The sequence below is a fragment of the Manis pentadactyla genome, chromosome 4 (assembly GCF_030020395.1).
Source record: "Manis pentadactyla isolate mManPen7 chromosome 4, mManPen7.hap1, whole genome shotgun sequence".
In the NCBI taxonomy this organism is placed as follows: domain Eukaryota; kingdom Metazoa; phylum Chordata; class Mammalia; order Pholidota; family Manidae; genus Manis; species Manis pentadactyla.
The window spans coordinates 190,679,563-190,937,917 of NC_080022.1; the positions used below are offsets into that span (position 1 = coordinate 190,679,563).

The window sequence follows — 258,355 nt, forward strand, 5'->3', positions numbered from 1 at the left end:
ACCAGTTAAGCCCCATACTGTAAACAAGAAAATAAAGCTCAGGGCCCATAATATGGCCGGGGATCATTTTACATTTCTGCCGTGCAGAGTTGGTAATCAACTGAATACTTTCACACCTGTTGGAATTGAAATAATTATAGTGGTGGATGTAAAACAGGCTTGTGTATAAACGTCTATGCCTACTGTAAATATATACACTCATATAATGAAGCCTAGAAAGCCAATTGACATTATTGCCCAGACTATGCCCATATACCCAAAAGGTTCTTTTTTCACAGAATTGTAGGTTACAATATGAGCAATGATTCCAAAGCCAGGAAGGATTAAAATATATACTTCGGGGTGACCAAAAATCAGAATAAGTGTTAATATAAAATTGGATCCCCTTCCCCAGCAGGATCAAAAAATGTATTTAGGTTGTGGTCTGTTATAAGCATAGTAATGCTGTCAGCTAGAACAGGGTAGAGACAGTAGTAGGAGTATGGCTGTAACTAGAAATGATCACACAAATGGAGTTTGATATTGGCTTATAGTGGGAGGTTTTATGTTAATAATAGTTGTGATGAAGTTAATAGCCCCTAGAATTGATAAGACACCTGTTAAGTGAAGAGAAAAAAATAGTTAAATCCACTGAGGCCCTTGCATGTGCTAAATTACCTGCTAAGTAATTTATACGGTTAAACCGGTTCCAGCTCCTGCTTCTTCTGTAGAGGATGCTAGGAGAAGAAAGGAGGGAGGGAGGAGTCAAAAGCTTATGTTATTTATATGGGGAAATGCTATGTCTTGGGCACTAATTATTAAAGGCACTAGTCAGTTTCCAAAGCCCCCAATTATAACTATCACCATAAAGAAAATTATTAAAAAGTTGTGTGCTGTTGCACTTACATTATAGATGTGATCACCACCTAAGAGGCTCCCAGGCTGGCCTAGTTCAGCACCATAAGAAGTCTTAGAGCAGGTCCCACTATTCCAGCTCAAGTGCCAATAAGAAGGTGTAATGTGCCGATGTCTTTGTGATTAGTTGAAAATAATCAACGATTGATGAATATGGGTAAGGTGGTTGAATAAGTATTAGACTGTAAATCTAAAGATAGAGGTACAGTCCTCTTCTTGTCAAGTCCTGAGGTGTTTTACATACTGAATTGCAAATTCAGAGAAGCAGCTTCAATTCGGCCCGGACTTCTCCCGCTACTTTTTTTTTTTTTTATGGCAGGAGAAGTAGATTGAAGCCAGCTGATTAGGGTTTTTAGCTGTTAACTAAAGTTTCACGGGTTTGTATCCCATCAATCTAGTGAGGATTTGGCTTAATAAAAGTGTTTGATTTGCATTCACATGATGTAGGATAGAGTCTTACAGTCCTTAGGATCAGAAATTAAGTGTTTTTATACTTGCTTAGAGCTTTGAAGGGTCTTGGTCTGTGTAACGTAAATTTCTAGTTTAGAATTGATATGGTTGGAATTAGTGGAAGTATTATTGTGGATAGAATAATTGGGGCTAATTTTATGTGTTTTGTAGTTTCAAATTGTCACTTTTATGTTGTTGGTTATTGGGAATATTGTTAGTGTTGTGGAGTAAGTCAGTGCATATAAAAATATAAGTTTAGTAGAGCTATCACTGCTATTATTGGTAATATTATGTTGTTTCTGCTAAGTTCTTGAATGATCATTTAGGTAAAAATCTGGGTAGTGGTGGAAGGCCTCCAAGTATAGTTAGGATTGTGAGCATAATGGTTGTAATTAGCAGTGTCTTATTTGATAGGTGAGACAAAGATAAGGTTGTTGATGAGTTGTGTACTAGCATTATAAATATTGATAGGATCATTATAATATAAATTAGGAGATTTAGAATAGTAATAGTTGGATTATATGTTGTTATTCAACCTACGTGGGCAATTGAGGAGTAAGCTATAATTTTTTGTAATTGTGTTCGGTTTAGACCTACTCAACCTCCAATTAAAATTGAGAGTGTTGCTCTAGGTATTATCAAGTTTATGTTAACTGTGGGTGAAATTTGACATAGAACTGAGATGGGTGTGATTTTTTTGTCGGGTTAATAGTAGTATGCCCTATGACAGCAGGGTTCCTTGTGCTACTTCTGGAACTCAGAAGAGGAATGGGGCTATTCCCAGTTTTATGGCTATGGCTGTGGTAATGATGACAGATGCCATCACCTGGCATCCGGTGTCCACTTGTTCTGCATGACGTGAGAATTATATCCCTACAATCTCAGAATTTGGAGAGCCCTGGAGCCCTGGATGGAGTGAGATTATGTTCTAAGAACTCCTTCCCCACTGGCCTTAAGTAAAACAGGGAGAGAGAAAACGCTTGTAAAACTAGAAAGTTGAATTAAGTAGCAAAGTGACAGAGCGTTTACCTCTGGAGGTTGAGGTCACAGGGCTTTTGTCTCGATTAGGGTAAAGAGTTAATAGACAAGTCCAGTTGGTTGTGCAACAAGAAGATTCATTTACTGTCAGACAGTACACACCCAGACGGGAGTGCAGGTGATCTGAGAGAGGAGGCGCAGTTAAGGGCCTTTTGGGTAGCTGTGGGCGTACGGCATGCTGCATACAGGTGATTCCTAATTCCTGTGAAGTTTTGTCTTCAGAGTAGGGTTATTCAGGGGACTGTATTGATCCAGATTTCAGCATTTTTTTTTGTAGATAATTATTTTTTATTGAAGGGTAGTTGACACACAGTATTACATTACGTTAGTTTCAGGTGTACAACATAGTGATTCAACATTTATATACATGACAATTCTAGGTTCCAGCTATCACCATACCAAGCTGTTACAATATCTTGACTATATTCCTTATGCTATACATTACATCCCGGTTACTTATTTATTTTACCATTGGAAGTCTGTCCTTTTTTTTTTTTTGAGGGAATCTCTCATATTTATTGATCAAATGGTTGTTAACGACAATAAAATTCTGTATAGGGGGGTCAATGATCAATGCACAATCTTTAATCCACCCCAAGCCTGATTTTCATCAGTCTCCAATCTTCTGAGGCATAACAAACAAGTTCTTACTTGGAGAACAAATTCTTACATAATGAATAAGTTACATAGTGAACAGTACAAGGGCAGTCACCACAGAAACTTTCGGTTTTGCTCATGCATTATTAACTCTAAACAGTCAGTTCAAATATGAATACTCATTTGGTTTTTTTTTTTTTAATTATTTTTTATTGAAGGGTAGTTGACGCACAGTATTACATTACATTAGTTTCAAGTGTACAACACGGTGGTAGAACATTTATTTATATACATAATTCTAGGTTCCAGCTATCACCCTACCAAGCTGTTACAATATCTTGACTATATTCCTTATGCTATACATTACATCCCGGTTACTTATTTATTTTACCATTGGAAGTCTGTCCTTTTTTTTTTTTTTTGTGAGGGCATCTCTCATATTTATTGATCAAATGGTTGTTAACGACAATAAAATTCTGTATAGGGGAGTCAATGCTCAATGCACAATCATTAATCCACCCCAAGCCTAATTTTCGTCAGTCTCCAAACTTCTGAGGCATAACAAACAAGTTCTTACATGGAGAACAAATTCTTACATAGTGAATAAGTTACATAGTGAACAGTACAAGGGCAGTCATCACAGAAACTTTCGGTTTTGCTCATGCATTATGAACTATAAACAGTCGGTTCAAATATGAATACTCATTTGGTTTTTATACTTGATTTATATGTGGATACCACATTTCTCTCTTTATTATTATTATTTTTAATAAAATGCTGAAGTGGTAGGTAGATACAAGATAAAGGTAGAAAACATAGTTTAGTGTTGTAAGAGAGCGAATGTAGATGATCAGGTGTGTGCCTGTAGACTATGTGTTAATCCAAGCTAGACCAGGGCAATAAAACATCCACGTATGCAGAAGATTTCTCTCAGAACGGGGGGGGGTGAGGTTCTAAGCCTCACCTCTGTTGATCCCCAATTTCTCACCTGATGGCCCCCCTGCGACTGTGCCTGTCTTAGGTTGTTCCTCCCTTGAGGAATCTTACCCGTCTCTGGCTAACCAGTCATCTTCCGGGGCCATACAGGGAAATGTAGAGTTGGTAAGTGAGAGGGAAACCTTATTGTTTGAAAAGGTTAGCTTTTTACTTCTTTGCATATTTATGCCCTGTGGCTTCTATGCCCAGCATTTGTCTTGAGGTATCTTTACCACTTGGAAGAATTATGATACTCGGTAAATTCGACATGTGGCACGAGTTCTATTTAAGGGTTGTAATTAGGAAGGAAGAAGAAAAGCTATAGAAGTAGCAGGCGGAAGAAAACATGGGAAGATTGATTATTTCTTTGACATATCTTCTTGTAGAGTAACTTCAGCATGTATAGGTTTTAAGCTACTATTTAAATTGCGCACACACATTAACATAATAGGAGTATAGTTACATAACCAAAGCATATCTGTAATTATCAGCCATCTCCAGTGAAACCGAGAAAACCAGTTAGGCACCTTAGGCATTTCTGAAAACTTATCTATGATATGGTGGATATTGTCCAACTGAACTTGAACAGTCTGAGAGAAATCAGACAAATTAAAACAACCCATTCCTGGGGACTCTTCACATGCCATATGTTCTTTTAACAGTAAATAGTCTGTAGTTGTAAGACTTTGGAGCGCTACAATTTGCACTTCTCCAAATTCTTGGTTGAGTTCCAACAGTAGAGATCCAGTCAAATTTGTTGTTCTACTGTATGCACAGGCCAGCTTAGATATCTCCTTCCTCATTCCCATGGCAAGTCCAGGAACTGGTGGGATGAGTGCATCTACAGCTGTAGCAGTGCGTGGATCTTTGTTGGGGTTTTTTGATGATCATCTTCTGGCATGAGTCTTCCAGAGAGTGCAGATGTTGGAAGTTCTTTTTCATATCGTATCTCAGTTCATTTTCGGGGTAGCCCAATTAGGCTTTGATCCTCTGTATAAACACAAACAGACCCTTTGCCTACACTTTTATATGCCCTTTATACCCTTGTGTAGAACTCATTGGAGGTTACCACACAGGAACTGCCCTTTTTTTTTTGTTTTTTTGTTTTGTTTTTGGTATCACTAATCTACACTTACATGACGAATATTATGTTTACTAGGCTCTCCCCTATACCAGGTCTCCCCTATAAACCCCTTTACAGTCACTGTCCATCAGCAGAGCAAAATGTTGTAGAATCACTACTTGCCTTCTCTGTGCTGTACAGCCCTCCCTTTTCTCCTACCCCCCCATGTATGTTAATCTTAATACCCCCCTACTTCTCCCCCCCTTATCCCTCCCTACCCACCCATCCTCCCCAGTCCCTTTCCCTTTGGTACCTGTTAGTCCATTCTTGAGTTCTGTGATTCTGCTGCTGTTTTGTTCCTTCAGTTTTTCCTTTGTTCTTATATTCCACAGATAAGTGAAATCATTTGGTATTTCTCTTTCTCCACTTGGCTTGTTTCACTGAGCATAATACCCTCCAGCTCCATCCATGTTGCTGCAAATGGTTGGATTTTCCCTTTTCTTATGGCTGAGTAGTATTCCATTGTGTATATGTACCACATCTTCTTTATCCATTCATCTCCTGATGGACACTTAGGTTGCTTCCAATTCTTGGCTACTGTAAATAGTGCTGTGATAAACATAGGGGTGCACTGATCTCTCTCATACTTGATTGCTGCATTCTTAGGGTAAATTCCTAGGAGTGAAATTCCTGGGTCAAATGGTAAGTCTGTTTTGAGCATTTTGATGTACCTCCATACTGCTTTCCACAATGGTTGAACTAACTTACATTCCCACCAGCAGTGTAGGAGGGTTCCTCTTTCTCCACAGCCTCGCCAACATTTGTTGTTGTTTGTCTTTTGGATGGCAGCCTTCCTTACTGGTGTGAGGTGATACCTCATTGTAGTTTTAATTTGCATTTCTCTGATAATTAGCGATGTGGAGCATCTTTTCATGTGTCTTTTGGCCATCTGTATTTCTTTTTTGGAGAACTGTCTGTTCAGTTCCTCTGCCCATTTTTTAAATTGGGTTATTTGTTTTTTGTTTGTTGAGGCGTTTGAGCTCTTTATATATTCTGGACGTCAAGCCTTTATCGGATCTGTCATTTTCAAATATATTCTCCCATACTGTAGGGTTCCTTTCTGTTCTATTGATGGTGTCTTTTACTGTACAGAAGCTTTTCAGCTTAATATAGTCCCACTTACTCATTTTTGCTGTTGTTTTCCTTGCCCGGGGAGATATGTTCAAGAAGAGGTCACTCATGTTTATGTCTAAGAGGTTTTTGCCTATGTTTTCTTCCAAGAGTTTAATGGTTTCATGGCTTACATTCAGGTCTTTGATCCATTTTGAGTTTACTTTTGTATATGGGGTTAGACAATGGTCCAGTTTCATTCTCCTACATGTAGCTGTCCAGTTTTGCCAGCACCACCTGTTGAAGAGACTGTCATTTTGCCACTGTATGTCCATGGCTCCTTTATGAAATATTAATTGACCATATGTGTCTGGGTTAATGTCTGGATTCTCTAGTCTGTTCCATTGGTCTGTGGCTCTGCTCTTGTGCCAGTACCAAATTGTCTTGATTACTATGGCTTTATAGTAGAGCTTGAAGTTGGGGAGTGCAGATCTCAGCATTTTTTATCCCCCTAGGTTCACTTACACTTTGGAGGTCTACCTCCCATCCTGGTTACAAGGTTCCTTAATTGATAGAGGGGCTGGAAGAAGCAGAACAGCATGTAGATGAAGTTAAAGTATAAAGTGGGCTTTTTCTAGGCTGAGTATATTTCACAGTGTCATGACCGTCATCCCATTTCTGTGCTTTGTCTCACTGCAAATGCAGAGAGTGGATTGTGAAGGTGTCTCCAAAATTGGCACACTTGTTTGACAGTCAAAACTTCCTAGTAACATCCACCTAGTTCTCATCTTGGTCACCAGAGGCAGCAGCGAACGGGTAACGTGGGTGTTGTCTCTCAGAAGTGGAACCTGCTGCTTAGACATTCTTTGTTCTCCAGTGTAGTCAGAGCAGCAGAAAGTCTAGTCATAATCAGGAAATTAAAATTCGACGTGGCAACAGGGAGTTGCTGGACCACCTCATCTTCCCTGTCGGGTTTTCCCAGTCTGAATCCCGAGAGGAGTGGAACCCCTTGCATTGCAAAGCTGAGCACACACGGCAGCTGTTCAGCTGCTCTGACTCCAGGATTTTTTTCTTCGCAAGCCCCTGTGTGTCAGGCTGGGTGGTGAGGTGACAGCTGAGGCTGTTGGAGTGGAGAGCGGCTGACAGGAAAACAGACTCGTGAAGCCATTTCTCCCATCTGTCTGCCCCATGTTCCTGGGGAGGAGGGCGTACTTGGCCTTGGCGTTATGCCGGAAGCCTTCACTTTATCCTCCTGAAAGGGATTGTCCTTGGTGCAGATCAATGTCATGACTAGGAAGGAAATTATGGTGGAAGTGGGAAGCTCTATGCCTCGTCTTGGGGAGAGAGAGGTCCCTGCAGGCATTATGGGTATGTGGGGACACCTGTTGTGATATGATTGATGATAAGTAAATATTTGGTAATTGAGATGACCAAAATACATTTCCTAGGTATTTTTGCTCCTCATGCACAATTCCTGAAAATCCTTCTGAGCCATAACTGTCCAATGGGTGTCTTGTTAGGTTAATGCAGAGGCTTTGGGGCCCTATCCTAGGTTAGAGGCTGGTTGCCAGGGGCACCAAGCTTGTGATTAGAGGATGGGAATTATTAGCCCCCAGCCCCCAGGGAAGAGGAAAGGGATGAGGGCTGGAGGCTGAATCAGCAATGGCCAGTGATTTAGTCAGTCATGACTCTGCAGTGAAGCCCTCACAAAACCCTAAGAGAAGAGCACATCTTTCTCATCTCCTGTTTCTTTGTCAGAACTTACATGCCTGGGGAACCAGGTGGCCTGCACATGCCACCATGCCAGGCCCCAAGCACACCAGGAGGATAGAAGCTCTTTTATTTGGGACCTTGCCATATGTGTGTGTTCATCCGGCTGTTGTGTCCTTTATGTTACTCTTTGTTAAACGTGAGTGTTCTTCTGAGATTCTAAGGCACTTTAGCAACTTGGGCAGACCTAAAGGTGGAAGTTGTTGGAATCCGCAATCTTAGCCTGCAGGTGGGAAGCACAAGCTAATTGCATGGGGCTTGCAACCAGGCTCTGGAGCTGGGTGGAGGGCAGTCTTGAGGATAGAAACCTTACCCTATAGAATCTGGTGTTGTCTCCGGGCAGATAGCCTCAGCATTGAGTTCTCAGACACCCTGCTGGTGTTCAAGAATTGTTTGGTGGTGTATGCATTGGAAACAGGTCCGGTATCCTGAAAGGAGTTACACTGCTGTGTATGAAAAAGAATGCTGGGTCATATGAAACCGCTATTAATATATGTAGGAACCTCCACACTGTTTTCCATAGTAGCTGCACCAATTTACATGGTCACCAACAGTGCATGACGGTTCCCTTTTGTCCACATCCTCATAAATACTTGTTATTTCTTGTTTTTTTGGGAACTAGCCATTCTGAATGCTGTGAGCTGATAGCTTGTTGTGATTTTTTTGTTGTTACCATTAGAGTACAATTACATGAGCAACATTGTGGTTACTAGACTCCCCCCCATTATCAAGTTTGCTCCCCGCACCCCATTACAGTCGCTGTCCATCAGTGTAGTAAGATGCTATGGAATCACTACCTGTCTTCTGTGTGTTACACTGCAATCCCCGTGGCCCCACACCCCCTACATTATGTGTGCGGATCGTAATGCCCCCTTTACCCCCTTATCCCTCCCTCCCCACCCGTCCTCCCAGGTCCCTTTCCCTTTGGTAACTGTTAGTCCATTCTTGGGTTCCGTGAGTCTGCTGCTGTTTTGTTCCTTCCCGTTTTTGCTTTGATCTCATACCTCACAGAGGAGTGAAATCCTTGGATACTTGTCTTTCTCCACCTGGCTTATTTCACTGAGCATAACACCCTCTAGCTCCGTCCGTGTTGTTGCAAATGGTGGTAGGATTTTTTTCTTCCTGTGGCTGAATGATATTCCGTAGTGTGTATGTACCACCTCTTCTTTATCCCTTCATCTCCCGATGGACACTTAGGTTGCTTCCGTTTCTTGGGTATTGTAGATAGTGCTGCGATCAACATAGGGGTGCATCTGTCTCTTTCAAACTGGGCTCCTGCACTCTTAGGGTAAATTCCTAGGAGAGGAATTCCTGGGTCAAATGGCATTTCTGTTCTTTGGTTTTTGGGGGAACCTCCATACCGCTTTCCACAATGGTTGAGCTGACTGACATTCCCACCAGCAGTGTAGGAGGGTTCCCCTTTCTCCACACCCTTGCCGACATCTGTTGTTGTCTGTCTTTTGGGTTGTGGCCATCCTAACTGGTGTGAGGTGATACACCATTGTGGTTTTAGTGTGCATTTCTCTGATGGTTAGCGATGTGGAGCGTCTTTTCCATGTGCCTGCCGGCCACCTGAAATTGCTTCTGTGGAGAAGTGTCTGTTGAGAGCCTCTGCCCATTTTGTAATTGGATTCATTTGCTTTCTGTGTGTTGAGGTTCTTCTCGTGAGCTCTTGATACATGTTTTGGATGGCTACGCCTTATCAGAATGTCATCAGTGAGTATATTCTCCCATACTGAAGGATGTCTTTTGGTTCTACTGATGGTGGTCAAACAGAATCTTACGAAACCCCCTACCACTTCATTCCAAATCTGACTAATTTTTTTTTTTTTTCCAGAACACCAACCAGCCGAGAAAACTGGAACGAAGAGGAGAAGCTGTGATGCGGGAACATCTGGCGTAAAACTGAGAGGTGAGGTGGTGTGGAGACTGGTAGGTTGTATCTTTCCATGTGCTGCTTTCAAGGGTCATAGGGAAAAAAGATCGCCAAGGAGATGAAGCCCGGGGTGTTGACGTCACCTGGTATCGGTGGAGCCACGTAGCCTCTAGCCATTGACGGGGAGGCTAGCATGCGGCACTGTTGTCTTTCCTGCGGAGTTAAGACGAGCGGCGTCCCCCGTTTGCAGTTCAGTCAGAGCCGGGGTGGACCCGAGAGCTGTGCCGTTCCTGCTGGGCTGTCGCAGCACCCCTCTCGGAACAGGGCCTCAGCAGCGCTCCCGGGAGACAGAGAGAGAGAGAGAGACAGAGAGAGACAGAGAGACAGAGAGAGAGAGAATTGCGCTCGAGAGACAGGGGCAGTTATATTTTCTGTAGCTCCCTGAGCATGCTCCTGGTGTTTATTTTGAGATCTCTTTCTCAGGAAGATTGATTTGAGTCGAGTTACCAGGTTCCTTTGAAGGTTCACATTTGTAGGTGGCGCCCTCTAGCTCCCAGAAGCTTTACTCTCTGGAGATGCTCAGCCCTTGGGGTGGGTGGGGGGTGGGGTGGCAGGGGTCTCAGGGGAGAGGTGCCGGTGCCCACCCCCGCCGGGAGGAAAGAGGTCTTTCCTGCTTCCCGACCGCAGTGCCCGTCTCCACTGCCGGGGCCAGTTTGCGGAGCACGCAGGGAGAAGCTGCCGTAGGTGGGGGCGGCCGTTTTGCAGGCCGGTGCCGGCGGGGAGGCGGGCCGTGTACCAGTCACAGCACGGTAAGGGGCCTCGGAGCTGCGAGGCCAGCCAGGGGGATGGAGCGCCCGGAGCTCCTGAAAGCTCCCCCGCCTGCCGGGCAGAGTGCACCCGGGCAGTTTGGCGCACCTGTCCTTTCTCCTGAGCGGCAAGCCCTGCGGAAGCCTTGCCCCTTTAGCAGTTCTCTCGCTGTCAGGAAGTCTCTCAGACTGTCTGCCTTTCTTTTGTCCCACAGCGGCCGGATGTGGATCCCTGTGTTGTCCCACAAGTGGCTGGAATCTCAAGTCTCTCGAAGTCTTCCGCCTGTCTCTGCTTTCCAAGCCCACCGATCCTCCAGAGCGCAGCACGTGTACGGTAGGTTCGTGCTCCCAGAGCACATCTCCGGGGCTGTACGTCACACGTCTCCTCGAGGTGACAGCCTGCCGCAGCAGCGTTCTTCCCTGCTGCTCTTCCAGGATTTGGTGTAGTTGTTCTATTTCCATATAGTACGTATGTATGTGGTTTTGGTTTTGGGAGGAGGTTTCCGCCTCCCCTCTCACGTGAGCCGCCGTCTTTAATCCCAGCAGCACATCTTTTTTCTTCTTCTTCTTTTCTTTTTTTCTTTTCAGTTTCACTTGTCTAGGGTACCTGTCCCCACCCCCTCAACTTCTGGTTTGTCTTCGTCCTTGGATCTCAAGTGAGTCTCCTGTAAGGGAGCACGTAGGTGGTCTTGAGTTTTCATCCCTTCTTTTAACCCTGTGTCTTTTGATTGGAGCCCTCAGAGCCTGTCCTTTTATTCTGACAATTGAGAGCTGTGTCCTTATTGCACTTAAAAAATTTTTTTTGTTATCATTCATCTACAGTCACGTGAAGAACATGATGATCACCAAGTCCCCCCCAAAAACCCCGTTACAGTCGCTGACCATCAGCGTGTAGTAAGATGCTGTAGAATCACTACTTGTCTTCTCTGGGTTGTACAGCCCTCCCCATGCTCCCCCCGCCCCACACGTTCTACATGCTAATCCTGATGCCCCCTTTCTTTCTCCCCGCCCCTATCCCTCCCTCCCCAGTCCCTTTCCCTTTGGTAACTGTGAGTCCACTCTCGGGTTCTGTGAGTCTGCTGCTGTTTTTCTCCTTCAGTTTTTCTTTGTTGTGATACTCCACACACGAGTGAAATCATTTGGTACTTGTCTTTCTCCGCCTGGCTTATTTCACTGAGCATAATACCGTCTAGCTCCGTCCACATCATTGCAAATGGTAGGATTTGTTTTCTTCTTATGGCTGCTTGCTGCACTTTTTAAACTGGATTTTTCATTCTTCTTTTTTGTTTGTAGTTTCGCTATGTGCTTTCACCATTACTCTCCTGGTTTATGAGCAATAGCTTTTATTAATTGATATGTACCTATATCTCTCTCTCTATCTCTCTGTCTCTCTATCTATCTCTCTATCTATCTGTCTGTCTGTCTATCTATCTATCTATCTATCTATCTATGAATCAATCATCTTTTTGTCTGCCCTTCTGTCCTTATGTACAAGAACAGTCAACAACATAGGCTATGTCACTTCCCTACATTATGCCTCCAAAAATCTTGCAAGGTAACTAGGCCGTAGGGAGAGCACTGGGTTTTCACCGAGACACTTGCAGGTCGAGTCAGCCGCGTGCACCTACAAAACCAGGAAATGGTGGTGCAGGGACTTGAACCCGTATCTCTGTCCTCTGTCCTCTTTTACCTCCTTCTCGCTTGCTGACTGTATTTAGCCACATTCACTGACTAAGTGCTCCCTGAAGACCACAAGTATCCTTCCTCTGGGCCTGTTGTCGACAGAAAAGTAAACTTGGTGCTTTGCTCACCACCATGTTTGAGGGACATCGGCGTGATCGCCGCTGATAGGAGGGAGGGACAAATAAAAAGGAACACCAGTTTCTAGACAGGAGCAGTTGGGAGCAAAGAGTGTGCTGTGGAGTGACGTGTTCGGTTAAGCATCCAAACTTCCCTCGGTATCTGGTTATTGCCTCTTTACATTCGTGAACATCATAAAAGCCACTGATTTCAAAGGCCCAGACGCATATTATTACCGCAATTCAGTTGTTGAGGTGAGAGAAGATGAGAAGGGCGTTGCTGCACCACTAAATCTATGGCTGGGCCCTGCTGAAACCAAACAAAAAGAATTCACGGTGGCCAGATAGGGCTATTTTCTAGTGACTGTCTCTGGGGACTCAGACAGAATCCGTTTGTTTGTTTGTTTGTTTGTTTGTTTGTTTGTTTGTTTCTCAGTTTCACCTGTGTAGGGTACCTGTCCCCGCCCCTTCGGCTTCTAGTCTGTCTGTGTCCTTGGATCTCAAGTGAGTCTCCTGTAAGGGAGCACGTAGATGGTCTTGAGCGAGAGATAGCTTTGTTTAGTATGATGCTCTCCTATCTACCTACCTACCTATCCCTTTATCTATCTACCTATCTATCTATCTATGATCTATCATCTATCTACTCTCATCTGTGTATCTATCTAATTAATCTATCACCTATATGTATGTATATCAACCCAATCTATGTATCAATCATCTGTCTGTCTATGTGTCTGTTGTCTCACTTTTGTCAACGTTCTGTCACTAGGTGCAGTTTGATTCCTCTGTGTCCTTCTCAGAGAAGTCTCAATTCCTTGTGTCTGTTTATGTGAGTTAGCTGTGTGTTTGGGTCTTGAGAGGAGTGGCCTTGGGTGGGAACTTCTCCTGCGTAGGTGGCACGAGTCTGCTGGGTGTGGACGGTGTGGTTGGCGGGCTGGGCTCTTGAACCTGTGCGGGCCAGGGCCCTCCGGCTGCTCTGCCCCTGGGCCGTTCCCGCTGTGGCGGCTGCGTGAGCTGCGGGGCATATCCGAGGCCCCACGCAGGGAGCACCCTGGCTGGCCTGCGGGGTCCGAGGCAGGTGCATGCCCAGTAGTAGGTCTTTTTGCCTGTGCACCGATGTCACCTCGGCGGCCCTGCTTGCTGGCCCATCTCCAGAGAGCATGCGTGTAGTCACTGGTTAAGGGAACTGCCTTTTGGTGACACGCAGGGCTCTTGTGGGCCGGTGGCCCGTGGGCTTGCTGAGGTGGCAGGCCAGCTAGCTTGTGGGGAAACTGCTCCCCTCTGCTGTCAAGGTGGAGGTGGAGTTTCAGTGCATTTAGGCATTTAGATGTGAGTGAGGTCTCTCTGAAATGGAATAGTAGCGTTGAGAGCTATGTTTCCGTTCGTATGAAAAGGGTGCTGAGCATAAAGAGTTGGGTGATGGTGGCAGGAATTCTAGGAATGTTTATGTCCCCGCACTTATTTATTTTCTGTTAAGGGAGGTGATTCTGAAGTAACTTTTTACTCACGGATGAAGGTGGTGCATAAGGTCATCCCACGTCAGCCATGGTGAGATGAAGTGGTGTAGTAGAATTAAAGCCTGTACACCTTGGCCTGATACATAGGAGACACACCGTGGGTGCTCTTTGCTGCCCTCCTGTCCTGGCTTATTACCTTAACTAACTCGATGGTTCAGAGTGGTCCCAGCAACATTTCCGGCAAGATCTTTCTAAAATTGCATAGAATCACTTGGCAAAGATATCCCCAGAGGCTAGTGGAGAACTTTACTCTTTCTGGTCATAGTTTGCAAGATGTTTGCCCTATCCTGCGTTCCTTTGTTACTTTTGCATCTCCTGTGATTGTAGACCGATGGGGCAGTGGCGTACACACACACACACACACACACACGCACACACGGCTGAGAGTTAACGGAGACCCCAGTTATAGGAAACTGCAGCCCGCACTTTAAAAAAGAAACGCGCATAAGTTGTGCTCCTGGCGTGCCCCCCATAGGGAGCGGACTTCAAAGTGCAGAGGTGGTTGGACACAGATACCTATGCAGACACCTAAGCACAGATATCTATGCGTAGGCTCTCTCCATCCATCGTCTAAGTGCGTCTCTGTTTACCTACATATCTATGTTAGTCTAGTCAAGCTGATAACCAGAGTGTCATTGAGTGGGGGCTTCATCCATAGACACTGATTTCTCACCATTCTGGAAGCAGAAGTCCAAGACCAAGGCAGGTTCAGTTCCTGGTGAGGTCCCTTCTTCTGGCTTGCATACGGCCGCATCCCTGCTGTGTCCTCACAGGGTCGAGGGAGAAAGCTCTGTCCTCTGTTCCTCTTAATAGCACTGATTGCATAATGGCAGCTCCACCCACACCCTCATGATAGCTTCCGAACCAAATTACCTCCAAAGGCCCCACCTCCCAATACCATGACAGTGGGGGTTAGGGCTTCAACCCTGACTCAATTCAAATATGAACTTGTGTGTGTGTGTGTGTGTGTGTGTGGTGGCGGCGGCGGGGGGTTAGGAGGAGCAGAAGATGGTGAGGTGAGGGCCCAAAAATTCAGTTCATAACTCTGTATCTATCTATCATCTATCTATTCTCTATCTAATCTATCAATATCTTATCATCTGTCTTTCTAACGTAACCTACCTATATCATCTATCCTATCTAGTCTATCATCCGTCATCTATATATGTCTTATCTATCTGTCATCTCTGTCAATCTATTCGTCTAACCTATGAATATCTATCATCTATCTAATGTATCTATTTCTAATCTATCATCTGTCACCTATCTGTCACCTACCTGTTGTCATCTTTTTGTCTACCCATCTATCCTTATGTACAGAACAGTGTAAGATAAATTCTAGCTGAAATAAGCAGGTGAAGGGAGGCAACAAAGGGCCCGGTAGTTTATTTGAACGCAAATACCCGGGCGAGATTTCCCCGGTCTATAGAAATGGAGGCTGGGGAATTCACACTTAAGTAGACAGGCAGGCAGCGAGATTTTCAAGAAGGTAGGGGGAGGCAGAGCTTAGATTTACAGCAGCACGAGGATTGGCTAGCCCAAGGCATATTTTTCAGGTTGGGAGGGGGCAACAGCCAAGAACTTCGGCCCATCATCAGTGTCCCATGTGGGAGGGGGCAGCAGCCGGAGACATTGGCACATCATCAGTGTCCGACGTGCTCGCTCCTCCCATCAGTGCCCCCAGCCTTACAAACAGTTAACAACACGGCTATCTAACATGGCTGTCTATCTATCTATCTGTCTGTCTGTCTGTCTGTCTGTCTATCTATCTATCAATCATATATTCAATCTATCTATACCTGTCATCTATCCTATCTAATCTATCATCTATCTATCTGTCTATCTGTCCTATCTATCTATCATCATGTTTTTGTCTACCCATCTGTCTTTATGTACAGAACAGTTCACAAGATGGCTTATATGTCACTTCCCTACTTATGTTTCCAAAAGCCTGCAAGGTAACTAGGCCCTAGAGACAGACAGCACTGGGTTCACCGAGACATTTGCACATCGAGTCAACAGCGTGTGACTACAAAACTAGTCGATGGTGGTGCGGGGACTTCAACCCATATCTCTGTCCCCGGTCCTCTTTGCCCTCCTTGCTGACGGTATTCTAGCCGCATTTGTTGACTGACTGCTCCCTGAAGACCACAAGCATCCCTCCTCTTGGCTTTTTCAGTAATTTATCCCATTGTATGGAATGCTTTTCCCTCAGATACCTGGTTCTGTCACCTCCTTCTAGACTGTTCAAGTCCCACCTCCCTGGTGAGGCTTACCCTGTCCACTGTTTATTTTGAAAGCCCTGCTTCTCTCTGCCTACAATCTCAGTCCTCCATATCCTGCTTTTCATTCTTCATAGTGTTTGTTACCGGCTAAGCTACCGGAAAACTTACAGATGTTCATTGTCTCTTTCCTCCCCTCCAACTAGAACGTGGTCTCCACAGGTTAGGAATTCTGCGTGTATTGAGTCTGGTGGAGACCCTGCAGACTCTAGGGTCAGCGAGAAGTGGGCACAGTTGTAACTCAACGTGGCTTGACATGTTAGCAGTTTAGGTTAGAGTCAGGCCAGGCGGTCATTAAAGAGGACCTTTTCTGATATTACTAAGCTACTTGGTAAATTCTAAGTAAGCTTACATTTTCAATAATCACACAGCAGGCAGAAGCACTTCCTTCTGTCGTTCCTCCAGCCTCGAGGACCTGGATGCCAAATCCGTTCTCTCGTGGGGAAGTGGGAGTGTGTGAGGATGATCGGCCAAAGTCTTAAGTTACACAAGGCACACACATACAGAATTAAACATGTTTAAAAACCAAAATGATGAGAGAGGTTGCCTGTGTCACAGCAGGGATTCCCTAGCCCCCAGTGAGCTCAGAGCAGTGGGAGAGGAGAGGGAAGGGGCCACATAAGCCAACCCGGTCTCCTTCCTCTGGACTTGCCTCCCCCTGGGTTGTCATCCATTAAACGCTCAGCACGCAGACCTCGCGGTGAGCACGCACAGTCATAAAACGCGGCTACTTCCACATCCCAGTCGCTGGGGCACGGAACACGTTGCGTAGTTAAGTGTGGCTCAGAACACTATCACTCATGTATGTGTGTTCTTCCTCTGTCGCCGAGTCAAAGAGTAAACAGAGCAGAGGCATACTAGCAAGAGCAGGGTTTAGTGTGAATATATAATATACGCACATACTGTGGGAAAGATTTTGTTAAATGGATAGGAGGACATAGGCCTTGTCTGGAGCCGGGGGAGGCCTGTAGGTGCCGTTGGCAAGGGCTGTGGCGTGTCCACCGGGTCGGAGGCCGAGTTAGGGGTAGGGCCGAGGCCGTCGGCTGTGCCTCCCGCGGCATCGTGTGGGTCCAGGGCTGACCGGAGGATGACCGCCCGCGCGGTGGGTGTCTGAGGTGCGCAGGAGGCCGGCGGTGGCGCCGCCCACGGCCTCGTGCGAGGCCGGTGGGGACCGGAAGATGACGGCCACCGAGGGTGGCGTCGTGTCCATCGGCTCGACCCGAGCGTCATCGTCGGCCTTCGGGCCGGCGGTGGTGCTGCCCACGGCCTCGTGTGGCGCCGGGGGAGACCGCAAGATCACGGCCAGCCAGGGTGGCGTCGTGTCCGCTGGTTGGTCTTGAGCGTCAGCGTCGGCCTTAAGGCCGGCGCTTGTCCTGCCCATGGCCTTGTCTGGGGCCGGGGATCAGTTGTAGGTGCCTTTCCCGAGGGTGGTGGCGGGCCCATCGGGTCATCGTCCGACTTGGGGGTAGGGCCGAGGCCGTCGTCTGTGCCTCCCACGGCATCGTGTGGGTCCAGGGGAGACCGGACGATGACCGCCCGCGCGGTGGGTGTCTGAGGTGCGCAGGAGGCCGGCGGTGGTGATGCCCACGGCCTGGTGTGGGGCCCGGTGGGGACCGGAAGATGACGGCGAGCGACGGTGGCGTCGTGTCCATTGGCTCGCCTTGAGAGTCAGAATGAGCCTTCGGGCCGGCGCCTGTGCTGCCCACTGCGTCGTCTGGGGCCCGGGGGGACGAGTAGGTGCCTTTCCCGATGGCGGTGGCGTGCCCATCGGGTCCTAGTCCGACTTGCGGGTACCGGTCCGAGGCCGTCGTCTGTGCCTCCCACGGCATCGTGTGGGGCCAGGGGAGGCCGGCGGTGCCGCTGCCCACGGCCTCGTGTGGGGCTGGGGGGGGGGGGCCGGAAGATGACGGCCATCGAGGGGGGTGTCGTGTCCCATCGGCTCGTCTTGAGCGTCAGCGTCAGCCTTCGGGCGGGCGCTTGTGCTGCCCTGGGCCTTGCCTGGGGCCGGGTGGGCAGTTGTAGGTGCCTTTCCCGAGGGCGGCGGCGTGCCCGTCGGGTCCGAGGCTGACTTACGGGTAGGGCCGAGGCCGCCGTCTGTGCCTCCCACGGCATCGTATGGGGCCAGGGGAGACCAGACGACGACCGCCCGCGCGGTGGTTGTCGGAGGCGCGCAGGAGGCCGGCGGTGGTGCTGCCCACGGCCCCGTGCGGGGCCGGGGGCGACCGGAAGATGACGGCCATGGAGGGTGGCGTCGTGTCCATGGGCTCGTCCCGGTCGTCATCGCCGCCCTTCGGGCCGAAGGTGGAGCTGCCCACGGCCCCGTGTGCGGCCGGGGGCGACCGGAAGATGACGGCCATGGAGGGTGGCGTCGTGTCCATGGGCTCGTCCCGGTCGTCATCGCCGCCCCTCGGGCCGAAGGTGGAGCTGCCCACGGCCCCGTGTGCGGCCGGGGGCGACCGGAAGATGACGGCCATGGAGGGTGGTGTCGTGTCCATGGGCTCGTCGTCCTGAGCATCAGCCTTCAGGCTGGCGCCTGTGCAGCCCACGGACTTGTCCGTGGCCAGGGGGCAGTTGCGGGTGCCTTTCCCGAAGGCGGTGGCGTGCCCATCGGGTCGTCGTCCGCCTTGCGGGTAGGGCCGAGGCCGTCGTCTGTGCCTCCCACGGCATCGTATGGGGCCAGGGGAGACCAGACGACGACCGCCCGCGCGGTGGTTGTCTGAGGCGCGCAGGAGGCCGGCGGTGGCGCTGCCCATGGCCTTGTCTGTTGGCTGACTCTGGATGGCGGTTTCACAGAGGCAGGACACCTCGAGGCGGGCTGGTAGTGGTGCCCGTGTGCCCTGCAGAGGAGGAGCTCGTCTGGGTGGTCTCTCTCCAGCCGTCTGCTGGGAGCCTAGGATGGTCCAGAGGCCCAGGACTGCTCCCCGTGGAAGTGGGAACTCTGTTGGGAAAAGTGGGAAAAGCCAGCCGCTAAAGGCACAGGATCCCGGTGGAACAGCCTGTGACCAGGGCAGCGGGCAGGTGCAGGGTGCTCCCTGGCAGGAGGGGTAGGGGCCAGCGTCCCGGGGACGGGAAGGACCGGCGGGCGAAGAAGGTGGGGCTGGGGAGGCGGCGGGCGGGGTGGGGCACGAACCTTAGGAAGGAGGAAACTGTCCACACGGGAAAATGGGTTGTGGTGTGCGCCAAACGATCCGAGGAAAGGGTCTGAAGCTAGGGAGAGGGTCTCCTTTGCCACTAACTCCTTCTCAGGCCAAGCACGCACTGAGCTGCCCAGCTAGGGCGAGCCTGGTATGTATGTCAGCCAGGGGACGCATCACAAAGCGGCCTGGGCCGCTGTGACGTCACCCAGGGGCCGCATCACCAAGCCCCCCCCCCCCCCCCCCCCACTGCCTTAAGCACACCGGCCCCGCCCAGAGGAGACCCTGGGCGCCAAGGCCACGGCGCGGCCCCAAGGCCAACCCCAGTAGAATCCCTAGCCCCCGGGACTGCCCGCTGAGGGCCGTGCGGGTGTTCGGGCCGACGAGGCCACCGTGCGGACCGTCGAGGGCTGCAGTGCCCGCGTCTGTCGGAGCTCAGCCCGCCCGGGTGCCGGCTCTGCATGTTCTCGGCACCCGGGGTGCGGCGGGCGGCAAGTGCCTTGCCCCCCACCCCCACCCCCCCGCCCGCCCCCCCGCGCTCCCGGAGGCCAGGGCCTGCTCACGGCCCGGCGCGGAGCCACCCAGAGGCTGCCCGGGGCACGGCCCGCCCTTTCCCGGGCGTTCCCAGCTTCTCTGGGACACCGGGAGCCAGGCATGCCTTCTCGGCCATGGCCAGCCAGGCGGCTGACTTCTGAGGAGGGCGCAGACCCCATGACTTGCCGTCCTAGCTAGCGGGCAGGTTCTTTCTTTGCTTCTCACAGAAAGCGTAGGTCGGGGACCACCGGGTCTCAGCATAGCCACATCCCGCATTCTGACTGGGCCTGGCTGCCCAGATTTTCTCTCTGATCTAGTTTTGGGGGCCTGTGTCTCGTACGTGAATAACACAGCAGAGTATAAACTGGGAAACACTTTTTATTTTTAAAATGCTTCTCCTTTAGACTCTCGGTCTCGATGGCGTCGCCGTTCCTGCCCGTCAGCCAAGCTGGAAGCTTGCGGGGCGACCTCGCCTCCTCTCAGCAGTCAGCCTGTCCATTCCCGATCCCGACTGTTCATCCTTTACGTTTTGTTTTTTTTTTTTTTTTTAAACTCTACTTTTTATTTTTATTTTTATTTTATTTATTTTTTTAGTTTATTATTTTTTATTGAAGGGTAGTTGACGCACAGTATTACATTACGTTAGTTTCAAGTGTACAACACAGTGATAAAACATTTATATACATAATTCTAGGTTCCAGCTATCGCCCTACCAAGCTGTTACAATATCTTGACTATATTCCTTACGCTATCCATTACATCCCGGTTACTTATTTATTTTACCATTGGAAGTCTTGTCCTTTTTTTTTTTTTTTTTTTTTTTTCTGTGAGGGCATCTCTCATATTTATTGATCAAATGGTTGTTAAGGACAATAAAATTCTGTATAGGGGAGTCAATGCTCAATGCACAATCATTAATCCACCCCAAGCCTAATTTTCGTCAGTCTCCAATCTTCTGAGGCATAACAAACAAGTTCTTACATGGAGAACAAATTCTTACATAGTGAATAAGTTACATAGTGAACAGTACAAGGGCAGTCATCACAGAAACTTTCGGTTTTGCTCATGCATTATGAACTATAAACAGTCAGTTCAAATATGAATACTCATTTGGTTTTTATACTTGATTTATATGTGGATACCACATTTCTCTCTTTATTATTATTATTTTTAGTAAAATGCTGAAGTGGAAGGTAGATACAAAATAAAGGTAGAAAACATAGTTTAGTGTTGTAAGAGGGCAAATGTAGATGATCAGGTGTGTGCCTGTAGACTATGTGTTAATCCAAGCTAGACCAGGGCAATAAAACATCCACGTATGCAGAAGATTTCTCTCAGAACGGTGGGGTGAGGTTCTAAGCCTCACCTCTGTTGATCCCCAATTTCTCACCTGATGACCCCCCTGCGACTGTGCCTGTCTTAGGTTGTTCCTCCCTTGAGGAATCTTACCCGTCTCTGGCTAACCAGTCATCTTCCGGGGCCATACAGGGAAATGTAGAGTTGGTAAGTGAGAGGGAAGCCTTATTGTTTGAAATGGTTAGCTTTCTATTTCTTTGCATGGTTATGCCCTGTAGCTTCTATGCCCAGCATCTGTCTTGAGGTATCTTTACCACTTGGAAGAATTATGATACTCGGTAAATTTGATATGAGGCACGAATTCTATTTAAGGGTTGTAATTAGGAAGGAAGAAGAAAAGCTATAGAAGTAGCAGGCGGAAGAAAACATGGGAAGATTGATTATTTCTTTGACATATCTTCTTGTAGAGTAACTTCAGCATGTATAGGTTTTAAGCTACTACTTAAATTGCGCACACACGTTAACATAATAGGAGTATAGTTACATAACCAAAGCATACCTGTAATTACCAGCCATCTCCAGTGAAACCGAGAAAACCAGTTAGGCACCTTAGGCATTTGTGAAAACTTATCTATGATGTGGTGGATATTGTCCAACTGAACTTGAACAGTCTGAGAGAAATCAGACAAATTAAAACAATCCATTCCTGGGGAATGTTCACATCCCTTATGTTCTTTTAACAGTAAATAGTCTGTAGTTGTAAGATTTTGGAGCGCTACAATTTGCACTTCTCCTAATTCTTGGTTGAGTTCCAACAGTATAGATCCAGTCAAATTTGTTGTTTTACCGTATGCACAGGCCAGCTTAGATGTCTCCTTCATTCCCATGGCAAGTCCAGGAACTGGTGGGATGAGTGCATCTACAGCTGTAGCAGTGCGTGGATCTTTGTTGGGGTTTTTTGATGATCATCTTTTGGCATGAGTCTTCCAGAGAGTGCTGATGTTGGAAGTTCTTTTTCATATCGTATCTTAGTTCATTTTCGGGGTAGCCCAATTAGGCTTTGATCCTCTGTATAAACACAAACAGACCCTTTGCCTACACTTTTATATGCCCTTTATACCCTTGTGTAGAACTCATTGGCGGTTACCACACAGGAACTGCCCTTTTTTTTTTTGTTTTTTTGTTTTGTTTTTGGTATCACTAATCTACACTTACATGACGAATATTATGTTTACTAGGCTCTCCCCTATACCAGGTCTCCCCTATAAACCCCTTTACAGTCACTGTCCATCAGCAGAGCAAAATGTTGTAGAATCACTACTTGCCTTCTCTGTGCTGTACAGCCCTCCCTTTTCTCCCACACCCCCCCCCATGCATGCTAATCTTAATACCCCCCTACTCCTCCCCCCCCCCCCCCCCCTTATCCCTCCCTACCCACCCCTCCTCCCCAGTCCCTTTCCCTTTGGTACCTGTTAGTCCATTCTTGAGTTCTGTGATTCTGCTGCTGTTTCGTTCCTTCAGTTTTTCCTTTGTTCTTATATTCCACAGATAAGTGAAATCATTTGGTATTTCTCTTTCTCCGCTTGTCTTGTTTCACTGAGCGTAATACCCTCCAGCTCCATCCATGTTGCTGCAAATGGTTGGATTTTCCCTTTTCTTATGGCTGAGTAGTATTCCATTGTGTATATGTACCACATCTTCTTTATCCATTCATCTATCGATGGACATTCAGGTTGCTTCCAATTCTTGGCTACTGTAAATAGTGCTGTGATAAACATAGGGGTGCACTGATCTTTCTCATACTTGATTGCTGCATTCTTAGGGTAAATTCCTAGGAGTGAAATTCCTGGGTCAAATGGTAAGTCTGTTTTGAGCATTTTGATGTACCTCCATACTGCTTTCCACAATGGTTGAACTAACTTACATTCCCAGCAGCAGTGTAGGAGGGTTCCCCTTTCTCCACAGCCTCGCCAACATTTGTTGTTGTTTGTCTTTTGGATGGCAGCCATCCTTACTGGTGTGAGGTGATACCTCATTGTAGTTTTAATTTGCATTTCTCTGATAATTAGCGATGTGGAGCATCTTTTCATGTGTCTGTTGGCCATCTGTATTTCTTTTTTGGAGAACTGTCTGTTCAGTTCCTCTGCCCATTTTTTAAATTGGGTTATTTGTTTTTTGTTTGTTGAGGCGTGTGAGCTCTTTATATATTCTGGATGTCAAGCCTTTATCGGATCTGTCATTTTCAAATATATTCTCCCATACTGTAGGGTTCCTTTCTGTTCTATTGATGGTGTCTTTTGCTGTACAGAAGCTTTTCAGCTTAATATAGTCCCACTTACTCATTTTTGCTGTTGTTTTCCTTGCCCGGGGAGATATGTTCAAGAAGAGGTCACTCATGTTTATGTCTAAGAGGTTTTTGCCTATGTTTTCTTCCAAGAGTTTAAGGGTTTCGTGACTTACATTCAGGTCTTTGATCCATTTTGAGTTTACTTTTGTATATGGGGTTAGACAATGGTCCAGTTTTGCCAGCACCACCTGTTGAAGAGACTGTCATTTTGCCACTGTATGTCCATGGCTCCTTTATCAAATATTAATTGACCATATATGTCTGGGTTAATGTCTGGATTCTCTAGTCTGTTCCATTGGTCTGTGGCTCTGCTCTTGTGCCAGTACCAAACTGTCTTGATTACTATGGCTTTATGGTAGAGCTTGAAGTTGGGGAGTGCAGATCTCAGCATTTTTTATCCCCCTAGGTTCACTTACACTTTGGAGGTCTACCTCCCATCCTGGTTACAAGGTTCCTTAATTGATAGAGGGGCTGGAAGAAGCAGAACAGCACGTAGATGAAGTTAAAGTATAAAGTGGGCTTTTTCTAGGCTGAGTATATTTCACAGTGTCATGACCCTCATCCCATTTCTGTGCTTTGTCTCACTGCAAATGCAGAGAGTGGATTGAGAAGGTGTCTCCAAAATTTGCACTTTTGTTTTGACAGTCAAAACTTCCTAGTAACATCCAGCTAGTCCTCATCTTGGTCACCAGAGGCAGCAGCGAACGGGTAACGTGGGTGCTGTCTCTCAGAAGTGGAACCTGCTGCTTAGACATTCTTTGTTCTCCAGTGTAGTCAGAGCAGCAGAAAGTCTAGTCATCATACTCAGGAAATTAAAATTCTAGATTTGGGAATTTTCCCCCTAACTACACCCTATCGTGCTGCCTTGCAAGTGCTCAGAGACAGCCAGGAAGCATCTCCAGCGGAAGTGGAGCTTGCACTGCCCCATTCGACGTGGCAACAGGGAGTCGCTGGACCACCTCATCTTCCCTGTCGGGTTTTTCCAGTCTGAACCCCGAGAGGAGTGGAACCCCTCGCATTGCAAAGCTGAGCACACACGGCAGCTGTTCAGCTGCTCTGACTCCAGGATTTTTTTCTTCGCAAGCCCCTGTGTGTCAGGCTGGGTGGTGAGGTGACAGCTGAGGCTGGGGGAGTGGAGAGCGGCTGACAGGAAAACAGACTCCTGAAGCCATTTCTCCCATCTCTCTGCCCCGTGTCCCTGGGGAGGAGGGCCTCCTTGGCCTTGGCATTATGCCGGAAGCCTTCACTTTATCCTCCTGAAAGGGATCGTCCTTGGTGCAGATCAATGTCATGACTGTGAAGGAAATTATGGTGGAAGTGGGAAGCTCTGTGCCTCGTCTTGGGGAGAGGGAGGTCCCTGCAGGCATTATGGGTATGTGGGGACACCTGTTGTGATATGACTGATGATAAGTAAATATTTGGTAATTGAGATGACCAAAATACATTTCCTAGGTATTTTTGCTCCTCGTGCACAATTCCTGAAAATCCTTCTGAGCCATAACTGTCCAATGGGTGTCTTGTTAGGTTAATGCAGAGGCTTTGGGGCCCTATCCTCGGTTAGAGGCTGGTTGCCAGGGGCACCAAGCTTGTGATTAGAGGATGGAAATTATTAGCCCTCAGCCCCCAGGGAAGAGGAAAGGGATGAGGGCTGGAGGCTGAATCAGCAATGGCCAGTGATTTAGTCAGTCATGACTCTGCAGTGAAGCCCTCACAAAACCCTAAGAGAAGAGCACATCTCTCTCATCTCCTGTTTCTCTGTCAGAGCTTCCATGCCTGGGGAACCAGGTGGCCTGCACATGCCACCAGGCCAGGCCCCAAGCACCCCAGGAGGATAGAAGCTCTTTTATTTGGGACCTTGCCATATGTGTGTGTTCATCCGGCTGTTGTGTCCTTTATGGTACTCTTTGTTAAACGTGAGTGTTCTTCTGAGATTCTGAGGCACCTTAGCAACTTGGGCAGACCTAAAGGGGAAGTTGTTGGAACCCGCAATCTTAGCCTGCAGGTGGGAAGCACAAGCTAATTGCGTGGGGCTTGCAACCAGGCTCTGGAGCTGGGGAGGAGGGCAGTCTTGAGGATAGAAACCTTACCCTGTAGAATCTGGTGTTGTCTCTGGGCAGATAGCCTCAGCATTGAGTTCTCAGACACCCTGCTGGTGTTCAAGAATTGCTTGGTGGTGTACGCATTGGAAACAGGTCCAGTATCCTGAAAGGAGTTACACTGCTGTGTATGAAAAAGAACGCTGGGTCATATGAAACCGCTATTAATATAGGTAGGAACCACCACACTGTTTTCCATAGTAGCTGCACCAATTTACATGGTCACAAACAGTGCATGACGGTTCCCTTTTGTCCACATCCTCATAAATAACTTGTTGTTTCTTGTTTTTTGGGGAACTAGCCATTCTGAATGCTGTGAGGTGATAGCTCATTGTGATTTTTTTGTTGTTACCATTAGAGAGTACAATTACATGAGCAACATTGTGGTTACTAGACTCCCCCCCATTATCAAGTCCGCTCCCCGCACCCCATTACAGTCGCTGTCCATCAATGTAGTAAGATGCTATGGAATCACTACCTGTCTTCTGTGTGTTACACTGCAATCCCTGTGGCCCCCCACCCCCTACATTATGTGTGCGGATCGTAATGCCCCCTTTACCCCCTTATCGCTCCCTCCCCACCCGTCCTCCCAGGTCCCTTTCCCTTTGGTAACTGTTAGTCCATTCTTGGGTTCTGTGAGTCTGCTGCTGTTTTGTTCCTTCCCGTTTTTGCTTTGTTCTCATACCTCACCAGAGGAGTGAAATCCTTGGATACTTGTCTTTCTCCACCTGGCTTATTTCACTGAGCATAACACCCTCTAGCTCCGTCCGTGTTGTTGCAAATGGTGGTAGGATTTGTTTTCTTCCTATGGCTGAGTGATATTCCGTAGTGTGTATGTACCACCTCTTCTTTATCCCTTCATCTCCCGATGGACACTTAGGTTGCTTCCCTTTCTTGGGTATTGTAAGTAGTGCTGTGATCAACATAGGGGTGCATCTGTCTCTTTCAAACTGGGCTCCTGCACTCTTAGGGTAAATTCCTAGGAGAGGAATTCCTGGGTCAAATGGCATTTCTGTTCTTTGGTTTTTGGGGGAACCTCCATACCGCTTTCCACAATGGTTGAGCTGACTGACATTCCCACCGGCAGTGTAGGAGGGTTCCCCTTTCTCCACACCCTCGCCGACATCTGTTGTTGTCTGTCTTTTGGGTGGTGGCCATCCTAACTGGTGTGAGGTGATACCCCGTTGTGGTTTTAGTGTGCATTTCTCTGATGGTTAGCGATGTGGAGCGTCTTTTCCATGTGCCTGCCGGCCACCTGAAATTGCTTCTGTGGAGAAGTGTCTGTTGAGAGCCTCTGCCCATTTTGTAACTGGATTCATTTGCTTTTTGTGTGTTGAGGTTCGTGAGCTCTTGATACATGTTTTGGATGGCAACGCCTTATCAGATATGTCATCGGTGAGTATATTCTCCCATACTGAAGGATGTCTTTTGGTTCTACTGATGGTGGTCAAACAGAATCTTACGAAACCCCCTACCACTTCATTCCAAATCTGACTAATTTTTTTTTTTTTTTTTTTTCCCCAGAACACCAACCAGCCGAGAAAACGGGAACGAAGAGGAGAAGCTGTGATGCGGGAACATCTGGCGTAAAACTGAGAGGTGAGGCGGTGTGGAGACTGGTAGGTTGTATCTTTCCATGTGCTGCTTTCAAGGGTCATAGGGAAAAAAGATCGCCAAGGAGATGAAGCCCGGGGTGTTGACGTCACCTGGTATCGGTGGAGCCACGTAGCCTCTAGCCATTGACGGGGAGGCTAGCATGCGGCACTGTTGTCTTTCCTGCGGAGTTAAGACGAGCGGCGTCCCCCGTTTGCAGTTCAGTCAGAGCCCGTGTGGGACTGTCCTGGCACCGGCCGGGGTGGACCCGAGAGCTGTGCCGTTCCTGCTGGGCTGTCGCAGCACCCCTCTCGGAACAGGGCCTCAGCAGCGCTCCCGGGAGAGAGAGAGAGAGAGAGAGAGACAGAGACAGAGACAGAGACAGAGAGAGAGAGAGAGAGAGAGAGAGAGAGAGAGAGACAGAGAGAGACAGAGAGAGACAGAGAGAGAGAGAATTGCGCTCGAGAGACAGGGGCAGTTATATTTTCTGTAGCTCCCTGAGCATGCTCCTGGTGTTTATTTTGAGATCTCTTTCTCAGGAAGATTGATTTGAGTCCAGTTACCAGGTTCCTTTGAAGGTTCATATTTGTAGGTGGCGCCCTCTAGCTCCCAGAAGCTTTACTCTCTGGAGATGCTCAGCCCTTGGGGTGGGTGGGGGGTGGGGTGGCAGGGGTCCCAGGGGAGAGGTGCCGGTGCCCACCCCCGCCGGGAGGAAAGAGGTCTTTCCTGCTTCCCGACCGCAGTGCCCGTCTCCACTGCCGGGGCCAGTTTGCGGAGCACGCAGGGAGAAGCTGCCGTAGGTGGGGGCGGCCGTTTTGCAGGCCGGTGCCGGCGGGGAGGCGGGCCGTGTGCCAGTCACAGCACGGTAAGGGGCCTCGGAGCTGCGAGGCCAGCCAGGGGGATGGAGCGCCCGGAGCTCCTGAAAGCTCCCCCGCCTGCCGGGCAGAGTGCACCCGGGCAGTTTGGCGCACCTGTCCTTTCTCCTGAGCGGCAAGCCCTGCGGAAGCCTTGCCCCTTTAGCAGTTCTCTCGCTGTCAGGAAGTCTCTCAGACTGTCCGCCTTTCTTTTGTCCCACAGCGGCCGGATGTGGATCCCTGTGTTGTCCCACAAGTGGCTGGAATCTCAAGTCTCTCGAAGTCTTCCGCCTGTCTCTGCTTTCCAAGCCCACCGATCCTCCAGAGCGCAGCACGTGTACGGTAGGTTCGTGCTCCCGGAGCACATCTCCGGGGCTGTACGTCACACTTCTCCTCGAGGTGACAGCCTGCCGCAGCAGCGTTCTTCCCTGCTGCTCTTCCAGGATTTGGTGTAGTTGTTCTATTTCCATATAGTACGTATGTATGTGGTTTTGGTTTTGGGAGGAGGTTTCCGCCTCCCCTCTCACGTGAGCCGCCGTCTTTAATCCCAGCAGCACATCTTTTTTCTTCTTCTTCTTTTTTTTTTTTTCTTTTCAGTTTCACTTGTCTAGGGTACCTGTCCCCACCCCCTCAACTTCTGGTTTGTCTTCGTCCTTGGATCTCAAGTGAGTCTCCTGTAAGGGAGCACGTAGGTGGTCTTGAGTTTTCATCCCTTCTTTTAACCCTGTGTCTTTTGATTGGAGCCCTCAGAGCCTGTCCTTTTATTCTGACAATTGAGAGCTGTGTCCTTATTGCACTAAAAAAATTTTTTTTGTTATCATTCATCTACAGTCACGTGAAGAACATGATGATCACCAAGTCCCCCCCAAAAACCCCGTTACAGTCGCTGACCATCAGCGTGTAGTAAGATGCTGTAGAATCACTACTTGTCTTCTCTGGGTTGTACAGCCCTCCCCATGCTCCCCCCGCCCCACACGTTCTACATGCTAATCCTGATGCCCCCTTTCTTTCTCCCCGCCCCTATCCCTCCCTCCCTCCCCACCCACCCTCCCCAGCCCCTTTCCCTTTGGTAACTGTGAGTCCACTCTCGGGTTCTGTGAGTCTGCTGCTGTTTTTCTCCTTCAGTTTTTCTTTGTTGTGATACTCCACACATGAGTATAAAGACGGCGTGATCGCCGCTGATCGGAGGGAGGGACAAACAAAAAGGAACACCCCATTTCTAGACAGGAGCAGTTGGGAGCAAAGAGTGTGTTGTGGACTGACGTGTTTATTTGAGTGTCCAAACTTCCCTCTTTATGTGGCTATTACTTCTTTACATTCGTGAACATCATAAAAGCCACTGATTTCAAAGGCCCAGACGCATACTGAGGTGAGAGAAGATGAGAAGGACGTTGCTGCACCACTAAATCTATGGCTGGGCCCTGCTGAAACCAAACAAAAAGAATTCACGGTGGCCAGATAGGGCTATTTTCTAGTGGCTGTCTCTGGGGACTCAGACAGAATCCATTTGTTTGATTGTTTGTTTTTTCAGTTTCACTTGTGTAGGGTACCTGTCCCCACCCTGTAAGGGAGCACGTAGGTGGTCTTGAGCTTTCATCCCTTCTTTTAACCCTGTGTCTTTTGTTTGGAGCACTCAAAGCCTGTCCTTTTATTCTGATGATTCAGAGCTGTGCCCTTATTGCACTTCTTAAATTCTTTTTGTCATCATTCATCTACAGTCACGTGAAGAACATTACGTTTACCAGGCTCCCCCCTTCACCAAGTCCCCCGCGAAAACCTCTTACAGTCACTGTCCATCAGTGTAGTTTGGATGCTGTAGACCCCTTCACCATGTCCCCCCGACACACCCCGTTACAGTCGCTGTCCATCAGCGTGTAGTAAGATGCTGTAGAATCACTACTTGTCTTCTCTGGGTTGTACAGCCCTCCCCATGCTCCCCCCGCCCCACACGTTCTACATGCTAATCCTGATGCCCCCTTTCTTTCTCCCCGCCCCTATCCCTCCCTCCCTCCCCACCCACCCTCCCCAGTCCCTTTCCCTTTGGTAACTGTTAGTCCACTCTCGGGTTCTGTGAGTCTGCTGCTGTTTTTCTCCTTCAGTTTTTCTTTGTTGTGATACTCCACACACGAGTGAAATCATTTGGTACTTGTCTTTCTCCGCCTGGCTTATTTCACTGAGCATAATACCGTCTAGCTCCGTCCACATCATTGCAAATGGTAGGATTTGTTTTCTTCTTATGGCTGCTTGCTGCACTTTTTAAACTGGATTTTTCATTCTTCTTTTTTGTTTGTAGTTTCGCTATGTGCTTTCACCATTACTCTCCTGGTTTATGAGCAATAGCTTTTATTAATTGATATGTACCTATATCTCTCTCTCTATCTCTCTGTCTCTCTATCTATCTCTCTATCTATCTGTCTGTCTATCTATCTATCTATCTATCTATCTATCTATCTATCTATCTATCTATCTATGAATCAATCATCTTTTTGTCTGCCCTTCTGTCCTTATGTACAAGAACAGTCAACAACATAGGCTATGTCACTTCCCTACATTATGCCTCCAAAAATCTTGCAAGGTAACTAGGCCGTAGGGAGAGCACTGGGTTTTCACCGAGACACTTGCAGGTCGAGTCAGCCGCGTGCACCTACAAAACCAGGAAATGGTGGTGCAGGGACTTGAACCCGTATCTCTGTCCTCTGTCCTCTTTTACCTCCTTCTCGCTTGCTGACTGTATTTAGCCACATTCACTGACTAAGTGCTCCCTGAAGACCACAAGTATCCTTCCTCTGGGCCTCTTGTCGACAGAAAAGTAAACTTGGTGCTTTGCTCACCACCATGTTTGAGGGACATCGGCGTGATCGCCGCTGATAGGAGGGAGGGACAAATAAAAAGGAACACCAGTTTCTAGACAGGAGCAGTTGGGAGCAAAGAGTGTGCTGTGGAGTGACGTGTTCGGTTAAGCATCCAAACTTCCCTCGGTATCTGGTTATTGCCTCTTTACATTCGTGAACATCATAAAAGCCACTGATTTCAAAGGCCCAGACGCATATTATTACCGCAATTCAGTTGTTGAGGTGAGAGACGATGAGAAGGGCGTTGCTGCACCACTAAATCTATGGCTGGGCCCTGCTGAAACCAAACAAAAAGAATTCACGGTGGCCAGATAGGGCTATTTTCTAGTGACTGTCTCTGGGGACTCAGACAGAATCCGTTTGTTTGTTTGTTTGTTTGTTTGTTTGTTTGTTTGTTTCTCAGTTTCACCTGTGTAGGGTACCTGTCCCCGCCCCTTCGGCTTCTAGTCTGTCTGTGTCCTTGGATCTCAAGTGAGTCTCCTGTAAGGGAGCACGTAGATGGTCTTGAGCGAGAGATAGCTTTGTTTAGTATGATGCTCTCCTATCTACCTACCTACCTATCCCTTTATCTATCTACCTATCTATCTATCTATGATCTATCATCTATCTACTCTCATCTGTGTATCTATCTAATTAATCTATCACCTATATGTATGTATATCAACCCAATCTATGTATCAATCATCTGTCTGTCTATGTATCTGTTGTCTCACTTTTGTCAACGTTCTGTCACTGGGTGCAGTTTGATTCCTCTGTGTCCTTCTCAGTCTCAATTCCTTGTGTCTGTTTATGTGAGTTAGCTGTGTGTTTGGGTCTTGAGAGGAGTGGCCTCGGGTGGGAACTTCTCCTGCGTAGGTGGCACGAGTCTGCTGGGTGTGGACGGTGTGGTTGGCGGGCTGGGCTCTTGAACCTGTGCGGGCCAGGGCCCTCCGGCTGCTCTGCCCCTGGGCCGTTCCCGCTGTGGCGGCTGCGTGAGCTGCGGGGCATATCCGAGGCCCCACGCAGGGAGCACCCTGGCTGGCCTGCGGGGTCCGAGGCAGGTGCATGCCCAGTAGTAGGTCTTTTTGCCTGTGCACCGATGTCACCTCGGCGGCCCTGCTTGCTGGCCCATCTCCAGAGAGCATGCGTGTAGTCACTGGTTAAGGGAACTGCCTTTTGGTGACACGCAGGGCTCTTGTGGGCCGGTGGCCCGTGGGCTTGCTGAGGTGGCAGGCCAGCTAGCTTGTGGGGAAACTGCTCCCCTCTGCTGTCAAGGTGGAGGTGGAGTTTCAGTGCATTTAGGCATTTAGATGTGAGTGAGGTCTCTCTGAAATGGAATAGTAGCGTTGAGAGCTATGTTTCCGTTCGTATGAAAAGGGTGCTGAGCATAAAGAGTTGGGTGATGGTGGCAGGAATTCTAGGAATGTTTATGTCCCCGCACTTATTTATTTTCTGTTAAGGGAGGTGATTCTGAAGTAACTTTTTACTCACGGATGAAGGTGGTGCATAAGGTCATCCCACGTCAGCCATGGTGAGATGAAGTGGTGTAGTAGAATTAAAGCCTGTACACCTTGGCCTGATACATAGGAGACACACCGTGGGTGCTCTTTGCTGCCCTCCTGTCCTGGCTTATTACCTTAACTAACTCGATGGTTCAGAGTGGTCCCAGCAACATTTCCGGCAAGATCTTTCTAAAATTGCATAGAATCACTTGGCAAAGATATCCCCAGAGGCTAGTGGAGAACTTTACTCTTTCTGGTCATAGTTTGCAAGATGTTTGCCCTATCCTGCGTTCCTTTGTTACTTTTGCATCTCCTGTGATTGTAGACCGATGGGGCAGTGGCGTACACACACACACACGCACGCGCACACGCGCGCGCACACACGCACGCACACACGCACGCACAGGCGCGCGCACACGCACGCACACACACACACACACACACACACACACACACACACACACACGGCTGAGAGTTAACGGAGACCCCAGTTATAGGAAACTGCAGCCCGCACTTTAAAAAAGAAACGCGCATAAGTTGTGCTCCTGGCGTGCCCCCCATAGGGAGCGGACTTCAAAGTGCAGAGGTGGTTGGACACAGATACCTATGCAGACACCTAAGCACAGATATCTATGCGTAGGCTCTCTCCATCCATCGTCTTAAGTGCGTCTCTGTTTACCTACATATCTATGTTAGTCTACTCAAGCTGATAACCAGAGTGTCATTGAGTGGGGGCTTCATCCATAGACACTGATTTCTCACCATTCTGGAAGCAGAAGTCCAAGACCAAGGCAGGTTCAGTTCCTGGTGAGGTCCCTTCTTCTGGCTTGCATACGGCCGCATCCCTGCTGTGTCCTCACAGGGTCGAGGGAGAAAGCTCTGTCCTCTGTTCCTCTTAATAGCACTGATTGCATAATGGCAGCTCCACCCACACCCTCATGATAGCTTCCGAACCAAATTACCTCCAAAGGCCCCACCTCCCAATACCATGACAGTGGGGGTTAGGGCTTCAACCCTGACTCAATTCAAATATGAACTTGTGTGTGTGTGTGTGTGTGTGTGTGTGTGTGTGTGTGTGTGTGTGTGTGTGTGTGTGGTGGCGGCGGCGGGGGGTTAGGAGGAGCAGAAGATGGTGAGGTGAGGGCCCAAAAATTCAGTTCATAACTCTGTATCTATCTATCATCTATCTATTCTCTATCTAATCTATCAATATCTTATCATCTGTCTTTCTAACGTAACCTACCTATATCATCTATCCTATCTAGTCTATCATCCGTCATCTATATATGTCTTATCTATCTGTCATCTCTGTCAATCTATTCGTCTAACCTATGAATATCTATCATCTATCTAATGTATCTATTTCTAATCTATCATCTGTCACCTGTCTGTCACCTACCTGTTGTCATCTTTTTGTCTACCCATCTATCCTTATGTACAGAACAGTGTAAGATAAATTCTAGCTGAAATAAGCAGGTGAAGGGAGGCAACAAAGGGCCCGGTAGTTTATTTGAACGCAAATACCCGGGCGAGATTTCCCCGGTCTATAGAAATGGAGGCTGGGGAATTCACACTTAAGTAGACAGGCAGGCAGCGAGATTTTCAAGAAGGTAGGGGGAGGCAGAGCTTAGATTTACAGCAGCACGAGGATTGGCTAGCCCAAGGCATATTTTTCAGGTTGGGAGGGGGCAACAGCCAAGAACTTCGGCCCATCATCAGTGTCCCACGTGGGAGGGGGCAGCAGCCGGAGACATTGGCACATCATCAGTGTCCGACGTGCTCGCTCCTCCCATCAGTGCCCCCAGCCTTACAAACAGTTAACAACACGGCTATCTAACATGGCTGTCTATCTATCTGTCTGTCTGTCTGTCTGTCTGTCTGTCTGTCTATCTATCTATCAATCATATATTCAATCTATCTATACCTGTCATCTATCCTATCTAATCTATCATCTATCTATCTGTCTATCTGTCCTATCTATCTATCATCATGTTTTTGTCTACCCATCTGTCTTTATGTACAGAACAGTTCACAAGATGGCTTATATGTCACTTCCCTACTTATGTTTCCAAAAGCCTGCAAGGTAACTAGGCCCTAGAGACAGACAGCACTGGGTTCACCGAGACATTTGCACATCGAGTCAACAGCGTGTGACTACAAAACTAGTCGATGGTGGTGCGGGGACTTCAACCCATATCTCTGTCCCCGGTCCTCTTTGCCCTCCTTGCTGACGGTATTCTAGCCGCATTTGTTGACTGACTGCTCCCTGAAGACCACAAGCATCCCTCCTCTTGGCTTTTTCAGTAATTTATCCCATTGTATGGAATGCTTTTCCCTCAGATACCTGGTTCTGTCACCTCCTTCTAGACTGTTCAAGTCCCACCTCCCTGGTGAGGCTTACCCTGTCCACTGTTTATTTTGAAAGCCCTGCTTCTCTCTGCCTACAATCTCAGTCCTCCATATCCTGCTTTTCATTCTTCATAGTGTTTGTTACCGGCTAAGCTACCGGAAAACTTACAGATGTTCATTGTCTCTTTCCTCCCCTCCAACTAGAACGTGGTCTCCACAGGTTAGGAATTCTGCGTGTATTGAGTCTGGTGGAGACCCTGCAGACTCTAGGGTCAGCGAGAAGTGGGCACAGTTGTAACTCAACGTGGCTTGACATGTTAGCAGTTTAGGTTAGAGTCAGGCCAGGCGGTCATTAAAGAGGACCTTTTCTGATATTACTAAGCTACTTGGTAAATTCTAAGTAAGCTTACATTTTCAATAATCACACAGCAGGCAGAAGCACTTCCTTCTGTCGTTCCTCCAGCCTCGAGGACCTGGATGCCAAATCCGTTCTCTCGTGGGGAAGTGGGAGTGTGTGAGGATGATCGGCCAAAGTCTTAAGTTACACAAGGCACACACATACAGAATTAAACATGTTTAAAAACCAAAATGATGAGAGAGGTTGCCTGTGTCACAGCAGGGATTCCCTAGCCCCCAGTGAGCTCAGAGCAGTGGGAGAGGAGAGGGAAGGGGCCACATAAGCCAGCCCGGTCTCCTTCCTCTGGACTTGCCTCCCCCTGGGTTGTCATCCATTAAACGCTCAGCACGCAGACCTCGCGGTGAGCACGCACAGTCATAAAACGCGGCTACTTCCACATCCCAGTCGCTGGGGCACGGAACACGTTGCGTAGTTAAGTGTGGCTCAGAACACTATCACTCATGTATGTGTGTTCTTCCTCTGTCGCCGAGTCAAAGAGTAAACAGAGCAGAGGCATACTAGCAAGAGCAGGGTTTAGTGTGAATATATAATATACGCACATACTGTGGGAAAGACTTTGTTAAATGGATAGGAGGACATAGGCCTTGTCTGGAGCCGGGGGAGGCCTGTAGGTGCCGTTGGCAAGGGCTGTGGCGTGTCCACCGGGTCGGAGGCCGAGTTAGGGGTAGGGCCGAGGCCGTCGGCTGTGCCTCCCGCGGCATCGTGTGGGTCCAGGGCTGACCGGAGGATGACCGCCCGCGCGGTGGGTGTCTGAGGTGCGCAGGAGGCCGGCGGTGGCGCCGCCCACGGCCTCGTGCGAGGCCGGTGGGGACCGGAAGATGACGGCCACCGAGGGTGGCGTCGTGTCCATCGGCTCGACCCGAGCGTCATCGTCGGCCTTCGGGCCGGCGGTGGTGCTGCCCACGGCCTCGTGTGGCGCCGGGGGAGACCGCAAGATCACGGCCAGCCAGGGTGGCGTCGTGTCCACTGGTTGGTCTTGAGCGTCAGCGTCGGCCTTAAGGCCGGCGCTTGTCCTGCCCATGGCCTTGTCTGGGGCCGGGGATCAGTTGTAGGTGCCTTTCCCGAGGGTGGTGGCGGGCCCATCGGGTCATCGTCCGACTTGGGGGTAGGGCCGAGGCCGTCGTCTGTGCCTCCCACGGCATCGTGTGGGTCCAGGGGAGACCGGACGATGACCGCCCGCGCGGTGGGTGTCTGAGGTGCGCAGGAGGCCGGCGGTGGTGATGCCCACGGCCTGGTGTGGGGCCCGGTGGGGACCGGAAGATGACGGCGAGCGACGGTGGCGTCGTGTCCATTGGCTCGCCTTGAGAGTCAGAGTGAGCCTTCGGGCGGGCGCTTGTGCTGCCCTGGGCCTTGCCTGGGGCCGGGGGGGCAGTTGTAGGTGCCTTTCCCGAGGGCGGCGGCGTGCCCGTCGGGTCCGAGGCTGACTTACGGGTAGGGCCGAGGCCGCCGTCTGTGCCTCCCACGGCATCGTATGGGGCCAGGGGAGACCAGACGACGACCGCCCGCGCGGTGGTTGTCGGAGGCACACAGGAGGCCGGCGGTGGTGCTGCCCACGGCCCCGTGCGGGGCCGGGGGCGACCGGAAGATGACGGCCATGGAGGGTGGCGTCGTGTCCATGGGCTCGTCCCCGGCGTCATCGCCGGCCCTCGGGCCGAAGGTGGAGCTGCCCACGGCCCCGTGCGCGGCCGGGGGCGACCGGAAGATGACGGCCATGGAGGGTGGCGTCGTGTCCATGGGCTCGTCCCGGGCGTCATCGCCGGCCCTCGGGCCGAAGGTGGTGCTGCCCACGGCCCCGTGCGGGGCCGGGGGCGACCGGAAGATGACGGCCATGGAGGGTGGCGTCGTGTCCATGGGCTCGTCCCGGTCGTCATCGCCGCCCTTCGGGCCGAAGGTGGAGCTGCCCACGGCCCCGTGTGCGGCCGGGGGCGACCGGAAGATGACGGCCATGGAGGGTGGCGTCGTGTCCATGGGCTCGTCCCGGTCGTCATCGCCGCCCCTCGGGCCGAAGGTGGAGCTGCCCACGGCCCCGTGTGCGGCCGGGGGCGACCGGAAGATGACGGCCATGGAGGGTGGTGTCGTGTCCATGGGCTCGTCGTCCTGAGCATCAGCCTTCAGGCTGGCGCCTGTGCAGCCCACGGACTTGTCCGTGGCCAGGGGGCAGTTGTGGGTGCCTTTCCCGAAGGCGGTGGCGTGCCCATCGGGTCGTCGTCCGCCTTGCGGGTAGGGCCGAGGCCGTCGTCTGTGCCTCCCACGGCATCGTATGGGGCCAGGGGAGACCAGACGACGACCGCCCGCGCGGTGGTTGTCTGAGGCGCGCAGGAGGCCGGCGGTGGCGCTGCCCATGGCCTTGTCTGTTGGCTGACTCTGGATGGCGGTTTCACAGAGGCAGGACACCTCGAGGCGGGCTGGTAGTGGTGCCCGTGTGCCCTGCAGAGGAGGAGCTCGTCTGGGTGGTCTCTCTCCAGCCGTCTGCTGGGAGCCTAGGATGGTCCAGAGGCCCAGGACTGCTCCCCGTGGAAGTGGGAACTCTGTTGGGAAAAGTGGGAAAAGCCAGCCGCTAAAGGCACAGGATCCCGGTGGAACAGCCTGTGACCAGGGCAGCGGGCAGGTGCAGGGTGCTCCCTGGCAGGAGGGGTAGGGGCCAGCGTCCCGGGGACGGGAAGGACCGGCGGGCGAAGAAGGTGGGGCTGGGGAGGCGGCGGGCGGGGTGGGGCACGAACCTTAGGAAGGAGGAAACTGTCCACACGGGAAAATGGGTTGTGGTGTGCGCCAAACGATCCGAGGAAAGGGTCTGAAGCTAGGGAGAGGGTCTCCTTTGCCACTAACTCCTTCTCAGGCCAAGCACGCACTGAGCTGCCCAGCTAGGGCGAGCCTGGTATGTATGTCAGCCAGGGGACGCATCACAAAGCGGCCTGGGCCGCTGTGACGTCACCCAGGGGCCGCATCACCAAGCCCCCCCCCCCCCCCCCCCCACTGCCTTAAGCACACCGGCCCCGCCCAGAGGAGACCCTGGGCCAAGGCCACGGCGCGGCCCCAAGGCCAACCCCAGTAGAATCCCTAGCCCCCGGGACTGCCCGCTGAGGGCCGTGCGGGTGTTCGGGCCGACGAGGCCACCGTGCGGACCGTCGAGGGCTGCAGTGCCCGCGTCTGTCGGAGCTCAGCCCGCCCGGGTGCCGGCTCTGCATGTTCTCGGCACCCGGGGTGCGGCGGGCGGCAAGTGCCTTGCCCCCCACCCCCACCCCCCCCGCCCGCCCCCCCGCGCTCCCGGAGGCCAGGGCCTGCTCACGGCCCGGCGCGGAGCCACCCAGAGGCTGCCCGGGGCACGGCCCGCCCTTTCCCGGGCGTTCCCAGCTTCTCTGGGACACCGGGAGCCAGGCATGCCTTCTCGGCCATGGCCAGCCAGGCGGCTGACTTCTGAGGAGGGCGCAGACCCCATGACTTGCCGTCCTAGCTAGCGGGCAGGTTCTTTCTTTGCTTCTCACAGAAAGCGTAGGTCGGGGACCACCGGGTCTCAGCATAGCCACATCCCGCATTCTGACTGGGCCTGGCTGCCCAGATTTTCTCTCTGATCTAGTTTTGGGGGCCTGTGTCTCGTACGTGAATAACACAGCAGAGTATAAACTGGGAAACACTTTTTATTTTTAAAATGCTTCTCCTTTAGACTCTCGGTCTCGATGGCGTCGCCGTTCCTGCCCGTCAGCCAAGCTGGAAGCTTGCGGGGCGACCTCGCCTCCTCTCAGCAGTCAGCCTGTCCATTCCCGATCCCGACTGTTCATCCTTTACGTTTTGTTTTTTTTTTTTTTTTTAAACTCTACTTTTTATTTTTATTTTTATTTTATTTATTTTTTTAGTTTATTATTTTTTATTGAAGGGTAGTTGACGCACAGTATTACATTACGTTAGTTTCAAGTGTACAACACAGTGATAAAACATTTATATACATAATTCTAGGTTCCAGCTATCGCCCTACCAAGCTGTTACAATATCTTGACTATATTCCTTACGCTATCCATTACATCCCGGTTACTTATTTATTTTACCATTGGAAGTCTTGTCCTTTTTTTTTTTTTTTTTTTTTTTTCTGTGAGGGCATCTCTCATATTTATTGATCAAATGGTTGTTAAGGACAATAAAATTCTGTATAGGGGAGTCAATGCTCAATGCACAATCATTAATCCACCCCAAGCCTAATTTTCGTCAGTCTCCAATCTTCTGAGGCATAACAAACAAGTTCTTACATGGAGAACAAATTCTTACATAGTGAATAAGTTACATAGTGAACAGTACAAGGGCAGTCATCACAGAAACTTTCGGTTTTGCTCATGCATTATGAACTATAAACAGTCAGTTCAAATATGAATACTCATTTGGTTTTTATACTTGATTTATATGTGGATACCACATTTCTCTCTTTATTATTATTATTTTTAGTAAAATGCTGAAGTGGAAGGTAGATAACAAAATAAAGGTAGAAAACATAGTTTAGTGTTGTAAGAGGGCAAATGTAGATGATCAGGTGTGTGCCTGTAGACTATGTGTTAATCCAAGCTAGACCAGGGCAATAAAACATCCACGTATGCAGAAGATTTCTCTCAGAACGGTGGGGTGAGGTTCTAAGCCTCACCTCTGTTGATCCCCAGTTTCTCACCTGATGACCCCCCTGCGACTGTGCCTGTCTTAGGTTGTTCCTCCCTTGAGGAATCTTACCCGTCTCTGGCTAACCAGTCATCTTCCGGGGCCATACAGGGAAATGTAGAGTTGGTAAGTGAGAGAGAAGCCTTATTGTTTGAAATGGTTAGCTTTCTATTTCTTTGCATGGTTATGCCCTGTAGCTTCTATGCCCAGCATCTGTCTTGAGGTATCTTTACCACTTGGAAGAATTATGATACTCGGTAAATTTGATATGAGGCACGAATTCTATTTAAGGGTTGTAATTAGGAAGGAAGAAGAAAAGCTATAGAAGTAGCAGGCGGAAGAAAACATGGGAAGATTGATTATTTCTTTGACATATCTTCTTGTAGAGTAACTTCAGCATGTATAGGTTTTAAGCTACTACTTAAATTGCGCACACACGTTAACATAATAGGAGTATAGTTACATAACCAAAGCATACCTGTAATTACCAGCCATCTCCAGTGAAACCGAGAAAACCAGTTAGGCACCTTAGGCATTTGTGAAAACTTATCTATGATGTGGTGGATATTGTCCAACTGAACTTGAACAGTCTGAGAGAAATCAGACAAAATTAAAACAATCCATTCCTGGGGAATGTTCACATCCCTTATGTTCTTTTAACAGTAAATAGTCTGTAGTTGTAAGATTTTGGAGCGCTACAATTTGCACTTCTCCTAATTCTTGGTTGAGTTCCAACAGTATAGATCCAGTCAAATTTGTTGTTTTACCGTATGCACAGGCCAGCTTAGATGTCTCCTTCATTCCCATGGCAAGTCCAGGAACTGGTGGGATGAGTGCATCTACAGCTGTAGCAGTGCGTGGATCTTTGTTGGGGTTTTTTGATGATCATCTTTTGGCATGAGTCTTCCAGAGAGTGCTGATGTTGGAAGTTCTTTTTCATATCGTATCTTAGTTCATTTTCGGGGTAGCCCAATTAGGCTTTGATCCTCTGTATAAACACAAACAGACCCTTTGCCTACACTTTTATATGCCCTTTATACCCTTGTGTAGAACTCATTGGCGGTTACCACACAGGAACTGCCCTTTTTTTTTTTGTTTTTTTTGTTTTGTTTTTGGTATCACTAATCTACACTTACATGACGAATATTATGTTTACTAGGCTCTCCCCTATACCAGGTCTCCCCTATAAACCCCTTTACAGTCACTGTCCATCAGCAGAGCAAAATGTTGTAGAATCACTACTTGCCTTCTCTGTGCTGTACAGCCCTCCCTTTTCTCCCACACCCCCCCCCATGCATGCTAATCTTAATACCCCCCTACTCCTCCCCCCCCCCCCCCTTATCCCTCCCTACCCACCCCTCCTCCCCAGTCCCTTTCCCTTTGGTACCTGTTAGTCCATTCTTGAGTTCTGTGATTCTGCTGCTGTTTCGTTCCTTCAGTTTTTCCTTTGTTCTTATATTCCACAGATAAGTGAAATCATTTGGTATTTCTCTTTCTCCACTTGGCTTGTTTCACTGAGCGTAATACCCTCCAGCTCCATCCATGTTGCTGCAAATGGTTGGATTTTCCCTTTTCTTATGGCTGAGTAGTATTCCATTGTGTATATGTACCACATCTTCTTTATCCATTCATCTATCGATGGACATTCAGGTTGCTTCCAATTCTTGGCTACTGTAAATAGTGCTGTGATAAACATAGGGGTGCACTGATCTTTCTCATACTTGATTGCTGCATTCTTAGGGTAAATTCCTAGGAGTGAAATTCCTGGGTCAAATGGTAAGTCTGTTTTGAGCATTTTGATGTACCTCCATACTGCTTTCCACAATGGTTGAACTAACTTACATTCCCAGCAGCAGTGTATGAGGGTTCCCCTTTCTCCACAGCCTCGCCAACATTTGTTGTTGTTTGTCTTTTGGATGGCAGCCATCCTTACTGGTGTGAGGTGATACCTCATTGTAGTTTTAATTTGCATTTCTCTGATAATTAGCGATGTGGAGCATCTTTTCATGTGTCTGTTGGCCATCTGTATTTCTTTTTTGGAGAACTGTCTGTTCAGTTCCTCTGCCCATTTTTTAAATTGGGTTATTTGTTTTTTGTTTGTTGAGGCGTGTGAGCTCTTTATATATTCTGGATGTCAAGCCTTTATCGGATCTGTCATTTTCAAATATATTCTCCCATACTGTAGGGTTCCTTTCTGTTCTATTGATGGTGTCTTTTGCTGTACAGAAGCTTTTCAGCTTAATATAGTCCCACTTACTCATTTTTGCTGTTGTTTTCCTTGCCCGGGGAGATATGTTCAAGAAGAGGTCACTCATGTTTATGTCTAAGAGGTTTTTGCCTATGTTTTCTTCCAAGAGTTTAAGGGTTTCGTGACTTACATTCAGGTCTTTGATCCATTTTGAGTTTACTTTTGTATATGGGGTTAGACAATGGTCCAGTTTTGCCAGCACCACCTGTTGAAGAGACTGTCATTTTGCCACTGTATGTCCATGGCTCCTTTATCAAATATTAATTGACCATATATGTCTGGGTTAATGTCTGGATTCTCTAGTCTGTTCCATTGGTCTGTGGCTCTGCTCTTGTGCCAGTACCAAACTGTCTTGATTACTATGGCTTTATGGTAGAGCTTGAAGTTGGGGAGTGCAGATCTCAGCATTTTTTATCCCCCTAGGTTCACTTACACTTTGGAGGTCTACCTCCCATCCTGGTTACAAGGTTCCTTAATTGATAGAGGGGCTGGAAGAAGCAGAACAGCACGTAGATGAAGTTAAAGTATAAAGTGGGCTTTTTCTAGGCTGAGTATATTTCACAGTGTCATGACCCTCATCCCATTTCTGTGCTTTGTCTCACTGCAAATGCAGAGAGTGGATTGAGAAGGTGTCTCCAAAATTTGCACTTTTGTTTTGACAGTCAAAACTTCCTAGTAACATCCAGCTAGTCCTCATCTTGGTCACCAGAGGCAGCAGCGAACGGGTAACGTGGGTGCTGTCTCTCAGAAGTGGAACCTGCTGCTTAGACATTCTTTGTTCTCCAGTGTAGTCAGAGCAGCAGAAAGTCTAGTCATCATACTCAGGAAATTAAAATTCTAGATTTGGGAATTTTCCCCCTAACTACACCCTATCGTGCTGCCTTGCAAGTGCTCAGAGACAGCCAGGAAGCATCTCCAGCGGAAGTGGAGCTTGCACTGCCCCATTCGACGTGGCAACAGGGAGTCGCTGGACCACCTCATCTTCCCTGTCGGGTTTTTCCAGTCTGAACCCCGAGAGGAGTGGAACCCCTCGCATTGCAAAGCTGAGCACACACGGCAGCTGTTCAGCTGCTCTGACTCCAGGATTTTTTTCTTCGCAAGCCCCTGTGTGTCAGGCTGGGTGGTGAGGTGACAGCTGAGGCTGGGGGAGTGGAGAGCGGCTGACAGGAAAACAGACTCCTGAAGCCATTTCTCCCATCTCTCTGCCCCGTGTCCCTGGGGAGGAGGGCCTCCTTGGCCTTGGCATTATGCCGGAAGCCTTCACTTTATCCTCCTGAAAGGGATCGTCCTTGGTGCAGATCAATGTCATGACTGTGAAGGAAATTATGGTGGAAGTGGGAAGCTCTGTGCCTCGTCTTGGGGAGAGGGAGGTCCCTGCAGGCATTATGGGTATGTGGGGACACCTGTTGTGATATGACTGATGATAAGTAAATATTTGGTAATTGAGATGACCAAAATACATTTCCTAGGTATTTTTTGCTCCTCGTGCACAATTCCTGAAATCCTTCTGAGCCATAACTGTCCAATGGGTGTCTTGTTAGGTTAATGCAGAGGCTTTGGGGCCCTATCCTCGGTTAGAGGCTGGTTGCCAGGGGCACCAAGCTTGTGATTAGAGGATGGAAATTATTAGCCCTCAGCCCCCAGGGAAGAGGAAAGGGATGAGGGCTGGAGGCTGAATCAGCAATGGCCAGTGATTTAGTCAGTCATGACTCTGCAGTGAAGCCCTCACAAAACCCTAAGAGAAGAGCACATCTCTCTCATCTCCTGTTTCTCTGTCAGAGCTTCCATGCCTGGGGAACCAGGTGGCCTGCACATGCCACCAGGCCAGGCCCCAAGCACCCCAGGAGGATAGAAGCTCTTTTATTTGGGACCTTGCCATATGTGTGTGTTCATCCGGCTGTTGTGTCCTTTATGGTACTCTTTGTTAAACGTGAGTGTTCTTCTGAGATTCTGAGGCACCTTAGCAACTTGGGCAGACCTAAAGGGGAAGTTGTTGGAACCCGCAATCTTAGCCTGCAGGTGGGAAGCACAAGCTAATTGCGTGGGGCTTGCAACCAGGCTCTGGAGCTGGGGAGGAGGGCAGTCTTGAGGATAGAAACCTTACCCTGTAGAATCTGGTGTTGTCTCTGGGCAGATAGCCTCAGCATTGAGTTCTCAGACACCCTGCTGGTGTTCAAGAATTGCTTGGTGGTGTACGCATTGGAAACAGGTCCAGTATCCTGAAAGGAGTTACACTGCTGTGTATGAAAAAGAACGCTGGGTCATATGAAACCGCTATTAATATAGGTAGGAACCACCACACTGTTTTCCATAGTAGCTGCACCAATTTACATGGTCACAAACAGTGCATGACGGTTCCCTTTTGTCCACATCCTCATAAATAACTTGTTGTTTCTTGTTTTTTGGGGAACTAGCCATTCTGAATGCTGTGAGGTGATAGCTCATTGTGATTTTTTTGTTGTTACCATTAGAGAGTACAATTACATGAGCAACATTGTGGTTACTAGACTCCCCCCCATTATCAAGTCCGCTCCCCGCACCCCATTACAGTCGCTGTCCATCAATGTAGTAAGATGCTATGGAATCACTACCTGTCTTCTGTGTGTTACACTGCAATCCCTGTGGCCCCCCACCCCCTACATTATGTGTGCGGATCGTAATGCCCCCTTTACCCCCTTATCGCTCCCTCCCCACCCGTCCTCCCAGGTCCCTTTCCCTTTGGTAACTGTTAGTCCATTCTTGGGTTCTGTGAGTCTGCTGCTGTTTTGTTCCTTCCCGTTTTTGCTTTGTTCTCATACCTCACCAGAGGAGTGAAATCCTTGGATACTTGTCTTTCTCCACCTGGCTTATTTCACTGAGCATAACACCCTCTAGCTCCGTCCGTGTTGTTGCAAATGGTGGTAGGATTTGTTTTCTTCCTATGGCTGAGTGATATTCCGTAGTGTGTATGTACCACCTCTTCTTTATCCCTTCATCTCCCGATGGACACTTAGGTTGCTTCCCTTTCTTGGGTATTGTAAGTAGTGCTGTGATCAACATAGGGGTGCATCTGTCTCTTTCAAACTGGGCTCCTGCACTCTTAGGGTAAATTCCTAGGAGAGGAATTCCTGGGTCAAATGGCATTTCTGTTCTTTGGTTTTTGGGGGAACCTCCATACCGCTTTCCACAATGGTTGAGCTGACTGACATTCCCACCAGCAGTGTAGGAGGGTTCCCCTTTCTCCACACCCTCGCCGACATCTGTTGTTGTCTGTCTTTTGGGTGGTGGCCATCCTAACTGGTGTGAGGTGATACCCCGTTGTGGTTTTAGTGTGCATTTCTCTGATGGTTAGCGATGTGGAGCGTCTTTTCCATGTGCCTGCCGGCCACCTGAAATTGCTTCTGTGGAGAAGTGTCTGTTGAGAGCCTCTGCCCATTTTGTAACTGGATTCATTTGCTTTTTGTGTGTTGAGGTTCGTGAGCTCTTGATACATGTTTTGGATGGCAACGCCTTATCAGATATGTCATCGGTGAGTATATTCTCCCATACTGAAGGATGTCTTTTGGTTCTACTGATGGTGGTCAAACAGAATCTTACGAAACCCCCTACCACTTCATTCCAAATCTGACTAATTTTTTTTTTTTTTTTTTTTCCCCAGAACACCAACCAGCCGAGAAAACGGGAACGAAGAGGAGAAGCTGTGATGCGGGAACATCTGGCGTAAAACTGAGAGGTGAGGCGGTGTGGAGACTGGTAGGTTGTATCTTTCCATGTGCTGCTTTCAAGGGTCATAGGGAAAAAAGATCGCCAAGGAGATGAAGCCCGGGGTGTTGACGTCACCTGGTATCGGTGGAGCCACGTAGCCTCTAGCCATTGACGGGGAGGCTAGCATGCGGCACTGTTGTCTTTCCTGCGGAGTTAAGACGAGCGGCGTCCCCCGTTTGCAGTTCAGTCAGAGCCCGTGTGGGACTGTCCTGGCACCGGCCGGGGTGGACCCGAGAGCTGTGCCGTTCCTGCTGGGCTGTCGCAGCACCCCTCTCGGAACAGGGCCTCAGCAGCGCTCCCGGGAGAGAGAGAGAGAGAGAGAGAGACAGAGACAGAGACAGAGACAGAGAGAGAGAGAGAGAGAGAGAGAGAGAGACAGAGAGAGACAGAGAGAGACAGAGAGAGAGAGAATTGCGCTCGAGAGACAGGGGCAGTTATATTTTCTGTAGCTCCCTGAGCATGCTCCTGGTGTTTATTTTGAGATCTCTTTCTCAGGAAGATTGATTTGAGTCCAGTTACCAGGTTCCTTTGAAGGTTCATATTTGTAGGTGGCGCCCTCTAGCTCCCAGAAGCTTTACTCTCTGGAGATGCTCAGCCCTTGGGGTGGGTGGGGGGTGGGGTGGCAGGGGTCCCAGGGGAGAGGTGCCGGTGCCCACCCCCGCCGGGAGGAAAGAGGTCTTTCCTGCTTCCCGACCGCAGTGCCCGTCTCCACTGCCGGGGCCAGTTTGCGGAGCACGCAGGGAGAAGCTGCCGTAGGTGGGGGCGGCCGTTTTGCAGGCCGGTGCCGGCGGGGAGGCGGGCCGTGTGCCAGTCACAGCACGGTAAGGGGCCTCGGAGCTGCGAGGCCAGCCAGGGGGATGGAGCGCCCGGAGCTCCTGAAAGCTCCCCCGCCTGCCGGGCAGAGTGCACCCGGGCAGTTTGGCGCACCTGTCCTTTCTCCTGAGCGGCAAGCCCTGCGGAAGCCTTGCCCCTTTAGCAGTTCTCTCGCTGTCAGGAAGTCTCTCAGACTGTCCGCCTTTCTTTTGTCCCACAGCGGCCGGATGTGGATCCCTGTGTTGTCCCACAAGTGGCTGGAATCTCAAGTCTCTCGAAGTCTTCCGCCTGTCTCTGCTTTCCAAGCCCACCGATCCTCCAGAGCGCAGCACGTGTACGGTAGGTTCGTGCTCCCGGAGCACATCTCCGGGGCTGTACGTCACACTTCTCCTCGAGGTGACAGCCTGCCGCAGCAGCGTTCTTCCCTGCTGCTCTTCCAGGATTTGGTGTAGTTGTTCTATTTCCATATAGTACGTATGTATGTGGTTTTGGTTTTGGGAGGAGGTTTCCGCCTCCCCTCTCACGTGAGCCGCCGTCTTTAATCCCAGCAGCACATCTTTTTTCTTCTTCTTCTTTTTTTTTTTTTCTTTTCAGTTTCACTTGTCTAGGGTACCTGTCCCCACCCCCTCAACTTCTGGTTTGTCTTCGTCCTTGGATCTCAAGTGAGTCTCCTGTAAGGGAGCACGTAGGTGGTCTTGAGTTTTCATCCCTTCTTTTAACCCTGTGTCTTTTGATTGGAGCCCTCAGAGCCTGTCCTTTTATTCTGACAATTGAGAGCTGTGTCCTTATTGCACTTAAAAAATTTTTTTTGTTATCATTCATCTACAGTCACGTGAAGAACATGATGATCACCAAGTCCCCCCCAAAAACCCCGTTACAGTCGCTGACCATCAGCGTGTAGTAAGATGCTGTAGAATCACTACTTGTCTTCTCTGGGTTGTACAGCCCTCCCCATGCTCCCCCCGCCCCACACGTTCTACATGCTAATCCTGATGCCCCCTTTCTTTCTCCCCGCCCCTATCCCTCCCTCCCTCCCCACCCACCCTCCCCAGCCCCTTTCCCTTTGGTAACTGTGAGTCCACTCTCGGGTTCTGTGAGTCTGCTGCTGTTTTTCTCCTTCAGTTTTTCTTTGTTGTGATACTCCACACATGAGTATAAAGACGGCGTGATCGCCGCTGATCGGAGGGAGGGACAAACAAAAAGGAACACCCCATTTCTAGACAGGAGCAGTTGGGAGCAAAGAGTGTGTTGTGGACTGACGTGTTTATTTGAGTGTCCAAACTTCCCTCTTTATGTGGCTATTACTTCTTTACATTCGTGAACATCATAAAAGCCACTGATTTCAAAGGCCCAGACGCATACTGAGGTGAGAGAAGATGAGAAGGACGTTGCTGCACCACTAAATCTATGGCTGGGCCCTGCTGAAACCAAACAAAAAGAATTCACGGTGGCCAGATAGGGCTATTTTCTAGTGGCTGTCTCTGGGGACTCAGACAGAATCCATTTGTTTGATTGTTTGTTTTTTCAGTTTCACTTGTGTAGGGTACCTGTCCCCACCCTGTAAGGGAGCACGTAGGTGGTCTTGAGCTTTCATCCCTTCTTTTAACCCTGTGTCTTTTGTTTGGAGCACTCAAAGCCTGTCCTTTTATTCTGATGATTCAGAGCTGTGCCCTTATTGCACTTCTTAAATTCTTTTTGTCATCATTCATCTACAGTCACGTGAAGAACATTACGTTTACCAGGCTCCCCCCTTCACCAAGTCCCCCGCGAAAACCTCTTACAGTCACTGTCCATCAGTGTAGTTTGGATGCTGTAGACCCCTTCACCATGTCCCCCCGACACACCCCGTTACAGTCGCTGTCCATCAGCGTGTAGTAAGATGCTGTAGAATCACTACTTGTCTTCTCTGGGTTGTACAGCCCTCCCCATGCTCCCCCCGCCCCACACGTTCTACATGCTAATCCTGATGCCCCCTTTCTTTCTCCCCGCCCCTATCCCTCCCTCCCTCCCCACCCACCCTCCCCAGTCCCTTTCCCTTTGGTAACTGTTAGTCCACTCTCGGGTTCTGTGAGTCTGCTGCTGTTTTTCTCCTTCAGTTTTTCTTTGTTGTGATACTCCACACACGAGTGAAATCATTTGGTACTTGTCTTTCTCCGCCTGGCTTATTTCACTGAGCATAATACCGTCTAGCTCCGTCCACATCATTGCAAATGGTAGGATTTGTTTTCTTCTTATGGCTGCTTGCTGCACTTTTTAAACTGGATTTTTCATTCTTCTTTTTTGTTTGTAGTTTCGCTATGTGCTTTCACCATTACTCTCCTGGTTTATGAGCAATAGCTTTTATTAATTGATATGTACCTATATCTCTCTCTCTATCTCTCTGTCTCTCTATCTATCTCTCTATCTATCTGTCTGTCTATCTATCTATCTATCTATCTATCTATCTATCTATCTATCTATCTATCTATCTATGAATCAATCATCTTTTTGTCTGCCCTTCTGTCCTTATGTACAAGAACAGTCAACAACATAGGCTATGTCACTTCCCTACATTATGCCTCCAAAAATCTTGCAAGGTAACTAGGCCGTAGGGAGAGCACTGGGTTTTCACCGAGACACTTGCAGGTCGAGTCAGCCGCGTGCACCTACAAAACCAGGAAATGGTGGTGCAGGGACTTGAACCCGTATCTCTGTCCTCTGTCCTCTTTTACCTCCTTCTCGCTTGCTGACTGTATTTAGCCACATTCACTGACTAAGTGCTCCCTGAAGACCACAAGTATCCTTCCTCTGGGCCTCTTGTCGACAGAAAAGTAAACTTGGTGCTTTGCTCACCACCATGTTTGAGGGACATCGGCGTGATCGCCGCTGATAGGAGGGAGGGACAAATAAAAAGGAACACCAGTTTCTAGACAGGAGCAGTTGGGAGCAAAGAGTGTGCTGTGGAGTGACGTGTTCGGTTAAGCATCCAAACTTCCCTCGGTATCTGGTTATTGCCTCTTTACATTCGTGAACATCATAAAAGCCACTGATTTCAAAGGCCCAGACGCATATTATTACCGCAATTCAGTTGTTGAGGTGAGAGACGATGAGAAGGGCGTTGCTGCACCACTAAATCTATGGCTGGGCCCTGCTGAAACCAAACAAAAAGAATTCACGGTGGCCAGATAGGGCTATTTTCTAGTGACTGTCTCTGGGGACTCAGACAGAATCCGTTTGTTTGTTTGTTTGTTTGTTTGTTTGTTTGTTTGTTTCTCAGTTTCACCTGTGTAGGGTACCTGTCCCCGCCCCTTCGGCTTCTAGTCTGTCTGTGTCCTTGGATCTCAAGTGAGTCTCCTGTAAGGGAGCACGTAGATGGTCTTGAGCGAGAGATAGCTTTGTTTAGTATGATGCTCTCCTATCTACCTACCTACCTATCCCTTTATCTATCTACCTATCTATCTATCTATGATCTATCATCTATCTACTCTCATCTGTGTATCTATCTAATTAATCTATCACCTATATGTATGTATATCAACCCAATCTATGTATCAATCATCTGTCTGTCTATGTATCTGTTGTCTCACTTTTGTCAACGTTCTGTCACTGGGTGCAGTTTGATTCCTCTGTGTCCTTCTCAGTCTCAATTCCTTGTGTCTGTTTATGTGAGTTAGCTGTGTGTTTGGGTCTTGAGAGGAGTGGCCTCGGGTGGGAACTTCTCCTGCGTAGGTGGCACGAGTCTGCTGGGTGTGGACGGTGTGGTTGGCGGGCTGGGCTCTTGAACCTGTGCGGGCCAGGGCCCTCCGGCTGCTCTGCCCCTGGGCCGTTCCCGCTGTGGCGGCTGCGTGAGCTGCGGGGCATATCCGAGGCCCCACGCAGGGAGCACCCTGGCTGGCCTGCGGGGTCCGAGGCAGGTGCATGCCCAGTAGTAGGTCTTTTTGCCTGTGCACCGATGTCACCTCGGCGGCCCTGCTTGCTGGCCCATCTCCAGAGAGCATGCGTGTAGTCACTGGTTAAGGGAACTGCCTTTTGGTGACACGCAGGGCTCTTGTGGGCCGGTGGCCCGTGGGCTTGCTGAGGTGGCAGGCCAGCTAGCTTGTGGGGAAACTGCTCCCCTCTGCTGTCAAGGTGGAGGTGGAGTTTCAGTGCATTTAGGCATTTAGATGTGAGTGAGGTCTCTCTGAAATGGAATAGTAGCGTTGAGAGCTATGTTTCCGTTCGTATGAAAAGGGTGCTGAGCATAAAGAGTTGGGTGATGGTGGCAGGAATTCTAGGAATGTTTATGTCCCCGCACTTATTTATTTTCTGTTAAGGGAGGTGATTCTGAAGTAACTTTTTACTCACGGATGAAGGTGGTGCATAAGGTCATCCCACGTCAGCCATGGTGAGATGAAGTGGTGTAGTAGAATTAAAGCCTGTACACCTTGGCCTGATACATAGGAGACACACCGTGGGTGCTCTTTGCTGCCCTCCTGTCCTGGCTTATTACCTTAACTAACTCGATGGTTCAGAGTGGTCCCAGCAACATTTCCGGCAAGATCTTTCTAAAATTGCATAGAATCACTTGGCAAAGATATCCCCAGAGGCTAGTGGAGAACTTTACTCTTTCTGGTCATAGTTTGCAAGATGTTTGCCCTATCCTGCGTTCCTTTGTTACTTTTGCATCTCCTGTGATTGTAGACCGATGGGGCAGTGGCGTACACACACACACACGCACGCGCACACGCGCGCGCACACACGCACGCACAGGCGCGCGCACACGCACGCACACAGACACACACACACACACACACACACACACACACACACACACACACACGGCTGAGAGTTAACGGAGACCCCAGTTATAGGAAACTGCAGCCCGCACTTTAAAAAAGAAACGCGCATAAGTTGTGCTCCTGGCGTGCCCCCCATAGGGAGCGGACTTCAAAGTGCAGAGGTGGTTGGACACAGATACCTATGCAGACACCTAAGCACAGATATCTATGCGTAGGCTCTCTCCATCCATCGTCTTAAGTGCGTCTCTGTTTACCTACATATCTATGTTAGTCTACTCAAGCTGATAACCAGAGTGTCATTGAGTGGGGGCTTCATCCATAGACACTGATTTCTCACCATTCTGGAAGCAGAAGTCCAAGACCAAGGCAGGTTCAGTTCCTGGTGAGGTCCCTTCTTCTGGCTTGCATACGGCCGCATCCCTGCTGTGTCCTCACAGGGTCGAGGGAGAAAGCTCTGTCCTCTGTTCCTCTTAATAGCACTGATTGCATAATGGCAGCTCCACCCACACCCTCATGATAGCTTCCGAACCAAATTACCTCCAAAGGCCCCACCTCCCAATACCATGACAGTGGGGGTTAGGGCTTCAACCCTGACTCAATTCAAATATGAACTTGTGTGTGTGTGTGTGTGTGTGTGTGTGTGTGTGTGTGTGTGTGTGTGTGGTGGCGGCGGCGGGGGGTTAGGAGGAGCAGAAGATGGTGAGGTGAGGGCCCAAAAATTCAGTTCATAACTCTGTATCTATCTATCATCTATCTATTCTCTATCTAATCTATCAATATCTTATCATCTGTCTTTCTAACGTAACCTACCTATATCATCTATCCTATCTAGTCTATCATCCGTCATCTATATATGTCTTATCTATCTGTCATCTCTGTCAATCTATTCGTCTAACCTATGAATATCTATCATCTATCTAATGTATCTATTTCTAATCTATCATCTGTCACCTGTCTGTCACCTACCTGTTGTCATCTTTTTGTCTACCCATCTATCCTTATGTACAGAACAGTGTAAGATAAATTCTAGCTGAAATAAGCAGGTGAAGGGAGGCAACAAAGGGCCCGGTAGTTTATTTGAACGCAAATACCCGGGCGAGATTTCCCCGGTCTATAGAAATGGAGGCTGGGGAATTCACACTTAAGTAGACAGGCAGGCAGCGAGATTTTCAAGAAGGTAGGGGGAGGCAGAGCTTAGATTTACAGCAGCACGAGGATTGGCTAGCCCAAGGCATATTTTTCAGGTTGGGAGGGGGCAACAGCCAAGAACTTCGGCCCATCATCAGTGTCCCACGTGGGAGGGGGCAGCAGCCGGAGACATTGGCACATCATCAGTGTCCGACGTGCTCGCTCCTCCCATCAGTGCCCCCAGCCTTACAAACAGTTAACAACACGGCTATCTAACATGGCTGTCTATCTATCTGTCTGTCTGTCTGTCTGTCTGTCTGTCTGTCTATCTATCTATCAATCATATATTCAATCTATCTATACCTGTCATCTATCCTATCTAATCTATCATCTATCTATCTGTCTATCTGTCCTATCTATCTATCATCATGTTTTTGTCTACCCATCTGTCTTTATGTACAGAACAGTTCACAAGATGGCTTATATGTCACTTCCCTACTTATGTTTCCAAAAGCCTGCAAGGTAACTAGGCCCTAGAGACAGACAGCACTGGGTTCACCGAGACATTTGCACATCGAGTCAACAGCGTGTGACTACAAAACTAGTCGATGGTGGTGCGGGGACTTCAACCCATATCTCTGTCCCCGGTCCTCTTTGCCCTCCTTGCTGACGGTATTCTAGCCGCATTTGTTGACTGACTGCTCCCTGAAGACCACAAGCATCCCTCCTCTTGGCTTTTTCAGTAATTTATCCCATTGTATGGAATGCTTTTCCCTCAGATACCTGGTTCTGTCACCTCCTTCTAGACTGTTCAAGTCCCACCTCCCTGGTGAGGCTTACCCTGTCCACTGTTTATTTTGAAAGCCCTGCTTCTCTCTGCCTACAATCTCAGTCCTCCATATCCTGCTTTTCATTCTTCATAGTGTTTGTTACCGGCTAAGCTACCGGAAAACTTACAGATGTTCATTGTCTCTTTCCTCCCCTCCAACTAGAACGTGGTCTCCACAGGTTAGGAATTCTGCGTGTATTGAGTCTGGTGGAGACCCTGCAGACTCTAGGGTCAGCGAGAAGTGGGCACAGTTGTAACTCAACGTGGCTTGACATGTTAGCAGTTTAGGTTAGAGTCAGGCCAGGCGGTCATTAAAGAGGACCTTTTCTGATATTACTAAGCTACTTGGTAAATTCTAAGTAAGCTTACATTTTCAATAATCACACAGCAGGCAGAAGCACTTCCTTCTGTCGTTCCTCCAGCCTCGAGGACCTGGATGCCAAATCCGTTCTCTCGTGGGGAAGTGGGAGTGTGTGAGGATGATCGGCCAAAGTCTTAAGTTACACAAGGCACACACATACAGAATTAAACATGTTTAAAAACCAAAATGATGAGAGAGGTTGCCTGTGTCACAGCAGGGATTCCCTAGCCCCCAGTGAGCTCAGAGCAGTGGGAGAGGAGAGGGAAGGGGCCACATAAGCCAGCCCGGTCTCCTTCCTCTGGACTTGCCTCCCCCTGGGTTGTCATCCATTAAACGCTCAGCACGCAGACCTCGCGGTGAGCACGCACAGTCATAAAACGCGGCTACTTCCACATCCCAGTCGCTGGGGCACGGAACACGTTGCGTAGTTAAGTGTGGCTCAGAACACTATCACTCATGTATGTGTGTTCTTCCTCTGTCGCCGAGTCAAAGAGTAAACAGAGCAGAGGCATACTAGCAAGAGCAGGGTTTAGTGTGAATATATAATATACGCACATACTGTGGGAAAGACTTTGTTAAATGGATAGGAGGACATAGGCCTTGTCTGGAGCCGGGGGAGGCCTGTAGGTGCCGTTGGCAAGGGCTGTGGCGTGTCCACCGGGTCGGAGGCCGAGTTAGGGGTAGGGCCGAGGCCGTCGGCTGTGCCTCCCGCGGCATCGTGTGGGTCCAGGGCTGACCGGAGGATGACCGCCCGCGCGGTGGGTGTCTGAGGTGCGCAGGAGGCCGGCGGTGGCGCCGCCCACGGCCTCGTGCGAGGCCGGTGGGGACCGGAAGATGACGGCCACCGAGGGTGGCGTCGTGTCCATCGGCTCGACCCGAGCGTCATCGTCGGCCTTCGGGCCGGCGGTGGTGCTGCCCACGGCCTCGTGTGGCGCCGGGGGAGACCGCAAGATCACGGCCAGCCAGGGTGGCGTCGTGTCCACTGGTTGGTCTTGAGCGTCAGCGTCGGCCTTAAGGCCGGCGCTTGTCCTGCCCATGGCCTTGTCTGGGGCCGGGGATCAGTTGTAGGTGCCTTTCCCGAGGGTGGTGGCGGGCCCATCGGGTCATCGTCCGACTTGGGGGTAGGGCCGAGGCCGTCGTCTGTGCCTCCCACGGCATCGTGTGGGTCCAGGGGAGACCGGACGATGACCGCCCGCGCGGTGGGTGTCTGAGGTGCGCAGGAGGCCGGCGGTGGTGATGCCCACGGCCTGGTGTGGGGCCCGGTGGGGACCGGAAGATGACGGCGAGCGACGGTGGCGTCGTGTCCATTGGCTCGCCTTGAGAGTCAGAGTGAGCCTTCGGGCGGGCGCTTGTGCTGCCCTGGGCCTTGCCTGGGGCCGGGGGGGCAGTTGTAGGTGCCTTTCCCGAGGGCGGCGGCGTGCCCGTCGGGTCCGAGGCTGACTTACGGGTAGGGCCGAGGCCGCCGTCTGTGCCTCCCACGGCATCGTATGGGGCCAGGGGAGACCAGACGACGACCGCCCGCGCGGTGGTTGTCGGAGGCACACAGGAGGCCGGCGGTGGTGCTGCCCACGGCCCCGTGCGGGGCCGGGGGCGACCGGAAGATGACGGCCATGGAGGGTGGCGTCGTGTCCATGGGCTCGTCCCCCGGCGTCATCGCCGGCCCTCGGGCCGAAGGTGGAGCTGCCCACGGCCCACCGTGCGCGGCCGGGGGGCGACCGGAAGATGACGGCCATGGAGGGTGGCGTCGTGTCCATGGGCTCGTCCCGGGCGTCATCGCCGGCCCTCGGGCCGAAGGTGGTGCTGCCCACGGCCCCGTGCGGGGCCGGGGGCGACCGGAAGATGACGGCCATGGAGGGTGGCGTCGTGTCCATGGGCTCGTCCCGGTCGTCATCGCCGCCCTTCGGGCCGAAGGTGGAGCTGCCCACGGCCCCGTGTGCGGCCGGGGGGCGACCGGAAGATGACGGCCATGGAGGGTGGCGTCGTGTCCATGGGCTCGTCCCGGTCGTCATCGCCGCCCCTCGGGCCGAAGGTGGAGCTGCCCACGGCCCCGTGTGCGGCCGGGGGCGACCGGAAGATGACGGCCATGGAGGGGTGGTGTCGTGTCCATGGGGCTCGTCGTCCTGAGCATCAGCCTTCAGGCTGGCGCCTGTGCAGCCCACGGACTTGTCCGTGGCCAGGGGGCAGTTGTGGGTGCCTTTCCCGAAGGCGGTGGCGTGCCCATCGGGTCGTCGTCCGCCTTGCGGGTAGGGCCGAGGCCGTCGTCTGTGCCTCCCACGGCATCGTATGGGGCCAGGGGAGACCAGACGACGACCGCCCGCGCGGTGGTTGTCTGAGGCGCGCAGGAGGCCGGCGGTGGCGCTGCCCATGGCCTTGTCTGTTGGCTGACTCTGGATGGCGGTTTCACAGAGGCAGGACACCTCGAGGCGGGCTGGTAGTGGTGCCCGTGTGCCCTGCAGAGGAGGAGCTCGTCTGGGTGGTCTCTCTCCAGCCGTCTGCTGGGAGCCTAGGATGGTCCAGAGGCCCAGGACTGCTCCCCGTGGAAGTGGGAACTCTGTTGGGAAAAGTGGGAAAAGCCAGCCGCTAAAGGCACAGGATCCCGGTGGAACAGCCTGTGACCAGGGCAGCGGGCAGGTGCAGGGTGCTCCCTGGCAGGAGGGGTAGGGGCCAGCGTCCCGGGGACGGGAAGGACCGGCGGGCGAAGAAGGTGGGGCTGGGGAGGCGGCGGGCGGGGTGGGGCACGAACCTTAGGAAGGAGGAAACTGTCCACACGGGAAAATGGGTTGTGGTGTGCGCCAAACGATCCGAGGAAAGGGTCTGAAGCTAGGGAGAGGGTCTCCTTTGCCACTAACTCCTTCTCAGGCCAAGCACGCACTGAGGCTAGGGCGAGCCTGGTATGTATGTCAGCCAGGGGACGCATCACAAAGCGGCCTGGGCCGCTGTGACGTCACCCAGGGGCCGCATCACCAAGCCCCCCCCCCCCCCCCCCCACTGCCTTAAGCACACCGGCCCCGCCCAGAGGAGACCCTGGGCCAAGGCCACGGCGCGGCCCCAAGGCCAACCCCAGTAGAATCCCTAGCCCCCGGGACTGCCCGCTGAGGGCCGTGCGGGTGTTCGGGCCGACGAGGCCACCGTGCGGACCGTCGAGGGCTGCAGTGCCCGCGTCTGTCGGAGCTCAGCCCGCCCGGGTGCCGGCTCTGCATGTTCTCGGCACCCGGGGTGCGGCGGGCGGCAAGTGCCTTGCCCCCCACCCCCACCCCCCCGCCCGCCCCCCCGCGCTCCCGGAGGCCAGGGCCTGCTCACGGCCCGGCGCGGAGCCACCCAGAGGCTGCCCGGGGCACGGCCCGCCCTTTCCCGGGCGTTCCCAGCTTCTCTGGGACACCGGGAGCCAGGCATGCCTTCTCGGCCATGGCCAGCCAGGCGGCTGACTTCTGAGGAGGGCGCAGACCCCATGACTTGCCGTCCTAGCTAGCGGGCAGGTTCTTTCTTTGCTTCTCACAGAAAGCGTAGGTCGGGGACCACCGGGTCTCAGCATAGCCACATCCCGCATTCTGACTGGGCCTGGCTGCCCAGATTTTCTCTCTGATCTAGTTTTGGGGGCCTGTGTCTCGTACGTGAATAACACAGCAGAGTATAAACTGGGAAACACTTTTTATTTTTAAAATGCTTCTCCTTTAGACTCTCGGTCTCGATGGCGTCGCCGTTCCTGCCCGTCAGCCAAGCTGGAAGCTTGCGGGGCGACCTCGCCTCCTCTCAGCAGTCAGCCTGTCCATTCCCGATCCCGACTGTTCATCCTTTACGTTTTGTTTTTTTTTTTTTTTTTAAACTCTACTTTTTATTTTTATTTTTATTTTATTTATTTTTTTAGTTTATTATTTTTTATTGAAGGGTAGTTGACGCACAGTATTACATTACGTTAGTTTCAAGTGTACAACACAGTGATAAAACATTTATATACATAATTCTAGGTTCCAGCTATCGCCCTACCAAGCTGTTACAATATCTTGACTATATTCCTTACGCTATCCATTACATCCCGGTTACTTATTTATTTTACCATTGGAAGTCTTGTCCTTTTTTTTTTTTTTTTTTTTTTTTCTGTGAGGGCATCTCTCATATTTATTGATCAAATGGTTGTTAAGGACAATAAAATTCTGTATAGGGGAGTCAATGCTCAATGCACAATCATTAATCCACCCCAAGCCTAATTTTCGTCAGTCTCCAATCTTCTGAGGCATAACAAACAAGTTCTTACATGGAGAACAAATTCTTACATAGTGAATAAGTTACATAGTGAACAGTACAAGGGCAGTCATCACAGAAACTTTCGGTTTTGCTCATGCATTATGAACTATAAACAGTCAGTTCAAATATGAATACTCATTTGGTTTTTATACTTGATTTATATGTGGATACCACATTTCTCTCTTTATTATTATTATTTTTAGTAAAATGCTGAAGTGGAAGGTAGATAACAAAATAAAGGTAGAAAACATAGTTTAGTGTTGTAAGAGGGCAAATGTAGATGATCAGGTGTGTGCCTGTAGACTATGTGTTAATCCAAGCTAGACCAGGGCAATAAAACATCCACGTATGCAGAAGATTTCTCTCAGAACGGTGGGGTGAGGTTCTAAGCCTCACCTCTGTTGATCCCCAGTTTCTCACCTGATGACCCCCCTGCGACTGTGCCTGTCTTAGGTTGTTCCTCCCTTGAGGAATCTTACCCGTCTCTGGCTAACCAGTCATCTTCCGGGGCCATACAGGGAAATGTAGAGTTGGTAAGTGAGAGAGAAGCCTTATTGTTTGAAATGGTTAGCTTTCTATTTCTTTGCATGGTTATGCCCTGTAGCTTCTATGCCCAGCATCTGTCTTGAGGTATCTTTACCACTTGGAAGAATTATGATACTCGGTAAATTTGATATGAGGCACGAATTCTATTTAAGGGTTGTAATTAGGAAGGAAGAAGAAAAGCTATAGAAGTAGCAGGCGGAAGAAAACATGGGAAGATTGATTATTTCTTTGACATATCTTCTTGTAGAGTAACTTCAGCATGTATAGGTTTTAAGCTACTACTTAAATTGCGCACACACGTTAACATAATAGGAGTATAGTTACATAACCAAAGCATACCTGTAATTACCAGCCATCTCCAGTGAAACCGAGAAAACCAGTTAGGCACCTTAGGCATTTGTGAAAACTTATCTATGATGTGGTGGATATTGTCCAACTGAACTTGAACAGTCTGAGAGAAATCAGACAAATTAAAACAATCCATTCCTGGGGAATGTTCACATCCCTTATGTTCTTTTAACAGTAAATAGTCTGTAGTTGTAAGATTTTGGAGCGCTACAATTTGCACTTCTCCTAATTCTTGGTTGAGTTCCAACAGTATAGATCCAGTCAAATTTGTTGTTTTACCGTATGCACAGGCCAGCTTAGATGTCTCCTTCATTCCCATGGCAAGTCCAGGAACTGGTGGGATGAGTGCATCTACAGCTGTAGCAGTGCGTGGATCTTTGTTGGGGTTTTTTGATGATCATCTTTTGGCATGAGTCTTCCAGAGAGTGCTGATGTTGGAAGTTCTTTTTCATATCGTATCTTAGTTCATTTTCGGGGTAGCCCAATTAGGCTTTGATCCTCTGTATAAACACAAACAGACCCTTTGCCTACACTTTTATATGCCCTTTATACCCTTGTGTAGAACTCATTGGCGGTTACCACACAGGAACTGCCCTTTTTTTTTTTGTTTTTTTGTTTTGTTTTTGGTATCACTAATCTACACTTACATGACGAATATTATGTTTACTAGGCTCTCCCCTATACCAGGTCTCCCCTATAAACCCCTTTACAGTCACTGTCCATCAGCAGAGCAAAATGTTGTAGAATCACTACTTGCCTTCTCTGTGCTGTACAGCCCTCCCTTTTCTCCCACACCCCCCCCCATGCATGCTAATCTTAATACCCCCCTACTCCTCCCCCCCCCCCTTATCCCTCCCTACCCACCCCTCCTCCCCAGTCCCTTTCCCTTTGGTACCTGTTAGTCCATTCTTGAGTTCTGTGATTCTGCTGCTGTTTCGTTCCTTCAGTTTTTCCTTTGTTCTTATATTCCACAGATAAGTGAAATCATTTGGTATTTCTCTTTCTCCACTTGGCTTGTTTCACTGAGCGTAATACCCTCCAGCTCCATCCATGTTGCTGCAAATGGTTGGATTTTCCCTTTTCTTATGGCTGAGTAGTATTCCATTGTGTATATGTACCACATCTTCTTTATCCATTCATCTATCGATGGACATTCAGGTTGCTTCCAATTCTTGGCTACTGTAAATAGTGCTGTGATAAACATAGGGGTGCACTGATCTTTCTCATACTTGATTGCTGCATTCTTAGGGTAAATTCCTAGGAGTGAAATTCCTGGGTCAAATGGTAAGTCTGTTTTGAGCATTTTGATGTACCTCCATACTGCTTTCCACAATGGTTGAACTAACTTACATTCCCAGCAGCAGTGTAGGAGGGTTCCCCTTTCTCCACAGCCTCGCCAACATTTGTTGTTGTTTGTCTTTTGGATGGCAGCCATCCTTACTGGTGTGAGGTGATACCTCATTGTAGTTTTAATTTGCATTTCTCTGATAATTAGCGATGTGGAGCATCTTTTCATGTGTCTGTTGGCCATCTGTATTTCTTTTTTGGAGAACTGTCTGTTCAGTTCCTCTGCCCATTTTTTAAATTGGGTTATTTGTTTTTTGTTTGTTGAGGCGTGTGAGCTCTTTATATATTCTGGATGTCAAGCCTTTATCGGATCTGTCATTTTCAAATATATTCTCCCATACTGTAGGGTTCCTTTCTGTTCTATTGATGGTGTCTTTTGCTGTACAGAAGCTTTTCAGCTTAATATAGTCCCACTTACTCATTTTTGCTGTTGTTTTCCTTGCCCGGGGAGATATGTTCAAGAAGAGGTCACTCATGTTTATGTCTAAGAGGTTTTTGCCTATGTTTTCTTCCAAGAGTTTAAGGGTTTCGTGACTTACATTCAGGTCTTTGATCCATTTTGAGTTTACTTTTGTATATGGGGTTAGACAATGGTCCAGTTTTGCCAGCACCACCTGTTGAAGAGACTGTCATTTTGCCACTGTATGTCCATGGCTCCTTTATCAAATATTAATTGACCATATATGTCTGGGTTAATGTCTGGATTCTCTAGTCTGTTCCATTGGTCTGTGGCTCTGCTCTTGTGCCAGTACCAAACTGTCTTGATTACTATGGCTTTATGGTAGAGCTTGAAGTTGGGGAGTGCAGATCTCAGCATTTTTTATCCCCCTAGGTTCACTTACACTTTGGAGGTCTACCTCCCATCCTGGTTACAAGGTTCCTTAATTGATAGAGGGGCTGGAAGAAGCAGAACAGCACGTAGATGAAGTTAAAGTATAAAGTGGGCTTTTTCTAGGCTGAGTATATTTCACAGTGTCATGACCCTCATCCCATTTCTGTGCTTTGTCTCACTGCAAATGCAGAGAGTGGATTGAGAAGGTGTCTCCAAAATTTGCACTTTTGTTTTGACAGTCAAAACTTCCTAGTAACATCCAGCTAGTCCTCATCTTGGTCACCAGAGGCAGCAGCGAACGGGTAACGTGGGTGCTGTCTCTCAGAAGTGGAACCTGCTGCTTAGACATTCTTTGTTCTCCAGTGTAGTCAGAGCAGCAGAAAGTCTAGTCATCATACTCAGGAAATTAAAATTCTAGATTTGGGAATTTTCCCCCTAACTACACCCTATCGTGCTGCCTTGCAAGTGCTCAGAGACAGCCAGGAAGCATCTCCAGCGGAAGTGGAGCTTGCACTGCCCCATTCGACGTGGCAACAGGGAGTCGCTGGACCACCTCATCTTCCCTGTCGGGTTTTTCCAGTCTGAACCCCGAGAGGAGTGGAACCCCTCGCATTGCAAAGCTGAGCACACACGGCAGCTGTTCAGCTGCTCTGACTCCAGGATTTTTTTCTTCGCAAGCCCCTGTGTGTCAGGCTGGGTGGTGAGGTGACAGCTGAGGCTGGGGGAGTGGAGAGCGGCTGACAGGAAAACAGACTCCTGAAGCCATTTCTCCCATCTCTCTGCCCCGTGTCCCTGGGGAGGAGGGCCTCCTTGGCCTTGGCATTATGCCGGAAGCCTTCACTTTATCCTCCTGAAAGGGATCGTCCTTGGTGCAGATCAATGTCATGACTGTGAAGGAAATTATGGTGGAAGTGGGAAGCTCTGTGCCTCGTCTTGGGGAGAGGGAGGTCCCTGCAGGCATTATGGGTATGTGGGGACACCTGTTGTGATATGACTGATGATAAGTAAATATTTGGTAATTGAGATGACCAAAATACATTTCCTAGGTATTTTTGCTCCTCGTGCACAATTCCTGAAAATCCTTCTGAGCCATAACTGTCCAATGGGTGTCTTGTTAGGTTAATGCAGAGGCTTTGGGGCCCTATCCTCGGTTAGAGGCTGGTTGCCAGGGGCACCAAGCTTGTGATTAGAGGATGGAAATTATTAGCCCTCAGCCCCCAGGGAAGAGGAAAGGGATGAGGGCTGGAGGCTGAATCAGCAATGGCCAGTGATTTAGTCAGTCATGACTCTGCAGTGAAGCCCTCACAAAACCCTAAGAGAAGAGCACATCTCTCTCATCTCCTGTTTCTCTGTCAGAGCTTCCATGCCTGGGGAACCAGGTGGCCTGCACATGCCACCAGGCCAGGCCCCAAGCACCCCAGGAGGATAGAAGCTCTTTTATTTGGGACCTTGCCATATGTGTGTGTTCATCCGGCTGTTGTGTCCTTTATGGTACTCTTTGTTAAACGTGAGTGTTCTTCTGAGATTCTGAGGCACCTTAGCAACTTGGGCAGACCTAAAGGGGAAGTTGTTGGAACCCGCAATCTTAGCCTGCAGGTGGGAAGCACAAGCTAATTGCGTGGGGCTTGCAACCAGGCTCTGGAGCTGGGGAGGAGGGCAGTCTTGAGGATAGAAACCTTACCCTGTAGAATCTGGTGTTGTCTCTGGGCAGATAGCCTCAGCATTGAGTTCTCAGACACCCTGCTGGTGTTCAAGAATTGCTTGGTGGTGTACGCATTGGAAACAGGTCCAGTATCCTGAAAGGAGTTACACTGCTGTGTATGAAAAAGAACGCTGGGTCATATGAAACCGCTATTAATATAGGTAGGAACCACCACACTGTTTTCCATAGTAGCTGCACCAATTTACATGGTCACAAACAGTGCATGACGGTTCCCTTTTGTCCACATCCTCATAAATAACTTGTTGTTTCTTGTTTTTTGGGGAACTAGCCATTCTGAATGCTGTGAGGTGATAGCTCATTGTGATTTTTTTGTTGTTACCATTAGAGAGTACAATTACATGAGCAACATTGTGGTTACTAGACTCCCCCCCATTATCAAGTCCGCTCCCCGCACCCCATTACAGTCGCTGTCCATCAATGTAGTAAGATGCTATGGAATCACTACCTGTCTTCTGTGTGTTACACTGCAATCCCTGTGGCCCCCCACCCCCTACATTATGTGTGCGGATCGTAATGCCCCCTTTACCCCCTTATCGCTCCCTCCCCACCCGTCCTCCCAGGTCCCTTTCCCTTTGGTAACTGTTAGTCCATTCTTGGGTTCTGTGAGTCTGCTGCTGTTTTGTTCCTTCCCGTTTTTGCTTTGTTCTCATACCTCACCAGAGGAGTGAAATCCTTGGATACTTGTCTTTCTCCACCTGGCTTATTTCACTGAGCATAACACCCTCTAGCTCCGTCCGTGTTGTTGCAAATGGTGGTAGGATTTGTTTTCTTCCTATGGCTGAGTGATATTCCGTAGTGTGTATGTACCACCTCTTCTTTATCCCTTCATCTCCCGATGGACACTTAGGTTGCTTCCCTTTCTTGGGTATTGTAAGTAGTGCTGTGATCAACATAGGGGTGCATCTGTCTCTTTCAAACTGGGCTCCTGCACTCTTAGGGTAAATTCCTAGGAGAGGAATTCCTGGGTCAAATGGCATTTCTGTTCTTTGGTTTTTGGGGGAACCTCCATACCGCTTTCCACAATGGTTGAGCTGACTGACATTCCCACCGGCAGTGTAGGAGGGTTCCCCTTTCTCCACACCCTCGCCGACATCTGTTGTTGTCTGTCTTTTGGGTGGTGGCCATCCTAACTGGTGTGAGGTGATACCCCGTTGTGGTTTTAGTGTGCATTTCTCTGATGGTTAGCGATGTGGAGCGTCTTTTCCATGTGCCTGCCGGCCACCTGAAATTGCTTCTGTGGAGAAGTGTCTGTTGAGAGCCTCTGCCCATTTTGTAACTGGATTCATTTGCTTTTTGTGTGTTGAGGTTCGTGAGCTCTTGATACATGTTTTGGATGGCAACGCCTTATCAGATATGTCATCGGTGAGTATATTCTCCCATACTGAAGGATGTCTTTTGGTTCTACTGATGGTGGTCAAACAGAATCTTACGAAACCCCCTACCACTTCATTCCAAATCTGACTAATTTTTTTTTTTTTTTTTTTTCCCCAGAACACCAACCAGCCGAGAAAACGGGAACGAAGAGGAGAAGCTGTGATGCGGGAACATCTGGCGTAAAACTGAGAGGTGAGGCGGTGTGGAGACTGGTAGGTTGTATCTTTCCATGTGCTGCTTTCAAGGGTCATAGGGAAAAAAGATCGCCAAGGAGATGAAGCCCGGGGTGTTGACGTCACCTGGTATCGGTGGAGCCACGTAGCCTCTAGCCATTGACGGGGAGGCTAGCATGCGGCACTGTTGTCTTTCCTGCGGAGTTAAGACGAGCGGCGTCCCCCGTTTGCAGTTCAGTCAGAGCCCGTGTGGGACTGTCCTGGCACCGGCCGGGGTGGACCCGAGAGCTGTGCCGTTCCTGCTGGGCTGTCGCAGCACCCCTCTCGGAACAGGGCCTCAGCAGCGCTCCCGGGAGAGAGAGACAGAGAGAGAGAGACAGAGACAGAGACAGAGACAGAGAGAGAGAGAGAGAGAGACAGAGAGAGACAGAGAGAGACAGAGAGAGACAGAGAGAGAGAGAATTGCGCTCGAGAGACAGGGGCAGTTATATTTTCTGTAGCTCCCTGAGCATGCTCCTGGTGTTTATTTTGAGATCTCTTTCTCAGGAAGATTGATTTGAGTCCAGTTACCAGGTTCCTTTGAAGGTTCATATTTGTAGGTGGCGCCCTCTAGCTCCCAGAAGCTTTACTCTCTGGAGATGCTCAGCCCTTGGGGTGGGTGGGGGGTGGGGTGGCAGGGGTCCCAGGGGAGAGGTGCCGGTGCCCACCCCCGCCGGGGGGAAAGAGGTCTTTCCTGCTTCCCGACCGCAGTGCCCGTCTCCACTGCCGGGGCCAGTTTGCGGAGCACGCAGGGAGAAGCTGCCGTAGGTGGGGGCGGCCGTTTTGCAGGCCGGTGCCGGCGGGGAGGCGGGCCGTGTGCCAGTCACAGCACGGTAAGGGGCCTCGGAGCTGCGAGGCCAGCCAGGGGGATGGAGCGCCCGGAGCTCCTGAAAGCTCCCCCGCCTGCCGGGCAGAGTGCACCCGGGCAGTTTGGCGCACCTGTCCTTTCTCCTGAGCGGCAAGCCCTGCGGAAGCCTTGCCCCTTTAGCAGTTCTCTCGCTGTCAGGAAGTCTCTCAGACTGTCCGCCTTTCTTTTGTCCCACAGCGGCCGGATGTGGATCCCTGTGTTGTCCCACAAGTGGCTGGAATCTCAAGTCTCTCGAAGTCTTCCGCCTGTCTCTGCTTTCCAAGCCCACCGATCCTCCAGAGCGCAGCACGTGTACGGTAGGTTCGTGCTCCCGGAGCACATCTCCGGGGCTGTACGTCACACTTCTCCTCGAGGTGACAGCCTGCCGCAGCAGCGTTCTTCCCTGCTGCTCTTCCAGGATTTGGTGTAGTTGTTCTATTTCCATATAGTACGTATGTATGTGGTTTTGGTTTTGGGAGGAGGTTTCCGCCTCCCCTCTCACGTGAGCCGCCGTCTTTAATCCCAGCAGCACATCTTTTTTCTTCTTCTTCTTTTTTTTTTTTTCTTTTCAGTTTCACTTGTCTAGGGTACCTGTCCCCACCCCCTCAACTTCTGGTTTGTCTTCGTCCTTGGATCTCAAGTGAGTCTCCTGTAAGGGAGCACGTAGGTGGTCTTGAGTTTTCATCCCTTCTTTTAACCCTGTGTCTTTTGATTGGAGCCCTCAGAGCCTGTCCTTTTATTCTGACAATTGAGAGCTGTGTCCTTATTGCACTTAAAAAATTTTTTTTGTTATCATTCATCTACAGTCACGTGAAGAACATGATGATCACCAAGTCCCCCCCAAAAACCCCGTTACAGTCGCTGACCATCAGCGTGTAGTAAGATGCTGTAGAATCACTACTTGTCTTCTCTGGGTTGTACAGCCCTCCCCATGCTCCCCCCGCCCCACACGTTCTACATGCTAATCCTGATGCCCCCTTTCTTTCTCCCCGCCCCTATCCCTCCCTCCCTCCCCACCCACCCTCCCCAGCCCCTTTCCCTTTGGTAACTGTGAGTCCACTCTCGGGTTCTGTGAGTCTGCTGCTGTTTTTCTCCTTCAGTTTTTCTTTGTTGTGATACTCCACACATGAGTATAAAGACGGCGTGATCGCCGCTGATCGGAGGGAGGGACAAACAAAAAGGAACACCCCATTTCTAGACAGGAGCAGTTGGGAGCAAAGAGTGTGTTGTGGACTGACGTGTTTATTTGAGTGTCCAAACTTCCCTCTTTATGTGGCTATTACTTCTTTACATTCGTGAACATCATAAAAGCCACTGATTTCAAAGGCCCAGACGCATACTGAGGTGAGAGAAGATGAGAAGGACGTTGCTGCACCACTAAATCTATGGCTGGGCCCTGCTGAAACCAAACAAAAAGAATTCACGGTGGCCAGATAGGGCTATTTTCTAGTGGCTGTCTCTGGGGACTCAGACAGAATCCATTTGTTTGATTGTTTGTTTTTTCAGTTTCACTTGTGTAGGGTACCTGTCCCCACCCTGTAAGGGAGCACGTAGGTGGTCTTGAGCTTTCATCCCTTCTTTTAACCCTGTGTCTTTTGTTTGGAGCACTCAAAGCCTGTCCTTTTATTCTGATGATTCAGAGCTGTGCCCTTATTGCACTTCTTAAATTCTTTTTGTCATCATTCATCTACAGTCACGTGAAGAACATTACGTTTACCAGGCTCCCCCCTTCACCAAGTCCCCCGCGAAAACCTCTTACAGTCACTGTCCATCAGTGTAGTTTGGATGCTGTAGACCCCTTCACCATGTCCCCCCGACACACCCCGTTACAGTCGCTGTCCATCAGCGTGTAGTAAGATGCTGTAGAATCACTACTTGTCTTCTCTGGGTTGTACAGCCCTCCCCATGCTCCCCCCGCCCCACACGTTCTACATGCTAATCCTGATGCCCCCTTTCTTTCTCCCCGCCCCTATCCCTCCCTCCCTCCCCACCCACCCTCCCCAGTCCCTTTCCCTTTGGTAACTGTTAGTCCACTCTCGGGTTCTGTGAGTCTGCTGCTGTTTTTCTCCTTCAGTTTTTCTTTGTTGTGATACTCCACACACGAGTGAAATCATTTGGTACTTGTCTTTCTCCGCCTGGCTTATTTCACTGAGCATAATACCGTCTAGCTCCGTCCACATCATTGCAAATGGTAGGATTTGTTTTCTTCTTATGGCTGCTTGCTGCACTTTTTAAACTGGATTTTTCATTCTTCTTTTTTGTTTGTAGTTTCGCTATGTGCTTTCACCATTACTCTCCTGGTTTATGAGCAATAGCTTTTATTAATTGATATGTACCTATATCTCTCTCTCTATCTCTCTGTCTCTCTATCTATCTCTCTATCTATCTGTCTGTCTATCTATCTATCTATCTATCTATCTATCTATCTATCTATCTATCTATCTATCTATGAATCAATCATCTTTTTGTCTGCCCTTCTGTCCTTATGTACAAGAACAGTCAACAACATAGGCTATGTCACTTCCCTACATTATGCCTCCAAAAATCTTGCAAGGTAACTAGGCCGTAGGGAGAGCACTGGGTTTTCACCGAGACACTTGCAGGTCGAGTCAGCCGCGTGCACCTACAAAACCAGGAAATGGTGGTGCAGGGACTTGAACCCGTATCTCTGTCCTCTGTCCTCTTTTACCTCCTTCTCGCTTGCTGACTGTATTTAGCCACATTCACTGACTAAGTGCTCCCTGAAGACCACAAGTATCCTTCCTCTGGGCCTCTTGTCGACAGAAAAGTAAACTTGGTGCTTTGCTCACCACCATGTTTGAGGGACATCGGCGTGATCGCCGCTGATAGGAGGGAGGGACAAATAAAAAGGAACACCAGTTTCTAGACAGGAGCAGTTGGGAGCAAAGAGTGTGCTGTGGAGTGACGTGTTCGGTTAAGCATCCAAACTTCCCTCGGTATCTGGTTATTGCCTCTTTACATTCGTGAACATCATAAAAGCCACTGATTTCAAAGGCCCAGACGCATATTATTACCGCAATTCAGTTGTTGAGGTGAGAGACGATGAGAAGGGCGTTGCTGCACCACTAAATCTATGGCTGGGCCCTGCTGAAACCAAACAAAAAGAATTCACGGTGGCCAGATAGGGCTATTTTCTAGTGACTGTCTCTGGGGACTCAGACAGAATCCGTTTGTTTGTTTGTTTGTTTGTTTGTTTGTTTGTTTGTTTCTCAGTTTCACCTGTGTAGGGTACCTGTCCCCGCCCCTTCGGCTTCTAGTCTGTCTGTGTCCTTGGATCTCAAGTGAGTCTCCTGTAAGGGAGCACGTAGATGGTCTTGAGCGAGAGATAGCTTTGTTTAGTATGATGCTCTCCTATCTACCTACCTACCTATCCCTTTATCTATCTACCTATCTATCTATCTATGATCTATCATCTATCTACTCTCATCTGTGTATCTATCTAATTAATCTATCACCTATATGTATGTATATCAACCCAATCTATGTATCAATCATCTGTCTGTCTATGTATCTGTTGTCTCACTTTTGTCAACGTTCTGTCACTGGGTGCAGTTTGATTCCTCTGTGTCCTTCTCAGTCTCAATTCCTTGTGTCTGTTTATGTGAGTTAGCTGTGTGTTTGGGTCTTGAGAGGAGTGGCCTCGGGTGGGAACTTCTCCTGCGTAGGTGGCACGAGTCTGCTGGGTGTGGACGGTGTGGTTGGCGGGCTGGGCTCTTGAACCTGTGCGGGCCAGGGCCCTCCGGCTGCTCTGCCCCTGGGCCGTTCCCGCTGTGGCGGCTGCGTGAGCTGCGGGGCATATCCGAGGCCCCACGCAGGGAGCACCCTGGCTGGCCTGCGGGGTCCGAGGCAGGTGCATGCCCAGTAGTAGGTCTTTTTGCCTGTGCACCGATGTCACCTCGGCGGCCCTGCTTGCTGGCCCATCTCCAGAGAGCATGCGTGTAGTCACTGGTTAAGGGAACTGCCTTTTGGTGACACGCAGGGCTCTTGTGGGCCGGTGGCCCGTGGGCTTGCTGAGGTGGCAGGCCAGCTAGCTTGTGGGGAAACTGCTCCCCTCTGCTGTCAAGGTGGAGGTGGAGTTTCAGTGCATTTAGGCATTTAGATGTGAGTGAGGTCTCTCTGAAATGGAATAGTAGCGTTGAGAGCTATGTTTCCGTTCGTATGAAAAGGGTGCTGAGCATAAAGAGTTGGGTGATGGTGGCAGGAATTCTAGGAATGTTTATGTCCCCGCACTTATTTATTTTCTGTTAAGGGAGGTGATTCTGAAGTAACTTTTTACTCACGGATGAAGGTGGTGCATAAGGTCATCCCACGTCAGCCATGGTGAGATGAAGTGGTGTAGTAGAATTAAAGCCTGTACACCTTGGCCTGATACATAGGAGACACACCGTGGGTGCTCTTTGCTGCCCTCCTGTCCTGGCTTATTACCTTAACTAACTCGATGGTTCAGAGTGGTCCCAGCAACATTTCCGGCAAGATCTTTCTAAAATTGCATAGAATCACTTGGCAAAGATATCCCCAGAGGCTAGTGGAGAACTTTACTCTTTCTGGTCATAGTTTGCAAGATGTTTGCCCTATCCTGCGTTCCTTTGTTACTTTTGCATCTCCTGTGATTGTAGACCGATGGGGCAGTGGCGTACACACACACACACGCACGCGCACACGCGCGCGCACACACGCACGCACAGGCGCGCGCACACGCACGCACACAGACACACACACACACACACACACACACACACACACACACACACACACACGGCTGAGAGTTAACGGAGACCCCAGTTATAGGAAACTGCAGCCCGCACTTTAAAAAAGAAACGCGCATAAGTTGTGCTCCTGGCGTGCCCCCCATAGGGAGCGGACTTCAAAGTGCAGAGGTGGTTGGACACAGAGACCTATGCAGACACCTAAGCACAGATATCTATGCGTAGGCTCTCTCCATCCATCGTCTTAAGTGCGTCTCTGTTTACCTACATATCTATGTTAGTCTACTCAAGCTGATAACCAGAGTGTCATTGAGTGGGGGCTTCATCCATAGACACTGATTTCTCACCATTCTGGAAGCAGAAGTCCAAGACCAAGGCAGGTTCAGTTCCTGGTGAGGTCCCTTCTTCTGGCTTGCATACGGCCGCATCCCTGCTGTGTCCTCACAGGGTCGAGGGAGAAAGCTCTGTCCTCTGTTCCTCTTAATAGCACTGATTGCATAATGGCAGCTCCACCCACACCCTCATGATAGCTTCCGAACCAAATTACCTCCAAAGGCCCCACCTCCCAATACCATGACAGTGGGGGTTAGGGCTTCAACCCTGACTCAATTCAAATATGAACTTGTGTGTGTGTGTGTGTGTGTGTGTGTGTGTGTGTGTGTGTGTGTGTGTGTGTGTGTGGTGGCGGCGGCGGGGGGTTAGGAGGAGCAGAAGATGGTGAGGTGAGGGCCCAAAAATTCAGTTCATAACTCTGTATCTATCTATCATCTATCTATTCTCTATCTAATCTATCAATATCTTATCATCTGTCTTTCTAACGTAACCTACCTATATCATCTATCCTATCTAGTCTATCATCCGTCATCTATATATGTCTTATCTATCTGTCATCTCTGTCAATCTATTCGTCTAACCTATGAATATCTATCATCTATCTAATGTATCTATTTCTAATCTATCATCTGTCACCTGTCTGTCACCTACCTGTTGTCATCTTTTTGTCTACCCATCTATCCTTATGTACAGAACAGTGTAAGATAAATTCTAGCTGAAATAAGCAGGTGAAGGGAGGCAACAAAGGGCCCGGTAGTTTATTTGAACGCAAATACCCGGGCGAGATTTCCCCGGTCTATAGAAATGGAGGCTGGGGAATTCACACTTAAGTAGACAGGCAGGCAGCGAGATTTTCAAGAAGGTAGGGGGAGGCAGAGCTTAGATTTACAGCAGCACGAGGATTGGCTAGCCCAAGGCATATTTTTCAGGTTGGGAGGGGGCAACAGCCAAGAACTTCGGCCCATCATCAGTGTCCCACGTGGGAGGGGGCAGCAGCCGGAGACATTGGCACATCATCAGTGTCCGACGTGCTCGCTCCTCCCATCAGTGCCCCCAGCCTTACAAACAGTTAACAACACGGCTATCTAACATGGCTGTCTATCTATCTATCTGTCTGTCTGTCTGTCTGTCTGTCTGTCTGTCTATCTATCTATCAATCATATATTCAATCTATCTATACCTGTCATCTATCCTATCTAATCTATCATCTATCTATCTGTCTATCTGTCCTATCTATCTATCATCATGTTTTTGTCTACCCATCTGTCTTTATGTACAGAACAGTTCACAAGATGGCTTATATGTCACTTCCCTACTTATGTTTCCAAAAGCCTGCAAGGTAACTAGGCCCTAGAGACAGACAGCACTGGGTTCACCGAGACATTTGCACATCGAGTCAACAGCGTGTGACTACAAAACTAGTCGATGGTGGTGCGGGGACTTCAACCCATATCTCTGTCCCCGGTCCTCTTTGCCCTCCTTGCTGACGGCATTCTAGCCGCATTTGTTGACTGACTGCTCCCTGAAGACCACAAGCATCCCTCCTCTTGGCTTTTTCAGTAATTTATCCCATTGTATGGAATGCTTTTCCCTCAGATACCTGGTTCTGTCACCTCCTTCTAGACTGTTCAAGTCCCACCTCCCTGGTGAGGCTTACCCTGTCCACTGTTTATTTTGAAAGCCCTGCTTCTCTCTGCCTACAATCTCAGTCCTCCATATCCTGCTTTTCATTCTTCATAGTGTTTGTTACCGGCTAAGCTACCGGAAAACTTACAGATGTTCATTGTCTCTTTCCTCCCCTCCAACTAGAACGTGGTCTCCACAGGTTAGGAATTCTGCGTGTATTGAGTCTGGTGGAGACCCTGCAGACTCTAGGGTCAGCGAGAAGTGGGCACAGTTGTAACTCAACGTGGCTTGACATGTTAGCAGTTTAGGTTAGAGTCAGGCCAGGCGGTCATTAAAGAGGACCTTTTCTGATATTACTAAGCTACTTGGTAAATTCTAAGTAAGCTTACATTTTCAATAATCACACAGCAGGCAGAAGCACTTCCTTCTGTCGTTCCTCCAGCCTCGAGGACCTGGATGCCAAATCCGTTCTCTCGTGGGGAAGTGGGAGTGTGTGAGGATGATCGGCCAAAGTCTTAAGTTACACAAGGCACACACATACAGAATTAAACATGTTTAAAAACCAAAATGATGAGAGAGGTTGCCTGTGTCACAGCAGGGATTCCCTAGCCCCCAGTGAGCTCAGAGCAGTGGGAGAGGAGAGGGAAGGGGCCACATAAGCCAGCCCGGTCTCCTTCCTCTGGACTTGCCTCCCCCTGGGTTGTCATCCATTAAACGCTCAGCACGCAGACCTCGCGGTGAGCACGCACAGTCATAAAACGCGGCTACTTCCACATCCCAGTCGCTGGGGCACGGAACACGTTGCGTAGTTAAGTGTGGCTCAGAACACTATCACTCATGTATGTGTGTTCTTCCTCTGTCGCCGAGTCAAAGAGTAAACAGAGCAGAGGCATACTAGCAAGAGCAGGGTTTAGTGTGAATATATAATATACGCACATACTGTGGGAAAGACTTTGTTAAATGGATAGGAGGACATAGGCCTTGTCTGGAGCCGGGGGAGGCCTGTAGGTGCCGTTGGCAAGGGCTGTGGCGTGTCCACCGGGTCGGAGGCCGAGTTAGGGGTAGGGCCGAGGCCGTCGGCTGTGCCTCCCGCGGCATCGTGTGGGTCCAGGGCTGACCGGAGGATGACCGCCCGCGCGGTGGGTGTCTGAGGTGCGCAGGAGGCCGGCGGTGGCGCCGCCCACGGCCTCGTGCGAGGCCGGTGGGGACCGGAAGATGACGGCCACCGAGGGTGGCGTCGTGTCCATCGGCTCGACCCGAGCGTCATCGTCGGCCTTCGGGCCGGCGGTGGTGCTGCCCACGGCCTCGTGTGGCGCCGGGGGAGACCGCAAGATCACGGCCAGCCAGGGTGGCGTCGTGTCCACTGGTTGGTCTTGAGCGTCAGCGTCGGCCTTAAGGCCGGCGCTTGTCCTGCCCATGGCCTTGTCTGGGGCCGGGGATCAGTTGTAGGTGCCTTTCCCGAGGGTGGTGGCGGGCCCATCGGGTCATCGTCCGACTTGGGGGTAGGGCCGAGGCCGTCGTCTGTGCCTCCCACGGCATCGTGTGGGTCCAGGGGAGACCGGACGATGACCGCCCGCGCGGTGGGTGTCTGAGGTGCGCAGGAGGCCGGCGGTGGTGATGCCCACGGCCTGGTGTGGGGCCCGGTGGGGACCGGAAGATGACGGCGAGCGACGGTGGCGTCGTGTCCATTGGCTCGCCTTGAGAGTCAGAGTGAGCCTTCGGGCGGGCGCTTGTGCTGCCCTGGGCCTTGCCTGGGGCCGGGGGGGCAGTTGTAGGTGCCTTTCCCGAGGGCGGCGGCGTGCCCGTCGGGTCCGAGGCTGACTTACGGGTAGGGCCGAGGCCGCCGTCTGTGCCTCCCACGGCATCGTATGGGGCCAGGGGAGACCAGACGACGACCGCCCGCGCGGTGGTTGTCGGAGGCACACAGGAGGCCGGCGGTGGTGCTGCCCACGGCCCCGTGCGGGGCCGGGGGCGACCGGAAGATGACGGCCATGGAGGGTGGCGTCGTGTCCATGGGCTCGTCCCCGGCGTCATCGCCGGCCCTCGGGCCGAAGGTGGAGCTGCCCACGGCCCCGTGCGCGGCCGGGGGCGACCGGAAGATGACGGCCATGGAGGGTGGCGTCGTGTCCATGGGCTCGTCCCGGGCGTCATCGCCGGCCCTCGGGCCGAAGGTGGTGCTGCCCACGGCCCCGTGCGGGGCCGGGGGCGACCGGAAGATGACGGCCATGGAGGGTGGCGTCGTGTCCATGGGCTCGTCCCGGTCGTCATCGCCGCCCTTCGGGCCGAAGGTGGAGCTGCCCACGGCCCCGTGTGCGGCCGGGGGCGACCGGAAGATGACGGCCATGGAGGGTGGCGTCGTGTCCATGGGCTCGTCCCGGTCGTCATCGCCGCCCCTCGGGCCGAAGGTGGAGCTGCCCACGGCCCCGTGTGCGGCCGGGGGCGACCGGAAGATGACGGCCATGGAGGGTGGTGTCGTGTCCATGGGCTCGTCGTCCTGAGCATCAGCCTTCAGGCTGGCGCCTGTGCAGCCCACGGACTTGTCCGTGGCCAGGGGGCAGTTGTGGGTGCCTTTCCCGAAGGCGGTGGCGTGCCCATCGGGTCGTCGTCCGCCTTGCGGGTAGGGCCGAGGCCGTCGTCTGTGCCTCCCACGGCATCGTATGGGGCCAGGGGAGACCAGACGACGACCGCCCGCGCGGTGGTTGTCTGAGGCGCGCAGGAGGCCGGCGGTGGCGCTGCCCATGGCCTTGTCTGTTGGCTGACTCTGGATGGCGGTTTCACAGAGGCAGGACACCTCGAGGCGGGCTGGTAGTGGTGCCCGTGTGCCCTGCAGAGGAGGAGCTCGTCTGGGTGGTCTCTCTCCAGCCGTCTGCTGGGAGCCTAGGATGGTCCAGAGGCCCAGGACTGCTCCCCGTGGAAGTGGGAACTCTGTTGGGAAAAGTGGGAAAAGCCAGCCGCTAAAGGCACAGGATCCCGGTGGAACAGCCTGTGACCAGGGCAGCGGGCAGGTGCAGGGTGCTCCCTGGCAGGAGGGGTAGGGGCCAGCGTCCCGGGGACGGGAAGGACCGGCGGGCGAAGAAGGTGGGGCTGGGGAGGCGGCGGGCGGGGTGGGGCACGAACCTTAGGAAGGAGGAAACTGTCCACACGGGAAAATGGGTTGTGGTGTGCGCCAAACGATCCGAGGAAAGGGTCTGAAGCTAGGGAGAGGGTCTCCTTTGCCACTAACTCCTTCTCAGGCCAAGCACGCACTGAGCTGCCCAGCTAGGGCGAGCCTGGTATGTATGTCAGCCAGGGGACGCATCACAAAGCGGCCTGGGCCGCTGTGACGTCACCCAGGGGCCGCATCACCAAGCCCCCCCCCCCCCCCCCACTGCCTTAAGCACACCGGCCCCGCCCAGAGGAGACCCTGGGCCAAGGCCACGGCGCGGCCCCAAGGCCAACCCCAGTAGAATCCCTAGCCCCCGGGACTGCCCGCTGAGGGCCGTGCGGGTGTTCGGGCCGACGAGGCCACCGTGCGGACCGTCGAGGGCTGCAGTGCCCGCGTCTGTCGGAGCTCAGCCCGCCCGGGTGCCGGCTCTGCATGTTCTCGGCACCCGGGGTGCGGCGGGCGGCAAGTGCCTTGCCCCCCGCCCCCCCGCGCTCCCGGAGGCCAGGGCCTGCTCACGGCCCGGCGCGGAGCCACCCAGAGGCTGCCCGGGGCACGGCCCGCCCTTTCCCGGGCGTTCCCAGCTTCTCTGGGACACCGGGAGCCAGGCATGCCTTCTCGGCCATGGCCAGCCAGGCGGCTGACTTCTGAGGAGGGCGCAGACCCCATGACTTGCCGTCCTAGCTAGCGGGCAGGTTCTTTCTTTGCTTCTCACAGAAAGCGTAGGTCGGGGACCACCGGGTCTCAGCATAGCCACATCCCGCATTCTGACTGGGCCTGGCTGCCCAGATTTTCTCTCTGATCTAGTTTTGGGGGCCTGTGTCTCGTACGTGAATAACACAGCAGAGTATAAACTGGGAAACACTTTTTATTTTTAAAATGCTTCTCCTTTAGACTCTCGGTCTCGATGGCGTCGCCGTTCCTGCCCGTCAGCCAAGCTGGAAGCTTGCGGGGCGACCTCGCCTCCTCTCAGCAGTCAGCCTGTCCATTCCCGATCCCGACTGTTCATCCTTTACGTTTTGTTTTTTTTTTTTTTTTTAAACTCTACTTTTTATTTTTATTTTTATTTTATTTATTTTTTTAGTTTATTATTTTTTATTGAAGGGTAGTTGACGCACAGTATTACATTACGTTAGTTTCAAGTGTACAACACAGTGATAAAACATTTATATACATAATTCTAGGTTCCAGCTATCGCCCTACCAAGCTGTTACAATATCTTGACTATATTCCTTACGCTATCCATTACATCCCGGTTACTTATTTATTTTACCATTGGAAGTCTTGTCCTTTTTTTTTTTTTTTTTTTTTTTTCTGTGAGGGCATCTCTCATATTTATTGATCAAATGGTTGTTAAGGACAATAAAATTCTGTATAGGGGAGTCAATGCTCAATGCACAATCATTAATCCACCCCAAGCCTAATTTTCGTCAGTCTCCAATCTTCTGAGGCATAACAAACAAGTTCTTACATGGAGAACAAATTCTTACATAGTGAATAAGTTACATAGTGAACAGTACAAGGGCAGTCATCACAGAAACTTTCGGTTTTGCTCATGCATTATGAACTATAAACAGTCAGTTCAAATATGAATACTCATTTGGTTTTTATACTTGATTTATATGTGGATACCACATTTCTCTCTTTATTATTATTATTTTTAGTAAAATGCTGAAGTGGAAGGTAGATAACAAAATAAAGGTAGAAAACATAGTTTAGTGTTGTAAGAGGGCAAATGTAGATGATCAGGTGTGTGCCTGTAGACTATGTGTTAATCCAAGCTAGACCAGGGCAATAAAACATCCACGTATGCAGAAGATTTCTCTCAGAACGGTGGGGTGAGGTTCTAAGCCTCACCTCTGTTGATCCCCAGTTTCTCACCTGATGACCCCCCTGCGACTGTGCCTGTCTTAGGTTGTTCCTCCCTTGAGGAATCTTACCCGTCTCTGGCTAACCAGTCATCTTCCGGGGCCATACAGGGAAATGTAGAGTTGGTAAGTGAGAGAGAAGCCTTATTGTTTGAAATGGTTAGCTTTCTATTTCTTTGCATGGTTATGCCCTGTAGCTTCTATGCCCAGCATCTGTCTTGAGGTATCTTTACCACTTGGAAGAATTATGATACTCGGTAAATTTGATATGAGGCACGAATTCTATTTAAGGGTTGTAATTAGGAAGGAAGAAGAAAAGCTATAGAAGTAGCAGGCGGAAGAAAACATGGGAAGATTGATTATTTCTTTGACATATCTTCTTGTAGAGTAACTTCAGCATGTATAGGTTTTAAGCTACTACTTAAATTGCGCACACACGTTAACATAATAGGAGTATAGTTACATAACCAAAGCATACCTGTAATTACCAGCCATCTCCAGTGAAACCGAGAAAACCAGTTAGGCACCTTAGGCATTTGTGAAAACTTATCTATGATGTGGTGGATATTGTCCAACTGAACTTGAACAGTCTGAGAGAAATCAGACAAATTAAAACAATCCATTCCTGGGGAATGTTCACATCCCTTATGTTCTTTTAACAGTAAATAGTCTGTAGTTGTAAGATTTTGGAGCGCTACAATTTGCACTTCTCCTAATTCTTGGTTGAGTTCCAACAGTATAGATCCAGTCAAATTTGTTGTTTTACCGTATGCACAGGCCAGCTTAGATGTCTCCTTCATTCCCATGGCAAGTCCAGGAACTGGTGGGATGAGTGCATCTACAGCTGTAGCAGTGCGTGGATCTTTGTTGGGGTTTTTTGATGATCATCTTTTGGCATGAGTCTTCCAGAGAGTGCTGATGTTGGAAGTTCTTTTTCATATCGTATCTTAGTTCATTTTCGGGGTAGCCCAATTAGGCTTTGATCCTCTGTATAAACACAAACAGACCCTTTGCCTACACTTTTATATGCCCTTTATACCCTTGTGTAGAACTCATTGGCGGTTACCACACAGGAACTGCCCTTTTTTTTTTTGTTTTTTTGTTTTGTTTTTGGTATCACTAATCTACACTTACATGACGAATATTATGTTTACTAGGCTCTCCCCTATACCAGGTCTCCCCTATAAACCCCTTTACAGTCACTGTCCATCAGCAGAGCAAAATGTTGTAGAATCACTACTTGCCTTCTCTGTGCTGTACAGCCCTCCCTTTTCTCCCACACCCCCCCCCATGCATGCTAATCTTAATACCCCCCTACTCCTCCCCCCCCCCCTTATCCCTCCCTACCCACCCCTCCTCCCCAGTCCCTTTCCCTTTGGTACCTGTTAGTCCATTCTTGAGTTCTGTGATTCTGCTGCTGTTTCGTTCCTTCAGTTTTTCCTTTGTTCTTATATTCCACAGATAAGTGAAATCATTTGGTATTTCTCTTTCTCCACTTGGCTTGTTTCACTGAGCGTAATACCCTCCAGCTCCATCCATGTTGCTGCAAATGGTTGGATTTTCCCTTTTCTTATGGCTGAGTAGTATTCCATTGTGTATATGTACCACATCTTCTTTATCCATTCATCTATCGATGGACATTCAGGTTGCTTCCAATTCTTGGCTACTGTAAATAGTGCTGTGATAAACATAGGGGTGCACTGATCTTTCTCATACTTGATTGCTGCATTCTTAGGGTAAATTCCTAGGAGTGAAATTCCTGGGTCAAATGGTAAGTCTGTTTTGAGCATTTTGATGTACCTCCATACTGCTTTCCACAATGGTTGAACTAACTTACATTCCCAGCAGCAGTGTAGGAGGGTTCCCCTTTCTCCACAGCCTCGCCAACATTTGTTGTTGTTTGTCTTTTGGATGGCAGCCATCCTTACTGGTGTGAGGTGATACCTCATTGTAGTTTTAATTTGCATTTCTCTGATAATTAGCGATGTGGAGCATCTTTTCATGTGTCTGTTGGCCATCTGTATTTCTTTTTTGGAGAACTGTCTGTTCAGTTCCTCTGCCCATTTTTTAAATTGGGTTATTTGTTTTTTGTTTGTTGAGGCGTGTGAGCTCTTTATATATTCTGGATGTCAAGCCTTTATCGGATCTGTCATTTTCAAATATATTCTCCCATACTGTAGGGTTCCTTTCTGTTCTATTGATGGTGTCTTTTGCTGTACAGAAGCTTTTCAGCTTAATATAGTCCCACTTACTCATTTTTGCTGTTGTTTTCCTTGCCCGGGGAGATATGTTCAAGAAGAGGTCACTCATGTTTATGTCTAAGAGGTTTTTGCCTATGTTTTCTTCCAAGAGTTTAAGGGTTTCGTGACTTACATTCAGGTCTTTGATCCATTTTGAGTTTACTTTTGTATATGGGGTTAGACAATGGTCCAGTTTTGCCAGCACCACCTGTTGAAGAGACTGTCATTTTGCCACTGTATGTCCATGGCTCCTTTATCAAATATTAATTGACCATATATGTCTGGGTTAATGTCTGGATTCTCTAGTCTGTTCCATTGGTCTGTGGCTCTGCTCTTGTGCCAGTACCAAACTGTCTTGATTACTATGGCTTTATGGTAGAGCTTGAAGTTGGGGAGTGCAGATCTCAGCATTTTTTATCCCCCTAGGTTCACTTACACTTTGGAGGTCTACCTCCCATCCTGGTTACAAGGTTCCTTAATTGATAGAGGGGCTGGAAGAAGCAGAACAGCACGTAGATGAAGTTAAAGTATAAAGTGGGCTTTTTCTAGGCTGAGTATATTTCACAGTGTCATGACCCTCATCCCATTTCTGTGCTTTGTCTCACTGCAAATGCAGAGAGTGGATTGAGAAGGTGTCTCCAAAATTTGCACTTTTGTTTTGACAGTCAAAACTTCCTAGTAACATCCAGCTAGTCCTCATCTTGGTCACCAGAGGCAGCAGCGAACGGGTAACGTGGGTGCTGTCTCTCAGAAGTGGAACCTGCTGCTTAGACATTCTTTGTTCTCCAGTGTAGTCAGAGCAGCAGAAAGTCTAGTCATCATACTCAGGAAATTAAAATTCTAGATTTGGGAATTTTCCCCCTAACTACACCCTATCGTGCTGCCTTGCAAGTGCTCAGAGACAGCCAGGAAGCATCTCCAGCGGAAGTGGAGCTTGCACTGCCCCATTCGACGTGGCAACAGGGAGTCGCTGGACCACCTCATCTTCCCTGTCGGGTTTTTCCAGTCTGAACCCCGAGAGGAGTGGAACCCCTCGCATTGCAAAGCTGAGCACACACGGCAGCTGTTCAGCTGCTCTGACTCCAGGATTTTTTTCTTCGCAAGCCCCTGTGTGTCAGGCTGGGTGGTGAGGTGACAGCTGAGGCTGGGGGAGTGGAGAGCGGCTGACAGGAAAACAGACTCCTGAAGCCATTTCTCCCATCTCTCTGCCCCGTGTCCCTGGGGAGGAGGGCCTCCTTGGCCTTGGCATTATGCCGGAAGCCTTCACTTTATCCTCCTGAAAGGGATCGTCCTTGGTGCAGATCAATGTCATGACTGTGAAGGAAATTATGGTGGAAGTGGGAAGCTCTGTGCCTCGTCTTGGGGAGAGGGAGGTCCCTGCAGGCATTATGGGTATGTGGGGACACCTGTTGTGATATGACTGATGATAAGTAAATATTTGGTAATTGAGATGACCAAAATACATTTCCTAGGTATTTTTGCTCCTCGTGCACAATTCCTGAAAATCCTTCTGAGCCATAACTGTCCAATGGGTGTCTTGTTAGGTTAATGCAGAGGCTTTGGGGCCCTATCCTCGGTTAGAGGCTGGTTGCCAGGGGCACCAAGCTTGTGATTAGAGGATGGAAATTATTAGCCCTCAGCCCCCAGGGAAGAGGAAAGGGATGAGGGCTGGAGGCTGAATCAGCAATGGCCAGTGATTTAGTCAGTCATGACTCTGCAGTGAAGCCCTCACAAAACCCTAAGAGAAGAGCACATCTCTCTCATCTCCTGTTTCTCTGTCAGAGCTTCCATGCCTGGGGAACCAGGTGGCCTGCACATGCCACCAGGCCAGGCCCCAAGCACCCCAGGAGGATAGAAGCTCTTTTATTTGGGACCTTGCCATATGTGTGTGTTCATCCGGCTGTTGTGTCCTTTATGGTACTCTTTGTTAAACGTGAGTGTTCTTCTGAGATTCTGAGGCACCTTAGCAACTTGGGCAGACCTAAAGGGGAAGTTGTTGGAACCCGCAATCTTAGCCTGCAGGTGGGAAGCACAAGCTAATTGCGTGGGGCTTGCAACCAGGCTCTGGAGCTGGGGAGGAGGGCAGTCTTGAGGATAGAAACCTTACCCTGTAGAATCTGGTGTTGTCTCTGGGCAGATAGCCTCAGCATTGAGTTCTCAGACACCCTGCTGGTGTTCAAGAATTGCTTGGTGGTGTACGCATTGGAAACAGGTCCAGTATCCTGAAAGGAGTTACACTGCTGTGTATGAAAAAGAACGCTGGGTCATATGAAACCGCTATTAATATAGGTAGGAACCACCACACTGTTTTCCATAGTAGCTGCACCAATTTACATGGTCACAAACAGTGCATGACGGTTCCCTTTTGTCCACATCCTCATAAATAACTTGTTGTTTCTTGTTTTTTGGGGAACTAGCCATTCTGAATGCTGTGAGGTGATAGCTCATTGTGATTTTTTTGTTGTTACCATTAGAGAGTACAATTACATGAGCAACATTGTGGTTACTAGACTCCCCCCCATTATCAAGTCCGCTCCCCGCACCCCATTACAGTCGCTGTCCATCAATGTAGTAAGATGCTATGGAATCACTACCTGTCTTCTGTGTGTTACACTGCAATCCCTGTGGCCCCCCACCCCCTACATTATGTGTGCGGATCGTAATGCCCCCTTTACCCCCTTATCGCTCCCTCCCCACCCGTCCTCCCAGGTCCCTTTCCCTTTGGTAACTGTTAGTCCATTCTTGGGTTCTGTGAGTCTGCTGCTGTTTTGTTCCTTCCCGTTTTTGCTTTGTTCTCATACCTCACCAGAGGAGTGAAATCCTTGGATACTTGTCTTTCTCCACCTGGCTTATTTCACTGAGCATAACACCCTCTAGCTCCGTCCGTGTTGTTGCAAATGGTGGTAGGATTTGTTTTCTTCCTATGGCTGAGTGATATTCCGTAGTGTGTATGTACCACCTCTTCTTTATCCCTTCATCTCCCGATGGACACTTAGGTTGCTTCCCTTTCTTGGGTATTGTAAGTAGTGCTGTGATCAACATAGGGGTGCATCTGTCTCTTTCAAACTGGGCTCCTGCACTCTTAGGGTAAATTCCTAGGAGAGGAATTCCTGGGTCAAATGGCATTTCTGTTCTTTGGTTTTTGGGGGAACCTCCATACCGCTTTCCACAATGGTTGAGCTGACTGACATTCCCACCGGCAGTGTAGGAGGGTTCCCCTTTCTCCACACCCTCGCCGACATCTGTTGTTGTCTGTCTTTTGGGTGGTGGCCATCCTAACTGGTGTGAGGTGATACCCCGTTGTGGTTTTAGTGTGCATTTCTCTGATGGTTAGCGATGTGGAGCGTCTTTTCCATGTGCCTGCCGGCCACCTGAAATTGCTTCTGTGGAGAAGTGTCTGTTGAGAGCCTCTGCCCATTTTGTAACTGGATTCATTTGCTTTTTGTGTGTTGAGGTTCGTGAGCTCTTGATACATGTTTTGGATGGCAACGCCTTATCAGATATGTCATCGGTGAGTATATTCTCCCATACTGAAGGATGTCTTTTGGTTCTACTGATGGTGGTCAAACAGAATCTTACGAAACCCCCTACCACTTCATTCCAAATCTGACTAATTTTTTTTTTTTTTTTTTTTCCCCAGAACACCAACCAGCCGAGAAAACGGGAACGAAGAGGAGAAGCTGTGATGCGGGAACATCTGGCGTAAAACTGAGAGGTGAGGCGGTGTGGAGACTGGTAGGTTGTATCTTTCCATGTGCTGCTTTCAAGGGTCATAGGGAAAAAAGATCGCCAAGGAGATGAAGCCCGGGGTGTTGACGTCACCTGGTATCGGTGGAGCCACGTAGCCTCTAGCCATTGACGGGGAGGCTAGCATGCGGCACTGTTGTCTTTCCTGCGGAGTTAAGACGAGCGGCGTCCCCCGTTTGCAGTTCAGTCAGAGCCCGTGTGGGACTGTCCTGGCACCGGCCGGGGTGGACCCGAGAGCTGTGCCGTTCCTGCTGGGCTGTCGCAGCACCCCTCTCGGAACAGGGCCTCAGCAGCGCTCCCGGGAGAGAGAGACAGAGAGAGAGAGACAGAGACAGAGACAGAGACAGAGAGAGAGAGAGAGAGAGACAGAGAGAGACAGAGAGAGACAGAGAGAGACAGAGAGAGAGAGAATTGCGCTCGAGAGACAGGGGCAGTTATATTTTCTGTAGCTCCCTGAGCATGCTCCTGGTGTTTATTTTGAGATCTCTTTCTCAGGAAGATTGATTTGAGTCCAGTTACCAGGTTCCTTTGAAGGTTCATATTTGTAGGTGGCGCCCTCTAGCTCCCAGAAGCTTTACTCTCTGGAGATGCTCAGCCCTTGGGGTGGGTGGGGGGTGGGGTGGCAGGGGTCCCAGGGGAGAGGTGCCGGTGCCCACCCCCGCCGGGGGGAAAGAGGTCTTTCCTGCTTCCCGACCGCAGTGCCCGTCTCCACTGCCGGGGCCAGTTTGCGGAGCACGCAGGGAGAAGCTGCCGTAGGTGGGGGCGGCCGTTTTGCAGGCCGGTGCCGGCGGGGAGGCGGGCCGTGTGCCAGTCACAGCACGGTAAGGGGCCTCGGAGCTGCGAGGCCAGCCAGGGGGATGGAGCGCCCGGAGCTCCTGAAAGCTCCCCCGCCTGCCGGGCAGAGTGCACCCGGGCAGTTTGGCGCACCTGTCCTTTCTCCTGAGCGGCAAGCCCTGCGGAAGCCTTGCCCCTTTAGCAGTTCTCTCGCTGTCAGGAAGTCTCTCAGACTGTCCGCCTTTCTTTTGTCCCACAGCGGCCGGATGTGGATCCCTGTGTTGTCCCACAAGTGGCTGGAATCTCAAGTCTCTCGAAGTCTTCCGCCTGTCTCTGCTTTCCAAGCCCACCGATCCTCCAGAGCGCAGCACGTGTACGGTAGGTTCGTGCTCCCGGAGCACATCTCCGGGGCTGTACGTCACACTTCTCCTCGAGGTGACAGCCTGCCGCAGCAGCGTTCTTCCCTGCTGCTCTTCCAGGATTTGGTGTAGTTGTTCTATTTCCATATAGTACGTATGTATGTGGTTTTGGTTTTGGGAGGAGGTTTCCGCCTCCCCTCTCACGTGAGCCGCCGTCTTTAATCCCAGCAGCACATCTTTTTTCTTCTTCTTCTTTTTTTTTTTTTCTTTTCAGTTTCACTTGTCTAGGGTACCTGTCCCCACCCCCTCAACTTCTGGTTTGTCTTCGTCCTTGGATCTCAAGTGAGTCTCCTGTAAGGGAGCACGTAGGTGGTCTTGAGTTTTCATCCCTTCTTTTAACCCTGTGTCTTTTGATTGGAGCCCTCAGAGCCTGTCCTTTTATTCTGACAATTGAGAGCTGTGTCCTTATTGCACTTAAAAAATTTTTTTTGTTATCATTCATCTACAGTCACGTGAAGAACATGATGATCACCAAGTCCCCCCCAAAAACCCCGTTACAGTCGCTGACCATCAGCGTGTAGTAAGATGCTGTAGAATCACTACTTGTCTTCTCTGGGTTGTACAGCCCTCCCCATGCTCCCCCCGCCCCACACGTTCTACATGCTAATCCTGATGCCCCCTTTCTTTCTCCCCGCCCCTATCCCTCCCTCCCTCCCCACCCACCCTCCCCAGCCCCTTTCCCTTTGGTAACTGTGAGTCCACTCTCGGGTTCTGTGAGTCTGCTGCTGTTTTTCTCCTTCAGTTTTTCTTTGTTGTGATACTCCACACATGAGTATAAAGACGGCGTGATCGCCGCTGATCGGAGGGAGGGACAAACAAAAAGGAACACCCCATTTCTAGACAGGAGCAGTTGGGAGCAAAGAGTGTGTTGTGGACTGACGTGTTTATTTGAGTGTCCAAACTTCCCTCTTTATGTGGCTATTACTTCTTTACATTCGTGAACATCATAAAAGCCACTGATTTCAAAGGCCCAGACGCATACTGAGGTGAGAGAAGATGAGAAGGACGTTGCTGCACCACTAAATCTATGGCTGGGCCCTGCTGAAACCAAACAAAAAGAATTCACGGTGGCCAGATAGGGCTATTTTCTAGTGGCTGTCTCTGGGGACTCAGACAGAATCCATTTGTTTGATTGTTTGTTTTTTCAGTTTCACTTGTGTAGGGTACCTGTCCCCACCCTGTAAGGGAGCACGTAGGTGGTCTTGAGCTTTCATCCCTTCTTTTAACCCTGTGTCTTTTGTTTGGAGCACTCAAAGCCTGTCCTTTTATTCTGATGATTCAGAGCTGTGCCCTTATTGCACTTCTTAAATTCTTTTTGTCATCATTCATCTACAGTCACGTGAAGAACATTACGTTTACCAGGCTCCCCCCTTCACCAAGTCCCCCGCGAAAACCTCTTACAGTCACTGTCCATCAGTGTAGTTTGGATGCTGTAGACCCCTTCACCATGTCCCCCCGACACACCCCGTTACAGTCGCTGTCCATCAGCGTGTAGTAAGATGCTGTAGAATCACTACTTGTCTTCTCTGGGTTGTACAGCCCTCCCCATGCTCCCCCCGCCCCACACGTTCTACATGCTAATCCTGATGCCCCCTTTCTTTCTCCCCGCCCCTATCCCTCCCTCCCTCCCCACCCACCCTCCCCAGTCCCTTTCCCTTTGGTAACTGTTAGTCCACTCTCGGGTTCTGTGAGTCTGCTGCTGTTTTTCTCCTTCAGTTTTTCTTTGTTGTGATACTCCACACACGAGTGAAATCATTTGGTACTTGTCTTTCTCCGCCTGGCTTATTTCACTGAGCATAATACCGTCTAGCTCCGTCCACATCATTGCAAATGGTAGGATTTGTTTTCTTCTTATGGCTGCTTGCTGCACTTTTTAAACTGGATTTTTCATTCTTCTTTTTTGTTTGTAGTTTCGCTATGTGCTTTCACCATTACTCTCCTGGTTTATGAGCAATAGCTTTTATTAATTGATATGTACCTATATCTCTCTCTCTATCTCTCTGTCTCTCTATCTATCTCTCTATCTATCTGTCTGTCTATCTATCTATCTATCTATCTATCTATCTATCTATCTATCTATCTATCTATGAATCAATCATCTTTTTGTCTGCCCTTCTGTCCTTATGTACAAGAACAGTCAACAACATAGGCTATGTCACTTCCCTACATTATGCCTCCAAAAATCTTGCAAGGTAACTAGGCCGTAGGGAGAGCACTGGGTTTTCACCGAGACACTTGCAGGTCGAGTCAGCCGCGTGCACCTACAAAACCAGGAAATGGTGGTGCAGGGACTTGAACCCGTATCTCTGTCCTCTGTCCTCTTTTACCTCCTTCTCGCTTGCTGACTGTATTTAGCCACATTCACTGACTAAGTGCTCCCTGAAGACCACAAGTATCCTTCCTCTGGGCCTCTTGTCGACAGAAAAGTAAACTTGGTGCTTTGCTCACCACCATGTTTGAGGGACATCGGCGTGATCGCCGCTGATAGGAGGGAGGGACAAATAAAAAGGAACACCAGTTTCTAGACAGGAGCAGTTGGGAGCAAAGAGTGTGCTGTGGAGTGACGTGTTCGGTTAAGCATCCAAACTTCCCTCGGTATCTGGTTATTGCCTCTTTACATTCGTGAACATCATAAAAGCCACTGATTTCAAAGGCCCAGACGCATATTATTACCGCAATTCAGTTGTTGAGGTGAGAGACGATGAGAAGGGCGTTGCTGCACCACTAAATCTATGGCTGGGCCCTGCTGAAACCAAACAAAAAGAATTCACGGTGGCCAGATAGGGCTATTTTCTAGTGACTGTCTCTGGGGACTCAGACAGAATCCGTTTGTTTGTTTGTTTGTTTGTTTGTTTGTTTGTTTGTTTCTCAGTTTCACCTGTGTAGGGTACCTGTCCCCGCCCCTTCGGCTTCTAGTCTGTCTGTGTCCTTGGATCTCAAGTGAGTCTCCTGTAAGGGAGCACGTAGATGGTCTTGAGCGAGAGATAGCTTTGTTTAGTATGATGCTCTCCTATCTACCTACCTACCTATCCCTTTATCTATCTACCTATCTATCTATCTATGATCTATCATCTATCTACTCTCATCTGTGTATCTATCTAATTAATCTATCACCTATATGTATGTATATCAACCCAATCTATGTATCAATCATCTGTCTGTCTATGTATCTGTTGTCTCACTTTTGTCAACGTTCTGTCACTGGGTGCAGTTTGATTCCTCTGTGTCCTTCTCAGTCTCAATTCCTTGTGTCTGTTTATGTGAGTTAGCTGTGTGTTTGGGTCTTGAGAGGAGTGGCCTCGGGTGGGAACTTCTCCTGCGTAGGTGGCACGAGTCTGCTGGGTGTGGACGGTGTGGTTGGCGGGCTGGGCTCTTGAACCTGTGCGGGCCAGGGCCCTCCGGCTGCTCTGCCCCTGGGCCGTTCCCGCTGTGGCGGCTGCGTGAGCTGCGGGGCATATCCGAGGCCCCACGCAGGGAGCACCCTGGCTGGCCTGCGGGGTCCGAGGCAGGTGCATGCCCAGTAGTAGGTCTTTTTGCCTGTGCACCGATGTCACCTCGGCGGCCCTGCTTGCTGGCCCATCTCCAGAGAGCATGCGTGTAGTCACTGGTTAAGGGAACTGCCTTTTGGTGACACGCAGGGCTCTTGTGGGCCGGTGGCCCGTGGGCTTGCTGAGGTGGCAGGCCAGCTAGCTTGTGGGGAAACTGCTCCCCTCTGCTGTCAAGGTGGAGGTGGAGTTTCAGTGCATTTAGGCATTTAGATGTGAGTGAGGTCTCTCTGAAATGGAATAGTAGCGTTGAGAGCTATGTTTCCGTTCGTATGAAAAGGGTGCTGAGCATAAAGAGTTGGGTGATGGTGGCAGGAATTCTAGGAATGTTTATGTCCCCGCACTTATTTATTTTCTGTTAAGGGAGGTGATTCTGAAGTAACTTTTTACTCACGGATGAAGGTGGTGCATAAGGTCATCCCACGTCAGCCATGGTGAGATGAAGTGGTGTAGTAGAATTAAAGCCTGTACACCTTGGCCTGATACATAGGAGACACACCGTGGGTGCTCTTTGCTGCCCTCCTGTCCTGGCTTATTACCTTAACTAACTCGATGGTTCAGAGTGGTCCCAGCAACATTTCCGGCAAGATCTTTCTAAAATTGCATAGAATCACTTGGCAAAGATATCCCCAGAGGCTAGTGGAGAACTTTACTCTTTCTGGTCATAGTTTGCAAGATGTTTGCCCTATCCTGCGTTCCTTTGTTACTTTTGCATCTCCTGTGATTGTAGACCGATGGGGCAGTGGCGTACACACACACACACGCACGCGCACACGCGCGCGCACACACGCACGCACAGGCGCGCGCACACGCACGCACACAGACACACACACACACACACACACACACACACACACACACACACACACACACGGCTGAGAGTTAACGGAGACCCCAGTTATAGGAAACTGCAGCCCGCACTTTAAAAAAGAAACGCGCATAAGTTGTGCTCCTGGCGTGCCCCCCATAGGGAGCGGACTTCAAAGTGCAGAGGTGGTTGGACACAGAGACCTATGCAGACACCTAAGCACAGATATCTATGCGTAGGCTCTCTCCATCCATCGTCTTAAGTGCGTCTCTGTTTACCTACATATCTATGTTAGTCTACTCAAGCTGATAACCAGAGTGTCATTGAGTGGGGGCTTCATCCATAGACACTGATTTCTCACCATTCTGGAAGCAGAAGTCCAAGACCAAGGCAGGTTCAGTTCCTGGTGAGGTCCCTTCTTCTGGCTTGCATACGGCCGCATCCCTGCTGTGTCCTCACAGGGTCGAGGGAGAAAGCTCTGTCCTCTGTTCCTCTTAATAGCACTGATTGCATAATGGCAGCTCCACCCACACCCTCATGATAGCTTCCGAACCAAATTACCTCCAAAGGCCCCACCTCCCAATACCATGACAGTGGGGGTTAGGGCTTCAACCCTGACTCAATTCAAATATGAACTTGTGTGTGTGTGTGTGTGTGTGTGTGTGTGTGTGTGTGTGTGTGTGTGTGTGGTGGCGGCGGCGGGGGGTTAGGAGGAGCAGAAGATGGTGAGGTGAGGGCCCAAAAATTCAGTTCATAACTCTGTATCTATCTATCATCTATCTATTCTCTATCTAATCTATCAATATCTTATCATCTGTCTTTCTAACGTAACCTACCTATATCATCTATCCTATCTAGTCTATCATCCGTCATCTATATATGTCTTATCTATCTGTCATCTCTGTCAATCTATTCGTCTAACCTATGAATATCTATCATCTATCTAATGTATCTATTTCTAATCTATCATCTGTCACCTGTCTGTCACCTACCTGTTGTCATCTTTTTGTCTACCCATCTATCCTTATGTACAGAACAGTGTAAGATAAATTCTAGCTGAAATAAGCAGGTGAAGGGAGGCAACAAAGGGCCCGGTAGTTTATTTGAACGCAAATACCCGGGCGAGATTTCCCCGGTCTATAGAAATGGAGGCTGGGGAATTCACACTTAAGTAGACAGGCAGGCAGCGAGATTTTCAAGAAGGTAGGGGGAGGCAGAGCTTAGATTTACAGCAGCACGAGGATTGGCTAGCCCAAGGCATATTTTTCAGGTTGGGAGGGGGCAACAGCCAAGAACTTCGGCCCATCATCAGTGTCCCACGTGGGAGGGGGCAGCAGCCGGAGACATTGGCACATCATCAGTGTCCGACGTGCTCGCTCCTCCCATCAGTGCCCCCAGCCTTACAAACAGTTAACAACACGGCTATCTAACATGGCTGTCTATCTATCTATCTGTCTGTCTGTCTGTCTGTCTGTCTGTCTGTCTATCTATCTATCAATCATATATTCAATCTATCTATACCTGTCATCTATCCTATCTAATCTATCATCTATCTATCTGTCTATCTGTCCTATCTATCTATCATCATGTTTTTGTCTACCCATCTGTCTTTATGTACAGAACAGTTCACAAGATGGCTTATATGTCACTTCCCTACTTATGTTTCCAAAAGCCTGCAAGGTAACTAGGCCCTAGAGACAGACAGCACTGGGTTCACCGAGACATTTGCACATCGAGTCAACAGCGTGTGACTACAAAACTAGTCGATGGTGGTGCGGGGACTTCAACCCATATCTCTGTCCCCGGTCCTCTTTGCCCTCCTTGCTGACGGTATTCTAGCCGCATTTGTTGACTGACTGCTCCCTGAAGACCACAAGCATCCCTCCTCTTGGCTTTTTCAGTAATTTATCCCATTGTATGGAATGCTTTTCCCTCAGATACCTGGTTCTGTCACCTCCTTCTAGACTGTTCAAGTCCCACCTCCCTGGTGAGGCTTACCCTGTCCACTGTTTATTTTGAAAGCCCTGCTTCTCTCTGCCTACAATCTCAGTCCTCCATATCCTGCTTTTCATTCTTCATAGTGTTTGTTACCGGCTAAGCTACCGGAAAACTTACAGATGTTCATTGTCTCTTTCCTCCCCTCCAACTAGAACGTGGTCTCCACAGGTTAGGAATTCTGCGTGTATTGAGTCTGGTGGAGACCCTGCAGACTCTAGGGTCAGCGAGAAGTGGGCACAGTTGTAACTCAACGTGGCTTGACATGTTAGCAGTTTAGGTTAGAGTCAGGCCAGGCGGTCATTAAAGAGGACCTTTTCTGATATTACTAAGCTACTTGGTAAATTCTAAGTAAGCTTACATTTTCAATAATCACACAGCAGGCAGAAGCACTTCCTTCTGTCGTTCCTCCAGCCTCGAGGACCTGGATGCCAAATCCGTTCTCTCGTGGGGAAGTGGGAGTGTGTGAGGATGATCGGCCAAAGTCTTAAGTTACACAAGGCACACACATACAGAATTAAACATGTTTAAAAACCAAAATGATGAGAGAGGTTGCCTGTGTCACAGCAGGGATTCCCTAGCCCCCAGTGAGCTCAGAGCAGTGGGAGAGGAGAGGGAAGGGGCCACATAAGCCAGCCCGGTCTCCTTCCTCTGGACTTGCCTCCCCCTGGGTTGTCATCCATTAAACGCTCAGCACGCAGACCTCGCGGTGAGCACGCACAGTCATAAAACGCGGCTACTTCCACATCCCAGTCGCTGGGGCACGGAACACGTTGCGTAGTTAAGTGTGGCTCAGAACACTATCACTCATGTATGTGTGTTCTTCCTCTGTCGCCGAGTCAAAGAGTAAACAGAGCAGAGGCATACTAGCAAGAGCAGGGTTTAGTGTGAATATATAATATACGCACATACTGTGGGAAAGACTTTGTTAAATGGATAGGAGGACATAGGCCTTGTCTGGAGCCGGGGGAGGCCTGTAGGTGCCGTTGGCAAGGGCTGTGGCGTGTCCACCGGGTCGGAGGCCGAGTTAGGGGTAGGGCCGAGGCCGTCGGCTGTGCCTCCCGCGGCATCGTGTGGGTCCAGGGCTGACCGGAGGATGACGGCCACCGAGGGTGGCGTCGTGTCCATCGGCTCGACCCGAGCGTCATCGTCGGCCTTCGGGCCGGCGGTGGTGCTGCCCAAGGGCTTGTCTGTTGGCTGACTCTCGATGGCGGTTTAGAAGAGGCAGGACACCTCTACGCGGGCTCGTAGTGGTGCCCGTGTGCCCTGCAGAGGAGGAGCTCGTCTGGGTGGTCTCTCTCCAGCCGTCTGCTGGGAGCCTAGGATGGTCCGGAGTCCCAGGACTGCTCCCCATGGAAGGGGGACCTCTGCCGGGAAAAGTGGGAAAAGCCAGCTGCTAAAGGCGCAGTATCCCAGTGGAACAACCTGTGACCAGGGCAGCGGGCAGGTGTAGGGTGCTCCCTGGCAGGAGGGGTATGGGGCAGCGTCCCGGGGACGGGCTGGACCGGCGTGTGAAGTAGATTTGGCTGGGGAGGCTGCGTTCAGGGTAGGGCAAGAACCTAAGGAAGGAGGAAACTGTCCACATGGAAAAATGGGTTGTGGTGTGCGCCAAACGATCCGAGGAAAGGGTCTGAAGCTAGGGAGAGGGTCTCCTTTGCCACTAACTCCTTCTCAGACCAGCACACACTGATCTCCCCAGCTAGGGCTAGCCTGGTAAGTATGTAACCAGGGGACACCTCACAAAGTGGCTTGGGCCATTGTGACGTCACCCAGGGGCCGCATCATCAAGCCCCCACTGCCTTCATCACACCAGCCCCTCCCAGAAGAGACATGGGAAAATCCAATGTTTTTCTTGTTTTCTGCCCTGCCCTTGTACTCTGCTTTTGATAGAGTGACTTCCCTTCATGTGCCAAATTTTCCTGCTACCGTGTTCTTATCTAGTCAAATATATTGTAAATGTAACTTTATTTTAAGTGTGTCTGTGTCTTTCAATCCCCTGTGACTTAATTTTGTACTCTCATTTTAGAAGCCCTATTCATTGCGTGAAAGTGGACCCTCATCCAGAGAACTGCTCAGTGACTCTTACTGTGTTCTCAGTTTCCATTTGTGCTTGGTTGACTAAAAGAGTGCCTTTCACTCTTGTCTAACTATTCATAAGTAAGCCCCTCAGGCCTTTCGAGAGATCATTCCCTGACTTAGGCTTCTTACATTCTCTGTTAGGCTTTGTATAAAGAGCAGGCATCCGCATTTCTTAGTAGTGTTTTATAATAAGTTTACTGACAGAGATTTAATAACTGACTGTTAGGAGGGATTCTTCTATCTGATTAAAGCTTGTGGCCACCAATTACCACTACCAAAAAGGGATTATAACAAAGGGCTATACACGCTGATGTTTAAAAAACCAAGGCAGTGGGTGGAAAAGATACAGGTCCACAGGTTTAGTGTTTAGGATACAGGCTTCCAGGGTGAATTTAAGGGGTTCTGGCAACTAAGGCAGTAGCTATAAAGAGAGAATCAGTTTTAGAATTAAAATAGCTATTATTTTAACACACATTTTTTCCACCTTTAAAACATATTTGAATATTGGGAAGACATGGTGTTGAGAGGATTCGGTGGATTTTGACAAATATTCCCAGAAGATTTAGAAATACCTGTTATGTATTTTCTCCACAGGTTGAGAAACAATAACATAAGCATAGAGAGCCATTAAAAATAAGAGATATAAGGATAAAACTAACTGTAAATCAACAATTAATACATGCTTTAAATATCCTTAATTTTGATCATTTAAAGGGTGTCAGATCATCTATGGAAGTACATTTTTCTGATAATATTCCTTTCTCTTACAAAAAAAAAAGCAGTTCCTGTGTGGTGACCTCCAATAAGTTCTTCACAATGGTATAAAGGGCATATCAAAGTGTGGGCAAAGGGTCTGTTTGTGTTTATACAGAGGATCAAAGCCCAATTTGGCTACCCAGAAAACGAAATAAGATACGATATGAAGAAGAAGTTCCAACATCAACATACTCTGGAAGAGTCATTCCAGAAGATGATCATCAAAAAACGTCAACAAAGATCCTGGCACTGTTGCAGTTGTAGCTGCGTTCATCCCACTGGTTCCTGGAATTGCCATTGGAATGAAGAAGGAGATATCTAAGCTGGTCTGTGCATACAGTAAAATACCAAATTTGACTGGATCTATACTGTTGGAACTCAACCATGAATTAGGAGAAGTGCAAGTTGCATCGCTCCAAAATCTTGAGACTACAGACTATCTACTGTTAACATATGGGATGTGAACAGTTCCCAGGAATGTGTTGTTTTAAATTGTCTGATTTTTCTCAAAATATTCAAATTCAGTTAGACAATATCCATCATATCATAGATACGTTTTCACAAATGCTTAGGGTGCCTAACTGGTTTTCTTGGTTTCACTGGAGATGGCTGGTAATTACAGGTCTCCTTTGGTTATGTAACTATACTCCTATCATGTTAATGTGTGTGCGCAATTTAATTAGTAGTTTAAAACCTATACATGCTTAAGTTACTCTACAAGAAGATATGTTAAAGAAATAACCAATCTTCCCATGTTTTCTTCCGTCTGCTACTTCTATAGCTTTTCTTCTTCCTTCCTAATTACAACCCTTAAATAGAATTCGTGCCTCATATCGAATTTACCGAGTATCATAATTCTTCCAAGTGGTAAAGATACCTCAAGACAGATGCTGGGCATAGAAGCCACAGGGCATAAATCTGCAAAGAAGTAAAAAGCTAACCTTTTCAAACAATATGGCTTCTCTCTCACTTACCAACTTTACATTTCCCTGTATGGCCCCGGAAGATGACTGGTTAGCCAGAGACGGGTAAGATTCCTCAAGGGAGGAACAACCTAAGACAGGCACAGTTGCAGGGGGGCCATCAGGTGAGAAATTGGGGATCAACAGAGGTGAGGCTTAGAACCTCACCCCCCTGTTTTGAGAGAAATCTTTTGCATCCGTGGATGTTTTGTTGCCCTTGTCTAGCTTGTATTAATACTTAGCCTATAGGCACACACCTGATCATCTACATTTGCTTTCTTACAGCACTAAACTATGTTTTCTCCCTTTATCTTGAATCTACCTACCACTTCAGCATTTTTACAAAAAATAATAATGATAAGGGAGAAATGTGGGATTCACATATAAATCAAGTATAAAAATCAAATGCATATTCATATCCGACCTGATTGTTTGTAGTTTATAATGCGTGATCAAAACTGAAAGTTTCTGTGATGACTGCCCTTGTACTGTTCACCATGTAAGAACTTATTCACTATGTAAGAATTTGTTCACCATGTAAGAACTTGTTCGTTGTGCTTCAGAAGATCAGAGACTGATGAGAATTAGGCTTGTGGTGGATTAATGATAGTGCATTGAATCCCCTGTACAAAATTTTATTGTTGTTAACTATTAACCATTTGATCAATAAATATGAGAGATGCCCTCTCAAAAAAAAAAAGAGATATAAGATTCACTTACCCAAAGAGTATATAATAGCAGTGTTGTGCATGACTTCACCTTTGTAATTCCTGGGCCTAGTACAGTGCATGGCAGTACTTGGATAGTAGACTTGTATTGTTAAAAGGAATAAAAACAAGTCCAGCTCCAGAGTTCCATAATAGGTGTTATGTACCTACAAAGAATTTTGTGGTCAGATACATTTGGGAAATGCTAGATTAAATGAAGCCAGTCAAAGTCCTGAAGTCTTCTCAGAAAGATAAACATGCTTTGTAAGTTTTCAAAAGAAGGAATATGTTTCCCATACTTATAATCGCATCCCCATGGTGCCGGGGTTCTTGTTTGTGGAGTTGAAGAATGAACTTAGCAAACAGTCAAGGTAGGATAGCAAGGTATAGGCTTTTATTTAGAAATAAAGTGAGAGGAAAGAGCTCCTGGCTCAAGCCAGGAGGGGACAAGAGAGCCCAGGGTGGTGCATTGTCTAGGGGATTTATAGGCAGTTAAGGATTTGGGTTAATTGAGGGCTTAGGGTGTGGACTTGTGCCAGCTGCCCTGCCCTCAAGGTGGGCTGGGTTGCTGTCTTTTTGCCAGGGATGTTTACAGTGAAGTCACAGGTTATGCTGACATGTCCTTGGGGAACACTCAAACATTCCAGGCCAAGTTTCTCTTGGCCTTTTGACCTTTAACTGATCTCACTGAAGATGTCTATATTCCTAGTCTAGTATCTTTACCCTAGAGAATTAGTGTGACCTTGATTTTGCATAATGCTGAACCCAGAGTTTCAATATGGACTTTACATTGTTACATTGCTCTGACTAAATATCCTGCCTTGCTTTTCCTTGGAGGCCCTCACACTACTCTGTCTAAGCCCATGGTCCCTGTCTCACCCATATTTGCCCAGGGACTCTAATGGAGCTCAGGTTCCATGGACCAAAGTATTGGGAACACTGAATTAATTAAGAAGAATAAAAAGCATTTTAATGTTTAAAAAAAATTCAGACTAATATGTTATCTGTATTATACTTTAACATTATTTACCTGAGAATTTACCCTTATATTATTTACTTTTGGATGTTTAAAAACATAATTAAGCTGATTAAAGAAATAAAACAATATAGGATTTTCTGATGGCAATGAGTCATACCTCTTTACCAACAATCAGCTGTGGGAATGGAGATCTCCCCTATGTAAAATTCTATTTTACTTTCTGAAGGAATAAGTACATTGAATAATTTTGCTTCTGCAAGAGTTTGGATTAGAACCTGGATTCAATTCACCAAAAGGGGTACACATATCTGCTTCTTGATATCACATTTATATCTACCCAGTTGATCTTACATTTCAAAATTCTCTTCTGAGCAGACCTTTGAAATAGGGCTAGTAACATGACTCTATATCATGTAAGCCTGGCTTTAAAAATATTAATGATTATGAGATATTCCTATCAACAATTACTAAAAGAAACAATATTGCCACCTTTACTGGGCAGCCTGCATTGAATTACTGCTTCTAGGTCTGCCTTTAGATGGGAAAATTCACTCCATTAAATTACATCTATAGCTATAAAAGAGGGGAGAAAAAGAGTGATAGAAATTTTAATGCCTTGACATTTTAATAGCTTCCTATAGAAGAAACCATTGTTTTACAGTCCTAAATATTTATCAAATATTGAAATAAAAAAGTCTGCCAAAAGTCAGATCCACAATAAATAGCTACTCCAAAAATGACATATACATTTTATATGGCTTTCCAATTTTTAAAAAAACATTATGAATACATGGAATTTTTTTAAATGAAAAAAATTAAAAACATGAAAGTAAAGAATACACTTGTGATACCACAGGCCCTTTAAGAAGATTCCAGAAAGAAATGGCCTGTGCCTCTAGCTCCTGGTGAGGATGCCACCCCCCAGTGACTCAGTGGCCAGGAAGCCTATACCCTGAAACCCAGAGCCAAGGGTAAATCCCATTGCTCCACTGCTGACACTCCATGCTGTCTAACTTCTATTTAATGTCCAGCCCAAGACTGACATGATACACTTCTATTTTTCATCCAGAGAGCAAACAAATACAAGTATTTGAACAAGAGAAAACAAAAAGAGTAAAATTTGGCTATTATTCCTCATTAAAACTTATAGAGTGTCAAACTCCAAACCCCAAGGAAGATGCTGAGGCCATAGCGGGAGACTTAACCACCCAGGAAAGGCAGGGAGAGGTGGAGAGAAGCATAGAGCGATCGCCCCTGATCATCTCTGACATTTTACAGGTCTCACTGTGGGGATCCCGGGCTGCGGCAGGAGTTCGCTTCATGTGCCTGAGGCCACGTCTGTCACCCTTCAGCCTCCTCTGCTGCATCCCAAGGCCCGCGATCTCGGCTGTGTTCATGCCAGGAGGGATGACGTGGGTCCTGTCTGCGCAGCAGACCTGGGGAAACATCGCTGACTCACCACTAACAGAAACAAAAATGCCCTATCTCGTTTACTCTTCACTCCGACCCATTGTAAGGGCGTCTCCATCCTCATTTTGTACTTGAGGAAATTGAGGTTTAGAGAGATTACAGAGGTTGGAAGTGATTACAACCATTAAAAGATGTCTCAGGATGCAATCATGGTGCCTCCTGTCCAGGGTGAGGGTAGAAATGGCAAAAGCGCCCCCTTTAAAAAGACGTGTGTTTCCTACATTTTCTAGTTGCTCCTGAGTAGCAAGGGGGTAGAAACCTTGAGGAGGTGTGAGGTAGTGGATGGAGGCAGAGTGGCCCTGGGGACACCAGGTGGATGGGAGTTGCCATCAGTCCTCATGGCATCCCTGGGAGGCATCGGCGTCTTCCCAATTTTCTCACAAGGGGCTGAGGCTACTGCTCCACATGGGCCCCAGGCCACATAGGAAATGGAGTTGCTGAAAGGGGAGACCTGCGCACTCTCATCAGCTGCCCCTGAACTCTCCCTCTCCTGGGATGTGCCCCAAGCTGCACTGTGTGCCTATTACTTAATGCTCATGGCAGCCTGCCTACGTGGTGTTTCACTGTGCATTTACAGTCACCTAGTGTTAGAGCTTTGAGACTGCTGCATGAAATGCAGTCTCCTTACTTTTCAATCCTTGCATTGTTTCCAAGGTTTGGGCATTCTGAGAACAGGCAGGGGACACATTGTCCATTTTCGCAATATTTCATCTCTGGGTCTGAAAGACCTAGAGATCAGAAGAGGAGAAAAAGTCATAAAATATGCGGAGAAGATTAAAGTTCTCTTTGTTTAAAAAATGGAGAAAAGCTTATTTCTCAGTTGATTCAACTAGCCTAAGTAACAAGCAACACGTCAGGTCACCTCTTAACATCACTCCATATGACAGCAGACAGCCTCCCCGACATTACCATTACTCATTTGAGGCTGACACTGAGGTTATTCTAAATAACACTTAAATTTCTTCATCCCACCATGATAGAATTATGCGTTTGCACCTTTTATGACTTTATGTTCTTGAAATTAGCTGTGAATCAGGAATAAGCTTGCCTGGAGATGCTGCATTTACTTGATATTATAAAGTGAGAGTCACATTTGTAATACACATGTCTGAGTTGTGCTGTTCTGTGAAAGTTTGCAAATAGGTCCTTTTGAACAAAAGGGAAAATGTAGGATATTCCTTTTGTGGGGCAAGGTAATGCTCAGAGGAATGTTGGGGGCTGGGCTCTGAACTCTGCCTCTGCTCCTCACGGTGGCATTCTGAGTCCTGCTCTTGGGGAGGGTGAGGAGGTGAGCGGGGGCCTGGGAGACCCCTGGCTGATGGGCAGGGCTCTGGGTCCTGTGGGAGGTGGGGGTGTTACTGCCTAACAGTTCATTAATCTGTCCATCTGTTTTAGGCAGTGTTCTGGGTTGGTGTTATATTTAACAGTTTTAAAAAGTAGGGGCCATCATAGTCTTTGTCCACTGGTAGCTTCCTTGTGCATTCCTAGGAGCTGCCCTTTCCTATTCTTCAAAATCTCTGAGGGCCATAAGGGCTCAGCCTGAATACCAGGATGCTGCTTTGACCCTCAACAGTACTGTACAAGTCCTGTGTCAGTATTTAGAAGTTTCAAGTCACCAATTTAAACCAGAAGAGCAATGGATGATTAAGGAAGAAATGTAAAGGAGGTGCTCTCCAGCTGAGTAAGAAAGAACCTAGCAGAAAAGGCCTGGAAAAATTTATAAATAGATAAAGATACACCATGAAAGAGTTCTGAATTAAGTGCCATCCTTCTCCATGAAAATACAGCTAAGGAAAACTCAGAAAAAGTGGGCAATGGAAAAGTATTTTCTCTGAGCACAGACACTGATTCTTTAAGACTACACCTCAATGCATGGAACTCAGTTTAAAAGAGTTTGGAACATAATTTATACTTAAATATGAGAGAAGCTGTCTAGGAAAGAACCATTGTGAATGCAATGGGAATGCTATATTTCATCCCAGTTTGTAATCGTCTAAGCCCAGGATAACCAGTGTGAAAAATCTTTCACCATAAATTCAACTTCAGTAGATAACCTGATAATTTATATTCTAGAGAAACCATATGAATTTAGTGAATGTGGAAAAGCTTTCATCTGTGTCACATGTCAAGAAATACTAAGGATTTCTTATTAGAGAAAATATCTGTGCATAAGAATGTTGGAAAGCCTTCAGCCTGAAACAGATCTCCTTCAGCATGATCAAATTCTTACTAGAGAGAAACCTTATGAACGTAATGAATATGGAAAAACCTTTAGTCCGAAAGAAAACCTCATGGAGCATAAGAAAATGCATACTGGAGAGAAATCACATAAATGTACTGAATGTGGTAAAGTATTCTCTCGAGTCTCATCCCTTACTCTACATTTGAGAAGTCCTACAGGAAAGAAACCATATAAATGTAATAAATGTGGAAGAGCCTTCAGCCAGAAGGGTAACTTTCTTTCTCATCAGAAACAGCATACTGGAGAGAAACCTTATGAATGTGGAAAAGTTTCTATTCAGATGCCAAGCCTCATTAAACACCAGAGAAACCGTACTGGGAAGAAACCCTATGCGTGTAAGGAATGTGGGAAAGCCTTCAATGGCAAGTCATATCTCACTGAGCGTGAGAAAATTCATACAGGAGAGAAAGCATTTGAATGTAATCAATGTGGAATAGTCTTTAGTCAAAAGCAGTACCTCATTAAACATCAGAATATCCATAGTGGGAAGAAACCCTTTTAAATGTAATGAGTGTGGGAAAGCATTTAGCCAGAAGGAAAACCTCATTATCCATCAAAGAATACATACTGGAGAGAAACCTTATGAATGTAAAGGTTGTGGGAAAGCTTTCACTCAGAAGTCAAGCCTCATTAGACACCAGAGAAGTCATACAGGAGTGAAACCCTATATATGTAAGGAGTGTGGAAAAGCCTTTAGTGGAAAATCGAATCTCACTGAGCATGAGAAAATTCATATTGGAGAGAAACCTTATAAATGTAATGAATGTGGAACAATCTTCAGGCAGAAGCAATACCTCATTAAACATCACAATATTCATACAAGGGAGAAGCCCTATGAATGTAATAAATGTGGAAAAGCCTTCTCTAGAATCACATCACTTATTGTACATGTGAGAATTCATACAGGTGATAAACCTTATGAATGTAAAATATGTGGGAAAGCCTCTGTCAAAGCTCATCTCTTACTGTTCATATGAGAAGCCATACAGGTGAGAAGCCCTATGGTTGTAATGAATGTGGAAAAGCCTTCTCTCAGTTCTCAACTCTTGCTCTACATATGAGAATCCACACTGGAGAAAAACCTTATCAGTGTAGCAAATGTGGGAAAGCTTTTAGCCAGAAGTCTCATCATATTAGACACCAGAGAATTCATACTCATTTAAGCTCTATGAATGTCTTGGAATCAGAGAAACCTCCAACATAATTCATAGTTAATAATATATGAGACAATTTGTTTGAAAGTGAAGTGACATGAATGTGGAAAGTCCTTCAGCAACAACTCAAAACTTAAAATACTGAGAATTTTAATGAGTCATAGTATGAAAACCTGAACCTCCACAACAAACGTTGTTAATGCTATATTTTAAGGAGTGATATCATTGAAGTGTCCATGAATCCAGTCATGGACACTAATCAACGTGGTTCTGGAAGGCCTACCTAATGCATTAAGACAAATATATGAGAGGTATAAATATTTGAAATTAAGAGACAAAATTGTCATTTTCTGTTAAGTTTTGCTAAATATATCATCAAAATTATTTGCTCTTGATGCAGTCATAGAAAAGAGATTGCATGTCTTTATGGGGAATTGGTAAATTGATAGAGGTGATATCACAAGTTGGAAGGGAAATCATGAGTGACTGAAAAAATGGTCTTAGGGTAATTGATTCTTCATATGGAAAAATACTAGATCTTTGCTATCATCATACATTAAAGTATTATGAAATCCAAAAGTGCTGACTAGAATTTAAAAAGCAAAACTTAGTAATATGAAAATTTTGTAAGAGAATGTTGTTAAAACCTTGACTAGGAAAGAATACCTAAAATAGATTCCAGAGTACCCACTCCTGAGTATATTATACATGTACCCAAGAAATTGATTCATGTACCTTTATTCATTGCAGCAAGAATTATGTTAACAAAATTTGGAAGTAAATGTCTGTTGCTTGTGAAAAAAAAAGTAGGTTGGCTTTAAAGAGGCCTGCTGTATAAAAGGCAGGGTACCAAGCTCCACAAGTTTATGATCCTTTGTGTATGTTTCATTCAGAGTTGAATCTTCAGCACCTAGAAAAGTTCCTGGCCTGTAGTAGCGGCCTGATAAATATTTTTTTAGAAAGATTACAACAGATGAGAAAGTCATTCATTCACTCATTCTTTCATTGAGATGGGATATTTGGTAAAATACAGATGCCAGCGAGGATTTAAGTTCATTTGGTGGGTCTGGGTTGGAGCCTAGGAATCAGAATTGCTTTTAACTTTTTATCATAAATATTTCCAAACACACATGAAAATAGAGTATAATGACTGCCTATATATCCATTACCTAGATTAATGGTTATTAACAGTTTTGCCATGTTTACATCATCAATTTTTTTAGCCAAAATATTTTAAATAAGTTAAATGGACATCATGAAAATCAGAACATTTTCCTTCTTAAAATCAATACCATTGTATCGCTAACATAAGTAATGGTAATTTTCTATTATCATCATCTAATACCTGATCCATATTCAAAATTTCCCAATATGTGACCCCCATTTTTGTCCTACCAGGATCCACTCCCCACTGTATTTGGTTGTCACATCTCTTAAGTCACTTATAATTTAGAATGGTGCTCCCCTGCCCCTTTCTCTAGCATGATATTAACTTGGTGAAGAGACCAGGCCAGCTGTCCCTCAGAATGGCCTAGTTTCTGAATTTGTCCAGCTTCTGAATTTTTGGTGGCATTTACCTTATTTCACTTACCCATGAATTCTCTGTAACCTGGAGTGTGGATACAGAGGCTGGATTACATTCAGGTTAAACATTTCAGGCAAGGCATCATCATTGATGCTGCATGATATTACATTACCTCATGAGGTACATCTAACTGACTCTTTATCAGTAGCAAAGACAGCCTCATCTCTCCCTCATAAAGTTCTATTTCTTTTTTAAACCATCAGATAATCTGTGGAGTCAGACTTGAGCAGTACTAGGGGATCCAGCTCTCCATCAGTGTATCACCTAATTAACAGCTTAATCATCCATTGATGATTCTTGCCTCCATCAGTGACTTCACCAGGGGTTGAAAAATGTTGCTCTCTATTTTTATCATTCCTTTTATGTTTATTATTTGGCAGTCTTTGTCAGAGAGAAAGAGCAAGGGAGAGATTTATCTCATCAACTGCTTCTTCTGGAAAGGCAAGGTATACAGTTATGTATTTGGATTGTCCCTTTAATAGTAAGGAGTAGACCTCAAATGTGTTTTGCCTGTTTTATCTTTGTTTTTTTTTCTCTCATGAGTATCATTTTATAGACTTACAGGTTTGCATATATTCAGTGGATTTCATTCATTTTGAAGCTGCAGTTTCCCATCTTTGGCGAGTAAGAGTCCCTTCAAACTGCCTCTTTTCCTGGCACAGGAAGGTGTCCCCAGCTCACCAAGTGCACTCCCTCTCCCAGACCCAGAACCAGCCACTTCTCTAAAGAGCCCTGTTTCCTTTCATGGGGAAACTAGTTAAGACAAAACTCTGGCTGCTGAGGGTGCTCACTGCCACTGGGTCATCAATGCTTCTAGGCTCTTCAATGGTCAAAAATAGGGGAAAATACACATGTATATATTTTTAAATTCTTTGTTCATATTGAAGTTTTCTATACCAATGTAACAATACTGAAGTTCTACTTTAACTTAAATTTTTATACTTACATTGCTTTTCTCTTACATGGAAAACAGTTCCTAATATTAACATTTATTTCTGTATCTTTTAATACATATATTTGTTCTAAAATAACAATATCAGTACTATTGCTTTTAACTCCTGAGTTAAACTTTACATTTCTTTTAGCCTGAGAACACATCCCCCTAAACATGCTAAAATATTTGCCTTAAAGCATTGCAACAATTATTTTCTTGATATGTTACCAATTAGGGATGTAAGTGTACTTACTTTCAATTTTAGGAACTCTTGTTTTAAATATTTAAGGATTTACTTGGTCAAAAAATCAACATTAAATATAAACACATGAGTCTTGCTTCCATCTCTGTCAGCTCCATCTTCTGATTCAAAAAAAATGTGTGCGTTTCAACTTTTTGTCTTGCCCTTGTTCTTTCCCCCCTTCTCTTCTGGAAATGTGTTGTTGTAGAGCTCCTAAGGAGGTCTGAGTGAGGTAGGTGGCTGTGGAGGAGTGTAGGGGTGCTGTGATGACAGAAGCAGGGCCCAGAGCCCAGGCAGGATGAAGGGGGCAGCCTCAGGAGGTGGTGGCCTGGCCTGGGATGGGTAGTCAGAACCTGAGCAGGGTGTGGAGGGAATTCCAAGGGGGGTTACCTTGGAACCCCAGCAAGGTGTGGGCTTCCACACAGTGATTCCAACTGATGCAAGTATCAGAGTACATGTGGAGGGAGGAGAGCGTCTGCAGTGGAGAAAGGGGTAGAGACAGCTGGGGAGCTTGTGTACACACAGTGGAACACAGTCTACAAAATATATCTATGCACATAGACATAAATATATATGTGTCTGTGTACACACAGACACGTACATGTATTCCTCTGTACCCAGCACTGTCTGATAACTCAGGGTAACATTTTAAGTTTTAGATTTTTCTGTGAGGGTATATATACAAAATTTTAAAAGTAAAAATGTACACAAACCAGAAGGACTGGACTGGGTTAGGGAAACACATTCTTCCCATTTTCTGCCTGAAACCTGGAAGGAGGGGCAAGTCCCCTGTGTGCTCTGCACCCACTCACATTTCCACCCCTTCAACCATGGCTCCTATTTCATCCCGAGTCTATTCAGATGCCTTATAACCAGGCTCCCTGCACCCACACCTGGCGTCTCTCTGCCATAAGCCAGGGAGCTTCCACAATTCACAGCTCTGCCTGTCTCCTCTTGCTGGTGCCCATTAATGCATGAAGGGCACTTCCTGGCTGGCCTTTTCCATCTTCTCCAGTCTCATCAATTATCACTTCCATTTTCAGCATTCACCCTTTGCTCCAGCTCTACTTACAGACATGTGCTTCTCCCACACAACATGATATTTGATGTTTGGAGTTGTGTACTTAGTTGCTTCTGTGTGGTTTGTCTCCTTCCACTAGAATATGGGGTGATGCGAGTGGAGGCCTTGTCTGTTCTGTGTACAGCAGCATTCCCCACATTTTGAATGATTTCTGGCACTTCAAAGACACTTTTATAGGATTTGTTGTATAGATGACGGGATGAATTCTCCAGTACCTTTGCACATGCTGTTCCTTATATTTAAACTGTCTTCTCCCAATGCCCTTCATGAGTTAAATACTATTTCTCTTGTAAAACTTGGTTAAAATATCAATTATTCCATGGAGATATTGCTAAGATCTATCCCTCACCCCAGAAATACACACACACACACACACACACACACACACACACACACACATGGTTGGGTTATCTCTGTCCTCTGAGCTGCCCTCACATACCACCTCCATGTGTAAGTCCCATGAACAGCTGGCTGTTCAGAAAAGACTAATTCTCCCCCTTCACCCTGTAGAATTGTTACCAGGAAGTGGCTACCCAGGTACTGCATTATGTGGGTCCAATGTGACTAACTGACAAATGGCTTGTGGGCACCACTTCCAAACCTGGCCCAAAAAATCTTCCTGTGCCACCCTACAGTTTCCTCTTTCTTCTACCTGTGACTGGATGTGAAGGATCCAAAAGAAGTCTAAGGCCACGGGAATAGTTAGAACTACATGAGGACTGCCTTGCAAACTCCTGCACTATTCTGCAGTACCAGTGGGAAATGCCATCTATTGTGGCTAGCGACAGGGCTTGGGGCCCTTTGTTACTGAGGTTACCCTTCCCAACTTACACAGCATGCCTTTCCACAGCACAGAGTGCTGTCACTGCCATGTGTCCTTGTCTGTAGTCTGAGCTACTTGGAGCAGGGAATGTGTCACATCCCACATGACCAGGGTGTAGTCCAGGGTCTGGCATATAACTTTGGGCAGTTAATCTGTCCAGCAGTGGGTTGATGACTCAGAAAAAGTAAGACAAGGCCAATTCTTGCTTTTCTCCCTAACAAAGGTTTTCCTGTGAATTCTGCTATTTCCACTATAGATGATGTTTTACATTGAGCATCACTGGGGACCCCTCCTCTCTGCTGAGACACCTCACCTGTCTTCCCAAGGCCCTGTGCTGGCAGGCTGTTCATCTCAGGCTCTACCCACAGAGCTTACTGAGGAGAACTACTTTTGGAAAAGCCATCTATGCCTGAGCTTTATTCTACCCTGCTCTGAAATGCTTTATTTGTTTTGTTTTTGCTTTAAGTGTCACTTTTTTCCCTGCTAACAATGAAATTGTGCCTAATTTTCATTCTCCTTTCCAGCCTAAACTGGTCAGTGCTGCTTCTTGCTTTGGTGACTTTATTCTGGTGAGCCCTACATTCAGTTGAGATTGTAAAACAAAATTAGGTGGGCATTAATTGTTTCTAAAACAAAGTGCAAAAACAAAGTGGACTTTTCAGTTCTAAGCTCACATCCAGCTCACCACATCAAGTAATCCACTGAGGTCTGGTGGGAGGATCACTTCAAATAATTATTAATAACAGCAGAAGTTACCATCTCAAGGAACTATGTTCTGGGCACTATAGTAGATACCTAAAATGCCTCATTTTCATGGTCTGTTCAGGATACTTGAGACATTGAACAGAGGCAATATTGATGAGTATGTCAGGACACAAAGCATACACCTAGACTTGCCCAGAAATAGCAGGTCAAATGGTGACCCTGGCCACATGTCAACTGAAGAAACAGTGACAGGATGGAGCAGACAGCTTATCAGGTCACACAGCTTGGGAGGTAGGAGGATTCAAAGACAGGTGTGCCTGACCCCAAAGCTCATGTTCTATTGCCTTTGTCTAAAGTCCTGGGGACAGTGGGAGGAGGTGGGAAGGCAGAGGGTGGAAGTGAGGAGAAGGGGAGATGAGGATGATAGACTGGTTATATCAGCCTGCTCAGCTGGTCAGCCCCCAGACTGCCACTCCCACTGCCTAGGTGACCCCTTCTGGGATGCAAAGCCACATGGAGAGTATGGTGGGGAACAGTCAACACATGTTCAGTAATGATGACTTTCTAAATTTTTCTTGGAGAAAGAAAGAGAAAGTGAGAAAAAAGGAACCAAAACAGAGGCTTGGGAACCACAAGGTAATCTAAAGAGGTTTGTGTGAAATCAAACTCCTGAGGCTTCACAGAAGACCCCAGGTTTTACCAGAAAATGTAACTTATTTTTCAGCTTTAAGACTATTTCATGACTCAACGAAAGTTGTCAGGACATTGTTTACCATTGCATATGCAGGTGGGTTTACACAATAAAGCTTTACATTAGCAAATGCTTATCACAGAATAAGAAACTGCATCTGACTTGTGAATGCTATATTGTTTCAAAGCTGTTGATTTTTAAATAAATGTTTTACTTGTGCATTTTACATTAGCTAACATGCCTTGGTTGCATCTGAAGAAATATGAAATTTAAAGAAATGACAAGCACTTCAACTGAACAAAAAAGCAAGAAATCACTCCCAAGGGGTATCTTAAATGGCAGTTCATACTGAGTCACTTGATTGATGTGACTCTGCCTATTGCCCTTCAAGTGCTATAAACAGATACTTATCCACTCCACATCCAGCACATTAGTTCATGGAAAGGTACAATTATTTCTGCAAGTAAACCTACCAAATGTTAGAAATGAGTTAGGAGGCAGCAACATGGAGATTGGGTTGTGAAAGTTTTAGGATGGAAAAAGTTGGTAAAGAAAACAGCAGAGAGAGAGAGAGAGAGAAAAGAGCATTAAAAAATCTTCAACCCAAATCATGATGGGCTGAGGGTTGGGGAGAAAAGCTGGGTTTTGCATTTGTCTGATAGCTGCTGGGTCTGATGCTGTCATTTGCATATCAGCTCACTTTTCCATTAGATCTCAGGTCCCTGACAGGTCAGCACTGACGGTACAGGAGATGCAGCTGTACAAATATCCATTTTTTAAACAAGGTAAAGAAATGTTTAAAACCGAAACTGCTGCCACTAATATCTCTAGCTGTGTTTCCACCAATCTGTGTGGTTACATCTTAATGCTTTCCTGTATTAAGAGCCTTTCCTGAAATCCCCCGATGGGCTTGTTTGGTTAATTCATTCTCCTTTGCCATCAGTGATCTAAGGAATTCCTAAAAGGTCATCTTGCCATTCAACGATGCTGTGACACAGATTGGCATAGCTTCATTTGATAAATAGGAAGAGTCTTAGCCTCCGCTGGTAGTACACCTAAGGCTGCAGTGAACCCACCATTTGCTGATGAGGCATGTTTTTGCCTCTGGTAAAATGCAGGCATCAGCTGTCAGTTCATTTTGAGTTTAAAAAATGGGCTAAGATTCAGGAAATTGCCTTATACCCTTTAAAAATAATCACAAAGGTGTTATATTTGTCTCTTACATACTCAGGCAGACTTGTAAATGTCTTCCCCATCTAATCTTGGCCATTTATGTCCCTTTATGATAACCAGTGGGAAGGAAAAGTATTGCCCATCAGCACTTGGTGCTGATATATGACTCAGCAAATCATCCTCCGTTGAATGATTCATTTCCAAGTCTCGATTCATTTGGATATTACATCATATGTGCCACAACTGCAGGGGTAAGTAGGTATTATTTATTAAGCATTTATTATGTACCATGCTCAGGACTAAACATTTTACATTCATTGACTCATTTAAGCCTCATAAATACAATTTGAATTAAATACTATTATTATCTCACTTTATGGATATTCAAGAACAATATTAAGTAGAAGAATTAAAACATAAATTTGTCTTCCTCCAGGCAGACTTATAACTATTGCAGAATGATTCTAGGAGTGGCTAAGACTACAGATTCTAGGTCATCTCAACCACTGTAATGATGGGGTCCAGGATATGCTACCCCAAACTATGGTAACTTGGCATGTTGAATATTTTAAACTGAAGGAGTTTGGTAAAATCAAAGAGGCAGGAAGTTCACTCTGACCTTCTCCCTGTCCTTATCCCCTGAAACAGAGCATATATCCCTTATGAGACGTACCCTCCCTATACCCAGAGGAAAGGAGAATCCTTTTCTTTGAAGACATAGGGACACAAAGAAGAATCCTAATGAGCAGGCCTTGATAAGTTCCCCGTATTTATTACAGTACCTCATACTCCTTAACCTGTACTATTTTTCCACAACTGTCCACTCCTTATCAAACCCAGCACAAAAATGCTCATGGCCAACTGTTTCTCTGGGTCATCACTTCCTTGTGCAGTCTCCCATATCACACAAAACTTAGAAATAAGTGGGTGTACTTTTCTCTGGTTAGTCTGTCTTTGTCAGTTTAGTTTTCAGACCCAGTAACCCTAAGATGGTCAAGAATAATGCCCCACCTCCTGCAGTGGTCCCAGTTGATGCTAAGCACAGCACTCTACAGTGGACATCATGCTATCATTTATATAAGGAAACTGAAGCTCCAAGCATTTACATGACTGGCCTAAGTAACACAGGCTTCTCCTCAGAGCCCAGGGCTCTTTCCACCACTCCAGGGGAGGGATCTACACTCCCAACCCAGAGCTGCAAATGGACAGGTATAGAAACTCCCTCAGTCAGACCATCACATAGCCGTGGAAGCTAACATTTGTCACTACAGCCACGTCAGCTTTGTAGTTGGAATCTAATCCATACCCCTTGGGGTCAAACATTACAACTTTTTTTAATAAGTCAACTTAGTTTTTGTTGTAAATCCTCCTTCTCCTGGGATAGTGGAAACACAGCTTTCTGACCCTCTCCCTGGATGTGCCACCATGAACACAGAAATACAATAGAAAGTGTATATTGGTCTGGGCCTCATTCCTGACACTCGGTTCCTAAAGCCCTGGGAATTTCCTGGGTAATAGCAGCATCTTTTATTGTAAGTAGGTGGTTCTGGGTGGGCTCTGCTTGGGTGCCTGACAGGCAGAAAGCCCAAGCCATGACTAGAAGCTTGGAATTTTCAGCCTCACTCCTCCATGGTTGGTGAACACATCCATGTGGTGTACTGGGAGGGCGATGAGTCCCAACCCCACAGGGAAGAATGAAGCCTTCTGCTGGCCCAAGGGTGATCCCTCACAGTAACAAATAAAGTGTTAGAAACCATTTCTCACATGGGGTAGACCTTCTGTAACCTCCATTGATCATGGCACCAGCTTCACTGGGCAAATCATACAAGTCTTCATGAAAGGTAATGGATGTACCCCAGTTTGCTAATGCATTCATCTACTAAAGCACATCCTGATTTCCTTAGGTTTTTAGCCATTATGAATAGAGGTACTGTGTAAAATTGCATGGTGGATTTTGTTGAGACATAGTTTTTCAAAGCAGTTGTCTAAATACCAGTGACACAATTCTTGGATCCTAAGGTGAGACTTATCTTTTCAATGGTAAGATAGTTTTTAATGGTTCTTTCTTGTGTTACGGATTTTTGTATATCTTGAGTACAAATATTTTATAAAATGTATTTGCCAATATTTTCTCTCAGTGTGTAATTTGTGTTTGGGTTCTTTGAACAAGGTTTTTTAGAGTAGAAATCTTAATTCTATAAAGCCTACATGATGTATTATTTTTCTTTTTGTATAGGCTTTTGGTGTTGGGGGTTAAAAGTCATCAGTAAGAGTGTATAGACTTTCTTGCTTTTACCTAGAATTTTTATAATTTTGCACCTAAAAATTGTCTATGAAGAATGTTGAGTGAATTTTTATGTAAGTTGTAAAGCTTGTGCGTACCTTAATTACATTCTGTATGTTCTCCAACAAATTATAAAGACATGGGAAATTCCTGCAAATTGGGGTTTGATTTTCCAAAATTTTGTGATTCATCAATCGAGCCACAAGGGGGCGCCACTTTCCATGAGCTGTGAGCGCTCGTCCCATATCACATAAAACTTAGAAATAAGTGGGTGTACTCCGCCCCCCGTGGCCCGCAGGCGACGCCTTTGCCCTCTCTGTGGACCTGCGTGGCGCATGCGCGGTCAGGCCCCGGGACTTCCCCTCTGACGCCGGCGGGAGCCAGGATTCCTCGGGCTCCAGTGCGGCTCCGTCCAGGACATCGCCGTCCGCGGCCGCCGTGAAAGCTCGGTTTTCTAAGGAGCCGCGGGACAGAAAGGTGAGGAGAGGCTCCCCGTGTGTCGCCTGCAGAGGGCTCCCCTTCAGGGGCCTGAGGAGGAAGGCCTGCGGCGGGGAAAGTGGTCTTCGTGGAATTTGGGGGAGCGGCTGACGCGACGGGTGGAGTTGAGGGGGCGGGTGAGTCCGGCACGCTGCTGAGTCCGGGCCGGGGCGAGTGAGCGGCGCCCCGCGCGTCCCCGGGAGCCCGTGCGTGGGTGGATTGGCCGCACCTGCGGGATGCCCTCCAGGCTCCAGGCGTCCTTCCTGACGAGGCTCTGAGATGGTAATGGGGCAGAGGGGACTTGGTTGCTGAATGGCCCGCTTGCCCGGGGCCCAGGCCTTGTGGTGCGCTGAGCACACAGGGTAGGTTCCTGGGTCCCAGTGTGGGGGCCGCCTGGGAGGCCCCTCTGGGTGCAGCGTTGCACTGACCCAGCCCAGCTTCCCAAGGGCGGCCCCCCACCCGCGTTCTGTGCCCGGGGCCTCGTGAGCCGCCTCATGAGGCAGAGCCGGTTTGGGGAGGCAGAGGGCGCCCCGTGTTCTGTTACCACACCCGCTTCTGCTTGGGCGCTACGCAGGGTCTCAGTTGCTTCAGCTCTGCAGTGTAATGGGATGAAAGGGCGCCATGTTCCTGCTCTGCTTTCCCAGGACGGCTGTGGGGATGGGGTCCCGTGCAGTTCCATCCAGCCTGTAGGGTGTTTGCTTGGTTTCTGTGAGAAGTGCGATGGAATTTTGGTGAGGGTCGCAGGGGTTGTGCACATTGCTGTGTGCAGAGGGACTTGTAATAACCTAACTCTTCCCGTCCACGTCTGCAGGGTCCACAATTTTCAGGCCTCCCACCACCTCAGTTAAGTTTGTTCTTAGGTACCTGTAACTTCTCGAGAAAATTCCTGGACTAAATACCTTTGACCCGAAATCAGTCAAAGGGAGAAATAAAGTGGGAGAAACCTGTCTGTTACTTACTAGTAGTCATCCACTTCAGCTTGCCCGTGTCTGTCACAACCGGGCTTCAGAAGAACGGGCCCCACCGAACTTCTCCAGTCCAGATATACCCTCGCTAACCCTTATAATTACCTGTTCATAGAGAGATGGACTACTTCTCTCCACCTCTTGGAAGCAGCTACTGATGTGGAGATGCACTAAGGCCAGATGAGATATTTTGGAAATACTGCAGTTTTATCCACAGCACTTTAGTCTTATTTATTTATTTTCTTGGTATCATTAATCTACAATGACATGAGCAACATTATGATTACTAGATTCCCCACATCATCAAGTCCTCAGCACACACCCCATTACAGTCACTGACCATCAGCGTAGTAAGATGCTGTAGAATCACTAGTCTTCTCTGTTGGACAGCCCTCCCCATGCCCCTCCCACCACATTATGTGTGCTAATCATAATGCCTTTCCCCGCTTCCCTTCCCTTCCCACCCATCCTCGCCAGTCCCTTTCCCTTTGGTAACTGTTAGTCCATTCTTGTGTTCTGTGAATATGCTGTTGGTTTGTTTCTTCCATTTTTTTCTTTATTCTTACACTCCACGTATGAGTGAAATCATTTGGTACTTGACTTTTTCCGTCTGGCTTATTTCACTGAGCATAATACCCTCTAGCTCCATCCAAGTTGTTGCAAATGGTAGGAATTGTTTTCTTCTTACACAACACTTTCTTCTTTATGATGTACTTGTAAAGGGCATTGTTTTCTTAATCTCTGATGGTTGGTTATCAGTGAATACAAGCAACCGACATTTGTAAGTTGGTTTGGTATCTTACAAGTTTATTTAATTCATTTTTAGTTCTAACAGGTCTTTGGTGAAGTATGGCAGGAAATTGGAATTCTAAAATCCCACTGTTTGTACCCCAGGTTGTCCCAATGTCCAAGGTCCAGTGGATGCAGGGGATCCTCCCACATGCCTTCTAATGAGCACTGGACCCCTGCAAGGTGCCATTTGTGTGAACTGGACGGGAAGGGCTTGGCCTCTCTTGACAGGGTATTATGTCTGCTCTGCTTTTCTTACGGTTATTTTGCAAAGTAATTTACTTTCCAGCATTTTAAAACATACAGAAAACTTGCAGTGTCAGCACAGATTCTCTTTATACTGAATTTCCTAGCATCTCACTTTACCGCATTTGCCACTTCACACAAAATTCTGTGGTGTCTACCCCAAACAGGGACACGCTTTCAGGGAACCACCACCTGACTGCAAATGAAGGAAGTATTAGGGTCTCCACATGATAATTCAATGCACAGACCCACCACAGCTGTCACCAGCCGCCCTACCTGTGTGCACACATCTTTCTATCCTGATGCAGTTTCCTTTTTCTGGAACTGTTCCTGAGACTTTACCTCAGTTGGGCTCTCCAGGACCTCACATAAGCGGGATCACATATTTGTCCTTCTTGGAGGGGTGTATTTCCCTGAGCATAATGGCTTTAGGGTCCATCTGTGCAGCAGGTTCTAGGACTCCTTGTTTACTCCACTGTGTATAGACCACATTTTTTTTTCATGTGTCTCTGGACACCTGGGTCATCTCCACATTTTGGCTGTTGTGAATCATGCAGATGTGAACATGGGTGTGCAAATATCTAAGTCCCTGCTTTCATGTTATTTGAGCAAATGCCCTGAAATGGAATTTCTAATCATATGTTAATTCTATGCTTGAGTTTCTGGGGATGCCCCCCACCCATTTTTTAATTAATTAATTTTTATTAAGGTATGATTGATATACACTCTTATGAAGTTTTCACATTAAAAACCAGTGTGGTTACTACATTTACCCATATTATCAAGTCCCCACCCATACCCCAATGGAGTCACTGTCTATCAGTGTACTAACATGCCACAGATCCACTATGTGCCTTCTCTGTGCTACACTGTTCTCCCTGTGACCCCACACATCATGTCATCATGTGTACTAAACATAATACCCCTCAATCCCCTTCTCCCTCCCTCCCCACCCTCCCTCCCACACCCCTCCCCTTTGGTAACCACTAGTTCATTCTTGGAGTCTCTGAGTCTGCTGCTATTTTGTCCCTTCAGTTTTGCTTCATTGTTTGCTCCACAAATGAGGAAAATCATTTGGCAATTTGTCTTTCTCCACCTGACTTATTTCACTGAGCAAAATGTCCTCCAGCTCCATCCATGTTGTTGCAAATGGTACCCACACACTGTTTTCAAAGCAGCCTTGGACCATTTTTCTTTATTTCTATATTCGACAGAATAATGCAGTTTATGGGTCAACCCTATTTTGTTCATCCTTTCACCCCTTGAATGGCATTTGAGTTGTTTCTACCTTTTTGCTGTGGTGAGCAGTGCTGCCAAGAACTCCTGGGCCAGCTTCTGTTTGAACAGCTTTTTCATGTCTTTGGGGTATTTATCGAGGAGTTGGTGTTTACCCACAATTAGGTAATTGTATTATATATTATGAGGAAATGCCAAGCTGTTGTACACAAGCTGCATATTTCATATTTTCACAAGCAAAGGTTAGGGGCTCCAATTCTTCTACATCCTTGGCAACATGTGATTTTGAATTTTCCTGAGTACGGCCATTGCTGTGTGCTTGCAGGGGATGTTCACTGTGATTTAATTTGCATTTCCATAGCAACTGATGCTGTGTGAGACCTGTTCTTGTGCTTGTTGAATGTTTGTATATCTTCCTTGGAATCTTTTATCCACTTTAAACATTTGGGTGTTGTCTTGTGCCTTGTACAAGTTTGTCGTGTTTTCTGGATTACAGACTCTTGTCAGATGTACAATGTGGAGATATTTTCTTCCATTCTGTGGCTGTTTTTTACTTTCTTGTTCGTGACTTTTGATGCAGAAAAGTTTTTAATTTAGGGGAACTCTAATTTATGCTTTCTTCTGTTGCTTGTCCTTTGGTGTCAGATCAGAGAAACCATAGCTAAATCCAAGGTCATGAATATTTATCCTCATGTTTTCTTCTAGAGTCTATAATTTTACCTATTATGGAAGCCCTTTGTCTGTTTTGAGTTAATTTTTGTTTGTGATATGAGTTAAAGGTTCAGTTTCATTCCTCTGCACATGGACAGCCATTTGCCCAGCACATTTGCTGAAAAGGCCATTCTTTCCCTAGTTTAATGTTGTCCACCCTTCTTAGAAAGCAATTGACTGTAGATGATTGGGGTCATTTCTGGGATTTCCACTCAGTTTTGCTGATCTATACATACAGTTGACATTTGAACAACATTGGGGTTTGTGTAGCTGACATCCCACAGAGTCAAAATCTACATAAAATATCTCACTCCCCCAAACTTAAGTATTATCCTAAGTCTGATTGCCTATTTTGAGTGAAAGACTTTCCAATAATACAAACAGTCAAGTAACACATATTTTGTACATTATACATGTTTTGTGCTGTATTCTAACAGTAAGGTAAGCTAGAAAGAAAGCAAATGTTTCAAATTGTCTTAAGTCTTTAAACATATTTTCTATATATTTGTGGGAAAAAATCCACTCAAGTGGACATGGGTAGTTCACACCCCTGCTGAACAAGGGCCAACTGTGTATGTTTATGCGAGTGTCACAGTGTTTTATTTACTGTTACTTTGTACTAAGATTTGATCTTGGGGGCCATGAGCCTCCAGCTTTGATTTTCTTTTTCAAGATTGTTTTCAAGGGCTCTTTGGGGTTCCTTGAAATTCTGTGTGTCAGGATCAGCTGGTACATTAAAGCCTGTGTGAGTTTTCAAAGGAATCATGTTGACTCTGTAGGTTGCATTTGTGTCATTGCCACCTTAACAGTATTCAAGTCTTTCCATCAACATGAGTAGACTTTACATGTATTTAGCTCTTTTTTAGTTTTTAAATTATCAATATTTTATAATTTGCAATGTACAAGATTTGCACCTTGTCTATTCTTAGTATTTTATTAATGTTCACATTATTTAATATGGAATTTAAAAAGACAGGCTTCTCCTCTGAGCACAAGGCTCTTTCCATCACCCTGCAGGAGTGGCATTCACTCCCCACCCAGAGCTACAAACAGAGAAACTGCCTGTCAAACCCTCACATAGCTGTGGAAGCTGATACATGGAGTCAGCGGCCCTCCTCCCTCCTCCTCAGTCTGTGTCCTCACCAAGGACAGCCCCAGGCCCGGTGTCCCAGGGCCACCTTTCCTAACCTCACTGTGGTCTCAGGCCCCAACAATAAGGCCCCATTTTTCTTCGCAACTTTCTTGAGTTAGGTCTGTTAACAGATGAGTGTCTCACCGTTCCTTGCTGACTCGGTGTCCGCCGGCGGGTGCCAGCTGCTCTGGCAGCCTCCCTGCCTCAGGTTGTTTTCAAGTCGTTGCTGAGATGGGTGCGCGGCCTCGTTCAGCTGGAGTGGGGCGGTGGGGTGGGACATGGAGGAAGACACCAAGCTTCAGTTTTGCCGGGGTGCTATTGCCATCCTGGAAAACAGGTCTATAATTGAAATGATAAAGAGACACAAAGTAAGAAGAGGCTACTAATTAAACTGATTATCCTTTCAGGGTATGAGCGAATCAGTCCCACACTATCTCAGCTTGGGAAAATAGCAGGCTTCTTCCAAAGTTTGCACACAGTTTGCTTTGATGACGATAAGGACATTTTATCATTGGTGGAGCCACGCAACCAAGACAGAAAAAAAGGGATATTGGATATTTTTTCTTTTTTAAAAATCTGCCCTTTCCACATTCTTGCTAAGTTTTTATAATCTATCAACTATCCTCAGAATAGGCGAGCCCATTCTTGCCACCTTCCAAAAAGATTCTGAAATAGACCTTCAGCATTATGCAGTTATAATTTTTTATTTAGAAGGAACTCATTAGCATGAAACTGATGGTTTGGGAAGGGACCTTTTACAGTCACCAGTGTCCATCAATTCCCTCCAGGCATATCCCCTCAAAAGCCCTGCCATCACCTATAAGACATACCTTCAAAATAATCCCATCCTTCCAACCCAGTGACTGTGCCAAGCTCCTCCCACATAGAAATTCAGGTGCCACCACTGAAGGTCCAGTCCCTCTTGGCTGGGATTGTAGGGTCAGGACTGTGGGCACAGGAGTAAGTGCTGGGCTGGCGACCAGCCCTCACGGGCCCAGTTCCAGCACTGCTCCTGGATTCCAGGGAGACTGTGAGGCCTAACCTTCACTGGGGCTGTTTCAGCCACTATAAAAGTACTTGCAGCTGCAAATCATTTCCATTTTTACTTGAAATAGTTGTAGGGAAGGAAAATGGGAATAGTGAAGGGGCTCACCCAAGCCAGACTGGAGTGAGCTGGAGATGGGATGCAGGTGCCCAGGTGATGCAGTCCTGGCACTGGTCTGGGGCAGAGGCTCAGGACCTGGTTTTGTGGGTCCCATTACTTGTCCACTGAGCCCTTAAAGTCTGTCCTTCATGTGTCACTCTCACAAGTTCTGTCATGTCTGTGACCTTGTGTAGCACTCTTACCTAATACTTTAAATTTGTCTTTAAGTTCTCACATGTAAGAACATTTATATAACATAACAGGAAAACCAGGATCACTAGCCATATTGCCAGGAACAGAAAGTAAGAACAGTTCTAGCTAGGTTCCACTGCTCATGGAGGCTCCATGCCTCAGACCTGTTCTCATTCTTGAAAGGATTGAGTAGTAAGTTTTAGATATTAAAGACACACTGACATCAATCTGGTACTTTCTCCTTAAAAAACATCAGAAGAATTGATAGAGGATTGAAAGGAGATCATTTTTTTCATTGATCCAATGTTATTAAGTCCCAGGCCCATGTGCCACGAGTAGAAAGGGCCTCGTTCTTGGGGACACGCTGGGATTGTTTCCTCATCAGGAAATGCAGTGGAGCCAGTGTTCTCCAGGCCCTTCTGACACCAGAATTGAAGTGCAGGTGTCCAAGGAAGTTCCCTGAACTCGTGTCAGGGACCCACAGTGTGGAGGCACCAAGTGCCCTGAGCAGACTTTTAGATAGTTCTGGCCTCCCCCTCCCCGAGGTAGACTCCCAACCTACCTGAAGGCCATGAAGACACCAGCAACACTGTGCCCAGGAGATGTTCAAACCCAGCCCACCCCCACTGGACAGCAGCCCCGTCTCTGACCTCTCACTTCTTCTTTTTATTCCCATAGGCAGGAGGGAAGCACTACCACCCAACCTGTGTCGGGTGTGTGCGCTGTCACCAGATGTTCACCGAAGGGGAGGAGATGTACCTCACAGGTCAGCAAGTCTGAGCGTCTGTAAGGCAGTCCTATGTGGTCATGATTGTGAAGGAGAGACCGTCTCCTTCCATTTCAGCTTTGCTTTGCTTTTGGCTTGTCCTCAAAACTGCAATTACTTTGCCCTCTCTGGGTGGTTCGGGAAAGTTGCTGGTGTAGCTAATATGAAGTGACATGTAATGTGCCTTCTGTCCCTGTGTGCCGCCACCCACTGCTTGGTTGGCCTGCTTCCCTGGCAGTGCTCTGGCAAGACTCCCCAGGCTCTGCCTGGGGGTGGGAGCTGAGGTGAATGAGGCCAAATGGTCAGAGAGCCTCAGAGGGATGCCTGGGCTGCAGAGTGTGTCTGGGTTGCAGCACAGCTGCCTCTACACAACCTCCCTCTCCCATCCCTCCCCCCACATCTCAGAGCATCACACCAGGCTGCAGCTTGGGTCTTCTCACAGGCTCTCAGGATGCACAAAAAGGGACGGAAAGGAACCAACAATCTCTGAGAAGCAGATCAGGGCTGTTTTTCCTCTGCCACTTCCTGGGGACCAGCTCTCTGGCCCCAGAATTCTTGCAACAGTGTCCTAACCAGTCTCAGTGCTGTGCTCAGTCCTCTGCCCAGGCAGCCATCCTGGGGCATCCCAGTGTTCTTGGCAGAGCCCTGTTGAGGGGTCTTCAGGGCCCTCTCCCTGCTCACCAGTTTAGGTAGGAACACTTCAGCCTAGCAGTTACGACCTTCTTACTGAAGTCTCAACCTGTGTTTCCAGGCTTGAACAAAGCCAACAGTTCAGCTGCTAAAGCCGGCTTTCAATCACTTTTTCATTCATTCAACAAATATTTCTTGAACTCCTACCATGTGCAGGCTCTCCCCAGGTGTCTACAGTGAGTCCAGCCACAGCCAGGGCCCTGCCACACAGCCCAGTGGGAGGTGGACATGGTCGGTAAGGACACAAATGACTGTCATGTGATAAGATGACACTGGGAAGGCACGGGGCTGTGCGAGCACATGGGGTGGGAGGGGTGTCAGGGGAGGCTCCCTGAGGAGGGGTGGGAGCAGAGATCCAGGAGTGAGTGGGCGTAACTGGGCAAACACAGGACGGTTGTGGTGCACCAACCTGAAGGGACAGAATCTGCTGGGCTCAGGTGGACAAAGAAATGGCATGAGCGGGAGACAGTGAGGAACAGGGATGGCCCTGTGCAGAGGTCAGGCTGGGAGGTAGGCAGGGTCAGAGCAGGCCAAGCCTTGGGCCAAGGCAGTGTTCAGCCCCTCAGAAGAACTCATGGGAAGCTCTTAGTTCATTCACTGAACAAGTACCCATCGGGCACCGCCTGTGGGCCTGGTGCTGTCCTAAGAGCTTGTGGTTGTAGCAGTGAGCTGGTCCAACAAGTTCCCTGGCCTCGCAGAGCTCACATCCTCATGTGTCTTCCACACCCTGCTTTTGACCAGAACTTCACAGAATATTGAGAGAGCTAAGCAGTGAAGTGAGTAGCTTTGTGATCATGAGCCAGAGTGCAAAATCAAACAAAATGCACAGCAGAAATGCCTCCAGGAGGTGGGAGATATTCTTGGTGATGAAGAAGGGCCTGTCACCCTCCTCCTTAATTATCCACATCCCTGCTCTCCCGGCTCCTGGGAGAGTGGGAGTAATTGCAGGGCCTTCAGGGACCTGCCTCAGAGGCTGCTGAGTGATCCTGGAGTAAAGGGACCCATGCTGGAGTCGTGCTGAGCCGGTGTGTGGGTGACTTGGGGGTGGCAGCCACCAGAGAGGTCCTGCTGCCACTGAGAGCTGGGCCTGGGATGGCCTTCCCTGGGCAGGGGTACCAGGACATGAGGTGATATTCCCCAGAAATGTAAGAAAACTCTCCTCCCATGCACAGGACTGGGAAGAACTGGCTGAGAGCCAGGACCCCTGGATTCAAGTGCCAGAACTTCCACTAATGGGCTGCGACCTTGAGAAGTGAGCTTCCTTCTCTGGGTCTCTTCCTCCACCTGTCAGAGGAGGGTAATTGCACTGTCTCTCACTCATGGACTCAAACTGAGGCCATGCTCTCTGTGATGTGCCAGGTACTCAGAGAGGAACCCTGCCGGGGTGCTTGCTTCTGTGGTGGAATTTACTGTCAGGAGGGGCAGACCCACTTTAATCAAACAGACGTGTAAACATTCAGTGACGAGCTGTGCCAAGTGCCGTGCAGGGGAAGTCTGGGGACAGTGGGAGTGTGTTACAAGGCTCCTGATCTCATCTGGGAGGCCAGGAAGACTCTGCTGAAGAAGGAAAATTTCAACCCAGGATCTTGAAAGTGAGTAGGGAGTGAGGGGTGAAGAGGAGAAAGACAAGTATGGAGACAGAGAAAACAGCAGGTTCACAGTCCCCCCGTGGGAGGAGGCATTAGATAGCAGAGAAACCGAGGCAGGCCGCCATATATACAGAGAGCAAGTGAACTCCCCAATATTAGAGGAGAGAATAAATGTGAAGGTGCGAAGTGCCCCATAAAGCAACGTAAGGAAAGAGACTGTTAGAGAGCCTGCAAACCCCACCTACTCAGCTTATGGCAGGACACAGCAAGGGACTGCCAGCTGGCCCTGGGAAGTCCTTTTAGTTAGTCTGTCTGTGTTTTAATTACTAAGGGATGGTTTTCCAATGGGCTGTAACTGGGAGAAGTCCAACATCTGTCTGCTTGAGAACTTCTAGGGCTCCTGGGGACAAGAGCAAGTTTTCTGTCAGTCTGTTGACTGTTTTTGTAAAGATGCCAGATTTCTAATCTGTTTGTTGTCCAAACCCTTCATTTGGTCTTCACCAGGAAATCAGGTCATTGATTTCATGCAGCAAAATAATAGCCAAAATGCTGCAGGTTTGGGGCTAAACGTACACTGAAATTACAAAGGTTACAGTTAGATTGGTGGGAGTTTTTCTAAACCCAAAATGTGGTTCATAAGACAGAGTTTGCTCTTGCTCTAAATATGCCCATATTCAGGAAAAAGGAAAGATACGTATTTTTTTCTTCTTCTCCTTCTGTCTACACTAAGCACATCCCTATTCCAAGAACCAGAGACAGAGAATAACACTGGAAATCCAGGAATTCAGGTGTACATTTTTAAAGAAATCTCGGCTATCATTTGTATATTTAACTAAAATCCACCAGGCAGAAAATCGATTATGAAATCCTAGGACAAATCTTGCTCTGCTAAGGAAAGTATTGTAATAAATTACAGGTCTTACCAATAATAATAGTAATAATAACAATAATAATACAATGCCATCAGCTAATATTGGGCACATACTATGTGTCAAGCAGTAGTGCTAAGGGTTTTGTTTTTTGGGGGGCTTTTTTGGACTGAACTATTAAAAGCAGTATCCCATTTTATCCTCAGAACAACCCTGTGTGCTAAAAGCCTTTAATATCTCCATTTCAGAGAACAAGAAGATTTAGAGAGGTTATGTCCCTGGGCCAGTGCTGGCTGCTCTGTCTTGCTGGGCTTTGTTTAAGGCATTTTTCTTCCATTTATTCTCAGCATTCTTACTATGTGGTTTATTGTTGTCCTTCTGAATTCAATGAATACCCAGAAAACACTTGCCAAAGTGTGCAGGTAGGTGTGTTTCTTCAAGGAGAGCATCTGCAGCTTCTATCACATTTTCATAGGTATCTGTGCCCCTAAATACAGTGAAGAGCCTTTGTTCTGTTAATGCAAATCCCAAATGGAGCCCTGAAAGCTTGCTTTGATAATTATACCAAACACTTCTCTTACAGAATTTAGTCTATTTCAGATACACAGTGTTTGTTTTTTTTAATTTATTTATTTTAATTTTTTTGAAGAACATTATGTTTACTAGGCTCTCCCCTACCCCAAGTCCCCCCCACAAACCCCATTACAGTCACTGTCCATCAGCATAGAAAGATGTAGAATCACTACTTGTCTTCTCTGTGTTGCAAAGCCCTCCCCTTTCCCCCACCCCCAACATTATACATGCTAATCATAATACCCCCTTTCTTCTTCCCCGTCCTTATCCCTCCCTACCCACCCATTCTCCCCAGTCTCTTTCCCTTTGGTACCTGTTAGTCCATTCTTGGGTTCTGTGATTCCGCTGCTGTTTTGTTCCTTCAGTTTTTCCTTTGTTTTTATACTCCACAGATGAGTGAAATCATTTGGTATTTGTTTTTCTCCGCTTGGCTTATTTCACTGAGCATAATACCCTCTAGCTCCATCCATGTTGTTGCAAATGGTAGGATTTGTTTTCTTCTTATGGCTGAATAATATTCCATTGTGTATATGTACCACATCTTCTTTATCCACTCATCTACTGATGGACACTTAGATTGCTTCCATTTCTTGGCTATTGTAAATAGTGCTGTGATAAACATAGGGGTGCATCTGTCTTTTTCAAACTGGAGTATGGCATCCTTAGGGTAAATTCCTAGAAGTGGTATTCCTGGATCAAATAGTAAGTCTATTTTGAGCATTTTGAGGAACCTCCATACTGCTTTCCAAATGGTTGAACTAATTTACATTCCCACTAACAGTATAGGAGGGTTCCCCTTTCTCCACAACCTCGCCAACATTTGTTATTGTTTGTCTTTTGGATGGTGGCGATCCTTACTGGTGTGAGGTGATATCTCATTGTGGTTTTAATTTGCATTTATCTGATAACTAGCGATGTGGAGCACCTTTTCATGTGTCTGTTGGCCATCTGAATTTCATCTTTGGAGAAGTGTCTGTTCAGCTCCTCTGCCCATTTTTTAATTGGATTATTTGCTTTTTGTTTGTTGAGGAGCATGAGCTCTTTATATATTTTGGATGTCAAGCCTTTATTGGATCTGTCATTTACAAAAATATTCTCCCATACTGTAGGGTACCTTTTTGTTCTATTGATGGTGTCCTTTGCTGTACAGAAGCTTTTCAGCTTGATATAGTCCCACTTGTTCATTTTTGCTTTTGTTTTCCTTGCCCAGGGAGATATATTCATGAAGAAGTTCACATCCAAGAGATTTTTGCCTATGTTTTTTTCTAAGAGTTTTATGGTTTCATGACTTACATTCAGGTCTTTGATCCATTTTGAATTTACTTTTGTGTATGGGGTTAGACAGTGATCCAGTTTCATTCTCTTACATGTAGCTGTCCAGTTCTGCCAGCACCATCTGTTGAAGAGACTGTCATTTCCCCATTGTATGTCCATGGCTCCTTTATCGAATATTAATTGACCATATATGTTTGGGTTAATGTTTGGAGTCTCTAATCGGTTCCACTGGTCTGTGGCTCTGTTCTTGTTCCAGTACCAAATTGTCTTGATTACTATGGCTTTGTAGTATAACTTGAAGTTGGGGAGTGAGATCCCCGCCACTTTATTCTTCCTCAGGATTTCTTTGGCTATTCAGGGTCTTTGGTGTTTCCATGTGAATTTTTGAACAATTTTTTCCAGTTCGTTGAAGAATGTTCCTGGTAATTTGATAGGGATTGCATCAAATCTGTATATTGCTTTGGGCAGGATGGCCATTTTGACGATATTAATTCTTCCTAGCCATGAGCATGGGATGAGTTTCCATTTGTTAGTGTCCTCTTTAACTTCTCTTAAGAATGTCTTATAGTTGTTAGGGTATAGGTCTTTCACTTCTTTGGTTAGGTTTATTCCTAGGTATTTTATTCTTTTTGATGCAATTGTGAATGGAGTTGTTTTCCTGATTTCTTTCTATTGGTTCATTGTTAGTGTATAGGAAAGTCACAGATTTCTGTGTGTTAACTTTGTATCCTGCAACTTTGCTGTATTCCGATATCAGTTCTAGTAGTTTTGGAGTGGAGTCTTTAGGGTTTTTTATGTACAATATCATGTCATCTGCAAATAGTGACAGTTTAACTTCTTCTTTACCAATCTGGATTCCTTGTATTTCTTTGTTTTGTCTGATTGCCGTGGCTAGGACCTCCAGTACTATGTTAAATAACAGTGGGGAGAGTGGACATCCCTGTCTTGTTCCCGATCTCAGAGGAAAAGCTTTCAGCTTCTTGCTGTTCAGTATGATGTTGGCTGTGGGTTTATTGTATATGGCCTTTATTATGTTGAGGTACTTGCCCTCTATATCCATTTTGCTGAGAGTTTTTATCATGAATGGATGTTGAATTTTGTCGAATGCTTTTTCAGCGTCTATGGAGATGATCATGTGGTTTTTGTCTTTCTTTTTGTTGATGTGGTGGATGATGTTTATGGATTTTCGAATGTTGTACCATCCTTGCATCCTGGGATGAATCCCACTTATTCATGGTGTATGATCCTTTTGATTTATTTTTGAATGCGGTTTGCTAATATTTTATTGAGTATTTTTGCATCTACGTTCATCAGGGATATTGGTCTGTGATTTTCTTTTTTGGTGGCGTCTTTGCCTGGTTTTGGTAATAGGGTGATGTTGGCTTCATAGAATGAGTTTGGGAGTATTCCCTCCTCTCCTATTTTTTGGAAAACTTTAAGGAGAATGGGTATTATATCTTCTCTGTATGTCTGATAAAATTCTGAGGTAAATCCATCTCACCCAGGGTTTTTTTTCCTAGGTAGTTTTTTGATTACTGCTTCAATTTCTTTGCTGGTAATTGGTTTGTTTAGATTTTGTGTTTCTTCCTTGGTCAGTCTTGGAAGGTTGTATTTTTCTAGGAAGTTGTCCATTTTTTCTAGGTTTTCCAGCTTCTTAGCATAAAGGTTTCCATAGTAGTCTCTAATAATTCTTTGTGTTTCTGTTGGGTCCATTGTGATGTTTCCTTTCTCATTTCTGATTCTGTTGATGTGTGTTGATTCTCTTTTTCTCTGAATAAGTCTTTCTAGAGGCTTATCTATTTTGTTTATTTTCTCAAAGAACCAGCTCTTGGTTTCATTGATTTTTTTCTGTTTTATTCTTCTCAATTTTGTTTATTTCTTCTCAGATCACAGTGTTTTTAATTCAAAGGATACTGCGTCCTGCTACCGAAACGACATGTGTCTTTGTTAAACAGCTGGGGATGCTGGTGGGATTCAGCTAGAGCTTCATCTCCTCTGAAGAATACCTTCTAAGAGGTGCACTGAGCTGAGATATTAGAGAGGGACCAGGCCGTGTCACAGAGCCGGAAATGCCCGCCATTAGTTGTGATCTCCACATCGCAACAAACCACACTTTAAGAAGCTCTAGTGTAATGCTGGCTGCTGTAATTTAGTAGTTTAGCATTGTTATTTTAATTTGTATCTACTTTCTGACAGCTAGGTTGTAGGAGTAATGCTTAAAAACTTTAGATTTCATGTGTTCCCAATCCTGCTACATAATTTTAGACTCTTCAAACATAGCCTGTTGCTGTACTAAACTGGTATTTCCTAACATCTGATTCTACTAAGCATATTTCATTTTAAATAGACTACATTTTAATTTTTGATGAGCTGTAATTTTTCTCTTACCAAACATCTTGAATCCAATAGAAAGTATTATAGCAGAGTAGCTTGAAGTTTGTATTTAAAAGTCTGTTTCCAACTTCCTCTTCTCAGGCCACCTCAAATTCAAGATGATGTGCCATTTTCTCACCAGTTACACGTCACATCCATTTCACCAGCCAATTTGTCCATGTTGGTCAGAATTAGGTCCGGAGTAGCACTCTCCTTGGTTGCTTCCTCTATTTTCTGAGAAACAAAATTGCCTGCTGGGCAAGTCAGGAACTTGTCAGATACTCAAGTTTTAGTTCAGTGAGATATTATATTAGTCTAGATTTTTTTAGGTGGCAGAAACCCAGTTGAAACAACATTAGGCAGAAGAGGATTCATCCGCTCTCAGAACTGAGGAGCGTCGGGCAGCAGCACTGCTGGGTTGAAGGGACCCGTGGAGAGCAGCAGGTGGTTCTGCTCCCTGCTTCTTTCTGTGTGTGGCTCCACCACTTCTGCCCCAGACTGGCTGCATCCATGTTTGGGGAAGGAGGGCACGGCCAGACCCCGGTCCTCACAGGACAGAAGGGCAGCATTCCTGCAAGGATCAGCAGAGAAGGGCTGGAGAGACTCCGAGTATCCTGGTCTGCTGACCACATCCAGGCCAGGGCAGAGAGGCAGCTCTGCTCGGCAGGCAAGGCATCTAGGCTCCCTAGACGTTCCTCGATTTTCCCACCTGAGAACAGGGATAACAATAGGCCCTCCTCACCAGGCTGGTGTGAGGATTACCATGAATGTGTGGTAGAGGCTTAGCGCAGCCATGCTCTGCTAAATGCCAGCTACTTTCAATATTATCATCATTATTAACAACCCTTAGCATAGGGCTTTCCACACATGGTCATCAAATGTTGGTTTCACTATTAGTTTTTACTTAAGTATATAAAGTATATAAATATTATGAAGTGTATAGCATTAGGCCTGGCAAAGGCACTCTTATATAATAATAACAGTAAGATCATTAGTTCCTGACGCAGACTGAGCCCTCAGCACCCTTAGTTACCATCCTGTCAGCAGCCGCAGCCATCAGCCCCCATGCATCAGCCAGCACCTTACTCAGGCCCACCGTTCTCCTTTCCTCACCCTGCCTGATATCCTGCGTGGTAACCAGGTTTGTGACAGCTAAACACTTTTCTCCAGTAACCTTTTTGTTAAGCTTCAAGCCCCTTGATCACGTCAGGTCCAGACAAACTGGTCTTTTCCACTTCTCCTTCGTTGCCCTCGTCCCTGGGCACAAGCCCAACATCCCAGAAGGGCACACTGGCAGCCAAGTCAGGCTTCTGCTCAGTGGCTCCAGCTGCCTGGCCAGCCCACCACATGCTGCACAGCCCCTGCCCACTCAAGGCCAGCTCCCAGGAGTAGGAGAGAAAACAACCATTCACTTGCCCTCAAGTTTCTCCATCGCTCCTTTCCCCTTACTCAAACTAGATCCCAGCAAGTAGACTTTTTTGGTAGGGGAGGGGGGATAACAATAGCACCACCTGACAGTTACTGAGTGACTATGTTAGGCACAGCCTGTTCTGTGTGCTCTACATATATTAACTCCTTAGTCCCCACAACAAACCTAAAAACCAGATACTGTTATCATCCCCATTTTATAGGTGAGGAAACCAAAGCATAGAGTTTCTCCAGACAATGTAACTAGTAAGCAATGAACTAAGGTTCAAACCCCCTAAGAATAGTCCATCAAAGAGTGCACAGGTGGCCTGAAACCTGGTAAAGATTTACCAATGTCCAAGATTATAATGATGATGATTCTGTTGTTACTGCATGTCAGATTCAGCAGAGGGACTCACTCTTCTCTCTTCTCCAGTGTTCGGAACCCTAGTGACCAGCGAGGAGCAGAGTGTCCTGTGCTCTACAGAGCAGTCCAGCTGCTGTGGGCCAGGCTTACTGAGGTCAAATTCATGTATCATACAAGTCACCACTTTAAAGTGTACAATTCAGTAGCTTTTCATACATTCACAATATTGTGCACCCACCACCTCTATCTAGTTCCAAAACGTCATCATCCCTCCCAAAGGGAACCCATATCCACACATTTGTTCAGCCCCCCACTGCCTCTAGCCTCTAGAAAGCATCAGTCTGCTTTCTGTCTCTATAGATTTACCCATTTTTGATATTTCATACAGATGGAATCATGCAATATGTAGGCATTTGTATCTAGCTTCTTTCACTTGACATGTTTTCTAGATTTGTCCACATTGTAACATGTAACATCATTCCTTTTTATGGCTGAATAATATTCTATTGTGTGGACACACTGCATTTGTTTATCCTTGCTGGGTTTTAAAAAGAGTCCTTCCAAGATCCTAACAAGTCCACATTACAGAGGTCATGCTGCTGACGTAAAGGCACAGCTTTAAGAAACCTCACCCTGCTACAGTCAAATGGAATCTGGAGAAGCAGTCTGCTCTGAGAGCACCCTGGCTAGGTTAAAACTCAAAGGGCTGCTTAATGAGTGAAAAGGGCTGTGAGGCAAGCAGCAGGGAGGGTCACTGGGCACCTGCAGGGTCTAAAAGCATTTAAATTCAAAGATCCTTAAAAAAACGCTGTGCTGGCTAAGTAGAACCTTAGGGTGGGTCACTTTCAATCTCTGCTGTGTTTGTAACCCTGGCTGGGCATTCTTTGGGAAGACTATGGTACCAGCTCTCACTTTGGCATTAAAATCTCCACTAATACAAAAACAAAGGTCCTGGCAAGTTGAATTTCAAGGTCCAGCAGAGAGATTGGTGGACTCCCAAACACTGAATAAGCCCAAAATGTTCCATGTGTGCTGTACCCAAACAGAGAGAAGATGAATGCTGACTCTGCTAGGGATTAAAAGCAGCCTTAATACCCAGCTCCAGACAGTTTTGGAAAATTAGATCTCTACCTCCAAGTCTGCTGATACAGAAACAGCTAATCCTTCATGTCCTTACCTTTCCCTGGAGATTTTAACTGCAGAATCTGGAGAGTGGGTGACAGTCTCAGAGGACAGCAGTATCACTTGTGGAACCAGGAGCCTAGCAAGCACAAAAGGTTGAATCCTTCTAAGTTAAAGAGTTCTGTTTTATAAAATTGTTTTCTTTATCCCATTACATTCCAAAGGAACATATTTGGGACATTAACTGGTATTCAGCCCTGTGGTTCTCCAGTTTAGAGTCACAGATCACTTGGGGAGATTGTTCAAATCAGATTCTCAGTCCCCACCAGGAGGTTGACTTCAGGGGGTCTCTGGGGCTTAGGAATCTGCATTTTACCAGGCTAACAGGTGGGCCATGGGCCACACTTTGGCAAACCCCAATCTATTGAATATACTTATAAATAGTCAACCTGAAATTATAGCTGTTGAATCAGAGTCTAGATTATACCAGTTGTCCAAACCTCTGAGCCCAGATTAGGGAATTCATAGAATATCATGTCTCTTTTGTTTTCTCATGCACTCGATGAGTATTTATTGAGAATTGTACGTAAGACAGATATGAATCCTTCTCCTTAAAGAACTTACATTCTAGTCAAGATCATTGGATGGGGCAAATAGTAATACATATGGACACATTATCCAGGGGTTGAGGGATCATGAGTATGCGTTAGAGTAACTACCACACTCTGCATCTCCTCAGCAATGTCTCTGCTGAGCATGGATCCCCTCAGTGTGTTCATAAATACTCCCAGGGACAGGAGGCACACTCTAAACACGAGCCCATTCAGTCCTCGGTCGTCATGATTTTCCTTCCCTGGAGCTTCTGCTTGTTCTGTTTTATAAGACACCCCAACAAGTGAACCCCTTCTTCCCACAGAGAGTTGCTAAAATATCCAAAGGCCATTTCCACCCATCCATTAAGTTTTGTCTTCTCCTGGTGACGGCTCTGCCTTTTGGCCTAATTCTGGGTCCCTTCTCCATTGTGATGACTTCCTCCTCTGGGTGAATTCCACCCGGTGTCTTCTTTTTTTTTTTTAAATACAAAGGTGGGATCCAGCCTGTCATTCATTCATTTCTTTATTAAACACACGTGAGCCAGGTACTATTTTAGACTCTGGGGTTAAAGTCCTTAGAAGAGAATAATGCCCTTCACTCTGGATGTCTTCTTTCTGTCAGTGTCACGTTGTTGAGATCCTGACTAATGGCAGAAGCTCATCCAATCATGATTTCATAGGGGGCTTCATGAGCAATCACCTTTGTTACCGTTATTTACCTAAATTTATTGGTAACCACCAACCACCAATTTTTCCCTCTTGAATTTAGATTATATACCACCAACCCCCAAATTTCTGATTTTTTTCAAGTCTTATTTTATTTTCTTTCTCCCTTTCTGTTCTCCCTCCTCACTTCTCATATAAACTGCTTTCCCGTATGCATAGTGCTGAAGCTCTTTGTGGCTAAGCTTTATTTCAGAGCAGGCATGTTAATGGCACGAAGAGACTGTCTGGTCTGACTGAGCCCATCACTTTACACATCATTTCCTCCCATGAGAACTTCTGCCTGACCTTTTACCTTTCCTGTGCCTCTTTCACTCCATCTCATGTCCTTGTCAGGCATCTGTGTCCACTACATCCATGTCCTTCAGTGACCTGTACCATGTGCTTCCTGCCCGAGCCACAGTGGTAAACAGCTCCTGGTGGACGCAGCAGCTGCCCAGGAGGACCCGGAAATGCTCTCTCTAATCACTCACCAAAGCAGAGTCCCCCACCCACCACTTGGTAGTGGACACACCCTAGGATTGTGAGGATCAAGCCACAGACCCAGAGTCCCTCTACTGGGCTCTCAGAGCTACTGCACTTCCCATTAGAAGGACCTAAATTTGTGTTGAATTACTGGGAACATCCAAGAACATCAGCAAACAAGAATCAAAGATCTGTCTCACAAATGACAAAACTGACCCTATAATTAGAATTTTGGAGATGGAAATCATCTTCAAGACCATCCAGTTCCCACCTCATCATTATCGGACGCGGGAACTGGATCCTGTATGGAGGGTGTGTTAAGGACCAAGCCGAGCCGAGCACCCAGAGCTCTTCGTGCTGGGCCCATCTTCTGCCTGCCACACTCTCAAGTCTAATTTTTCAATCTCACACCATCCCCCTGCCGCCTAGCCAGCATTGCAGCCCTCGGGGTTCCAGGCAACAAACCATAATGGAAGGCATATCCTAAAAACAAAGTCAGACAAACAAATGCCATCTGGGTGCTCAGGAATCCAGTCATTTGCTGGCTCCTTTCCTTTTAAGGCTGGTTACAAGAGGAGTGGTACCAGAGGGATAATATGTTCCTATTTTTCCCTCTAATCCAGGACACCTGTCCCTTCTTTGAAGAATGTATAATATTTGGGGCTGCTTCTCAACATGTGACCAGCCACCTGCTGCTCATGCCTTTCCAAATTGGCCTCTTGAATTTGGGGCCAACCAACTGGACCCTCCAACCCACAATAAAATGTGAGCATTTGCATTATACTAAATTTGAAGAGCCTGGAGGAATGAGCACGTTGAGACAGTGCTCTGAAGCAGAATGTATGCCACGACATCCCCTCCCCCTAAATGTGATAGCTCTGGTAGACTGCCACAAGTCTTTGAAGAGAAAGGAAGGTTGAAGTTCACCACAGCCTGCCACTTCATTTCACCTCCACTACCATTCATTCATGCAACAAATATTTATTGACCACCTGCTATGTGTCACTGCCAATTATCCACTTATCTGTTAACCCCACATATGTGTATGGGGCCTCCTCCAACAGTCAAGTCCCATGCTGGATGCTGTAGCAATGAATAAAGCTCAGCTCCTGCCCAGAGGAGCTCCTAATTTAGTTGGGGCAATAAATCCACAAGCTACTGTGATATAAGATTGTATATGTTGAGAGAAATACAAAGAATTATGGATTACAAAGGAGAGAGAAGTCACTCCCAGCTGGCAGGTAAGGAACTTTGCAAGAAGATGCCATGTGAGACCTGGACCTTACGGATGGGTAGGATTTGGACAGGAGGAAAGAGTGTGTGGATGGCTGAAACCCATACTGCAGAGAACCTGAAAATCCAGAGCTCCTCCTGGCTACTGTGTAGGGCACATATGCTGCCATGGGAGGTAGGGGACAAGGAGAAACTCTGAAAGGTGGTGGGTGTGAAGGGTCTGAGCCGTTGTTATTTTCCTGACCCTTAGGTTCTAAGGTTTGGCACCCCATCTGCAAACATGCAGCCCGGGTAGAGAAGAAGTTGAAGGTAAGCAAGCTGGTAGTGATAACAGACCATCTACTTTTTGACCCAGGCTAGGGGCTACTGTGCTTCAGTAGAGAGTCATTCCTTAGTGTGCACACTCCCAAGTGTGTGCCAGTGTCCTTACATTTCCTTAATAGTAACACCTCCGTCATGGGGCTTTTGATGGGAGAAAGACATTGGATATGACCGCACTTTGAAAACTATAAAGCACTGTATTAATGTGAGTTCATAGGGTCTCTGAGTGAGGTTTTACCAGTATTTACCAAGATAGCAGCCTCTCTGAGCTGTGCATGCTGATGTTTCTGTCCAGCCTAAGGTTATTTATTACTAATAATAGTTTATATTGTCATAGGAATTGACAGTTTGCAAAACATCTTCACAGCCACTGTCTAATTTGGTTTATTGGGGCAGATGGGGCAAGGAATTTTATCTTCTATTTGTGAGAAAACCAAGGTCTAAAATGGGCAGTAATTTGTCCACAATAACACAACCAGGCATGACCAGAGCCAGCGTCCCCAGGCACACGCTCGACCAGCTGCAGTCCTGTGTCCCTCTGTACTGCTGTGCTCTGACAAGTACCAGGAAGTCCTGTGACTCTGGGATCTTGATCCAAGCACTGCAGGAAGGGGCCCAGCTCCTGGTGTGTGGGGGAGACCTAGAATGTGCGCTGAGGGAACACTTGATGATGTCCAAGGTCCTGTACACCCCGGCCCCTGGGGATCAACTTGGCCCCCCGGGGCTCTATTAGAAGTTACCTGTAAGAGTCTCAACTAAAAATGTAGGTGTACAATTTCTGACCAGGTGGTTAAACCTGGTCTCCTTTACCATCTCATCCACCTAATGTAAGTTTTGCAAAAGAGCTGGCCTTTTGATATATAATTTTTTTTTGAGTCATGAGTTTTTTTCCCTGTTTCTTCCAAGGCCTCTCCCATGTAAGTTGTAAGAAGACCTAATTTTCCTTTTCTCATTCAATTTCCTTTTTGATGTCTTTTCTCAAGTTTCAGTTCTCCATCTCCAACCTCGATGATTTTGCCTTATTTGTGTACTACCTATATCGCTATATGTTTAATATTTTTCTTTAAATCAACTCACTATTTTTTACCTAACACTTTTTACTTAAAATTAATTTTCAAATAAAACTTTATATCAACAAGTCAAAAATCTATATTATTTCCTGCAAGTAGAAGGTAATCATAAAATATATTCAATGAAAGTGAATTGAATCCCTTTTTTAAAATAAAATTTTGTATACATAAATATTTTATATATAGTTGATACACAATATCATACTGGTTTTGTATATACCATTATGAAATGCTTACCCCAACTATCTGTCAACATAGAAAGATGTTACAGAACTATGACTATGTTCTCTATGCTGTACTTTGATCCCCTTGACTACTTTATATTATGATTGAGATCTTGTGCCTCTTTATCCCCTTCACCTCTTCACCCACCCACCCTAACACCTCCCTTATTGTCACCACCAATCACTTGTCAGTGTCTGTAAGTTTATTGCTATTTTCCCCATTTTGGTTTTTTTTTGGTTTTAGATTCCACATATAAATGAAGTCATATGGTGATTGTCTTTCTGTGCTTGGCTTATTTCACTTAACATAATATCCTCTAGGTCCATCCATGTTGTCCAAAAGGGCAGGATTTATTTCCTTTTTATGGCTGAATAATTTCCATTGTGTATATGGACATCTTTTTTATCCATAGAAGAAATAATTCTTAAGAATATGTCCTAAAAATTCCAGCTAAATCATATTGCCTGCTCTCTGTTCAAAAAAAGAGGAAATTAGCAATTACTGAGAAAGTTATTGAAGTATATTAGCATCAAATTAAGACTTCTTCCTTGATCTAAACAAGAGGATTGAAATAGAATCTTACATTATACTCTCCCACTCTATGACTCAGTATTATCAAATGTTCCACCTAAATGCATCTCCTGAGAGCCACCACTAGTCCATGATCCACAGTTTGGGAAACATTTCTATATAGCCTCACTTAGCATGATTGTAGGATGAGAGATCTGGAAGGGAATTTAGCAATCCCTATGACCAGCCCCTTCGTTTTCATCAGGAATCTAAGGTCCCCCAAATCACATAGTTCACTAGTGGTCCTTACTTCCCAGTCTGTTTACTTTTTAACCACAACATGCTGCCACTCTGTTAAATGGCACTAAGACTGATACAGTGTTTTCTGTTAAGGGTGCCACTTATTCATCATTACTGTTGTTCAGAGAAAATTTTTTAAGTTTATCACTTAAGTCACTGTTGGTTTGCAATGCATATACTATAAAGAATTAGTATATTATGCAATTATGTGAAGTTTAACATACTTCTACATTTTGCATAAACAAATGCTAAGGAATGAGTATTAACCTACTTTATTCATTTACACTAAATATATTACTGACTGGGATAACCCAAAGTGAAAAGTTCTATGAGTAGCTTCTTATCTAAGAAGACAGTTAAAAATATGTGAAGCACAAATCCACATTCTGTCCAACAGCCAAATCCAACAGTGTTTCTCTTTCATTCACACTTGGAAACTGATTAAAAAGGCAGAAAATAAAGAGAAAGTGGATGAATAATCAGAGAGTACTTCTACCAGAATTGGTAGTGTTCCTGGAGAGCTGTGTTGCTGGGCCCCCGCCTCGCCCTCCCCACCAAATGGAAGGTGCAGCTTCTCACTTCTCTCTTCCTCTCTCCCACAGCACAGGTGGATGTCAGAAACTTCCATCTCACCGCCTGGGTCCAGCATTGGGTCACCCAACCGAGTCATCTGTGTATGTATCACTTTTTGGCCCCTGAAATGCCTTTTTTCAGTCGCAGGTCTGGCATCTAAAGGTTTTCTAAGAACAGCTGGAGACAGCCATTTGGTTTTTATCCAGCTGATATGTAGTGTATGCCTGTCATGTGCTGGGCTCTGTGCTAGGTGCTGAGAATACAGTGGGGTGCAGAGAGCCTGGATTCTTTCCTCATGGAGCACGCAGCCTGATAAACAGTTCAGTGGGAGCAAGAAAAAGAAAGTGCAAAGATAGCAGTGGCCCATGAAAGGCTCAAACCAGTGCAAGATGCCTCCTTCTCCATTACTTAACTGAGACAAGGGAAGATCAGAGTAGGTATTGGGTGGGAAGTCAGTGTGGAGATAGTATGTGTGATAATGAGGCAGAAAGGGGGAGGAAGTCATATGCATATGGAGACATGGCCACAGTAGATTTGCACAGATAAAGAAGCACTTTCTCATTACATAAGAAATCACGGGATGGAGGAACCCCATGTGTGTGTCTGAGCACCCATCCCAGAAGCATTCAAACAGACAACTCACTATTTGCGGGGATATGGCAGAAGGGGCCACAGGTGAGTAGATGATCTCAGAAGTCCCTTGGATTGTAATTTCTTCATTCATACATTCATTCAACAAATGTGTGCTGAGAGTCTGTTGTGTGGTAAGTGCTGGGCTCTGCACTGGAAAACATTGGTGAACGGCAGCAGCCTGAACACCTAATTCCACAGTCAGTCACAGTTCTGGCAAGTTCTAGGAAGAAAAAGTGCAGGGTGTTCTGATGATGCTACAGATGACCAGAGGGGCCTGGCAATTTAGGACCAACTGGCAGAAGAACCCCGAGGAAGAAATATATAAGGGCAAACCTGAGAGATGAACAGAAATCAGCTCAAGGAGGCAGGGATACAGAGCCTGTAGGTCTGAGAGGAGCAGAGGAGGGGCCGCTGGCCAGCAGCTTCAGCCTGACTCCAGGCTGTTCAGCCTTCCTCAAGGCAAAGTATCCAGAAACTCCAGAAATGGGGCAGAAATGGTCTGCAGCAGGAAACCCATTCTTTTAATAAGAAGTCTAGATACAGCCCCCTAACCAGCCAGCCCTGGCTGTGCCCTGCCAACCATTACTGTATCATTATTTTACCCCAAATCCAGTTTCCTCCTTGATCCCAGGATAATGCCCATGGATGGGACTGTTTCCTTTCCTTTCTTCCTCTTTTCAAATGAGAAAAAAAAGACTTAAGAGCTGTCATTGACTGCACATGGATCCGTACTGCCATGTGGCTTCCATAAAAGACAAGTGACTTTGATCACAGGCTGTACTCATTGGAGAGTCCTATCCAGAAAAAGAGAAATGATCATCCCCTTGGTGCTCTGAAGAGGGCCAGACCACAGCAGGATCAATAAACTTAGCTTCAGGGCCCACACCATAAGAGTGTCATCAACAAAAGTGAGCACATCTCCAGAAGAGAGTTTCTAGGGTATTCAAGGTGAGGATCTGTATAGCTGTGCCACAATGCCTTTAATCCCTGGCTGGTCTCCCCTGATACTGAGGAGCCTCCCTGACTTTTGTGAACTAAGTCAGGTCCTGATGGTGTTCACTCTGAAGTCTGGAGAAAGCTTGCAGAGTTGCCCCAGTGAGAGGGCAGCTCAACTGCAGATGAACAGCAGCAGCTGGGGACACCTGCCATCCTGGCCTTGAGCTGGGGGCTTCTGCACTGAGACAGTTACCCCAGGGTGGGCAAGCATCCCCCCTTTGTGCTCCGCTGTCCTTGTTTCTTGGTGCTTCCCTTCAGCTGCTCTGGGGAGTGACTGCACGTGTCACACGAGCTGTGTTTTAAGTCAGGCCATTCCAAACATGGCTTCCAAATTCAGAGAAGGATCCACCCAGTCACTTTCAGGACATGCAATAACAGGCAGGCAGAGTGTTGGTTTAATTTTCACTGACACTGATGCTTGGTACTAAAATAGAATCATCAGTGCCCCTGGAAGGGGGCGGGTCCTTTCAGACTCTGTTCCCCCCCAGCTGTTAAAATCATCATTAGGAGGTTTGATTTTGACCAGCGCACGTATTCTGTTCCTTCCTTCCTAATTATGCTAGGACGCCTCTGCTCAATGACCATGCCTCCAGATGGAAGGCTCATTTTTCACCCTGTAGACAAGGCAGCTATAGGAAGAAATACAAGCTTAGTATTTTTGATGTTTGGAGTAAAGTGCCAGGATGGATACTGATGGGCCAAGACAAGTCTGTAAGATGCCAAGAGCTCTCGAGGTCAAGATGTACCATCCCAGGACAAAAGGGAGCAGTTACTTCAGCAAGGGGAATCTCCTAATAAGGTTCCCTTTATCCACACACCCCAAAATTGGTACAGACAGGGATGTCTGACCCAGGCTGGCCATGGCAGAAATGACATGGCACACCTCCAAGGGTTTAACTGAGGAGGGTTAATGAGGGAACCCCTTACAGAGATGTGGGAAACATTAGGGGACCCACACAACACAGTGGCATTCAGGGACTACAACAGCAGGAAGTAGCCACCACCTCAGGCCTGAAGGGAAGGGCTGGGGAGAGCTGGAGCCATGGAAGGCAGCCCCAGACCAGAGCTGTGCCTGTCATGGCCAGGTAGGGCAGGTGCAAGGGGCACAAGTACCCACCCATCTCCATTCAGTACCTAGTCTGAGGGTGACCCCCATTGGCCCACCTGGAAGCCAGGGAGCCTCTGAGACTCTCCCTGGGGCCTCAGAGCCCAGATCAGGGCATGGAGTGGTACCCAGGGCATGGAGCGATGGAGAAGGAGCAACACAGTGCCTACATGGCAGTGGGATGGGACAGGGACAGAACAGTGGAAAGGCTATAGGAAGTGTTTAGAATATCAGCACTTATAAGGTCTTTCTGAAAGCTGCTCTCTGCAGTAGTCTTGGCCCTGAAACTTACCTGTTCCCTGAGGCATTGGCAGAACATTATAAGACCCAGTCCCTTGGATTCTGTCTAGTGGCCACTCTTAATTCACCCCACCTCAGGACCTTGCAAGTCAGAGTAGTTGGGGAGGCACAGATGCTGATGGGCCACAGCAGAAAGAGGGCCACAGAGGGGACAGATGGAGGCCGCTGACATGGAGAGGCTTCAGAAGCCACAAGATGTGGACTGTCCCATACGGGGCAAAGCTGTCTCTTCATCCATGCAGTTCCACAGGACTGAACTCAGGCAAAGTCAGGTAGTGGTTAGAGGGTCACTTCACTTCAGTGTAAGAAGCGGTTTTCTCAATGCTGTCCTCCGACAGCTGTCAGACAATGAACTTCCCAACCTGTTAAGTGAGGAGAGGCCACTGGGAAGGGCAAGCTGTCAGGTTAGGCTGCCTAGGTTTGAATTCTGGTTTTTCTGCTTATTAGTTGTGCAACCTTGGGTGAGATAATTGATTTCTCTGTGCCTGTTTTCTTCTTCAAAAACAAGGGTGACAATCAGTACCTATTAAAATTGAGAGTTGCATGGATTCATGCAGATAATCCACACAAGGGACTTCAGATGGAGTCTGGTTCATAATAAGTGCTCACCAAATGTTAGTGTTTTACTATCATGATTAATTTTCTTCACTTCTTCATCATCTTCAAGGAGGCTGTGAATGAAGCTGCCCTCCCTGGGTGAGGCTGGAAGGCAGTCAGCACCCAGGCTGTATAACCCAGACTGGGTTCAAACCTACTGGCTTTGAGGGGTGCCAGCTGGGGATCTTTTGGAGACTCAGTTTCCTCATAGGAAAGCAGTATTAACACTGATACCTACTTCACAGAGGCATCACGGTGTTCAGAGGAGATATTTCCTGTAAAGCACAGGGCCTCACACACAGTGTCATCATTAGCCCTGTGGGAATGGATGTCCTCCGAGGCCTGTCTTGTTCTAACATTCTGCGAGTCTTCCGTCCTGATACTTGGTGTTCATTGGAAACTGGAGAAGCTTGTTCCTCCTGTGGCTGGCTTTTGTTTCCTCTCTCCTTTCCCTCTTACCTTTCTGCTTCTTTCCTGTCCATTTCCCTCTGCCCTAGGCTAAAGTGGATAATGAGATCCTTAATTACAAAGACCTGGCCTCTCTCCCCAAGGTAAAGTCCATCTATGAGGTACAACACCCCTACCTCATTTCCTACGAGCCCCATTCCAGATACACTTCCGACAAGATGCTGGAGAGGTGTGGCTATGGAGAGGTATGGTATCTTGGCCCTCCCTCGGAGGCTGTTGGAGGAGAGGAGGGCCCAGGGGTCCCCGGTCCACTCTGTCAGAGACACCTTGGCCTCTACACTGTTGTCGCCCAAACTCTTGTAAACTGGAATTTACAGCCATATGTAAAAATCAAGCAGCCTCATCTAAGTCTGACTTTTCTTGAAAAAATCAGAGCTGGTGACACGATACCAGTATTTCTACCATGTGGAGATGTGCCTCTCATTCCCCACCTGGCTCAATGGCCATGTAGGTTTTTAATGCCTGTAATCAGTTTTTCTGTTTTTTTCACGTGGACTTAAGTCCCTGTGCCCAGAGCAAGAGACAATTTTATAGCCTCAGCATGAGATGACATTTGAAATAATTAAATGGTTGGTGGACATTAGGAAGTGTCCTCTGAAGGCAGGGTGGCTGTGATCTTGGTGGTCTTGGCAGTCTGCGTCCCAGGAGGTTTCTGATCCTGTCCCAGGCCCTTGAGCTGAGATTGTCTGGAGCTTAGGAGGAGCCCTGTGGCCTGGGGGACAGGACCCAGGCCCTTGTCCTGCTTCACTGCTGTCCCCTTCCTCTCTGAGGGGATAGGGGCTGCATTTGGCTTGAGAGCTCAATGCTGAGACTAGGTTCTGGCCCCTGAAATGGGCCAGAAAAAGAGACCGAGTGTCTGGTAGAAGCTAATTCCCCTGAAGTCAGAGATGGTAAACGGGCCCATGGCGAGCCCCAAATTTGTTCTGTTTCACTCACAAACTGTCTTTTTAAATGTAAGTTAGTTGTCAGTGCTAAACACTGGGAGAGCTGACGTAAGAATCTACATTTCTGGCTTGCCTTGGAAACATAAGAAACTGCGTTAACGCCGGAGGGGTGTTGCAGCCGGGCCTTGTGCTGGAGCTGAGCGGCCGCTGCCCCCTGTAGATGGGCTGTTCCTTCTCCATCTCCTGGCCCCGCCCACCGGCCCAGCTCCCACGTGGATGGCACTAGCCTGGCCCTTGCTTGGCCTTACATTTGCTCCCTTACCCTGAGCGCCCATGAACCACAGTGGGGTCATGAACTGGTAGAGGGACAGGGAAGGGTCATGACACATCGCTGAGCTTGCAGTGGACAGGCCTGGTCCAGGTGAAGAGCCTACCCCTTGTTCCTGAGGGACCCCAAGCCATCCCAGTCCCTCTCTGGGCCTTGGTTTCCCATTACGAAAGGAAAGCAGAATCTCAAGATTTCCTACCACCTGTCAGTGGTGCCATCATTTTGGAGCTCTGAGCGAGGCTGTCCCCTGGAGAGGGGCAGCTGCAGGGCCTCCCTCTGTTGGCACGTCTAACCACACGCTGTCCTGCGCTCTCTCCCTCCTCTCTTTCCTTCCGCTCCTGACACAACTGCCTTCACACTCTTCACTTCTAAGTCGCTCGGAACATTATCTCCCTACTCCCAGGTAATTAAACTGATTTTGGGAAATGTTTTATATAATCGTGTCCCTTTAGGCTGACCAAGAGACCCCCAGTTTCACCCCTCCCCAGCTGCGTAGGAGCCTGAGCCCTTGACAATGGTGCTCCCCAGCCAGGGCAGAAACGGGGGCCTTAGGACTGTGACCTGGAGGAATTGGCTGTGGCATAAAGGGCAGAAATGGCCAGGGGAGACCCTGATGTACCCTTCTACCCAGAGATAGCTTCCCTGCTTCTTCTCTGATCCTGGGCCAGGAATCCAGGGACCTGCGGCACAGGTTCCATTCAAGGGCCTCCGAGGGATGGGCGAAAGCCCTAAAAATTCTTGTGAGTTTCCTCAGTAACCCTGGGAGGGGTGGGGGGGTGTCTCTGTATTCAGAGGGGCAGCACCATGCCCCAGCCCCTAGACTTCTGGATTTGGTGCCACTCCCCCACCTGCCCACTGGGTCCTCAGTCCACAGGCCCACCTAATCACTGGTCTTGCTCACAGCCCTGCTTCCTCCCACAGGACATCTATGAGAACCTGGACCTCCAGCAGAGACGGGCCTCCAGCCCTGGATACATTGACTCCCTGACCTACAGCCTTCAGGGCATGTCTCCCACACTCTCCTGCTCGCCCCACCACTACTACCACTCTGGTAAGGAAAGGGGAGAGCCAGGGGACTGCACAGTGGCTCAATGTCCCAGCTTCAGAGACAGCACAGGGCTTCCCCAAGATCTGTGTCACAGCATGGCCCTCCTCTGGAGGCCTGTGGCCACCCAGATCTTGAGCTGGGCCTTACTGAAGCTCTGCAGATGCCCCCTGGCAGGGGCACAGCAGGGGTATGTGGTGCTGAGATGCAGCGGGAAGGTAGGTGGTGAGCTGCCAGAAGAGGAGAGGGGCAGGCAACCAGAGGGCCTGGCTGGGAGGAGACTGTGGCCTTAACCCAAGGGCCAGCCCGACCCAGTCCAGCCAGATCACCTTCAGCTGCCCCAAGGCTAGGGGCAAACAGGTGCTTGGGTGGAGGAAAGGTGGGGGGCTGAGTGGCACAGACACCTTGCTGAAGCTTGGTGGGGTTGATTCTTAGAACCTACCTAGTCTGACTCTGTGCTGAAGCAAGGAAGGAGGCTGGTGCCTGTTGCTGAGACCTGGTGCATGAGAGCACAGCCCCTCCCCACCATCACTGCTGTCATTCCCTCACTGCTGCCTCAGCTGCCGATGCCAGCGCACTAATGCCTGTTTTCTCTGTGCCTCTATTCTCTCTGGGGACCATGCCTGCGTGCTCCAGGGCCCGAGAGTGGCTGGAGCTCTCCATACCATAGCCAGTTAGATGTGAGGTCCTCCACTCCGACCTCTTACCAGGCTCCCAAGCACTTTCACATCCCAGGTAGGCTGCCAGCCCAGGATGCCAGCATAGGTGCATGCTCTGGGGGGTCATGGGAATCCTGCACTAGCACCAAGGAGAAGCCAGTTCCTGGGGAACGCTCCCTAACCAGTCACATGCACTGACCCATCCTGCAGTCCTGACATGCCCATGAATCTTAGTCCACCCCCAAGAGAACCAGCCTTGACAGGACCACCAGGGAGCAGCCTAGGGATGTGCCACGAATGTTTGAGGGACAGAATTGATGTGGCAGGAACCGTGCCAAAAGTCATGGGCTTTTGGGTCAAAACTCTTGGGACCGAATCTCAGTTCCACTGCTTATGAGCTTGTGACCTCAGGCCAGTTACTCAGCTTCCCGCAGCTTCTGCTGTTCCCCCTGTAAAGTCAGGTTCTGCTCTGGGTCTTGAGGTTGCAAATGTGCTCAAACCAGCCCAGATCCTGCCTTTCTGCTGTTTCTGTGTAATGTGGGGAAAGAGTAAACAATGACTTAAGAGGATAATCTCAGGCAATGATATGTGCAGTGACCATAATAAAAGAGGGCATGTGATCAAGTGATGGTGGCAGGAGGCTCAGAAAGGGCTTCTGGGAGGAAGTAACATTGAAGCCAAAAGATGAGAAGGAGCCAGCCACTCTAAGGTCCGAGGAAGAACATCCTGGGCAGGGGGAACAGCAGCTGAAAAGGGCCTGAGACCCTGAAGGGGCCGCAAGCCAGCATGTCTGGAGGTGGTGAGCATGAGGAAGAGTGGCAGCAGAGAAGAGGAGGCAGGGGCTAGGGACCTCTGTAGGTGGGGTCTGGGTGAGGCTCTGCCCTGTGTCATGGCGGCACCGGGCCCAGAACCCAGCCTCCCAGCTCTGAGCTCAGGTTCTCGCTCACTTCTCCCCAGGAGCTCCTCCTGCTGTTCCATCTATACCTTTTTCAGTGGACTAGAAAAGATCCTATCCTGTCTGTTTCTGATGTGCCCAAAGTTGCGAATCCCAGAAGACCACCAAGGAGCCAACACCGATGCAAAAGCAAAGAGCCTTTATTCAAGCCAGCTTGAGCTCAGTCTCTCATCTACACCAATGCAGTGGCAAGATGTCAGAGAAAGAGAGCGAGTTTCAATACCACAAAGGTTTTATGGGGTTCTAGGGCAGTTGGTGGGGTGATGGTTGTGGCTCTGGCTGATTGGCTGGATCTAGGGGTAGTTGGTGGGGTGATAGGTCATGGCTCTGGTCAATTGGCAGGGTCTAAGGATGGTGGATGAGCCCCTTGCTGACTGGAGAGGAGAGAGACCAAGCTCTGATTGGGTGAAATAGGATCCGGGTCCCGATTGGCTGAGGTAGGATCTGGGTCCCAATTGGCTGAAATAGAATCTGGGAGCTTGCCCCTTCATTCTCCCCTTTCTCTGGATCCTAAGAAGGGACCCAATCATGGGTCTAATAAGGTTTTGCAGTTGTAAGGAGATAAAGGCTGATACTGTTGTCTTAGCACCATTAGCTGGACTCTATTAATTCTATCTTTAATTAAAGTTATCAGTTTATTGAGGATACATGGTCTAAAGGTAAGCAGGAGTAACAAGATTACTAGGGGCTTGTATTGAGCCTGGAGGACTATTAGTTGGATGGCCCCCATGTGGTCTCTGACAATCTGGACCAGCCTGTTGATGATACAGGGCCTAAGGGTTAATAAAAGGAGTAGGATGGCAAGGGGTCCTTGAATATTAAAGATAATTTCCTGCCTTGATTTCTCTCTGGGACACTGGCACCTTGGTTCGGGTGCACATCAAAAGACTGCATGCCCAGCCTCTAAGGTGGGCTGAGATATTGTCTATTTGCTAAAGAATCCTGCCTTTTACTATGCCGACTACAGCTGGGTCTGCATGCTAAGTCAATTGCTCAGCTTGCAAAATTACCTAGTCAGATCTGAAGGAGGAAAGACAGCACCTAGGCCTGGGCCTTTTAGTATGCTAAAGTGAATCTTATACATGATTACAAATGATTAGCATAATAAAACATGTGCTACTCTTCTTTATCTGGAACATTAACTGATCTCACTGAAGAATGATTCTAGAGCTTAATGTTCAACATAGTTTTAGTAGGGGGGGTTCCAGCATGTAGTTACGTTGCTCTGATTGCAAATATCCTGCCCTGCCCCCTCCAGAGGCTCTCACCTTATTCTGTCTAAGCCTATGGTCCCTGTCTCATTCTCCCCTCTACAGATAGAGACCCTAGCTGCTGCTAGGGAAAAGGGGCAATGACTGCTCTGGCTGCTTCGTGCTGAGAAGGGGGCGCAGTAAAGGGTGCAGCTAGGTCTCCATCACTGGTCAGTTGAGAGGGCCTCAGAAAGTTGGCGCTTCTATTCTGAGTTTCATTTCTATTACTATTTGCAGTTTTGTGGCTTCTAGGCAAGATTAAACAAATTGTGTTATTAAGTTAAGGAGCAACATCTGGAGTTGGATTTTCTATTCTGGAAGGACAAACTTGATGAGATTAAGAATGCATGGCTGAATATGAGAACTAGAAATATGAAGACTCTAATTGAGAATCATAGTCAGGTTTTATGGGGAAACTAGAATTCTGGATATTAGGATTTAGTATAGATAAAACAGCATTATTGAAACAACACTTTTCTCTAAAATCACCCTTATTTTTATTAGAATTAGCCAGATTAAGAAAACAATTAAGAGTTGGCTTGATTATTTGCATAAGTGCAGCAAGAAGAACAATTGATTACATAGGCTCTTTTAAATATGCCTTGCTGGAACTTTTTGTAAGGAATTTCAGATTGAACTTTTAAAGGCCTCTTGAGGCCAGACAGCCAAGCCAGACTTGCCATCAGGTTTTGCCTGCAGTACCTATAGATTTGGGTGAATTCCTCTCTTCTTGAGGTTCCTGTGCCTGCCAGGAAGTGATCTTCCTTACTCACCTGGTAAGGCTGCTGGAAACTCCGTAAGCAAGGTACCAGGCCAGTTCTTCCAAGGGGCTTTGTTGCCTTTATAAAGTCAATCTTAGTTCCTTAAAGCTGTCCATATCTGAGTTTATGCATGTGTCTCTCAGGTATGACATTCCAGTCAAAGCCTTGGTAGTATAACCATTGTTTTTAATTTGTCTTCTTACAAGGAATGCAGGTTCTTTTTGAACTTATGCAAATAAACATACTGCCATGAAACATAAAAATACTGAAAGCTTTTAAATTCTCGAGGGGTCAGGTAGAGAGAAAGATAAATGTTTCAATTCTGCTTATAAAGGTATTGTCATTCATGAACCTGTTGTCAGCTTAAGAAAAAAAGCTTAAAACACTTTATTAGCAACATCTGAAACAAAAAGTCACAAAACCATCTTCCTTAGTTCACTTAATCCTATGTAACCAATACCTATTCTGCTGAAATCTAGTTCTTTACTAGTGTAGGAGTAATAAAACAGTGGCTATAAATGGCAAAAGACTTACAAATGACAATGGTTAAAGATCTGATGAGAGCTTACTGCAAGACAGTAGACATAAGGAAATTCGGATATTTCTGTAAAAAAAAAACATTCAGTAACAAAGCTTAGCATCATTCCCTTTGACAGTGCTTTCCAGGTAATTAAGCATGTAAGTATATATCAGATAAATAAGCCAAATTAATCAAATACTTTCTCCAATGAGAAAATAAATTCCTCTGACATGTTCCAGGGGCCCTCTGGAAAATATCAGAGTTAACTAGAGGTAAAAGTACCTTTTTGCATTTGACTTTTTTTTTTGGCACTTGCTTAAATAGTATTATAGGTTGCTATGAAGCAATACTTTTCTATTTAACCAAAATGACAAAATACCTCAAAGGCAAATAAAGAAGTTTACACAGTTGTTAGCAAACTTTAGCTTTTAGTCTTTTTAATATTAAGATGTCATTTTCTTAAATACACAGACAACTCATTGAGACTTTAAGCATGAGAAACTTCTTTGATAAAACAATTAGGAAGCTTTTTGCAATCTTTCAACATTAAGAGCAGACTAACAGTTTAAGAAAACTTTGTCTTTTTAACTGAAAACAAAATTCTAATTTTGCTGTGTACTTGATACCGAGATTCATTTGCTTTAATTTTACATAGCATGACCATACTAAATTCTTCCAAAGCTTTCTACAACCTTCTTCTTATATTTAGATTTCTCTTTCTAAATAAACAGCTGTACTTTACAATAAAGTTACTTTCTTTTTATCAAAAGACACGTTCTTTAGCATGCAGAAATGTTTTCCTTATTACTTTAAGTAGTTTTAATTAGAACTTAAAACCATTAGGTACCTTAATTTCTAGTGAACACTGAGAAGCAGGCTATTGTAAACTGTTACACTAGCATTCTTTAGATTGACAAATTTATGAACATTTTATAATTTCTGTAACTATGAGCTTTGCAGCACAATCTCTCACTAAACATAAAGTATATCAACTTAGCAAAACTTTAAGATTTTAGGTTACTACAAAGATTCTCAGGCTGCAGGTAGGTATACACACTAACACACAATTAAAAAGGTGTTCACTTGCCACACTCATTTAGTTCACTCATTCGTAACAACTATGCTAGATTACTTACAAGACCTTTACTGAATATTAGACAAAGCCAAGCCTTTAAGCACTTTATTCTTAAAAGATTTAGCAGATAACATCGACTTAAATGACCTTAGATAAACTTAGGCAGCTGATAACTACAAGGACATGCCCGCCTCAGGCAAACCCAAATTAGCATTAATGCTTAACAATTTTTTATCAGATTTTCTGGAAGTTTTAGAATGCCCAATTTTCACAAGCGCTTGTCTTTAAATCAATTTCGTTAATACCATCCAGAGGTAGAAAGATATTTTCAGTTACACGCTTAGACACACAAACATACAGACTGAGACATAATGATAAGGTTCCCTCTGGCAGCCCGCCAACGTTAAAGGACGGCCACTCGAGGTGCAGAAAACACGAAATTTTCTCTTCCTGATGTCCGTAAGCTCTATCCCTAACATCTAAGAAAAATGGTCTGTCATGAGAGACAAGGGGGTCGTCTGCATCTGTCCCATTTCTTCTGTCAACAAGACTAAGACAAACATGACAAACAACAAACAGACGCCTACAGAGAAGAATCTGCTGCAGCTGCGGAGGCAAAACTGAAAGTAAGTTGAGAGCCTGTTGGACTGCAGCAGCAGCTGACTTTCCTCACAGATGAGGACCTTGTCCTTCAGACAGGCAAGGAAAGTCTCTCAAGACCCCTGGTCGGCGACCCGCCAGCGCGTCCGCATAAGTCAATGCCGACCCAGACACAGATTGGAGCTCCTACAGGCTTATACAGGCTTGTTTCACGAACAAAAACAGTGAGACACAGATAAAGACAGAGTGAGACACAGGTAGACAAGGACAGACAGATAACTGAGTGCACTCACCAGCCGGCACAGGGCCCTCTGGGTCGGGAGTCCTGGGGGTCTCTGGGATCCCAGACGAGCCCCCAAATGTTGTGCCCAAAGTTGTGAATCCCAGAAGACCACCAAGGAGCCAACACCGATGCAAAAGCAAAGAGCCTTTATTCGAGCTAGCTCGAGCTCAATCTCTCATCTACACCAATGCAATGGGAAGATGCCAGAGAAAGAGTTTCAATACCACAAAGGTTTTATGGGGTTCTAGGGCAGTTGGTGGGGTGATGGTCATGGCTCTGGCTGATTGGATGGATCTAGGGGTAGTTGGTGAGCTCCTTGCTGACTGGAGAGGAGAGAGACCAAGCTCCGATTGGGTGAAATAGAATCTGGGAGCTTGCCCCTTCACTGAGGGGCTGGGAGGGCAATTATGCTGAACTGTGGCTGCAGCCTTTGGGGGCTTTCACGTGGATGGAGGCGTGGTCACTGGGTGGGGGCAGGGGACATCTTCCTGCATGCTGAGCTCACGCCTGCCTTGTGCCTGCCATTCAGGCCTCAGGCCCCATCCTCAGCACCAGCACCGTCCATTCCTCTCCATTCACCATTCTTAGAACCTAATGGGTTGAGGTTGGAAGTTCAACTTTGAAAGTGAAAGTTCACCTGGAGAAAGATGATGGGTCTTTGGGAAACGCTCGCTCTCTCCTCTGAGATCAACTGACCGACTATCTCCTTTTCTCTCTCTCTCTTTCCTCCCTCTGTCTGTCCCTACCCGGTCCATCTGGAAGCTGGAGAAAGTAATATCTACCAGATGCCCCCAATCTACAAATGGCATGGTACGGTGAGGGGCAGGGAGGGCCCAGCCAGGCAAGGGGAGGGGGCGGTTGATCACTTGTGCAGATGGCTGTACATGGGCCACCAGGAGGGACCCACGCAAGGCTGCACCTCCATCCTGCTTGTTTTTCAACCCCTGATCACTCAAGATGAATTGGGGGAGGAGCTTGGTGTCATTTGAAAACAGCAAGGAAGACTTCATGTCCCCTAAATTCCTTCCCACCTCCCTCCCAGCCTCCTTCCTGCTGCCTGGTGTCCTGAATTCTGTGGTCAGAGCGACCTTGTCATATTCACATACCCCTGGGAGAGTCACACTCCAAGGCACTGATACGCACACTTTGAGGTCCTTAGAATCACATGGGATGCATCCAGATTCCTGGGCCCCACCCCAGACTTAAACTGAATCACTATTATTTATTTGTAACAGTTTCTCCAGAGGATTCCAAGGCCCAGTCCTGCTTGGAAGCCACTACTTTAAGCTATTCTCAGTCACAGTGTCCTAAGAGCAAATGGAGGCTTGAGGGGAAGGGGGTAGGTTAAAAAAAAGGATCAGGGCCCCAATGCAGGTACCTTCATTCATTTATTCATTTAGTGTTTCTTAAAGAATAGTCTGTGGACACCCTGCAGCTGAGAGCCTTATTAAAGGATCAGATGCCCCAGCCACTCCCCTGCCCCAGACATCCCCAGTCAGAAACACTGAGGATGTGGCCTGGGGATCTGCGCCCTAACCAGCTTCAATCATGATTCCTACCTGCACTCCACATGAGAACCACCAGGTCATTCACAACTGGACCGCCTATTCCTTGCTAAAGCACGTACTAAGCTTCAGATGGCTAAACGCATCCCTTCCACTAAGGATGTGGTAACCTAGCTGTCACCCTGCACCATCCTCACATCAGCTAACAGAGGGGGGCACAGAACTGGAGGAGCACGGAGATGGGAGCAAACAGCCTGTACCAGGATCTGTACTCACTGAGCTGGTGGAGGGGACAGTACAGGTATAAACTAGCTCTGGGTACTTGATACCTTAGACAATTTAGACAAACGTCCTCAATTTTGAAGGGGGCTGGGCTGGGGTCCAGGAGAGTCTGTGAGCACATGTGTGTCTGTGTATGGCTGTGGAGGACATGCCATGTGCCCTGAGTGGCCGCAGAAGGCACTAACCATGAAAAAGGTAGTTGGTCCAGAAAAGGCACTGGGTCCCAAATGCCTCAAGGACTGCATGGGATTTTCCAGGTGTCCTCTCAGGGCAGTGCCAAAGCCGGTCCAGAAGGAGTTCAGGCTGGAGGTGGACTGCGTGGACAAGAAGGCATATGAACAGGCTGAATAACACTGGCTGGGGTTGGAGGACTACCCAGGACCCAAGCCAAAGAGGATTTGTGAGCTTTGGAAACAAGGGCTGTAGGGGAGGGTGCACAGCCTGGGGCTGTCTGAGGGCTGGTCCCGAGACCCTCAGCTGCTCTGGCTGCACGGAGCATAGGTCTTACTCCTATAGCTTCTCTCCTGAGGAAGGGTCAGGGGCCTGCTCATTTCCCAGCCCTCTCTCTGCCCTAGTCGGCCTCTCACCAGTCTTTGTTCTGTGCTGAAGTCACTGCCCCAGAAGGTTTTGTGCCAGTGCTGGGTTTGATGGTCCATGTTGTGGGCTCCAGGTGAAAACTTGAAGCTCGCCGGCACCTGAGCCGGCAGACCAGTTCTGATACTCACAGATGAGGAAAGTGGGGTGGAGAGGGGCAGGATCTGCCAAGTGTCATGACTAAGTTGTAAGTGGCAGAGCTGGGACCAGAACCCGGTGCTGCTGCTCCCTGTCCAGTGCTCCTTCCTTCAGGCCATACAGTCTCCCCAAACAGGATTTGGCATTTCAGTCTAAGAAGGTTGACCTGACTCGATGTGTGGAATAGTCCTGCTCATCTAGTGATTCCCACTCTAGAAGCGGCTCAGATCCACAACAGGCAGGCTGGATCCTAGAGGACGAGGAAGGTGAGGGCAAGGACTCCCTGGGGACCCACCTGATCTTCATGGAGGAGCCATGGCTTTACATTCATTCAGGAGCAGACTGGGGAGTCCTAGCATGGGGTAGAAAGAGTCCTGAGCTGGGGTCTTGTCCAGTTCTGGTCTGATTTGCTGGGTGGTCTTGAACTAGCCCTTTCCTTCTCTAGTTTCAGATCCCCAACTGTAAAATGAGGGGCTTGGCCTGTTTTTCCAGCACCAGTTCTCCGTGGTCCAGATCCATGGCCTCACTCCCCTGGGCTGGAAGCTGGCTGAGATGGGAGAATGAGTGCACAGGATGCTCTGCTTTATGAATCTCTCTCCTAGGGTCCTTTATAGGCGATCTGTCAACAGCAACCAAGAGCAAAACAAGTGAAGACAGCCAGGCCTCCAAGTACAGTCCAGCCTACTCACCAGACCCCTACTATGCTGCAGAGTCTGAGTACTGGACCTACCATGGGTCCCCCAAAGGTAACGCACCCCAAGGGGACCCAGGCCCTATCACCTGTGCTAGGGACACACAGGGCCAGGACAGTCACCCACTTCTTCACATGATCTTTCATTTACTTATTTAGCAAACATGTACTGAAGGCCAGCCACAGGCCTTAGGGAGGTCCTGGGAAGTCAGACAGACCAAGTCCATGCCCCTGTGGAGGAGACATAGGTCCCAGCTGGAAAGGGAGGCGATGTACAGGTGTAGGAGAGCTGACAGCAAGAGCACGCAGTCCAGCCCCGACGATGACAGATCTCTCAGGCACAGAGACTCGACTGCCGTGAGGTGGATGAGGAGAAGCTAAGCCCGCAAAGTGTAGGAAGGCGTCTGCAAAGACCCAAGATGGGAGGGCAGGTTCCACTGTGGGGAAAGGAAAGGCTGCCAGCTTGACCTGAGCTCAGACAGGGAAGGACACTGGGGGTGAGCGGCCAGACCCCACAGGGCCTTGTGGAGTGAGGCTGGAATTTTAGTCTCTATCCTGAACAGTAGAAGTGGTGACACGGTCAGGTTTGCGTTTTTAAGAGACCACTTTGGCTGTAGTGTGGAAAACGTTTTGGAGGATGGGAAAGAGAAGATGCAGGGGAACGGAAGACACTTGTAGGGCCCTTGGCAGGGTGTCCCGGGGGTCCCCAAGGCGCCATCCCATCCAGCCAGACCTCCCAAGCTGCTGCTTTCAAGGGTGGGAGGAATTTTCATCGAGTCCCTCTTTTATCCAACACACACCTCTACTGCCTGAATGTTCATTCTGAGCAGTTTCACAGGAGCTCAGAGGTAACCCCTTCTTTACCCTCAAAAGTTCTCTATTTAGGAAAGGTGATAAAACACAAGCACAAATATAACCCAAAGTGGACAGTGATCAGTGCCCATGAGAGAGAAATGTTTGGAGGCAGTGCGGGCAGGAGAGACCACTTCCACAAGCATGAGTGGAAAGGCGGGATTTTAGATGAGACCTATTCTATCACACAAAAAAAGAAAAAAGAAAACTAACTCCAGATAGCTTAAGCCAAAACATGGGTTTTCTAGGTCATATGACTGAATATTTTGAGGCACAGCTGTATCTAGAGGTGGAAGAATGTCGTCAGGACTTTCCTGTCCCCTGGGGTGGCTCTGCTCCCAGCATGGCAGGAGGAGGGGTGAGCTCCAGGAGGGGCAGGCTTACGTCCTGTCTGTGGCAGAAAGAGGACTTCTCTCTCCCATCGGCATCAGAAAAAGTTCGACCCTGAGGCCTGTTAGCTCCTTTTGGGCGGCCAGCTTCACCTGCCCCTCGTGGCCAAAGAAGGGGGAGGGATGCAGGGCCTCTCCGCACAGAGGGCCCACAGTGGGGGGCAGTTCACCCAGACGCACTGTGCAGGGCCACTTGGCTGGAAAGCTGTGGAGCCAGAAGGAAACCCTTGCCTTTCCATGCTCTTCTGCCCCTTTACGCCCCCTCCCTGGGGCGGGCCAAGTGGGGAGCACACAGGGAGCTGATCCTGCCTCTCTGTTGCCAGTGCCCCGAGCCAGGAGGTTCTCATCTGGAGGAGAGGAAGATGATTTTGACCGTAGCATGCACAAGGTGAGCAGGCCACACACTGAAGGAGATGCTTGTATACCCAGAAGAAATAAAACTGGTACTCAAACAAGTACATGTACATGCATATTAATAGCCAAAAATTGGAAGCAGCCCAAATACCCACCAACTCAAAAATGTATATCCATACAGTAGAATATTAGTCAGCCATAAAAGGGTTGATGTACTTTTATATGCCCCAATGTGGGTGAGCCTTGAAAACATCATGCTGAGTGAAAGCAGTCAGACACAAGAGCCCACATACTGCATGATTCCATTTTTATGAAATGTCCAGAATGTTAATCCATAGAGACGGAACCAGACTGGTGATCACCAGGGACAAGGAAAATAGGGAAATGGGGAGTGGCTGCCTACTGGATATAGGGCCTTCCTTTGGAGTGATGAAAATGTTTTTGAACTAGAAGTGGTAGTTGTACTAAATGCCATGGAATTGTTCACTTTAAAATAGTTGAGTTTATTTTATTCAATAATAAAAAAAATTTAAGAAAACTAAAGATGGTGCCAGCAACTCCAAAAAGAGTCCTGCAAAGACTGCCACTGGCCCAGCTGGAGCCACCTGCCCATCATGAGGCCCTGTGGCCAGGGCGGCACGATCCTGTCATTGGCCAGGCCTCCTTTTTGTGCCCACCAGAGCCCCACCCAGACCACAGGACTACTGGTGAAAGCGGGGTGAAGTCCCACAGGAAAATGTGGGGCTGTATGAGGCAGGGACACTGGGAAGGCAAAAATGACAGAGGCTTGTCCTGTCTCAGAGTCTGCTGCCTGAGCCTTTCCCAGGAATGTCCCATTGACGTGTTCTTTGCTCCCCTCTGACTTCACCTCACTCTGCCCAAACCTCCAGCTCCAGAGTGGGATCGGCCGGCTGATTCTGAAGGAGGAGATGAAAGTCCGGTCTAGCTCATATGCAGATCCCTGGACCCCACCCCGGAGCTCCACCAGCAGCCGGGAGGCCCTACACACTGGCTATGAGATGTCCCTCAATGGCTGTAAGCACTGCCCTGGAGGCTAACTGAGGCTTTTGTTCCCACTCCATCCATGAATCTTCACTACAGCCTCACCCCGGGTCTAGAATGCAGACCCAGTGAGGGGCTGTATGCGTCACTAAATAAGACGATGCTCTGCCCTGAGCCGTTACTTCTACTTCTTTGGGTCATCTGAAGCTGTGATTTCCAATCAGGTTCAAGGTAAAGAAAAATATCTTTATGTAGCCTAATGCCGCAAAGATACAAGGAACTGCCTCTTTTGGTAGTGAGCCTCCCATCACTGGAGGTTTACAAGCAGAGGCTTAGTTCAAGCACTTGGACCTAAAAGTCTCATTGTAAACTTCTCCCAGACATACACATGCTCTGTCTGCTTCATCTCTTTCTTAACCATCCTATTTCGAGTCAATACTTGATGAATAATAAAACATAACATTTATTATAATCCTGTGCACCAGGTATTCACAGATACATCATCACTCTTGGTCCTCACAAAGACTGGCAATGTAGAGGAATTATTATCACTCACTTTGTAGACGAGAGACCTGAACTTAAACCAGTTGCCCAAGGTCAGAAAGCCAGTAGGTGACAAAGCCAGGATCTTACCCAAGTCAAAGGGACTCTGAGGCCATAAGCTTTTCCCTCTTTGCCTTTCTGCATCTGGGTTCTAGATGAAACTGAAGAAGATGGTGGTGGGGGTGGTAGTGATGATAAAGCCAATTTTATTGGGTGTTTTTTATGGGTCAGGCACTGTGCTAACACTTTATTGCATTATGTCATATATTCTTTACAGTAACCCTATAAAGGAGACACTATCCCTCTCCATTTTACAGATGAGAAAACTGAAGCATGATTAAATAACTCACAGAAGTTAGTTATCTACTAATGGCAGAGCCAGGATTTACTGATGAGTCTGTTTCTCTGTTTGATCACTGAGGGGCACTGTTGCCAACCGCTGGCTCTGGCTCTGTGCATTACACCAGTGCTGTTCACAATACAGTTCCATTCAATGGCATCCATGCAGTGAATATCACAGAGCCAGTGCTGGGCTAGGAGCTGGGCAGGGAAGAGAGGGCGGGGTGGAGTCCAATAGCTGGAAAATGGCCAGTGGGAAAAGAGGTAGTGATGAGGTCTGTCTTCCCCACCAGCCAGCATGGCCTGTATCGGAGCTGTGTCTGTCTGTCCCCATGAACACTGACTTTTCTCTCTTGCAGCCCTTTGGTCCCACTACCTGGCTGACAGCGGTATGTTCTACCTGCCCTTCCTTCAGCCACTGATGTCCTGTGAGGGTCAGAGCTAAGTCGGCTACAGGTTCCCTGTAGCTGTGATGACCATGCAACATGGATATCCCAGCAGAGTCCTGATCTCAAATAGTCCACCCTATTGTTTGTGAGAAATTAGGACTCAGTTTTTGATTCAGGAACCAGGGTTGCCATGCCCCATAGCTCCCAGAGAACCAACAAAGAGCTCTCAGCTCTTCCACCCACATGGCAGCCTGCCTGTCTGCGTTCTGAGCTTGACTCCAGTTCCAGGGCCTTTGTCCAGAGCCACCCTGTGGTCAGGACACAGAGGTTCACAGGGGAGGGTAGATGTGTGGGGGTAAGGTCAGAAGACTGTGAGTGTGTGCATAGGAAGGGCTTAGAATTCTTCCAGGGTGAGGCATCCCTGAGCCAGTCGGTTGCATGTCTGGAGAACAGTGGGAGGATCTGGTATCCCACTCCTTCCCACAGGGCTGGGGATTAATATTGGCCATTTGCAGCCAGATGGCTTCAGGGAGGAGGAACCCTGGCTTGGAGCTCCTGGTCATTTGTTTTTCTTTTTAGATCCACTCATCTCCAAATCTGTCTCCCTGCCTGCCTACAGAAGAAATGGGCTGCACAGGGTAAGAGAGGCTGTGCCTGGAACATGGTCCCCAAGATGTGAACAATTCCAGCATTAGTTCTTTTGGTTAAGTGATTATTATGGGTGAAACTGGGACAAAGACCTTGGGGTTAGAGGTGGGTGTATTGAAGGAGCCCAAAGGCAGTGACTGTCTCCTCCCTGAGTGGAAGAGGCCCCAAGGGAGGGCCTGGGAACACCTAGTGTGCCTGATGGCAATTACTCCATGCAGGACACTTCATAAGCACTAACTAAGCATTATATAAGTACTTAACTCCCTCACGCTTTGCTATTTGCAAGGTAGTTTCTAGTAATAACCCTGTTTTGTAGATGAAGAATTAGAGCACGGAGAGGTGTGACTTCCTCAATCCCTCACACCTAGTAAGCGTAGAGCCAGGATCCGAGTCCAGGCCACCTGTCCCCAAGCCCACACCTGACTGCCATGCTCCACTCACCTGACATGGCTTGTAGCCTTCTGAGCTCTTTGAGGGCCTGCTTCAAGGAAGCAATGAGTTGGTTCAAGAACTGAAAGAGAAAGAACAGTATGTCTTGTTAGCACAGAGAGAAGCTGTGCAGCTGGACAAGTGGCAGGGGAAAGCAGAGCCATTCAGACACATTTATTCACAGAGCGCCCGCTATGTGCTGGGCACTGCTCTTGGAGCTGGGGCTCCTGCAGTGGGCAAAGTCACTGATCCTGTGGAGTTTGCATTTAAGCTGGCGAGACAGCTAACTAGTGAATGTGTGCTGTGGCGTCAGGTAGTGGCAGGTGCTAGGATGGCAGACAAAGCAATGGGGCAGAGACAGAAGGAGGTCAGAGAGCAGTGGCTCTAAACAAAAGCCTGAATGCACAGAGGAACTCACAGTGCAAAGACCAGCAAGAGCCACCAGATAGAGGGAAGTGCAGCACCCCAGCTGCTGGTCAGGAGAACAGGGGTCTGGGACAGAGTGAGCGTGGACACGAAGCCAGGCAGGGATGTTGCAGGGCCCCACAGGCTGGGTAAAGACTTCAGAGCATTTCCAGAGGTGTGCTGTGTGATCTGACTGGGATTTTTAATGAGATCCCTTCAGCTGCTGAATTGAATAGAGACTGCAGAGGAACAGAAGTGGAGACTGTAGGCCCGTTAGGAGACTATTTCAGTGTCGAGCACACAAAAGGGATCAGAGCTTCACAGTCGAGCCATGGCTGGTGTTAACAAACCCTCGTGTGCTGAGAAGCACACAGACCCTGCTCTCCATACACTCAGAGTCTAAACGTGTTCACGCAACAGACATCTATTGAAAACCTGTTATATGTGCCAGGTACTACTCCAGGAACTTGGAATACATCAGCGACCAAGTAAGACAAAGACCCCTGCCCCTGGGAGCTTATGTTTTTGTAGGGAGAAACAGAAAGCAAGTAGTAAACAGTAAAGAAGTCAAATTATATAGAATAGAGAAGGTAATAGTTGCTACAGAAAAAAAAAAAAGGAAAAGTTGAGCAGGATGAGGGGTTTGGGGAGGTAGTGACTTGCAATTTTAAATAGGCCTGCCAGGACAGATATCATAGAAAAAGTGGCATTTGAGCAATGAAAGAAAGCATGAGAAGTAATTCACCAAAAAATGAACATTTGTTGAAAGCCTCGTCCAGGCACTAGGCATATGGCAGTGAGAGAAATCCCCCAACTTGAGACTGATGCTTCTGAGAGAGCACCATGTCCCACCAGTCCCAGCCCCTTTCCTGGAGCTGGGTGAGCACCCCAGGGTGGCAGAGGTGTGCTTGCCTCAGGCCAGCCCTGGCTGTCTCTCCTGCAGACACCCAGTGCAGACCTCTTCCACTATGACAGCATAAATGCCATCATGCTCTTGGGCTTCGGATGCGTTGGTCAAAGCTGTGGGCTGGACTTTGACAAAAGATCGCTGCAGACTCTGGCCCCACTCTGTCCAAACCCCAAGTTCCCACTCCCTGTCCCTTCCCATTCCCTCCCTTTTCACCTCCTCCTCTCAGGCCGCTGGCCTTGGGGGATCTCCAGGCCATCTGTCCCAGCTGGGTCCCCAGAACTACCGCAGACTGCCATTGTCCTGCTGCGGCTGAGCTAGAGCCACCTGCTAGCCCCGCGGGCAGGGGAGCCAAATGCACATTGTTCCCAGCAAAAATTCCACCGGATTTTTGCTCTCTGCCAGGGATGCTCTCCCACCTGCCCCCACCAGCTCCCACGAGCAGGCTCAGGCAGGAGAAAGGGCCCACATCAGAACCCTGGAGGGAGCCCCCCAGAACAGGGGGGATCTCTCCCATGTACTTCACGATCTCAAATTCTTCTCATTACTTTTTTTTTTTTTTAATAATTATTTTTTTATTGAAGGGTAGTTGACGCACAGTATTACATTAGATTAGTTTCAAGTGTACAACACAGTGGTAGAACATTTATATACATAATTCGAGGTTCCAGCTATCACCCTACCAAGCTGTTACATTATCTTGACTATATTCCTTATGCTATATATTACATCCCGGTTACTTATTTATTTTACCATTGGAAGTCTGTCCTTTTTTTTTTTTTTTTTTTTTTTTTTTTTTTTTTTGTGAGGGCATCTCTCATATTTATTGATCAAATGATTGTTAACGACAATAAAATTCTGTATAGGGGAGTCAATGCTCAATGCACAATCATTAATCCACCCCAAGCCTAATTTTCGTCAGTCTCCAATCTTCTGAGGCATAACAAACAAGTTCTTACATGGAGAACAAATTCTTACATAATGAATAAGTTATATAGTGAACAGTACAAGGGCAGTCATCACAGAAACTTTCAGTTTTTCTCATACATTATGAACTCTAAAGAGTCAATTCAAATATGAATACTCATTTGGTTTTTATACTTGATTTATGTGTGGATACTACATTTCTCTCTTTATTATTATTATTTTTAATAAAATGCTGAAGTGGTAGGTAGATACAAGATAAAGGTAGAAAACATAGTTTAGTGTTGTAAGAGAGCAAATGTAGATGATCAGGTGTGTGCCTGTAGACTATGTGTTAATCCAAGCTAGACAAGGGCAATAAAACATCCACGTATGCAGAAGATTTCTCTCAGAACAGGGGGGGTGAGGTTCTAAGCCTCACCTCTGTTGATCCCCAATTTCTCACCTGATGGGCCCCCTGCGACTGTGCCTGTCTTAGGTTGTTCCTCCCTTGAGGAATCTTACCCGTCTCTGGCTAACCAGTCATCTTCCAGGGCCATACAGGGAAATGTAGAGTTGGTAAGTGAGAGAGAAGCCTTATTGTTTGAAAAGGTTAGCTTTTTACATCTTTGCATATTTATGCCCTGTGGCTTCTATGCCCAGCATTTGTCTTAAGGTATCTTTACCACTTGGAAGAATTATGATACTCGATAAATTTGATACGAGGCACGAATTCTATTTAAGGGTTGTAATTAGGAAGGAAGAAGAAAAGCTATAGAAGTAGCAGACGGAAGAAAACATGGGAAGATTGATTATTTCTTTGACATATCTTCTTGTAGAGTAACTTCAGCATGTATAGGTTTTAAGCTACTACTTAAATTGCGCACACACATTAACATAATAGGAGTATAGTTACATAACCAAAGCATATCTGTAATTACCAGCCATCTCCAGTGAAACCAAGAAAACCAGTTAGGCACCTTAGGCATTTGTGAAAACTTATCTATGACATGGTGGATATTGTCCAACTGAACTTGAACAGTCTGAGAGAAATCAGACAAATTAAAACAACCCATTCCTGGGGACTCTTCACATGCCATATGTTCTTTTAACAGTAAATAGTCTGTAGTTGTAAGACTTTGGAGCGCTACAATTTGCACTTCTCCAAATTCTTGGTTGAGTTCCAACAGTATAGATCCAGTCAAATTTGTTGTTTTACTGTATGCACAGGCCAGTTTAGATATCTCCTTCCTCATTCCCATGGCAAGTCCAGGAACGGGTGGGATGAGTGCATCTACAGCTGTAGCAGTGCGTGGATCTTTGTTGGGGTTTTTTGATGATCATCTTCTGGCATGAGTCTTCCAGAGAGTGCTGATGTTGGAAGTTCTTTTTCATATCGTATCTTAGTTCATTTTTGGGGTAGCCCAATTAGGCTTTGAACCTCTGTATAAACACAAACAGACCCGTTGCCTACACTTTTATATGCCCTTTATACCCTTGTGTAGAACTCGTTGGAGGTTACCACACAGGAACAGCCCTTTTTTTTTTCTTTGTTTTTGGTATCACTAATCTACACTTACATGACGAATATTATGCTTACTAGGCTCTCCCCTATACCAGGTCTCCCCTATAAACCCCTTTACAGTCATTGTCCATCAGCATAGCAAAATGTTGTAGAATCACTACTTGCCTTCTCTGTGTTGTACAGCCCTCCCTTTTCTCCTACCCCCCTTGCATGTTAATCTTAATACCCCCCTACTTCTCCCCCCCTTATCCCTCCCTACCCACCCATCCTCCCCAGTCCCTTTCCCTTTGGTACCTGTTAGTCCATTCTTGAGTTCTGTGATTCTGCTGCTATTTTGTTCCTTCAGTTTTTCCTTTGTTCTTATATTCCACAGATAAGTGAAATCATTTGGTATTTCTCTTTCTCCGCTTGGCTTGTTTCACTGAGCATAATACCCTCCAGCTCCATCCATGTTGCTGCAAATGATTGGATTTGCCCTTTTCTTATGACTGAGTAGTATCCCATTGTGTATATGTACCACATCTTCTTTATCCATTCATCTATTGATGGTCATTTAGGTTGCTTCCAATTCTTGGCTATTGTAAATAGTGCTGCAATAAACATAGGGGTGCATCTGTCTTTCTCAAACTTGATTGCTGCGTTCTTAGGGTAAATTCCTAGGAGTGCAATTCCTGGGTCAAATGGTAAGTCTGTTTTGAGCATTTTGATGTACCTCCATACTGCTTTCCACAATGGTTGAACTAACTTACATTCCCACCAGCAGTGTAGGAGGGTTCCCCTTTCTCCACAGCCTCGTCAACATTTGTTGTTGTTTGTCTTTTGGATGGCAGCCATCCTTACTGGTGTGAGGTGATACCTCATTGTAGTTTTAATTTGCATTTCTCTGATAATTAGCGATGTGGAGCATCTTTTCATGTGTCTGTTGGCCATCTGTATTTCTTTTTTGGCGAACTGTGTGTTCAGTTCCTCTGCCCATTTTTTAATTGGGTTATTTGTTTTTTGTTTGTTGAGGCGTGTGAGCTCCTTATATATTCTGGACGTCAAGCCTTTATTGGATGTGTCATTTTCAAATATATTCTCCCATACTGTAGGGATCCTTCTTGTTCTATTGATGGTGTCTTTTGCTGTACAGAAGCTTTTCAGCTTAATATAGTCCCACTTACTCATTTTTGCTGTTGTTTTCCTTGCCCGGGGAGATATGTTCAAGAAGAGGTCACTCATGTTTATGTCTAAGAGGTTTTTGCCTATGTTTTCTTCCAAGAGTTTAATGGTTTCATGGCTTACATTCAGGTCTTTGATCCATTTTGAGTTTACTTTTGTATATGGGGTCAGACAATGGTCCAGTTTCATTCTCCTACATGTAGCTGTCCAGTTTTGCCAGCACCACCTGTTGAAGAGACTGTCATTTCGCCATTGTATGTCCATGGCTCCTTTATCAAATATTAATTGACCATATATGTCTGGGTTAATGTCTGGATTCTCTAGTCTGTTCCATTGGTCTGTGGCTCTGCTCTTGTGCCAGTACCAAATTGTCTTGATTACTATGGCTTTATAGTAGAGCTTGAAGTTGGGGAGTGAGATCCCCCCTACTTTATTCTTCTTTCTCAGGATTGCTTTGGCTATTCGGGGTCTTTGGTGTTTCCATATGAATTTTTGAATTATTTGTTCCAGTTCATTGAAGAATGTTGCTGGTAGTTTCATAGGGATTGCATCAAATCTGTATATTGCTTTGGGCAGGATGGCCATTTTGACGATATTAATTCTTCCTAGCCACGAGCATGGGATGAGTTTCCATCTGTTAGTGTCCCCTTTAATTTCTCTTAAGAGTGACTTGTAGTTTTCAGAGTATAAGTCTTTCACTTCTTTGGTTAGGTTTATTCCTAGGTATTTTATTTTTTTTGATGCAATTGTGAATGGAGTTGTTTTCCTGATTTCTCTTTCTGTTGGTTCATTGTTAGTATACAGGAAAGCCACAGATTTCTGTGTGTTGATTTTGTATCCTGCAACTTTGCTGTATTCCGATATCAGTTCTAGTAGTTTTGGGGTGGAGTCTTTAGGGTTTTTTATGTACAGTATCATGTCATCTGCAAATAGTGACAGTTTAACTTCTTCTTTACCAATCTGGATTCCTTGTATTTCTTTATTTTGTCTGATTGCCGTGGCTAGGACCTCCAGTACTATGTTAAATAACAGTGGAGAGAGTGGGCATCCCTGTCTAGTTCCTGATCTCAGAGGAAATGCTTTCAGCTTCTCGCTGTTCAATATAATGTTGGCTGTGGGTTTATCATAGATGGCCTTTATTATGTTGAGGTACTTGCCCTCTATTCCCATTTTGCTGAGAGTTTTTAACATGAATGGATGTTGAACTTTGTCAAATGCTTTTTCAGCATCTATGGAGATGATCATGTGGTTTTTGTCTTTCTTTTTGTTGATGTGGTGGATGATGTTGATGGACTTTGGAATGTTGTACCATCCTTGCATCCCTGGGATGAATCCCACTTGGTCATGGTGTATGATCCTTTTGATGTATTTTTGAATTCAGTTTGCTAATATTTTGTTGAGTATTTTTGCATCTACGTTCATCAGGGATATTGGTCTGTAGTTTTCTTTTTTGGTGGGGTCTTTGCCTGGTTTTGGTATTAGGGTGATGTTAGCTTCATAGAATGAGTTTGGGAGTATCCCCTCCTCCTCTATTTTTTGGAAAACTCTAAGGAGAATGGGTATTATGTCTTCCCTGTATGTCTGATAAAATTCCGAGGTAAATCCATCTGGCCCGGGAGTTTTGTTCTTTGGTAGTTTTTTGATTACCGCTTCAATTTCGTTGCTGGTAATTGGTCTGTTTAGATTTTCTGTTTCTTCCTGGGTCAATCTTGGAAGGTTATATTTTTCTAGGAAGTTGTCCATTTCTCCTAGGTTTCCCAGCTTGTTAGCATATAGGTTTTCATAGTATTCTCCAATAATTCTTTGCATTTCTGTGGGGTCCGTCGTGATTTTTCCTTTCTCGTTTCTGATACTGTTGATTTGTGTTGACTCTCTTTTCTTCTTAATAAGTCTGGCTAGAGGCTTATCTATTTTGTTTATTTTCTCAAAGAACCAGCTCTTGGTTTCATTGATTTTTGCTATTGTTTTATTCTTCTCAATTTTATTTATTTCTTCTCTGATCTTGATTATGTCCCTCCTTCTGCTGACCTGAGGCCTCATCTGTTCTTCTTTTTCCAATTTCGATAATTGTGACATTAGACCATTCATTTGGGATTGCTCTTCCTTTTTTAAATATGCTTGGATTGCTATATACTTTCCTCTTAAGACTGCTTTTGCTGCGTCCCACAGAAGTTGGGGCTTAGTGTTGTTGTTGTCATTTGTTTCCATATATTGCTGGATCTCCATTTTGATTTGGTCATTGATCCATTGATTATTTAGGAGCGTGTTGTTAAGCCTCCATGTGTTTGTGAGCCTCTTTGCTTTCTTTGTACAGTTTATTTCTAGTTTTATGCCTTTGTGGTCTGAAAAGTTGGTTGGTAGGATTTCAATCTTTTGGAATTTTCTGAGGCTCTTTTTGTGGCCTAGTATGTGGTCTATTCTGGAGAATGTTCCATGTGCACTTGAGAAGAATGTATATCCCGCTGCTTTTGGATGTAGAGTTTTATAGATGTCTATTAGGTCCATCTGCTCTACTGTGTTGTTCAGTGCTTCCGTGTCCTTACTTATTTTCTGCCCAGTGGATCTATCCTTTGGGGTGAGTGGTGTGTTGAAGTCTCCTAGAATGAATGCATTGCAGTCTATATCCCCCTTTAGTTCTGTTAGTATTTGTTTCACATATGCTGGTGCTCCTGTGTTGGGTGCATATATATTTAGATTGGTTATATCCTCTTGTTTGACTGAGCCCTTTATCATTATGTAGTGTCCTTCTTTATCTCTTGTTACTTTCTTTGTTTTGAAGTCTATTTTGTCTGATATTAGTACTGCAACCCCTGCTTTCTTCTCACTGTTGTTTGCTTGAAATATGTTTTTCCATCCCTTGACTTTTAGTCTGTACATGTCTTTGGGTTTGAGGTGAGTTTCTTGTAAGCAGCATATAGATGGGTCTTGCTTTTTTATCCTGTTACTCTGTGTCTTTTGATTGGTGCATTCAACCCATTAACATTTAGGGTGACTATTGAAAGATATGTACTTATTGCCATTGCAGGCTTTAAATTCGTGGTTACCAAAGGTTCAAGGTTAGCCTCTTTAGTATCTTACTGCCTAACTTAGCTCGCTTATTGAGCTGTTATATACACTGTCTGGAGATTCTTTTCTTCTCTCCCTTCTTGTTCCTCCTCCTCGATTCTTCATATGTTGGGTGTTTTGTGCTGTGCTCTTTCTAGGAGTGCTCCCATCTACAGCAGTCCCTGTAAGATGTTCTGTAGAGGTGGTTTGTGGAAAGCAAATTCCCTCAGCTTTTGTTTGTCTGGGAATTGTTTAATCCCACCGTCATATTTGAATGATAGTCGTGCTGGATACAGTATCCTTGGTTCAAGGCCCTTCTGTTTCATTGTATTAAATATATCATGCCATTCTCTTCTGGCATGTAAAGTTTCTGTTGAGAAATCTGACGTTAGCCTGATGGGTTTCCCTTTATAGGTGACCTTTTTCTCTCTAGCTGCCTTTAAAACTCTTTCCTTGTCCTTGATCTTTGCCATTTTAATTATTATGTGTCTTGGTGTTGTCCTTCTTGGATCCTTTCTGTTGGGGGTTCTGTGTATTTCCGTGGTCTGTTCGATTACTTCCTCCCCCAGTGTGGGGAAGTTTTCAGCAATAATTTCTTCTAAGATACTTTCCATCTCTTTTCCTCTCTCTTCTTCTTCTGGGACCCCTATAATACGGATATTGTTCCTTTTGGATTGGTCACACAGTTCTCTTAACATTGTTTCATTCCTGGAGATCCTTTTGTCTCTCTCTATGTCAACTTCTATGCGTTCCTGTTCTCTGATTTCAATTCCATCAATGGCCTCTTGCATTCTATCCATTCTGCTTATAAACCCTTCCAGAGTTTGTTTCATTTCTGCGATCTCCTTTCTGGCATCTGTGATCTCCTTCCGGACTTCATCCCATTTCTCTTGCATATTTCTCTGCATCTCTGTCAGCATGTTTATGATTCTTATTTTGAATTCTTTGTCAGGGAGACTGGTTAGGTCTGTCTCCTTCTCTGGTGTTGTCTCTGTGATCTTTGTCTGCCTGTAGCTTTGCCTTTTCATGGTGTTAGGAATAGTCTGCAGAACTGGGACGATTGACGGCTGGAAGGACTTCCTTTCTTGTTGGTTTGTGGCCCTCCTCTCCTGGGAGAACAGCGGCCTCTAGTGGCTTATGCTGCACAGCTGCGTGCAGACAGGGCTTCTGCTTCCTGCCCGGCTGCTGTGGAGTTAATCTCCGCTGTTGCCGTGGGCGTGGCCTGGCTCGGGCCACTGCTCCAAAGTGGTGGAGTCGCGTTGGACGGGGAGCGCAGGGAGGCTATTTATCTCCGCAAGGGGCCTCCCTGCTCCCTGCAGCCCAGGGGTTAGGGTGCCCAGAGATCCCGGATTCCCTACCTCTGGATTAAGTGACCCGCCCTGCCCCTTTAAGACTTCCAAAAAGCACCCGCCAAAACAAAACAACGACCACAAAAAAAAAAAAATAATAAGAAAAAAAAATTTTTTAATTAAAAAAAAAAAAAAGTTTTTAATAAAAAAAAAAAAAAAAAAGGGGGTGGTCGTTCGTTTTTCTTTATTCTCCGGTGCCAGCCTCAGGCCTCTGCTCACCAGTCTTTCTGCCCTGTTTCCCTAGTATTGGGGTCCCTATCCCTTTAAGACTTCCAAAAAGCGCTCGCCAAAACAAAACAGCAAAAAAGCAAAAAAAAAAAAATGGTCGCGCGCTTTTCTTATGTCCTCTGTCGCCCAGCTTCCAGTGCCTGCTCACTGTTCTTGCTGCCCTGTTTCCCTAGTATTGGGGTCCCTATCCCTTTAAGACTTCCAAAAAGCGCTCGCCAAAACAAAACAGCAAAAAAGCAAAAAAAAAAAAATGGTCGCGCGCTTTTCTTATGTCCTCTGTCTCCCAGCCTCCAGTGCCTGCTCACTGTTCTTGCTGCCCTGTTTCCCTAGTATTGGGGTCCCTATCCCTTTAAGACTTCCAAAAAGCGCTCGCCAAAACAAAACAGCAAAAAAGCAAAAAAAAAAAAATGGTCGCGCGCTTTTCTTATGTCCTCTGTCGCCCAGCCTCCAGTGCCTGCTCACTGCTCTTGCTGGCCTGTTTCCCTAGTATTGGGGTCCCTATCCCTTTAAGACTTCCAAAAAGCGCTCGCCAAAACAAAACAGCAAAAAAGCAAAAAAAAAAAAATGGTCGCGCGCTTTTCTTATGTCCTCTGTCGCCCAGCCTCCAGTGCCTGCTCACTGCTCTTGCTGGCCTGTTTCCCTAGTATTGGGGTCCCTATCCCTTTAAGACTTCCAAAAAGCGCTCGCCAAAACAAAACAGCAAAAAAGCAAAAAAAAAAAAATGGTCGCGCGCTTTTCTTATGCCCTCTGTCGCCCAGCCTCCAGTGCCTGCTCACTGTTCTTGCTGCCCTGTTTTCCCAGTATCGAGCGCCCTGCGCTCTCGCCCGGATGGCTGGGGCTGGGTGTTCGGCAGTCCTGGGCTCCGTCTCCCTCCCGCTCTGCCTGCTCTTCTCCCGCCGGGAGCTGGGGGGAGGGGCGCTCGGCTCCCGCGGGGCCGGGGCTTGTATCTTACCCCCTTCGCGAGGCGCTGGGTTCTCTCAGGTGCGGATATGGTCTGGATATTGTCCTGTGTCCTCTGGTCTTTATTCTAGGAAGGGTTGTCTTTGTTATATTTTCATAGATATATGTTGTTTTGGGAGGAGATTTCCGCTGCTCTACTCACGCCGCCATCTTCCGCCCCTCCTCAAATTCTTCTCATTTCTATTCTAAATATCTCAAGAGTCATTTTCCCCCAAGATCCATGTCTCTGGATCAGCCCGACTCTTATCTCCAGCCATACATTGTGCTCCTACCAGCCTTGACTTGGGATCAGTTCAGCAAGGACAGGGTCTCTAAGGCAGAGGCCAGTGTAGTGATGCAAAGCAAAGACTGATGGGTTTCCATTGTGTGTTTGTATCTTTTTTCTCCACAGAGTACAAGGTAAAGGAGATACACCTGGGAGTCTCTGGGACCCTGGGAGCTGCAGGGAACTGGCAGAAAGATGACAGCACTATCCATTCAGGGAAGGTGACACCAATAAATAACTCAGTGATCTTCTTAAGACCAGCATTTCTGCTCTGTCGTGGCCCACATTCTCTGCATCCTGCCCTACATCTCTTGCCCACTGAAATCAAGACAGTTGCCCATGGACCTCAGAGACTTTCTGGAGGCTTGCCCAGCCCAGATATTAGATATTTACATTGAGGAGGCCTTGTGCCACATTTACCAAATGCTACCAAGCTTATCCCTAGCAGCATTAGGGGATGCTGAGGCTTGTCTCTTGGGAGCAGGTGCTTTGAGGCTGCCAGGCAAACCCAAGTTGGGCAGACCCAGCCTTTCCTCCAGATTTTCATCTCTGGCCCTCTCTGGGTAGATGGGTATGGGGGAGCCCAGGCACAAAATGTGGCTGAAGAGACAAGCCCACCACCCTAAGCCAACCTGGAACTGCCCCACGCCCACACTTCCTCCTTAGATCTACCCTTATGAACTGCTGCTGGTGACCACAAGAGGAAGAAGCCGTCTGCCCAAGGATGTGGACTGGACGCAGTTAGAGGCGAGTATGGAAAACCGAACAGGAGCCTCTGGATTGGAAGGGATTCCAGAAGTTGCCGGCCTAACCCAGCTTGGGAGGAGCAGGCAGAATGAATGGCTTTAAGGTCACACAGCTTATTGAACAGGCAGAGACTCCAGCCTGGCCTCCTCAGCCCATGACTGCTCCAGCGGTTCTGGGCTGCCTTCTCACTTCAGTTAGCCTCTGTGGTGCGCAGCTGCAGTGTGTCCCCACCAGGCACTGATGCTTCTGCAGATGTGAGAGGAGAGCTAGATTTTGTCCCTGCCATCAAGGGGCCTGCAGTCTGGTGGACAAACCGGAATGCAGCTATGACTTTATGCAGGATTGTACAGAGAACCAGTGCTTGTAATGGGGAAGACAGGGGAGTCAGCACTGCATGGAAGGGGACTCAGGAAGGAAGTCTTGAGCCAGCTCCCTAGGTTCCAGCTCCATACATTTATAACAAGGGCCTCCTTTTCTGCCCTCCCTTGGCAGGCAGCTTAGGGACAACCTCTCCAGACCTTAGTTTTCTCCTCTTTAAAATGGGGTGATTGTCCTGCTTCCTGCAAGCTGCCAAGTGAAGTAAATGAGGCGATGCACACACACAGAGCCCTTGGTGCAGACTCTGGTAGCACACTGAGCAGTTAAGTATTCAGTGCATCTTCTGGTGCTGTTATTCAGAGAAGACATCTAAGGCTGCACTGGTGCCAGGAAGAGGAAGGATTTGGATGGACTTTGAATGTGGGTGGGTTCAGATGGATGGAGAGAGGGAGGTGAGCCTCATGAGCAGGGAATGGCATAAACAAAGGTGCAGAGGCAGGCCTGAGTGTGGCATTGGCTGTCCAGCAGTTCAGTCCACTTGACCTGGAGTTCCAATCCCTGTCACATTCTGCCCTTACCACCCCAGTGCCACTCCCTGCCACTCCCTCTCATAGAATGCCCTTTCCATCTCGCCAGCCTCTTCACCCCTCAGGGCTCCATTCTAGTGATGCCTGTGTCCTGACATACCCCAAGCCTTCCCCAGGTTGTGTTGCTCGCTGTCCCCTCCAGCCTTCCCCAGCCCTGCAACCAGAGCACAGACCAAGCAGCTCTCCCTCCCCTTTGGTTCAGATAATCAGGCCGTGTATCCCTCTGCCTGTCATCTACCACGGGGCCTGGACTAGGGCAGGTGTCAGGAAATGTTTTCGGAATTGAATGCAGTCTTCTAAGAAAGGAGACTCAGCACTCCTTGGGATTAGCCCATCAGCTACTCCTGACCTGACTGCTGAAGCATCTGCCCTGAGCGGAGTGTGGGGGCAGAAGGAGGGGGTGCAGATGGGCCAGGAAGCTCTGCCAGTCCCAGCTCTGGCATGCTGTAAAGCAATGATTCTCCATACGTTTATAACAAGGGCCTCCTTTACTGTCTAGCAGCAAGTGTCTGCTGGTGCTGAAGGGGACAGCTCCTACCGCAGTTCCACTAGCCAGCATTGGGGATGGAAATGTCAGGGAACCTAGTTCATCGTGGAGGACCGATTGCTCTTCTACATTGCCCGGAACAACAAGAAGCTAAGACCAGGGAGCTCAACCTTCCCTAAGCATTAGAGTCACCCAGCGAGTTTCTTAAAAATACCAATATAGGGTCCCACCCTAGCCCAATAAAATTGCAACCTGGAGAGGAGTTCAGGCATCAGTATTTTCAGATGCTTCCAAGAATACTTAATGTGTAGCCTGAACTGAAGCCATAAGGCTATAGAGACACTTCCCTAGCTCTCTATACCAGTTTAAAGAGGGCCTGAAGAAGGAAACCCCTGACCCTGTCCTCAAGGAACTCAGAGTATAGATAGTCATCCAGTAAGTATTGAAAGCCTATTATATACCAGGTACTGTTCCAGGTGCTTGCAGTGTATCAGTGAATGAAATAGGGGCCCCTGCCCTCTTGGAGCTGGCATTCTCGTGTAAGGAGATAGACACTAAATGACACCAGTGATAAACAAATGACCTAACACACTGAAAGGTGACAGGGCTAAAGGGAGTAGTAGCTGAGAGCGGCGGGAGAGCGGTTGGGGTTGGAGGAGGGGCGAGCTTCAGTTTTAATAGGGTGGTCAGCGTAGACCTCACTGAAAATGTGACACCGAAGACTTGTAGGTGAGGTATGCCTAGATAAGGAGGAAGAGCATCCCAGGCAGGGGGCACAGCCACTGCAAGTTCCTCATGCCGGCGTGAGCATGGTGTGCCTGAGGACAGCAGGAGATGAAGTCAGGAAATGGGCACCAGATTGTGCTATGTGACAGACACATGGAGAGATCATTGCAATAGCGAGAATGACCGGTTGAGTGCTTCCTGCATAGCGGCCACTGTGCCAAGCACATGCCCTGTATCATTTCATTCACCCTCACAGTATCCAGGGGCAGGTACTAGGACACTCCCACTTTCTAGAAGAGGAAATGGAGGCTTAGAGAGGCAATGTACCCAGGTCATACACCCATATTTGCCTGGCCTTAAAGCCTGTGCACTTAACCTTTAAGCTTTAAAGTCTGTGGTGAATGTCAAATGGACAGGGCTGGCATTAGGCGCTCACAGGGGAAGGGAAGCTCCAGGTGGCCCTTAATGGAGAGGAGACAAGCCTGTCTCTTTCAATGTGTCCTACTGCGGACACATTTTCCTTGAGCTGAGTGTGCCATGCCTTCACATCGAGCCTCACAAAAAAGAGTTTTGTACACAACAAAGAAACCAGCTAGAGAGTCAAGAGTAACTGTCTTCCAATAACAAAAGAATAAATTAAGTGGAATTGTAGTTCCCCTCAGTCTTTTCTGTGGGTGGAGCAGAGAGGTCTCCGCATATCCAAACTACTCTTCAGCACTCACTTGAGTGAAAGTAAAGCAAATATGGACAAATTGGTAACAGAAATGGGAGAACAGGGCACCCTCGAGGCTGGCAGGGACTAAGGCAACTAACAGCCAAATACGATGTGTGGATGCTCTTTGAATCCTTATTCCAACAACCCAACTGTAAAAGTCATTTTTGAGACAATTAGGGGAATTTCACTTTGAATAGGTATTAGGTGATTCTGAGGAATTATTGTCCATTTTTCTTACCTTTGCTCATGCCCTTGTGGTTGCATAAGAAAGTAGCCACATGTTTTGAGCTGCATATTGCAGTATGTAGGAATGAATCGACATGGTGTCCAGGGTTTGCTTTTAAATATGTCAGCAAAGGAAATAGGTGACCCAATGTGGTGAATTGATAATAATTGCATCTGGGTAATGACCATGGGTGTGCATTGTGCTATTTTCTCTCTTTTGTGTAGTTTTGACATTTTTCATAGTAGGAAGATTATGAATTTTTAATGGATTGACCAAGGGGGTAGTGAGAGTGCACTGTGCTTGCGATCAGAAGGCCTGGGCTTTGTTCTCAGTTTTGCTACTTATGTACCACCTTCCATCCTCCCTCCCTCCCTCCCTCTTGGTCAAGTAAGTCATTAGCATTCTGTGACTGGGTTTTCTCATCTTTCAAGTAGATAAAAACAATTCTGGTTCTCAGAGTAGTTGGAAGGATTAAGTGAGAAAAGTGAGGATAAACATATAGTTATGAACTACTGAACATAACATAAATGCAGTGCAATTAAACACTGTTAAGTATTGAAATACCAACTCAAAGTAACCAGCAGCCATTGATGTCTATCAAGATATCAAAGTTACCTTTGCTTGAAGTTTTGGAAATGTGACCAAAATACTAGTTCACAGTGAAATAAGTCAGAGCATTGGCTGATTATTGTGTGGCTATATACATAATTTTCATCACATCTCCATCAGTACTCAATCAGCTAATATAATTGCTACGAACACATCATCTCAGTGATTCCAGTAAGCTTTCAGGTGGAAAATATGCCATATATTTCTCTCCTTAAACATAGTTTTTATTTTATTTTGAAAATTTTCAAAAATTTTGCAACTCCATAAAAGTTGCAAAAATAGTAAAATGAATATCCATTTACTCTTCACCTAAGTGTACTACATTTTAAGTGACATGTATTTCTAACTCTAAAAGCTTTTGACAATGTATCAATTTTCAAGGATGCTTGAAAGGGACAGAGGGAAGGCAGAAGGGAGGACAGGCAGAAAGGAGGGGAAAACCTGACATTGAATGCAAAACAAAGTTTTATCACATGGCCTGTTTGTTTTCATATAAGAAAGAGTTGACACTAAACTATGTTTTCTACCTTTATCTTGCATCTACCTACCACTTCAGCATTTTATTAATAATAATAATAATAATAATAATAATAAGGGAGAAATGTGGGATTCACATATAAATCAAGTATAAAAATCAAATGAATATTCATATCTGACCTGGTTGTTTGTAGTTCATAATGCATGATCAAAACTGAAAGTTTCTGTGATGACTGCCCTTGTACTGTTCACCATGTAAGAACTTATTCACTATGTAAGAATTTGTTCACCATGTAAGAACTTGTTCGTTGTGCTTCAGAAGATCAGAGACTGATGAGAATTACGCTTGGGGTGGATTAATGATTGTGCATTGAGTCCCCTGTACAGAATTTTATTGTTGTTAACTGTTAACAACCATTTGGTCAATAAATATGAGAGATGCCCTCTCAAAAAAAAAGAAAGAGATGAAAGGACACTTCAGAAATACGAGCAGTAATTTTTTTCTTTGACCTGAGGAATAAGTAGCCTTGCAGATAATTTGTAGAAATATTAAGAGGAAATACACCCAAAAATCTTGGCAATGCCTCCTTTTTCTCCAAAAGTAGAGAGGAATAGCAATGACTCATACACACTCCTGGACACAGAATGCATGGAGCAGGGATGCCGAAAGGTGAGGTCAACCAGGATGCGTCTCCAGGCACTTAGATAAAGCAGAAGTCCCACCTGAGCCCTGGGTGGGGGAGACCTCTCCAGCCAGGCCAGCTGCAGACACCTCTCCGGGGAAACTTACATTCAAACATTCATCCATTCAACAGATAATCATCATACACCATCCGTGGGTCAGACACAGAGCACCCAAGGGAAATATACAGGGACGCTCCCCTCTCCACCTGGCCCCACCTACCCCTCACATCCTTAAGCTGTTTCCCCTGTCTCCTCCCACCTTTCAGCGCCACCTGTCCCAGGAGGAGTTCTACCAAGTCTTCGGCATGACCATCTCCGAGTTTGACCGGCTGGCCCTCTGGAAGAGGAATGAACTGAAGAAGCAAGCCTGGCTGTTCTAGGCAGAGGCTTTATAAATATATATCCATTTATATAAAGATATATGTAAATCTCTATATGAAGCTTGGTATAATCCTCTCTGTGTAATGGGACACACTGCCCACCATGAGACTTGCTGTTCTGCACTGTCAGGCCAGCCCACATCATAAAGATGTTTTTATGCTCCTTTCTTTCTCTCTTCTAAGTGCTGTGGGGTTTGGGAAGGGATTTGAGGGGACTCCTATCCTTTTGCTGGGGATCCTTTTTATACTGAAACATCTGTCCTAACTTGAGTCCCCCAGGGTCCAACTCTCTTTGCTAAAGGAGGTGCCTGAAGATGTTTCTCTCCTCTCTGCTTCCTGGAATTTCCCCTCAGTCTCTGGGGCAGATGCTGACCATGCAGTTTCACATCTTACTGGACCCAGAGGGGCCCCCATGGGAGGATCACAATGAGCACTGAACACCTTTGAGAGCCCATGAAGAATTTTCTCATCATCCCCAGTTAGGAGTTCAGTGCTTCTGATTGGTGACACCATCAGCAGTGTGGACCTTGGGTCTGTTCCTGATAGCAGCAAACAGAAGTGGACAGAGACTTGGCCTCTCAGCTCTCAGGCCTTGTCCTTCTGCCCTTGATCCTAACCTCTCCTTTAACCAAGCCTCATGGTGGGAAAAGAAAAGGCACTTCCCTTCCTCCACCACACCTCCAAATGGCCTCTTTGCCTGGCCCCACCTGGAGGACCAGGGAAGGAGTGGGAGCTGGGAGCAGGAGACAGAGCAGCGCACCTGTCAGAGTCAGAGCTGCAGGATGTCTTGGGACCCTCCCTTTCCCTCACTGCTCCCAGCACCTCCTGACCCTTTCCCCTTTGAAGGAGAGGCCCATTATTTCAGCCTGTACTCTTCAGCCTTACTACAATCTATGTGCCTGACTACTTAACACGCCACAGGGCTAACACTCCTACCACAGTTCCAACTGAACTAAATAGACAAACTCTAACACCCCTCTAAACATAGGCCACATCCCAAAGAAAGGTTCTTGGTCTATGCCTGCTGGTCCCTGGGCTGGCTGGGATAAACAACCAGATCCCCCACCAATCCTCAATTCCCACTGCAAAGTTGGCCACATTTCATGGGGGAAACTTTTGGGAGAATGCTTATGAAATTCCAAAATACAGCATTGACCAGCACACTCATGATCATCCTAGATTTCCCTAAAGGCTACCTTTCCTGCCTCCTTGCCTTCTGGAACAGGGGTAAAAGCTTAACCTCTCCACCCATCCCTCATCCCTCAACTATGAGTTGGTGATGTTTGGTGGGGTCTGTTCCTTCTTGGAGGTGCCTTACATCAGCCCATTTTGAAGTCATAGAGGAAGGATGAAGTGGAGATGATCATAATGACTCTCAAAAGGCTGGTGATGTGCATAGCAGATGTAGAACTGACTTCAATTCAACAAACCCTCACTAAATACCTGCTGTTGCTGAGCACCTTCTGTATAGTAAGCACTGAATGGGGGAGGCTGATGGGAATACTGGGTGATCAACATGGGGCCTGGTCTGGGGGGCAGGCCTACTAACAATGGGTACAGTAAGGCATGTATTCAAACATGGTGGAGGTAAAGCAGAAAATGATAGGAGCCAGCATGAGAAAGTATGACTATTGAAAGGCATAAATGCAGTTGGTACAGACTAAGGAAAGTTCTGAAAGAGACTGCACTTCAGCAAAGTTCAGGAAGGATCTTTGTAAACTGGGAGGAGACCGTAACTTGAAAGGGTGAGAGGATGAGAGGCTAGAAGGGAGGTCTAATATATTCTTATTTAAAATGCCAACCGCTCTGCAACTTCTCTCTTTGGCCAATGTCTTTCAACTGTCCTGACCCTTTTGAAATGTCCCTGGCCAGATATTGAAACTGCCCCATTATCACTGGTTGAGAACTTGGCAAGATTGAAGGGTTTTGTTATTGTTGTTGGATATTTTTGTTTCCCATAAAAGCACATAATTTCAACCCATACCTGTGTCCTCCTGTTGTTTCTAGTGTGAGTGGAAACATGTTACATGGGCAGAGGCTGAACCATGCATATTTTTCAGAATAAGAGAGTGGGGAGCAGCTCCACTGACCTCAGTTTCTCCTACTGTAAAATAAGTTTGATGAGGTAAGCTTTACAGATTGTTTCCTGTGGAACCTGGGGTCCTGCAAGATAGTAGAGGGTGTTCCAACTGTAAATAAGGTTCTGTGATAAAAAATTAAAAACAATAGATTATTGTATTAAACATGGTAGAATAGGAAGGCAATACAGAAACCTCCTCTCAAAAACACATAAAAGAGGAAAATACAGCTAATGCAACTAGACCTGAAAATGACCTGAAGGCTGCAGAACAGACCCCCTACACCTGAGGAAGAAGAGAGGACCACACAGAAAAGGGTGAGGTAGCAAAGCCAAGATTGAGAAGAACCCAAGCCCTGTCCCCACACCAGCCTACAGACAGGAGAAAGAGAAACAGAATGGGAAGGGACTGGGAGCCCACGGGGACTGCACACCTGGCCCTGGAAGTCTGCTCTGGGAGCATGACACCACATTACATTGGGTTCTGGTGATTATTGGGGCTGGACACCAGGGGCAGACAGAACACTCTGGGAGGCTGAGGCTCCAGCCAGTGTTGAGGGCAGGCAGGCTCTGCCAGTCCTGAGACCCAAAGCAGAGGTGGCAGTTTGAAAGACTTGCTGGCAGTGGGACAGGTACCAGAAGGGATGAGGGTTGGATGGAGCCCTCTTCAGGAGAAAAGGCAGGTGGAGGATGCCTCCCTAGCCCTTCCTCAACCCAACAAATTGAGGTCTCTGGAGCTCCAGCTTCTCCATCCCCCTTGCTGGCAATGCAGCCCTGAGGCACCTCCTTGTGGGCACTGTGGGGAACTAACCCACTTGGCCCAGTGGCAGCACCAGACTTAGCTGTCTGGCAGGCAGAGGGAGACTCTTCAAACCAGGGAGAGTCTTACTTGGCTCCATTTCAGCCCACCCAGAGAGGTCCCTGCAGGAACCAGCCCCAAGAGCTCCTTCCCCACTGTGGGTGTCCAAAGATGATGCTATGTGTCTGGCTGGGGCACATTGGTCCACCTACCTATTAACCCTGCAGCCCCTCTGTTGCTGCAGGCCAGGCAGGGGCCACCCCACCACAGTGAACTCAACAGAGATTTCTAAGTTGATCACAAAGGCAGCAGCTCAAGCAAACTTCCCAACCAGACTTAGACCATTACAGAAGCCAGATAGAAAGGCACCCCACCCATGGCATGCCAACAACTGGGGACCCCAAGAAATAGAACCAGGCACCTGAGAGTAAAGAATCTTGAGCTTCTGGGCACCATAGCACAACTTCTTAATAAAGCTATTATTCTTTAGTCCAGAAAGCATAGCAGAGACATCTAATAAAAAGGAAGAAACACAGAATCCCTGACAAAATGAGCAGGCAGAGGAATTTGATCCAAAAAATCTGCAAGACAGAACCTCAGAAAGAGGTTCTAAATGAAACAGAGATCATCAATCTTGTTGATAAAGATTTCAAAATTAAAGTCATAAACATGCTCACAGATTTACAGAAAAGTATTCAAGATCTCAGGGAGGACTTCAACAATGAGATTAGAAAACCTGAAAAAGAGCCACTCAGAGCTGGGAAATACAGTATCTGAAATCAAACATACAATGGAGGGATTTAAAAGTAAATTACATCATGTAGAGGAGATGGTAAATGAAATGGAAATTAGAGAAAAGGAAAGCAAAAGCTGAGGAACAGAGAGAAAAAAGGATCTCTAGGAATGAAAGAATGATAAGAGAGCTATGTGACCAATCCAAATGAAATAATATTCACATAATAGGGGCACCAGAAGGAGAAGAGAAAGACAAAGGGATAGAAAGTCTCTTTAAGGAAATAATTGTTGAAAACTTTCCCAGTCTGGGGAAGGAAGTAGACACTCATGTCATGGAAGCACAGAGATCACCTAACAAAAGGAACCCAGCAAGACAACACCAAGACACATAATAATTAAAATGGCAAAGATCAAGAACAGGAGAGAGTGTTGAAAGCACCCAGAGAGAGAAAAAAGATTACTTATAAAGGAAATCCCATCAGTCTATCAGCAGACTTCTCAACAGAAACTCTACAGGCCAGAAGGGAGTGGCATGACATATTTAATGTGTTGAAACAGAAGGACCTCCAACCAAGAATCCTCTACCTGGAGAGATTATCATTTAAATTTGAAGCAGGGATTAAACAATTTCCAGATAAACAAAAATTGAAGGAATTTTCCACCACTTAGCCAGTCTTACACAATATGTTAAAGAAATTGCTCTAAATGAAAATAACCCTAAGCTAAATAGCTTTCACCTGAAAATAAACCCAAAGTAAAGGTAGTAAAATAACTCTTGCCAAACAAATACAACATTAAAACAAATAAAAGAATCAAAATCAACTATACACAAAATCCATCAAGGGATACACAAAAAAACACAGATTATGATGTCTAATATGAAAAATGTGGAGAAGGAAGAAGGGAAAAAAATTACCTTTAGATTGTGTTTGAAATGGAGTAATCAGCAATCTAAGACTATTATATAGTAGAGAAGCTACCCTTGAACCTTTGTTAACCACAAAACTATGATAAATATACACAAAAATAAATAAATTTTAAAAGAGAGAGAAGTCCAATTACAACACTAAAGAAAACTATCAATAACAAGAGAAGAATATAAGAGAGGAAAAAAGGAACAGAGAGGATATATTAAAAAACAGCAGAAAACATTTAATAAAATGGAAATAAGTATATATCTATCAATAGTCACCTTAAATAGAAATGGACTAAATGCACCAAGTAAAGGACAGAGAGTGGCAGAATGGATAAGGAAATGACCCATCCATATGCTGCCTACAAGAGACTCATTTCAGACCTAAAGACATACACAGACTTTTAAAAGTGAAGAGATGGAAAATGATATTACATGCAAATAATAGGGATAAAAAAGTACTTATGAGATAGGAAGGCAGCAGGGAGTAACTCCTGCCCAGTTAGAATACAGTGTTGGCCCTGGAAAAGGACAGAGTCTTACTGTATAAAGTCTATACAGAAAGAACAGGATACTTGGTATTGAAACAATGTAACAATGTACCCCCCCATACACACAGGGACTGAGTGATATGGAACAACTTGCTGACCACAGACACATAGGTCCACTAGTTTACAATAGAAGTAAGTTAAAACATAACTAGTATTCTGGCTGAACCTATAGGAAACTCCCACTGCAACAAGCATAAAACCCTAGATACTGAGACCCCAAGTGGCGGTCTTGCCCCTCCATACACTTATGGGGAGTTCTCTTATCTTGAATAAAACTTTCTCTTTAAATCTCCTACCTTGCTTGTTCATGAAGTTCAGTCTTCAATTCCTTGAACAAGAACCTCAGCATCACTTATATCAGACAAAATTGATTTCAAAACAAAGAAGGTAACAAGAGACTAAGGACATTACAAAATGATAATCATGACAGTCCAACAAGAGGATATAACCATTATAAATATCTATGCACCCAACATAGGAGAACCTAAATATGTAAAACAAATACTGACAGAATTAAAGGAGGAGGTAGATTGCAACACATTCATTTTAGGAGACTTCAATACATCAACAGACAGATCAAACAGACAGAAAATAAATAAGGTAACAGAGGCATTGAACAATACATTTGATCAAATGGACTTCACAGATATCTATAGAACACTCCACCCAAAAGCAGCAGGATACACATTTTTCTCACATGTACATGGAACACTCTCCAGAATAGATCACATACTAAGCCACAAAAAGGGCCTCAATAATCAGAAAGATTGAAATTGTATCAAGCAACTTCTCAGACAACAATGGCATGAAACTAGAAATAAATTACACAAAGAAAACAAAAAGACTTACAAACACATGGAGGCTAAACAGCATGCTTTTACATAATCAATAGATCAATGAACAAATCAAAACAGAAATCAAGCAATACATGGAGACAAATGAAAACCAACCAAACAAAAAAAACACAGAACAACCCAGAATCTGTGGGATGTAGCAAAGGCAGTTCTAAGAGGAAAGTACACAGCAATATAGGCTTACCTCAAGAAACAAGAACAATTCCAAATAAACAGTCTAAAATCAAAATTAAAGAAACTAGAAGAAGAAAATAAATGAAACCCAAAGTCAGTAGAAGGAAGGACATAATAAAGAGCAGAGCATAAATAAATAAAATAGAGAAGAATAAAACAATATGAAGAAATCAATAAAATCAGGAGCTGATTCTTTGAGAAAATAAACAAAATAAATAAACCCCTAGCCAGATTTATCAAGAAAAGGATGTACACACATAAACAGAATCAGAAATGAAGAAGGAATAATCACAGTGGATACCACAGAAACACAAATTATTAGAGAATATTTTCAAAGATTATATGCCAATAAATTGGACGACTTAGAAGAAATGGACAACTTCCTAGAAAAATACAACCTTCCAAGACTGATCCTGGAAGAAACAAAAATCTGAACGGACCAATTACCAGTGACAAAATTGAATTGGTAATCAAAAAACTTCCCCAAAACAAAATTCCAAGTCCAGGCAGCTTCACAGCTGAATTCAAGAACATTTAAAGAAAAACTAGTGCCCATTCTTAAATCATCCCAAAAAGTAGGAGGGAATACTTCTGAACTCATTGTATGAGGTCAGCATCACTCTAATACCAAAACCAAAGACACCACAGAAAAAGAAAATTACAAACCAATATCCCTGATGAACATAGATGCAAAAATACTCAACAAAGTATTAGCAAATTGAATACACAAATACATCAGAAGAATCATCCATCATGAACAAGTGGGATTTATTCCAGGGATACAAGGATGGTACAGTATTTGTAAATCCATCAGTATCATACACCACATTAACAAAAAGAAGAATTAAAATCACATGATCACTTCAATAGATGCTGAAAAAGCATTTGACAAAATTCAACATCCATTCATGATAAAAACTCTCAATAAAATGGATATAAAGGAAACATACCTCAACATACTAAAGGCCATGTATGAAAAATACACAGGCAAAATCATACTTAATAGCAAAAAGCTGAAAGCTTCTTCTCTAAGATCAGGAACAGACAAGGATGTCCACTCTCACCATTTTTATTCAACATAGTACTGGAGGTCCTAGCCATGACAATCAGGTAACATAAAGAGATAAAATGCATCCATACTGGTAAAGAAGAAGTTAAACTCTCACTATTTGCAGATGACATGATATAATTCATAGAAAATCCTAAAAAATCCAAAACTACTAGAAGTAATAACTGAATTCAACAAAGTCACAGGATACAAAATTAATACACAGAAATCTGTTACACTCCTATATACTAACAATGAACTAGCAGAAAGAAATCAGGAGAATGACTCCATTTACAATTGCATCAAGAAGAATAAAATACCTAGGAATAAACCTAACCAAGGTAAGGAAACCAGGGAATAAACCTAACTACAAGACACTCATGAGAGGAATTACTAAAAAATGGAAATCTATCCCATGCTCATGGAAAGGAAGAATTAATATTGTCAGAATGACCATCCTGCACAAAGCAATTTATAGATTCAATGCAATCCCTTTCAAACTACAACAGACACTTCTCCAAAGAAGAAATACAAATGGCCAGCAGACACATTGCTAATCATCAGGGAAATGCAAATTAAAACTTCAATAAGATATCACCTCACACCGGTTAGAATGGCCACTATCCAAAAGACAAGAAATAACAAATACTGGAAAGGGTGTTGAGTAATAGGAGCCCTGCTACCCTGTTGGTGGGACTGCAAATTGGTGCAACTACTGTGGAAAGAAATATGGAGGTTCCTTGAAAAATCTAAAAATATAAATATCATTCGACCCAGTAATTCCACTCCTAGGAATTTACCCAAAGAAAACAAAATCCCTGATTCAAAAATATATAATCCCTATGTTTATCACGGCACTGTTTTGCAATAGCCAAGATATGGAAGCAATATACGTGGCCATCAATAGATGAATGGATACAGAAGAGGTGGTACATATACACAATGGAATATTATTCAGCCATAAAAAGAAAAGAAATCCTGCCATTTGCAACAACATGGATGGGTCTAGTGGGCATTATGCTCAATGAAATAAGCCAAGTGGAGGAAGACAAATACCATATGATTTCACTTATTTATGGAATATAAAAGCAATGCAAAACAGAAGGAACAAAACAGCAGTAGACTCAGACACTGAGAAGCGACTAGTGGTTACCAATGGGGAGGGGAGTAGGCAGAGACAGGGGAAGGAGGCAGGGGACTGTTGAACTACTGTGATGTACATTTGATTAAAAAATTAATAATAATAATAGTTCCTCATTATTACATGCCAAGCTCTGTGCTGGACATTATACCCATCAGCTCGTGTAAGCCTCGTAACAGCCCAAGAGATAGCCGTTATTCTTATCTCCATGTCATAGATGAGGAAACAGCCTTGAAGAAGACACAATAACCGTGGTGGAGTCACGGACCAATTCCAGCCTGATTGAGACACCAGTTTATCCACTGTTATCAGTCCAGATGCTTTCAGCCACAAGAAAAGAGCATCTTCTTGACTATGGGCTTAAACAACGAGAACACATGTTGTCTTGTACAACTGTAAGTCCAGCGTGCAGGGCTAGTCAATTCAGCAGCTCAGCAATGCTATCAGGAGTCCAGGTCCCTTGCACCTCTTCACTCCACCAATCTCTGCATGTTCCCAGGTGAGACCCTCTCATGTTCATGAGGGGCTGCTGTAACTCCAGGCATCATGTCCTCACATTATTCCCCAGTCAGCAGTATTGGAGTCACCTGGGAGCTTATGCGAAATACTCTCTCCTGAGTGGGCCGCACTCCTTACCTACTCAATCCATGTCTGCATTTTAAGACCACAAGGTGATTCACACACACGGTGAAGTTTGAGAAGCACTGCTCTAAATGATCTTCTTTTTGGGGATAGACACAACATTTTCTACCAGACTTCCTGAATTTCTAAAGGGAACCTTTTCGCCAATATGCACATAGCCTTTTTGGACACTGGGGGGCAGCCTTACATTAATAAAGCAGAGCATGACTTAGGTGTGGGAGAGTGTGCACAGAAACATTATAGAAGGTTAGAGCTTAAAGCCAATAACAAGGGATACACTTTACAGCCGTGGAAACAGGCCCACCGAGCGTGTGAGCAGAAAAGCATCCAGCTCCTCTGTGGCCGCAGCCCCTCATCCTCACCAAGCACCTGGTAAGGAAACATGGGAACTGGCTGTGGAAAACGTCAGCAGCTGCACCTGGACACTGAACAGAGTCAAAATGGAGTAGAGGACTTAAAAATCACGGGGGGGGAAAACACTGATAAAATTCATAGGAAGGTGCAGGCTATGTATCACGGTGGGCCTCCACCTGCAGCATGACTCATGTCCCTGCGCTCTCACTGGGGAGCCAGCAAGCACCCTGTCTGTGCTTTCGCGGGTTCACTCAAAAGTCACCCATTCTACTTGGCCACAGGGCATTAGCAGATGGGTGGCCCCAGCTGCAAGTTACCGAGCAGCTCCCGTTAAGCACAGGCCTTGTTTTGGGGGGTGGGTGTGCAAAAGAACCGCAGTGGCTCTGCTCCTTCCCCACAGAACCACTCTGGCTTGGCTCAGTCCAGAGCCTATCATTTCAAACATGTGGCGTTGGCAGCTGCTCTGAGGCAGAGTCCCTCTCCTAACTTACATCTCCAGTAAGCATTTTGTATTTTTAGCAGCTGACCTACATAAGTAGCATCTGATAAGTGTAGGCCAGGAAAGTTAATTTTGCCAAAAGGAACTAATCAGGGGATCAATATTCCTTACATCGGTATTCCTTCCACACAGTTTCCACCTGCTACAAGGATCGGAGTACAGGTGGAGAGAGGAGAGAATCTGCAGTGGGGAAAGGGGCAGAGGCAGTGGGGGAAGCTTGGTTACGTACAAGTTGAACTCCGTTTTCAAAATATCTCTGTGCACATAGAAATAAATATACATGTAAATCTACATACACACAGACACATACATATGCTCTTCTGCACCCACTACTGTCTAATAACACAGGGTAAAATTTTAATTTTTTAGATTTTTCTGTGAGAATGTATATATATAATTTTAAAAGTAAAAATGTACACAAACTAAAAGGACTGGACTGGCTCAGGGAAACACATTCTGCCCATTTTCTGCCTGAAACCTGGATGGAGGGGCAGGGTCACCTTAGTTCCTGTGGCCTGACCCCAGTGTGCACTGCACCTGCTCACATTTCCACCCCTCCAGCCAAGGCTCCTCTTTCATACCTAGGCTATTGAGACAGGCTTTAATCAGGTTCCCTGCAGCCACACCTGTAATCTTTCAGTCACAAGCCAGGGACCTTTCCACAACTCACAGCTCCACCCATCTCCTCTTGCTGGTGCCCATTAATGCATGAAGGCTGCCTCCTGGCTGGTCTTTTCCATCCTCTCCAGTCTCATCATTTCTGTGGATAAAATAAGAGTTCCTGTGGCCAGGATTATCACTGGGCCCTGGCTGACTAGCTCACTGCACACCTGTGGGCAATATATTGCTGTTGACTCTATAAAAAGAGCTCCACCCAGTGCTCTGGGTATGACATGGTGGCAGGGCTGCAAGGCTGCAGGAGAGCAGGACAGAGGCTGGAGTCATGGCAGTGCTGAGGACAGAGGCCCAGAGGATGGCTGTGTGGGACAACTGTGCAGAGAGGCCCAGACGATGGCTGGGTGGACAGAGGGTCCCAGAGGCAGAGAGTGGCTTGCTGCATGCATACTCACTCTGAGTGAATGGGATTTCAGTGACTGACCTGCCACCTGGAAGTAAGTTTGGTATAACACTTTCACCCCAAGAACGTTTTGCTGTCAATTTCTTGGTCACATTGAATCCACAGCAAACTTGTGCCCAGGGCTGAAACCCATTGGCAAGACAATTTCTCACTTCCTTCTTCCACACTTTCAACATTCACCCTTTGCTCCAGCCCTACTTACAGACATGTGGTTCTCCCACACAACATGCTACTTAATGTTTGGAGTTGTGTACTTAGTTGCTTCTGTGTGGTTTGCTCTTCCCACTAGAATATTGGGTGAGGAGAGTTGACCTTGTTTGTTCTGTGGACAGCAGCATTCCCAGCATTTTGAATGATTTCTGGTACTTCAAGGACACTTTTATAGGATTTGTTGTATAGATGATGGAATGAATTCTCCAGTACCTTTGCACATACTGTTCCTTCTATTTAAACTGTCTTCTCCAAATGCCCTTCATGACTTAAATACTACTCTTGTAAAACTTGGTTAAAATATCAATTATTCCATGGAGCTATTGCTAAAATCTATCCCTCACCCCAGAAGCACACACACACACACACACACACACACATACACAGTTGGGTTATCTCTTCTGAGCTCCTCTCACATGCCTCCTCCATGTATAAGTCCCATGAACAGCTGGCTGTTCAGAAAAGACTAATTTTCTCCCTTCATCCTGTAGAATTGTTAACAGGAAGTGGCTGCCCATGTACTGCATTATGTGGGTCCAATGTGACTAACTGACAAATAGCTTGTGGGCACCACTTCCAAACGTGGCCCAAAAAGTCTTCCTGTGCCACTCTCCAGTTTCCTCTTTCTTCTACCTGTTGACTGGATGTGAAGGATCCAAAAGAAGTCTAAGGCCACGGGAATAGTTAGAGCCACATGAGGACTGCCTTGCAAACTCCTGCACTATTCTGCAATACGGGAAATGCTGTCTATTGTGGCTAGCGACAGGGCTTGGGGCCCTTTGTTACTGAGGTTACCCTTCCCAACTTACACAGCATGCCTTTCCACAGTACGGAGTGCTGTCATTGCCATGTGTCTCTCTTTGTAGTCTGAGCTACTTGGAGCAGGGACTGTGTGTCACATCCCACATGACCAGGGTGTAGCCCAGGGTCTGGCACATAACTGTGAGCCATTCATCTGTCTGGCAGTGGGTTAATGACTCAGAAAAACTAACACAAGGCCCATTCTTGGTTTTCTCCTTAACAAGGGTTTTCCTGTGAATTTGTCTGCTATTTCCACTATAGAGGATTTCTCACATAGGTTGTTTTACCTTGAGCATCACTGGGGCCCCCTCCTCTCTGCTGAGATGCCTCACCCGTCTTCCCAAGGCCCTGTGCTGGCAGGCTGTTCAGCTCAGGCTCCACCCACAGAGCTCACTGAGGAATGGAAAAAGCTATCTATGCCTGAGATTTATTCTACCCTGCTCTGAAATGCTTTATTTGTTTTGTTTTTGCTTTAAATATCACTTTTTTCCTGTTCAAAATGAAATTGTGCCTAATTTCTCTTCTCCTTTCCAGCCTAAACTGGTCAGTACTGCCTCTGACTTTGGTGACTTTATTCTGGGGAGCCCTACATTCAGTTGAGATCCTAAAAAAAAACTAGGTGGGAGTTAATTCTGTTTCTAAAACAAAGCATAAAGCCTAAATGGATTCTAGAGTGTAAAAAAGAAATGGACTTTTCAGTTCTAAGCTCACGTCCAGCTCACCACATCAAGTAATCCACTGAGATCTGGTGGGAGCATCACTTCAAATAATTATTAGTAACAGCAAAAGTTACCATCTCAAGGAACTATGTACCAGGCACTATAGTAGATACCAAAAATGCCTTATTTGGGGCTCTATTCAGGATGTTTGAGACAGTGAACAGAGGCACTATTAATGAGTATGTCAGGCTGAATCCTAAGCCAGAGTAGTGAAGTGAGAAGTCTGAAAGCGGGCTGATTTGTACCTCTGGCCCCCAGAAAGGCTCGGGGACTGAGGCACAAATATCCTTCACAGTAGGAGTGCAGGTGATACAGCACCCAGGTTGGAAATCTTTGTAAGAAACAGGTGGGCCCCACAGCCCATGTGTCCCTGTTCACTTGGACAACTGTGTCCTTCTTACCCTGGTGCAGACCAAAGAGGCTGAACAGAAAGCCCGTGGCTTGGGGGACAGTGGGCATGGCTAAGGGTGATGACACCACATGGGAACTAGTGGGTGATGTGAAAACTGACTCACTGCTCTGGGAACTTCTCTGGCCTCTTTCTGCCACTTCCCTCTGAGAACGGTGGCATCCTAGACAGGAATTTGGAGGATCCCTGTCTGAGAAACTGAACAAAAAGCCTGCAGATGTTGTCACTTGGGGGTGTTGCCAATGAACTGGCCCAGCCAGGCCATACAGCAATGCCTGTGACTTGACAATCCCAGCTTATGCCATAGAGGCATGTTTGATCTCAATATATTTTAATATAACTAATATCCTCTGTATTTGATATAATTAGTTCCCCCTGTCATACTACATATTTAAAAATACTCTGAGAAGGGGTCTGCCAGCTTCAACAGACTGCCAAAGGGTCCTTGGCATGTAAAGAACCCCCTGCAGAGAGACTTGGTGATCACCTTTTCCTTGGTCCTTGGAACCATGTGGACATTTGCTCATTCACTCCCTAAGTGTTTGTTGACAGTCTTCTATGTGCTTGATATTAGGCTAGGTTCTGGGAACACACCAATGAAAATAATCACATAGTGAATTCTTCACCCGGATATACCCTAATTTGCTTGTCAATTCATCTTGATTTCTTTAAATTTTTAGCCATTGTGAATAGAGTTGCTGTGCATAATTGCATCCTGAATTTTGTTTAGATACAGTTTTTTAAAGCAGTTCGCTAAATGCTGGATGTGTGATTGATTGTTGGGTTCTAAGGTGAGACTCGCTTTGAAAGACCCAGCCAGGCTGTTTCCCAAAGTGGCTGTACATGCATTCCACCAGCAATGAAGGAAGGTTCTTGTTATTCTTCAGCCCCCAGCAATTGTTGTTACCATGTTTTTGAATTTTAGCAGTTCTAATACGTGCAGTGTTATGTCATTGTTTTTTTATTTTATTTTATTTTATTTTTTATTTATTTTTATTTTTTTATTTTTTTTATTATTTTTTTTATTGAAGGGTAGTTGACAACAGCATTTCATTACATTAGTTTCAGGTATACAACACAGCGACTCAACATTTATATACATGATATTTGTAGGTACCAGGTATCACCATACCAAGTTGTTACAATATTTTGACTATATTCCTTATGCTATACATTACATCCCGGTTACTTATTTATTTTACAATTGGAAGTGTGTTTATATATATATATATATATATTGTGAGGGCATCTCTCATATTTATTGATCAAATAGTTGTTAACCACAACAAATCTCTGTATAGGGGGGTCAATACTCAATGCACAATCATTAATCCACCCCAAGCCCAATTTTCGTCAGTCTCCAATCTTCTGATGCATAACGAACAAATTCTTACATGGAGTACAAATTCTTACATAGTGAATAAGTTACGTGGTGAACAGTGCAAGGGCAGTCATCACAGAAGCTTTCGGTTTTGTTAATGCATTATGAACTATACACAGTCAGTTCAAATATGAATATTCATTTGATTTTTAAACCTGATTTATATGTGGAAACCACATTTCTCTATTATTATTATTTTTAATAAAATGCTGAAGTGGTAGGTAGATACGAGATAAAGGTAGAAAACAGAGTTTAGTGTTGTAAGAGAGCAAATGTAGATGATCAGGTGTGTGCCTGTAGACTATGTGTTAATCCAAGCTAGACGAGGGCAATAAACATCCATGTATGCAGAAGATTTCTCTCAGAACATGAGGGGGGAGGTTCTAAGCCTCACCTCTGCTGCTCCCCATTTTCTCACCAGATGGCCCCCTGCGACTGTGCCTGTCTTAGGTTGTTCCTCCCTTGAGGAATCTTACCCGTCTCTGGCTAACCAGTCATCTTCCGGGGCCATACAGGGAAATGTTAAGTTGGTAAGTGAGAGAGAAGCCTAATCGTTTGAAAATGTTAGCTTTTTACTTCTTTGCATATTTATGCCCTGTGGCTTCTATGCCCAGCATTTGTCTTGAGGTGTCTTTACCACTTGGAAGAATTATGATACTCGGTAAATTCGACATGTGGCACGAGTTCTATTTAAAGGTTGTGATTAGGTAGGAAGAAGAAAAGCTACAGAAGTAGCAGGCAGAAGAAAACCTGGGAAGATTAATTATTTCTTTGACTTATCTTCTTGTAGAGTAACTTCAGCATGGATAGGTTTTAAACGACTAATTAATTTGTGCACACACATTAACATAATAGGAATATAGTTACCTAACCAAAGCATACCTGTAATTACCAGCCATCTCCAGTGAAACCAAGAAAACCAGTTAGGCACCTTAGGCATTTGTGAAAACTTATCTATGATATGGTGGATATTGTCCGACTGAACTTAAACAGTCTGAGAGAATTCAGATAAACTAGAACACCCCATTCCTGGGGACTGTTCATATCCCATATGTTCTTTTAACGATAAATAGTCTGTGGTTGTAAGATTTTGGAGTGCTACAATTTGCACTTCTCCTAATTCTTGGTTGAGTTCCAACAGTATAGATCCAGTCCAATTTTTGTTTTACTGCATGCACAGGCCAGCTTAGATATCTCCTTCATCTTTCCCATGGCAAGTCCAGGAACTGGTGGGATGAGTGCATCTACACCTGTGACAGTGCGTGGATCTTTGTTGAAGTTTTTTTTTTTTTTCTGATCATCTTCTGTCATGAGTCTTCCCGAGAGTGCTGATGTTGGAAGTTCTTTTTCATGTCGTATCTTAGTTCATTTTCGGGGTAGCCAAATTAGGCTTTGATCCTCTGTATAAACACAAACAGACCCTTTGCCTACACTTTTATATGTCCTTTATATCATTGTGTAGAACTCATTAGAGGTCACCACATAGGAACTGCATTTTTTTTTTAATCATTAATCTACACTTACATGACGAATACTTTGTTTACTAGGCTCTCCCCTATACCAGGTCCCCCCTATATACTCCTTTACAGTCACTGTCCATCAGCGTAGCAACCTGTTGTAGAATCACTACTTGTCTTCTCTGTGTTGTACAGCCCTCCCCTTTCTCCCACCCCGCTATGGATGCTAATCTTAATACCCCCCTACTCCTCCCCCCCCCTTATCCCTCCCTACCCACCCATCCTCCCCAGTCCCTTTCCCTTTGGTACCTGTTAGTCCATTCTTGAGATCTGTGATTCTGCTGCTGTTTTGTTCCTTCAGTTTTTCCTTTGTTCTTATATTCCACAGATGAGTGAAATCATTTGGTATTTCTCTTTCTCTGCTTGGCTTGTTTCACTGAGCAAAATACCCTCCAGCTCCATCCATGTTGCTGCAAATGGTTGGATTTGCCCTTTTCTTATGGCTGAGTAGTATTCCATTGTGTATATGTACCACATCTTCTTTATCCATTCATCTATCGATGGACATTTAGGTTGCTTCCAATTCTTGGCTATTGTAAATAGTGCTATGTCATTGTTTTAATTTATAATTTCCATAGTGATATCTGATGTTGAGCATATGTTTATATGTTTATTCACTATCAGTATATCTTGCAGGAGGTGTCTGTTTACATCTTTAGCCATTTTTAATTGTTTGTATTAAAGAAAAATTTAATTTTATAAAGTCCACATTAATATTTTTATTTTGTGGCTAGGCTTCGGGTGTTTATGTTAAAACTCATCACCAAACCCAAGGTGGTTTATAGATTTTCCTGTTTTCCTGCAGAATTTGTATAGCTTTTCATTTAAAATTTGTCCATTGTGAAAACTGATAATGGGAAGCCTCACTGACAAGCAGAGGGGAGGTTTGCAGGAAGAGCTCTCCGGCCCACCCCTTCTGGTCAATTGCAGACCTCACCGAAGGAAGAGAGGGACACCTTACAACTCATAGTATTTTGGCTACTTTATTAACAAGTAGGATGAGGGAGGATTTTCTGCCTCCCCCACAACAGCTCAGCCCTTGAGAGATGGTTACAAATCAGTCAATGAGCAGCCATGACAGTTTCCTCCAAGGGTTTTTTGCTTAGAACATTTCCCCTTCCTCTATAAGCGAGCCTCCTCTGCTCTGTTCTCTGAACATGCCTGTGGTTTTGCCATAGCTTGCATGTCCTGGGTTGTACTTCTGTGCTTCTGAAAAAAACCATTTTACTGCTAAAATAACAGACAGCTTTATTTTAAGGTTAACCTTACTTGGTGTCAGGAGTGGGGTCCAGAGAAGAACCTCCAACCCCCACGCCAATAGCTCTGAGGCCTGTTCCTGTTTTTTAATGGATTTTTGTATGTCTGGAGTACAAATACTTTATCAAATACATATTTTGCAAATATTTTCTCCCAGTTTTTCTTGTGTTTGGGTTCTCTGAACAAGGTCTTTCAGAGTAGAAATTTTAATTCTATAAAGCCCACATTATTAATTATTTTTCTTTTGTGGATAGGCTTTTGGCTATGCTGCAAGTTTATTGAATGCATTTTTAGTTCTAACAGGTGTTTGATGAAGTGGTGTGGAAATTGGAATTTAAAAATCTCAGTTTCTACTCCATGTCGTCCCAACACCTAAGGCCCAGTGGCTACAGAGGAATCCTCTCAGGTGCCTCCTAGTCACACATGAACTCCTGCGAGGTGAGTAGTGCCCCACTTCGGGTGAACTGGACCAGGGTAGGCTTCACCTCCCTGACCCGGTGTGATGGCTGCTCTGCTTTTCTGGTGCATAACTGACATGGTTGTTTTGCAAAGTAATTTACTTTCTAGTAATTTCAAGCATACAGAAAACTTGCAGTGTCAGTACAAATACTCTTTACACCAAATTCTCCAGCGTCCCACTTTACCATACCCAACACTTCACACAAAATGCTCTTGGCCTCTACCCCAAATAGGGACACGCAGCTCCTTGCAGGTGGCATCTGAGCGCCTGATGCACAGGGTCCCCAGGTCCCGGTGGGTCCTGTAGGGGAGGGGTGGCCAGGGAAGCAGGTGGGGAAAGACACACCTGGAGGCCTGCGCCGCGGCACCGCATGCTCATTGGCCGTGAGGGCCGTCAATCGGGGGCGGGCAGCCATTGGGTGCAGATAGGGTAAGTCCTGCGGCTGCGTAGTAGCCGCAGGCGCTGCCGCCACCTTATTCAAGTCAGTAGCACCTTGAGCGCCTCCGGGAGAACCATCTTCCGCAGTGTTCTCCGTGCTTCTGTCCGCCATTCCGTCCGTGCAGCGGGCAGCAGAGACCAGATGGGGATGGACCCACGAAGTTCTGGGCCCGCGCTCTGCTTGGCTGCACCTTCCTCCCGGCGTGCCTGCGGGGGCGGCACCGACCTCGCCCCCAGCCTCGGATCTCCTTGCGCTGGCCGGGCTCCCGGCTCCGCACTCGCCCCTTCTCGGCTCTCCCGCGGAGGGCGGCGATCAGCCCGGACTTGGAGCTGCTGGCCTGGTCGGACTTCAGAGACCTCGGTCGAGAAGCGGCTCCCGCTCCCGCGTATCTGTGTTGGAGGGTCCAGAGCGGGTCCCGCTTCAGGGGTGAAGGAGACAGCGACGGCTCTGCGGGCCGGAAGGTACGTGGATGCGGGGCACGGCCAGACCCAGATGGGGCGCGGGGACCCCTGCCTCCGCCTGAGGGGGCGGCCGTGTGAGTGCCTTGGCGGGCAGCGCGGGGCCCGGCCGGGGGCCAGGAGTCGGCGCGCCCGCCGGAGGGGCCGCCCGGAAAGGGAGGGAGCGGAGCGGGTGCGCCCGGGGCGGACGTCCGAGCGACCGGCGAAGTTGGCGTGGCGGGGGGAGAGGGGCCCGCCGGAGCAGCTGCTCCTTCATCCAGGCCCGGATGGTGAGGGCGGCTGCTCTCCGCCCCTCGGTGCGCGTCCGCCCGGCCCGGGGCCGCCCCGCCAACCTGCTCCCACTGCTCTTGCCAGGGCCGCAGACGGAGGGGACGGGCCAGGCCGCGCAGACGGGGAGGCTGTTGGGCGTTTTGCCGTGTGTGGATTTTCTCGAGGGCGAGGGCCGGGCGGGCTGAAGTTCAAGTGTGACCCGCGCGGGGCGGCAGGCGAGAGGCCGCCCGGAGGCAGCGCCTTTAGAATTAAAATTTTTTTCATGACGTACCTCCCTTATTTTTTATTTGGGAATGAAGTTTCTTTACTTTGGTCTGGGAAGTGACTGCATTTTCTTGTATTTAGGAATTCATATCATTCTGTCTTTTCGGTTTGTAATATGCAGCTGAGTAATTTATGACTAGCCACAGAGATTCTGAGACGGGGACCGTGGCTGTAGTCAGAGTAGGGTGGGGGCCTCTGGAAAAAGACCCCCACCAGAACTCCGTATTAAACAATTAAGCAAAGTCAGAGTCACATTAATTCTCTAAAGTGGAATATTGAAGTGGGAGTATAAGCATTCTTCAGTGAAGATTAGTTAAAACTAAAAAAGCAGGGAGTAACCTGACCTGGAATGTTTGAATGGATATCTCCCAGATAAGAAAATACCTCAGCACAGCCCATTGTCTTCATTGTGTCAATTAAATGAGGCTATTGTGAAATTTACTTTAGCCTGCTCAAAGGCCCCGTTTATCTTTAACTTTGCCCAGATGCTGCTTTTCTTCCTCCAGCCCCTAATCAAGTAATGTATAACCTGGGCAATTAGTATGGCAAGTAAGCCCAGCCATGAACAATACAGTAAAAGGCAGGAAGGATCCCATCTTAAAGGTAAGATTGCATTTTAACACCCAGGATGTTAAGAAGTAAGATTCTTAACTTAGTCTTTAGCAAACAGACAAGCTCTCAGCCCACCTTGGGAGAACTGTCCGGAGGGATGGAGGAGGGGGAGAGGAGTAGGTGGGGGGTGGGGGCTGAGCAGCGTTCAGAGGGGTCCCGCGATCAGGGTTTGGAAGGCCGGGTGCTGTGTTTACCAGGTGCCTGCTGCAAGGGCAGCCCGCGCGTGTGCCAGTCCCTCAGTCCCAGGACTGAGTCACCTCCTGTGTGTAAAACCATTGTTCATACTAGAGTCTTTACTTTGTAAAAGAATCCCCTACAGGATCCCTGAGAATGGCGAGCTCCTCCCACCCCATTCCCCTCAGTAAGGGTAAAATAAGGGTGACAGGTTACACTCCCAAACACCCAGACTTAGAGCACCCACGGTGTGCCTGTGAGAAGCCCCAGGAGGGCGAAGTGTGCAGCTCTGTAAGGCATTGGGAGCATGGGGGCAGTGTACGTGTGTGTGTCGGCCCTCAGGTATTGGAGCCCTGCTGGGTTCCTTCTGAGCCTTCGCTCAGTCCCTTTTCTTCTTTGGTATAGTGACTAAGTTGGACTAGATGTTCTCTGCAGCCCCTGCCTGCCCCGAGTCTTTCAGAAGTGTGTTTGATAGGAGTTTCACAGAAGTGGTGAGGGCCTGCAGAAATTGGAATTGACATGCGGAAAGAGTTCAGCCTTCCTCAGGGACCGTGGTCTAGAAAAGGCCTGGACATCTCAAAGGGCATGTGTCTAAAGAAATGGGAGGCAGAATCTAAGGCTGGGGATCAGCGCCCACCTCTGAGAGCCAGACAGATAGCAGGTGTGAATATACTTGTGAGTGGTTAAGTGCTGTGCCAACATTACTGAAACATTGTTGCTGTTGTGGAAGTCCTTCCCACTCTCTACAATTTTACACCTTTCTTCCATCTGCCTCTCTGTTGTGCTGAGGCCCTGAGGAAAGAAACACCCACTGCCTGGGGATGTGGAAGCTACAGGAGGGCTGGTGGCAGGGATGAGCACATGAGCAGGTTTTGGCATAAGCTCCCCTGCACTCCTAGTACAGGCAAAGCCAGGCGGAAGGAGTTCTGTAGGGAACCCCTGGCTTCCAGTCCAATATGAAGGAGACAGCGTCTCCACCCACCCCATCCCAACAAAATACTGCAGACACCTCCTCCTCTCAGGGTCTGGAAGGGCAGGGAGGAAATGAACAGGGCTTCTGGTTGGCTCTTTGGGCACTAAGACTGTGATCTGTAGAGCAGTTCTCACCTGTTAACTGACTCCTGGTCAAGTTTGCAAAGTACATACACGCTCACTAGGGAAGAAAAACAGGAAGAGAAAGGAGGCACCTCTAATGCCCCTCAGGCCTACGTTCCCACCTCCCACATCATACATCTAAGGCAAGAGCACTGTCCCCAAGTCCATCACCTCTCTGAAAATTGCCAAATATCACCCTGTGTGGTCCCCAGTATAAAAATCTATACCTAGCCTTCCCAGACTTGTGGAAACAATGTCCTCCTTAGACAAACCAAGGGTGACAATAACTGAACTTTAAAGCGTGATAACTGACACCTCACTTCAGGAGGCTGCCTCCAGAGCATTCTCCTTAGGAATCTGGACTTCCCAGGAATCTGTTGGTACTCAGAATGTTCTAGGGCTCTTACCATCTCCCTTGCTGCTGCAGGCTTTTGTAGCATACTTCCTTCACAGCTCTTGTCATGATGTGCCATAACTCTTAACAGTTATTGGACTGTGTGTTTGGTGTCCACCTGTCTGCCTGCCTGCAAGCTTCTGGAAGGCTGGGAATGGATCTGTGTGGTTGCTCTGCTGGCCACATAGTGGAAGCTCACTAACAGTGGTTGGTTCAGTTAGTTAATTAGTAATATGAAAGACACTTCATGGTGCACCCCAAATTAATTAATTGCAATGTTTTTTTGACTTACATCAACACAAATTTATTATCTTACAGTTCTATAGGTTAGAAGTCCAACACAAGTCTTACTCAGAAAAAAAGTAAGGTGTCAACAGACGGTCCTCCTTTCTGGAAACTTTAAGAGAAAATCCATTTTCTTACCTTTTCCAGCTTCTAGAGGCTCCCTGCATTCCTTAGCTTATGGCCCTTTCCCAACACCACTAAAGAAGGCTGGACAAGTTCTCCTCAAGTCACAGAGCTCCCTGACCTCCTCCTCTGCCTCCCTTTTACACTTTTAAAAAAATTTTCTTGTTATTAATCTACAGTTACATGAAAAACATTATGTTTACCAGGCACCCCCCTTCACCAAGGCCCCCCTCCACCCCATTACAGTCACTGTTCATCAGCATAGTAAGATGGTGTAGAATCACTACTTGTCTTCTGTTTTGCACAGCCCTCCCCATGCTGCCCCCCCACAGTATACATGCTAATCGTAATGCCCCCTTTCTTTTTCCCCACCCTTATCCCTCCCTTCCCACCCATCCTCCCCAGTCCCTTTCCCTTTGGTAACTGTTAGTCCATTCTTGGGTTCTGTGATTCTGCTACTGTTTTGTTCCTTCAGTTTTTCTTTGTTCTTATACTCCACATATGAGTGAAATCATTTGATACTTGTCTTTTTCTGCCTGGCTTTATTTCACTGAACATAGTACCCTCTAGCTTCATCCATGTTTTTGCAAATGGTAGGATTTGTTTTCTTCTTATGGCTGAATGATATTCCATTGTGTATATGTACCACATCTTCTTTATCCATTCATCTACTGATGGACACTTAGGTTGCTTCCATTTCTTGGCAATTGTAAATAGTGCTGCAATAAGCATAGGGGTGCATCTGTCTTTTTCAAACTGGGCTCCTGCATTCTTAGGGTAAATTCCTAGAAGTGGACTTCCTGGGTCAAATGGTATATCTATTTTGAGCTTTTTGAGGAAACCTCCATTCTGCTTTCCACAATGGTTGAACTAATTTACATTCCTACCAGCAGTGTAGGAGGGTTCTCCTTTCTCCACATCCTTGCCAACATTTGTTGTTGTTTGTCTTTTGGATGGTGGCGATCCTTACTGGTGTGAGGTGATATCTCATTGTGGTTTTAATTTGCATTTCTCTGATGACTAGCAATATGGAGGCATCTTTTCATGTGTCTGTTGGTCATCTGAATTTCTTCTTTGGAGAACTGTCTGTTCAGCTCCTCTGCCCATTTTTTAAATGGATTATTTGCTTTTTGTTTGTTGAGGTGCATGAGCTCTTTATCTTTTTGGATGTCAACCCTTTATCGGATCTCTTGATTATGAATATATTCTCCCATACTGTAGGGTACCTTTTTGTTCTATTGATGGTGTCTTTTGCTGTACAGAAGCTTTTCAGCTTGATATAGTCCCACTTGTTCATTTTCACTTTTGTTTCCTTTGCCTGGGGAGATATGTTCATGCAGAAATTGCTCATGTTTATGTCCAAGAGATTTTTGCCTATATTTTTTTCTGAGTTTATGGTGTCAGTTGTCACTTCTCTTTCATTTCTGACTTGAGTTGTCTGTGTTCATTCACACATGGCCGTCCTTTTGCCTCTCTTCCATTTGTTGATGGTGGTGAACTCTAAATAAGAAAATGGAAGAATAAAGTCTAAAGACACTGTTTTCTGTATGAAAGTGCTTTCATTTCTTTGGCCAGGTTCAAGTTTCTGTAATTTGTTGGGTCCATTTGTGAACTCTCTGTTCTATTTCACTTATTTGTGTGTATTTATTAATTTATTAATTAATTTATTTTTATTTTATTAATCAGGATAAAAGAAGTGCAATTTATAGTGTGGCTTGACATTTAAATCAGAAGTTTTGTCTAAACACACCTGCCAAATAGAAGGGTGAATGACCTGTGGAAACCTCTGGTAGGTCTTTCTTCTAGACATCAACATCAAGGCAGCTGGGTTTTTTAAATGGAGGGTGTCAAGCAAACATTCAGTTTTGACTGGTAATGCAAACGATTAGAACTAGTTGAGTTTTAGGTGTTTGAAAATATTCAGGGTAATGAAGACAGGTTTACAGATCAGGATAATACTGTAGAATGGAAATACAGTTTGTTCACTTAATCTAGTGCAGTTTTATAACTATCTAATATGTAAGTTGCTTGCCTCCTAAAAGTGGAGTAACATGCTTGGCAAGTCTGTTACCCACTTGCAGCCAGGAGGATCCTTGTTGTTGGAGCACAGATAACAAACCGGGCAACTAGTAAGATGTGTTCTGTTCTTTTTTTCCTGAAGTTTGGTAGTTTGATGATTTTTTAATAGCAAGGCAAAATCTAATTTCTCAGTCATCTTCTGGATCCATTAGGATGAAATTGCTGCTTTGGGCAGTTACCATGAAGTCTCTATAAAGGGCTGTCAAGGTCTGTTTCTTCAGTGGTTTCTATCAGGGCAGAGAAGGTGTCAGTGCTTTTGTGGTTAGGAGACTTGTTTTGGGTCACTCTGATGCCAGAGTTCTTGTTCACGAAGCCGAAGAATGAGCTTCATAAACACTCAAGGTAGGAGAGCAAGGTATAGGCTTTTATTTAGAGATAAAGTGAATGGACCAAGCTCCTGGCTCACACAAGGAGGGGAAAAGAGAGTCCCTGTGTGTATTCATTTTAAATATTATGCTCCTTTAGTTATTGTAGCTGTGCAATTAAGCTTGAAATTTTAACGTTTGAGTTCAACTTTTTCTTTATCATTGATAGATGAACAGGTATTCAATTGAGTTATCAATTCCTGCAATATAGTGTGGTAAGGTTATTGTTGGGATTACTTGGGGTCTCTAAGTCAATTTGAGGAAAATGGACATCTTAGTAATGGAATTTTGATCATGGACAGTATATCTCAGTTCTGTTTTTTCTTGCATTGCTCTCAGAAATGTTTCACATGTTTTTCCCCAGAGATCTACAAGTATTTTGTTGCATTTATATTTGAGCATTTGTATTTTTGCATTTTTTATTTTTGGTGGATATAAATGATACTGTTTCTTACATATTCCAATCATATGTTAATGGTTGACTGAAAATCAGAAACTTTTATGTTCACATTGAACTGAAGTTCATGGTATATGTGTAAAATCTCATCTGGGCACAGAACAATGGGCTCCATTTCTGTTTGAACTTAACCATATATTTTCACTGAATAATCCATATATTGAATTTGAGCCCTTTACCAGGACTTCTAAGAAGGGGCCCAACCATCAGTAGTGACTATGTTTGAGCTATGGGATGCCTCAACCTGCCTTTTGTGGCATGCACTGAGCACGTGTGCTCCTCCTGTGCACTTTGGTACCTTTGCTAGAGTGAAGACTTGAGCTTTTGTATCGGCAGGACCCAGGAGTCTGGGCTGCAACTTTGGGATGACTTGGAGCCCAGTCCACCAGGAGGAAAATGCTTCCCATGTGGGGTCCTGACACCTGTAGAGGGGGCTTTGCCATGATTTCTTCTGGATGTTTCTGCAAGGACTGAGTACAGAACCTGCCATTTTTTTATCATATTCCTAAATGCTTTCTTTATTAAATTCTCATATAGTATTGTAACTTTTTTTTAACGTGTGTTGTATAAAAATTTCTTAGAAAGGTAGGTAGGGCTGGTGTTATCTATACAATAAAACTGTTACGGAAGACCAGAATTAGATTATATAATAGCTCCAGGGTCTGGGGCATAGTGTGCATAGTGTGTGCCCAGAAAGAATAATATTTTGTGAATTTAAAATGCTTTATGGAAGCATATCAAGTGAGGAATGAGCCAGCTCTTAGTGCTTTGTGCCCTTCTGTGAATCATCTTTAAAGATCTGACACTGTAATAATTAATGTGCAATGTTACTCATTCACTGAGGGTTTCTAATGATTTAACTTTATATTATTCTGTATCATTTTGATCCAGGATTATTTCTGTAGAGAAATCCCAATTCAGAATCATATTCACAGTCATAAAATTCATATCAAGAAATGGGACCAGCCAGTCTTCCCTGCAACCTGAGTCAAAGAAAAAAGTCACAGCCTAATAAGTCCCTTCACTCACCTTTATTGTTAGTTTTCCAACATTAAAGTAAATGAGATCCACTGAAAAGTGGAAGTTTAAGTACATTGAAATTCAGAATATTATTTTGAGTTCTATTTTATTGATGCCAAACCAGAATTTAGTATGCTTTAATGTTCCTAGCTTTCAAAAAGATATCTTATCAACAATATGTTAATATCCCCTGTAGCTTGTCATTTTCAAATGGGATTATCATTGTGCTTGGTTTCTCCTGAATTAGTGTTGAACATAATTTTAAAAAATTATCTTCATCCACTAATATGTTCTTTGCCAGACCTCTGTGTGAATGTATTTGTTAAAAAATACATAAATGAACCAAGGGAACATCTAACTGTTTTAATACATGATTAGAGTGAGGAAGTTTCATGGATCAGGTTTAGAAGATCAAAGATATGATGGTGTCTTTTCTCTTCATGCCACCTACTGCATGCTGCTTAAAACCATTTAAGGTGAAGTTGTTACAAAATGAAACAAACCTGTTTCCACTCAGCCAACATACAGCAAAGTCAAACACTGACATGAGCAGTGAAACCAAACCCTGACATTGAGATGTAGTGAAAGAAGGTGGGTGTTCCCCAAGCAAGGAGAATGGATAGCTAAAGCTTAAAGCCCTGCACTCACTATTGGCTTATAAGCAAGGGCTTTTAAAGGTTATGGGAAAGGGTTGCAGGATGTATGATGAGCTTGTGGCATTTTCTGATGGGTCCATGGTGAGGTGACAGGGGACTGTTTCAGGAGTATTAGCTGTCAGCTGACTTCACTGAGGCTGGAGTCAATGTGCTCACTGTCAGGAGGTGGCATGTCTGGTGGGGCCTAAATTCCTGCAAAGCAAGTCAAGGAATCATGAGTCAAGAGTCTGTCTGTGGCCTTGAGGGGGGAAATCAGAGTCCTGGGCCATTTTAGTTTGCTTTACCTTGGTTTGCAAACTCCCATTTTTTAAAATCTTAATTTACACATTCTTATTCCCATACTGTGGGTCATAATTGATGGACTCAGTCTTATGTTTCAATGAGATGTCTGAGGGCCTTTATCAGACAGGGAATGCCTGTGCAGTTACAAAACATCTTTAGGACTGAAATCACCATAATGCTCAAGAGCCAAAATATTGGCTGCTTTTTCTAAATGAGATGCATTTATGGAAAACAGATTTTCTCAGGTTCCAAGTAGAAAATCTGAAGGTACTTTACTTTTGTGTATCTTGGTTTCTGAGATGACACTGAGATGTTTGTAATCCTCCTTTTTTATGTGCTTCCTTCCTGTAATAATGGAAAATTCAAGTTTCTCTTTAGCATGCTTATTCCTTTACTTTTTTGGTCTATTCTGAGCTTCAGAAAAAAATGTACGTAAACCTTGCTTTAGCTTTACATTCCTCTAATATACTTTCACCTAATATTCTTTTTTGGTAAGCTACACGACAGGCATTCTAATAAGCATGAGGAATTACATATTGTCCTGGGTTTTCACTAGAGCTGTTTTTTAACCGTTTGCTTATGATTCATATGATCATCTCATCATGATCAATTGCATTAAATTTGAGAGTCTGTGCCAGCGTGCTTCTGAGTTTAGCACTGTGTATTTTATGTGTTACAACTCCTGAGGAAGTTTTCTTAATTACTTAAGGAATCTAAAATTTTCTGGACTATTAACATGGGTATTGTTTTAGTCTCTCATAACTACTGCATAGAATCTTTATTTTACAAGGGTGTCTATGTCTATAAAACCTATAGCATGCTGTAGGTTTTACTTCTGAATTGTTTTCATGGAGGAAGCCCTTCACAGATTCACACACAGGGGAAGTAGGTGTACATTCAGGGGATTGTCTGCTTGAATTGTGGACAGTATCTGACTGGAAATCAGATGCTTTTTACCAATGCTTCAATGAATTCTCATAATGGTTAATTTCCTATGACATTGGAATAATTGAAATTCTCCTAAATATTTAAAGAGTGTATGTATTATATCTCACAATGTAATATTTCAAGTTTACATATTTGTACTAAAGCCAAAAATATTTTCAATTTACTGTTTTTAATTTTCAAATTCATAAAGTATATCCATGTGCCTTATTAAAGTTTTACATTCATACAACATACTTCCAAATTTATATACTCTCATTGTTTATTTAAAAATGAGTGAACTAATTATGATGCTTGATTAAATTGTCAGTTTTCAGGAGAGTCTTAAAATTGTCAGGAGACACCTAAAATTTATTTCCAGTCACTCAAAATATCATTCCATGGTGCTAATTTGCATACAATTTAATAATGATTTTGTATCAAGATTTGGATTCAGTGTAGTATATATTCTCCTTTGATATTCCATATATTAACTTTTGAGTCATGTTAACCTGTGTCAAAGTGCACCAATTACATGTAGTCCCCTACGGCAGCACAAAGGGGATATTCTCTTCATCACATAGCCCACATACCTCTGCACCGTAAATTCCCCACAAGGTCATGTCGCTCCTTCCTGCCGCTTACCCGGTAATTTGTCATAAGAGAATCCCACCTCAAGAGAGCCAGAGTGGTGATTCTCTCTCTCTAGCCCCCTCTCTTCATGTTGCTGGGTCATACCTGTAGGGACAGACTCAGAGCAGCACCACGCAAGAAGCAAAATGACAGCTGAGACCCCAGCTTCCGTCCTCTGTCAGCCTCGTGGAGAGGACAGGGTGCAGTGGTTTGGGGGTGCCATGGGCCTTAATGGGAGGAGTGGTGGTAAGAGGGAATGCCTTTGTCCCTGTCCTGTGCCCTGTGGCAAGGATTAGAGTTTTCATAGTAGCCAGGTGAGGAAAGGCATCATGATAGAAAAAGGGGTTTAAAATTCTGTGTTTCCCCAAGCTCCACAAATTATCCATCACACTGGAGTTTCAGTAACATTAATACAGTACTAATGTACTGCCTTCTAAATGTTCAGTTTCTTACAGGGTTGACCAGCTTTAGCTTTACAACTTGGTTCATCTGGGGTAAATCAAGCTCTTCATCTGTAACATATTTTGCGGTCAGATTGGCTTAATGGCATAGTATGAACACAGTCATTTAGAAGAGTGTTTTCAGATAATTTCAGACTTACAGAAAACCTGCAATATCCCTGATATTCCTTCATTCAGATTTTCCAGTGGTCAGTGCACCACTACATTTGCTCCATCATAGAAAATTGTCCACTGTATTTTTCCAATTAGAGGCACAATTTACCACAGAAATACGACATGACCCGCATTAGGAAATCAAAATTGTTGATAATTCTTACCTGCAAACCAGCTTTAAACATCAGCAAGTGCATCAACTATGAGAAAAATATGTCTGCATTCTGGTCCATAGACTTTCTGTCATTTTCATGACCTCAGTTGGGTTAGAGTCCAAAGTTCTCCAACATCATTATGTGCAGGCTCAAGAGTCCTTGTCTTCTTGGCCTTAGAGGGGAAGCTTTCAATGTTTCACTGCTGAGTATAGTGTTAACTATAGGTTTGTTGTATATGGACATTATCATGCTGAGGTTGTTCCTTCTCTGCTCTGTTTCTTGTGGGTTTTTATGGTAAAAGTATATTGTATTTTGTAGCATGCTTATTCTGACTCTACTGAGATGATAAGATTTTTTTCATTTACTTCTAATCTCATATGATTTGCATATTGAACCACTTGCCTCCTTGGGATAAGTGTCAGCTGGTCATATGGGAAATCCCTTTAATGTGACCTTGAATTTGGTTTACTACTGCTTTTAGAAAATGCTCATCTATTTTATTTTTTATTTATTTTTATTAAGGTATCATTGATACATAATCTTATGAATGTTTCACATGAGCAACAGTGTGGTTACTACATTCCCCCTTATTATCAAGTCCACAACACATACCCCATTACAGGTACTGTGCATCAGCATAGTAAGAATCTTGCATCTATTTTCAATAAGAATATTGGTCTGCAGTTGTGTGTTTTCATGGCATCCTAATCTGGATTGATATCAGGGTAATGGTGGCCTCATAGAGTGAACTTGGAAGTGTTCTGTAGTCTCCAATTTTTTGGAAGATTTTGAGAAAGATTTACATTAATTCTTTAAGAGTTTGGTAGAATTCTCCAGTGAAGCTCTCCGATTACCGGAATCTCTTGTACAGCAAGTGTTCTCTGTCTTTTTTTTCATTCATTTATTCTTTCATCAAATACTTTATTTTTTTTTTATTTTGGTATCATTAATATACAATCACATGAGCAACATTGTGCTTACTAGATTCCCCCTATTATCACATCCCCACCACATACCCCATTACAGTCACTGTCCATCAGTGTAGTAAGATGCCATAGAGTCACTACTTCTCTTCTCTGTGCTATACTGTCTTTGTCTCCAGAGAAGATCATAGCCTTTCACTGCTGCCTCTCCGCACAGGCCTGTCATTCATACGGGGTCAGTGGGTTCTCCAACTGTTTTGTATATGGAAGATGCTTCTGATGATTCTGCAAAGTTGCAGTCTTCCGGCTGGGGTGCTGCAACCTGGGGACGGGCGGCGAGGGAGTGGCCGTGGTGTGAGCCCTCCCCGCAAGCCCAGCCCCAGTGTCCGCGTCACCGCCTAGTTTGAAGGATCCAGTGAAAACGCAGGACACCGGAGTTCACGCAGCTGGCCTGGCCTGGGCAGAGCGAGGAAGCTTGGGTGCCGCGCCGGGGGCGGGGCGCTGGGGGTGGGGCCAACCTCCCACCCCGCGAGGCCCGCCCATCCCCAGAGGTGGAGTCCGCGTTCCCACGGCCGGCCGTGCAGCCACGCAGGGAGGCGACGCCACGTTGAGGGCAGCTGTGGGGACAGCCACGGGAGGAGCGCGCCCCCTGGCGACTCCGCCTCCCCGGGCCCGCTGCTCAGGCCGGCCCACAGGCCCAGGTAGCTCAACGAGAACCAGCCGCCCTCTGGCCAAGTCGGTGGCAGAACCCCTATGTGGTCCTGGGGGCGTGCCAGGCACACCCCCGGGGCCCGCGTGCTGGGACCCGGCTGCCAGCGCCTCGGCCCGCCCTAGGAGCCGGACCCCCACGTGTCAGGTCACCGACCTGACAGAGCCCCCTCCCTGGGCTCTTCAGGCCCTGCGTGGCTGCCCAACCGGCGCTCCCTGGCGGCCCCCAGCTGTCAGCTCCCACCCCCACCCTCCTCAGGCCCGGGGCACAGGGGTTGGGGCGGTGGCTGAGCGCCCTCCCCACTGGCAGGGACGTCAGGCCTTTCTTAGGATCTTAATCTACGATACTACTACTAAGCTTTTCCTTACACTTTTGGAAAAACAGAGTCATTCTGTTCTATAGAATTTACTACGTTCTGGATTTTGTTTTGATCATCATGGTGTCATTTTAACATGTACTCTATCCCTATTTTCTCCTTAAATGGGAAGTTGGCTCCTGAGGCTTGATTAGTCTCAAGTTCCGTGATTTGGGCAGAGTTTTGCATAGGTGGTGCTGTGCACTTCTGCTGGCATCACATCGGGAGCACGTGCTGTGTGCCTTTTGCAATGTTAATGTTGATCCCTGGGCTCAGGTGTCAGTCTAGTCCTTCCATTTTTTGTTCCTATGAGCTTTTCAGCTGCTGATTTTAGTGGCCATTTATCACCTTTGTCTGTGTCCATTGTGGCAAAGTGGTGATGTTCTAATTCTGTCCTTCCATCTGCATTTGTTAGTTGAAGGTCTGTGTAATTCTAGAGAGAAGAACATGCCCTACCAATAGGAATGGTAGGATAATAAGCAGGCACTGATGCCATAGCTAACTCCAAAGGTGACCGGTTAGGTTCTTGCTCTGTTATCTTTATGAACTGATGATATATTTTTTTTTATTCATAATTTTAAAAATTCATTTTGACATCATTAACCTACAATTACATGAAGAACATTATGTTTACTAGACTCCCCTCCCCCCTTCACTCAGTCCCCCCCAGCAAACCCCATAACAATCACTGTCCATCAGCGTAATAAGATGCTATAGAATCACTACATGTCTTCTCTGTGTTGCACAGCCCTCCCTGTGCACTTCCCCCACATTATACATGCTAATCGTAAGGCCCCCTTCCTTTTTCCCCACCCATATCCCTCCCTTCCCATCCACCCTCCCCTTATTGTTTCATGGTGTAAAAATGCAGTTAGTACAACTGATGTTCCTACTGACTTCATTTGAAATCTTCAGCCAAAATTCTCTCCTCAGAATTAATATTTAAAATGGGAATTACTGAAAAGATTTAGTATAGATATTTTTTTGACATGTAGACACTGAGTATGTGCATTGGTTTTTTCCACATCCCTGCCATAACATCATCTTGACTATGCTTTCAACCTGAATATCGTGATCAGTATCAAGTATAAAAGTGTCTTTGTAATAGCAGTGAAGTACATGTAGTGGCTAAGACCACAGGTTTTAGAGAGAGACAGTCCTGGGTTCAAATCACACATTGATGCTCCTTATTGCCAGTACACCTCAGGAAATGATTTAACCTCAGTGGGCCTGTGGTTCCCTCAATGGTAATATAGGGACAGTGAAACCCACCTTACTAGGTCAAATGATTATGAAGATTAAAGTAAACAACACATTCAAAATGCCTCGGACAGAGCATGGTGCTTGGACTGTGGGGTGTAACTGTCATCCGTACTGGGAGCAAGAGCAGTGCTTGTGTCCATGGCACCCATTGTGTGAGGTCATCATGTGTCATGATTCCAAGCCTGACTCCACAACATAAAGGGTGGTCAGTACTGCTGGCTCTGGCTGCAGAAGTGCCCAGAGTGGTTAAGGCTGATTCCTGCTTTAAGGTTCTTCTAAGGAAAAAGACATTTAAAATTTTTTCTTAACCTTCACAGCAAAGGAATTCTCTCTCAAAAAAGAAGTATAAGGTAATTTAAAAATTGTTTTAGAAATGTTATTTTGAAAGGATGCTTTTCCTATGTCTGGACATACTACTTGGGACTCTAAATAGGGTCACATAACAGTGTATTTGTTTTGATTTCCTTATGGAGGACAACCAACTCTTGATTATTACCTATGCACTAAGCAGGCTTATTCCTGTAGTAGACTAGCGTATGTGTTTCCACGAGGAGACTCATAGTGGGAAATCTGAAATATCACAAAAGTAGGCTAAATAATGTACACCATGTACCTATGAGGTTTAGAAATTATCATATGAACAATCTTGTTTTACATATATTCCCATCTACTACTCCTATTCCTTAATTTGTTGAAGCAAATCTTAGACATCAGGTCTGTAGACATAAAGTTAAACAATTGTTGAAATGTACATTTTATGATTTTTCTTAAATATTAATTTGGGGAGAATCTTGAAAATATTTTCTTAAAAATTTCCATTATGATTCCCCCTTAAGTTTTCCCTTTATCTTACAGTTATTGCCTTGCTTTGGTATTGGTGTCTTTTGGGGGATTAAAAATTGGTTTCATGGGATGACTATGTGATTTCTGTTTTGTAATGTTGTGCTAACTATTTCTACCAGGAAGTGGAGAGGCATAGACTAGATATGGTATGGGTATGTTTATTTTTGTACATCTAACACTGCATTGTGATTTGGTTGTGATATGGTTGTCATGGCAATGCATAAAGTGTAGCACTGACTGCCGTCATATTACATACTGATGCATGGCTTTACAGCACAGTGCATTGCATACATCTGCTTGTCTGTCTATAAGTATGATCTGTCCCCAAGATTTGTAAGCCTTATTGAAGGCTGCTCTCCAAAAATTTGTGTTACTGATGTCAAAATGAAAGTTGGATAACTGTACAATCAGGTACAATTATGACCCATATTCCCCCATCTTTCCTGATGCAAAATTGCCATTGAATACAATGGGATTTTTCAGTTAGGTTGATGAGAGAATATGAAATAGATTCATGTTTTATAGCTAAATTTTAGAACTGATATTAGAAATATCCCTTTGGGGGTACTAAAAAGAATTGATTAGATGTTACGACTTTGATTTTTGAATTTTGAAATGAAATGAGATGATCAAACTAAGCTGCTGGTAGTGCTTATCTTATTTTCATACTGTGCCTTTTAGATGCCCTTATGGCCAATGGTGCAGCTTTTATGGCTTTAAGTAGTGCATCAAGTGGCAGACATCAGTAAATAGGAGTATCCCGTTTTATTGGTATTGGTATATGAACCACATCTAAGCAAAGAGTAGAGAAAAGGAACAACGGAGGAAAACGATTCGGGTCACTTGTCAAAACAACCCAGTTGTACCTCTGTTAAGGAACCAAAACGAGAGGAGGCTGAGTATGTGACTAATTGCCGGTATTATTTCTGTTCCCCTTTCCTGTATGTTCATAAAATCCCATTGTATTTGTTTAGAAACCTTCCACCATACTGAAGGTGACTTTTTGACCATTTGTGTAAATAGGAATTTTCTTATGTAATGTCAACTCTGTACTATAAGTAAATGTATTCTTTCATCTTTTCCATGAATTACTTTGCATTGTCTTTACTTGAAAGAGAATGAAAGCTAAACTTTTTCTAAAGATAGATAACTCTGAAGCATGGATGTTGATTTGAAACATTTTCTCTAGTTTCGTCTTTGCTGAAATGGTAACTCGCCTCTGTGAACAGTTGAGAAAAGGAAAAATGGAGGAAAACACTTGTGACTTGAAAAAACTACCACCTTTTACTTATTCTAAGGAACCAATAGAGAACCCGGACCTCTACCAGGACATGACTTTTTCTCGGTATTATTTCTGTTCCCCTGTCCTATGTGTTCATAACATCCCATTGTATTTGTTTTGAAAACTTCCACCATATTACAGGTGACTTTTTGACAGTTTTTGTAAGTAGAAATTTTCCTATGTAATGTCAACTCTGTACTATAAGTAAATGTATTCTTTCATCTTTTTTATGAATTGATTTGCATCGTCTTTACTTGAAAGAGAATGAAAGCTAAACTTTTACTAAAGATAGATTATTCTAAAGCATGGATATTGATTTGAAACATTCTTTTCTCTAGGATGATCCTTACTGATATGCATACTCACCTCAGCGAAGCATTGAGAAAAGGAAAAACGGAGGACAACGATTCAGGTCACTTGTCAAAACAACCCAGTTGTACCTCTATTAAGAAACCAAAACAAGAGGAGTCTCTGTACCTGACTAATTGCCGGTATTATTTCTGTTCCCCTGTCCTGTATGTTCATAACATCCCATTGTATTTGTTTAGAAACCTTCCACCATAGTAAAGGTGACTTTTTGACCGTTTGTGTAAATAGGAATTTTCTTATGTAATGTCAACTCTGTACTATAAATAAATGTATTCTTTCATCTTTTCCATAAATTAATTTGCATTGTCTTTACTTGAAAGAGAATGAAAGCTAAACTTTTTCTAAAGATGGATAACTCTGAAGCATGGATGTTGATTTGAAACATTATTTTCTCTAGGACCAACCTTAATGAAATGGAAACTCATCTAAGCAAAGACCAGAGAAAAAGAAAAAGAGGAAAACGCTTCTGGTAACTTGTCAGAACCAAGTTTTACTTGTGTTAAGAAAGCGAAACGAGATGACTTTAAGGACCTGTGCAGGTATTTTTTCTGTTCCCCTGTCCTCTGTGTTCATAACATACCACTGTATTTGTTTAGAAACTTTTCACCATATTACAGGTGACTTTTTGACAGTTTGTGTAAGTAAGAATTTTCGTATGTAATGTAAACTCTGTACTATAAGTAAATGTATTCTTTTGTCTTTTTATGAATTAAATTTGCATTGTGTTTACTTGAAAGAGAATAAAAGCTAAACTTTTACTAAAGATGGATAACTCTAAAGCATCTATATTGACTTCAAACATTATTTTCTCTAGTATGATTCTTACCGAAATAGAAAATCATGAGGATGCATGGCCTTTTCATCTTCCTGTAATTTTGAACTTTGTTCCTGGTTATACCAAAGTTATTAAGAAGCCTATGGATTTTTCCACAATTAGAGAGAAATTAATTAGTGGACAGTAAGTACATCATTTCTGTTCAGTGTTTATTAAATGTTTGTTATGTGCTCAGTACTCTTATAGTGAGCCAAGAATACATCAATTACAAGCCCTGCCTTTAGAGACAGGATATATATGTGTGGTTAAGGTAGTATGATACGGAAGACAAGTCAATTAAAATCATATCAGTAATTAGAAATAGTGTAATAAAGCTGTTTTGACATTGGAAGACCACCAAACCTAGCCTGGGAGTTAAGGAAAAGTATCAGGGAAGCCTCCCAAAGTGGCTAAGTGACATGTAAGCTGGAGCTTATATTGTGCATCATTGGAATATCAATACCATTTCATGTGCATTTCACAAAAATTGATTTCATAATATTTTCAGATTATTATAAGATGTATCGTTGGAAATTTTAAATAATGAAAGCTTTACAATGAATAGTAGATTACAATAAAGGCATTTGTTAAAAGTAGAAGAAAACCATTATTTGCCCCTGTCTGTGCCCTTACGTCTTTGTGATCCTATCCGAAGGGTAAAGTGGCTTCCTGGTTGCAGTTAATGATTTTTGTTAAAACCACTTCAGACTCCTGCCATGGAGTGACCACTGTCAGTGGGCTTTAGTTGGTTCTGGATACTGGACTCTTGTGGTACCACAGGAAGGAATGAGGCTGTTTGTTTACAGAACAAACCCACATAATGCATTTCACGTGAGAATGGCCAGGGGCCGTGGAGCTGCATGGGCCCTCTACTCCATTCTCCCCACTCCCTTTATTCCTATATACTGCTTTTGGTTAATGTAGCTTATGCCCATAACTGCAGGCAAATTCACCAGTAATTCTGGAGAAAAAAGGAACTTTACATGAAAAATAACCATAAAATATATTTTTATTACATCCTTACTGTGTTTTTTAAAAGCATTATTTAACAGTGTATTATTTGATCCCTCCTGGATATTCCTTGGGAGAAAATGATCATGTTCTATAATTTATATTCAATTTAGAAGTGTTGAGTAGAACTTAACTCATTGATGACCAACATTCTTCTCATATGTATCAAAGGATTTAAGAAATTGACCAAATGACTGATTAATTTGTTTGTAGGCTGAAATGCCAGTCTTTCAAAAGATTCTATTTACCTTCTAAAAAATTAAAATTCAGAAAACATTTAAGACTGTTAAAATATTGGTTCTATTGTGAACCAAACAGCAGAAGCTGGTGTCTAGATAGGAACTAGTTCTTTTGCTTTTTAAATGAAAATACTCAGATGTTTAGGTGGGTAGCACATGGCCAGGACAGACTTACACAGGAAGACTTTACCAGTGTTTAAATCAACTCTTGACTTTATCTTCTGTGATTCTCCAGTTCCTGGGTGTAGGATGAACTTCAGCCTCAAAATCCCCAAAACACACAGGTTCAAACATTAAAAGAGAGCTTAGACATTACCAAAAATTGGAGCTCCCTTTTGAGAACGAGTCCTGGTGAATGGAGGAGGAACATAGCAGAGGGAGGCAGGCGGAGGGGAGCAGTTCTGTATGATCCCGTTCATGACGCCAGCTGTGTCTGAGGCAAAATTCAGTGGATTCAAGCTCCTCTAACTACAAGTTGTTCGATTAAGCCCAAACTAATGAGCTGGAAACAAAACTCACAACAATATTTCAAATATTTAAATCATAAATTTATAGAACAGAGGGGAGGAGGTGCCTAGTTTAATGAGTCTGGGTTCTGTCAGTTGCTCTGTCCTGTGAAGGGATGGCAGAGATGTGAGCACCACACTCACCGCACCTAGAATCTCATCGAGAATTCCTTCCTGGATTCCAGTCTCCGTGACATTAATCATTAACCTTTTCTTGTAGTAAGGAAGAGTCTATAAAGAGAGAAATATTTCTCAAAGTAACATTAAAATATTTTATAAAAGCTATTCTCATACATTGTATGATTCTATTTTTATGAAATCCCCAGAATAGGTAAATCCATAGAGACAGAAAAACAGATTAGTTGTTTCCGGGGACTGGGATAGGGAGGAATGGAGAGTAACTGTTTAATTGGTTGGGTATGAGGTTTCACTTTAGGGTAATGACAATGTTTTGAAACTAAATAGAGGTGGTGGTAGTAGAATGTGTGGAATATACTAAGTGCCACTGAATTAGCTACCTTAAAATGACCAATTTTATGTTATGTGAATGTCACCTGAATAAAAATAATAATTCCCAGAAGAATAGGAAAATGGGTGAGGTTACATTAGTACTGACTTAATTCTCTTATTATTGCATATATTTTAATGAGAGAGTGAAAAAGACTATACAAGGTATTTGATGAAAGAAATAGTTCCACTTTTACCAGGTCTCAGAGCTCCAGTGTGTACTTCATAGGTATTTCTAAAAGGTAGATTAGTGTTCAGCTTATCATACATCATATATTAGAATTAATTTAAATTTGGATATCCAAGAGCCCTCCTTCAAAATGTATTGACTTGAAATGCTTGAGTTGGATTGAAACAAGGCAGTCCTTTTTTACCAAAAAGCTTAGACAGGTGCATTCACCATTCTGTCTTCTCTGTGCTCTTACAGAGGAAGAGAATCAGGTTTATCGCACCAAAACACAGATGCCACAGTGCTTCCAGTGGAAGGGCAGATCCTCGTAGTGTTTCTCTGTGAAGGGATAACATGCTGTTTTGTTGTTGGGATCATCATAATCCATTGCTTGAGAAAAGAGCACTGTTGAAAAGAGAAGAGAAAGAGGATATGGGGAAGATTTAACACAGAGTGGCCTGTCCTGGAATGTACGTGAAGGCTCCAGGGCAGCTGTAATGTGTATCGTGCATAGGAGGCATTGACATTATTTCTAATGAAACTAAGTTGTTTTAAATGTGGGTCATAGGGTACTACAAGTGCTACAATTGGTCAGAAAAGTTAAACTAGTCAAGTGGGATGAGTCCTGGGGTGGAATTGTGATTCAAGTCAAACTGGAAATTGGATGGGGGGAGAAATGCTAGTTAGTTGAAATATATCTTGATCTTCTGAGAAATCTGTTTTTCCATTTAACCTGTCTATATCCTTTAAAGTCCAGAACACATGGAAGTTTTAAAATGTTCCATTTGTAAGAGGATATAAGGTGTTTTATTTCTGCTTAAATGCATTATCTTTTTTTCTCTTACTTTTTCTGTTTTACTTTTTATTTTACCTTTTATTATCATTACATTTGTTTACAAAACAAAGCCACCCTACAAAAGAACCTCTAAATCATGTGTTTTCTTTCAGGTATCCAAACCTGGAAGCCTTTGCTGTCCATGTCAGGCTTGTTTTTGACAACTGTGAAGCATTTAATCAAGATGATTCTGATACAGGCAGAGCTGGCCACAGTATGAGGAAGTATTTTGAGAAAAAGTGGACAGATACTCTCAAAGTGAGCTGAAGCTACAGTAATCTCTTTTCTCCTTTTCAATAAGGATGAATAAGACCAGCAATGTCAACTGTATTTTACATAAATGTGCAAGGCACACGCATAATGACTTTTTTTCTTAGTAAAAGTATCACACACAAAAACAATAGCAGAAGAATGAAACCATTTTTAAAGGCTTCACTCCTGCAACAACCAAGGCCCTTGGTTATTGGTTTGTGTGATTTATCAGCTAATTTAGGTAGAACAGGGAAGCACACCCAAAGAATTTTCAAAGGTAAGGGTGTTATAGAGTAATAGCAATTAAAATATATCAAATCGCACTGAATATTCAACACCAGAGCTCTAATGTGGGAGATGGTTCTCCTTTCCCTCTCAATAAATATCTACTTTTCCTTTTTATATTTTGTAAGTTTATTTTTTAGTGAATGTATTTAATTTTATGAATTATTCATGATTAAACCACATTCAGAATCTTCATTTTCTGTGAAAAGGAGAAACTAGAAAATTGCTTTAAATCTTGAAAATACAAGGAATGTTTTAGGAGGAATGTCTCCGAGCAGGATGGACCCCTTGTGGCCAGGCCTTTCCTCAGGTGTCCGGTCCTCCTAGTGCTGAGTGGCCCTGGACCTGCCCTGGTGGTGGCCCCACAGTGGGTGGGCGTGGATTCTTGGGGCAGGAGTGCACCGACCCAGGGCACCAGGAGCCAGGCTGGCTGTTTCCCGCCCCCTCCCAGTCTGTTCCCTGGGATGTCCATGGGGCAACTAGCCCTGTAACTGTGCCCCTCATGCCCGCTGAGCCCCCCAGACCAGACAGGTCTGTGGGGTTGCCAGTGGGTTGAGGTCTCCACACCTCTCTGGGGCCTTGTCCCACTGTGGCTGCAGGAGTTCTGGGATTGGCCGAGGTCAACCACTCCTGCCCAACCGCCACCTGCTTCTCTGTTCCCTCCACTTAGGCCCATCAGCTCCCACCTTCACCCCACCCAGTCCCCTTTCCCTCCCCTCTCTCTGCCCTCCCCTCCCTTTTCCCTCCCTTCACCCTCCATTCCCCCTGTGCTCATGGTGGTCCTGTGCTCATGGGGGTCCTGCCCATAGGCCTCTGTTCTCATGGGGGCCCCTCTGCTCATGGAGCCCTGTGCTCATGGGCCGTGTTTTCATGGGGGGCTCATGTGCCTCAGCAGCTCATTTGGGGAGTGCGGCTTTGTCTTTTGGTCAGGTTTTAATCCCCCTGGTTGCCTGACCTGGGGTTAGGGAGGCATGTGTCCCACTCCAGTCCCCATCTGAAACCCCACATCCCTGCGTTGTCCCTCTGTCCCAGGTCTGAGGCCTTGATTTGGGGAGCAGCTCTGGTGTGGTGAACAGTGGGAAGAGCTCTGGGCCCTTGGTACACCTCTGTGCAAGTTGGGGCCATTGCAGGCTCATCAGAGCCTGGTGGGGGCCCGCTGGTGTGCAGAGCCGTGGGGTCACCCATGTCAAGCAGCTGGTTCATTTCGGGGTTTTTAGCATCTCTTCCAGGTCGGGTCCCCTCCAACTCAGCCAAGCCCCTCTCCTGCATTTGCCTTGATTTGGGGGCTGGATCACACATGACGGTGGGCTCCTGGCAAAGACACTCTCTCCGGGTACACCTTCCACGTGTCCTGCTCTCCCCACTCCAGGTGCTGGCGTTTAGCAAAATTCACAGCCCTTTCCTCTGAAAGCCTTAGAGCTTCTGCCCCAGACAGTAAAGCCACGTTACAATAAGGTTTGTTTCCACATTTACTAGGAAGAAAAAGTACAGTGTGAACTTGGCCATAAAGAAAGAGTATTTTTAATTGTAGTAAAAAGCATAGAACACAAAATGTACCCTCCCAACAGTATTTAAGCACATTTTAGGACCATTGACTGTATCCCACTGTTGGGGAACAGATCTCCAGAACATTGTCATCTAGTAGAGCTGAACTCTGTCCCTATGGAACGGCTCCCCACTTCCCTCCCCAGACCCTGGCAACTGGCCCTTGCTTTTGTTTCTGTGATTTTGATGATGGCAGATATCCCCTATGAATGGAATTATACCGGACTTGTCCCTCTGTGTCTGGCTTGTTAAACTCAGCATCATGTCCTCTTGTTGTGACATGTGATGGGATTTCTTTCTTTAAGGCTGAACAGTGTTCCACTGTGTGTGTGGACCATGTTTCCTTTGCCCATTTGCCAGCAGACACTTGTGTTGCTTCCACCGCTTGGCCACCACTGTGAATAATGCTGCAGTGAACATGGCTGTGCAGATGTCTCTGAGATCCCGCTTCCAGTTCTTTTGGACATGTACCCAGAAGTCTCATTGCTGGGTGATGATGGTAATTGTATGTTCAGTGTTTTGAGGAATCACCGTACTGTCTTCCACAGCAGCTGCACCATTTTACATTCCTGCCAACAGTGCACACGGCCTCCAGTTTCTCCACCTACATTTGTCTTTTGGTTTTTGATAGTGGTTGTCCTACTGGGAGGAAGACGGCATCTCACTGTGGTTTTGGTTTGCTTTTCTGTCATGATGACAGGTGTCAGCACCTTTTCATACGTCTGTTGGCCAACTGTGCTTCTCATTGGAGAAATGTCTCTTCTGGTCCTTTGTCCACATTACAGGTAGGCTGCCTGGGATCCCCGCATCTCCTGCGGGTCTCCTTTCCACTGAGTGGCTTGTTTCCACTGTGCAGAGCTTCTCAGTATGCTGTGACCTCCTTTGTCTAGTGTTGCTGTTGTTAACTTGTGCTTAAATGTCCTTTTGATCACCTGGGATAAAGGCAGGGATGACTGCACCAAGTTCATCACATTCATCCCAAAGGAATCGACACCATTAGTTAGGTAAGAATGCCTTATCAAGCATGAACATACAATGTTTGCTGAGAATTTTTGTTGTTTATTTTGACATAATGATAGCCTTTTAGAAGGGCAACAATAGGTTAACAACAGATCTTATGCATCGTCCATTCACAGTCCCCAAGTCTCAGCATTTTATGTTACCTTTATGCTGCTTCAGAGCACAGAGGAGGGCATGCTGTTTCCCTGGCTATGTTTTCATGTCTGCAATAACATATTATGTAAACCAGATGGCTTCTAACAGCAGGGATTTATCTTCTTTCGGTTCTGGAGACCACATGTCCAAACTCGAGGTGTGGGCAGGGCCATGCTCCCTCCTCAGGCTCCAGGGGAGGCTCCTTCTGGCTTCTTCTAGCTCCTGGGGGGCTCCAGGTGGCCCTGTGAGTGTGGCCACATCCCTCTCGTCTCTGCCTCTGTGTCCACATGGCTTCTCCTCTTTGTCTGGGTCTCTCCTCTTCTGACTCCTATAAGGGTACCAGTCACTAGATTACTGGCCACCCTCATCCAGGATGACCTCATATCAGATTTTGCAGTTAATCCCATCTGCAAACACCCTTTTCCCAAATAAGGTCCCATTCACATGTTCTGGGGGAATATCATTTTTGGGCCCAGAAAATCACCCTTTATTTTAGGAGATGACCAGGGCCCTATATTGACTGGCACTGCCAGCAACTGTGTGGGATGAGGGTGGGGACAGAATGAGGACCCTGGCAGCGCCTTTGATGGGAGGGATCAAGGCTGGGCTCAGTCAAAAAGTGACTTTCTACCTTGAGGCTCATGAAAGCACTTAGGCCACCCTTTCTCTCAGCAAAAGGGACCCAGCACTGAGTCCAGAGTAGTTACCTCAGAAAGCATCTTCTGGAATCTTGCCATTAATAGCATTATGGCACCAATCATTACAGGTATAGAAGAATCAGTCGCTGGACAAAATGACAGCACTGTCACTTTAGGCTCAGCAAGGCTAAAGCAGGAGTGTTTGAAGCAGGAAAGCTTGGACAATTGAGAAAGTTGGTTGTCAAGGAAATGGAGCAGGCCTGTTAAGGTTGTCAAGGAAACTTCTCAGAGCAGAAGGCAGGAATTGGGGAGCTGGACTCCCTTTGGTCCTCCTAAAGGTGCCACTGCTTTTAAGCAACATTATCTGAATGATGAGCTGAGAGTCATCTTTTCAGTGTGATTCAGTCATCTTCTCTGGTTTCAGAACTGTGGGTTAAATCAAGCCTTATTTTCTGTTACAGTTGGAGACAGGCTTGCAAAGCACCTTTCTTTTTAGGGCCAAAGGCTGCTACTGCAACAGAGTGTGCCAGCACATGAGGGGCTGAGAGGTCAAGGACCACACTCCACAAAAGCACCTGGGGCAGGTGGGTCTCAGAGTCCCACTGTGTCCATCTTGTTTTTCCTTCTTCCTCCAGGCTGGAGGGTTCTGGCCAGCAGGGGTATAGGGCTGCCAGTGTGACCATGTGGGAACTGCATCCTTCATCCTAAGACCTGAGCTGGCAGAGGCCCTCATCAAGCCCACCCACTTCCTCATTGGAAACCTAGAGACATGGTGCCCACTCTGCTGGTGGGGATGGGCTGGGAAGTGCAGTGTAGACACCAGCAGAAAAATGGAAACAGGCCCTGGCCAGCAGCTGCAAGGCTCCCCAACAACGGGATCACCAGGATGCATGTGCGGTCTTGGGGCCTGTGAGCTACACACTACTATGGAGTCCAATATTCATTGCTCTGGAAATCCAGTTTTCCAGGACACTTGCAAAACAAAGTCATGAATTTTTGGGTTCATGCAGATCCAAGCAGACACTGGATGCCAGGTGTCACAGGTTTCAGGAGTTAGCAGGGGATGTTCCATATGCTGAGCAGCAGATCAATGAGCTCCCCTGTATGTCTCCATTCTTCCTTACTCTCTGCTGCTGCAAGGCAGCTGTCATTCCATGATACTCAGGTTTTAATGAATTCCTTCCTCACCTCGTACTCTTGACTTCACTGCATCTGCAAACCAAATTCCTCCCCAACAGGAGTGACAGAGATAGCTTGCATTAGCATCCAGGAGTTGGTGTAACAAAGTACCACAAACGTAGGAAATCAGTGCCTCACTAAAGCGTGAACTGGGGGCATTGGCAAGATGGGGCTTTCTAAGGGCTTGCAGGGAGAAGTGTGGGTGCCTCTGTGCTCCCTGTGGGACCCCTGGGTGTTCCTGGGCCTATAGAGGATCATCTCATTGAGTTCCCCCATTATCCTCCCCCTATATTTGCCCATGTGTGATGGGTGGAGGCCAGACTGCAGCAAGCCTGGGAGTAGAGCACCCAGGCTCCGAGCACTTGGTTGCCATTCCCTGGAGTACCGGGCAGAGCACACTGGGGCGCACCCTCCGGTATTGTGGTGTAGCTGCAAAGATGGCTCTCGAGTAGCTTAAGCAATGCGTGAATGTGCTGGAGGGGCCATGGACACCTGGAGAAGCAGGGAACCGTGCATAGCTGAAAGGAAAGGCCGATCTAGGCCTGGAGCTGGGGGCACGGGCTGGGGCACTGGGCCACCTCCACCTGCTCCTTTTCTGCTTGGTCCTCACTGCAGAGCGTGTGCACACCGTTCGTGCAGCCGCTGCAGGGACTGCGCACCTGGGGCTGCCTTGCAGAACACGGAGGGTTTGGCGTGGCCGGGCGGTGCATCATCTTGCAGAGTCGGGTTTGGGGGATGGAGAGTGAGGGGCTGGCGGTGGGTGCCAAACGCCAAAAGTGCTTATGCTCCCTAACGGAGCCACTAGACGCAGTCAGCAGGGTTGACGGTTGAATGTCAGCACCATAAGCAGAAATTGCTCCTTGCTCGCTCTGGAGAATGACGGTACCCTAATGTCAGGATCGGGAGCGAAGTTTGAGGGGCGAGGACATGGCGCCCCAACCCACCCAGGCTGGGGAGGCAACAGGTCCCTGGAGCCACGCCTGTGGGGTCGAGATGCGCTTGCGGGCCTGTGAATGGACGAGCGCGAACCTGCACGTCAGGTCTTTAGTGAGCCGCCAGCCCTTCTCCGTCTTTTTCCGTTACTTCCCGTCTCTCTCCGCCATTCTCCGTCTCTTTCCGTCAGTCTTCGTCGTCCCTCGCCTCTCCCGTCAATCTCCGCCTCTCTCCGTCAGTTTCCGTCCCTGTCCGTCATTCCCCGTCTCTCTTCGCTATTCTCCGTCTCTTTCCGTCAGTCTTCGTCATTCCCCGGCTCTCCCCGTCAATCTCCGTCTCTCTCCCTCTCTCTCCGTCAATTTCCGTCCCTGTCCGTCATTCCCCGTCTCTCTCCGCCATTGTCCGGCTCTTTCCGTCAGTCTTCGTCATACCCCGCCTCTCCTCGCCAATCTCCGTCTCCGTCAATTTCCGCCTCTGTCCGTGATTCCCCGCCTCTGTCCGTCTCTCCCCGCGCAGGTCTGCCGGTGGCTCTCCGTAGATTCCTGTGTTCACAGGCGCACGGTTCGCTCTGCTCCTGGCGCGTCCTGCCTCTGTGCTGAGGCGCAGAAGCTCGTAGCTGGGTCAGCCGCCCGTTGCTGTCTGCGTGTCTGTCCCTTCTGCCCTGCAGCCTCCCCCCGGGGGCTCCCTTCCGGTCCGTCCCCGCGCCGCTCTGGGCTCCGTTACCTGCTGGCACCCCGGGAGAGGCTCGGCTCGCTCCCTGTCCCCCATTTCTGGGATCCCTCCTATCGTTGGCGGGCGGTTTCCCGTCCTGTCGCTGTGCCACCTCCCCGCCCACACCGCCTGGACTCAGGACAACTCCTGCCTTCCTCCTGCGGCTCCCTCACCCTCAGCCCCGTGCTCTTCGCCGGGCTCCTGGACTGCGGGCGGCGGCGGAGCTACCATCACCAGGGCGGCGGGGAGGGAATTCTAGGGGTCAGGGTTAGGGTGTGGGTTTGGGAGGGGTGGTAGGGTTAGGGTGCGGGTCAGGGAACAGGTACTGGTCAGGGTATGGGTTAGGGTATCTGTGGGAGCTGCATGTGCTCAGTGGACCACGCAGGGGAGTGTGTGTGTGTGTGTGTGTGAGTGTGTGTGTGTGTGTGTGTCACAGTCTGTGTTGCCAATCTGAAAAGAAACACCTGCAGAGAGGCAACCTAGAGTTTAGTTGGGATTACATAATTTCAGTTTGGAGAGCACAGATTCAGGTAGGTACCCAAATCGTGTTCCCAGTTGTAGGGTGAAACAAGGGGTCTTATGAGAAAAAGGAAGACGGGCAATTAAATGAACTAAAAAGAGAAAAGAACTTTCTGTGGGTGTTAAGATAAGCCGATCTACTCTGTGTTGCATATTGGCCACTGAGTCTATCTGGTGGAAGTCCACATCCATCACACTTGTGATCAGATTCCTGTTCTCCTGCTGGCCACTCAAACAATGGCTGTTTTGCGCATTCCAAACGTTTTGGCCCAGTTCAGACAAAGGTGGGTGAGGCGGCTTCTCGCCAGCTGCCGCTCCACCTCCGTTCTGACATGGCTCCAGTAGTGCCCGTCTTTCACAAAGTTCACGCACCTAGCTATAAAGATTTGTGTGTGGAGCTTCCGACATCCACACCAAGCTGCAGGTCTCCAACTTGATCCATGATCACATAGATCTTGTAACCTTCTCCCCTTGTTTACCTGTAACTTCTGCCTCCAACAGGGAGAAACCTGGCTCCAACTATGTGTCACTTACATAATCCACTGTTCATCCTAGATTACAGATGTAGTGTTTTCAGGGTTGTCAGCAAGGACCTGCATTGAAATAGCTGATAAAACACAGTCCCCTATCTGTGTACAGTACGTTTTCCCTTTAGTCAACAGATTCTGTTCATTTCCCAGTTTCCTTAGGTCTCACCACCAACAGTGAGCTTTCCCCCAGACATTTCTAATACAGTTAGATTCTTTGTTAAATTTTGTATTCCACCCTTGGACACTCTCACATCCTAACTGACTTAATTTGAATAGATTATGATTTAATTGTTGGGCCCTAAGGATCTATGGGTTTAGACAAACACATAGTGGCCAGTGTCCCTCACTGGAGTGTCCCATGGGACACTCCAGACTCCCCACCATGACCCATTTACTGCCTCCATAGCTGTGCCTTGTTCAGAGCGTCATGTACACGGGGTCCCACAGTGTGTGGCCTCTTCAGGTTGGCTCCTGTCACTTAGCATCATGCACACAGATTCACCCACGTCTCTGCACGGGTTGGCAGTTCCTTCCTTTCTGTTGCTGAATAGTTTCCATTCCTTGTGTAAGGGAGGCAGAATATCCCCCCTGCCCTTCTCGGTTCCTGCCTGAGACAGCTGCTCCTCCTGCCCACAATAAAGAATGCTCAACAGGAGAAAAGCAGACAGAAATGTAATGACATGTATACTTCCCGTGTGCATGGGAGATACCCAGGAACACTGAGTAGCTCCCCAAAACGACCCAAGTTACCACCTTAAAAGCTATCTTCAGCTAAAAACCAGAAAGGTGTTAGGGAAGGAGGGAAGCTAGGTTACTGGGAGGTTATCAGGCAAAATAGGATAAACACAAGTACATGGTTGTCATGCAAATTTGAACTGAGGCCAAACTCCACTGATAAAAGTTTCTATAGATTTGGTTATCCTTCCTTTCCTAGTACAGAGGGAGGCACCCTTACACATGTGGATTTCCTGCATAAAAGCAAATGCTCCTCATAACAGGGCAGCTTTTCAATTTCCAGAGATTATCCTATGCTTTTAAAAATAGTTAATCAGCTGAACATAATCCTGTTCCAAAGAGGCATAGTCTGCTCCCCTTCCCGTGGGTGTACCACACTTTGCGTATCCATTCATCTACCGGAGAACATTCTGACATCTCTAAGTTTTTAGTCATTGTGCTGCTGCATAAAATTGCATGATGGTTATGGCTGGGATAGTGTTTCAAAGCAGTTGTTTAAATATGGGAGGTGCACCTCTGGGATCCTAAGGTGAGAATCTTTTTCTAATGGTAAAATATTTTTTAATGGTTCTTTTTTGTTTTATGGATTTCTGTATATCTTGAGTACGAATCCTTTATCAAATACATATTCTGTAAATATTTTCTCCCAGTTTCCATCTTGTCTTTGGGTTCTCCGAACAAGGTCTTTTAGAGTAGACAATTTTAATTATATAAAGCCCACGTGATTATTTTTCTTTTGTGGATAGACTTTTGGTGTTGACTGTTAAAAGTCATCAGCAAGATTGTGTAGGTTTTCTAGCTTTTAACTAAAATTTTTATAATTTTACATCTAAAATTTGTCTATGGACAATTCTGAGTGAGTTTTGGTGTAAGCTGTAAAGCCTGTGTCTACCTTCATTTCAGTCCATACAGTCTCCAATGAATTGGAGAAGACACAGAACAGTCCTGCCCATTGGGAGTTTGAATTAACAGAGATTTGTGGTTCATCCGTTTAACCACGAGGTGGCGCCTCTGCTCCTATCAGGCCCCGGGACTGCCGCTCTCCTAATGGGAGCCGGGATTCCTTGGGCTCCGCTGCGGCCCCGGGACCCCGCCGGCCGCGTCCGCAGTGACAGCTTGGTTTCCTCCGGAGCCGCGGGACAGAAAGGTGAGGAGAGGCTTCTCTTGCACTACCTGCCAAGCGCTCCCCTACAGGGGCCGGGGGAGGAAAGGCCTGCAGCGGGGAACGGGGTCTTCGCGGAGTTTGGGGGCACGGCGGGCGCGGGTGATTTTGGGCTGCAGGCGTGGTGGGCGGTGCTCGGGGCGAGTTTGGGGCGCGGGTGAGTTCGGGCCGGGGCACGGCGGGGCTGAGGCGGGTGCGCGGCGCCCAGCGCGTCCCCAGGAGCCTGTGTCTCCGCGCCACGCACCCCGGGCCCTGTGTGGCGGGTGGATTGGCCGCACCTGTGGGACACCCTCCAGCTCCAGGCGTCCTTCCTAATGAGGCTCTGAGACGGGAGTGGGTTCAGGGAACTTGGCTGCTGAGGCGGCCTGTTTACCGGGGCCGCAGCTCTTGCTGTGCGCCGAGCACACCAGGCGGTTTCCTGGGAAGGGCCCCCGGGGAGGGGGCCGCCTGGGAGACCCCTGAGGCGCATTGAGGTGCTGACCCAGCCTGGCTCCCCAAGGACGGCCCCTACCCACGGCCTGGGACCAGGGCTTCGTGGTCGGCTCCTCAGGCAGAGCGGGTTTGGGGGGACTGAGGTTGCCCAGTGCCTGTTTCCACACCAGCATCTGCCTCGGCGCCACGCGGGGTCTCAGTTGCTGCAGCACCGCAGTGTAGTGGGAAGTCTGGGCACGACGCCCCAGCTCTGCTTTCCAAGGATGGTTGTGGGGATGGGGTCCTGTGGGGTTCCATCCAGCCTGTAAGGTGTCTGCTTCTGTGAGAAGTGCGATGGAATTTCAGTGGGGGTGGCACGGATTCTGCACGTTGCTGTGGGCAGAGAAGACTTGTCATAATCTAATTCTTCCCATCCACGTCCGCAGCGTCCACAGTTTTCAGATCTCAGGCCTCCCGTGTCCTTGGTTAAGTTTCTTCTTAGGTACTTGTAACTCCAGGGGAAATTTCTGGGGCAAAGTACCTTTGAACCGAAATCAGTCAAAGGGAGAAATAAAGTGGGAGAAACCAGTTTATTACTTACTAGCAGCCATACACTACTGCTCGCCAGTGTCTCTCACAACCTGGCAGAAGAAGGGGCCCCACCCAACTTCTCCAGTCCAGATATGCCCTCCCTCACCCTTGTAATTACCTGTTGATATAGGGATGGACTACTCTCCACCCCTTGGAAATCACCTACTGATGAGATGCACTGAGGCCAGGCAAGAGATTCTGGAAATACTGCAATTTTACCCACAACACTTTATACTTTATGATGCAGTTTTAAAGGGCATTGCTTTCTTAATCTCTCTGATGGTAGGTTATTAGTGAATACAAACAACCTATTTTTTTATGTTGGTTTCGTATCTTAGAAGTTTATTGAATTCATTTTTAGTTCTAATAAGGTCTTTGGTGGAGGGTGTGGGAAACTGGAATTCTAAAATCCCACTGTTTGTACAGCAGGTCATCCCAATGCCTAAGGCCCAGGGGCTACAGGGGATCCTCTAATGACTCCTGGACCCCTGTAAGGTGAGTAGCGCCTCCTTCGGGTGAACTGGATGGGGAGGGCTTGGCCCCTGTTGACGTGGTGTGATGCTTTTCTCATGGTTGTTTTGCAAAGTAAATTAATTTCCAGCAATTTCAAGCATACAGAAAACTTGCAGTGTCAGTACAAATTCTCTTTATACTAAATTCCCCAGCGCCTCACTTTACCACAGTTGCCACTTCACACAAAATGCTGGAGCGCCTACCCCAAACAGGGACACATTCCCAGGGAACCACCACCTGACCCCAAATGAGGGAAGTCTTAGGGTCTCCACATGATAATCCAATGCACAGACCCACCGCAGCTGTCACCATGCGCCCCAGCTGTGTGCACACGGATTTCTATCCTGAGGCAGTTTCCTTTTTATGGAACTGTTCCCGAGACTTTACCTCAGTTGGGCTTTCCAGGACCCCACATAAGTGGGATCACATAATATTTGTTCTTCTTTGAGGGGTGCATTTCACTGAGCATAAAGGTTTTAGGGTCCATCTGTGTAGCATGTTCTAGGACTCCTTGTTTACTTTGCTGTGTAGAAACCATATTTTTTTCATGTGTCTCTGGACACCCAGGTCGTCTCCACCTTTTGGCTGTTGTGAGTCATGCAGCTGTGAACATGGGTGTGCAAATATCTAAGTCCCTGATTTCATGTCATTTGAGCAAATGCCCAGAAATGGAATTGCTAATCATATGTTAATTCTGTGCTCGAGTTTCTGGGGATGCCCCCCACACACTGTTTTAATTAATTAATTAATTAATTTTTATTAAGGCATGATTGATATACACTCTTATGAAGGCATGAAAAACCAATGTGGTTACTACATTTACCCATATTATCAAGTCCCCACCCATACCCTAATGCAGTCACTGTCCATCAGTGCAGTAAGATGCCACAGATCCACTATGTGCCTTCTCTGTGCTACATTGTTCTCCCCATAACCCCCACACCATGTGTACTAAACATAATACCCCTCAATCCCATTCTCCCTCCCTCCCCACCCACCCTCCCACACCCATCCCCTTTGGTAACCACTAGTTCATTCTTGGAGTCTCCGAGTCTGCTGCTATTTTGTCCCTTCAGTTTTGCTTCATTGTTATACTCCATAAATGAGGGAAATCATTTGGCATTTGTCTTTCTCCGACTGACTTATTTCACTGAGCAAAATGTCCTCCAGCTCCATCCATGTTGTTGCAAATGATACCCACACACCGTTTTCAAAGCAGCCTTGGACCATTTTTCTTTATTTCTATATTTGGCAGAATAATGCAGTTTATGGATCAACCCTGTTTTGTTCATCCATTCACCCCTTGAAGGGCATTTGAGTTGTTTCTACCTTTTTGCTGTGGTGAGCAGTGCTGCCAAGAACTCATGGGCCAGTTTCTGTTTGAACTGTTTTTTCATTTCTTTGGGGTATTTATCTAGGAGTGTGTGTTTAGCCACAATTAGGTAATTGTATTATATATTATGAGGAAATGCCAAGCTGTTGTATACAAGTTGCATGTTTTATATTTCCACAAGTAAGGGTTAGGGGCTCCAATTCTTCTACATTCTTGGCAACATGTGATTTTGAATATTTCTGAGTATGGCCACTGCTGTGTGCTTGCAGGGGGTGGTCACTGTGGTTTAATTTGCATTTCCATAGCAAGTAATGCTGTGTTCATGTGCTTGTTGAACGTTTGTATGTCTTCCTTGGAATTTTTCATCCTCTCTAAACATTTGGGTGTTGTCTTGTTGCCTTGTACAAGTTTGTGGTGTTTTCTGGGTTACAGGCTCTTGTCAGATGTACAATGTGCAGATATTTTCTTCCATTCTGTGACTGTTTTTCACTTTCTGGTTGGTAACTTTTGATGCAGAAAAGTTTTTAATTTGGGGGAACTCTAATTTATGCTTTCTTCTGTTGCTTGTCCTTTGGTGTCAGATCTGAGAAACCATGGCTAAATCCAAGGTCATGAATGTTTATCCTCATGTTTTCTTCTAGAGTCTATACTTTTACCTATTATGTAAGCCCTTTGTTTTGAGTTAATTTTTGTATGTGACATGAGTTAAGGGTTCAGATTCATCCCTCCATACATGGACAGTCATTTGCCCAGCACCGTTTGCTGAAAAGACCATTCTTTCCCTAATTTAATGTTGTCCACCCTTGTTAGAAAGCAATTGACTGTAGATGGTTGGGGTCACTTCTGGGCTTTCCACTCAGTTTTGTTGATCTATACATACAGTTGACCTTTGAACAACACGGGGGTTTGTGTAGCTGACATCCCACAGAGTCAGAATCCACATAAAATATCTCACTCCCCCAAACTTAAGTATTATCCTAAATCTGATTGCCTATTTTGACTGAAAGAGTTACCAATAATATAAACAGTCAATTAACACATATTTTGTACATGATACATGTTTTGTGCTGTATTCTAATGGTAAGGTAAGCTAGAAAAAAGCAAATGTTTCAAATCATCTTAAGCCTTTAAACATTTTTTCTATATATTTGTGGAAAAAAATCCCCTCAAGTGGACCTGGGCAGTTCACACCCCTGCTGTCCATGGGCCAGCTGTGTATGTTTATGCCAGTGTCACAGTGTTTTATTTACTGTTACTTTGTACTAAGATTAGATATTGGGGGCCATGAGCATTCAGCTTTGATTTTCTTTGTCAAGATTGTTTTCAAGGGCTCTTTGGGTTCCCTTGAAATTCCACGTGTCAGGATCAGCTGGTACATTAAAGCCTGTGAATTTTCAAAGAAATCACGTTGACTCTGTAGGTTGCATTTGTGTCATTGCCACCTTAACAGTATTTAAGTATTTCCATCAACATGAGTAGACTTTACATGTATTAAATCTTTCTTAGTTTTAAAATTATCAATGTTTTATAATTTTCAATATACAACATTTGCACCTTAAGTCTATTCTTAGTATTTTATTAATGATCACATTATTTAATGTGTAATTTTAAAAAAGACAGGCTTCTCCTCTGAGCACAAGGCTCTTTCCATCATCCTGGGGGAGGGGCCTTCACTCCCCACCCAGAGCTGCAAACAGACAGTTAGAGACACAGCCTGTCAGACCCTCAAATAGCCGTGGAAGCTGATACTTGTCACTATAGCTAAATTGGCCTTTCAGTTGGAATCTCAGTCTGTACATCTTGTGGTCACACGTTATACGTTGTATTTTTTGTATAACTCAATTTAGTTTCTGTTTTAAATCCTCCTCCTCCTGGGATAGTGGAAACACAACTTCCCAACCCTCTCCCTGGGATGTGCTACCATGAACATGGAAGTACAGTAGAAAAAACGTATGTTGGTCTGTGCCTCAATCCTGACACTGGGCTCCTAAAGCTCTGGGGATTTCCTGAGTAATAGTGTCATCTTTTGTTCTAAGTAGGTGGTTCTGGGTGGGTTCTGCTGGGGGTGTCTGACAGGCAGAAAGCCCAAGCCATGATTAGAAGCTTGAGATTTTCAGTCTCACCCCTCCATTCTCCAGAGAAAGTGGAGGGGATAAAAATGGAGTTAATAATACCTCATACCAGTGTCTCAAAATATGGATTTTGGAGAACTTCCAGGTTGGCGAATGCATCCATGTTGTGTACTGGGAGGGCGATGCGTTCCAACCCCACAGGGAAGAACAAAGCTTTCTGCTGGCCCAAGGCCGATACCTTCATAATCCCAACGAAGCTGTTGGAAACCATTTCTCACGTGGGGTAGACCTGTAACCTCCAGTGATCAAGGCACCAGCTTCACTGGGCAAATCACTGTACAGTTCACTGTACAAGTCATAGTGAAATGTAGTGGATGTACCCCAATTTGCCAAAGCATTCATCTTCTGAAACACATCCTGATTTCTTTAAGTTTTCAGCCTTTATGAATAGAGCTATTGTGTAAAATTGCATGGTGGCATTTTTGGGGCATAGTTTTTCAAAGCAGTTGTCTGAATACTGGTGATGTAATTCTTGGATGTTAACGTGAGACTTTTTTTAAAATTGTAAAATATATATTTTTTTATTTTATTTATTTTTTATTTATTATTATTTTTTTGAGAGTGCATCTCTCATATTTATTGATCAAATGGTTGTTAACAACAATAAAATTCTGTATAGGGGACTCAATGCACAATCATTAATCAACCCCAAGCCTAATTCTCAACAGTCTCCAATCTTCTGAAGCATAACGAACAAGTTCTTACATGGTGAACAAGTTCTTACACAGTGAATAAGTTCTTACATGGTGAACAGTGCAAGGGCAGTCATATCACAGAAACTTTCGGTTTTGATCACACATCATGAACTATAAACAATCAGGTCAAATATGATTATTCGTTTGATTTTTATACTTGATTTAATGTGAATCCCACATTTCTCCCTTATTATTATTATTATTAATAAAATGCTGAAGTGTTAGGTATATGCAAGATAAAGGTAGAAAACATAATTTAGTGCTGTAAGAGGGCAAATGTAGATGATCAGGTGTGTGCCTATAGACTAAGTATTAATTCAAGCTAGACAAGGGCAACAAAACATCCATGGATGCAGAAGATTTCTCTCAAAACAGGGTGTGTGTGTGGTTCTAAGCCTCACCTCTGTTGATCCCCAATTATTCACCTGATGGCCCCCCTGAGACTGTGCCTGTCTAGGTTGTTCCTCCCTTGAGGAATCTTACCCATCTCTGGCTAACCAGTCATCTTCCGGGGCCATACAGGGAAATGTAAATTTGGTAACTGAGAGAGAAGAAATATTCTTTGAAAAGGTTAGCTTTTTACTTCTTTGCATATTTATGCCCTGTGGCTTCTCTGCCCAGCATTTGTCTTGAGATATCTTTACCACTTGGAAGAATTATGATACTCGGTAATTTCGATATGAGGCACGAATTCTACTAAAGGGTTGTAATTAGGAAGGAAGAAGAAAAGGTATAGAAGTAGCAGATAGAAGGAAACATGGGAAGATTGATTATTTTTTTGTCATATCGTCTTGTAGAGTAACATATGCATGTATAGGTTTTAAACTACTAATTAAATTGTGTACACACATTAACATAATAGGAATACAGCTACCTAACAAAAGCAGACCTACAATTACCAGCCATATCCAGTGAAACCAAAAAAACCAGTTAGGCACCCTAGGCATTTGTGAAAACTTATCAATGATATGATGGATATTGTCTAACTGAATTTGAATAGTTTGAGAAAAATCGGATAAATTAAAACAACACATTCCTGGGAACTGTTCACATCTCATATGTTCTTTTAACAGTAGATAGTCTATAGTCGCACGATTTTGGAGTGCTGCAACTTGCACTTCTCCTAATTCTTGGTTGAGTTCCAACAGTATAGATCCAGTCAAATTTGTTGTTTTACTGTATGCACAGGCCAGCTTAGATATATCCTTCTTCATTCCAATGGCAAGTCCAGGAACCAGTCGGATGAATGCAGCTACAACTGCAACAGGGCCAGGATCTTTGTTGAAGTTTTTTGATGATCATCTTCTGGAATGACTCTTCCAGAGAATGTTGATGTTGGAAGTTCTTCTTCATATCGTATCTTAATTCATTTTATGGGTAGCCAAGTTAGGCTTTGATCCTCTGTATAAACACAAACAAACCCCCTGCCCACACTTTGATATGCCCTTTATACCATTATGAAGAACCTATTGGAGATCATCACCCAGGAACTGCCTTTTTTTCTTTTTTTTAAGAAAAAGGAATATTATCATAAAAATGTACTTCCATAGCTGATCATCTGACACCCTTTAAATGATCAAAATTAAGGATATTCAAAGCATGCATTAATTGGTGATTTGCAGTTAGTTTTATCCTATCAGGGAGTAATCCCCCTTTTCTTTATTTTTTTTATCATTAATCTACAATTACATGAAAAACATTATGTTTACTAGGCTCTCCCCTATACCAGGTCCCCCCCACAAACCCCCTTACAGTCACTGTCCATCAGCATAGCAAAATGTTATATAATCACTACTTGCCTTCTCTGTGTTGTACAGCCCTCCCCTTTCTCCCACCCCCCATTATGCATGCTAATCATAATATCCCCTTTCTTCTCCCCCCACTACCCACCCATCCTCCCCAGTCACTTTCCCTTTGGTACCTGTTAGTCCATTCTTGGGTTCTGTGATTCTGCTGCTGTTTTTTTCCTTCAGTTTTTCCTTTGTTCTTATACTCCACAGATGAGTGAAATCATTTGGTATTTCTCTTTCTCCGCTTGGCTTATTTCACTGAGCATAATACCCTCTAGCTCCATCCATGTTGTTGCAAATGGTAGGATTTGTTTTCTTCTTATGGCTGAATAATATTCCATTGTGTATATGTACCACATCTTCTTTATCCATTCATCTACATATGGATGCTTAGGTTGCTTCCAATTCTTGGCTATTGTAAATAGTGCTATGATAAACATAGGGGTGCATCTGTCTTTTTCAAACTTGAGTGCTGCATTCTTAGGGTAAATTCCTAGGAGTGGAATTCCTGGGTCAAATGGTAGGTCTATTTTGAGCGTTTTGAGGAACCTCCATACTGCTTTCCACAATGGCTGAACTAATTTACATTCCCACCAGCAGTGTAGGAGGGTTCCCCTTTCTCCACAACCTCACCAACATTTGTTGTTGTTTGTCTTTTGGATGGTAGCCATCCTTACTGATGTGAGGTGATAACTCATTGTGGTTTTAATTTACATTTCTCTGATAATTAGCGATGTGGAGCATCTTTTCATGTGTCTGTTGGCCATCTGTATTTCTTTTTTGGAGAACTGTCTGTTCAGTTCCTCTGCCCATTTTTTAATTGGGTTATTTGTTTTTTGTTTGTTGAGGTGGGTGAGCTCTTTATATATTTTGGATGTCAAGCCTTTATCAGATCTGTCATTTACAAATATATTCTCCCATACTGTACGGTACCTTTTTGTTCTATTGATGGTGTCTTTTGCTGTACAGAAGCTTTTCAGCTTTATATAGTCCCACTTGTTGATTTTTGCTGTTGTTTTCCTTTCCCGGGGAGATATGTTCAAGAAGAGGTCACTCATGTTTATGTCTAAGAGGTTTTTGCCTCTGTTTTTTTCTAAGAGTTTTATGGTTTCATGACTTACATTCAGGTCTTTGATCCATTTTGAATTTACTTTTGTGTATGGGGAAATACAATGGTCCAGTTTCATTCTCCTACATGTAGCTTTCCAGTTTTGCCAGCACCATCTGTTGAAGAGACTGTCGTTTCACCATTGTATATCCATGGCCCTTTATCAAATATTAATTTACCATATATGTTTGGGTTAATTTCTGGAGTCTCTAATCTGTTCAACTGGTCTGTGGCTCTGTTCTTGTACCAGTACCAAATTGTCTTGATTACTATGGCTTTGTAGTAGAGCTTGAAGTTGGGGAGTGTGATCCCCCCTACTTTATTCTTCTTTCTCAGGATTGCTTTGGCTATTAGGGGTCTTTGGTGTTTCCATTTGAATTTTTGAATGATTTGTTCCAGTTAGTTGAAGAATGTTGCTAGTAATTTGATAGGGATTGCATCAAATCTCTATATTGCTTTGGGCAGGATGGCCATTTTGATGATATTAATTCTTCCTAGCCACAAGCATGGGATGAGTTTCCATTTGTTAGTGTCCTCTTTAATTTCTCTTAAGAGTGACTTGTAGTTTTCAGGGTATATGCCTTTCACTTCTTTGGTTAGATTTAATCATAGGTATTTTATTCTTTATGATGCAATTGTGAATGGAGTTGTTTTCCTGATTTCTCTTTCTATTGGTTCATTGTTAGTGTATAGGAAAGTCACAGATTTCTGTGTGTTAATTTTGTATCCTGCAACTTTTCTGTATTCTGATATCAGTTCTAGTAGTTTTGGAGTGGAGTCTTTAGGGTTTTTTATGTACAATATCATGTCATCTGCAAATAGCGACAGTTTAACTTCTTCTTTACCAATCTGGATTCCTTGTATTTCTTTGTTTTGTCTGATTGCCATGGCTAGGACCTCCAGTACTATGTTAAATAACAGTGGGGAGAGTGGGCATCCCTGTCTTGTTCCCGATCTCAGAGGAAAAGCTTTCAGCTTCTTGCTCTTCAGTGTAATGTTGGCTGTGGGTTTATCATATATGGCCTTTATTATGTTGAGGTACTTGCCCTCTATACCCATATTGCTGAGAGTTTTTATCATGAATGGATGTTTAATTTTGTCAAATGCTTTTTCAACATCTATGGAGATGATCATGTGGTTTTTGTCTTTCTTTTTGTTGATGTGGTGGATGATGTTGATGGATTTTTGAATGTTGTACCATCCTTGCATCCCTGGGATGAATCCCACTTGGTCATGGTGTATGATCCTTTTGATATATTTTTGAATTCTGTTTGCAAATATTTTATTGAGTATTTTTGCATCTACATTCATCAGGGATATTGGTCTGTAATTTTTTTTTTGTTTGGGTCTTTGTCTGGTTTTGGTATCAGGGTGATGTTGGCTTCATAGAATGAGTTTGGGAGTATTCCCTGCTGTTCTATTTTTTGGAAAACATTACGGAGAATTGGCATTATGTCTTCTCTGTGTGTCTGATATAATTCCGAGGTAAATCTGTCTGTCCCGGGGGTTTTGTTCTTGGGTAGTTTTTTTGATTACTGTTTCAATTTCTTTGCTCGTAATTGGTTTGTTTAACTTTTGTGTTTCTTCCTTGGTCAGTCTTTGAAGGTTGTATTTTTCTAGGAAGTTGTCCATTTCTTCTAGGTTTTCCAGCTTGTTGGCATATAGGTTTTCATAGTAGTCTTTAAAAATTCTTTGTATTTCTGTGGAGTCTGTCATGATTTTTCTGTTCTCATTTCTGATTCTGTTGATTTGTGTTGATTCTCTTTTTCTCTTAATAAGTTTGGCTAGAGGCTTATCTATTTTGTTTATTTTCTCAAAGAACCAGCTCTTGGTTTCATTGATTTTTGCTCTTTTTTTATTCTTCTCAATTTTGTTTATTTCTTCTCTGATCTTTATTATGTCCCTCTTTCTGCTGACTTTAGGCCTCATTTGTTCTTCTTTTTCCAGTTTTGATAATTGTGATGTTAGACTATTCATTTGGGATTGTTCTTCCTTCTTCAAGTGTGCCTGGATCACTATATACTTTCCTAAGACTGCTTTTGCTGCATTTCACAGAGGTTAGGGCTTTGTGTTGCTGTTGTCATTTTTTTCCATATATTCCTTGTTCTCTATTTCAATTTGTTCATTGATCCATTGATTATTTAGGAGCATGTTGTTCAGCCTCCATATGTTTGTGAGCCCTTTTGTTTTCTTTGTAGAATTTATTTCTAGTTTTATACCTTTGTGGTCTAAAAAGTAGGTTGGTAGAATTTCAATATTTTGGAATTTACTGAGGCTCTTTTTGTGGGCTAGTATGTGGTCTATTCTGGAGAATGTTCCATGTGCACTTGAGAAGAATGTATATCCTGTTGCTTTTGGATGTAGATTTCTATAGATGTCTATTAGGTCCATCTGTTATATTGTGTTGTTCAGTGCCTCCATGTCCTTACTTATTTTCTGCCCTGTAGATCTATCCTTTGGGGTGAGTGGCATGTTGAAGTCTCCTAAAATGAATGCATTGCAGTTTATTTCACCCTTTAGTTCTGTTAGTATTTGTTTCACATATTCTGGTGCTCCTGTGTTGTGTGCATATATATTTAGAATGCTTATATCCTCTTGTTGGACTGAGCCCTTTATCATTATGTAGTGTCCTTCTTTATCTCTTGTTACTTTCTTTGTTTTGAAGTCTATTTTGTCTGATATTAGTACTGCAATCCCTGCTTTCTTCTCTCTGTTGTTTGCCTGAAATATGTTTTTCCATCCCTTGACTTTTAGTCTGTGCATGTCTTTGGGTTTGAGGTGAGTTTCTTGTAAGCAGCATATAGATGGGTCTTGCTTTTTTATCCATTCTATTACTCTGTGTCTTTTGATTGTTGCATTCAGTCCATTTACATTTAGGGTGACTATTGAAAGATATGTACTTATTGCCATTCCAGGCTTTAGATTCGTGGTCACCAAAGGTTCAAGGTTAGCCTCTTTAGTATCTTACTGCCTAACTTAGCTCGCTTATTGAGCTGTTGTATACACTGTCTGGGGATTCTTTTCTTCTCTCCCTTCTTATTCCTCCTCCTCCATTCTTCATATGTTGGGTGTTTTGTTCTGTGCTCTTTTTAGGAGTGCTCCCATCTAGAGCAGTCCCTGTAAGATGCCCTGTAGAGGTGGTTTGTGGGAGGCAAATTCCCTCAACTTTTGCTTGTCTCTGAATTGTTTAATCCCTCCATCATATTTAAATGATAATCGTGCTGGATACAGTATCCTTGGTTCAAGGCCCTTCTGTTTCATTGCATTAAATATATCATGCCATTCTCTTCTGGCCTGTAAGGTTTCTGTCGAGAAGTCTGATGATAGCCTGATGGGTTTTCCTTTATAGGTGACCTTTTTCTCTCTAGCTGCCTTTAAAACTCTTTTCTTGTCCTTTATCTTTGCCATTTTAATTATTTTGTGTCTTGGTGTTGTCCTTCTTGGGTCCTTTCTGTTGGGAGTTCTGTGTATTTCCATGATCTGTTCGATTATTTTGGGATGAATGGCATTTTAATCCACACACCAGTAAGGGTCATCTACCAAGGGAGATAGATCATTTGTTCTGTGTTTTATAACCTTCTTCAAAAGGGAGAGAAAGAAGCTAAATAAATTTCACTCTTAGAAGTTAATTAGAAATGTCAGATCAGGGCAATGGTAAAGTACAGCTTACTGTTTGGTGCCAGCTCTCATAAATACAATTGAGAAGCATAGTCTGGATGATTGTAAACAGAATTCAATTTATTCTGTTTTCTGTTTGGAGCCTGGTATTTTTTGTAACTAATTACATTTATATGATCTGTTTGTTAATTGTTCAGAGGCAGCTGGTCCAAAATAAATGGAGAAAATGATAGTAATTTGTATTTTTTTAATTGTAATTAAAGTTACAGTAACAAGTTTGAATCCTTACAATGTAGGGCAGTTATGTAACACTCTATTTCACTTAATGTGTTCATGGAAAGTAAAGAATGTTGACACATTGGATTTGTTCAATTGTCTAGAACTCTGAAGTTAGCTGGAGTTGTCAACACTTCATTGTGGAAAAAAAAGGAAATCATTAGTAAACATTGACAACTGACTTATTAAAACCCAAACAAAACTTCCTTTTTGAAGCAGTACACATTCAGTTTTAATCTCTTAGAATTAAAGAGGCACTTGGGCCTGTAAATCAAAAAAATGTTCAGTTTTAATAGTATAAGGAGGGATGAGTCATGTTTAAAAGATTTCAGCATCAGAATGGAAACAAAAGGTCCTCTGACATTGAGTTAACTAGAGAAATTAGTCTTGATAGCCTTAAAATCCAATTATGCAAATAAGTTGGGGTTTGTTTTTATTTAAAGTAAAGCCAATTGTATTGTTACTGACAATATGAGCCACCACACATTGAATATTATCACATGCTTTGGTCATTGTGTAAACTCTTCAGTCCTCACAATGACACTGTGGGCTAGTTCCCTAGGGCTGCCGTAACCATGTACCACAGACTGGGCAGCTCAATCAACAGGCTTGTTCTTTCACAGTTCTGGGGTCGAATGCCCAGGTCAAGGTGTTGACAGTGATGGTTGGCTCTTCCTGAGGGCTGTGAGGGAGGCGTCACCCCAGGCCCCTTTCCTTGGCTTATAGATGCCATCTTCCCCCTGTGTGTTCGTACCAGCTTCCTCTGTCCATGCCTGTGTCCACATTTCCCTCTTATAAGACACCAGTTCCATTACCTAAGGCCCATCCTAATGAGCTTATATAAAGTTAATCATCTCTTTAGAGATCCTATCTCCAAATATGGTCACATTCTGGAGATTCTAACTCTATGGATTTGAGGGTTAGGACTACAACATTGGAATTTTCAGAGAGGACCATGGAAGTCAACCAATGGAAGATCTATATTTCCCATTTTACAGCTGAGAAAATGGGCCTCAAAAGATTGCAACTCATCCTCCACCTCCAGATAGTGGTGGCAGAGTCTAGACTAATCAGATGTGTTGCCCATAATCACAGTCAGATGGGTCTTTTCCTGTCATTGTCCCACCCAATTTCGGGCTTCCTTCCACACTCCCAGGGGGTTTATTACCTTACACCCACTACTCCTCCCATTAGAGTAGGTAGACAGCACACGTAAGCAGGCAGGGGGAGGGGATGTCTGTCCAGTGCTTACATTCTGCACATTTCCTTGTGAGCTGTTCTTGTGCGATAAGGGCAGTGAGGGTATAGATAACAGACCAGCTGAAAATGGCTGGTTCCAACATGGAGAAGTTGACCTAAACCTCACCCCAAAATCATGCCCTCATTAACGATTAAATTGCACCTACCTGTACCATGACAGTCCCAGTATGAACCAAATATAACCAAAACTCCCCTGGATGTGAGGGTAGAGCAAGTCCAAACCCCAAAAAGACCTCACCTGTTCCCTCTGAAACCTGAGCCCACTTAGTGAATGTTCATCTCCCTTTACATAACAAAGGCCCTTATCGTTTCCTCAGTGCTACTTCCTCTGATATGCCCTCACCACCTCACAGGTCTGTATGTTCTCCTTTCTCTGAACTCCTAGTGCTCAGCTGCCTTTTTTGTCTTTTTTTCTTGAGTTCTTCCTCACAGGAGGCCAAGGACCCATCTCTGGTAACACTCTGGTCTCTAGTTTTCTCCCCATCTGCAGTCTCCACCTCCCCTTTTTCCATCACACTGATCCCCACCTTCCAAAACTCACATAAAACACCACTGGCTTCCTCTGAATCATTTACACTGTATCTCATAAAGTCTCTTGGAGCTTCCTGGGTATTGACCCACCACCCAATAAGTTAGACCAAGCAATGAGCTCGGGGGGAGGCTTGAAGAGGCCTCCAGGGTGATGTGTGCTCATGCCTGCCTGCGTCTGCCTCACAGCTCACCTCCTTGGTGAGCGTTTCCCAGCCCCTCCGAGCCCCCAGCAGCTCACAGCCCCACAGGCCCAGGTGGACTTTTATCAGACACCAGAAATGCCTTATCATGGGCATTTATTGTCATATCTGCATCTCCACCAGAAGGTAAGGTAGAAACGGTGTTTTATCATCTCTGAATCCCCAGGGCTTAGCATTTTGCCTCGTAGTTACTGGTGAATATTTATTAATTGCCTGAATGAATGAATGATTTCCTGCCCTGTACATGAAAATACTTTCTCCACCCAGCTGAACGGTGCATACAATTACAATAGATATTATAATATGATATTTTTTTCTTTTGGTTCAAGAATTGGTGCTTATTAATGGATGAAGGCTCTTTAGATGTTTAAGCCTTAGGGGAGATGTATGGATGTTAGGAGAGATGATTGCTTAGGGGCCTAATAATGGATAAAGGAAGGGGAAGGTGCAGAAAGGTAATCAAAAGATGAAAGGCACTTTCCTCCACTTTCTTCTGAGCAGCAGCTCGTTGCCATAGCAACAGCAGCCATTTGTGGTACTTATTCCAGCTTCCTTCCTGCTGGTGAGGAGGAACTGAGAGCCACAACCTCTTCACACAGCAGGGCATTCTCCTGGCATCTCAGAGTGGAGCTGGGATCAGACTCGGGGAGATGCAGCTTGAGCTGGACCAGCACGGGCGGCCAAGGGAAAAAGCTGAGCTGCCAGGAGGTGAAGTGAAGGCTGCTGGGAGGTGGAGGCTGCCAGAAGGTGGAGGCCGACTCTCAGCCCGAGTTTCACAGGAGTTGGGGAGTCAGCTGCCATGTTGGCAAATAATCACGGTTGGGCAACAGCCCTCAGAGGAGATTCCCCAGAGATCTTCTGACTTAATTGGTTCTATATGACCTTCTGACTGCAAAATTGGGAGCTTCCAACAGCAATGGCAGTTTTCAAAGGGGAGCTGCTGACTCCAGTGGACACCCCACACAGCATTGTTTGCCAGAGCTTCCAATGACTTATTCTTGTCAACAGGGCCAGAGAATACTGTTCTAAACAGGAAATGAGAAGAACACCAGATCTGTGAATAGGAAATTGTGCATGAGGAGGAGTCTTTGTCTCTATAGTGTGGAATTTGTAGTTCTCCTGATCACATCAACAGCTTTATTGCAAGATATGCCAATTTCTGTAGCAGAAATATGACTTAAAAATGCCAAAAACCGGTTATCATTTTTTTATTGTGTCCTTTCTGCTTATTCTAAACCATCTCGAACCAACAGTCCTTTATTTGCAAGGATTGAGGAAAGACAGGAATTGGGGTAGTCCTGAATTACATTTGATAGATTTATTAATCAATTTTACTTATTTATTGAAGTGTAACAAACAACTGGAATTGAAGACATAAGGAAATTGTGAATTCACAGAAATATTGGAACTTACAGAAGTTTTCTGTTAAAGAGAGTTATCTGTTCTATTAACACCAAAGGAAAACTTCTCCAAACAATTCCTGGATCTGATCATGTCTCCCTGAGGAGCAGCAGAGCAGGAACCTGTAATTCCATGGCAGCTCCCACCAAGTGAAGCCTCTCATTTTCAGCAGCAAGCCAAGGAATCTACTGAGCAGCCTGCTGTTGACATTTATCATTTGTCATTCTCACATCTGCTTCTCCAAGTATGATGCATTTAATAAACATGTTTATAAGCCAGTAATTTGTTTCTGGCACTATTTTTGCTTCTTTTTACACCAAAATTCATTCTTGGGGAGGAGATATGTTAATTGTCTCATTGTTAAGTGACCTTTCTTACTATGTTGTCATGAGATTTTACAGAGCATGCGAATAAGCATGGTCTAAGAAATCAAGCTGTAGGTTGGCATTTTAAACCACAACAGTCAGAAGTGAAGCATCCAGCCGAGGGGGTTGGAGGGAGCCCCCCTCAGAGCATTCCCTAAGGACATCCCAGAGTTAAATAGCATCAGGAAATTTCTCTGAGTGTCTCATGACCTCTAGATGACAGTGTGGTGTTTCATTTTAAGGCTATGTATTAAGGTGGAAAACCAAATAGAGCTAGTTCGATTTGGTTTATAAAATAGTCTATGAGTGAGGGGGGAGAAAAAGGAGGGAGGCTGAGAGGGAGACAGGTAGAGAAGACACAGTCTCTCAAGACCAGGCTGGAGCACCCCTCTGGCTCACCCACCACACTCTCTCACCTGCCCTTTTCATGGGGTGTCTTGAGTAATAGATGAGGTGGTCTCTGTGTAGAATTCATACAACAGCTCATGAAATGTCCTGAAGCAGATAGACGGTGTAATAAGAGGACTGCCGCCGAGCCCTGTCTTGGTGCTGCCCTTCATAAGATGCAGACTCATACCCTCCTTAGAGAGGAAGCCAGTACTGACACGGGGAGCAGGGAGTGTCACTTGAGATATTTGAGGTATTTACATTCTGTGCCGTGTTCCACACAGCTTACTACAAGAAAGCATACACAAAAATGTCAACATACTGTAGTAAGAACAAAGAATCAGGGCTAGGACAAAAAACCTGATAGGAGATGAACACCCAGGTTTAGGGACTTATGTAAGGGACAAGCCAGAAGGATGAGGCTATGGCTACACTCGAGTCTTGTTTGGTTCTGTATTTCCTGGCAGGACAGTAAAGCAGGATGTGTTGCCCACGTGTGGCACAAGCTGACCGGTGGAGCTGGCCTGCCGGCACACGCCCACCTCTCACCTCTGTGCTGCCTGTGGAGAAGCCCTGCAGCAGGGGGCCCCGGCCTCAGGCCTCATGGCCTGTGAGAGCTTCTTGACGGTGACATTTCAGCAGTGGCCTATTGGAGGCAATGGCTAGGGACAGAGCTTCAGGCCAGGGGCAAAGAAGGTCTTCAGGCATGCAAGGGTCTTCTGGTGCTCCAGGAGCAGCCTGACTCCCTCTGGTCCTGGCCTGCACCCTGTGTTCCCATGAGCACATGAGGAGAGAAAACATAGGGCTGCTTGAGAACACAGCCCAGCAGCCTTGTGATAAAACAGGCCCTTTAAGAAGCTTCCAGAAAGAAATGGCCTGTGCCTTTGGCTCCTGGTGGGACCCCACCCCTCAGTGACTCAGGGGCCAGGAGGGACCCCACCCCCCAGTGACTCAGGGGCCTGGAAGCTTATACCCTGAAACCCAGAGCCAAGGATAAATCCCATTGCTCCGCTGCTGACACTCCATTCTGTCTGAGTTTTCATTTAATGTTCAGCCCAAGACTGACATAACACCTTTCTATTTTTCATCCGGAGAGCAAATATAAGGCTTTGAACAAGAGTAAAAAAGAGCCAAATGTGGCTATTCTTCGTTAAAACTTAGAGTGCCAAGGTCTAAACCCCAAGGAAGATGCTGAGGCCATAGCGGAAGACTCACTGCCCAGGAAAGGCAGAGAGAGGCGGAGAGAAGCGGAGAGCGACCACCCCTGACCGTCTCTCTCTCTGACATTTTCCAGGTCTGGCTGTGGGGATCCTGGGCTGCGGCAGGAGTTCGCATCATGTCCCGGAGGCCACGTCTGTCACCCTGCAGCCCCCGCTGCTGTGTCTCAAGGCCCGCTGTCTCAGCCACGTTCATGCCAGGAGGGATGATGTGGGTCCTGTCTGCGCAGGGGACCTGGGGAAACATCGCAGACTCACCACTAACAGAAACAAAAATTCCCTATCTCATTTACTCTTCACTCAGACCCCTTGTAAGGACCTCTCCATCCCCATTTTGTACGTGAGGACATTGAGATTTAGAGAGATTATGTAGCTTGAAAGTGATTACAACCATTAAAAGATGTCTCAGGACGCAATCACGGTGCCTCCTGTCCGGGTGACGGTGGAAATGGCAAAAGCGCCCCCTTTAAAAAGACATGCATTTCCTACATATTCTAGTTGCTCCTGAGTAGCAAGGGGGTAGAAACCTCGAGGAGGTGCAAGGTAGTGGATGGAGGCAGAGTGGCCCTGGGGGCGCCAGGTGGATGGGAGTTGCCATCAGTCCTCACGGCATCCCTGGGAGGCATCGGCATCTTCCCCATTCGCTCACAAGGGGCTGAGGCTTCTGCTCTGCATGGGCCTTAGGCCGCATCAGCAGGAAATGGAGTTGCTGGAAGGGGAGACCTGCCCACTCTCATCAGCTGCCTCTGAACTCTCCATCTCCTGGGATATGCCCCAAGCTGCACTGTGTGCCTATTATTTACTTAATGCTCATGGCAGCCTGCCTACGTGGTGTGTCACTGTGCATTTACAGTCACCTAGTGTCAGAGCTTTGAGACTGTTGCATGAAATGCAGTCTCCTTACTTTTCAATCCTTGCATTGTTTCCAAGGTTTGGGCATTCTGAGAACAGGCAGGGGACACATTGTCCATTTTCACAGTATTTCAGTTCTGGGTCTGAAAGACCTAGATTAGAGGAGGAAAAAAAGTCATATAAAATGCAGAGAAGATTAAAGTTCTCTGTTTTTGTAAAAAAGAAAAAATGGAGAAAAGCTTATTTCTCATTTGATTCAACTAGCCTAGGTAACAAGCAACACCTCAGGTCACTTCTTAACATCACTCCACATGACTGCAGACAGCCTCCCCGATGTTACCATTTGAGGCTGACACTGAGGTTATTCTAAATAATACTTTAGTTTCTTCACCCCAGCATGGTAGAATTATGTGTCTGTACCTTTTATGACTTCATGTTCTTGAAATTAGGTGTGAATCAGGTATAAGCTTGCCTGGAGCTGCTGCATTTACTTGATATTATAAAGTGAAAGTCACGTGTGTAATACACATGTCTGAGTTGTGCTGTTCTGTAAAAGTTTGCAAATACGTCCTTTTGAACCAAAGGGAAAGAAAATGTAGGATCTTCCTTTTGTGGGGCAAGGTAATGCTCAGAAGAATGTTGGGGGCCGGGTTCTGAACTCTGCCTCTGCTCCTTACAGTGGCATTCTGAGGCCCTGCTCTTGGGGAGGGTGAAGTGGTGAGCGTGGGCCTGAGAGACTCCCCGCTGATTGGCAGGGTTCTGGGTTCTGTGGGAGGTGGGGGTGTTACTGCCTAACAATTCATTAATCTGTCCATCTGTTTTAGGCAGTTTTCTGGGTTTGTGTTATATTTAACAGTTTTAAAAAGTTGGTTTGCTTTAAAGAGGTACCTCCTGTCCAGGTGAGGGTGAGTTCATATTGAAATCTTCTATTCAAATTTAACAGTACTGAAGTTTTACTTTAACTTAAAAAGAGGCCTACTGTGGACAAGGCTGGGTGCCAAGCTCCAGAGGTTTATGATCCTTTGTGTATGGTTTGTTCAGAGTTGAATCTTCAGCACCTAGAAGAGTTCCTGGCCTGTAGTAGGGGCCTGATAAATATTTGTTGAAAAAGATTACAATGGATGAAAAAGTCATTCATTCAGTCATTCCTTCATCAAGATGGGATATTTGATAAAATACAGATGCCAGCAAGGCTTTAGGTTCATTCGGTAGGTCTGGTTTGGGGCCTAGGAATCAGAATTACTTTTAACTTTTTATCATAAATATTTTCAAACACACAGGAAAATAGAGTATAGTGATTGCCTATATTTTCGTTACCTAGATGAATAGTTATCAACAGTTTTGCCATGTTTACATCATCAATTTTTTAGCCAAAATATTTTAAATTAAATGAACACCATGAAAATCAGAACTTTTTTCTTCTTAAAATCAATACCATTGCATAGCTAACATAATTAATGATAATTTTCTATTATCATCTAATACCTGATCCATATTCAAAATTTGCCAATTGCTCCAAAAAATGTATGTTACTCCTATTTTAGTCATACCAGGATCCACTCCTCTCTGTGTTTGGTTCTTACATGTCTTAAGTCACTTATGATCTATAATGGTGCTCCCCTGCCCCTTTCTCTGGAATGACATTAACTTGGTGAAGTGACTAGGCCAGCTGTCCCCCAGAATGGCCTAGTTTCTGAATTTGTCCAACTTATGAATTTTTGGTGGCATTTACATTATTTCACTTTCCCATGAATTCTCTGTAACCTGGAGTGTGGATACAGAGGCTGGATTACACTCAGGTTAAACATTTCAGGCAAGACATCATCATTGACGCTGTATGATTTTACATTACCTCATGAGGTACATCTAACTGACTCTTTATCAGTAGCAAACAGCCTCATCTCTCCCTCATAAAGTTCTATTTCTCTTTTTAAACCATCAGATAATCTGTGGCATCAGACTTGAGCAGTACTGGGGAATCCAGCTCTCTTTCAGTGTATCACCTAATGGCTTAATCATCCATTGATGATTCTTGTCTCCAGCAGTGACTTCACCAGGGGTTGCAAAATGTTGATTTCTCTATTTTTATCATCCCTTTTATGTTTATTAGTTGGCAGTCTTTGTTGGAGACAAAGAGTGAGGGAGAGATTTATCTCATCAACTGCTTCTTCTGGAAAGGCAAGGTATATAGTTATGTATTTGAATTGTCCCTTTAATAGTAAGGAGTAGACCTCAAATGTGTTTTGCCTCTTTTATCTTTGTTTTTCTCTTTTCTGAATATCATTTTATTGATTTACAGGTTTGCACATAGTCAGTGTATTTCATTCATTTTGAAGCTGCAATTTCCCATCTTTGGCCAGTAAGACTCCCTTCAAACTGCCTCTTTTCCTGGCACAGAAAGGTGTCCCCGACTCACCAAGTGCACTCCCTCTCCCAGACCAAAAACCAGCCACTTCTCTAAAGAGCCCTGGTTCCTTTCATGGGGAAACTAGTTAGAGACAGAACTCTGGCTGTTGAGGGTGCTCACTGCCACTGGGTCATCAATGCTTCTAGGTCCTTCAGTGGGCAAAAGTAGGGGAAAACATGCATGTATGTATTTTTAAATTCTTTGTTCATATGGAAATTTTATATTCAAATTTAACAATACTGAAGTTTTACTTTAACTTAAAAAATTTTTATACTTACATTGCTTTTCTCTTACACTGAAAACAGTTGCTAATATTAACATATTTATTTCTATATCTTTTAATACATATATTCTAAAATAACAATATCAGTATTATTGCTTTTAACTCCTGAGTTAAACTTTAGGTCTCTTTCATCCTGAGAACACATCCCTCTAAGCGTGTAAAATATTTGCCTTAAAGCATTGCAACAATCATTTTCTTGATGTATTTGTTACCAATTAGGGATGTAAGTATACTTACTTTTAATTTTAGGAACTCTTGTTTTAAATATTTAAGGATTTACTTGGTCAAAAATCAACATTAAATAAAAACACACAAGTTTTGCTTCCATCTCTGTCAACTCCATTTTCTGATTCAAAAAAAATTTGTGTGTTTCAACTTTTTGTCTTGCCCTTGTTCTTTCCCCCCTTCTCCTCTGGAATGGTGTTGTTGTAGAGCTCAAGAGGTCTGAGTGAGGTAGGTGGCTGTGGCAGAGTGCAGGAATGCTGTGGTGAGTGAGGCAGGGCCCAGAGCCCAAGCAGGGTAAAGAGGGCAGCCTCAGGAGGTGGTAGCATGGCATGGGATGGGTAGTCAGAGCCTGAGCAGGGTGTGGAGGGAATTCCAAGAGGGGGCTCTACCTTGGAGCCCCAGCAAGGTGTGGGCTTCCACACAGTGATTCCACCTGATGCAAGTATCGGAGTACAGGTGGGGAGAGGAGAGCATGTGCAGTGGGGAAAGGGGCTGAGACAGTGGGGGAGCTTGTGTACACACAGGTGTAGCAGAGTTAACAAAATATATCTATGCACATAGACTTAAATATATATGTGTCTGTGTACACACAGACATGTACATGTATTCCTCTGTACCCAGCACTGTCTAATAATACAGGGTAACATTTTAAGTTTTAAATTTTTCTGTGAGGGTATATATACAAAATTTTAAAAGTAAAAATTTACACAAACCAGAAGGACTGGACTGGGTTAGGGAAACACATTCTGCCCATTTTCTGCCTGAAACCTGGAAGGAGGGGCAAGCCCCCTGTGTGCACTGCACCCGCTCACATTTCCACCCCTCCAACCATGGCTCCTACTTTACACCGAGGCTATTCACACAGCCTTATAATCAGTCTCCCTGCAGCCACACCTGGAGTCTTTCCGTCACAAGCCAGGGACCTTCCATAATTCACAACTCTGCCCATTCCTCTTGCTGGTACCTATTAATACACTAAGGCTACTTCCAGGCTGGCCTTTTCCATCTTCTCCAGTCTCATCGTCTCATCATTACTCACTTCCTTTTTCCGCACTTTCAACATTCACCCTTTGCTCCAGCCCTGCTTACAGCTATGTGGTTCTTCCACCCAACATGCTGCTTGATGTTTGGAGTTGTGTACTTAGTTGCTTCTGTGTGGTTTGTCTCCTTCCACTAGAATATTGGGTTAGGAGAGTGGAGCCCTTGTCTCTTCTGTGTATAGCAGCATTCCCAGCATTTTTAATGATTTCTGGCACTTCAAAGACACTTTTTTAGGATTTGTTGTATAAATGATGGAATGAATTCTCCAGTACCTTTACACATGTTGTTCCTTCTATTTAAACTGTCTTCTCTTAATGCCCTTCATGAGTTAAATACTATTTCTCTTGTAAAACTTGGTTAAAATATCAATTATTCCATGGAGCCATTGCTAGGATCTATCCCTCACTCCAGAAATGCACGCGCGCGCGCACACACACACACACACGTTTGGGTTCTCTCTCTCTTCTGAGCTGCCCTCACATACTCCTCCATGTATAAGTCCCATGAACAGCTGGCTGTTCAGAAAAGACTAATTCTCCCACTTCATCCTGTAGAATTGTTACCAGGAAGTGGCTGCCCAGGTACTGCATTATGTTGGGCCAATGTGACTAACTCTGACAAATGGCTTGTGGGCACCACTTCCAAACCTAGCCCAAAAAATATTCCTGTGACACCCTCTAGTTTCCTCTTTCTTCTACCTGTTGACTGGATGTGAAGTATCCAAAAGAGAACTCTAAGGCCATGGGAATAGTTAGAGCCACATGAGGACTATCTTGCAAACTCCTGCACTATTCTGCAATACCAGTGGGAAATGCCGTCTATTGTGGCTAGCGACAGGGCTTGGGGCCCTTTGTTACTGAGGTTACCCTTCCCAACTTACACAGCATGCCTTTCCACAGTACAGAGTGCTGTCACTGCCATGTGTCTCTCCTTGTCTGTAGTCTGAGCTACTTGGGGCAGGGACTGTGTGTCACATCCCACATGACCAGGGTCTGGCACATAACTTTGAGCAGTTAATCAGTCCGGCAGTGGGTTTATGACTCAGAAAAACTAAGACAAGGCCAATTCTTGGTTTTCTCCCTAACAGAGGTTTTCCTGTGGATTCGTCTGCTATTTCCACTATCGATGATGTTTTACCTTGAGCATCACTGAGGCCCACTTCTCTCTGCTGAGACACCTCACCCAACTTCCAAAGGCCCTGTGCTGGCAGGCTGCTCAGGTCAGGCTCTACCCACAGAGCTCACTGAGGAGAACTACTTTTGGAAAAGCCATCTATGCCTGAGATTTATTCTACCCTGCTCTGAAATGCTTTATTTGTTTTGTTTTTGCTTTAAATGTCACTTTTTTTTCCTGTTCACAATGAAATTGTGCCCAATTTCCCTTCTCCTTTCCAGCCTAAACTGATCATTACCGCTTCTTGCTTTGGTTACTTTATTCTGGTGAGCCCTACATTCAGTTGAGATCATAAAAAAATTAGGTGGGCGTTAATTGTTTCTAAAACAAAGTCCAAAAACAAAATGGACTTTTCAGTTCTAAGCTCACATCCAGCTCACCACCTCAAGTAATCCACTGAGATCTGGTAGGAGGATCACTTCAAATCATTATGAATAACAGCAGAAGTTACCATATCAAGGAACTATGTACTAGGCACTATAGACATCTAAAATGCCTCATTTTTACAGTCTATTCAGGGTACTTGAGACATTGAACAGAGGCAATATTAATAAGTATGTCAGGACACAAAGCATACACCTAGACTGTCCCAGAAAAAGCAGGGCAAACGGTGACCCTGGCCACATGTCAAGTGAAGAAACACTGACGTGGTGGAGCAGGCAGCTTATCAGGTCACACAGCTTGGGAGGTGGGAGGGTTCAAAGACAGGTGTGCCTGACCCCAAAGCTCATGTTCTATTGCCTTTGTCTAAAGTTCTGGGGACAGTGGGAGGATGTGGGAAGGCAGAGAGTGGAAGTGAGGAGAAGGGGAGACGAGGGCGACAGACTGGTTCTATCAGCCTGCTCAGCTGATCAGCCCCCCAGGCTGCCTAGCTGCCCCCTTCTGGGATGCAAAGCCACATGGAGAGTATGGTGGGAAACAGTGAACACATGTTCAGTAATGATGACTTTCTGAATTTTTCTGGGAGAAAGAAAGAGAAAATGATAAAAAAAGAACCAAAACAGAGGCTTGGAAACCACAAGGTAATCTAAAGAGGTTCATGGGAAATCAAACCCCTGAGGCCTCACAGAAGACCCTAGGTTTTACCAGAAAATGTAACTTATTTTTCAGCTTTAAGACTATTTCATGACTCAACCAATGTTGTCAGGGAATTGTGTACCATTGCATATGCAGGTGGGTTTAAACAATGAAGCTAGACATTAGCAAATGCTTACCATGGAATAAGAAACTGTATCTGACTTGTGAATGCTATACTGTTTCAAGGCTGTTGCTTTTTAAATAAATGTTTTACTTGTGCATTTTACATTCACTACAATGCCTCCGTTGCATCTGAAGAAATATGAAATTTAAAGAAATGACAAGCACTTCAACTGAACAAAAAAGCAAAAAATCACTCCCAAGGGGTATCTTACATGTCAGTTCATACTGAGTCACTTGATTGACGTGAGTCTGCCTATTGCCCTTGAAGTGCTATAAACAGATACTTCTCCGCTCCACACCCAGCACATCAGTTCAAGGAAAGGCACAATTATTTCTGCAAGTACACCTACCAAATGTTAGAAATGAGTTAGGAGGCAGCAACATGGAGATTGGGTTGTGAAAGTTTTAGGATGGAGAAAGTTGATAAAGAAAACAGCAGAGAGAATGAGAGAAAAGAGTGTAAAATCTGCAACCCAAATCAGGATGGGCTCAGGGCTGGGGAGGAAAGCTGGGTTTTCCATTTGTCTGATAGCTGCTGGGTCTGATGCTGTCATTTGCATATCAGCTCACTTTTCCATTAAATCTCTGAGGTCCCTGATGTGTCAGCACTGACAGTACAGGAGATGCAGCTGAACAAATATCCATGTTTTTTAAACAAGCTCAAGAAATGTTAAAACCTGAAACTGCTGCCACTAATATCTAGCTGTGTTTCTGCCTTTCTGTCTGGTTACATGTTAATGCTTTCCTCTATTAAGAGCCTTTCCTGAAATCCCCTGATGGGCTGTTTGGTTAATTCATTCTTCTCTGCCATCAGGGATTTAGGGAAATCCTGCAAGGCCAGCTTTCCATTCGACGATGCTGTGACCAAGACTGGGTCAGCTTCATTTGATAAGCAGGAAGAGTCTTAGCTTCTGCCGGTAGTACACCTTAGACTGCAGTAAACCCACCGTTTGCTGATGAGGCATGTTTTTGCCTCTGGTAAAATGCAGGCATCTGCTGTCAATGCCTTCTGAGTTTAAAGAATGGGCTAAGATTCAGGAAATTTTTTTATATCCTTAAAAAAGTATCACAAAGGTGTTATCTTTGTCTGTTACATACTCAGGAAGATTTGTAAATGTCTTCCCCATCTAAACTTGGCCATTTCTGTCCCTCTCTGATAACCAATGGGAAGGACAAGTATTGCCCATCAGCACTTAGTGCTGAAATATGACTCAGTAAATCATCCTCAGTTGAATGATTCATTTCAAAGTCTCCTCAGTTCATTTGGATGATATTACATCATATTTGCACAACTGCAGGGGTAACTAGGTATTATTTATTAAGCATTTATAATGTACCATGCTCAGGACTAAACATTTTACATTTATTGACTCATTTAAGTCTCATAAATATAATTTGAGGTAGATACTATTATCACCTCACTTTATGGATATCCAAGAACAATATCTATTAAGTAGAAAAATTAAAACATAAATTTGTATTACTCCACACAGACTTATAACTATTGCAGAACTATTCTAGGAGTGCCTAAGACTACAGATTCTAGGTCATTTCAACCACTGTAAGGATGGGGTCCAGGATATGCTACCCCAAACTATGGTAACTTGGAATACTGAATATTTAAAGCTGAAGGAGTTTGGTAAAAATCAAAGAAGCAAGAAGCTCACTCTGACCTTCTCCACATCCTTTCCCCCTGAAACAGATCATACACCCCTTATGTGAGAGGTACCCTCCCTATACCCAGAAGAGAGGAGAATCCTTTTCTTTGAAGACAAAGGGACACAAAGAAGAATCCTAACGAACAGGTCTTGATAAGTTCCCCCTATTTACTACACTACCTCATACTTCTTAACCTGTCCTATTTCTCCACAACTGCCCACTTCTTATCAAACCCTGCACAAGAATGCTCAGGGCCAAATGCTTCTCTGGGTCTTCACTTCCTTTTGAAGTCTCCTCTATCACATAAAAGTTATGAATAAATGGGTGCACTTTTCTCTGGTTAATCTGTCTTTGTCAGTTTAGTTTTCAAATCCAGCAACCCTAAGAGGGTCAAGAAAACTCCCCCACCCCCTGCAGTGGTCCCCATTGATACTAAGTACAGCACTCTACAGTGGGCATCATTCTATCATTCAGATGAGGAAATTGAAGCTCCAAGCATTTACATGACTGGCCTAAGGTAGGGCTGCCAGACTTGGGGTAAAAACACAGGATATAGTTCAGATGATAGCAAAAAATATTTTCATAAAGGTATGTCCAAAAAATTATTTGTTCTCTGAAATTCAAATTTAACTTGTGTTTGTCTGGCAACTTTAGACCAAAGTCTCAGTTCTGGTGTAAGACAGGCTTCTTCTCTGAGCCCAGGGCTCTTTCCACCACCCCGGGGGGTGGGGGGTGCACACACTCCCCACCCAGAGCTGTGAATGGACAGTTATAGAAACAGCCTCGGTCAGACACTCAGATAGCTGTGGAAGCTAATACTTGTCACTACAGCCATATCAGCCTTTTAGTTGGAATCTAATCCATACACCTTGGGGTCAAACATTATAACATTCTTAATAAGTCAACTTAGTTTTAGTTCTAAATCCTTCTTATCCTAGGATAGTGGAAGCAGAACTTCCTGACCCCTATTCCTGTGATGTGCCACCATGAACACAGAAATGCAATAGAAAACATATATTGGTCTAGGCCTCATTCCTGACCCTGGGCTCCTAAAGCACTGGGAATTTCCTGGGTAAGAGGGTCTTTTATACTAAGTAGGTGGTTCTGGGAGGGTTCTGCTCGGGTGTCTGACAGGCAGAAAGCCCACGCCATGATTAGAACCTTGGAATTTTCAGCCTCACCCCTCCATTCTCCAGCGAAAGGGGAAGTGATAGAAACGGAGTTAATAATAGGTCATACCAGTGTCTCCAAATATGGATTTTGGAGAGCACAAGTTTTTAGTCTTTATGAATAGGGTTACTGTGAAAAATTGCATGGTGGATTTTTTTGGGACAGTTTTTCAGAGCAGTTGTCTAAATACTGGTGACACAATTCTTGGATCCTAAGGTGAGACTTACCTTTTCAATGGTAAAATATTTTTTAATGGTTCTTTTCTGTTTTATGGATTTTTGTGTATCTTGAGTACAAATCCTTTATCAAATGTGTATTTTGCAAATATTTTTTACCATTGTGTGTCTTGTGTTTGGGTTCTCTGAACAAGATCTTTCAGAGTAGAACATTCAATTCTATAAAGACCAAGAAATTTATTATTTTTCTTTTGTGGATAGGCTTTTGGTGTTGGGTGTTTAAAGTCATCAGCAAGGTTGTGTAGATTTTCTTGCTTTTACCTAGAGTTTTATAATTTTGCATTTAATATTTGCCTATGGGGAATTGTGAGTGAATTTTGGTGTAAGTTGTAAAGCTGTGTCTACCTTCAATTTCATTGTGTATGGTCTCCAACAAATGGGAGACGACGTAGGAAATTCGTGCCCACTGCGGTTTGAATTCCCAAAGTGTTGTGGTTCATCCTTTTAGCCACGAGGCGGCGCCACCTCCTCTGAGCTGTGGCCACTCCTCCCCTACCGCCCCCCGTGGCCCGCAGGCGGAGCCTGGGCTGTCATTGTGGACCCGCGCAGCGCACGTGCGTTCAGGCCGCGGGACTTTGCTTCTCGCGCTGAGGGAAGCTGGGATTTGTCCAGCTCTGCGGCGTCCCCGGGACCCCGCGGGCCGCGTCCCCAGTGACAGTTCTGTTTCCTCGGGACCCACGGGAAGGAAAGGAGAGGAGAGGCTCCCCGTGCGCCGCGTGCCGAGCGCTCCCCTCCAGGGGCCGGGGGAGGAAGGCCTGCAGCGGGGAACGGGGTCTTCTCGGAGTTTGGGGGCGAGGCGGGCGCGGGTGAGTTTGGGCTGCGGGTGCGGCGGACAGTGCTCGGGGCGCGGGTGAGTTCGGGGTGTGGGTGTGGCGGGCGGCGTGGCGGGGCCGGGGCGGGTGCGCGGCGTCCAGCGTGTCCCAGGAGCCCGTGTCTCCGCGCCGCGCGCCCCGGGCCCCATGCAGCGGGTGGATTGGCAGCACCTGCGGGATGCCCGGCAGGCTCCAGGCCTCCTTCCAAACGAGTCTCTGAGACGGGAGTGTGTTCAAGGGACTTGGCTGCTGAGGCGGCCCGCTTACCGGGGCGCAGCCCTTGCTGTGCGCTGAACACACGGGGAGGTTTCCTGGGAAGGCTCCCCGGGATGGCGGCCGCCTGGGAGGCCCCCGGGATGCAGCGTGGCACTGACACAGCCCGACGACCGAGGGCGGCCCCCACCCGCGGCCTGGGTCCGGGGTCTCGTGAGTCGGCTCCTCGGGCAGAGCGGGTTTGGGGGGCGGAGGGCGTGGGCACCCGCGTCTGCTCTGGCGCCACGCGGCATCTCAGTTGCTGCAGCTCGCAGTGTAGTGGGAGGTCAGGGTACGGTGCCCCGGCTCTGCTTTCCCAGGATGGCTGTGTGGGGATTAGATCCAGACTGCGGGGTGTTTGCTCTGCTTCTGTGAGGGGTGCGACGGAGTTTCGGTGGGGGTCGCCCGGGGTCTGCACGTTGCTGTGGGCCGAGGGGACTTGTAATAACCTAACTCTTCCCGTCCATGTCTGCAGTGTCCACAGTTTTCGGAGCTCAGGCCTCCCACCTCCTTGGTTAAGTTTTTTCTTAGGTACCTGTAACTTCTGGGGAAAATTCCTGGGCAAAATACTTTTGAACCAAGATCAGTCCACTTCTGCTCCCAGTTTCTCTCAAAACCTGGCTGCAGAAGAAGGGGTCCTGCTGAACTTATCCAGGCCAGATATGCCCTCGCTAGTCCTTATAATTACCTGTTGATATAGAGATGGACTACTTCTCTCCACCCCTTGGAAACACCTACTGATGTGGAGATTTACTAAGGCCAGGTGAGAGATTCTGGAAATACTGCAATTTTACCCACGGTACTTTATTTTTTATGATGCACTTGTAAAGGGCCTTGTTTCCTTAATCTCTCTGATGTTAGTTTTTAGTGAATACAAGCAACCGACTTTTGTATGTTGGTTTGGTATCTTACAAGTTTATTGAATTCATTTTTAGTTCTAACTGGTCTTTGGTGGAGTAGGGTGGGAAACTGGAATTCTAAAATCCCACTGTTTGTACCCCAGGTCTTCCCAACGCCCAAGGCCCAGTGGCTACAGGGTATCGTCCCACATGCCTTCTAAAGATCCCTGGACCCCTGCAAGGTGAGTAGCGCCCCCTTCGTGTGAACTGGATGGGGAGGGCTTGGCCTCTCTTGACAGGGTATTACGTCTCCTCTGCTTTTCTTATGGTTGTTTTGCAGAGTAATTTACTTTCCAGCAATTTCAAACATACAGAAATCTTGCAGTGTCAGTACATATTCTCTTTATACTGAATTTCCTAGCGTCTCACTTCACCACAGTTGCCACTAAACACAAAATGCTGGAGAGTTTACCCCAAACGGGGACATGCTTCCAGGAAACCACCACCTGACTCCAAATTTAGGGAAGTATTAGGGTCTCCACATGATAATCCAATGCACAGACCCACCGCAGCTGTCACCACCCGCCCCAGCTGTGTGCACACGTCTTTCTGTCCTGATGCAGTTTCCTTTTTCTGGAACTGTTCCCGAGACTTTACCTCAGTTGGGCTCTCCAGGACTCACATAAGTGGGATCACATAATATTTGTCCTTCTTTGAGGGGCACATTTCACTGAGCATAATGGCTTTGGTGTCCATGTGTGTAGGAGGTTCTAGAACTCCTTGTTTACTCCACTGTGTAGAGACATTTTTCATCTGTGGACACCCGGGTCATCTCCACCTTTTGGCTGTTGTGAATCATGCAGCTGTGAACATGGGTGTGCAATGTCTAAGTCCCTGCTTTCATGTCATTTGGGTAAATGCCCTGAAATGGAATTGCTAATCATATGTTAATTCTGTGCTCGAGTTTCTGGGGACGCCCTCCACACACACAGTTTTCAAAGCAGCTTTGGACCATTTTTCTTTATTTCTGTATTTGGCAGAATAATGCAGTTTATGGGTCAACCCTGTTTTGTTCATCCCTTCACCCCGTTAAGGGCATTTGAGATGTTTCTACCTTTTTGCTGTGGTGAGTAGTGCTGCCAAGAACTCATGGACCAGTTTCTGTTTGAACAGCTTTTTCATTTCTTTGGTATATGTATCTAGGAGTGGGTGTTTACCCACAATTAGGTAATTGTATTATATATTATGAGGAAATGCCAAGCTTTTGTACACAAGCTGCATATTTTATATTTCCACAACCAAAAGTTAGGGGTTCCAATTACTCTACATCCTTGGCAACACGTGATTTTGAATTTTCCTGAGGACGGCCATTGCTGTGTGCTTGCAGAGGGTGGTCACTGTGGTTTAATTTGCATTTCCATAGCAAGTAATGCTGTGTTCATGTGCTTGTTGAACGTTTGTATGTCTTCCTTGGAATTCTTTCATCCACTTTAAACATTTGGGTGTTGTCTTGTTGCCTTGTACAAGTTTGTGGTGTTTTCTGGGTTACAGGCTCTTGTCAGATGTACAATGTGGAGATATTTTCTTCCATTCTGTGGCTGTTTTTCACTTCCTGGTTGGTGACTTTTGATGCAGAAAAGTTTTTAATTTGGGGGAATTCTGATTTATGCTTTCTTCCGTTGCTTGTCCTTTGGTGTCAAATCTGAGAAACCATGGCTAAATCCAAGGTCATGAACGTTTCTCTTCATGTTTTCTTATAGAGTCTCTAATTTTACCTATTATGTAAGCCCTTTGTCTGTTTTGAGTTAATTTTTGTATGTGATATGAGTTAAGGGTTCAGTTTCATTCCTCTGTACATGGACAGTCATTTGCCCAGCACCATTTTCTGAAAAGACCATTCTTTCCCTAATTTAATGTTTTCCACTATTGTTAGAAAGCAATTGACTGTAGATGGTTGGGGTCACTTCTGGGCTTTCCACTCAGTTTTGTTGATCTATTCATACAGTTGACCTTTGAACAACACGGGGGTTTGTGTAGCTGACATCCCACAGAGTCAGAATCCACATAAAATATCTCACTCCCCCAAACTTAAGTATTATCCTGAATCTGATTGCCTATTTTGACTGAAAGACTTACCAATAATATAAACAGTCAATTAACACATATTTTGTACATGATACATGTTTTGTGCTGCATTCTAACAGTCAGGTAAGCTAGAAAAAAGCAAATGTTTCAAATTGTCTTAAGCCTTTAAACATTTTTTCTATATATTTTTGGAAAAAAATCCCCTCAAGTGGACCTGGGCAGTTCACACCCCTGCTGTCCATGGGCCAGATGTGTATGTTTATGCCAGTGTCACAGTGTTTTATTTACTGTTACTTTGTACTAAGATTAGATATTGGGGGCCATGAGCCTTCAGCTTCAATTTTCTTTGTCAAGATTGTTTTCAAGGGCTCTTTGGGTTCCCTTGAAATTCTACGTGTCAGGATCAGCTGGTACATTAAAGCCTGTGAATTTTCAAAGAAATCACGACTCTATAGGTTGCATTTGTGTCACTGCCACCTTAACAGTATTTAAGTCTTTCCATCAAAATGAGTAGAGTTTACATGTATTAAATCTTTCTTAGTTTTTAAATTATCAATGTTTTATAATTTTCAATATACAACATTTGCACCTTAAGTCTATTCTTAGTATTTTATTAATCTTCACATTATTTAATGTGGAATTTTAAAAAAGACAAGGGCCTCTGCAGCTGGCTCCCTCTATTACCCACCTTGATTTTGTTATTCTCCATTATACTATTGGCTTTGTCTTTGCTTGCATTGTTGCCAAGGGCTAAGCTAACCTTTTCTAAGCAGCATGGAAAGGAGGAGAACATAAGCTTCTCAGAAGCTTTTCAGGACGTTGGTCCTGAAGAATAGAACACACAGAGGCCAGATGGCAATCTTGGCATAGATTACCAAAACCTGCAGGAAGCTAGTCAAACATTGACTACCCCATCTCCACCTAAGTGGGAATGCCCCTCTTTTTTGTAATACTAGTGAAATTAGTGATGAAGAGTTTTATAGGAAAATTAGAGAAATAGAATTATAGGGGAATACTGAATGGAATAACCCTGTTTGACACTTAATCAATCTTCTCATGTTTTCTTCCCTCTGCTACTTCTATAGTTTTTCTTCTTCCTTCCTAATTACAGCCCTTTACTAGAATTTGTGCCTCATATGTGAAATTACCAAGTACCATAATTCTTCCAAGTGATAAAAATACCTCAAGACAAGTGCTGGGCATAGAAGTCATGGGGCATAAATCTGCAAAGAAGTGAAAAGCTAACATTTTCAAAGAACATTACTTCTCTCTCACTAACCAGCTTTACATCTCCCTGTATGGCCCTGGAAGATGGCTGGTTAGCCAGAGACAGGTAAGATTCTGCAAGGGAAGAACAACCTAAGACAGGCACAGTCACAGAGGGGCCATCAGGTGAGAAAATGGGGTCCAACAGAGGTGAGGCTTGAACCTCACCCGCGAGTTTTGGGAGAAATTGTCTACACCCGTGGATGTTTTGTTGCCCTTGTCTGGCTTGGATTAATACTTAGTCTATAGGTACAAACCTGAGCATCTACACTTGCTTTCTTTCAGTTCTAAATCATGCTTTCTATCTTTATCTTGCATTTACCTATGATATAATAAATATTATGAGAAGGTAAAGTGACCCATTGCATTAAATATATAGATGATGATACCTGCCTAGCTAACTGTGGTAGTGAGTGACCTGTATTTCACCCTGAGCTGATAGACTCCATAGTAACGGCTAGATACTGCATGCTCCTGTGGTCACATGCACTACCTAGAAACAGCATGGCATAGAAACATAAAACACAATAGAGTACATGTTGCCAGGAAACATTTTGGTCAAGGAACAGAAAACGATCACCTAACACTTGACCAACCACGAATAGATTAGAAAGAAGAAGAAAGAAAAAAGCTTGCCCATACCTATTAATCAACTGCCTATACCAATTAATCAACAGAACAATAAAAAATAATCATATCCTTGTGAAAAATGGTATAAATAAAGCTGTTATTAGCACTTTGTCGAGAGACCACCTCCATCTGACTCTGTCCTGTTTCTCCATGCACCGACTCCATCTCATCCTTTTGAGCTTCACTCCCCCCCTCCCCCCCGCTGGAGCTGGACTCCAGAACATTGTGTTTATGTACCACATCTTCTTTATCTATTCATCTACTGATGGACACTTAGATTGCTTCCATATCTTTTTTTATTATGGAATTCCATTCCATAAATAGTGCTTCAACAAATATAGGGGTGCATATGTCTTTTTGAATCTGAGAAATTATATTCTTTGGGTAAATTCTTAAGAGTGGAATTCCCAGGTCAATTGGTATTTCTATTTTTAGTTTTCTAAGGAACATGCCTATGGGGAATTTTGAGTTAATTTTGGTGTAAGTTGTAATGCCTGTGTCTACTTCATTTCATTCTTTTCACTCTCAAAGTGGAGAAGACACAGGACATTTGTGCCCATTGCGGCTTGAATTTCCAAAGATTTGTGGTTCATCAGTTCAGCCTCAAGGGGGCACCACCTTCCCTGAGCTGTGAGTGCTGTCCTGCCCAGCTCACCATGACCCACAAGCAGAGCCTCTGCCCTCTTTGTGGACCAGTGGGGCACATGTGCAGTTAGGACGCAGGCCTTTTCTCCCGGCTCTGACCAGTGCTGGAATTGCTCTGGCTCCCCTGTGGCTCCGTGACACTGCAGGCTATGCCCACGGCGACAGCTCAGTTTCCTGAGGAGCTGCGGTAGGGAAAGGTAAAGAGAAGCTTTCATGCATCGTCTGCTGAGCGCTCCTCTTCAGGGGCCAGGGGAGGAAGGCCTGTGATGGGGAACAGGGTCTTTTCGGAGTCTGGGCTGAGATGGGTGCGGCTGAGTTCAGGGTGTGGCAGGTGGCAATCAGGGAGAGTTCGGGCCTGGGCTGAGACCGGGCCGGGGCGGGTGTGTGGCATCCAGTGCTTCCCTGGGAGCCCATTTCTCTGTGCTGCGTACCTCGGGTTCTGTGCAGTGGGTGGATTGGCCGCACCTGTGGGATGCCCTCCAGGCTGCAGGCATCCTTCCTAATGAGGCTCTGAGATGGGAATGGGGACGGAGGTGACTTGGCTGCTTTAGCGGCCCGCTTACCTGGGCTGCAGCCCTTGCGGTGCGCCCAGCACATGGGGCAGTTTCCTGGGAAGGGTCCCTGAGGTGGGATCTGCCTGTGAGGCCCCCTGGGCACAGCATGGCGCTGACCCAGCCCAGCTCCCTGAGGGCAGCCCCTACCCACGGGCTGCCCTGGGGGCCTCGTTGAGCCAGTTCTTCATGCCGAGCAGGTTGGGGGATGAAGGGTGCCTGGTGTCCTGTTTCCACAACTGCTTCTCCTTGGGCGCCACACGGGGTCTCGGTTGCTACAGGTCCACAGTGTAGTGTGAGGTCAGGGCACGATGACCGGGCTATGCTTTCTCAGGATGGCTGTGGGGATGGGGTCCTGTGCAGTTCCATTCAGCCTGTTGGGTGTTTGCTTCTGTGTGAAGTGCGGTGGAATTTTGGTGGGGGGTCCCACAGAGTCTGCAGGTTGCTGTTGGTGGATGGGACTTGTAATAACCTAACTCCTCCTGTCCAGGTCTGCAGTGTCCACAATGTTCAGGTCTCAAGCCTCAAGCCTCCCGCCTCATTGGTTAGGCTTGTCCTTAGGTACTTTATTCTTTATGATGCAGTTGTAAAGGGCATTGTTTTCTTCATCTCTCTTTCTGATGGTTGGTTATTGGTGAACAGAAGCAAACAACTTCTGTATATTGATTTTGTATCCTGTAAGATTATAGATTTTATTTTTAGCTGTAACAGGTTTTTGATGGAGTGGTGTGGATACTGGAATTAAAGAATCCCACTGTTCCACTCCAGGTCGTCCCAACAACCAAGCCCAGTGTCTGCAAGGGAATTTTACCACGTGCCTTGTAGTGACTCCCGCAGGCTGAGTAGTGCTCCACTTTGGGTGAACTGAATGGGGAGGGCTTGGCCTCTGTGACTGGGTGTGATGTCTGCCCTGCTTTTTTTGGTGCAGGACTGACATGGTTGTTCTGCAAAGTAATTTACTTTCCAGTAATTTCAAGCACACAGAAAACTTGCAGTGTCAGTACACTCTACAATAAATGTCCCATGGTCCCACTTTACCACACCCACCACTTCACACAAAATGCTCTTGGCCTCTCCCCCAAATAGGGAGCCACCACCTCACCCTAAATGAGGGAGGTATTAGGACATCCACATGATAATCCAGTGCAGAGACCCCACACAGCTGTTTCCATCTACCCCAGCTGTGTGCAAATGTCTTTCCATTCTGATCCCATTTCCTTTTTCTGGAACTGTTCCAGAGACTTTAGCTCAGATGGGCTCTGCCAGATATCATATAAGTGGGATCACATAGTATTCATCCTTCTGTGACTGGTGCATTTCACTGAGCAAAATGGCTTTAGGGTCCATCCATGTAGCAGGTGCCAGGACTCCCTTGTTCACTCCACTGTGTGGAGACCACACTTTGTTCATCCATTTGTCTGTGGACACGTGGGTCTACTCCACTGTTTAACCATTGTGAGTCATGCAGTTGTGAACATGGGTGTCCAAATATCCAAGTCTCTGCTTTCATGTGGTTTGGGCAGATGCCCTGAAATGGAATTGCTGCTCATACATTACCTGTATGTTCAAGTTTCTGGGGACGCCCTCCCCACTCCCCACACTGTTTTCAAGAAGGCTGTGGACCATTTTCTTTTGTTTCTTTATATGGCAGAAAAATGCAGTTTATGGATCCATCCGGTTTTATCCATCCATTCATCCCTTGATGGGCGTTTGAGTCGTTCCTGACTTTTTGCTGTGGTGTGCAATGCTGCCAAGAACTCGTGGGCCAGTTTCTGTTTTTACATCAATGTCGTGTCTTTGGGGTATTATCTAGGAGTGGGTGTATAACAACGATTAGGTTATTGTATTTTATCTTTATGAGGAAACGCCAAGTGGTTATAAACAGGCTGCACGTTTTACATTTCCACAAGCAAAGGTTAGGGGCTCCAATTCCTCTGCATCCTTGGAAACATGTGATTTTCAGTTTTTATGATTATAGCCATTCCCATGTGTGCGCAGGGAATTCTTTGTGACACCTTTCCATGTGCTTGTTGAGCATTTGTATGTCTTGGAGTCTCTCATCCATTTAAAAAATTGAGATGTCTTGTTGCACTGTACAAGTTCGTGGTGTATTCTGGATAACATGCTCTTGTCAGATGTACAATGTGCAGATATTTTCTTCTATTCTGTGACTGACTTTTCACTTCTTGGTATCTTTTGATTCAGAAAAGATTTTAATTTGGGGTAAATTAATTTATTATTTCTCTTGTTGCTTGTACTTTGCTTTCATATCTGAGAAACCATAGCTAAATCCAAGGTCGTGAACATTTATCCCCATGTTTTACATATTACACGTATGCCCTTATGTATTTGAGTTAATTTTTGTATGTGATATGAGTTAGGGTTCATTTTCATTCTTCTGCATGTGGACAACTGGTTGCCAAGCACCATTTACTGGAAAGACACTTTTTCTCCGGAATTTAATGTTGTCCACCGTTGTCAGATATCAACTGGCCATTGGTGGTTAGGGCCATTTCTGGGTTTCCATTCAGGTACTTTGATCTGTATATACAGTCGACCCTTGAACAACATGGGGGCTAGTGGGGTTGACACCCCGCAGAGTCCCAATATACATAAAACATTTGACTGCCAAAACTTTGTTATCCTAAAACTGATTGCCTATTTTGACTGGAAGACTTACCAATAATATAAACGCTCGATTAACAATATTTTATACATTATACATATTATGTGCTGTATTCTTACAGAAAAGTAACCTAGAGAATAGGAAATGTTTCAAATTGTTGACTTAACATTTTCCCAATTTATTTGTAGGTGAAAAATCTGTTTAAGTGGAACTGTGGCGTTCACACACCTACTACCAAGGGTCCACTGTGTATCTTTATGAAAGTGTCACAGTGTTTCATTTACAGTTAACTTTGTACTAAGATTTGATTTTGGGAAGCCCGTGCCTCCAGCTTTGATTTTCTTTTTCAAGATTCCTTATAAGTGCTTATTGGGGTCTCTTGCAATTGCATATGTGACAGTATCAGTTGGTGCATTTCTTCCAGATATGCTTTGGGAATTTTGAGAGGAACCACATTGAGTCTGTAGGTTGCATTTGTGCCATTGCCATCTTAGAGATACTAAGTCTGGCATCACCATGGCAGGACTTTACATTTACTTAGCTCTTCTTTATTTTTCCTATTATCACTGTTTTATAATTTTCAGTGTATAATACTTGCACTTTAAGTCTGTTCCCAAGATTTTATTAATGTTGATATTATTTAGTAGAGAATTAAAAAATTCCCTTTGTGAGTGTTCATTGCTAAAGTGTGCAAAGAAAAATGCGTAATGTTTTTGTTTGGTGTAAT

At 46.0% G+C, this 258,355-nt stretch overlaps 1 protein-coding gene and 1 long non-coding RNA gene across 5 annotated transcripts; one reads left to right on the forward strand and one right to left on the reverse strand.

The window, feature by feature from the left end:
- The first annotated feature begins 110,198 nt into the window (after positions 1–110,198).
- Positions 110,199–238,092, forward strand: LOC130683633 (actin-binding LIM protein 3-like). 4 transcript variants are annotated; one of them, XM_057501904.1, is made up of 13 exons: positions 110,199–110,684; positions 117,778–117,865; positions 130,535–130,676; positions 131,395–131,453; positions 134,173–134,244; positions 140,376–140,505; positions 147,365–147,412; positions 149,724–149,867; positions 151,377–151,441; positions 152,298–152,442; positions 153,651–153,680; positions 154,260–154,318; positions 165,632–168,830. In XM_057501904.1, exons 3-13 carry the CDS (start codon positions 130,610–130,612, stop codon positions 165,641–165,643), a joined length of 831 nt encoding a protein of 276 aa, XP_057357887.1. In that variant the 5' UTR covers positions 110,199–110,684; positions 117,778–117,865; positions 130,535–130,609; the 3' UTR covers positions 165,644–168,830. The 4 variants fall into 4 exon arrangements, 3 of the variants coding, with proteins under 3 accessions (XP_057357887.1, XP_057357889.1, XP_057357888.1); XM_057501905.1 differs by lacking the exons at positions 130,535–130,676; positions 131,395–131,453 and having other exon boundaries at positions 110,205–110,684; XM_057501906.1 differs by lacking the exons at positions 117,778–117,865; positions 130,535–130,676; positions 131,395–131,453 and having other exon boundaries at positions 110,204–110,684.
- LOC130683634 (uncharacterized) lies at positions 141,533–146,846 on the reverse strand. Its single transcript, XR_008997531.1, has 4 exons — positions 146,613–146,846; positions 144,659–144,728; positions 143,333–143,611; positions 141,533–143,243 (listed from the first exon to the last, which is right to left on the reverse strand). It is a non-coding gene; the product is annotated as an uncharacterized LOC130683634 (long non-coding RNA).
- Positions 238,093–258,355: the final 20,263 nt, after the last annotated feature.

Coding starts and splice junctions, on each gene's coding strand:
- LOC130683633 (XM_057501904.1), top strand. CDS start 130,610: ATGCCTTTCCAAATTGGCCTCTTGAATTTGGGGCCAACCAACTGGACC. Junction 152,443..153,650: donor TGAGATGTCCCTCAATGGCT/GTAAGCACTGCC, acceptor TCTCTCTTGCAG/CCCTTTGGTCCCACTACCTG. Junction 153,681..154,259: donor CCACTACCTGGCTGACAGCG/GTATGTTCTACC, acceptor TTTTCTTTTTAG/ATCCACTCATCTCCAAATCT.